Below are 288,358 nucleotides of genomic sequence, written 5' to 3'. Positions count from 1 at the left end.
ACAAACAGCCAGATAAGACCATCAGCATCTGTTGAAAAGCATCAGTAGAATACACCTGTTTTTAGATACCAGTAGTGGAAGAAGTATTCAGATCCTTTACTTTATAACACACTGTAAAAAAAAAAACTCTTGTTACTCTAGTAAAAGTTCTGCATTTACTTAAGTATGCATCAGGAAAATGTACTTAAAGTATTAAAAGTAAAAGTACTCACAAAATCTAAAATCCTCACATTTTAGAAACTGGAAACAATCAAATCATTTCAGCTGTACTTTACACTTATACTGTACTTCATATTTTATAAACGAGTGTTTTTGTGTGAAAAAATCTTAATTGGTAAAGTAACACACTAAAGCTGTCAGATGTATGGAGTAGCCTAGCCTAAAAAGTACAATATTTCTCTCTGAATGTAGTGGATTAGATAGAAGTAGAAAGTGGCATGAAAAGAAAAGAGTAAAGTACAAGTAGCCTACCTAAAATGTGTACATACAGTACTTGAGTAAATTTACTTAGTTAAATTCCACCACTGGTAGGCTAGATACCACTTACCAAGATAAGTTATAAATGTCTCATTATATAATTCAAGAGTCCTTTAAATTAAGCTCAGCGTTAGTTCATGCAGGAAACAGAAGTCATACGCCCGCTGATTGAATTATCATTCCTATCAGACACACACCAATCACAGCCATTCTCACATCAAGGCGGTCCTTTTAAATGTGACTCCCTCCTCACTGACCCTGCTACACTGACGCTGCTTCACTCACTGCTGCTGCAGTGATGCTTTGCCTCCACCACCCCAGCCTCTACCTTCCAAGTTCAGAGTCCTAACATGACTCAAAGTTTAAAATAGTTTGCAATGTCTTGGCTCACTCTTTTGTACCCAAGGGGGTTTTTGCATAGCGCTACCTGTCTTAGCATGCTGCTTGGCTGGTCCAGGCAGCATTATCAAGAGCGGAGCCATCACCAAGCATAACTGTATTTCCATTTGTTGCAATCAATGGTTAAATCTATGACAGAGTGTTCCTGACTGAAACTGTATATAGTGCCTCAATTTTACCAACGTTATCTTAAGAAGCTACTTTAGCTCTGTTTATTGGGGATTTTCCTGAGATATACAAACTGTTCCCCATTTTTTAAGGAATTTGTCTTGTAAACCCAAAACATATTGCTTGGAAATACTTACAATTAAGCATATTTTTCGTGTCCAGTTAGGCCTGCTAACATTAGCCTGTATTTTCAGATACAGGCTACTGTAGAGCGCCATATGATGAGCTCATTGCTGCCACCTGTGTCCATTAAACAAGTTTTGTTCATAGGGTCAGTTATTTTTTTTATTTTTTTTTTTTACAAATTACAAATCTTGAAAAGATTTAACCTAGTGACAGCCATGAAGAGCTAGTTTTGTGATAGCCTCTTATCTCTGCGATTTTAACCACCACTGGACCTTGCTGTGAATAGTTTTGACTAAGAAATAGTTCCTCTACGAAAACTGTTGACAATATGTTTTGTGGGTTATTCAATGTAAATGGGACATTGTTTCTAAAAAAAAAAAAAACATGTTTTTTTGTTTAATATAATCTTCCAGTACTGTGACCATGACAAACAAAATTCTACTCATCTTCATCGTATTTCTAGGTGGAGGCATAGATCTCAGACAGATATCTCAGAATCTAGCGAATAAAACGAAAGCTATATTCTCACTTACCGCCAGGGGTAGCTGTTATGGTTTAGTTTTTTGGGGGACTTATTTCTAAGGTTTTTCTTTTTCTGTTTGTTTGATGTTTTGTTTGTTTGTTGTAATTTAAAAACTGTCTGAAATCTGAAAACTGCAAATTGGGACAAATGTGTTGTTTCCCATCAAATGGGGGCAGCAATTAACCCATTACAGTATTACTCAAGTAAGTACCTTAAAATGGTACTATACTAGAGTGCTTTATGTAATTAGTTACTTTCCACCTTCGCAAACCAGGTGAGATTTATGCTCATGGCTCATGTTTACCATTATGGAAGTATTTTCAAACAATGTTTCACTTTTATATGGAAGAAGGCTTCAATGTCGAGGTAGCAATGAGTTAAATATGTCAAATTTATATTGGGTTATCTTTCCCTAATTCAATAGTGAGTAATGCAGAACTGATTCTCTAAACTTTGCAATATTTAGGTCACATTCAGTTGATGAGCCTGTCTGAAATAAAGCTTAGGCTTCCTAAGTCAGGTGTTTAACACTTTAATCAGTGAAATAATAAAATTCCAATTCCCATTGATAGTTAAACCTGAATAAAACAGCAGCAGTCGCAGTCAGAGTCTCGCATTGCCAGACCTATCTCTACAGCGCTGCGGAGTAACAGTCAGAGTGATTAGCATGTCATAAGGTATAGACCATTTAAGAGAGATGATAAAAAAGAGGAGAGAATGGTCACAGCACAGATAAATGTAAACAATTTGTTGACAAATTCTAATAAATTTGTTTTCTACTTATACTAAACTGAGATTTGAAGATCTTTGGTTTGACTGCTCTATTATGAGGAAGGAGCTCTGTTCATACCAGTAGCTCAGTCAGTAGAGAGTTGGGTTGGAGCAACCGGAGGATTGCTAGTTCAAGTCCCCATACAGACCAAAGTATGGTGGTGGACTGGTAGCTGGAGAGGTGCCAGTTCACCTCCTAGGCACTGCCAAGGTGCTCTTGAGCAAGGCATCGAACCCCCAACTGCTCAGGGTGCCTTTCCATGGGCATGGGTACTGAGCATGTGTGTGTAATTCAGGCCTGTGTGTAATAACAACAGAGTGAAAACATTGTAATTTCCCCTTGTGGGATTAATAAAGTATTTATTATTATTATTATTATACTTCATGGGTACACTGGAATTAATACTTTTTAGTTCCACTTAATAATGCCACCTGTCATGTGGAATATATGGTATCTTTCTTATTAGTTCTAAGACTAAACATAATACCAAAGGATTGTGACATTATGTGTGTGATTGCTTTTGGCCCAGACCACATCACTAAACCGTTAAAGGCAATCGTTTTGATTTCAATGTTACAATGCAATGGTCTAAGACAACAAAATATGTCTATTGCAATGCAGTCAAACGTGGAAGGAGTAAAACCCATATTGTATTCAGTGACTGATTAAAAACCTATTGCTCCTGTCCACCCATCCACCCAGTATAATATTTAAGCTTTAATTGTCTCCAAGAGGCTGTTTGAATGGGATGCAAAATAAAATGCAACATATATGGACAGAAACACACATAGGGACACAAACTGCCTCTTTACATGATGGTTAAATACATTTGCTGGAAGGAAATGGGCTTCGCCCTTGGCTTGGCTACTCCTCGGCACAATAATGATGGTTGTATGTTGCTATAGACAAAAATAATATAATGTCCGCAACACTGCTTTAAACTCCCATATTTAATACAAAAATGCAACGTTTCGACCCAGCTGGGTCTTCTTCAGGCAATGTATGTTGCTATAGTGCATGGGTAACAGGTAGTTTTCACTTGTATACGCCATAGGCTGATGGATACCATGCAACCACTGCAGGTAAACTTTGTATATATTGGTACTGGCCTCTTGATATTATTAATAATATGTGTGAGTAACTAGCCTATATTGTTTGTTTTTTTAAAGATTATTTTTTGGGCATTTATTTCACAGGACAGCTGAAGACACGGAAGGGGATAGAGAGAGAGAGAGAGAGGGGGGAATGACACACAGCAAAGGGCCGCAGGGCGGAGTTGAACCCCAGGCCCGCTGCGTCCAGGAGTAAACATCTATATATGGGAACTTGCTCTACCAACTGACCTACCTGGGACCCACTAGCCTATGTTTTTCATAATGAACCAACCCTGAACTCAATCACGTATTTGTTTGTGGCATTGCTGGCTTTATTCATCTCACAATGGGGGAATTCACACTATTGCAGCAGCAAGAGACAAGGGAAAAAAAGTACAAGACACTCTAAAGATAAACAAACAATAAATAAATATAAGTAAAGAGAATAAATAGTCAAATGTATTTACAGTATTGCAGTATTGCACATATGGTTGTACAACAGTGCAACAATGTGTACTTCTTAAATGCTGTAAAGAGCTTTAGCTTGTGTCTAGACAGTTCTAAGATTAAATGTAAAGTCACTGTGAGTATACACTGGGTTTTTGAGTGCATTCTCGTCATGAACGTATGTATGTAAAAACGTTGATCTTAAATGACCCAAGTTCAAATTGATTATGTATCTCTAACTTCCTGATTGTATAGATAACTGGATAAAGATATATGGGCACTGGGTGATTATTGCTAATATGGGTCTTTGAGCAATGGCAAAAATTGTAATTATCATATCTATTAAATATATCTATTTGACTTTCACTTATCTTTCTATTCATATTTTGTCCCTGCTGCCACAGAATATGCAACAAATCTTCATTTAGGCCTATGTTGGTCTGCAACCTCACCTATAGGTCAAAGAACAGGTGGCAGGGGGTAGAAATATTGTTTTATTAAACTTTTGAAGTAAAATAAATTAGTTTGATATTATTTATATTAATAAATAAATGCACTTGCATTGTGCCATTTTCCTTACACACTAACTTAGTGTCAAAGATTTTTTTTAATGCAAATATAGGCTATATATTTCTTTGACAAGGAATATAAATGCATGCTCTCGTGGTATGTCTGTTTATGTGTTTGCCTGCTTGACTCTCAATCAAGTTTATTACCTGTATAACACTCTGCCTATTAACTTTCATTTTATTTATTTGAAAGATGGTGGATTGGGGATTACTGTAGACTTTAGTCACCAAACTATATTTCATTCATCCATTCGGTCATTCAGTCCCTATTCTATGTGCTGCACTGGCCTGAGAACATGCATGCAAGCAGACATGGCAGCCAAACACTAAAGCAGCTTACCTCACTGCTATGTTTATGCTTCTCTAATTGGAGCTGTGCTAATAGGTGAAAAGAGGTAAAACTGTATATCTTGAGGGTCACAGTAGCATTTGGTTGAGAGAGTCAGAAAGTTTGGGAACACCATGTTGGTCCTTTGCTTCTCTCAACCCTTCGCTGCATGTTGTGTGACGTCACGCGGGACCTCCCATACGCGGAAAAGCTCACTTTCTCCCTGCAGCTGCCCGGAGAGGGAGAGCGAGAGTCTGCGTGGCTTCAGTCTCCACTGTGTTCTCTTTGCGGTGCTTCATATTTTACTGAATGTAATGGTTGGTGTGTTTATGTAATGCAATGTTTCGTTTAGACAGAAGGACTACGTCTAAATGTTGTTACAGTGTTATTTTTTTTTTTTTATCCTTTTACCTCTCTGACGTTTTACTTCGGAGCTTAGTAGGAAATGATTCCAGGTAATGTCGTGTCACGGACTTTCCTGTAAACCTCTCCTTCCTCCTAGGAGTTATAGAAAAATGTTTTCTACTGCATGCGCTTAAATGGTTTTAATAATCATGTACAGCCTGTATCCTATTTCATCTGTTAGGCTACTGATATTTGCAGATAATAGCCTCTGCGTCTCTTTAAAAAGAAAAAAAGGTTTTGGTAATATTACCACAAAAAAGGTCTAATTAATAGAGTGAAAACGGACTGAGATAAAAATATGAATAACTTTATGTAATTAAGAGCGCCAAAACAACCTGAGCCTATGAAAAAAGTACTTTTAAAAAAAAAAATAGAAATATAGGCTTGGTGAGATTTGAGTGTGCAATTAGGAAAGTTTTTTAATTGTTTAATTTCTATTTTATGTGGTTATACAGAAACATAAATCAGCATTGAAATGTGTTCTTCCTCGCTTCATAGCAAGAAGTCGGCCCAGCAGATAGCTCACAGTAAACATGCAAGTCCAACATATTTCCTCACAAGATGTAAATAGTTGTATTTACATGCGGAGAGTGATTCATAAACATGTCAGTATTATGAAATATATGGGGATATTAAAACTTTCTATTTAAATATCATGAATTATGGTCGCAAAAATGTGTTCCCATTTAAGGGGAATGCCGAGTATTTTGGTGTCTGGTGCAGAAGCCTATTCGTCATACGGACAATAAAGAGGGTTTTCGCCTGACAGTGAAAATTTATGGTTGCCCTTCTTTGCCCTAATAACTCACATATTGTGTCACGGACTGACAGCCCTTGCAGAAAACAGCAAGCCTGTTATCAATCACACATCTTTGCATATTGTGAAACGTCCCCCCTTTTACTGCCAGACAAAAACACTAAAAACATTTGAAGCTGAGCTCATTTAGACTTTGTTTCCCCCTTCTTACAAACTCTTACATTCAAATGAAAAAAAACAAAAACAGAAAACGGTTGGCCTATTTTGGAGCTGCTGTTTATTTAAGTTACACATGATGACTTAGGCTATGTTTTCATAGAGAAGACAATTATTGCTTGTTTTTATTTATTCATACATAGTTTACAAAGCTGTAGTCAGCCACGCAGACCAGTGTAGGCCTATAAGCTGAAGTCAATCTTTAACTGGTAGCAGAAAAACGGCTTTATGCTCTTGTGCTTTTTAATTATTGCAGTAGATTACTGTTTACTTGTTAACCATGTGGAGACATTATTAGTTTTATGTTATTTTATTGACGGTAGCCTACCGTTCATCCTAAATTGCATTTGCGGCAGATTATGAACTCAACTAGCCTACGTTGTTGTTGTTTATTTATATAGGGTGTTGTTTTTTTGTTATCCACCAAAAAATATATATATATATTTTGCCCCTTGACTGTCCACTCCAGGTTTTCTTGCTCTCCAAGTTGACCTGTCAAGCAGATTACCACAGAAAGAGATTAATGGCAGAGGCGGGTTGCAATAATAATCGTTTTGTTTGATGTGACAACTTTGATAGGCGTTGATTTACTTACAAACTGATAGGCTTTTAATTGAGCGCCTCAATCCCGATTGAGATGAAAGGAAAACCGCATTGAAAAGCTGCCCGATTGCCCTGGAGCCTCAATACTGATTAGCCATCTCAGCGTTGAATAGTTCAAGGCATTTTAAACTTCTTTTCTCAACGGCCTGACAGACCATTTCTCTTCTTTTCTTTCTCCCTGTCCGCTTTTCTACCTCTTAAAGAAAATAAATCATTTCCATTGTATGTAAATAAAATCGAGCTGACATCAATATAAAATGTCTGGATTTCCTTTTTGTTCCCCGTCTTTGTTATTCTTGTTGCAGATGACAGTGTGCCCGAGGCAGATGACAGGTTTAAACAACACAATAGCAGATGCGTTTAGCCAAAATGGACAGGGTTCTGTTTTGAGAGAGCGTGATGTTTCACCGGGTTGTTGCATATTATAATTTCCTGAATGAATGTCTACATGCAGATTGTTTGAGCAAACTTATTTCGGAAGGATAGGCTACATAATAGTAGATAATGGGTATATAAATTATTAAATTGCCAATTTTAACTTGCTATTCTTATTTATTATTATCAATCATGTGGTATTTGCTATTTTATATTTTGAATGAAGGACACGCTTTTTTTTCTTCATGGCAGCAGTGTTTTTCCTAAAACTTCTTGTTAACACCATAATCGGCCGATTATAGCAAAAGCACTTTAGCACCTTAAAGCCCTAACAGCTACTTCAAATAGGCTAACATGTGAACTAGACTGTCTGCAAGTTATTAAAGTTTAACCATGTGTGCAAACTCCGAGGTGTTTGATGAAGAACTTCAAAAGTTACAGACTTTGTAGAATAACGGACAGAATGGAAATCTAGTCCTCAGCTTTTGAATTTTATGCCCCGTATTGTCTGGACTGGTTCGGCTATTGTCGATGCATTTTAAAATTAAATCTTAACTCGAGAATCGATTTATTTCCTCTGAAAACTTGGTGTCTCTTGCGGAATGTCTCTCTCCCCATTTGTTCTTTTCCCCGCAGTCACACTGGCATCTAATCAGCCACAATAGCTGACATAAATCAAGCGGTGGATTGACAGCGTCTGACAAATAACTGATTGATTGCGGTGGAGCAGAATTGACACTTGACGGAGGGGTGGAGATAGAAATAGAAGGGCGGTGTATATTATACTGAAAACATGTGACATTCACATCCCTCCATCACTACATCGGTCTATTCCTGTCAACGCTTGTCTGTTTAGGGAATTCAAGCTGAAATGGTTGGTTTTATGTTTGCTGGTGGAGGAAAAAGTCCCAGTGCTGGACGTGCGCACTGCGTGCGTCTCTCGGGCTACAGTGTTGTGGAATGACAAATAAAACTCTTTTTAAGATAACAACATCATTCTAAATGACATATTTACACATAAACTTAATGAATGAGTATTCTCTTAGCTGTTAATGGCAATGGAGCAGTGAAAAGATATATATATATATATATAGAGATAGATAGATAGATAGAGAGATAGATAGATAGATAGATATATAGATAGATAGATAGATAGATAGATAGATAGATAGATAGATAGATAGATAGATAGATAATTTATTGATCCCCAAGGGGAAATCCAAGAGGTCCGTAATATGTGTCAGTTTCCAGTACCTAATATCATGCCATCATAACTTACATTCGTTTATAATAGCCTTTCAGACTAAGATGAAAATGATTATGTTAATGATAAAATATGTTTTAACTTTACCCAAAAAATAAGGGGAATAAGGAATAAACTGAGTAGCCTACCGTTTTATTTAACGTCCACACTCATAACTCAACGACATCTTTCAGGCCTTTTAAACGAAATGATATGAAAGGTGTTCAAGTGAGTAAATTAGGATATGTTTTCTAATTTAAATAGGCTAGTGGAGGGATTGTTCATCTATTGTGTTATTCACGCACTAGTCTGTATCCTGGACTGGTGTGCATAGAACCCGTAGCTCCACCTCTGAAATAGTGTAAGCGTTCACAGTAACCAACATATTTAAGCCCATCTCCTCCCCCGAGCTGTCGAAATAGGCGCTTACAAAGAGGAGAACGTCACATCCCCTTGACCCTCCAATCACCTCAGGGTCCCATTTGATTGGAAGGCGGCAAAGGCTTTAATCTCGGACTAATTCAGCTGCTTTTGAAGTGAACATTTCTACCAGTTCGTACTTCGGAAGTACAGAGCGAGGACCTGCAGATAGACGCACTGAAGGCGCAGCGCTCATGGTGCAAGGCTCAGCCACGGATCTGCGATAACCTCGCACTGTCTCCTTCCAGCTGCCGCTCCTTGCTTCTTTACTACCAGGATTACTTATTATTGAACCGTTTTACGATCCCTTTATCCCCGAGAGAGAGGCTCGATGCTTTTTTGATTTTCTTAATGAATCTGACGAAAGCATCGCAGTTTCATTTCCTGACAATTGGGACATGATCACGTCGCCCTCGGCGTCTTTCCTGATAAATAGTGATATCTGTGTAGCCTGGGAAAGAAGCAGTTCTCGGAATAGCAGCTCAGTGAGCATCAACAAGCCCTTTCTCCACTCCGCGCCCCCGTCTCATCCACTACGGCAAGCGAACCGACTTCCTATCAAGGTTTTGAAAATGCTTACCGCACGCTCGGGACACATTTTGCACCCGGAGTATCTGCAGCCTTTGCCTTCTACCCCGATTAGTCCTATAGAGGTAAGATGAAGATTTTGATTACTTCATGTCAGTATAATTACGATGTTATATGGCTATTTCAGTTCTTAGTGCTTCGCGTGCCACTGTTTTAGGAGCATGATAGCTGTTATCCCGTAAATATAGCCTACCCTGTCCAACTGTGAATCCGGTGTTTAAAACAGTTAGCCTATGTGTAAAGCCTCACGGGTTGTTTTTAATAATCAACACGATTGTAGTTGTGTTCACGTAAGAGCCGTGCGTAATTATGCATTTCCGTTTGGAAATGCAAATGCCCATATTCAACGGCTTTCTCTCAGGTTGTACATTTTGTAATCACAAAAGAAAGCAGTCGATGTGCGTTTAAATAGCATTTATCAACATATGTGTCATCTCTTTTGCAGCTTGATGCCAAGAAAAGTCCGTTGGCTCTGCTGGCGCAGACCTGCTCTCAGATCGGCAAACCGGACCCACCACCCTCCTCCAAATTATCCTCCGTAACATCAAATGGATCTAGTGAGAAGGAATCTAAATCTGGTCCTTTGAAAATGAGTGACATCGGTGTGGATGACAAATCTAGCTTCAAACCTTATTCTAAGCCTTCAGATAAGAAGGACTCGTCTTCGGGCGTCTCAAGCGGAGAGAAGTCTGGTTTCCGAGTGCCGAGCGCCACCTGCCAGCCGTTTACGCCGCGGACAGGCAGCCCCAACTCCAGCACTTCTGCGTCCCCCATGCCATCAGAGGGGAAGTGTGGAGATAGGGATGAAAAGAAAGAGTCTGATTGTAATAAAAATGGCACTACGGATGGGTCTGGCACCACTAGTCACAGCAGGATAAGCGTGAGTTGTGGTGGAATTAACGTGGAGGTCAACCAACACCAGGAGACGACGCCTGGCACTAAAAGCACCTCCTCCTCGGACTCCTCATGTGTAACTTCTGTATCCTCCGCATCCGTTCTCGGGTCAGGGCTTGTGGCGCCGGTTTCTCCTTACAAACCGGGACAGACAGTTTTCCCTTTGCCTCCTGCTGGTATGAGCTACCCAGGTAGCTTGGCTGGGGCCTATGCTGGTTACCCTCAACACTTCCTGCCCCACGGAGGGAGCTTGGTAAACGCACAGCTGGCCAGTTCACTGGGCTGCAGTAAGGCTGGATCCAGCCCTTTGGCTGGGGCTTCTCCACCGTCCATCATGTCAGCCAGCCTTTGCAGAGACCCTTTCTGCCTCAGTTACCATTGTGCCAGTCACTTAGCGGGCGCAGCCAGTGCTTCCTGCACGCACGAATCTGCAGCTGCAGCGGCCGCTAACGCCCTCAAATCCAGCTACCCACTAATGTACCCGACACACCACATGCATGGCGTTCATTCCTCGGCGCCATCGTTTACCGGACACCCCCTGTACCCATATGGTTTCATGCTCCCCAACGACCCTCTCCCTCATGTTTGTAATTGGGTGTCAGCAAATGGACCGTGCGACAAGCGTTTCTCCTCATCAGAAGAGCTCCTGAATCACCTGAGGACTCACACTGCTTTTACTGGGGCGGAGAAGTTGATATCTGGTTATCCCGGGTCTTCATCATTGGCCAGCGCTGCAGCAGCGGCCATGGCCTGCCATATGCACATGCCACCGTCAGGTGCCCCCGGGAGCCCCGGAACTTTGGCTCTAAGGAGCCCGCATCACGCGCTAGGACTCAGCAGCCGCTACCATCCGTACTCCAAAAGTCCCCTGCCAAACCCAGGTGGCCCTGTCCCCGTCCCCGCTGCCACCGGCCCATACTACTCCCCTTATGCACTGTATGGCCAGAGACTCACCACAGCATCAGCGCTTGGATACCAGTGAGGAAAAAAAATGACTTTGAAAAGTTTATAGTACTAAGAATGCAAATATAAAGACTTTTATATTAACAGCGCTAAATATGGGCGGGATCCGTGGACTTCAACTGTATTTATTTATATGTCGGCTTAAAAGCAGGCGATAATAGCTGCAAATGGAAAATATTTGAGCAACTCAAAAAGTGCATTATGTTAAAACTGAACTCTATAGGTAAAATGAAAACACACACATGTTAGAGTACTAATTAAAGTAGGGGTCTTCATTTCGATGTTAATTTGAAATTGCTATGATTGTATTTGTTCTTATTTAATGTCTCATTGAGAAGAAAATAATTTACATGCATGTTTGTTACTTAAATTTCAGAAATTGTCCACATTTTAAATTGCCGTTATTTTTCAGGTGTACACATTGGAAAGAGAATTGGTATTTTTTTGTATGTATTCTGGAAAAAATAAGAAACAATTCTGTTCCATATCTCCGTGTGCCTCATTTTCTGAAGTATTAACATTATTCAGTGTAAAATAATAGTTGAATTTATATTCCACTGACAGTTTTAAAAATTGGTCTGTTAAATGAATGGGGCTAATAAAACCTCATTGATAATTTCCGCCACATGGGCCAATATATTTTCCAGGCTGTCATACTTTTTAAAACAATTCATTGCTGTCTTATCAGAAACATTTTGGCGAGTTGATGATAATGTGCGTCTTTCTTTCTTTCTTTCTTTCTTTCTTTCTTTCTTTCTTTCTTTCTTTGTTTATATTATATTACTTTATACGCCAAATAACTAACTAAGCTTTAAATGTTTACTTTTATCAGAGCACATGTGTTAAAAGTTTAAATTAAATGCAACTTAAATGAGAGTGGGAACTGTGTGTGTGTGTGTGTGTGTGTGTGTGTGTGTGTGTGTGTGTGTGTGTGTGTGTGTGTGTGTGTGTGTGTGTGTGTGTGTGTGTGTGTGTGTAAAGAGTTAAACGGGTTTTAAAAAGGAATCTGTATGAAATAATTCATTCTGCTGGTGCAGTTTGCTGGTGGGTCAATTTTGTCAATAAGTTGTTCGAGATTTTATTTGACAGGTGTAGGTTTACTTGTTTCACATGCAAAGTAAAATTTGTGAAATACGCCAGAAAAAGAAAGTTGGACAAGGACAGTTGATTTTTTTTATGTGGTTTAAAAAAAATCAAAGCACAGCTATGTGGTTTAAATAGCTAACATTTAAAATCAAAGAATCAATTTTACAACCTTAAGAGAAAGACAGACGTTGACTTGAATAATTTGCTGGCTTTCAGGTTTAATGCACTAGACATTTTACAAGCGTTTTCGACTAGTCTTTTTTATTTATAATGAAGCTGTGGACTGAGAGCAAGCCTCTGATGCTCCACTAGGGTGACATTTCAACATGGAGGCCATTCACTGGTTTATATAGAAACAAAATTGCATTGTATCATTACCAAGATGCTATGATTTAATTTGCATTTGATAATCTTCTCCACCTGTAAATCTAATGTACACAGCACTAAATGTGTTATTAAATAAGGATCTTGTGCAAAGTTGTGGGATTTTCATGCAGGTACAAACACTCACAAATCGTGGTTTGAATTTGAGAAGATCAGGGAACATTGAAGTCATATTTTTTTTAAATACAAACAACATCCCACATGAGCAATTAACATTTTCTATTATGTCGTTCTTTTTCTATTTTTCTTGCACAGATAACGGCAATGAACGTATTGTTACTCCTGGTTTTGTTTGTGATATTGATAAGCAAAATCAGCTGCATATTTGAACTTTAGAGTTTTATAGAAAACTTTACAAATCAAAATCGGCGCATGGGTAGATAATTGAGTTCACACGGCCAGTTTAATCATCCATAGTGTATGACTTTCAATCAACATATATAATCTATTTCACATGTATAGCTTATATCGCTATTATGGTCGACTAACAACATTACCTTGGCTTTCCGTTCTTTTGGGCATACTGTTGACCCAACTGTGTTACAGATATTATTTATTTAGAATTCCTCCTAAGCTGTCCCTTGTCTATCGCACAGCGGTTATTCAGACAAAACAGAATCCTCTCATCGTGTGTATGAGGCCCACACGTGCCCTAAACTGATGTAATGACGGTGAAAGGGAGCAATTTCCATTTCTACCCACATCATGGTGGCTGTGCTCGGAGGGTCCCGGTGGAAGGCAATTTATCATGTGCCCCTCCCCCTGGCCCTGTCACTGGAGGAACAGGCAGGCACATGTGTGCATGAATTACCAACCCTCCCACCTACCCAGCCCCCCCACTCTCTCTCACTGTGGAGATTTGACCCAGAGGAGAGAGAGAACATGGGGTTATTAGAATATGCAAGAGTATCAAAGTGCATATTCACTCTGTCCGTCAAGACCTAAAACTGCTGAGGTGTGCACGAGCTCTGCAGAACAAAAAGTATACATCAAACCACAGCATAATGGTACATTTAGAGATTTAATAATTCAAATACTATAATAAAAATTGAAATTAAGAAGATTCGGTGATTTTTACTTACAAACCTGTTTCATTTTTTTTTTCATGGATTTAACATGGAATTTATTAACCAAATTAATAGTCTGGTGAGGGTCTTAAGAGTTGTTTAAGTTAGGTGTAGTACCTAATCTGGTACAGTGAACATTGACAGTGTTATGTCAAGAGTTTTTACATGGCACCAGACCCTTTCCAAATAAAAAATATAATCTGAAATAGCAAAAATTGCACGGTGGAGCCATAAGTGGAAAAAACTTACTATGTAACTTTAGGGGTTTAGGTTAGGGAGTAGGCATTGACAATTTAAAGAGGTTGTAATTGATGGTCTTACTAAAGAAGACATAAAAAATTACATACATTAAGATTATATTAAAACATTTTCCATTCCTTAATGAAGACGATTGCTCATTCCACTGCCTCACAGTTATGCTCCTGCCTGGTTTGCATAATGGATGGTCTCAAAAAATACACATTCATGTTAGCGGCTAGCTTCAGTCAAACAGGACAAAACACAGTCACTGAACTACCTAAAAAATGGAAAAGGTATGAAAAACCACAAATCTTAAACAAATGCTTCTTCAGTTTTATGTTCAAGACTTAAAGCAGCCATTTTAGATTCTTGGGAGATACTTGGATCCTCAGAGAGAGACACTGCAGGAAACCTGGCAGGACATCTGGCGAGGGGGGGAAGCCCAGGACGTGACTCACACACACCTAACCCCATATTCAACCCTACTGAATTACCACCACTAAAGCTGTCATTAGTGGGTGTGTGGCACAATATAAAGACATGCCGTCGTCTGCAGTGGCAAGTCTATAGTTTGTGTAACAGCTGTGTCAATAAGGGGAAGCGGCTATAATGTTCAACCCCATGCCAGACATAAGTCACAGAGCGATTATTATCTTTTATGTATGTGTGGTTGTTTTATCAGGCTGCGATTACAATATAAAAGCTCTCAGTGATGGGAAAAAGAAACCTATCAATAATGGCTTTGCTTGCACTGTTTACTTTATGGGCACTTGATGTTTCTTACTTGCAATTATGTTTTACAAGTATAGATTGTTACTTTTCCAATACATTTTGATTATACGTCTACTTATACACCACATAGAATGTTCTTTGTCTGTTACCATCTCAGCCTATACTGTACATTACATGTATATATATCTTAACTACGTCTTTGCGCTCCAATTGTAGTAAAAAGGTGTCACCTTAGCTGGAACACCGGACTGTCATTATCTCAGCATGTGATTTTATGGTTATCCAGGCTGTTGAGGTGTCGACAGCTTTTGTGATTGTAGTAATGAAGCCATAAAGTGAGCTGCATGAAACAAAGCAAAGACTCAGTGGTAGTAACCAGATCTACTGCTTCAAGCAAATTCCGTACTAAATCTGCTTATTATGCAGGAGATTAGAAAAAATCAACATTGTTGTTGGTCACGTCATATTCCTCAATGCTAAAGCACCCCTTTCTGACAGATTGATCCTAGAATGCAGTCTCCAACTGAGAGCTGTAATAGAGGTAATTTGGTTCTCAAAATCTGTGCCAAGGCAGACAGGAATCCCTCCCAGCTCTTCTACATGTGGTTACCCTCCTCATTGATTTACAAATGTAAAGTGCTCATCCAGGTGATGCGAGAGAAGTGGCAGTGTTGATCTATCTGTGCCACTCAGATCTCGAACCAGTGAGCACTTTTGTGCGCTTAGACAGCCTAAATGAGGTCATTTCTGTCTGCTTTGGGATCTACAGTGCACTGGGGTGTTTTAGTGTTCAGATAATTTGCCCATTTTCTGATTCTGCCAAAGAATATTTTATGGAAATGCACCCTTATTCCAGGCACCTTAATGGAGTGTGTTGGAGTAGTATGCAAGCTGATGAGGTTGTTGTCTGTCACTGATAAATGTAAAAAGAAGAGGAAATGTCAGGGATGAGCTCAGCTGCAAAAGGGCTTTTTTGCCTTCATTTGAAATCAGCAATGCCTAAGCACTGTATCTTCAGGGCATTACAGCAACAATTACGAGGTTATTGTAATTGTTTGAAGCTGTGTGAATACAATATAAGACATTGTACAGCATCTGTCTTTGTGTGTAGCCACCCAGTGCATTATCAAAGGCCGAGTCATCCAACATTATTTGAGATAGTCATTGGCATTCCAAGTTCTTTTTGACAGGTTGAGGTTTCAGTCTACCACAAAATTGCTGTCTTCTGCTGTTGTCTCCCTTCTATGAGTAAATCCTGATGGTGTGTCACTGGCCTTATATGACAGTATGAGTACATTATGTCATTTCCATGGGTGTGGGCCACCAATTAACATGACTCACTTGCTTTCTAACTACATAAACTCAGATCTTCTGTTGTAGTGGATGAAGATTTAATGATTGGTCAATACTCTTCAATTTGAAATCTCTTTCAGGGAATATCCACAACGCACACTCCTGGAAAAAAAACACACACTAAGTGATTGATGACTTTATGTAAAAAGTGAAGTATTACTTTTTATGTAATTGGATGACTTTCTGCAAGTTAGACCAGCAGCCTACATTTGAGGTTACAGCCTACATTTGAGGTTACTGTATTAGGGGACATACACATATATTATACACAGCAACAAAAGGCCCCTAAAGCTGGTTCATCTTTGACTTGTAATTTTAGAGGGTATTCTTTTTGTTCGATATGGCTACCAGCCCCAAAGGTTGCAAAAATACATATGCCACATATAGCAGCACTAGATGGTTAGTCAAAAAAGTAACTATAAAGTAGTCCAATTTACATCCATGATTGGTGCTAGAAAAGTCAAAATCATTCTATCAGAAGTGCACAAACCTTAGTCGCCTCCTCTATTCTGTTTAAATGCTCAATTTTATAAATGAAAAACAAACATCCAAATGTCATTTGATTGTGTAAGATATTAATTTCATGCAGAAGAAAATAAATAAATAACAATGCTGATAACGGAGCAAAATCGGTTTGAAATAAATATTGCACCTGCACACATGGCAATAAAAATGATAAAAATGAAAAAAATGACATATAGAGTTACTGTATTTAACAAATTATAAATAATTTATTATAAATGAATAACAGAGATGGTCGTGAGTAAGATGTGAAACGAGTCTCTGTGCACTACTTCATGTGTTGAATGTTACAGGGCACAACTTATTAAAATTATTAAAGTTGACCTGGCATCACTGGGCAGGACTTGTCATTCACAAACCACACAAACAAATGAGAACTACAGGCCCTAAGCAGTCTTACTAAAATCTTAAAATATTTGCATACTACTACGATAGTTAGCTTGAGTACAAAACAAGCATGTTAGTGAGCGCTATGAAAGCTATATCAGTTATTACGTAGAGTTTTTATTCTAAACAAATGCATGTTATATGGCACATTATCATTTCTCCCCAAACACTAAATCACATAACTAAGTTAAGGATTTGATGAACAGTGCTGTATAAGCACACCATGTTTGTTTTGAGGAAGGGTGTAACTATTTGGCTTTATGACTTTTCTTTAGTGGAAAATCTTAGGGTCCCTGGATCCACCTACGCATTGAAACTAATGGCTTGATGCAGCAAGTTCAGGAACATTCTCAAAAGGGATTTTCAAAGAAAATCACAAACTGAAATGGGTGTAGATTGAGTCAAGTTGAGAGAAAGTGGATACAACCAAAAGCTACGTCACAAGACATTTTTGGCAGTGGTACCCATGGGGTTTGGCTAATGGCAGGATTGGTTATCAGTGGCATGGAGTAGCTAACTTCCCTTGCTCTTTTATGCTTTCAAAATGTTTCCATTTTAAATTGCAAATGAAAACCTTTTGTTTTGAACACACTACCCTGCATCTATCATTTGGCTGTGCTCATTATAGTTGTTGAGATTGTTGCCTTCCAGTTTGAGCCTAAATCCTCACAAAGTAGAATGTTTTGTTTATGAATTCAAATAAACTGAAATGTGGCTTCAGTACACAACCAATTATTACAACCAACTATTAAATTGCTAAACTATTCTTAAAATAAAAGTTTCTGCTGTGGTAGTTGTCAGCTAAGGTCCTTAGCGCTAATGTTAGCATATTTTCTGTGACACCTGATACTATTAGGAGATTTTGCTTATTCAAAATATGAATACCTGATTATAACAGTAAAAGCTGCTAACAGGTAGCTAACAGGGGTAGACACACACAGTTGCCTTTGTGTTTGTCTCCATTTCCCACCTCAGCAGCTGTTTTGGGAAAAACAGAACTTGTAAAGAACCATATGGGAGCATTAATAGTTCTCTGTATAAAGGTGGTACTCCATAGGACCATTATCCAGTTTAAGGAACCACTGAAGATGCAGACCCTTCTGTACACACTCCACTATGATATTCTCCAGAGTTTCCTGGTCAGAGCCAAGTGTGAAAACAGCAATATATAACACTTATGTGATTTATGAGAGCTATATTTATCACATTGATGTAAACTATTCAACTATTACCAGCCTCCACGTTACTCCAGCAATTCATTCATGTCAGTGGACCAAACAATTCCCTCCCCTGCACACCACCAACCCCAAACAAAACTACTTCTCTCTGCCTGTGCCCATATGACTTTCAATAGAGACTTCTCTAAGGAAATAAGAGGAGAGGGGGACATTTCTCAACTCATCCACATGCAGTAAGTGATATTGCTGTGATGTATCACACATTGATCTGAGGCATTTGGGGGAGCCGAGCGTATTAAGAAGGGAGCGCAGTAGACTAATGGGCCTGACTGGGAGACAAATTGGGCCAGACATACAGCAACACAGCCCCAGGAAATATGGCAGCTCGCATCACTTTTATTGCTTTAACGCATGTTAGTGTTAACTGAGAAATTGAACCTCAAATTACCTGCAATCCATTTGTTTTTCCCATTTTTTGTTGTTTTTCTGCCCTGCAGAAGGTGTAGTGAGAACATTATAGGCAGCCGAACGCTGAGCTAGCAAGTTTCTCTGTTTTCCTTTTGAAACAAGTTGCTTATTTTAAATTGTAGGCTATATTATTGTGTAAAAATTGTGAGTCTAAGTCAGTTCTCTTTAATAAAATTTTAACAACAACAAAACACAGTAATATATATAAAACCCCATGTAGTTAATAACAATATTACATAATATTACGTCTCTTTTCTTTCTTTCCGTGAAATGATTAGTAAGTAGATGTTTTAATAAACCATAAAATGTATAATAATTTTAAAGAAGAAAATTAACCCAATGAACCAAGAAATGTGATATAGGGACATTATACCAAGGGGAAAAGGAACAAATGTAACAGATTTAACAATATAACCACTGCATATTTTTTTAAGCCGATTAATTTACAAAAAAACCCCAAGAAAAATAGAACGATAATATAAAGTAGCTATAAATCATGTTTTAATTTAGTCTGGGTTCCAGTTAGTGATCTCATGTTTTATTGAGAAGCTAACTGATCTTGTCATTAAAATGTGTTACCCCACGCATTTTACTATAAGTCATGTAGTGGCCCCATGCTGAGGGGTCTCAGGGTGGTGATAAACAAAATATCTAGACCTGTGTTGTCTATCTTCATTTGCTATGGCTAGTCAAACCGAAATTCAGAGAGTTAAACAGATGGGGGATCTCAGCTGCAGACCACGTGATACAGTGTCTGCCTGTAAGATGTTCCTTCTGTTGTCTGGCACAGTGGACATAGTGACACTTTATGTAGGGAGTTTGGGAGCAAAGCTGTTGCATGGCATGTAAGGATGAATCCTCGTCATTATTTCTTATATTTGATTTAATTTGGTTGCTGCAGAGAAAGCACTCAAAATAACAAGCTAAAAGCTAAAACACATATACAGTAATACACAGTATTTAAACAGTATAGATTTATGTATGATGCTCAGCATCCCCTAGAGTTTGGATTTGGTGCAACTGTTTGACATGACAAGAAACTGGCTTTTCTCTCCACAATGTGACATGACCCTACAGAACTTTTAGAAAGCCAAAAGTGTTGACAGTCATATGCTTAGCTGCTCCCCCTATAGACAGGCAGTAAGCTGGAGGTCACACGGGAGCCTGCAGAGTGTTTCTGATGTGGCAGTCTGTAATAGTTAATTTTCTTTAGGGTAAAAGCTGGCAGATGCAAGCCATCAACCTTTAAGGCTTTCAATATTATGAGCGAAGGTGCACACATTACTTACACGTGCATACACTCCGCACACCCAAGGAGTCAATCAAACAAAAAACAAAAAAATAAACAGATCAAATCTACTGAAAATTTCAAGATAGAAAAACTGTCACTGGGATGATTCTCAACACAAAGAAAACAGGAAAAACAAGTGAAGGGGTCTTTTGAAACCTAAGGTAAATAAGAGGAATCAGGCGTTGAACATCCAGGTAATAACTGATGTTATGACTTGGCATTTGCTCTGACATGCATTTGAGACAGGAACATTAAAAGATATCCACCATTTGACAGGTATCACAGTTCCCCCAGGCAAGAAGGATTCTCATTTTGATGAGTGTGTCAGTCACAGTGAAGCCTGTCGACAAGCCAGATCTCAAGCACTGACGTTCAGGAATAACTCGTGCCTCAAAAATTACAAACGGAATATTTGAATAGCTGTGTGTAGAAAGACTATTAGACGATTATTGCTAAACTACAAAATGTTTAGTTTGGGGTGTTACGGTTTTAGCATTTCTTACAAATACAAATTTCAGCAAGACTTTCCTCGTATAACCATTAAAACCACAAAATGCTTCAAATCAGTATTCTGTTTAATACTGAACATATTTTAGTTTTCCACAAAGAAGTAGAGAGATTTTATGCTTGCCTCCTTGTCATTGATTTGAAACAACATAAACCACCACTTCCAGTGTGCATAAGCTCAATACTCAGCAGAGTGCAGTTGTACAAATTCCAAAAAATGGATCATTCATAATCAACTTCAATGAATTAGTTGTGACTGAAGTTGACAGGGCTGTAGAGAGATGGCGGACGACACAGGGTTTTAAATGCCATGCTCAGCGCCAAGTGTGAATAGTCGCTCTGTATGCATTTTTCACCCCAGCATGTGCCATGTTCAGTATATGACACTCACACTGATTTACTACCCTCTCCCAGCTAAATAATTTACAGGGATATGGCTCTCTGTGCTTTTAATGGTTGTTGTATAGACCTGCTTGCCTTTAAAATGTTCCACAGGCAAGCAGCCATATGTCTGGATGGATGGGAGACCTCTCAGTACTGATTAATAAGCTGCTCAGTACTTCAATGCAAACAGGGTGTCATGAAACACTGCATAACCAGGAGCAGCCGGGGTGCAGCTGAATGTGTTGTGTGCCTTGTGTGCGTTTGTGAATAGGCCTCAGTCCAGGGCTCCACAGGTAATACCTGTGATTTAATGTAGTGCTCATAAAAAATAGATCTGTTTTAAATTGTGATGTGTGATTTACCCTCAATGTTCACATGGGAGACCTATTATGAAATATGAATGGGTTTGGTTTTGGGCAAATGTTTGTGTTGGTCGGTCTAAATGCCAGTTCAAAGAAACACACCGTCAGTTCTTTCGGGGGAGGCCAATCTATTGCTTTGCAAACAAAGCCAAAGAATATTACTCATTACAATGCCATTCAAATTTCGTTTCATGGATGCCGCCAATCAAAAGGCATTGTTCTTTGAATTGTTATTCTCTGTTAATGTTTAATGTCTCTGGCAGTTCACTGAATTTTAAGCATATGCTTTTTGAGAAAGAGACCTGATGTGCAAACAATTAATCATCCACGTTTACTTTAGAGCACCTGTTGATTATGCTCTCTGATAACAATTGAGCCACCCATTTGTTTGATGAATGTACACTTGTTCAACTCACAATTGCTAATGGCATTCATTTAATTTACCTTTAGACCAGTAGTTGGTTTAAAGTGCTCATATTATCCTTTTGACTTTTCCCCTTTCCTTTATTGTGTTCTATATCTTTTTTGTGCACGTTATAGGTTTACAAAGTGAAAAAGTCCAAAGTCCACCCCAAAGGGACTTACCATCTCCAACAGAAAACACTGTTCACAAACTGCTCCAAACAGCTCTATTGTAGTCCAGCCTTTACTTCCGTGACGAACGTGCGTCACTTTGTAACACACGTTACAATGCTCACCTAGCTGCTAGCGTGGCACGCCCTCATGCTCTGCTTCTGACTGGCTAGTAGTCCTTACCTGGATACTGTGCATGTGCGACTCCCAACAAAGATGGAACAGAAGTGAGATGCCTCACTCTGTAGCTAAAACAGAGAGCTCAACACACAGGGTGAAAAGAGGAGCTGCAGCAATGTGCAGTACAACAAATATATGGTGTTTTTTTTTTTTAAATTAAACCATGTAAACCTATTCTGATAGAACCTCTAAATACAATTATGAACCTGAAAATGAGCATAATGTGAGCACTTTAAGAGAAAGATTTTAGGGGGTCTGTTGAAGTTAAACTACTGTATTTTAAATAACTAAAAATGTTCTCATGTAGAGGGTGATGATTGTAGCACACAGATTATATAATTCAGTATTAAATCAGCAGCAAAGATGTATCATTATGGGAGTCAAAGGGATTTAATCATACTGGCTGCAGAGTCTTTGGCCTAATGTGTGTATATCCGAGGTTCTGTGAAATTAAAATGAGAACCACTGCTTCAGACAGTCCAAAACTGCACGGAGGCAGCCAGCATTTTCCAGTTCAGAGCTCAACACAGCCCAGCATGGCTTCGACAGGTTGAGTGCTGCATGCTTTCACTCTGAAATGATAGAACAATATCCCCTTGTTCCTGGCGAAAAGAAAGAGAATCAATATGACAGCTGTGAACAAATATGAAGATGATGGGGAAGTCAACCATGTGAGATGCAAAGTGCTTTTTTCCCCCTTTCTTAAATCTTGTGAACTTCGAAGCTGTAATTGATAATTTGATCCATGAGCTGTTTGATACACTGTCTCATGATAAAGCGCTCCGCTATCTGTCAGGAGTTCGAGATCGAGACATTTGACTTCATTGTAGACATCTTTTCAGCCATGAAGACAACCAGAAAACTGATAAATTAATAACAATTAGTAAAACACTCAATCATTCATTTAATCATTTACGGTCACTAAAGGGGAAAAAAACTCTTTATTACTGTCCATAACATTAATGCCGACATTTAATTATGTAGGCCTATGTAAAGTTGTATTGTTATCTGTGCTAACAGAGTTAATTCCCCTTATGCATTGACAATTCCATATCCATTCCGGTTTTAAGCACTCACAGGGATATATCTTTTTAGTCCTATCTTCCTTACTTTCTAGTTCCTCTACAGACATCTCTTTGACTCCATTTGACTGAAATGCACATTAAAATCCAAGTGCAAGCTGCAGCCTTTCTACGCATTACAGAACAACACACACACACACACACACACACACACACACACACACACACACACACACACACACACACACACACACACACACACACACACACACACACACACACACACACACACACACACACACACACACACACAGTTATCCCTGTATTTTGGTGGGCTATTAAATAGTTCATCCGTTTCATCTGTTCAGCTAATTGTGCTTGTTGAAAACCAACTGAGCTCGGGCTCTGCCACAGATTTCCAAACACACTGTATAATGTGAGCTTTTAGCAGTTCTAGCTGAGTCTCTTCGGAGTGAAACCTGGCTCTTGGCCACAGAAGGTCTATCGTTTGAGTATCACATGGTTAGTGGTGTTTCCTACAGCTATATATATGTACTCTAACTGTATCCCCTTTCATTGAAACCCTAACCAGTGGGTGATTTGTCTCCATAAGAGAGTGCCATTTACAAGCAGCCATGCTGGGGTGGGACCCCAACCAGAGGACTTGTTAATAGCACACATCCACTTCTCACCCGATGCTGTCCAGAACAAACCAACTTATACTGAGAGAAATGTCGAAAGCAATTTTCTCTGAACGCTGGACCACAGTGTTAAACTTTAAATGAGTTTTAATGTAACTTGCATGTTTTGTTTTGTTTTTTCATCTGGCTGGCGCCATCATACAGTAAACGAGAAAGTACCTGAGAAGAGCTCTGTAATTTCTCATAATCATTTAGGTGAAAGACAAACACACCGTGTTAGTAACTTATTATAAATAAGTAGTATGGCAGACAGATGACAGATTATGTTTGAAAGTTTGTACATTTGGTGGTGATGAAAAATCAGCCAACCAAGATCTCTTTAGACTTTCCAACATTCCAATTGCTAATGAAATATAAAATAATATAAAATAAAATGGTGTATTGGTCCTTTGTGCTTCAGCCAACACCCCTGGGTCTTAAAGACATTGGCCCCAGACCAACCTTTTAGTCACTGTTTACTTGCAGTCAAATGCCCAAAGTATTTTCCTGTCAACTATAAGAACAGTGAAGTCACGGGTGACCTTTTGACTTTATCATTTTCAACTGCTGTTACTCTATGTCAGTTGCATATATTCCACACTTCCATATCTATTTTCATTGCCACATTCATGTTTAACAGCTCACTAAATTTATTTTTCACAGTACTGATATTTATATCTTAATGGTATTGCTTTCTTTTAATTAAAGGCTTTCTTTCTTGTTAAATTTGATATAGTATATTTTTATGTATTTTGTTTTATATCCCCTCGATGACTCTGCACTTGATTGGAGTTGCAAATGTAATTTCTTTTTTGGAGACATGACAGTAAAGCTGTCTTTAATCTCTGTCACTTGGTCAACAGCAAAATAAACCGCCCTACAGTCGTGTATACTTTCAGTGATTATATTTGGCTTTGTGATCAGGGTTGTAGCTTACAGCTGTAATGTATGTTTATCGGGGTATGCAAACTGTTTACATGACATCTAATGGTTTTCCATGTTGATTTTCTTTACTCCTACCGTTTGAGTTATTTGTCATTCTTTCACTCTGTCATATAGTGATCTGATTATTGAGGTTTTAGTCTTCATCCAACACTAATGTGAGTTTATGTTATTCAGTGTGAACATGTTTTCTTACTTTCACCCTCAGATGAGTTTCTGACCAATTAAGAGATGATACTGTCTTAAATATATGTGGAGCACATACTAAATTGGAAGCTTTTTAGATTCACAGGGGCCACTGAGGGCAATCTAAGATAGACACTATACATGCCACTCCTACTACTTGGATCAATTTTGAAAGTCTCTCTCTCTTGATGTAATTACCCTCCATTTCATAAAAAAAGATTTATTGAAAATCAGATCTCAGGTTATGGGCCCTGGTGACAGCAAAAGAAAAATGCAGAATTTACTGTCTGCTTTTACAGCCGGATTTCAGAAGTAATTGTTGCGGGACATGACGGTGAGTTAGCAGTTATAAAACTGTCCTCCATATAAATTACCTAATCAGGAGATCCCAGCGGTTATATAAATTGAGCCACTCATTCGTCTTCAATGGCCTGTGTGTGCATATAAAACCACAACGACCATCATATACTTCACAGGAAAGGGGGTAGCGGTTGCTGTTTACAGAGTTAGGGGGAAATGGATGACTTTTTGCATGCTCAATCAACTGTGAAATGTCCATTTAATCATCCCCAGAAACCCCCTGGTTTATTTGTGCTGCAGCACAGATTTACATTTCGAAACATCCCCCATATTAATCATTACTTCATCACGCCCTCCAACTGACAAGAAGCATAAACCACCTCAGTGTACTGCCCTGTCGACTAATGTGTGTATGTTTCTGTCTAGGAGCATGTGTGTATGTGTATTTGTGTGTATGTGGGTGGGTTGGTGTGAGGGAAAAACCTGCCCTTTGATTCACTCACCACCACTCACTGTGTCCAGCAGAAATATTGAGTTTTAGTGGCATGACTGCATTTTGTTTGTCCGCTGAGATTTTTGAAATACAACTTTTCAGGCCGGAGAAGCCAAATGGGAGTCACTCACATGTACTTTTTCTTCTCATGAGGAAATCAGAGTGATTTATGTTATTTTTCAGGAAACAGCATCAAAGAAAAACCCATGAAGTGAAAATGTCACATACTATCGTGTTTTTGTAAAGGGTGAACTGGCTTTAAAAATAGCAAACATTCAGCTTGACTTTTGGATAAAACACTGTGAGCTTTAACAAAATGGCTGCAGAAAATGTTGATGTCAGATTTTAACTTCTTGCAAAAAAAACTGCATCCTGGCCTGTCGTCAGCATAAAGGCCTTTTTACAGTAGCCGTAGCTGAGCTGGTGCGCGCCAATGTGACGTCAAAATGACGTAGATCTCGCTGGCGCGCCAGGATTTTGGATGTGCACTCAAAATCCTGGCCACTCTATTTTTTTCAGCAGCGCAGAAACAGGAAGCATGAACGAGCTCGAGGGTAACCGGATGCCAGGACTCTCAGAGTGACTGCAAGTCTCTCTTGTAAACTTACTGGGTTAAGATGAGTTCTTTTATGGTGAATGAAAGGCTTGATCCGACGAAGTATGTCATCGAATCAAATCGAAGCATTGACGTCAATGCAGCTGCCAGTTCTGCCGTTGTTTACCTTTTTCTTCCTCTTCTAGTCCGTAGAAATAGCAAAATCGGTAGCCTTTCCTCATTAGCGCCACCTCTGTTCAGGAGAAGACTGCAACTAGTGTCACGACCACCACGCGCGAGTATAAACAGTTAAGGCGCTCCCATGACGTCACACTGGCGCTCGACAGGTCAGCTGCGGCGAGTATACCCCACGTTTAATGCAGCTTGAGTGATTTACACATACTGTACTGCAGCAGGCAGGAGTACCTTGGCAGAGCCTGCCTACCTGCCGCCGTAATGAAATTCAGGACGTTTCACCATCAACAATGAATCCTTCATAAAAGAGTGAAGTATGAGTTTATCACCCAGGATGAGAAGCATGTTACATTTGCCACTTTAAACAAGATGAATGGGTCACTCAGCCATTTACATTCTCATACATTTTTATGACTCTGCCATGAAGTGAATTTGATCTATTGGTAACAAGATAAATGATGGGCATAAAGCTTTGGCAGCTCTGACTTTAAACAATCTTTCATTTGATGCCAGTCTTTTACTTTTACATGACGCACCGTCTGTCTTCACAACCTTGTGCTCAAATAGTTGAAGAGTAAGGAGGGAATGGCAACCTTCCTTATTTCCTGATAAAAAGTATGCACATCCAACATCAAGAATTTCACTTAACACTACATATTTTTGTGTGTAACATGTATGTGTTATTCGTGATGGGAAACAGGTTGACCTCCAAGATGCACAAAGGGATGTTTTGTTTAACCTGGTCGATGGAGACGTTCAGCCAACCATGGGAGTTTACCATGCAGTAGCATGAAAAGCAGCTGAAAGCTTCACTTTGCAGTTGCCAGCGCCTTTCAAAGATTTTTTTCTTCTTCTGGAATGATGCTCGTATGTGTACATTTGAGCATGGAATTTCAGTAGCGCGGAAACAGAGTTAGGTCGCAAGAAATATCCCCTGTCAAAGAGTGATGGAGGACGGTGAATGGAGCTGTCCGAGGGATCAGAGTGATGGAAGAAGACATCCTCTCTCTCTCTCTCTCTCTCTCTCTCTCTCTCTCTCTCTGTCCATGTCCATGTCCATGTCCATGTCCATGTCCATGTCCTTCGTCACCTTCTCCCTGTTATTCTCATTGTCCGGCTATTTTACACATGGCGTCGGCTGGTTAGATGTCAGCATTGGAAATTTCAATAGACTAATCTGTCTCTGACTGTCACGTAGATGAACCTTTTAGCTGTATGGACAGCAGATTAAAAATGTTGCTGCAGAGCGCCATGGATGGATCCTTGTGGAGACCTCAGCACCTCTGTGGTGTAATTTGAAAACAGCCCAGGCCCATTTAGTCACTGGTGAGCGAGGGCGTTGCAGCGCAGACAGAATGATGTATCACCTGGTCCAGCTAAATGACAATTTTATTTCTCACCTCCACTTTCACTGCAAAGTATTACCAGTGCACTTTTCTCCATGGCAACTTTTGATTGAACCTGACCTCCGTCAAGCTAACTAGCACGTGACTTTGCCACAAAAACACTGACATCATCCTCTAGCGCTGATTTGTTGACTGACAACACATGCCAAGAAGCACAGACAAAAGCAGCACATTTTAGCATGCACAAATGCAACAGGAAGTACAACAGACAGCCTTTGTTTGGGTATCTACGCCTGTAATTTACACCCTAATGTCCGACGCCATCGCCACTAGAGGCATCGCCGCTCCGAGGGAGACGAGGAAAGAAGGAGAGAGAGGGAAAGAGCTCCATCATGGAAAAGGGAGCTCCTGTCTGCTGCAGTGGTCCGGGACAAAGCTGAGAGCTCCCAGACGCCCTGTATGATTAATGACTTATGGCCACGCTGTGTGGAAGCCTGGTAATTAGCTACAGGCTGATTAAAGACAAGTAAACTTCTGCTGATAACCCGATTCTGTTTCTCCCCAGCGCTGACACTGGCATGTGGAAGCTCTTACTGCCAGGGTTGCAAGAAACAGACCAACGTTGAGTATGATGAATGTAGTCTCCAACAGGCGTATACAGGCTCTAATTTAAAACTATTTAGCGTTTGACATATTGGCATTGTGCTCTCTCTCTGTCTCCCTCCGTTCATGTTTGTGGTTTGCGACGGCGTCCAAGTTTCAGGGGGCTGTTGTTTTGAGTCTGCGCCTGGCATATTCATGAATAAAGTTTTGTGCTCCCCCCCCCTCCCTTTGCTCCCTCTGGTCTTTTCCCTGTTCATAGATTTCCCTCCAAACATTTGCATTTTCTATAATAGCGAACAAGGAGAGTGGCAGCCTGCCACAAGAGTTCGTCAACTACCAGATTTTTACAGCTCTGGCTGTCCAGAAACAGACAGGAGAGCTAAAGCTGGGCCAGAAAGTGGACAGCATTACACTGGATTTACCTTATGAGACGAAATGTAAGCAGGAGCAAGAGTTAGCTTAGGCATGAAAAGGAAGAAAAAGGCCTCCAAGTACTCCACCAGCTGGCAAAAACGACCCACACAACCGTCCAAAGTCTTGTCTCTGTATTTTATTGAGGTGGGACTATTCCCCTAAAGTAAACAGATGGAGCAAAAGAATAATGGATAGCAACATTAAATAAAGCTGATGTCAGTTGTTTTGCAGTTGAGCTTAGAGAGTACCGCAGATACTGAAATTAGTGTCAGTGTTACTTAATAAATACTGTGCACTGTCATCAGCCAACTCTGATGGGAATACAATGTCATAACAAGAAGTTATGCAACAGATTGATCAATTTCTCCTCTAAAAATGTAACATTAGAGACAGGAGACAGTTTTGCAGTGGATACTTTGCTACAACTACTGTAATTGTGCAACCCAATTTGTCTGTGGCAAGTGAAAAATGGGCACTACTCAAAATGAAATACAGGACTCTTTGTAAGTGTGTGTGTGTGTGTGTGTGTGTGTGTGTGTGTGTGTGTGTGTGTAAGGGTCTCTGGTAGGGAAAGGACAGTGCCACAGGGCAACCGTATGTGTGCTGAGATGAAAAGCCCGGCCACCCACTCCTCTCCTTTTATCACCCCTCTCATAATTAGGTTGGTTAACATACTGCCGTGTATGCAGTCATATTGACTGGACCTTAATCATATTAGTATTGAGTTCCTGTCCGTGCTTGCCCCAGGTGACGCTTGTAAGTCCAGAGTTATAGCCCTAACCTATGGGAGGAAATTAGCTGTGGACACAAGTTTGTTCTTGTTCTCCACCCTCTGTGTGAAAATATTTAGCGGGTGGGGCGGGCGACAACACTGTGAGAAATGGAAGGGGAAGCACAATGTTCTACATAGAGCACCAGACTAAGGCATGAAAAATGCAGGAAGAGCAGAAAGAGGTGCAGCGCGTGTTAGTTTGGCTGGCAGTACATTAGGCCTGATAGACATTTCACTTACCAAAGTCAAATATAACAGTCTAGCATTCATTAATATGAGGAAGGGTCCGGGGAATCAAACCCACCATATGGTTAAGACGACAGTATAATCTACAGCTCATGATTAGGTCTAAGGAGTGGAATTTCACTTTAATCTTTTTCAGGGCTTGAAATTTCCATCTGCACTGTGCGGCACATCATTTTTCTTGAAGACAAATGTGCTGTTTTTCATGTTCCAAAATTAGATCAGAAGAAAACGATTAATCATGTCATGGCCTGGGAAAGGAAACAAAGATCTGATTTTTCTCTCTTCCCTCTTTCTCTCTCGCTGCAACCGTGCCCCTCCCCTTTCCTCACCTCCTCCTTTCCTTCCCCTCTAGCCTCATCTCATCCCCTCTGTAAGACCTCCCCACCTCCTTCCTGTGTCTCTTATCCTCTGCCTTTACTTTGCTCTATTTTCACCCATGTTTCTGGACAGCATTCCTGAGCCATATCTTCCTCCCTGTCTTCGTGTGAGACAGAGTTATTTTTCTCTTCATCGCTCGGCCCTGAAAGAAGAAAGAAGAAAAAAAATATACGTAGGCTCGATGAATAATACGAAATGGCGATGTGTCTTCAATTAGCATAGCCTTCCCTCTTCTCCTCTGCCCTCCCTATGGTGGCAAACAACAGATGGCGGCATGTTTGTATGTGACACCACAACCAAATCTAAACTGGGAAGAGTGCAAGTCACCGGGACTGCAAATTAGTGAGGCCACACAACTGTCAGGTGCTGGCCTCCACTGACAGTTGTAGCCCATTACGGGAACATTGATGTTTTCACAGTGTGACAAAAAGGATTCCTTTTTTCCCCCTCCTTACAGAGGACCTGTCTGTCAGCCAGCTCTCAAGTCATAACAAATCACTGGCACTCAGCTGAGGCTGAGCATTGGGAGCGTCAGGGGAAGATAAATGACCTGCAGGCCTTTGAAGTGCTTTGGCAGTTCAGATGGCTCTGCGGCGCTGACAGAGAAATATACACAACAGCGTAACCAATAATGAGAACATTAAACATTCCTGCCTCCTGACAGGCTGACAGGAAAGCCCAGCCTGGCATCAATCACTTTCCGAGGCATAACCTTGACAATTAGTCTCCTCTCTGCCTCCAGCTCTCACCCTGCGCTCTCTAGACTCCAATACCCAGACTGCACTAGCTGCCAGGCTCAAGGCAGATAGGATGGCGGGGTGAAGATGACAGCAGGAAGGCAGAAAGGAATGAGGGCCACAATCAGTGGACCAAGACAGATTCCCTATCTGTATATGTAGGTGACAGCGGATGTGGGCCCAAACATGTCAGGGCATCACATTGGATTTATAGCCAGCCATAGTCATCTTAGCCAGGATGGCAGTGACTACTCTGCTTTCTGCTCCCTTTTCATTCATCTCACATTCACTGTCTCCTGCCTGTCTTTCTTAGTCACAATAGTCCTAATTTTCACAAATAATACTACATTTTCAGACGGATGATACATGTATGATGAAAGTACAATTGTGTGGATATACTTTGTAAGTTTACGATTATACAGTATAGAGTCACTAAAACATATTTTACAAGCTTTTGGTGACTACCAATTTTATAGTTTCAGCCATGTTGGAGCTAACCATACAGTACGAATATCTGTATTGCTTTTAAACACTGGGGATAAGAAATCAAATAAACACAACTGTGGGAAATTGTATTTCTAATTTCTTCAAACCAAATTAAATTGTGTTGGGATTAAATGTATTCTGAAGTATTTCATCTTCATTAGTATTGAAGCAAGATTACCTGCAAATATTTGGTTTTGTTATCAAAATAAGTAAATTTAATGGAAACTGTAATACATTTCAGAGCTAAGCAGCACAATCCAAACATGTCTCAAAGCATGTCTCTCAATAATAGGTACTGAAATAGCAGGAACAGCTAACATCCCCCAGCCATACTGTTACTGAGCACAGTTTTTCACTTGTTTCCTCCATTAGCCATCCGCATGTAAATCAACACAGACAAGCTGACCCCCAAAATGTTTATGTTCTCCAGTTTCGATTACTTGCGCACTGCTATGGCCGAAAATGTTGTTGCCGCACCAGAAGAGATGATTTATGTGGAATGAAGACATTTCCCCTTTGACTTGCACATTTGCGAAAAGGTATGTCAAGGATGTGAGGTGCCTGGTACAGGCAACCTTTCAAGAGAGTATTTTTTTACCCGCTTATTGGAAGAGCAATAAATATCTGGGCGACAGGGCCTTCTCATGGTTACAAAGCCTACCTGCAACTGAGCTGGATAATTAGCAGGCCCTGAAGATGATGTATGACTTTCATTACCCTTTGGGACGGGGCAAACTAAATGAGGACACAGCTAATTGCCGTGCAAAGCAGTCTGGCATGATGGGGGAAAACTGCAGTTCCTGCCTTACTCTCTCAGTCCTTCTCTCTCTCTGTCTCTGTCCCTCTCTCTCTCTCTCTCTCTCTCTCTCTCTCTCTCTCTGTGCTTTGTTGAAAAAAGGAGGCCCTGTTGCGGTTGTGGGGCTGTGATCTTCCTCTCCTCCCTGCCTCGCTGCCCGCAGGAGTTCACTGACTGTCCATAAATCAGGAGCTGCTTACAGCTGAAACTACCCTGAGTCATCAACATGCAATAAGCTGAGTGACAGATTCCACCCTGACTACATTACACTCTCAGTACAGTCTTGTTCTCGACTCTGCTTTCTTTTCCCTCTCACCTTAACTCTGTCTCTCTATCTCCTGTGTCTGTCTGCCACATCTTGAACTTCTTAGAAATCCAAACCCACGGTAAGGATAAAAACAAAAGCATAATCATAAGATCTTCCTCTCTGCCAAACATTCAGGGAGATAGGGAGTGGGAGAGGCTATAAGCGGAGTGGGTACGAAAAGTGTTTCCAGAAGCAGCCCTCTCAGGAGTTCCAGTGGTGGAAGCTAATGTCTAAAATGGTGGGGTTAAGTATGTTGGCATCCATTACAGCGAGAAACCCCTGCTCTCCCACTGACATGCCAATTCAAGCAAGCCTCTCATTCATTATGGGTTAGCAGGAGGGTTGGTAGTGATGGTTGTTTCTGATGAAACTTTAACTCTTGACTTGATTCTTGGTATCCTCTTTGTAGGCTTTCTCATTAGCTCAAGTTGCAAGTTTTTAAAATGTGAATAACAGCTTTCAAGTTATTGTGACCTATGACGTTATAGACCAATGGGAAGATGTATTGTTGCCTGTTTATAGATATTGAGCAACAATCCACCACTTGTCGTGATAATGGAAAGTGTTTCAATAATACAGATCCTAGAGGTCCGTGACCACAGGAGGCAGTAAACGCGATTTGAGCCGCTGCTCTGTCAGACATGCAACAGAAGAAGAGAAACTCCAGCATCTGATCACACAGTGCACCCAAACCAACTGTGGGTTGAGAGGATTGATCATGTCACGTTGCTTAAAAAAAACAAAAGACTAAAGAACGTTGTCAACAATCAACACGGTAGTACTGAACTCAATAATTGAGTCTTCTTCTGCATGACATCAAATGTGTCCATGAACCAGCTTTTGCCAACTGTGCATATTTTCCTATGAAGCCCATCTGCGTTTGTACGCAATTTGAATACTGCATGGGAAAAAAATTATATAGAGATATATGATGAGGCAATGCACACAAATACATTGGCTGTTACTGAAAAAAAAGGTTTGAGCTTGAAATAATGAAAACCAAAAGGATTATAACTAACTTAATGGTATACTGTACATCTTTACATTTACATGTTCTCTTTTCATTACATCTGTATATTACAGTATGACAGTTTCACATTTGAACCTATCTTGGCATTAGTAATGGATCGTTGTAAATGCAACATTATTCCAATTGTTCTATGGTAAGTGTCAGTGTAGTAGTACGTGGTCTATTTGACCAGATTTATACTTTTCGATTTGACATCTTCCCAGTGCTTTACCCTCAATTAAACTAATTTTCATAATTTTACATTCCTAATGGGGGTCAATCCACACATAACAGTCACTGCCCTTTTCTTCAGCAATGCCAAAGACCTATAAAATACAGAGAAGCAGCTCTATCACCAAATGAATTTGTCAGGCATGAACTTAATTTACTTCACTTGAAGCAGCAATCTGGAGCCTATTAATTCCCTCTCAGCGCAGTGAACGAGGTCTTTTTGAAACTATTTCACCTCTTACTAATGAAGCAATTGTTTCCTCTACCATGTGTCAGCTCGTGGAGCGTCACTAACGTCAGACAGACACAGAAAGGCTTTTGAGCTGTCAGGAGGGGTTTTGTTTGTTTCCGTCAGCTGTGCCGATCTGAGACTTGAAAGGTACAGCTCGGTTTAGATCCAGATGAATCAGGCACAGTCCAGTGATGAGAGGGTGTGTCTGCTTACTCCTCCAGAGATAATAGCACGAGTCAAACCTCCGGGCTTTACCCGCTCTTACCCCTACCTAAATTAATTTTGTTTTGATTACATTCCAAGTTAAGTGAAACAATAATTGTTCCTGAGAGCATAACTATTTTAGGCTGCGTGACATTTAGGGCTTCACCAAACAAAATAATACTTGATTTTGTTGTGTTGCGAGAGAACAAAGCTTTTCTTCAACTATGCAAAGAAGTTTATGATTTCTTTCTCTCTTTGATTTTTGCTTCAAGTTGTTCTATTGATTCCATCTTTGTCTCCTCATCTACACCCACATACATCAAATCCCATTACGCACTGCTTTGTCAGAACTCATTGGATCTTGTTTGTATTTTATTTATACTGACACTGGGTGAACTCCACTGTTGGTTGAATTCCTCATTGTCCTGGGTGGAACTGTTCGCTGAGCACAACAAGAAGGGAGCAGGCCTCGGTGATGCCTCTTGTTTATCTCAAGGTGAGAATTGTTTTTGTTCTCACAATTCTCACAACATATCTCCCTTTTTGGCCTGCAGCTCTGAGGGGCACATATGAAGAGGAGGCGAATGATTCTGACTGAGACATCTCTATCAGTCTTTCTTTTCTTTTTCTTTTTTTTTTGATGTGCGTGCATTTTTTCTCTGTCTAGAAATGAAGTATTTTAGAGTCTCATACCTCCAATAGTACATCTGGTCCTAACAAAGGTGCATAGTATGTTTTTGGCTCAAACCTTGCTCCAAATTATGGGTATACTCTTTAGAGTATATATAACCTGGTTGCAATGTGCCGGGGGGATGGGTGGGATTTTCCCCTTTCTGGTCTACATATCCCTGCCTCTGCTAAATTATTTTTATCCCCAGTGGGGACTGTATAACCACCCCCCTTAAAGTGATCAATGCTACTTCACCAATAGACCATATCATATACCTAAAATAGAAGTATTTTAAACTAAGTAAAACGCTGTAACGTGAACAGTATATAGTGCCATACAATTGTGCCATAGAACGTTAAAATCCGAGTGGCAGTTGCTGGTTGTATTTAGCCACTACAGAGCTCTGGGACGCCGGCTACCAGCGGAAATTGTTTAGCTGCCAGTAGGTGACTGCAGGCCGGGTACAGGCACTGCCAGATGACGGTCCTTTCAGAGGCTGTGGTAGTAGGGTTTAGCCAGAAAAAGTGATTGTCATGCGGCGATGACAGTTAAGTTTAGGATAAAGATTGTGGTTTGGATTAAAACACTTCCCAGGAACGAACGAGCGTTTCCTGGCTGAAAGTATTTTTGTTTTCAGCCCGGTCTCATGGCAGTTTGTGATATGGTCATGTTATTGAATCTATTGAGTCGTGGACAGGACACAATACTGTTGTTGTTTTTGTGTGGTTATTACGAATTTTAAAGCAATGTATTTCAATTGGAAGCATATTTCGAAACACAGGACTTTCACCCCGGAGACCGGGGATCGCGTCCTGCGTGTGGTGGTCCGTCCTGTTGTTAGCCCCTCATTTCCCCATTGTTGCGTCCCCCAGAGCAGGTTCAAAAATCGTGACCTGTACACTTTCAAAATTCGTGACGTGTACATGAAATAAACATCAAAATCGTGACCTGTAAACGTATCAATAAATCAAAATAAAGTGACTATTTCACGACCTGGCGTGAGACCGGGTTGTTTACGTTGACACCACGTTGTGCTATTTCATGTCGAGATTATTTTCCATTGAATATTGAAGTTCATAAATAAGTGTTTTGGCAAGTGGCACTATCCATGGTATTGAAAGGGGGATTTAATTCTTGCATGTTTTGTTATGCATGATCAAAAAACAGCTTCAGTTTCAGGTACCTGGTACACTTGAATGTTATTAGTGACACCTGTGCTTTTCCTGCTATGACAAATCAAAATCTCTGCTGTGAAAAAGAATTATTGCCAGGCATACACATGCCAATATATAGTAAAGAAGTAGCAGTTGAGACCTACAGATGGGCGGAGATTGTACGGTTTGTATACACGTATCACGTTAGCTAAAAAATAAAATAATTAAGAAAAAGTAAACAATATTGTTTTTCACTATGTTGCAGTGGATATTAAAGCCCATGCACACATGCGCAGGTGTTTTCCCTTATCCTGGCTAATTAAACCTCTGCTCAGGTTGAAGTTGGGTGGGGCCACCAAACTTCATGAACCGATAAGGAGGCAACCTCTCCCAAGCTAGTCTTGCTTTGCCAGACTTTCCTCCACGGTGCTGCGGAGGAGGGTCTGGCTAGTCCACACTGCATTCTGGGATAGGAGAAAAACATGTTCTGGTTTACTGGCATTTCTGTAAACCCAATCACAATTGTCTTGGGTGGTGCTAAGCACCGGACAGAGCCACGGTGACGCTACAAAAAAGCCTCGGGAAGGAACTTGTTTTGATGGAATATGTGTACGTTCAAAAGTTGTTTTAGTCTTGCAACAGAAAACTCAGACTGGACAGATAGTCTAGCTAGCTGTCTGGATTTACCCTGCAGAGATCTGAGGAGCAGTTAACCACAGTCCTCATAAATCCACAGGAGTTTAAAATTCCAACACAAAGAAAGTGGAAGGTAACAAACATCCGGCAAGACTAATACAAGTACAAGTGCATTTACGTTTCTTACATTAAGCTTTTTTAGGCACATGGCCATTGGAAAAATTGTAAAATGTACAATCCCCAAAGGACAGAACAACACAAAACCAGCAGTCATTTAGAAAAAAAACACTAGTTTTAAACTGCTGCTGCTTTTACTTCTCTTGCCAATAACTGGTGCAGGTTGGATCCAAACTACAAGTCTACTGATTCTACTGCAATTTGATATTGGCTGAGCCTGATATTGTCTGCTTTGTATAAATAACAATGTTTGTTCTTGTTAATCTTCATGAGGAACAAAGCAGAATTGAAGTGACAGTGAAAATGATGAAAATCCTGCTCAGACAGCCATGTTGGGGAAACAGGTTGACGTGTAAGTAGGGCTAAATTCACAACACAACATACGATTGCAACAAATTGAGCTGACCCTTTTATATTGTGAGACTTTTAATCTTGAGATATTTCTTCCAAATTTGAACCATATGTTGGGTTAATATCTGTGCAAACCTTTATGTTCCCAGACGTCTAGAGCCGGTAAATTTAATGATGCTTTGCTGTAGGAAGAAAACAGCTTCCTAACAAATCCTCTTGGGATAGGCTCATAATACCTAACTGCTGTTCCTGATCAATTGTTAATATTATGTTCCTACCTGACCACACTGAACTTTAAACAGTATCTGAACTTGGAGAGATTTTGAAGTGTTCCCATCAACATTTTCATTACAAAGTGTTTCTTGACTGATATTGTAGTCTAGAACATTTCATTTTATTTTTGTTGGCAATAAGGAAATAACATGAACAAATGAAATACAGCAAGGCACCATTTGAATCCAGCCAAGGCTGTTATGTAATGAGGTACAAATGAAACTGTATCCGCACATCGCCCAACTTTGTTTATATTTTTCATAAACTCCGGGCCTGCTGCTGAAGTAAAACTGGTGGAGTTTTGAATGAAATCTGACAAGCAACAATAAATCACACTAAATCATGAATCGATAACAAATGCATTCCAAATGATGAATAATGGCCAGGCAGTCATAAACTAACACAAGCACAACTCAGCAGGTCATTCATTTCATGGCAGCACAAAATAAACAGACACATTTCTTTCACAGCACTAATAAATTTCCCTGAAAAACTCAAAGAACAGTCCATCTGCTTCGAATAATTTTTAATTTCCTTTTCTGTCCTGTCCCCATTAGGTATTCCACAGAGATATTCTCAAAATTCTTTCATTTACCTCCTCCCATATGCATCCAATTACCTTTTTCCCTGCACCGGGCCTGTGCCTGGTCTCTTATGAGTATGGTGCAAAATACCCCCACCTGTACCTTACGCAAACGTTATACTTGTTTTATTATCTGTGAGAGGCTGTGAGTCATTCAGCTTGTGCTCTGGTGGATTTGGCCTGGGCTTTTGGTTTGATGTCTTCTGGCTATGACCAGGAACACCTGCACCTCCTCTGCTCTCTCTCTCTCTCTCTCTCTCTCTCTCTCTCTCTCTCTCTCTCTCTCTCTCTCTCTCTCTCTCTCTCTCTCTCTCCCAGGCCGATCTATTAGCTGGCTAAATGGCCCAGCAGATGTTCACAGGCCAACAAGGGAATCTGTTCCTGTCCTCGTGACTGCTTCAGCAGTGATGCCGAGAGGATTTACACATGAAGCTGAGGACGACGACACATTTGAGTTCATTTATCACTAAATCATATTTAGGTAAACAATTCCACTGGGTGTCATCAGTGCTAACTGCATTTAAAACGACCCCTCATTTCCCATGAACCGGATAATGCTTGGCTCCTTTAAAGCAGCTTGGAGGAAACAGGAACTCCTGTGGGATTGTTGTTGACAGGGTAATGATTTTAAGAGTGCACATAACCTGCAACAAGATCATAATAGGGATATCAAAGACCATGTATTTTTAAAATGTTATTGCACAAGTTCAATAAAATTGTGTTTTATGCCTAATTTAAGACTCAGTTCTAGTTTTGCTGATAATGCATCCTATGGCAATTTAGTTAATTGCCTCTCTTATCCCTTTAAAATAAACATTAACAATTACTTAATTAATGTAATTATAAATGAATGTAAATATTTATTTTATATAAATAATTAGTTATTAATTATTGTTATAAAGGTTTTTTTTTCTTTCTCAATGTGTCCAATTTGATTGTTTCTATAGAACGGTGTGCTTTACATACTGTAGGTACTGTCACCTGATACCTCACCTACATAAGAGAATGGAAGTATTTGCATGAAAATAATCAGTCACAAAAAATTCAAACTAAATTGTGAAAAACAACTGTTACAAATTATATGTTGCTCACAATGATTTGAGGAAATGGAAACCAAATCAATGCCATTTATGGGCTACATTTATTAATGGCACCGGCATTAAAGGTACAATATGTAACATTTCTGCATTAAAATGTCTAAAAATGACTATACCTATGTTATATATATTGTTGAGTTGTGTACTTATACTATTCTAAATGTTTCCAACAATGTTCAAACCCAGAGAAATCAGTTATTTTATTTTAATGACATGGGACGTTTCATTTAGTCACCTGTCGGTGGCGTCATAAAACCTTTGACCCCTCTAGTTACTCTAACTTACGTCAAAACACATGCACCCAGATGATACGTTCGAGAGTAATCGTAAATCATACAATGTCACAGAAAGAATAATACTCAGTAACTGTAATACAGCTTGCTTTCTGCCACACAGCAGCCAGCTAACGTTAGCATTAACGTTAGCTGTATAGATAGAAGACAAATCCAATGCTAATTTAGCCAGGTATCCCACCCTGTTTTTTCTGTCTCACTCCCCGCTGCTAAAGTACTTCAGATGGGATGAAAGCGGACAACAGCCCCAGGGACACGACACATCCATGGTTAGCCAGCAGCCAGCCACTATTATTAACTTACAGCAATCCGAACCCAGCCAGCACAAACCCCAGCGCTGGGTGATAACAATGCCAATGGCAGTAACAGAAAGTATTACGTTCCGTCGGGGAAACAGACTATATCACCCCAGGTGTCCAAGTCTGTCTGGCCGTGTCGTTGTGCTGAAATTCTCCCCCCTTTAGCGTTTAGCGGTCTTCTTTACAGTTACGTTTGACCCACAAATGGTGACTGTTCTGTGGACAAAAGGTGCAGGTGGGGAGAGTCCGAAAGCAACACCCTGCAGCCATCCTATTGATGTAGGCGTATCCTCGACCGGTATCTCCAGGGCCGCGGCTCGGCACCAGAGTTACTCGGCGGCCAGCTAATGTTAGCTTGCTTGCTCGCTAACTGGTCATCTAGCTAGCTAATGTTAGCTACCAATACAAATCGAATAAAAAAAACAACTAATTATGATCATCATAAAGTAATTATGTGGGGGAAACTGCAGCTGTTATTCAGAATGACATGAATTCACGTTACTAAATGTAACATGGATAAAACTGTAATGGATAAACCTATCCGTGAACAGATATATTTTAATTGGCAATTGTGTTAAACTACAACTCCCCTTTACACAGCGCCATCAAAAGTCTGTGTTTACATCCATTGTTATGATTGAGAGACCACTAGTGGCAGAAAATTACACATTGTACGTTTAACCAAATTATCTTAATGGTTAACTGCATGGTAAGCATCTTCTTTTCCCTAACACATCTGATAATAGTTTAGCTTCATAAAAACATACAGTAAAGTATGCTTTTAACTTTCAGTTTTTGGCCACTGTAATCTCTGAGGCTCCAACTGTGTGAACTGCAGCTGAGGCCATGCTAGTTGCATGGCAATCGTGTGTTCACACAACGCCAGTCCTTTCCTTCATACTTTGCCCTCATCCTCAACTGACCCCACAGGTCATCCCAGCTCAAAATAGGCCCCGGGTATTTCTTTTTATAACCTGTGTTGTGACAGACTGGACAACAGGACGTGGCAGCTAATAAATGCCTTACACAATGTGTCTTTATTAAACAGTTGGACAAGTGGATGCCAATTACAGAACAGAGGACAGTGTGGAGGACACAGGCCCCTTTAGAGAAAATAATTACTCTCCTACTTAAATTGATTGGCAAGAGGTTTGATTGATAAGTTGATCTGGCAATTGCTGAGCCTGTATATATGGAATATTTCCTGGGATAGAACATATGGTTTGATTTACTGAGCAGTTCAAGAGGACAAGCTTGACAAGTAGAGGTAGGGATTGAATGACATTTTTGGTAAGAGAGCAATATTTTACGTTTTCCCATGCCAACTATTAATACCCAGCTGGCCTCAGCATAGCACCACTTATGTAGGTCTTAAAGGCCAAGTAGGATGTGTTGTAACTGGTGTTTTTATAAATCTTGCCCACAGGAATGCAGCTCTAAATGGAAGACTGGAAGCAGAGCTGTGAGTGTTGTGAATATGTGCGCTATGTGCATGTGTGTATGCTGTCAATATAATCTACACCACCTAGCTTTATGACTGTGATTTCTTGTGGCACCCTCTACTCTTATTACACAGGATCACAAATTTCACTCTAACTTTCGCATGTAAACTGGGCTCAAGAGATAATATTAAGACCAGGGTGACTTATCACTGTTCCAAGTTGCAGAGATTTCAAGCTGAAAAGAGTGTGAAAGAACAACAAGCTCCGTGGAAAGAAATATATGTCTTACTGTGTGTCCAAACCCTTGATTTTAGAATCTTCTCAACCAAAATTACACTAAAAGTAAGTGTTACATCATCCCTGACTGTTTAATTAATATATCTCTTAAATATTTACAAGAGCAGGTATCATATGCATGTAAGTTGAGAGAAAGAGGAGGGCTGTGATAGCTGTCAGTGTAAAGCTAAAAGATTGCAGTAAAGAAGTCTTTGCTCTTTAGAGAATTTACTGGCACAGCAAGGGATGAGAAGACACCAAAGGGTAGATGCCTGCTCCTTGGACCTGACAGTTTGATGGCCGTGGGAAACTCAAGAAAGGCCGAGCTGGTTTGTTTTCAAGACATTTATAAACTGTACCAACATTCTTCCAGCACACTGGAGCTGCTAATTCATTGCTGACTTTAATCACTCATCTTGTGATTACTCACAACCCAACCCAACCCAACACAACACAACACAACACAAATGCGACAAAATGCTCACTTTGGTTAGATATGAAGCTAGAGCCAGGAAGCAATTAGCATAGCTTAGCATAAAGACTAGAAGTAGGGGGAAACAGCTAGCTTGCTTGGGTCTGTCCGAAGTTAGTCTATATCCTTCGTGATCCACTTCCGGGATTGCATGTCTTATTCGTTTCCTTCCGCTTTCTTTGTGTTGGAATTTTAAATTCGGTGGATTTATGAGGACTATTGTTGACTGCTCCTCAGATCTCTGCATGGTAAATTGAAACAGCTAGGTAGACTATCTGTCCAATCTGAGTTTTCTCTCGCACAACAATTTTGCAGTGGCTCTGTGCGGAGTTTAGCACCGCCCATGACGACTCTGATTGGTTTAAAGAAATGCCATTAAACCAGAGCACGTTTTCCTCCCATCCCTGAATGTGGACTAGCCAGAACCTCCTTCAGTACGCTTTGGAGGAGGGTCTGGCTAAGCGAGACTAGTCCGAAGTTAAAAACATCCACCTACCAGCACCTGTAAAGCTCACTACTTAACATGTTTGATCTAGTTTCAGCTGTACAAACTTTTTTATGTAAAAATGACAAGTAGTGAAGTCACCGCTGGTAGCCTGGCAACCCCAAAATGAAAAGGAAGACACCCGAGTCTCCTGAGTGAAAGTCCGGTGTTTTAGTCAACAACAGCAACAAAACATTATCAGTTTGACTCTGATGTGTATTAAACCCCTTGCTTGGGACATACTATAACTAAAAACTAAAACTAGCCCTTTTGAGCATGTTTAACCAATGTAAAACCCAAACTGTTCTCAAGTTCACAGAGCATCCTCATCGTGGGCCATATTGCTAGTACGGGGTCCCAGCATTCCTGTTTGGTTCACCAGAGACTTGTCAGCTCCTGGTGGCACAGATGCTTGCCTGTCAGAGCCACTTCAGGACGATGGATGGAAGAACAGGCTGCATAGTGCTCTAACCTCTCATCAGTTTTAACTTACAGTGGAAAAAACACCTCTGACCCTCTGTCCATCAATGAGCTTGTTAGATGTCAGGGAGGGAACAATTTTAGATGAGTTGATGGTTAAAAGTCAAACTGCACAACAGTTGCACAGCAAAGCAACTAGCCAGAACGTTATTGTTGGGTAGCAATCAATGAACACTGTACGGTGTGTTCTTTGCTTTTTTTTTATACCTTTGCAATTCAGAAACTTGCATACAAAAACCCCTGTTTTGTGTTTTCTACAACTTCTCTACTTGTATGCATGCTAAATCAAAAGCAAGCCACAACTTCACACAGGCATGCACCAATGAAAACAGCAGGTAAGTCAGTCGACAAGTTGACCAGGAAGTGGATTGCTGCAATGCAGTTCAACAGCTACAGAAGTTTCTTGTGTTTCTTTTTTTCCATACACAATCAAAGACAAGTGTTTGAGATGATTCCTGTTGAATTACATTTTTTGGAAAGCTAGGAGGCTCAAACTCCCTGATCAACATTCATCTATGAGTCAGTGTTTTCGAAATCTCTACAATGGAGTAAAATGGTATCATGACCAGTACTCAGTACAGACAAAAATACGAGAGTAATAGCCACATTGACAAATACCAGAATTGTACTCTGTAAAGAACATATTGTGTCTTCCTTTTCAATTTAATGTGTCTGCTTATTGGGATAGGGTAAAGATATCCAATTCCACGGGCTAGTGAATTATTCCCACTAACATTTCACTGTTACAAAATATAAACATTGTGTCTTCCTTTTCAATTTTATGTGTCTGTTTATTGGGATTTAATTACTGCTCTTGGGCAAGTTCAACACACTGGACTGTAATCTAAAGTATCAGTCAAAATAGCACTCAGTAAGCACCAGTTGACGTGGGACTTGAGAGACACCAGGGGCATGGTCGTCCCTGAGAGCTCCAGTTTCAGTGCTGCATGATTGAGGCTGCCAACCTGACAGGCCCACCTGCCCAGTGGCTACAGCCAGCTGGCCCGCACAATGATTAACGGCTAGCGTAAACTTACTCAGCAGGGTCTCAGACACATTTGTGCATTCACTCACACGTAGGAGTGTTACATGACGCTAAAAGCTATTACAGAGCAGGGGCCCGGACCAAAGCAGGAATGACATCCATAAATGTTTAGTGGGACTGTCCTGCACAGTTATCACTTTTCAAAAGGAGAGACTCACTCTTGTCAATAGAAGCATGATTCTAGAGGTCAATAGAGCAGATTTATGCACTGTGGCATATGGGAGATTACCCCCAAACCTGGATCCCATATCTGCCTTGAGCTTTCATCCTCTGCTTCCTCCATAAAAAGAAAATGACATCATAAAGGGTAAACTGGGCTTGATATCAGACTCCTCGGCTCTAATCCCTAGGAGCTTTTTGATACCTTTGATTTTCATTTTTCAAGGGCGGCGTACTATTAATCTTTCGGTGGGGTGTAAAATCTGGCTCTGGGAAAGCTCTTCAAAAACCTCCAGCTAGGTCTTTTGACTGGAACATTATCAATGTTACAAAATGCATACTACTCCTCTTACCTCAGTCTCCTTGAAAAGGCTTGTTTGGTGTGAACTAGTCAGTGAGTAAACAAATAAATTCAGGCACGAAGGAAGCATTATGCATACAATCAGTCAGAATACTAAGTAATAATCTACAACATTTTCTTAAAAGCCAACATTGTTACTACTATTCTAGGATGTGCCTTGCTGTTGCTGCAAACAAATAAAATAGTGCAATACATACACCATTTTAAACATATGTGACCTCAAATTTAACATTTGAGGTGAAATAGCAATGGGATTTTTGCATAGAGCCACTCAAAAAACATGTCCCTTTACAAACTTGATCACATTTTTGTTGTCTCATCTGAGACATTGACTAATGTAATGCCATTTTTAACATAATGACATTTGTTTTACAAATGTAAAATACAAATAATTGTGGGAAGTAGACAGTAATTCTATGGATTAAAACTCTAATGACTAAAAGACATAAGGATATAATTGACCATTTTTCAAACAGGACATAAGTTAAACCCTTTGCTTTTAATTTTGTCTTGGAATTCAATCACTGCTTTACATTGTTTTGCACCTTCAATATAGGGAGGTGAAATTGTGCAATATAATAAATAGTTTTGAAGAGCTATTACAGTCCTGGCGATACATACTATATGAAGCATACTGCATATGCAGCAGTGACTGCTATCACATTATCCCCCAACTAATAATGTACTAAAACCGTGATGGGTAATGTACAGAGCAATGCGTCCAAATAGCAATAAAATGAATCACACCAATAATCCCAAGTATACATTATTACTGTCTTTTAATTTCAGAGCACAAACCTGCATTTGGAAGACAGAAGCAGCAGGAGCACTTTTTTAGGCCAGCCATTTGTTAGTTATGTAGATATCGATAAGGAAAGTCAGCGCGCAGAGGATAGTTAGTATTCTGGATAGGACTCTTGGACAAATAGGCTGTTTTTTATCCCTCCCGTAAAACACCGCAGGCCACACCATTGCTCCAACTCCAATTAATTTCTACACCCCATTCATATTACTCTTCTATGTAAGTGCAACGTTTTCTAATTGCATTCATCACCAAAACCCTCACTTAAGTTCCCCCAGTATATTTATTATCACGCTAACTGGGTCTAAATTATTAAACCTTAATGATGTGGGCTCTGAAAATATGTTGTCCTTTATTTTCCCCACAGAGAATCAATGCTATACATTAGCAGTATAAATTAAGTAATACTTTACCTAGGCATGTTACTGCCTTCAATATTCCTTCTCAGTGAAATGTATTCTCACAGTCCGGTGGCTTGCGGGGCCTCTGGGGAGGGGATGATATAGTTCATTCTAATGAAAGAGCTAGGTGCTGCTAATGGTTTAAATTATGCATTTGTGCAGGAACAGCAGAGAAAATACATATGAGAGATCTAGCGAAAACAAGATAATTCACACTCCCGTGGGGATATGATATCATCGGACCCATAGTATATGCTGAGGCTCCTGGGAGTCCTCGTATGAAAGGAACGGCTGCGTATTCTGGTGTGATATATGTGGGTCAGTAATAGAAATGGGCAATATACGGTAAAGTCTATCACACTTAAAGGTTAATTACAATAGCTACAGTAGTCCTACCTCTTTATGACGAAATTGGTTGTTATTAATCAACTTTAGAGTGCCTTGTAACATTATAAGGTGTGGAAAGACATAATCATCTGAAACAATGAAATCTCTGTCTTTTTAGGATACTTAAATAAGCCCTTTATTTGAAAATTATTGCAAAGAAAGTGCCAATTAAAAAACGAAACCAAAATTTCAAATAAGCTGCTATAAAAGACAGTTTTGTCTGCTTTTGAATAATCAATGCCATTAAAAGTGGTTGTAGATTGAGCCATTAACATGATTTGAAGTAACTGATGTCTTTAATTTAAAACCTTTATTATTATCTTTCAACAAATCTAAATGGATTTCCGTGCTATCTCTTTTTCAAGGTGGGAAGTTGCCTCTAGATAAACAGAGATTAGGGAGCATTGTCTCATTGCAAGAGCATCATCCATAACATCTTCCCTCAAGAGTGACTTCAATTACATTACCAAGTTAAATGCTAGTGTTAGGGGGCATTAAGAGGTAAAAACATGGAGGTCTGTTGCAAAGGTAAAGCCTGTGACTGATGACACGCAGGTTAAAGAAATACAGAAGAAAGAGTACATCTGAGCATGGTAGCCTTGATATTTGCCAGACAGAAATTTGGACTAAACTTCTCCTGCCTTCTGTCTCCTGCTACCAGGATAAATCCCCACTGATTACTAATTGTGCGATTCTTCTTTTCTACTTCAACTTCAACCCGACAGGTTATTTCAGCTTGTTATCGGGAAAACATTTATCCACTTGAAAATTATTACTGTGCTAGGGCCTCTGGTGAAACACAAACAGTAGTGAATCTTGTAGAGTTATGGTAAGGCCTCTCCTCATTAGATGGCCAATCGACTGGCGGAGCGGAGGGCCCAATCCCAGCCCTTTATTGAGTGTTAAGGAGACACAGACTGACATTTACATCTCTTGCTTCTTCATGACTGGCTAGAGAGAAAATGGCTGCCATAGATCCTGGCTCTGAGGAGCGGCAGCTAAGGTCAGACAGTGAGACACATCTTCGTCTCTGAGCAATGCTTTATGGACAAGATAGCACATTTGCTTCACGAAAGAAAATAGGATGAAAGCAGAAAATAGAATACAGTGGGTGCTTGGTAAGTAATATGTCATTTTGATGAGTGCGCAACTTGGTTGCATAGAACAAACGGTGTTCTCCCAAGGCAACAGAACTCCTCCAAAAACAACCTAAAAGATGTAAACAAGACAAGTCACCCAATCTCATCTTGTCTGTATTGACTTATTGAGCAGAAACGGAGGATAACACTATAGTGGATAAAGCACCCACATACCCCAAAGAAACCACAACGGCCCTTCGCTTCTGAGGGGCTCTTTTCATTCAGTGGCAATTACAATCCACACCTGGCAACATAGAGGACTCAATGCCTAACAATGTCACAGAGGAACTCTCTCCCAAACTACCCTCCCAAATTGGCTCTGTAGCTTCCACCCAATTAGGGCTGATATATGGTAACTGCATCAGCCATTACAGAGCCATGGAGATTGTGCAGGGAGAACTCTTGAAGGTTAGGAGGGGGTATGCTTCAGGAGTGATATGTTGTGCGGACTTATGCTTACACAGCAGAAAAAAGCACCATGATGAGGGGACAGCAGAAAGAAGAAAGAAGCAAAGGAGGGATGATAAATAAATACTCCTGGATAGATATCCTGTGGACATATATTAGAGTAGTGGGGAACACAAGAAAGGTTAGTATTTCGGCCAAAAACTAGACTTATTTATATCAACCATTCTTTCTTATCTTACTGTAATAGGGAGTCTTTTATTAAATGCTAATACGGTCTGTTCAGTGCCAATGTAATGAGCCATGGATTTAGCATAATCTTGCTGAATTGGCATTATAACATGCATTTTACCAATTTATTTTGAAAGATATTTTAATTTGCAAGCCAGTTCTAGCCACTACATGTAAAAACAATATATAAAACTATCCCATATTCTTTACTATCCCATACTATCCCATATTTGTTGTTTAAGACTAAAATAAAAACACAAATTGCAAAAGCCAAGGCAATGAATATGCTTTTATTATGCAAAGAGGAGAATGATGTTTTATAGTAACTCATCAATATCTCAGGACATTTTAGCAGACCTGCATAAAAAAATAAAAAAAATAAACACCTTCCCCCTCTTTCTTCCTGGATGGCTGGCTGTGGCCTACATGTGCTCCTGACACCAGGGTAACTAATGTTCCCTGTGCCAGCAAAGGATTCTGATTTGATATAAGCATTCAAACCTGTCTGCCTTGAGATATGGCGTCTGTCACCCTCCGCTATGATTGATTCCCTCTTGCCCTTAAATGCAGTGCTTGCATGCAAGCCAAGGACACTCGCCTGCCTGGTCAAGTAATGACAATCGTCTTTAAGAAATAATGGCCCAAAAGCTGCTTTTGAAAAGCTACCAGGCCGCATTCAATAATGAATTCCTGGTCGATGACACATGATAGATTCCTATTCTTCAGATGGGACACTGTGGCTGCAGTTTAATTGACATTGTATTCAGGAGGTTGGAATGTAAAGGCAGGGATGAGATGGCGGGAGGGAGGAAGCAATAGGGGGACTAAATTCTGTGTGATCAGCAAGGTTTCAAACAATCATTGGCGAAGTGAAGTCTCTGCCATATCTATAAGTCATCATGTTTTATAGGCCATTAGGATCTCCAGAGAAGGGCCGTGTGGAGACCGTGGCTTTTTGTCGAAATTAAAATGTCAGAGAGGAAGAAATAGAACAAAACAGAGAATCTGCTATTAATTACCTGGCCATAAAAATTCAATAATCGGGAAGCAATGCTGTTTTCCGCACAGCAGTACTCCTGATCACAGCAAACTGGAATAGAATGCATTCATCTCCCCAAATTACATTTCTAATCTAAAAGGGGATATACTAGAGAGGGAACCTTAAACGTGAGTGGAGTACTATACACAGCCTGTAGCTTACTGTCCTGGGGGTAAGCTACGTGCAAAAAAATTTAATACAGACACCATAAAACTTGTTAACACAATTTTGGTAAATATGTGGCCAGTTTGAGGGTTTGAGAGATGCACAGTGCTGATACAGTAAGACATATTTTTCCGCATTATTGAATAATAGACAGTATAAGAGATATTAACCTGAGGTTATTGCTGCTAATGATTTTGAGAATGATACATGTCATCAGCCTATGCCAATGGAAAATCAATAGTATAAGTGCTCTTAATGTGTGAGAAGATACAGTGTAATGTACGTTTCATTGACTTATTTGTTAACTGAAGTGGATAGAAAACTAATGCTAACATGGTGCTTACATTTCCTAGTGGGATACAAAATATGTCCAGTCTGTCTTACTTAGGTCATTAAAAATATATTCACTTTCAATGGCAAACTCAGAGTAACTTAAAGTAATGGTTCGGAGTAATTCACCCTAGGGTCCTTTGCACCATTACCTCGAGCCAAACACCCCCCCAGAAGCTTTTTTCACCTGGGTCGAATTGGGAGAGTTAGCTAGAGTAGCGTTATCAGCTGAATAGCTGGGGGCTAACGGACCCACGTTTGTATCTCGTAAATTACCCCACTAATAATGCCCGAAATGATACCAAACGTCTACAAGTAGTACAAATAGGTTATGCACTCATAAAACAATGGATTGGAAAGTTAGTAAGTACACCAGAAGTTTATGTAAATAACACTTGCCTGCTGGCTTCTACTCTCTGCTGTTGTTGCTGCTGTAAGACGAGTGCTTAGGGACGTCTACAAATTACAACACCGAAAAGAGATGCAACAAAAATATTTTTAAATTTAACTTTTTTTTTTTAAGTAAGTGCTGTAGTATAACTAGCAGGAGACAAGTAATAATTGATGTAAGTTTGGAGACATTACCTTATTTAATCATTGAATTAATAAATATATTTGTTGCAACTCTTTTCGGTGTAGTAATTTGTAGACGGCCCTAAGCACTGTCTAACTGCAGGTAGCAGCAGCAGCAACAGAGAGCTGAAGAGAGCAGGCAAGTGTTCATAAACTTCTGGTGTACTTACTTTCCAATCCATCGTTTTATGAGTACATAACCTATTTGTACTACTTGTAGATGTTTGGTATCATTTCTGGCATTATTAGTGGGGTAACTTACAAGATACAAACGTGGGTCCGTTAGCCCCTGCGCTAAGCTATTCAGCTGATAACGCTACTCTAGCTAACTCTCCCAATGTTCGACCCAGGTGAAAGAAGCTTCTGGGGGGTTGTTTGGCTCGAGGTCATGGTTCAAAGGACCCTAGGGTGAATTACTCCGAACCATCACTTTAAGGACAGGTTCCTTTCTCTAAGTGTAGCTCCTTGTCATGTGAGCATATTGAAAGTAAGCACTCCTGCTTGCTAGACCATCACAATACACCAACTGAACAATGACCACTTTTTGTAAGAATGTAATGAGGCAGGAGAAAATTTATAAATAAACAACATTAGTAGCAAAGCTTGTCATGTTTAATAATGATAAACACAGCAAAATATGTATTACTACATTCTCGCTCTATACAAATGCTCCAACCAAAGCTCTCTTTTATTCTTTACACAACTATTTCTGTAACGTTTGTGTACAACCGAGTGTAGCACCATAAAGGCCTTCCAAAAAACTGTCCAACAGTTTATGTCATTATCCCTATATTTAAATGATCATCTGAAAAAACCTTTGCAAATATTAAACTTCATGGTTTGAAAAAGTATTGTGTAGTAGTCAGTGATGCCAGTAACACGTTACTTAGTAACGCGTTGCTCTAATCTGACCACTTTTTTCAGTAACGAGTAATCTAACGCGTTACTATTTCCAAACCAGTAATCAGATTAAAGTTACTTATCCAAGTCACTGTGCATTACTATTTTTGTCATTTTCCTTAGTAAAAATATAAATATTTGCTTTCTTCTTGGGTCTCAGGGAATGAAGTCACATATGTGACAAGTCATGTTTTCAGAATGAGGACAGGTCACGTGTACCACGCAGCAACACAAATGTAAACAACAATGGAGGGAGGAGAGAGATGCGTGCTTTCTAGCTGGAAATACAGTCACTATTTTGAGTTTGTGTCAGCTAAAGACGGCAATATTAAGGTTCGTTGTACACTCTGTGCTGGTGGTGACAAAGTGACGACAAAGAAGAGTTGAAGAAGTTGGTCGGGCAGTATGTTGTAGCTTTTTTTTTTTTTCAAAGTAACTGTGGCAACACTGGTAGTAGTAGTGTTTGTCTTTGTGTTCCATTCAAGGTGTAGTGTCAACACAGCGATCTATGGCCGTCTATGTAAGTTACAGTACCACACTTGACCACTGGGAAAAACTGGCAGCAAATCGCACTATATCCAGCTCTCCCAATTGTAACACACCTATTGTGGGCAGACAGATTGCACTTGGGCAGATTACGCAACTGAAGTTCAGCACTGACAGACTTACCTTTATTTAAGGTTAACATGGCAGCAAGTCAAAGTTCCATGAAACCGCAGATTCGAAGATATTTGTTAGAAAGGACAGAAGAGTGAAATATAGATGTACAGTAGCTCAGGCCCATACAGATGTTGATGACTAATTCCAAGTTCTGTGCAGGGATATTGAGTAGGGATGTCCGCTGCTCCAATCATTGGAGTTTTAAGCCCTTCAAGACTTTCTATTATTGATCAATATTGGCTTTATGAAGCCCAATTCATTTATTTATTGTAAACCTTGTGCTCTGGGCTGGGTGTCTGGCATGGGGTAACACTTAGAGACAATGTAATTTAACGAAAAATCTTATATATTGAAGTATTTTGAATAATGTTTTTTTATAATCTTAAAACACTGTTTTGCATCTAACACCATATTGGTTTGCGAGCTTGCTAGCCAATACATCACTGCATATTCAACACAACACATTCTTTTTCAAATTGTGCAGCTGTGTTCAACTATACACTACTGTAGAAGCTTCCGTTTTCTGTTTTAGTAACTCCTCTCAAAAGTTAGTGCTGAATCAAGGTGAGAGAAGGGTAAGGACACATGGGCAGAGTCCTCAACACTCCTTGTAGACGTGAGACTCCACACAGAGGGTGGTCTGAAGGGGAGGAGGAGTGGTTTTAATTTAAGGAATGCAGTGGTGCTATATTTCACCCACTGCTGTTTTCTCACATTATCTTGGTAAACATCCCAGGTACTAATATGATATATTTTCAAGCAGGCGGTGTTTCATCCTGCTCCCTGTGTGATTGATGAATGACGGAGAGATGAAACAGGGACGGAGATTTATGGTGCTCGGGCGCATAGAATATGTATGATTATCAGCTGTGTGGTGAAAGCAGCCGGTTTGAGTGATAGGCGATGGAGAGAAATCTACTAAATGACTCTATTCCCCCTGAGAAGTCACAGGAGGAGGGTTTTTATCTCTGTCTATCCCATTTTGGCCCTCTCTCAGACATTTGTAGGTATGTTCTTGAAGATGATTTGGAATGCTGTGACTAAAAATCTCTACAAAGCATCACAGAGCAGAAATCAAGGTAGGCATATTATGCAACATTCTTCTATCATTACATACTTGACATGCATGTTTAATGTTGTGGAGATTACCAAAGAGATACATCTTTGGTTTTGATCTTTTTAGTTTTTTTTTTAGCTTTGATGGGCTATTAAGATTTAAACAAATGTAACTAAGTCATCCAAAGCTGACTTGGGAGAAAACAAAACAACTATCTTCATCAGCAGACAGTTCTGCATCACACTCACTTTGTCTTTATCTACACTCATCAGCCTCTGAAAAGGTGTGACAGTAATTGTCAGAGTTAAATGCTGTGGTTTATCTTCTGTTATACAGTAATTCTGTCTAAGCTCTGATTTAGCTATAATACTCATTGGCACCTCTGAGTGCCTCAAACAGTCAGCCCCTAATTGATCGATACAACGTTATCATAAATCCCAAATCCTATGCACTTTATTGATCTTTCCGGAGCGCTTTCTGCTTCTCTGCATATGTGATTGCCTCAGCCCACGTGCCAAGCATAAGGCATATTTTATCCACCGGAAGCATTATCATATGCAGACTGTGATGTTTTCTGCATCTGAGAATTACAGCTTGCCAGCATGACTTGAATGACACCCTAGAGAGGGCTTCATTTCCTATTCACCTCAATTTATATTTACACTAGGGTCATAAATAATGCTAATGCACCAAGGCGGTTTGGTCAGAGTAATTGTTTATTTGCTTCCATGTGAACTTGCTTGACAGTATTGCTGATGAACACTTCAATGTCCATCTCGGAATTTTACCAGAGAACATGTGTGAGAACTTCTCTATTATGCAGTTCTTATTCATAGTTTGCTGCTTATTCACTTCTGTCAAGCTGTTTTTTTAAATACATTTTTAAATGTGTATCAAGTTGTGTCCATGTTACAAATTTGAATTCATGAAACAATCTATACAAAAATGTCAGCAATATTGAAACTTAAAGCTAGCTATTTGGATGCCAGCTGGCTAACTAAAGTTTGAAACAAAATTATATTTGAAATTTGAAAACATGGTATCTTCCATTTAACGTCCCCGCGACCAAAGAGCTTGGCCCTGTGTGCTTGAAATGTGCTATAAGGATGTTACTGTTTGCCTCACAGGTGTGTTGCATCAGTGGCTAATTACGCCTCCTCATGTGTGATGTCAGTAGCCATGTTTTCATTCAATTGTCAAGCGAACTTTAAGCAAACTTTTGAAATGTCGCAAAAAAGGAATGTGATTTCCATCACCTGGTTTGGAGCGAATAAACTTGGCTACAGCATAGTTTAGTCATGGGTTGGTGCTATAGGCTAAGCATGGCTGTAACCCGCCAGTAAACAGAACAGAAGAAGTAGAGGTTGCTCACCGTAAACAAAGCGAGTCACCTTGGCCATCTAACCTATGTACGACAGAAAAATGGGAGAGGTCTTCAGGAATTTGGTTCAATTGGGCAAGTTTTAATTGTTCTTTCATGTCAGCTAGTATTTCCCATGTTTCATGATTTCCAGAGACGAAAACACCTTTTCTCATGCAATACTTCGAAATGCCCATAAAAATATGTGAATCTCTCACTCAAATCTCTACACACCCCAATCTAACAAAACAAAGACCTATGACACGATTTACTAAGAAGAAGATATGTTTATTTATATTAGGACAATGCACATTAATCAACATTTCTGTAAATGCGCCAGTGTTAGCCAGTGGGCTAATTTTCAACTGTAGTCCTAGTTGCATGCAGGCCAGCTGACAGTCTTGCCTGGGCCCGGGACGAGATAAGCTTAGATGGGCCCCCCGCGCCCAGATCTCTCCTTTTCCCTTGCTTTTCCTCTCCTCTGCTCTTCCTCTCCTGTTCCTCTCCTCTTCCTCTCCTGCTCCTCTCCTCTGATCTTCCTCTAATCTGATCTTCCTCTCCTCTCCTCACATCTCTCACTGAAATTAAGTGTGTGATCAGTCTCTGATCCATCCTGCTCAGACTCTCCGACAGGGCAGCGGGCCCCTCCCGCATCTCTCTCTCTCTCTCTCTCTCTCTCTCTCTCTCTCTCTCTCTCTCTCTCTCTCTCTCTCTCTCTCTCTCTCTCTCTCTCTCACCGGTAGCCTGACTCTGTCCCTCCGTTGCGGGGCAGCGGGCCCCTCCCGCATCACTCTCTCTGTCCCCTGACAGCAGCTGGATCTCTCTCCTCTCTGTCTCATCCTCTCTGACGGAGCTACCAAACTCAACTCTTTCTGTCAGAGAGAACGTGTTGTCTCAGGCTTTTATACAAGCTAATGGACGTTAACATGAGAGCTGGCCTGTTAGCTTACGTTACATGGCTCGTAAACGTTGGCTGCGCTGTTTCTTACCTTGCTCTACGTTGACAGTTCCAGCTTCACCGTCACCACCTTTTTTTTTTATATTTGTTTAGAAAATCTCTAAGGCCTCTATTTTCTTCTTCTCTTTTCCTTCCTTTTCTGAGCACCGGACTTGTGCTGACCGGAAATTTTGAGCGTACTGAACTTCAACAACATCAAATTTTGATCAGTGGCCAAACCATTTTTGTGTTGGGGGTGGGGGGGTTCTTGACCACTATTTCAAGGACAATTAGGAAGAAAACAAATAAAAAGCTTTTATGTTCTCAAATATTACATATTTTTTTCCACAAATAGGCCTATTAAATTTTTTTTTTTTCAATTATTCCATAATTTAATGAGGGCCCAGTTCTGGGCCCCCAGTTCTGGGCCCCCAGTTCTGGGCCCCCCCCTACTCTGGGCCCGGGACAACAGACCCGTTTGTCCCCCCCTATCGGCGGGCGTGGTTGCATGCATGTCTTTGTGGTGGGAAGAAACCGGAGCACCCGGAGAAAACCCACGCAAGCACGGGGAGAACATGCAAACTCCACACAGAAAGGCCTGGGACGACCTGGGATCGAACCCAGAACCTTCTTGCTGTGAGGCAGAAGTGCTAACCACTGAGCCACCGTGCTGCCTAAAGTTACTACTACAAGTTAAATGTCACATTAATAACATATTTAATTGCAGTATGTGTAATTAGATATTTTGGTTAAAAGCTAGTTAGCTAGCTAGCTTTAAACAATGCAGTCAGCCAGTTACAACCTATTTTTAATCAAATTCAATAATTTAATCAGCAGCATATCTTGAACACTGGTTCACATATGTTCTTTTTTTTGTGTCATGCACAATTTTACTCTTTAGAAAGACCAGGCATGGAAGCATGCTGGTAGCCTTGTGAATCAACCCTTTTTCACAGCACACATTTGGATTTCAGCAGGAAAAGCACATGTTACTAATAACATTAATGACAGCTTGGTTCCATCACATTTCCCAGTGAGCCAGCTTGGACAATACCAGGACCCTGGAATTACTTTACCTAAATGGAATGCAGCTACCATTAATGTTTTTAATTACACCGGTCTTTTTCTTGTTATAACAAGTCAAAAAGTCTGCCATGCCTTGCGTCATTCACATTTACCTAACCAACTACTGAAGGTGGCAGAAAGTAAACATCCACGAAAATAAATAGCCTACAAGACAATGGTATCACAGAAATATGGTTTTGTCTGAAAAAATGAATTTGCTTCTCTTACAAATCTAATTATCTTCGACATAGCATGCACTCCCTTCATATTTCTCCAAGCAGGTTTGTTGCTATGGAGGACAGGACGCCAGAAGGTTAAAGACCCGTTCCTGAGAAATGACTCACCCTGTGCTCATGTGACAGTGGCACGTGTCCAAGTCCATAAGGTGGAACAATGAGAGGATTTGTCGTCTCGTAATTGTAATTTAATAAAGATCTCACATGGTATCAGCAGGACCTAACAGGCAGGGCCTGACAGGCAGGGCCTGACAGGCAGGGCCTTCCGGCGCTTGTTAATGCAATTGTACTGGTCAGACGATGCTGTCACAAATCATGCTGAAAGTTGTGTGACAGGTAGCAGAGCTCATGATACTTCCTGAGAAGCTCAGACATGTTTTGGATTGAGGCCAGCGAACAGCTGCACATGTTGTGTTGTCTGGTTGAAAAGAAACTCAAGAGCTGCAGAGTATTTGCTTCAGTCTTCCGATCTATACATCAGAACTCATGTTAACAATAAACATTTAATATTGTTTTTTTTAAATGTTATTGAAACTGAACAAGAAGGACAGTGAAGTTAATAGATAATTATCAAACTTCATTTTCATTCCTAAGAAATATGAGGTGTTGACAGTTTAAGGGGAAACCATTTCCAAAATGGAGGCTTTTGAGGATTAAACAATGCCCTTCCTCGACACTGACGCCACCACCTTCCCTCTGCTGCTCTTGTTTTACCTCTCTCTTTCACTGCTGATGTATGGGTGATGTGTGACAGAGGGAGCTCCAGTAAAACCCTGCATACATGCCAAAATACATTTTACAAGCACTGCTCTAATCAGCCTGCAGCCAGAGGCTCATAAATTGCCTCAGTGTGTCTGGAGCTGGTGAACAAACGCAGCTTATGGTCACTGCTGAGGGTTGGATATACAGCAGGCCACGCTCTCTGGACCGAACCAACTGAGTGCTGCTGGTGATGTTTGTGAGTCACTTCAATAGAGGGAGGAACAACCTAGTGCCTCTATATTTTTAAAAAAATTGACAGGGTACAATAATTTATGCGCCTGTTTAATCAGCTGAGTGCATGTAGGCAAATGTTTGCATATTACTGCATGTTTCATGTCAGACGTTAGTGCGTGAGCACATGTCCCCATGCTTGGATGCTCTCACTTATTTGGAAAGTATCAAATATGTTAAAAGCTGTCATTACATCCATATTTAGGGACCACTAGAGGATTCATCAAGAGTTCCTACACTTGCGCTCGTCTGAACTATCAGAATGATTTGATCGCTCCAGCAGGTAGAATGTGTCACCATTCCAGTTGGGAGGTTGTTTTGTTCTTTTTAATCTCAGCTGTAACCTTCACTGTCCTCCACTGACAGGAAATGCAGTTTATCAACTGGGGATGACACCGACGGAGGTGATATATGCAGGACTGTACTTCCCCAGATAACTCTAATAGCGTGAAGCCCCGTTCCTGCTCTGTTCCTCATTTTCAACCAACAGGGAAATTCCTGAAGTAGGAGAGGCTGATCAAATAAAATGATACTTTGAAGTATGCGCTTGAGTCCCGTGAAGACTTCGGCAAGTCCTCAAATGACATCTCAGAATTAAATAAAGGCACCTTGTCATCTCAGTAGAAAAAGGGGGGGGGGGGGATGCAGCCTGTATCTCTGGTGTCTTCTTTTGAAGAACACATTTTAGATGTTTTTTAATGCCATAGTTTTATAAACGAAGGTACAGTACACACACACACACACAAGGTATGGACTGACATTATCTGAGAGTGTTGCTTAATAAAAGAACAGTCATGATGTGTGTTATAGCCAAGGCCAACATGTGTCTGTTGGCCTCAGGCCACGAGTGCTTGTGTAGAAAGAATGAGCACATGGCAGAATGTGTGTCCTAAACTATACAGAGGCAGGTGCAGCTCCTACTGTATGTACACTATGTTCTGGCCTGGGTATAGGGTGCATGTCATTGTTCAACAAATATAAATATCATAACAAATATCAAAAATCAGAAGCTTCCTTATTTATATCCCTATATTATTGTAATTGTAATGCATGTCTGAGTGAGGTCAATGGAAAGCCAGAGGCCTTTTATTCTTAATTCTTTCATTTTAATCCAACTAGGGTCCATTGGGTGGCAGCACTGAGCATGACCTAAAATTGGATTTGTTTATATAAAAATATTGATGAAAAGAGGAGTATTGTTTTCACATATCAAGTGAAAGGGAGAACATTTTGATTTTAAGTAGCTATCCCTGACAAGGTAGGAGAAAACATGACTTGCAGCAGTTTTCTGTCATATATGATACAAAATAAAATGCCATCCTGCAGATGAACATTGAAGCAAGACAGATTTTGTGTGAAACAATGTGCAGAAAACACAGTCTTGTAATGACATATGATATATAATGGTCTTCACCTTCAACATTTCCTCACTTTTACATAGCTGTCGAATAAAACCCCTGCAGAGGAAAGCTCATAACCGCTCTGAGAGTATAGCCTGCGCCTATGAAATCCAAGATTTGTTGCTTTTTATTCTGAGAGAGGATAAGGTTGGGTTTATACATACACACACACACACACACACACACACACACACACACACACACACACACACACACACACACACACACACACACACACACACACACACACACACACACACACACACACACACATATATAGACACCACCTTCTGCTCTGGCAGTCAATAAGCAGACTGTGGCTTTGGCAGTGCTCTATCTTATTTACAGGACGTTTGTTGCACTTGACATTTATCGTGGCTCCGGGGGCCATGAACTTCATGCAAACGCCATCGAAGCATTCAATGCCAAGGGCCCGAGGCCTCCTGTCTCGGCGTCATCACAAGTCTTTTCACGCTAAGATAAATCACTTCCACTGGACCCGAAGCACAGGGAAAGGAGAGGGATGGAGGTGGGGGATGAGAGGATGGAGAGAGTTGGATGAGGGGAGCAGGGAGAAGGGCAGGCAGAGGGAGAGAGAAGAATCAGGGAGAGGGGTGTTAACATCCAAGGAATGCCCGGAGGTTAACGCCAGCCTCATTTCTCCCTCGTTAATTGTTGGGTGCGTTCACACAAATATCACTAACCATTATGAAGGCAGCATATGGTTTGGGTAAATGCTCTTTAGATCTTAGAGGGATATAAATACTGTCACCACATGACTGTCCTTGGTCTGCTCATTGCCGCAGGACATGAAAGCACACGGTCTTAACCAGCTGAAGAATGCAATATCTTGACCTGGAGGCTTGGGTGGACGCGTGTGTACTTTTCTAAGAGACACATGCGTGTAGCTTTTACAGTTGAACTGTAATCAAACATTGAAATTAAAGCATCTTGTTTATAGTTCTAAAGGTTGTCATGCTAACATGGTACCATCTCATGGCGTGGTCACTACTAACTATTCATGGGTTAAGAGGTTTACAGATTGTTAAGAACTACATGAAAAATTTCCTTATATGTGATTATCAGTTGTTAAAAGTAAAGTCCATTTACTCAAGTACTGTGCTTAAGTGCAATTCAGATTTTCCCATTTTATGCAACGCAATACTTATATATACATTTTGCTTCACAAACTTTATTTGACGGCTATTGTTACTGGTTAATTTTCAGATTAAGATTTTGTTAAACAGTGTGTAGTTAAGACCCTGTCTCATGTTTCAGATGTCTATGAGTTTTTAGTAGCTTCACCAAAGAGAGATTTCCCCTCTACATTTCTAATATGGTTTCATTTAAAATCATTTAAGTCCAGAAGGCAAAATAACACAAAAAGCAAAGATTAGAGAAAAGTCTAAAAAATGAAAAGAAATGTATGTAGCAGAACTTTTTTTTTTTTTTTTAACCTCTTTCCTACCTTGTTAATTATCTCACTTCCACTCAAATTTGACCTAAACCCTAGGTTAGGAACTACCAAAAAAACGTGAACATATATGTGCTTCCAACGAACATTTCGACATTTTGTTTATATGCTGAAAAGGTGGTTAAAATGAAGTGTAGGAGTGTAAGGAAATAAAATGGCTCTATCTTGACCTTGAAAATAGTAATTTGACTAAAAACTTACTAACTTCTTTTGGAGGTTTCATAGTCTGTTTTTAGAGATTTTGCTGATAAAGACAATGAAAAGCTCTGGAAAAAGCTAGAGACTGGGCTGGATGATAGTCAACATAAGCATGAATGTACTGTATATCTTTGGTTCATGAGAAACAATAACAGAACGGACAAATTAATAATATGAGGCAGATGTTGCCACATATTATAGATACACAATGTATGTGAAAATATAATTCTGCAGTCCCCTTTGATTTTTGACAGATTTCAAAAGAAACTACACTATATAAACTACAGAAACTAGCTGACTAAATAGTTGACATTCAGGAGGCAGTATATGGTCGTATTATGGGCAGAACAGTACAAGACGTAAAAGTGGTACACATTAAAGATGGCTTCAGTATAGAATGATGAATGCGCCTATTGAGCCTACCAAATCCTCCCAGCAGCTCTTGGGGCAATATATCCTCATGCTGTCAGCCCCAAATTATAAATCAAACTTCTTGCAGGGCTGTATGATTCATTATAACTTATCGACAATAATTTACAGAAGTGGTTTTCAGATGCTTTTAACTTTGCAGTGACAGTAATTTACAAACCCAGAGAAAAAAACAAAACAACACTGCTGTATTTTTTTCTACCTGACTGGCAGTGCAGAAGCTAAGCGGTATGGAGGGGTAAACAATTAGATCGTTGATGAAGGCTCATTGATTCAAATGCTTGATGTTCTTGAAAAGGCAAAAAGATGACACTGAAAAATGTGCTTTAGGCTGCCTTCTGAGCGTCTTGCTACAGAGGTGTTCTGACTCAGATCCAATGCAAAAATGTGATTATCATTTCAGCAAAAACACACCCAAGGCAAACAACTAACAGACAGCACAAAGTATGCTATAAAACAGACTACTTATTCATACCACCAAAGATCTATGTGAGTAATTAAAACACGTGCATACACTGCACACAATGCTTTTCTATTGTAGAAACAATTTAATGATAGTATTAATGATGATTTAATGAGTTTTATAATTTACTGATTGCAGTGTGTTGTGTCAGTAATGTTTGTGTTAAAGTATGTTACCTAAGGCTTGCTCTCTGGGAGGCTTTGCAACATTTGACATGATATTTGGATTTAACTTCATAACCTGCATCTGTGTAAGTGTTCATTATGCCCTGCTCTTCTAAAAGGTACTGCTGATCTATACAGAGGCTATTTCTGTTGCTGTGTGACACTGATGATGCTGACAGCAATCACCTTCCCACATCACAGCCACCGCAAAGGTCAGACCAAATGAGAGGGATGTGTAAGTAAAGCCTGTCCTCCTGCCTTACCCTGATCTGGCCCCAGGCACTCGGGCTGATGAGGCCTAAACATCAGCACAGGGTCTTTATAACTAGAGAAGCACTTAACTTCTTTACTCCCCGTCTCTGAGGACACTGCTACAGCAAGGTGGACGAGGAAGAGTGAAAGGGAGGGCACAAGTTTTGTCCCCAAAGTATGCAAAACAACTTCTTTTTTTCTTCCTCCCTCATCTCTTGGTGGATGTAATTCCTGCACACCCTGTGTGTATTAATTAATTACAAAGCTGGCTGGGTATCAAAGGTAAATGATTTAATTATATTCCCTGCGTCTTTGTTAAGACGCCAACTGTCAGGCAGTGGTAAGTGGGGCTGTGGCCCTCTGTGATGCCTGAGGGGTGTGTGTGTGTGTGTGTGTGAATGTGTGTGTATATTTATATTTCTGTGTGTGTCCTTTTACATAAAAGAAAGAAAATGAAGAAAGTAGAGGGAGAGTATCTATGTGTACTTTATTAAACATACTTGTGGCTAGGGCTGCACAATTAATCGCAATTTAAGCAAAATTGCAATATGGACTAGTGCAATATCCAAATTGCAGGGGGGCGCAATATTTGTTAAAGGCAAAATGTGTGTTAAACCATTCTGAACTAAGTATTGTGGTGGTGCAGAGACGAAAACATCTTTGTTTGGTACAGATCCTCGCAAAAATCACACTATAATCATTTAATTTGTATTTTATTTTAATATTTTTCAATGAAAATAAGAATAATGATACAAAAAGGATAATTCCCTCTAATATGGTGAATCACAATCGCAATGTCAGTCAAATTAATTGCAATTAGATATTTCCCTCATATCGTGCAGCGCTACTTGTGGCCATGTATTTGCTAATTTGAGCCTGTCCTCACCAGAAAAACTAGAGTGTGACTTCTTCACCTAAAACGATCTGTTTGTGTTTTCTTGACAAGTGACCTCTTGCAGTCATACAGACTGTTTTCTGTCAGAATAAAAAAAGCAGAAGCAGTAGGACATTATTATAACTTTGGGCGAAGTTTGGGTGTACTCAGGCTTACACCACATCTCGTCTCTTGTCTCTCGTCTCTCGCCCAACAGTCAACGTTGGTGTCTTTTCGCCACGACCACAATCTTTCCATAACCTTAACCAATGCATCACATTCAAACAGCAGAGCAAGCTGTAAACACAACATATATTATCATTTTACAAAGTCCTTGGTAGCTTATTTTGGAGCAACATTAGATTCATTTGGAGTCATGTTTCTCCAATTCAAATATTTATTCTCCTGTTTTGGTCTCCACCAACACCTGAGGGAAATATCTTGCTCTTTAGCTGCTAAATAAGCCACTTTGTTCACCAGCTAACTTAATGTTATTTTTGGGAAAAGGTTTAATTTAAACTGTAACTTTACATTTGTTTTCTGAGCATCACTGTATCATACTATTTTTTCATAACTAAACTCATGTTGTATTGTTCCTTCCATACAAATTTGACTGCACATTTACAGTAAATTACTAGCTACTAGTACCATTACTTTCACAGCAAGTTACTGACACAGCACATTTTTACAGTAAATTATAGTAAAATGACAGCTGTATATTGTGACTACAAATACTGTATTAAACTGTGATTTTATGGTACAAAGTCCATCAAGGTCCCTCAAATACAGGTCCAAAATTTGACTTTAATTTTTAATAGGCTGCAACTAGTTTACCACATTTTTTAGAAATGACCACAGGGACTAACATTTGCAAATGTATGCTCTTTAAAGTGGCAAACAATATTATCTCTTCAGTTTTCATTATTGGGAGAAAAAGTCATATTTTGGACACATACTTGATCATAGTATTTTGTTACCTTGTACAGCAAGTAATTTCAGGCTTGGTTTAACATCACATTTTACAAACTTGAGTACATATTTAAAGTAAAATAGTTTATAAGGCAGATCAAGGGTCCCAAAATGTTCAAGTATATGCACATACAGTACATTACATGCTCACATAGTGAACAAACAAAACCTCTGAATAGACTCACACCTGTTCTGAATGGAGACACATCACAGTGTTTTGTTTATTCATAACTACAGGAGAAATAATTCAGCAGCCACATTCTCTTCCTCTAGATCAATCTAGAAGATATACATTAATGACCTACTGTTTCAGATGCCTCGTTCATGGAAGATAAGAGCTTTTCTACTGAGAGAGCAAAAACACTCGCGTTCACAACCATAGAATCGACCTCAGGAGGAGAAGGCCATGTTTTTGATGACAAAGTATCTGAAAAACACACACAGGCAGAAGGACAAGATTATGTTCTGCCTTCAGGCCAATAGTTTGTAAAGAGGATAAACCTTTCATAATGTGGGGATAAACTGTGACACACATCAATGGTTCTTGATTTCTATCACACAGATGCTTTTGTGATGTCAAAGATCACTGTATCGAGAAAATGACTAACAACCGGAGACATGTTCTTGATAAAAGAACTGTGTAACAAAAAATACTTCTATTCACACGGCAGAATAATTGCTGAAGAAGCAGTGCCCTGCATTCAAGATAAATAGAGCCGTTACTGAGGTTTTGTCACAGCACAAAGAAGCTGTTTATAGCACAGAGGCCTCGGATAAACCATTTTCTGGCCAAACAAGGTAAATGAAGCATAATTGGAAGCCCATTACCAAATTGAAAAACGGGTGCCTTTTGTTTTAACGGTGTTAGAATCGAACTAAGGGCGCTTCTCCCACTCTGTAAACCTGCATCAAACTGCAGGGCTCAATAATTATAATGTTCAGGATCCTTCTGAGGGGCGAAAAAAATCAATAGACTAAGGACAAAGAACCTATAGCCATCACTTAATTCTCTTATCACTGTGATTTAGGGGAAGAGGAGGATGTTAAATAACTGTAAATCTTCAGCTATGACTTTGAGGGTGCTTTATGGCAGTTCTTACAGCGTCTCCCAGACAGAATGTCCATACCTTCCACAGACCACCAATTTATAGCTTTATTACCCTTTGTCTTAAAGAGCAGGGAGACATAGCAGGGAGGAAGGAGATAACAGCCCAGCACAGGGGCGGTTGGAGAAAAAAAAAAAAGTTGGATGCCATCATCGACAGAGACATATCTCTGTGACAGGTTTACGGCTCAGGAGCAGGGCTTCTATTTGGGGGTGGAAGCTGAGAAAGCATGGAGGGTGTCCACCCCTTAACTCCCACCTGCGCATCCCACACATATCCCCAAACTGCAGAACATGAAAACCTTGCCCCCTGTGGAGGAAGCAAAATTAAATTTCTGACTAGTCCCCTTGATGGTCAGATTTCTCTCTGCTGTTGCCTAGTTGCCTCCACTCCACCGCTGCCACCACGCCTTCCTAGAGGTCACAGGGAGGACTGACACGGGGCGAGGCGAGGGAGGGCTGACAGAAGGAGGGAGGCAGAGCGCTTTTTCACCAAAGAGTCATGAGTTCCTCTGGACCAGGCAGATGCTTCCAAGTATTTTCTTGCTGCGCTGACAAGTGGCTTATTGTTTCCCTTGATAAGGGTACAGTGTTCCCGGTAATGGGAATTAAAGGGAGGCGTAAGTCACCGAGACACAGCGTGAGACTGAGTCAATAGATAATGGAAGATCTCTCATGGATTCAAAAGACACGGGTATTATCAGTGCTGTTTAAAAGAGCAAGGCCTCTTATTTGTCTTCAAGCTACACTCATGGGTAGTGTGAAGGCTGGAAATAAAAGTCACACTTTGCTTGAACCCTGTGAAAGCGGTTTCAGAATCTTTCCAGACAAATGCCCCCGACACCATGTTCTAAACTACGGCCACATCCACACGTACCAAAACAATCTTTTTTTTTTCGTCTTCCCTGGCATCGTTCCAAGAAAATTAGCGTCCAAACGGATCCATTTGTAAATGACTCAACCTGCTACTTCAGATGCCAGGCCTATAGGTGGCGCTGTTTCTGCTACAGAAATTCACCTAAAACAGAGAAGAAGAGGCAGAGCATGCTTGCGATTTTTTTTGGCTGCTTAAAGGCTGCTGTCAACACAACTCCAGTCTATCCACGACGTTCCACTTCTGGGATTTCTCCGTATTGCTGAAAATTCCGCCGGATGTCTCTCTTTTTGGCCGGATGTCCGTTACCTTACGCTTTCTTTGTGTTGGAATTTTAAACTCCGGTGGATTTATGAGGACTATCGGTTAACTGCTCCTCAGATCTCTGCAGGGTAAATCCAGACAGCTAGCTAGACTATCTGTCCAATCTGAGTTTTCTGTTGAACGACTAAAACAACCTTTGAACATACTGTTCCACCAAAACAAGTTCCTTAACAAGGCTATTTTGCAGCGGCACCGTGGCTTCACTCGGCGCTTAGCACTGCCCAAGACGATTGTGATTGGTTTAAAGAAATGCCAATAAACCAGAGCATGTTTTTCTCCCATCCCAGAATGCTATGTGGACTAGCCAGACCCTCTGTAAACAGTGGTTTGTTTACAAATCCAGCAGATACAGTGCAAAAATTTAATTCTTTTGAAATTGTGTTTCTGGTCACAAGAGGAATGTAAGTCCAATATTCACGATCCTTTTAGCTCTGCTTTGCTCTCCACTAACTCCTGAAAGAAATATCTGGTTCCTAAGCATCTAAATGCTCCACTAAGTTCACTAGCTAGTCGCTAACTTTGTCTGTCTGCAGGGAGAGTGGACCAAAACAGTAACAAAACAAAATGTGGAATCGTCTATATGGGCCACACCTCTCACACTTACATTTATCCATTGATAATATAAGATATATTGATTATAGCAACATTAAACTTTTGTTAAAAGAGTTTAAACAATATGCATGATTATCATAAAGTAAATGTGGCCAACCAAACATGGTAAAACTAACAAAAACATATAGAAGTCATTGCTGAAACTCTAAACACAGTTTGACCCGGGTACCAGTCTCCCCAAACAATGCCGACATCAAAGGGAGAGTTTGTATTCTCCTGCTTGATAAGTTATTGTCAACAGCTGCTCAGATAAGAAATTACTATTTTCCGGAACCTCACACTGAACAGCAGACAGGAAGTCAACAAAACAATGGTCTTCTCAAGTGAGAAACACAAATGTTTGATGGCTCAGACTTCAAAACCAACAGCAAAAGCTATGACTTCCCTTTGCGAAGAAAAAAAAAAAAAGAAAACTACTGAAACTTCTCTGACTGCAGCATGTGTGGTGTAACACCAGTGGGAACAAGTACAATTACATACCCTCAGAGAGTGTTTTGAGATTGTGCATTGAGAAGCTTGAATCCTGCACCATCCAGCATGGTCAGTGAGCAGAGCAGCAGAGAGGGTGTCCTCTTTCTGACAGCTCCCCCTAGGGCCCTGGAATACATTAACCACTGTGGTCCACAGGGGTTCAGGGAATAATTACTCACTCCTGCTGTGTGACACCCTCGATAAATTAAACTCCCCCCTTAAGTTTTAAAGGCAAATGCATATTGCGGCCATCACTTAGAGGCTGGCCTGTCTGTGCATGTGCATAATTTGTTGTAACAATGTGTTACCACAACTTGGTAACGCGACCCAGCAGCTGACTACAGATGAGTGAACAATGTGCCAATGAAGTCGGAGGACAAGGAGAAAGTCTGGAGAAAAATTGCATTAAAGGCTCTATGTATGTGTCCTCATAATTAATACATTTGAGTCCATCAAACTGTAATCTATTTATGAAGTATGCCACGAGTCAGTTTTGCACTTTGTTAGCTAATTTGGGGGAAATAATCCAGACACATCATTGAGATTTAAATGATTTTTCTTTGCGAAAAGCACAGAAAAAGTTAGTGGCCTTACACAAAATGATTATTAAACCCCTGTAGCTAATGGCTTTAAAGAAAATGTAACTATGATTTAATAATTGACAAATTAAGCCCAGGGAGCTTAATTTCTTTGGCAATGGCCATGATCCATAAAATCAGTTTTTCTAACAGCTGCATGTCTAAAAGAGGTAATTACATTCTCTGTAAACACATATAAAACCTAAGCAAATACACCCAGCAGACAGCTGCGGATTAGGGGTGAGATGGAGATGTCATCCCGTGCTCACAATGGCACATCTGGAAGATAACTCGGGAAAATACAGCTGGTGATAGGTTCTTTCAATAAAAAGTCTCTAAATAAATTTCCACTGTGCAGAAGTTACTACGACAGTGACAACCCAAAGACAAACTCACAGAGCTGTGCAGAGGAACACTCAACAAAAGAAACGACGACCTCGAAAACTAATTACGTGTCAAACTGAGTTTGTATTGAGATTACTTGCTTTAGTATAATATCATTTTATTTATGGAACACTCTAGAAACAGGGAAATCACTTTGTCAGTCACTTTTTCAGCTATAGTGTCGATTGTTTATGTTTTTGACATGTAACAATAAAGAAACATTTTTGAACATCCATGCCAGGTTTCCAGAGTAGAAAGACATTTACCTCATTTACCTCAAGTCCTCCGCTCCTCCTCCCCCTCTGTCCAATGAGGAACCTGACAATTCCAGTCTTATTAGACTTCTTGGAGCCAATGTTCTGTCATTACACAAAGAGACCACCGACTTCAAGTTGTGTGAAACTTTATATTTCCCTTCTGTCTGTGCTCTTTTCAACATGCACTAATGATCTCGATGAGCAACACATACGCTAGTGAGACATAGGGCGTGTGAGAAAGGGAGACAGAGCAGATATAGAAACCAAATGTAATGTGTAAGATGTGTAACGTGATTAGTTGAGTCGCCAACCGTGGCCTTCAGTCAAAGGCAGCAACAATAAAGATCATACGACACATTAAGAGACACTCTGTCATGACGTGAAAGAACATCTGAGTTCTCAGCTGCCGCCATTCATTTTCATAATGACAGTGAATGTGGTTGAAAGCAATGGGATCTCTGAATGGCATTAAGCTTTAAACTTTGATGAGGTGACTTGCAGAAGATGAAGAGAAATCATTTAGAGAAGGATAAGTGTGTCAGGAGATAATGGCTCTACAGGTTGAATATGGCAAGAAACACTGTCTCTGACTGAAGCTGATGAAACACAGCAACAACCTGAGTAATCCAGGTGCGTGCATGTTTAGCTGTGTGTTTGCATGAACGCGGCATGCGCATTTGTGTAAATTTGAATGTGCGTTCGTACGCATGCACACGCAAAAGCAGTGCTTGTTTTATGTATGTGAGTGGTGTGCGCATGCATGTTTATATCTGCCTGCCAAAGATCTCACTTTCTTTGTGTTTCATGTCGAGCATCTCTGTCTTGTTGACAGCATTTCACATTGAGGTGGCATGTCTTGGAAAACAAAACTAACAGGGCTAAATATCTCCAGTAAATACTTTGTCATAGCATATTTAGCCAAATTAATGTCAAAAATGAATTACTGTGTGTTAACTTGCATGGGAAATTGTCAGCCTTTGAGCTCAAATGAAATCTTACACACATGAACCATCACCTTGTGCTTATGCCCAAAAACCAGTATGAGGGACTGCGTACATCACCTGGAGATTCAAATTGTAGCTGTGAAAGTACTAAATCCTTCAAAATGTATTTTAAAACTTTACAAATGTTCTCTGTGCCCTGACCAAAACAAAACATGATGACAGGTGCCAGTTTAAGACATCCCTCTCTTTATCTCTGAGTCTCCTCAATTTCCCCCGACAGAGAGAGAAAAGACAGAGAGAGAGGGGGGAGAGGGAGGGAGCGCAAGGGACCTGAAGTGTGTTTAGGAGGAAGATGGCTGTCAGTAGCTGTCAATCGTCGGCTTTTTGATGCCATCGTCTCGGCACAGGCCTGTCTGTCTCACAGTGTAACAGCTATCAAAGACTCCCTCACAGCAGAGACAGGCGCCAGGGTGAAAGCACAAGGAAATCCACACATTCTCTCATTTACACCTGGCATATAAACTTTGTGAAATCTGGGTCTGTGAATCATGATGGAGCCTATCGTTCTCACCTGGCCTTGAATCAATAAACCTCTTAAAGAGATATCTCTGTCCCGTTAGTGCATGGCATATGATTATTGGTAAATGTTTGGAAAAATATTTTGACTGAGATTCTCTATTGTTACATTTAGTTTGGTCCATTTTAGTGCTTTTGGTCACATGGTGCCACATTCTAATCATGCATACCTTATTAAATGTTTATAAGTTGTAACTAATGGGGTTGTTGATGGTTAAAAACCATTTTATGAATGCTACAAAACAACTTATTTATTTATTTATTTACCTAATAATCAGCCATCATGTCTGCAGTTATAACTAGAGGTAAATCATTAGTACAGGGTCTTCCACTACAACAATTTGCTCATAATAGTTTAATCAAATTGTGAAATTAAAAAAAATGTGAATATAATGTATATTAGTGGTACAGCATTTTTCTTTTTTATCCAAAAAGGTGGTGGGCTTAAGGAAAAAAATAAAGTTCTTATTAATATCTAATTAGTAGTCTATAAAGCATTAATAAATGCCTTTTTACATTAATGTTATCAGTACCATGTGAACAGGGGTTATTGTGAAATTAGTGGAGACAACACATAATATAGCCATGGATTAAAACATGACTGTTCCCAGTATTACATTACATTACATTACGTCATTTACCTGATGCTTATTTCCAAAGCGACTTCCAATTAAGTGCTTTCAACCCTAAAGGTGCAAACTCCAGACAACAAGTAGAAAGTACAAGTACATTAGCTTTAAATAAGCAAAAGTACAAAGAGCCACTAAGTGCAGTTTCAAGAAATATATATACATTTTTTAATTTTTTTATGATTATCCGAGATGTAGTCGTAAGAGATGTGTTTTTAGCCTTCGGTGGAAGATGCGTAGGCTTTCGGCCATCCTGATATCAATAGGGAGCTCATTCCACCATTTTGGTTGAGTGATTAGTTGTCCCTTGCTGTGAGGGGGCAGCAAGCAGGTTGGCTGATGCAGAGCGGAGTGGGCGGGTTGGGTTATATGGTTTGACCGTGCCCTGGATGTATGCTGGGGCTGATCCGTTCGTGACCCTGTATGCAAGTACTAGTGTCTTGAAGCGGATGAGGGCAGCAATTGGTAACCAGTGAAGAGAGCAGAGGAGCGGTGTAGTGTGAGAGAGTACAAACAATTGCTCTACTGATCTGCTCTGTTTGCTCAATTTTGGCAGCTCCAAGTGACAAATCATTCTACAGTACACGTTTGACCAGTTAGCCATGCATCCAGCACTTCAGCAGGGAAAACATTTCAATAGAAAGCAGCACAGTCATGCATTTCCAATGGTCAATATCATGATCAATTGGGCAGTGATCTATTAAAAGAAAGTCCCACACTGGTTGCCTTTATTTTCTTTTTATTGCCTGCTACAGAACATTTGGAAGAGAGCTTGTGACTGTATGCTGCTTTGGTTATAACATCAATCTGTCCTGCTGTCCTTGGTGGACTGTCTGCTTTTCATCTTGTTCGAGACAGATCACTTAGATGGCCTACAGTTCCCACAAACACCTCTTCATTGGTCCAAGACAACATCAACATGACTATGTCCAGAGATCACAACTGGACACAGAAGGCCAGAGGAGGAGTTGTTGGCCTCTCCTGTGGGCTCCCTTGTGGGTTGCTTCACTCTGTCCATTTGGCAGGTACACATACAGACGGATCAACAAAATAGGGCAGGCTCCCCACTCAATCACACAGCTCAATCGCCGTCCTGTGCCTGTAGTGTGTAGCTGCCTTCGGGAAGTCCTGTCAGCACTTACCATTTGGCCTTGAACCTGTGCTAAACTATTGAGTTCATCATGCATAAAACATTAAAGATGTACATCCGAAAGTCTGTGGCTGCCTGTTTATTGGCACTCATAGCTCCATAAACCCTTTTCATCCCGCAGGATGTGGATGAAACACACATGCTCTGCAGTCCTGTTGATGCCGTTTAACACAGAATACAAACCATAAAACACAATAATAAACATAAGCGGAGCAAATAAATCTGATTCATAATAACCCCGAGGTGGGATTTATGTAAGCAAAGATAGAGTCTCTGTGCAAATTGATGGTACAAGCTCTATCAAAGCACCAGTGAGACACTAATATAGTCTTATAAACACACCAACACTCTAAAGTAGCTTCATCTCTCCTCTTTGGCTGGCCTAAGTGCTTAAGTAATCTATTGCTTTCATAAGTGTGCAACTTTGTAGCACTTTCTTTGGTGGAAATATGTCTCCATCCTCTGGGTAGTGTGATTAAGAATAAAATACAAAGAGCATTACTATGGAATAAATTCAAACAGCGACATAAAGCAGGAAAGTATTAGCCGTTCTCTGAGAGGCCCCTGTGACAACGACAGGGAGCTCTAGAAGTATCCATCACCAGCACACCCGGCACCCAAGCTAATTTATCACCTCTGGATTACAGTAATATCTGTCTGATGGATGTTTTCTGAGTAGAGCGGGCCACACGTACCCCAGACAGAAGCCTCAGTCGCTGGGTGTAGCTCTGAGGAGATGGGGGCCTCTCCTCCTGGAGGTCTGTTATATTTCTATCCCCCTCCTCTCCTGAGCCCAAGTCCTGAATACTACACCTCCTCTCAGTCCATTCATCCTGCCTTCTTTCCCCATTTTTCAGCTATTTGTGTGTATACATGCATGCATGCATGCCTGCTCACACGTGTTAGTCACAGGTCTCCACTGAGAGGCCGACTGCCATCCTGGGGCAATGCCTGGGTTCCTCCAGTCAACTTTACTGCCTTCATTTGGCCTGATGAATGGGTAGCTGCCTTATCAGTCCCTCTGCCTGCAATCTCAAGTGGTTCCCTGGAGCCTCACACAGCCTGCAGCTTTGGTCGCTCTCTCCAGCGCACGCTCTTTCTGCTTCTTTCACATACACACAGAGGCTCACAATTACATACAGATACTACGATTCTAGATGCACAGTTCAGAAAACAACATGCACATGAACAACAACAATGCACCATTTGTAGCAGCCAAAAACTCTGCAGAGCCCAAAACACACACACACACACACACACACACACACACACACACACACACACACACACACACACACACACACACACACACACACACACACACACACACACACACACACACACCACTCACATGTACACAAAGCAGCACACAAGCATACACACACTTCAGCTAGCAAATCCATCATCTTTATTTCTTCCCCAATGTGCTCATATTTTTCTTGTGGCTGCACCATGCTCACAAAAATATTTTTTTTTTCTTTTTTTTTCTTTCTTGAGGAAACACAAAAGAAATCACACCTCTCTTTCTCCCTGGATCATGCCAAAATAATCAATGCTTTCCAGAGAGGGACTTGTGGGGCGACATGCGTGGAGGGAAGGCAGAAGGATGCAGACATAGCTCCAGGGCTCTGGTTGTAGATAATAAGTGAGGAGCAGTCCTTGGGTATGTTTTACAGCTATCAAGACTCATCATATTTGACATGCATTCTGGTGTTTACACAGTTTCCTCCGTAAAATCCTCTCCAGCTATAGAAGGGAACAGGGTGCAGGGAGCACACACAACGCAGCACGTACACACACAGAAGTGCTTAGAAAAGAGGAGCCAGTTGTTGCCTTTGCTTTCTCTCTCTCTCTCTCTCTCTCTCTCTCTCTCTCTCTCTCTCTCTCTCTCTCTTTCTCCCTCTTTTCTCCATGTCCCATCTCTTATCCACGGCACAATTGGCGGCGTTAGCACCTGTCAGCTGACTGACTTCTTGTTCCCGGTGGCTTATGAAAAAATCATGGCTGCTGGGCTTCAGAGGCTGCTTTCCCATCAATATGAATTCACCATGGTCTTCATGCAACATTAGGCCAGGCCCTGTTTTCATACAGCAAGCCACACGCTCCTTCGTCTGAAATACACAAGAGGAAATGAAATGAGTAAATAGTCCTTTTAGAATGTTGCATTCAATCATGGGTGGAACCAAGTCGCCTATGAAAGAGACCAGTATACTTGGCTCTTAAAAGCACATTTGCTTTCCATCCCCAGATATTATGGCACTGTGCTCTGTGTATCTTATTAGTGTGTCCTGTTTTACTGGAAATGAACAGTACAATTCTCAGTGAAGCACTGCCATGGTTGTCTCCCATTGTGATACTCATTTCCACATGTAGATGGGTAACTCTATTTATTTGCTTTCGGTTTTAGCGCTAAAGCAGTATGTCATGTGGCATGTATGAGGATTATGCAGAACTGAATGAACCAAAGCACCCTCTGCAAAAATGACATTGGATGGATATTTGCAGCTCTCAGTTATATGCTGAAATATTATGTTCATTTTTACTCATATAAAGAAAATACAGTAAGTCAGGTGCCTAAGCATACAAAACTGTTTGTCTGTATAGTAATTTCTCAAAATCAGGGGTTCCCCAATTCCATAAGATTATACAACACAAGATGACTTTAAGGAGTTGCATAAAAATATGTTTCATTTTTTTCCGACTTTCTTTCTTATGTTTGATTATATCTTTTGAGATATCGTACAGTTACATCTGCATCTTTAAAGCTATAGTGCGTAGTTTCTGTGCCCCCATGAGAAATTCTAAGTAATGACAACAAAACTGTGGGAACGTCCACATGATACAAGCCTTCCATGATCGTGCAACCCCCTCACCCCTCCTCCACACAGTTGCTTGTAGCCAAGGAAGACACGGAGGATTAAAAAAACATGATGGACTCTTCAGAAAAGGATATTATCTTTACTTGAGTTTCTGCGTGCGAAAGTCACTGGACGACACTAGTTTCTGAACATAGCCATACTGAAAAATACAGTGTTGAATGGGTCTAAATTAGCTTTGTATCAACTCATTTGGCAATGGCTTGAATGTAACGGACCGTCGTTAATAAAAAAAAGTTACACACTAAAGCTTTAAACTTCTTAAAAATATTTGGAGAAGGTAAAATCACTCTTCAATTGAACTACTCAGAAGGCGTAGCCATGCACCATGTGATTCATAAGACTGGGTATTGTTTGTAATTTATTTTGTTATAAAAGTTCCAATACAATACCTGAGTTTTGGTACTGATACCAAAATGACACCATACTTTGAGTAATACAAACCTATTTTTCATTTAACAAAAGGAGCCAAACTTCTCTAATGTCTAAATACAGCTAAACAAGAACTTCACCTAAATAAATTAATCTAAAACTGGCAACATTTTGACATGATCAAAGAATAAGTCAACATGATCATGAATCAGACCAGACATTTGAAGCTTTCGGTACTTAACATTTTTCAATACTCATTGCCACATCGGTACCAAAAGAGCACTGAGGTTCGCTACAAAGGCTTAGTCATGAGGGGTTGCAAGTAGACAGTATCGGTTTGCATTAAGGGGTTTGAGCAAAAGCGTAAACAACTGCTCTAAATAACCTGCCACAGCCAAACAGTAAAACGATCAAAATTACTCTGAACTGCTCAACCAGCTTATAAAAAATACTGACTCATTTGGCCTTCATTTTACATCTGCTCTGCTTGGACCTGCTGCAAACCCTCTGCTTTCCTTCATCCTTCTGTCTCTCACAGCCTTTAAAACATAGTGAAAGTCAATTAACTACACCACTTCTTCCTGACATCATCGTGCTAATACAAGCTGCTCTTGACCTTATGTTTGTGTGTCTTTAGCGGATGGGAGCACCATGCTTCTCCCTGATTGGATTAACTTCAGATGTGGTCTGTGTCTGGGTCTATTACGGAGGCTGTGTTGTGATTCCGAACCCCAAGCCCATACCCCCCCACACACACACACACACACAGCCCCACCCCTCTCCTCCTTTACACCTCCCTGAAGGCCTTCTCTCCCAACACGCCATCTCCCAACACCCCACATGTAGAATTGTCACACACACACACACACACACACACACACACACACACACACACACACACACACACACACACACACACACACACACACACATATGCATCTGGTCATGTCTTCAAACAGTCATATTTCATGTGTCTCCTGCACAGTGATGGAATGCCTGAAGAAACTGTCCACCCAACCACATCCTCCATCTTTCTCTGTTCCCTTTTTCCGAGTCCAGAGGGGTCATCTCAGAAAGAGGGCTTATAATCAACTCAATTAAGCGAGTCTGATTGCCATGGCAAATTGGTCTGGGTTATAACATCATTAGCGCCTCAAGTGCTGTCACAATTAGGACTATCAGGAAGGGAGGATAAAGTGACTCGGACAGGAACTGAGGCAAATATCATGTTTTGTCTTGTGGAGATGAGCAAATAAAAATGTGACTTTCACAAAACATGAGAGGAAGTACATTTTTATTTAGTATTGCTACGAAGACAGATAATTTTTCCACTGAAACTGACTGACAACCACTGTGAGGTGTTGTGGGAGCAGCTTTACTGTGTACACAATGATATTGCTGGGAGACCTGCTGGCTTTAAAACCAGTGGTTCACCCTGTAATTGTTTCTGAGGATGTGACATTTGTCTCTTTTTGTGGCTTGCTCAAGGTGTCAACACCTTTCATATAGCCAAGATTTTTTCACTGTGGCTCACGTGCCCCGAAGCAGCCTGTTTGATCTTTTTGAGGACTGTCAACTTATTGTGTGACTCCATGGAAATTGAATTATGTATTTATTTACACACCAGGTTAATAGAATAGATGCCTAGGTGATTTGAAAGTCAAACAACCACACCTGCCATTCATTTCTGTTTTTCCTTTTTCTGAAGCAGATCCTCTTTTTTGTTCTGTATGGCTTGAATACACAAAGAGAAGATGATAATGAATTGAATGGCTTATCCTCAACATTCACGCTCCAAAATACACTGCCGTTTAATACAGCAGTGATAAATCCAGATTTCCATGATTGAAAAGCAGTTTTAGGGAATATTTTGCTATATCCTCATCTACATTCTGCAACTCTCCAAGTGGCCTACATAAACTGATGCTCTTTGTATGCATGCGTGTGTGTCGAGAAACACTTGTTCGGGTCTTGCAGAGCAGCACAGTGGCCCGGTTTGAGTAAAATCAGTGTCAATGCATCTTTAATAGTTTGTGCTGGTGCGTGTGAACGTGTGCGATCCTCTTCCGGAAGCTTTAAACAGACTTGTCATGTTGGGATACGCTGCTGTCAAACGTTGGACAAATCTGAGGATGTCAATTGAATGCTGAGAAATGTCTGTCAGTCGTCTTGACGTTGGTCTCTCCATTGTGATTAGCATCACTTAATATTCATGCGTGCTTATCTGCCTGCTGAGACGGTGCCAAACTGACTGCTGTTATTAGAGTGCATCACAAGCAGTCTCCCCGTGATAAACACACAGAGGATGTAACAACCATGTGGCATTACAAGCATGTCAATATGTGCCGCTCTGTGTACTCTGTGATGGTGTCACAGGTCAATTCAACAAGAGGAAAGTGATATTACTTCCCATACAGGCGAGTGAAGGTCTGGCTCTCTTTGTGCCATGAGCCTGTGTGTGCATAGAAAAGAATGTGGATTTGCTAAACAACACTGCCACTTGCTGTTCACATTTAGGTACTAAACAACAAAATAAAGGAAAGTGCAGTTTCAATGCACAAGTGCTGAAAGGCCTAAAAGTTTCATGTATTTTTTTGTGCACTTATTTTAGGAGTTTTGTGTTTCTAGATAATGCTTGAAAATCAAATACAGACCAGCACGTAAGTTTTAAGAGGGCCTAGTTGGATTTCGTCTCTGCATGGTTTGCAAAATTTAAAAGCCCTTTTTAGATGTAACTACAGTGTCTTCCTTCCCACGCACTAAATGCATCAAAACAGGAACCTCTTGAATTATTTTGTTTCATATTAGCAGTTGTATGTGTCAGTTTTGTTTTCTTGTTTCTCTACCACATAGTTTTTTCTACCTCTGAGAGAGTGTGTGTGAATGTGTATCATTGTGGCACTCTGACAGTCACGGCCGGGAGGAGGAACAGTGGTGTGCTTGCTGCAGATGGCAGCACACATTTTTTCATTCCTTAAACAGACACAAAAAGCAGCTGAGGGACCAGGGCCTGTCTGTAGAATGTGCTGGGGAAGAGTAGGTACTTGGCACAAGTAGCAGAAACAATTAGCGTCACATAAGCAGAGGCCTCAAGCAGCTGGAGAGAGAGAGAGGGATGGTGGAAAAAACACGGCATCTCATTTTCACCGAGAGGACCTTAGCAGAACTGTGTGCACACTCTGAGAGATCCCCTTACTTTCCTCGTCACAACTCAAACACTTTTTTTTTTTAGACAGTTCATGTCAGGGCTCATTTAATTGATGCGTTCTTGTCGGCGGCGTGTTTTTGTTTGTATCTGTGCATTCTTAATTAGGGAATAGACAGAGGAAGCTCTGTGTCCTTGGAGAGACCTCACATCCCACTCACATCCCCAAAATCCCTTTTTGAACATTCCTGGCTACCATCTTCCCCGTTCCTGTTTTGAAGTTGCAAGACGAGATGATCCAAAGTGTGGCTCATGAAAACACTCCCCCAGCTCTGAAAAAATATTGTGCTCATTAAACTTAATTAAAACCAAATAAAATGTTAAATGTTTAAAATCAATCACTTTTGAAAGAAGGAAGTACTATAGCACCTCAAAACATGGTTTCAATTCTTAAAGAATAGGTTTGGATTTTTTAAAGTCCTTCTAAATGCATTACTCATACTGTATAAGCACATACATGAGTTGCTAGGCTCTGCTTTAATGTCAGTATCACCACTCCACTTATTTCTGTGGCTCCTCTTTGTCACAGTTGCTGGTAAAGTGACAGGATAAAGCGCCCATGTTGACCTCTCCCTCTGTAGCTGTGTCCAGTATATCAAACATAAGCAGTGTCAATGAGAGCATAGCTGTTACCATAAATGGTACAATTAATATGTCTAACAGTGATTACAAACAGAGAAGATTCATCAAAGAAGCTACACTCACTGATTTCGGTTACACAGCAACATCTATCTACAGGCTGCTAACATTAGCCACATCATGCTACCTGCCTAGTCAAGACTTCCTTTTGCATTAGAACACTCACACTCACACTGCACATACTAGTTCAGTGTGCCAATGTGCTAATCGGCACAATGACTATTATCCCCAATACTTATTATTCCGCCACATTTTTGTCCCGCTACTAGTCACGGAGTGTTACCAACACATGCACACAAAATACATCAAAACGTGTGTAATGATCGGGAATGGTGTGCTATGACTTTTCTAAGAGATTTGCCGCGTGGTTTTCACGAAATTGGCAAATAAACGCAACAAAATTTCCCATAGACTTTAATGGTAAATCTTTGGGAATTTGCATAACATAGCTCAAAACAACCCCTCTTTGGGGCCATACTGTATCACCATACTTTAATGTAGAAAAATAATTAAAGGTTTAAACCAAACAAATTGCTCTTTCCCCTACAGTTTTCACTCTTCATACATGAGAGAGGAGAAAAAAAAAAAAAAAAAAAAAAAGAGAGAAAAAAAAAAAAAAAAAGAGAGAAAAAAAAAGAGAGAAGAGAGAGAGAGAGAGAGAGAGAGAGAAGAGAAAAAAAAAAAAAAAAAAAAAAAAAAAAAAAAAAAAAAAAAAAAAAAAAGAATAAAAAAAAAAAAAAAAAAAAAAAAAATACAAAGCAGATATTTTCTCTCCGTGTTGGCAGCATTGACTATAAATATTAATGGACAAATCCGGTTCGGCCAAGTGCTGCAAATGCGGAAGTGCCTTAAACCTGCATTCTATCTGAATTCCAGCAGGGGGCGACACGTGCAGTTGCAAAAGGAGGTCGGTTTCTGTAGAAGTCTATGAGAAAGGGATCCACTTCTCACTTGATTTATTACCTCAGTAAACATTTTCATAATGAGTTTATGTCTCAATCGCTAGTTTTAAGTCTTCTGCAGTACAGAATGATGTTCATTTTTTGAATTATGGTCTCGTTGATTTTAAAATCGGCGATAAAGCAGGGGGTGTTTAAGGGCGTGGCTATGATGTGATTGCTAGTGAAAGTGTGTAACGTAAGGTAGCTCCTCCCTCACTCTTCCCTCCCGTCTAAAATCGTCACATCCGCAACCAGGATGGCTGCGCCTGTAACGGCAAACTCAACGACTCATAGCAGATCTCCACAAACCAATGGGTGACGTCACACATGGTTGGCACCTGTCTTTATCAGACAAACACAGGTTTTTCAAAGTAAAACGTGTTTTTCAAAGTAAAACAACCTAATAAATTCCGATCTAAGCTCCGCCACCTTCTACCTGAGCAGAGTTTAATCAGCCACAATAACTGAGATCACCTGTGTGGGTGTTCACAGGCTTTAAAATACAGTAGATCATTTATATACGTAGATATATATATATATATATATATATATATATATATATATATATATATATATATATATATATACATATCTACGTATATAAACAATATATATAAAATATATGTAAAAACAGACTTTAAAACAGACAGGAAACAGACTTTGAAACAGTCAGAAAACAGACTTTAAAACAGACAGAAAACAGACTTTAAAACAGTAAAAACGTCCCAGTTCGAGAGGAAATGCCCTAAACATAATCTTTATAAATCTTTACAATCATTCTGTCTTGTAGCAACATCCACATCTTCTTCATAACTTGATATTTTCAGCGTGTAACTCATTAGCTAGTAACGAGTTTGAGAACAGAAACACACAGAGAGGAAGTTTATCTTGGGGGCTATTGCACAAAAGTAGAATGAAGAAATCTAGGCTAACTGAAAAAGCGCAGCTTGACTTAGTTTGATCTGCTCATCTTGGCTTACTCAGTTGCACGTTTGCAATGCCAGGATAAGACGGTGAAGCTATGTCAAGCCAGGTGTAGATAGTTGGGATAAGTGCACGTGAATCACAGCTTTCTTAAAGGTCCCATGGCATGAAAAGTTCACTTTGTGAGGTTTTTTAACATTAATATGAGTGCCCCCAGCCTGCCTATGGTCCCCCAGTGGCTAGAAATGGCGATAGGTGTAAACCGAGCCCTGGGTATCCTGCTCTGCCTTTGAGAAAATGAAAGCTCAGATGAGCTGATCTGGAATCTTGCTCCTTATGGAGGTCATAAGGAGCAAGGTTACCTCCCCTTTCTCTGCTTTGCCCGCCCAGAGAATTTGGCCCACCCATTAGAGAGAGACATCATTTTAAACAAGAAAAGTGGCAGTTGGTCAAGGCCACACCCCCTCCACCTTGCCCCCCCTCCCCCGTCCTCAATAGCTACAGACACAGACCACTCATTGTGGGACTGGCTCTAGTGGCTATAATTCTGCACCAAGGCTGAATTTCGGGAAAGAGACTTCAGATACAGTATTAGGAGACCACTAAGGCCTATATAAAAGCATCCAAAGAGCACCATATCATGGGACCTTTAAATAGACCACGGTATCGATCATAGATTTACTGATGCTGAAATGGAGAAGACGTGTGCGGCATATTTTTCACCCGGAGAGCAGCAGCTTCTAATGGAAAGTTACGAGGCGGTGACGCATATAATATGCAAAAAGGGAAATACGGCTGTTGTTAACAAACTGAGAGAAAAAACCTGGCAGACAATAGCGGACCAGCTTTAAAAATATCTAGCCACTCCACATTTTTACAAAGTTGTACACTCTGTTTTAATTGCCTTTAATATGCTTGTTTTATGTGTTGGTTTTATTGCTGTTTTTATGTGCTAAATGTGATGGTTTTACTGTAAAGTGTCTTTGAGTACCATGTAAAGCGCTATATAAATAAAATGTATTATTATTTAGCCTACTTGGCCTTAAAAGTGAGGAGAAGGAATTAATGTTCCTCGGGAAATTTACCCTAAAGACTAGGCCTAATTTCAAACCCTTATTCACAATGCAATAATATATTTTACCATATGCACAAATCTCTATAAGCTAATAAGTCTAATTCTAAATATCTTTCTACAATTAATGTTCATACTGAACAAACGTGACTGGACAAAAATAAACCTGGCAACAAGTCAAAATAAAATATAAAAACCTTTGCAGACTGGTAAGTGCCTTAATTCTGTGTGCAACTCCAGACTTCACCCCAGCTGAGGAAATGGCCCTTGTCTTAAACCAAGGAAGGCCTCTGATGGAAGGGATTCAGAGTAATCTATTGATTCGTGTACACGGACACGTTTATGTAATGTTTTATTTTTGGCATTTCATACTACTCGGTACCAAAGTCGTGCTGTGATCACAAAAGATGCTTCCCATTGGAATACATTAGTTTAAAAAACATGCTGACCACCACAAAAAAAAACAAGATAAACGTGTCCGTGTACACAAATCAATAGATTAAATAACGTGACCATTTCACGAACTGCCGTGAAACTGGGTTGTATGTGGACTGTCTGACCTTGTTTTGCCTTGCAGTGTCCAGCGACACAGTCACTCTCCTGCCACCAGACGATGATACAGTGAGTATTATTTATTAAAAGCATATGGCTTGGCAAATCCTGTCAATACAAATACTATTCCATATGGCAGGGGGAAGGGACTTCTGCAGCCAATGATGAAGAGACAGTGTCACTGGACTCCAGAAGGCCTGAGGTATCATGTCAATCTTATGGAAATGCGTATTTAGCCCATAATGGATGATAAATCAGTGATATTGCACTCATAGAAAATATATTTGTAACAGGATCCAGACGCAGTACAACCTGACAGCCAGCCTGGCAACGTAGTGAGTATTGGCTAAAGGAAATCTAAATTATGCACAATTCCTGCTGTGCTAATCAATGGGTGGTTTACAGAATTCACAAACTGTCAGATATCTGTACACACAACAGCTGAACAAATTGAGCTGGTAGATGTACAGATTGCTGTCAGCAAAAGAAGTCTCCAGGATCTGGACCTTGGTATGGAAATTAAGAAAAAAACAGTGAGGAAATTGGATCTGGAGATACAGAAACTAGAAAAAGAAGTAAGTGACTTCAATACACGCTGTAAGCATATCTGTAAAACAATGTATTAATCATGTTTTTTTCTCTCTCCCAAGCTCCAAGCTGACAAGTGACAGCACCAAAATAAAAAGATTAAGAAGCATTGTAGCATTCCCTGTGTGATGAATGTACACTACTCTATATAGGCCAAGTTATTGGTCCAGTGATATGAGACTAAAATTGAGGTTATGAAACCAAAGTAAGCTACTAATACCTAATAAAAAACATTAGGCCTACATATTAAGGAGTAACACAAACTATCCTTTATTAGAGAAGGAGAAGCAACAAGAAAATGAAATCAGTCATCTGAAATAATTAATGAAATGGTCTCTGACCTGTCTGCCATTAATGTCATCTGGGAATATAGCTGCATTATCCCACTCAATCTCCTGTGCCAGTGCAACCATTTCTAACCATTTAAACAACTGCAATAGTAGTATTTAAATCAAACTTGTGACGGCAATAGTGACAAGTAATACATGTTAATAAAAATAAAGCAGAACGCATTCAGAAGACAACGGAATAACTGTTAAACATGTTTATTTCGGATCAGAGCGACAACTGATTTAACACATAAGACTCAGGGATTAATTTTAGTCTGGCTGTTAGCCTGCTCTGGTGCAGGCTAACTGCAAAGAATACATCTTCATGGTTACTTGGCTGGGTTTAATTCAACCTGCTTTTATGCAAGCAAGTCAAGGCTAAATTCATCCAGGATAACTTGAATATCCCAGCTTAACCCCTTATCCTGGTTATGTGCGATAGCCCACTGGAAATGTTCTTCTGTTGATCCAGACTAGTCTCTTTCGGTCTCTCTAGACTAAGTTTAGCCCCGACAACACGTAGTAAAACTAAAACCGTGGTGTTTATTAGGGCTGTTGTGTCTTGGTGTTATAGAGGAAGATAACAGCTCTAGTGTGTATAACATCCTGTTGTGTCTTTTTATCACCACGTTTACAGACACGTCTCTGCTGATTGGCTAACATCTCTGACACACCGACCAAACAGAGAAAACATACCTCGAAGCTGGCTGCACAATGCTGAAATCGTGACAACGCGCCGCTGCTGATGACAGATGAGCTGTGATGTCATCAACTGAGTGTTGACAGCTTCCTGTTTTCTTTTTCCAGGAGGAAGGAAGCAACAGGAGGATCATGTGTCCTCTGGACCCAGTGAGTCAGCAAATCCATTTTTCACACTTTTGTTGTTATGGTGTTTATCATCTCTGATGCACTCAGTTTATTAAACTGTGTCTCTGTGAGAACATAACATACCTGGTTTATGACATATGTCATAATAAAGATGATAAAGATGTCACAGAGAGCACATACAGATATATATAATGATAGACATAACACATTAAATAAAGATGTTACAGAGATACATTCATAGTTTTAGTTGCTTTCATATTCTTAGAATATAAAATAGTTATATTTTGTTTGGTTTCATTTTCAAACACAATGAATAAAGGTTTCTGTAGAGCATGATTATTAAAAACCTGTTGGTTGGTTGATGTTAGAAGGGATACAGCTGATGTTAGAAGGGATACAGTTACAGCTATGGTTGATGTTAGAAAGGATACAGCTACAGCTATGGTTGATGCTAGAAGGGATACAGTTGATGTTAGAAGGGATACATATAGTCCCTAAGTCCTGGTGCCAGTTGTTGCAGACGATGTTTGATTAGCGCGGAAATGGATGCTGAGGAGGTGAAACGGAGGCTGGCCTCTGGAGGACTTATTTTATTTCTTTGTTCCAACTGCGCAAAGTGGCAATTTGCAATAGCCACTTTGGTGATAGTACAAATACAGTAATGTTAAATAATACATTCTCAGAATAATAAAGTTTAACATTTATCTCATGAAATTTATAATACTTAAAGACATGGTTAAAGTGATGGTTCGGAGTAATTCACCCTAGGGTCCTTTGCACCATGACCTCGAGCCAAACACCCCCCCAGAAGCTTTTTTCACCTGGGTCTAACATTGGGCGAGTTAGCGTAGAGTAGCGTTAGCCGCTGAATAGCTTAGCGTAGGGCTAATCGCACGCGTTGTTATCTCTTAAATGACCCCACTAATAATGCCCGAAATGATACCAAAGTCTACACTAGTATAGGTTATGCACTCATAAAACGATGGTTGGAAAGTTTGTAAAGTACACCAGAAGTTTATGTAAATAACACTTGCCTGCTGGCTTCTGCTTCTGCTGTTGTTGTTGCTGCTGAGACGAGAGTGCTTAGGGACATCTACAAATTACAACACCGAAAAGAGATGCAACAAAAATATTTTTTAATTTAACTTATTTTTAAAGTAAGTGCTGTAATATAACTAGCAGGAGACAAGTAATAATTGAGGTAAGTTTGGAGACATTACCTTATTTAATCATTAAATTAATACATATTTTTGTTGTATCTCTTTTCGGTGTAGTAATTTATAGACGGCCCTAAGCACTCGTCTAACTGCAGGTAGCAGCACCAGCAGCAGCAGCAACAGCAACAGAGAGCAGAAGAGAGCAGCAAGTGTTCATAAACTTCTGGTGTACTTACAAATTTTCCAATCCATCATTTTATAAGAGCATAACCTATATATACTAGTGTAGACCTTTGGTATCATTTCGGGCATTATTAGTGGGGTCATTTAAGAGATACAAACGTGGGTCCATTAGCCCCGCGCTAAGCTATTCAGCTGATAACACTACTCTACGCTAACTCGCCCAATGTTCGACCCAGGTGAAAAAAGCTTCTGGGGGGGTGTTTGGCTCGAGGTCATGGTGCAAAGGACCCTAGGGTAAATTACTCCGAACCATCACTTTAAGTTTTTACCAACTCTCTCTCTTTTTTTTTTATTATTAACAAAATAACTTATTATACGAAATACACAAAATACAGCTAACACCATGAACTTGCATACAAATTGCAACAAATGTATTTAAATAGGAAATATATAAGAACTATGAGCCTAAATTTAATGTCAGTGAGTGACCAGCAATTATAGTATGTATATATATATATATATATATATATATATATATATATATATATATATATATATATATATATATATATATATATACAGTATATATATATATACAGTATATATATATATATACCTTTTATATATATATATATATATCTCGAGTATTATGATACTTTATACCTTATGTCGATTAAGTTGATAGTGTTCATGATGCATTATAGACACAGGCTTCATAGAAAGTGTTAGTTTTTTTTTTAAACTTTATTTTAGTTTCTTTTTTTCTGAATTTAGGTATGGTAAATTGTATATGTTTTGGACTCTTGTAGAGCCTTTGTTTGTTTAGAGAGGCCTTAACTAAAGGACAACACATATGATCAAGTTAATAAAATCAATCAAGGTAAAGAACAGATAAAGCAGAGGAGAGCAGAAGCAGTACTATGGAGGACAAAGCTTGGCTGCAGTTCCAGTGATGCAGATGCAGATGCAGACAGGGACAGCAGTATGAGCGAGGAAGATGTCCCCCAAAAGACAATATTGAGGTAAATGCTAGGTTAATATAAGTATAGGTGTAGAATTGCAGTACACATCATTGTTGGTTTTCATTTGGCCAACTGTTCACCTATTTGACAACCCAAGTGATGACAACATCAGCTAATGAAAAGTTATGTCGGATTCTTTTTCTTTCAGAAAACATACGGCAGCTCTTCAGGACTCCAGCTGAGACAGCAGCTTGTTTCTTTCTCCAGAAAGCAGGCCATACATTACAAGGCTTGAGGTAACATTTTAAAATAAGACTAACTCACAACTACGTGCTTGGCATTTAACTTTTAACATTTAACAATTACCATAGGTAAAATGAGGTTACTATTTTGATGAGTGCATGGATAAATGTATACAAAACTAAGTAGCTTTTTTGAGTTTTTGACTGAATTAAAATACAATTGATTCTCGCTGCTTTTAAATAGTGATCATTACTGATGTCTTTCCTTTTGTGTACTTTCAGAGATAGAAGATGACTGCCAGGGGGAGCCAGGCATTGTGACAATGATTTATTATAAATAATAAATGTCTATTTTTATATTATTATAAATACATAATTTAACTGTAATTCCTTGTGGTTGAGTTTGTTTTCTCTGAGGTCTCTAACATTTTTCCCACATCATCCCTGGTTTTTAGTAGCCTTTTGCCTGACCTAGACCAATTTTAGGTGGTACAGTTTTCTCCAGCAGTGCAAAAACATATTCTCAATTTTCAAAGTATGGAAGTGGTACTAAGCTGTACTCTGGTCTTGCCCTGTATGCATTTGTGGTGTCTTGTAAGCCCATCCATCCATTCCCTATTGCTATTGTTAATCAGTTGTATTATCTCTCTCTCACTGACAGTGTGGCCTATGTACGTCAAAACAGCTACTGCAATTAATACTTAGCTAGTGTTATTCGGATGTGCACCAAGTATTAGGCACACTGTCAAAACTTATTGTGGAATTGCTAGTTTAAGTTGCAACCATGCATTTTTTTTTATCATTATTATTTTTACATCTAAGCAAGATAAAAGTCTTCAAGGGCTTCTGTACACTCACAAACAATAGCTGTAATGTCTGGGAGCACAGTGATGAGTTCTTCAAATGATGGCATTCTTCTTTATTGAAAAAATTCAAATCATTATTCAAATTAATTCTCTCTAATCATAGAACATCCCAGAGGACTGCGCCTGAAAATAAATAAACAAATGAATGAACCATCCTACCACTAGGAGGCAGTGTTGTACAGCATTAAACTATGGGTGCCATAACTTCAGCAATGGACTGTAAATAATAAATCAGGCACGTCTGGACCCCAAACACATCTGAATTTTTGTATCATTTTTGGTTATAGTCTGAAGCTTATATGAACACAGAAAGAGAGTCTTGCTTCCATCAGCTGAAAACAATTTAAAACAACATTTAGATAGTACCTTTCATGGTTTTTATCTATTTAGTCACACAGGAATTTATACAGTGAGGAAAGTGTTGTCTTGTGAAATACACAAAAGTTCACATTTCACAAATGAATTGCAGTGATATACAGTGCTGAGGAGAACAACAAACAGAAACAGTCCAAAGTGTACTGAATTGCAAAATAACTGACTATCTGCAGTATCTTTGAGAGTCATAGCTTCAGCAAATAAAAAGAACAAACTCATCTAAACTATTGGGTCAGTGTTGGTGCCTTTTTACAAAGGAGACCTTTGTCCTGGGACTCTACTGTGGACTGTCTACTGCGACTTTTAATGATTTAATCTCATATATTTTTAAAGTAATACATTATTAACACTAACTTGTTGATATGGTTGTCTATCTTACAAAATGCCCCTGCTTTTGCAATACAACTAAAAAATCAACAAGTTGAGCCTCCCTCTCAAAGGTTAAACAAACAGACGGTACTGTACAAATAGGACTGACACAGACACATTCAGTGGATTTACATTAAAGTTGTTCAACCTTTCTTTAACAAAGCCCAGAGGCCAGAACATAATGACTACAGGTATCAAAATATCCTTTTGCATTGGACTTGCTGTTGTACTCACAGGTATGAGATGGTGGTGCTGTGTATAATCTGTCATGTGATGTTTTTCTGGGATTGGTGGTAACGGGAGCTGCTGTTCTGTTTCTCACCGGTCAGGTGTGGGAAAGTCTGCCTTTATTGGGAAGAGCCACAGCGAAGGGAAGGACAATCCTGTGCTGCAGTATGTTGTTAACAACTCACTGAGAGAGCACCCAGTCCTCACCAAACTCAGACTGGTAAGATAACCAACAAGCCCCCGTACACTAGTGTCTCATGCTGAGATATGGATTTCATAACATTAGAAAATTTTCTTATTGTAATTCCCTTGTTACTTGTTTTAGCAAGACACCCCTGCATTGGTTACAGGCGTTTCAGTACGATGCTGCTCGGCCTCTAAACATGTCAACCAAAAGATCACGTTACATCCAAGTTGTTGTCTTTAAATTTTTTTCCTCTGAAATTCAGTTCAGGATTATTTTGATCACCTTTAACTTAGCATGGGCAGCATGCTAAAGCCACCAGCAGGTTATTTACGTCAGACGACGGCCAATTGGTCATCCGGAGCTCCAGGCTAAAAACTAAAGATGATATGTGGCTTTGAAATTTTTTTGCTTCCTAACTTTGGATCAAACTTTGGAACTGGATACTTAGCTGCTTAGAACTGCACATGTTCAGTTTGTGTTGTGTATTATATTTAAATTATATTATCTTCACCTATAAGTACAATACACATAATAATAAAGAATACATAATCACTGTATTTAATTATAGGCTCTGAGCAATACCATTTTAGACCACTAGGGGGAGGCACAGTGTCAGAAGAACACTACACCGCTAAAAAGGAGTACTAAGAAATGTTTATCCATTTATTCAGACAATATAATGATATACATGTTTTGATATTTTCATTACAGAGAACCCTTGAAGACCCCTGGAACATAATGATGGTTGCCAGTGAACAAGCCCAGTTTATGGCAAATCTAATTAGACTGATAAATGCAACAAAAGCTATTGAAATTGGTGAGATTATGAGAGATCAAATAGAAGACTTGGGCTAAAAAAATGTGCCATAATAATTAGATTTTTTTGGGGGGCATTTTCAGCCTTTATTTTTACAGGAAAGCTTAAGACATGAAAGGGCAGAGAGGAATGACATGCAGCAAAGGGCTGCAGGTCGGAGTCCAACCCAGGCCCACTGTGTCAAGGAGTAAACCTCTATATATGGGTGCCCGCTCTACAAACTGAGCTATACGGGCGCCCAATAATTGGATTTTTAAAAGCAACTGCATACCTAATTGTGCAATCAAACCACTGCTGAAAGGTAAAAGAAATTCAGCACTAAAATATTTTACTCTGAAAGCCATATTTCTGATTATAATTGACAAAACATTTTATTTTGAATTTTGGTATGAGACTTTAACTGCTCCAATTTGAATTTTAATTGTATTATTATATATGAAAATGGCCAGTTGAGTTAAATATGGTGTTTCCAAAAGGTTATTTAAAAGCTTTGAACTGCACAACCTGATATTGCTGGGAATTTTAAATAGAGGAATACAAACCACATTCATTTTGATAGATGCTTTTTCACTGCTATGAATTTAGTGGTGTTCAAATTTCAACAGTAAGTATTGATTCAATTTTATATTATAAGGTATTCGGTTGCTTATCCATACACAGCTTTTCTTTGCTCTTATAGAAGCCACTTATCTTTTAATTATCTTTAAAGGAGTGATTCAGTTATACCATTATATTTATTCTGCAGGAATGTACACAGGGTACAACACCCTCAGCATGGCTTTGGCCATGCCAGAGAATGGAAGTGTGGTAGCTTGTGAAATAGAAGACACCTACGTGGACATTGCCAAACCGTTTTTTAAAGAGGTGAGATCATTTCTTTCTGAACAGCATGGCTTAAGTTGTCTACACAATATAAAAAATAAATTTAAAAAAATACTGTATTGAATTAGGATTTGTTCATTAAACATTTCATCCTAACACAGTACAGGTTGCCTTACACAACCTGGCACTTGTGTAACATTTTAATTTGGCATTTTGCAAGTTTAGTAAGACTGATTGGTGCTTCTGTCAGAGCAAAATTGTGCAGCAGACAGCACACTGTACATCCTGCACCATCAACCTTCTGTCAGTATGTCTTCACTAAATGCTGCCGGCTGGAAAGTAAAAAAGGTGTCTGCTCAGGAAACTGTGGCACGTAAAGATGCAGAGCCAAGCAGTGAAATCAATTCCTGTTTTAGCCTTCCCTAACATTCTCTTTAAAAAACAATTAAAGATCCTTGCACAACTCTCATACAGTTTAACCTTTTCTCTAGGCTGGAGTTGAAAATAAGATAGATGTACGCCATCAAATAGCCATGAAAACACTAAGTAAGTGCTTTTATAAATCTCAGTAATGCTTTCTGATAAAGATGGACTCTCTTATTTTTGCATTTTAAATTTTCCTCTCTGTTTCATCAGGTGACCTGATTGCAGCAGGGGAAGCTGGAACATATGACTTTGTGTTCATCGACGCTGATAAATTCAACTATGACAGATACTACGAGAAGTCCCTTGAGCTCATACGAACAGGGGGAATCATCGCAATTGACAATGTAAGTACACTTTTACACAAGCAGGATCTGTCATGCCGTGGTATTAAGAGGTGTACAGCATGTTTGGACTGCGAACAGAATGAAACAGCACTGTTGTTACGGTTTTTGAAGGTGCTGTGGAGCGGAAAGGTACTGAATCCTGCTCCCAATGACCTCACATCCCAGGCTCTGGATAGCCTCAATAAGAAGCTACACAAGGACCAGAGGATTGATCTGAGCATGCTCATTATGGGCGACGGGCTGTCCATTGTCATTAAACGCTAAATGGTGCATTAGTTTTGATATTAAATATAAATGTGTAGCAGTACTACATTGCCTTCTGTACTTTTTGTCAGCCAAAACAATCATACATTGAATGTCTTTTCTACAGCAGATAAAAAATTGCAACTTCCTCCCAGAAATCATAAAAGAGCAATTAATAAAACAAATATACAGTTTCATCAAAATGTAATCATTCCAAAATCAACAAATAAATACCACAGTGCTACCGCTCAGGAACAGATAAACATAAAAACAAATAACATAGTGGTTTTCTTTGTAACAGAACATGAAACATCTCATTTTGTTTTAAGGCTGATATGATCGGCTCTATTTGTAGCTACTGTAATGGTTGTATGTTTCGGTTTCCTGTTTTATTTTGATAGTCTGGTTTTTCTCCCTTGTCATGTCTTGTTTTACTTCCTGTATTGTGTTTTCCCGCCTTTTGTGATTGTCTGCTCCGCCCCGATGTCTTTCACCTGTTCCCCAGCCCTCCTGTCACCTGTCCCTTGTTAACCCTCATTTACTTTTGTATTTAGTCTCTGTGTGTTTCTTGTCTTGTGTAAGATTGTTGTGCTGTTTATGTTTTTGTGGGTGTGTATGGTTGTTGTGCTGTTTAGGGTTTTGTGGGTGAGTTGCTTTTTTTTTTTTCTGTCGCTGTATTCCCTGTGGTTTTTGATGGCTTTGGTTTTCTCTTAAATTTTTGGTACTCATTTTTTGCCTGCTTGATTGCCTTAGGACTTCCTTTGTTGTTTGCATCATTTGCTATTAAATCCTCAAAACTATTCACTGCCTACCGTCTCTGCATTTGGGTCCACTACACTGCAAACCCTGCGAACAGATCTAACAGATCCTGACAAATCGTGACAGCTACTGGGGCCACAGCAAAGTAACCTTTAAAGAAGCTACAGTCAAGCTCTTTATGAGATGAACACAGCATCCTTTATTTGTGTGTTCTTTCACTGCTTTACTAAGTGTCTTAATTTTTTTTCCATATGCATGACACTATTTCTATTAGATTGAAGAGCTGGGTTTGAAATGGTAAAACATTAACTACAGCTCAAGTGTAAAACATTATTGCTCTAGTACTAGCTGAAGGCATGAAGGACTCTCATTTCTTTAGAGATGTCTGCAGAGCACAACCAAGAGGGACATTGTTCAAGTCTACACTGGCCTGAGGTGTTGCTGATGAAATAGCAACAAGAACAAAGTAAAAACAAAATGTTATGATTTCAATGAACATGTAATGAGATTGACATTACACAGAACAGTTAGACTAAACACAAATAATAGGTTATACTAAGTTTATGTCTACTCTTTTGGCCTTAATAGCATTATTTCATGAGTTTGAGAGGAAAATTACAGTCTATGTCTTGGTATTAAAACATAAAACAGTGGTGGGAGGAGTACTTGGATCATTTAAGTAAAAGTAGGAATACTACAGTGTAGAAATATTTTTTATAAGTAAAAGTCACAAACAGGTTGAGCATCGGAGAATATATTGCTGTGGTAGAGGTATACTCACTATGTGGAAATACTACAGTGTAGGATTATTCCTTTACGTGTAAACGTCATGCATACTAAATGCTACCCAAACAGAAGTATCATCAGCCAGATGTAGGTCTTCTTAAAGTAGATGTATGTGGAGCAAAAATAGATGTATAGGCTGTAGATAATTTTTTTTTCTTTAGAAGTCTACAGTAACATCAAATTTAAACACTGAAGAAGAAGTACCTCAACATTGTACCCCTACTTGAGTACCGATAATGACGCTGAAGAGAGAGAGAAAAATGAACAATCCAGTTACTTGATTTCAAGCTTTTCCTCTGTCTCTAGATGCCAATCTGATGTTAACACACTACTATCAAAGGTGTGAGTTGAAATCTGTTAGTTAGTGCCTGTAAAGGACGGGCAAGTGGCGTGTAAATGACGTCATTTGCTAAAAGCAGTAAAGCAGGTTGATCGTGAAACTGTGGACTGGTATTAATTAAGGAGTTTAACACTAACAAACGCTCTGACACACAGTTATAATAATAATAATAATAATAATAATAATAATAATAATGCACAGAGGTTCATTGTTTTGGGACTGACAGACATCTACAGCCAGTTGTTCACCACGTCACTGCTGTCTGCGACAAAACGTAGAGTAAGCTCTTATTACACCTTCAGCTGATGCTACACCTTTTCAGCACCGCGGACAGCTCCGTTGTGCATGCAGAGCTGATGGAGACGGTTATAAAAAGCCCGCATGGAGCGTCTCTGCACCGGAGATTCACCACGACAGCCTGAGTCACAGCATGGATAACCGATTCCTCTTTCCGCACAGAAACACTCAAGATGAGTATTTACAGTACAAGCCAAAACGTTCGGCATTAGATGCCAGCGTCGTGTCCACGGGCATGAATTTGCAGTTTAATGAGAAAGAATTGATGCATGGCTTGAACGATCGTCTTGCAGGATTCATTGAGAAGGTGCATCATCTGGAGTACCAGAATCAACTGCTGGAGAGAGAAATCGGGGAGATCAGAGGTAAAGCGAAACCCGCATCTGGTCTGGAGAAAGAGTATGGACCAGAGCTCAGGAAACTGAGACAGCTGGTTCAGGACATTACTCATCAGAAGCATCAGATTGAAATCGAACATCAGAATTTAGAGGAAGAAGTGTCCAACCTGAGAAGGCAACATGAACAGGAGGCGCGTAGCAGATCGGATGCAGAGAGCAACATTGTGCTCCTCAACAAGGACATCAATGACGCTTATCAGGCTAAACTACAGCTGGACAAGAAAGCACAGGCTCTCGTGGATGAAATCCACTTCCTGAAGAGAAACCATGAAGCCGAGGTGTCAGAGATGTCTGACCAAATCCAGGGCGCGCAGGTGACTGTCAAGGCGCATGAATTTGGCAACCCTAGCGTCACTGCGGCACTGCGGGACATCAGGGCACAACTGGAAGGCCACACCGTGTCCGACGTCCAGCAAATGGGAGAAACTTTCCGATCTCAGTTTGCAAGATTAACGGAGGCAGCTGAGAGCAAGAGAGCTGCGTTAAAAGCGACCCAGCAAGAGATCCAGGAGCACAGGAGGCGCCTGCAGGCCAAGAACATCGAACTGGACTGCGCTAAAGGCACCAGGGAAGCGCTGGAGAAGCAACTTCATGACATTGAGGATCGCCACAAGGAAGAAATGATTCATTACCAGGTGAGACTGGGCGCTTTTGCAAGACCACGGTTTAATAAAGTGTTCAGATGGTGTCCAGTAACAGATGTTCTCTCCTCTCTTTCTCCAGAACACAATCAAAGAACTTGAAAATGAGCTCATAAATTGCAAATTCGATATGTCTGGTTACCTGCGGGAATACCAGGACCTGTTAAATGTGAAGATGGCTTTGGATGTGGAGATAATGTCTTACAGGTAAGGTGTGCTGAATCTTTTAAGGTAAAACTAGTTAAAGAATGACAGCACTTACTGTTATTATCAAGGCAAGTGTTTTTGGAGTAAAAAGATGATTAAAAATCTGTTATTTTCTTCGTTTTTCTTATTAATATTCATCATCTATTAAGACTGCTGCATTTAGGCTACAATACAAATAAACAAAGTACAGTGTCTAATGCAAACAATCACAATATTACACTATGGGTATCACTGAAATGCTCAACAAAAATAATATTTAATTGCCTTGCATTATTTTTGAGGGAAATCAAATATGACAAAGCAAAAAACTAATCTACAACTCTTACACAAAGTCTCTAAATTGTATTCATGTTATAATGCTTATTCATGTTGTAAGGCCAACACCATTTAGTAGGTTTTTGCACCCGTCTTAAATATTTCTCATTAATGAGGATTAAAATGAATTCCGTATTGAAATATGTGTGTCCTGTTTTGCAGGAAACTTCTCTGCGGTGAGGAGGCTCGGTTATCTGCAATGTCAGACAGCCACGTCTCCCTGCCCTACATCTACCACCAGTCCCCCGTTTACACCCTGCCCTGCCTCAGCCGCCCGGGAGGCTCGCACAGACGAGCTGAGCCCCAGTACAAGTTCGTAGAGGAGATCATAACGGAGACCACCAGGGAAATTGAGATGTCAGAGTTTGAAGAGACAGGATCGGAGGAGACAGAGGTGGAAAAAGATGAGCAGGAGTGTGCCAAAAGAGATAGACTGGGCAGTGAGGAAGAGAATGATAATAAAGACAGTCGAGAGGACGAAGGTGAGCAGATGTCTGATAGTGAGCAGAATCAAGTAGCGCCAGTAAGAAATTTAGTGAACCGAGATGATGATGGCAGTCCTGGTGAGGTGGATGATAGTGAAAAAGGACAAAAAGGCAAAGAAGAGTCAGAGGAGGCTGAAGCAGCTGGCAATGAAAGGGACAGTGACATAGATAGAAATACTCAAAGCAAAGTTTTATTGAGTGAGAGCCTTGATGAGGAAGGAAATGGACATCAAAAAGTAGGTGAAAACACAATAGAAGAGAAAGAAGCTCCAGTGACAATGGTAGCAGTTGAGAAAGATCTCTCTTCAAAACCGGATGAGGTAAAGCCAGAGGTCCCTGTGGAGGATGAACTTTTGAAAAAATCTGATGAGGGTAAAAACGGAGATGCTGAGAAAGATAGTTTTATCTCAGCTCAAGTAAAGAAGCCTGTTGACGAGACCACGGCCCAAGTGTCAAAAGAATCAGACAAAACTCAAGAGCTAAGCAGTGTTCAAGTGCAAGACAAAGTTCCTGCTTTAGAAATAACACATTTTACAGGAGAGACCAAAAGCACTCTGTCCGTAGAGACAGAGGAGCTTTCAGAAAAGGCTCAAGTATCACTCAAGAGTGAGGAAAAGGAGAACAGCCATAAAGAGCCAAAGGAAATCAGTAAATCTGAAGCTGCAAAAGATGAGGATGAAGTAGCAAAAGGCATTCAAGATGCTAGACATGATAGAAATACAGGTAAAGACAAAGAGACTTCTCTTACATCTGATGTGAAAAGTCTTCCTGAGGAGAAAGATCAAAAGCCAAACAGTGGGGAAAATCCCCAAACTGTCTTACCAAGGGAAAAGACAACTGTCAATGCAGAAATCAAAGAGCTGCATCAGGGGCCACCAGAAGGAAGCCAGGATCAGAAATCAAAGCTGTCTGACGTTTCAGAGAAAATAAAGGATCCTCAAGACAAAACTGAGAAGGTGGAGAGTAGTAAGTCAGGGAAATAAGAGGGAAATGCAGTAAAAGCCAAGCAGAGGGAATATCTGCTGAGGTATAGGAAGCGAGGAGAAGACATTTCCACCTTAAATTTAATGACAGTAGTTGAGAGGCATTTACATATCAGGGATGGTGAAGCTGAAAGTAGTAAATGGCTTAAGTAATGCAGATGCAAATTCAAAGCATAAGCTGAGCCAAGCAAAGAGAAGCAAGCTGTAATTTCTCTTCAGAATGACCATTTGAAAAGGAGAGCATGATTCTTTTAATGTTCGCAAACAGCTTTGCCTTTGATCGTTTGACTCACCACTTAACTCATGTAATCATGGATGTAAAAGATGCAGTTATTTAAAATTGTTAATTTGCAATCTTTTTTGCTTTGGTATGTGCTGACAAATAAATGCAATATCCAAAAGAAATCCTCTGAATATTTCTTGTTGGCCACCACACCAAATACTATTGTGGATAAATCTCTTATGTTTCTGCAAAGGACAACTCAACATGTCTACTTACAGTGACATGCTGTTTCTGATTGAAACAGCATAGAGAATTTCCCCTCTTGTGCAAGAAACCACTCCACTTACTGCAGTTTTGCCACTGAAACCTCCATCCATCAGATGTTGAGACCAACTGCTAAAGGTTGCTGTAGATCAATATCAGACCATTGGGATTAATAGCAACAATAATTTTACAGTGCCATTCCTCACATAAAAATTGAGAGTAAAATCAAAATTTCTGCTCCCATATACACAACGTCCAGGCTTCACTATGGGTGGCTACGGCTTGGCCGCTACAACAAGACTCAAGGGCACCATACATAGACGGACAACTGATTTCATCTACCGTATTTCCTGTAACCTCGTAATGTTTGTGGGTCTTATAGCTGCAGACATGATCTTTGTGCCATTAGAGGGCAGGACAAGTCACTCAGCTGAGCATATAAAAAACCGTGAGCTCATCTCAAGTATGACTTTTGTCATTCAAATGTATAAATCTAGAAAAAAGGGGGTGATGTGGGAGGCATACCACAGGCTAAAAGTAGATCATTGTTCTACTTAAAACTTAATTTTCCTTAATTTGTTCCCTCTGTATCATGCATCATCTCTTCTGAAGGTCTCCTCACTACCAATGAAGGACTAATTGCTCATGGCGCCTTATTTCTTGTTAATTGTCCATATCTCTTAAACTCGTGTTTAAACTTGTTTTGCTGCATTGTAAGAAAAGGTCTCAGAAAACAGCTTAAATTGAGGTGTCGAGTCAAACGTCCATTATAACAAACTGGATAGTTGGAATATACAGTACGATTAGCCATTTTAAAAAGCTTGCAGGATTTTTTTCACACATTTTCCTTTTGGTGTGTGCATAGATGTCAAAACAAAAACTTAAAAAATTTAAGAGCTAGAGAAAAGGTTTCTGCTTAAGGTATTTAAGCCTGTTTCACAGTTCCGCGGAGGCTCCACGCAGAGCTTTCGCCGTAGCCTACGCAAGTGGCCTGATGTTTATACTTGTGCGCTGGTGTGCGTCGAGCCGGCATGTACGTACGTACGTGTGTGTGTGTGTGTGTGTGTGTGTGAGAGAGAGAGAGATAGAGCGAGGGAGAAGTGAGAAAGTGACGGCGATTAGCTTTGGAGCGAGTACCGACTCTAGAGCCATAGTGAGAGAAACAAAGTGTCTCCCCTGTTCTTTCTGACCACGGTGGGAAATCTGTAGCAGGAAAAGTTAACCCTCTCAATGATTTAATGTTTATGGAGAAGGAGAACCAGGAAATGAGTCGGGGGAAATGCAACCCTATCAAGCCACGGCAGAGACCTGTCGCTGCGACGTGTAGTTACGTTTTTCGAGAGGTGCACATCAAGCTACGGCGTAGGGTCCGGCGTAGACTCTGAAGGGTCTGTGTCTACACCGGACCCTGCGCCATCAATTCTACGCACAACTATAAAACTGCCTTTACTGTATACAGGTCAGATTTTTTGGTAAACATAATTCTTGACTAATGCCTAGTTGAGTTGTGAGTAGCACTACAATATCACATGAAAAATGCATTTTTGGAGTTCAAAGACTTTATTGAAAATGCATACATACACATAAGGACCTCCAAGACTTCCGGCGGGCTTTGTCACTGCCCAGTACAGGGAAGCACTTTCCAAGAGTGCACAAGTGCAACTTTGAGTTACACCTCTTCCGGACAATGATAGTTTGGCATTACTGTGAACATTAATTATGTGCCGCCCCCCCCACCCCCACAGTAGTCGGTTAGTACAGAATGAACAAAAATGTATTCTGCTTGGTCAGCCAGGTGTACAGGTTTCTTTCAAATTTACAGACCCAACTTTAAATCAACCCATAAACTGCCCAGTTTAAGGGAAGGCCATGTGCATCTTTAACAGAACATCCCAAACCCTGATGGCCAACGCAAAACAAAAACATTACAGAGCTGTAGTTTGTCCTTGTGTGCATGAACAGGAAGGTTGCAGCATTTAAATAATAGCAGAAAAAGACTAGTGTACTTAACAAGGTTTGTAAATTAAAACTGTGTAGATGACAAAGGAATATCAGATGGTCATGATTGTATCATCAGAGAGAAGGTATGACAACACTCACCACACAAAACAGTAAACTGATGTTGACTGTCTGGGGATTATCACAAAGCCACGCACAGTTGGTGACAGGCAAAGGGACTGTATTGGATTTCATTGTTATGGCAGTGCTGGACAGAAACACTTACATGATTTATAAATAATAAGCCACCAACTGTCTCTTGAATAGATGCAACTACAAAGTAAAAAGCAACAAAAGGTAAAATATACATATGACTAAAGCACCAACTTGAAGCGGTACTCAACAAGTAAGAGTTTGTCGTCGTAGCCTTTGAACCAATCTTTCCGAGATATCCCCTTGCTGGTTTGAGTTGGACATACATTTAAGGCCAGATTCTTCTGATATTCCCTAGTCCCTTGCAGTATGTTGAAACCTTAGGCTTCCAGTTCCAAACCCAGACCTAGCTTGTGGCCTCCAGCGTTGATGTTCTTGCCATCAATCAGGCCAGACAGGGTGAGTTTCACACCTGCACAGGCAAAAAGGAACCAACATTAGCCATTACAAGTGCAAAATGACTTTTCTCAACGTGGATGGGACTTCTGAGTTGACAGGAAAAGGCTGGTAAGTGTTGCTATAACTTACTCTATTCTAGGTCAAGTCTTTCATAGTGCATTTGCTGAAAACTGAGGTGTTGTGTGCAAGAACTCCAGTGTGGAGCTTAAAAGTGTATACTAAAAATAAGAGGGATTCAACTATAGAACCTTTAACAAACATCCTTCAGCTGACCATGAACCTGTAGGAAACCACCTTACCTGGTCTAAGAGTCTGGGTGTACCCAACACCAACAAGGCTATTGTTGTTCACTTTAGCCTATGGAGGAAAAAGAAACAAAAAGTCAGTTGGGGACACTTTAGTCAATTTTTTTTTTGCCTCATGCACCCCATTCTGAAAGCCTCTGCTGCACTACTTACACTGACGGAGGCATCCTTGTCCAGCTGGTATTTGGCTGCAATACCAAAGCGTGTGCTGTTGCTGCCAGCGGTCCAGGCCAGGTTGACTGCAGTCTCCAGCGTGTCGCTCACCTTCTGGTAGATGGAGCCTCCAAACTCCGCACCATCATTGCTTTAAAGATCATAAGCATAGGAGAGATCATGCTACAGGAAATAGAATTTGGAATGTCTAACTAAAGAGGTCTTGGAATACGGTTTTCCCTGGGAACCACCATTTATGTGATTGACATAAATTAATTAGCCAAGCAGACCTAAGTCACACGTAGCACCCTGATAAATGCTTATCAAAATAAACCCCCTGGATGTTTTAAGAGAACCAAGGAGTTATGTCGTGCTATGAGCTACCTCGCGTGCATGCTAGAAATAGAACAGACGCCTATTTTTCACGCGACACGCAAATGTGTTGGAAGAGTTTCCAGGCAAAATATAATAGGAAAAGATGTTTATATGTCATTTAGACAGGAATACATATTAATAAATGACATGATGTTTTAAAGTCTCTAGGTTTTGATGCAGATACATAAAATGTAATTTAAAAAAATAAATCTAATATTGCACCCGTCAATACAGAACGAAGGATTCTATAGCCTATTTTGCCATCAATATTGCCGACGTTGTCTTTGCGATAATCAAATCAGTATATATTTAGGTTTAACATGGCATTTCATTTAGCAGCAGCACCGCATCAGATACGTTTCTGGTGTGTGAAAACAGAAAAATGCACGCAGCCGCCACGCAGCTGACACGCAACAGAAACGCCACGCTCGCACCATGCAGGCCTGCATGTAACCGGCCTAAGATAATCTAAATGATGAATTACAGCCATTATAACTATATGTATAACCAATGTTACGGTAACTCAGAAAAACAGTGTTTCCTCTAGAATTTTTTTGAGCGGGGGGGGGGGTGGGACGTGAATTTGACGTCAGTGTACGGGCTTATCTGCTAATGTTGGCTGCCGACAGTTAGGGCCGTTACAGAGTCAACGCATCGGTACGCATACGCAAGGCAACGCATCGCTACGCTTCGGCCGCCATTATGCGTCGATGCGTAGCCAAATGTGTCGTCCCAGTTTTTGATACGCGACGCGCCGATGCGCACAATACTATGCGTTGTCGGTGGGGGCGACACTGCACGTATTGTACATAAAAAATATTGAATCAACATAGCTGTGAAATTTCATCAAACATAGGACTACTAAGTCACATTTTTCGGTATGCATCAACGTTGTGTGTGTGTGTGTGTGTGTGTGTGTGTGTGTGTGTGTGTGTGTGTGTGTGTGTGTGTGTGTGTGTGTGTGTGTGTGTGTGTGTGTGTATAGTCTATGCTGTGTGCCCTCCTCAAGAGGCGAGAGAGAGACCCAAATGTATCTATATATTTTTAAAACCTGCTAAACCATGTTTAAGTGACCTTTTATCAATGTATTGGTCAGTGCTACCCAATCGTAGCATACTGTACTGGTGGGGAAATACGCCAGCATCTGATAAAAAGAAGTCAGCCAGCCAGCTGCTCCCTGACAAGAGCCACTCTCCGGGAGGGTCTGGCTCTGCCGACCGAACACCGTGGAGCACTCTGCTACCCCCTGTTGCGTGGGCGGTGTATTGCATTTCACGCATCGCCCGTGACGCTTGGGTCTACTTGCGTCCGCTGTTTAGACTATGAAAAGGAGCGCGTCGCTTGCGTTGCTTGTTTGCGTTGCTTGTTCGCGTTGCCTCTGTAACGGCCCTTACCTTGAAACCATCCAGCAAATAGACTGTACCGTAGGGTGATTTAACGTCACCGCTCATGTTACACACAGTTTAACCGATCTGACTGTCCAGACTGAGGTCGCATTTAAAAAAATAAAATCTGACCTGTAACGAATTTGGACAATATATGAAGTGGCTTAAATCAGAACTGGAAAAGATTGGATGCCATGTGACTTCGGCTGTTCACACGGTCATGAAAAAAAATGAGCCACACACAAAAAAAAAATAATAATAAAATAATCACTTTGGCCTGCAGTCTGAACGCAGCCTTAAGACAACATTTGTGCATTTTTCTCATTTGTTTCGCACTGACTCTTTTCTTCCGACTGTTAAAGCTCTGCATGTTGTATGGTTGTTGGGTTTGTGTGTCACCATAGCAACCCACGGATAACTGGATTTGATTGTATTAGATCTTTTGATAGTTTCATTTTCAGGGGCCTTCTTGTTTAGCATATCATTTAAAAAAAAAAAAAAAAAAAAAACTATAACCATGTTGGCAGTCAAATTCAGCCGAAGAATTTCAAAAACAATTCCTGAAGCACAATACATCACACCATTTATAGATTAGGGGGGAAAACAAATTCTAGATCAAGTTAAACAGAAGGTTTCATCCTGTTACAGAATGTGCAAAATAAAAATTCAAACCTCATGTGAAAGATATTCAACTTACACATTAGTGTGCAACTGGAAGTCTCCCGTCTTGTAGCCAATGGCAAAGTTGTTCTGGGTCATCTTGGATTTGGCAGTGTCGAAGCTCATCTGGTAACCTGCGAGCCAACCCTCATAACCGACAACAGCAGCTCCGTGGATGGTGGGGCCAGCAAAGTCAAAGTCAACATCGCAGCCCATGTTAACGAACTCGCGCTTGTAGGCGGTCTTAACTTTGCCACTCTTCTTGCTGTTGATGATAAACACAGCTTTGGTTAACCTGAAATCCAGTCAGTTTAGGCATAAAAAAAAAAGCTTTTCTTAGAGGGTCAGTTTACATTTCCTGCAATATGTTTTTACCTTTAAAAAGAGGGGGGAAAAAAGAGAAAAAAGGACATTTAAATTTACAAATCAATAGCAATAATCTTCTTGCATAATGAGTTACCATAACAACACATGCCAAGTGCTCCAAACTATGATACAAAGTACATCAACTTGCAATCCAGTCAGTGTGAGACAACATATACATTTTGGTTTTTGTATATGGTCTAAAGCTGGGCAGAAAGTGTGCATTTTTATCCATCTTGTACATTGTGTTAACTAGTCTTTTTGGACAGTACAACTGCTCAAACCGCAAGACAGCCGACCAAAATTTCTGACATGACAGAAATCCATCCCATCATTCAAGAGCCAGATCGTTCAGGCAAATGAATTGCCCATCACTTTGTAGGAAATTTACCATGGCCGATTTTGATATCTCTTGCTCATGTTCCCCGTTATGATAGGTTTGAAGATGGAACATACAAAATGTTATGTAAATGCTGCTTCATTTTATTATTTTTTTTTTTTATGTGGTGAAACCTTTATTTAAAAAAGAAAAAAAAAGGGGGGGGAATGAACAAATCTTGTGGCACCCGTCCTCAAAGCACCCCAGGGTGTTGTGAAACCCACTTTTGGAAACAACTGCCATAGATTCGTGATCCTTAGTGATCATTCTAAACATATGCCCTCAGCTCAAGTAGCAATACGAGATTGGGAAATATTTTTCTTACAAAAAAAGGGCACATAGCTGAAACACCTTAAAAAAAATTATCAGACACTTCAACTATTTCACCAGCTTTGCTTTAGAATTTTTGAGTCATTGCTGACCAGTCCGGTTTGCCAGACACTGCCAAAGTGCAGATGTTTACTTCCTAGGCTGAGCATTACACTGTAGCCTTAAATATACTTGTCTCAATGTAGCCACATAACTCAACTTTATCAACCTTCCCACACTAAATATGAAAAAGGACAGGCGTCCTCTGGGCCATGTACCATATTCCTCATGTGATTTCCACCCCCAACACACACACACACACGTTCCATATTGGGACTGGGGTCACATGGCCAGCAACTACACTTGTCAGAAGCATGTACGGCACAGATCAGGTTGCCAAAATGACTCATGTAGAGAAGCAAAGGCAGAGTTCAAGTAAAATTCACATGAAACTCATAACTTTTTCATCAATTAATTAGTTCAGTTTAACCATTATCTTACCCAGTGTTTGGTGAGAAGGTTGTGTCAAATGTCAATTTCAGTCCTTTGGCAATCTGTGAGAAAATGGAAAACGCATACCATTTGACATTAAAATAAATGAATGTTGCCCTGTCATGACATTTACTTTTGACACGATAACCAGGTGTAGAAAATTAATAATTTCCTAACCTGATCTTCAACAGTGATTTCTGTTCCCAAGGTGTTGTCAGTATTCCACTTCTCAGTGAAGGTCAGGCCGTATTCTGACCTCTTGTATTTAGTTTCCAGACTGCCTGCAACTTTGCTGGTATCAGTGTTTGAGGAACCAGCCGTTTTGAATTCCTGCAAGGGACAATTTTTAGAAAAAGACAATCACAAGAAATTCTTAAAGACAAGTTACACTGAATTAAATAATTAATATAAACTCTGGCGGTCAGGCATTCTTTTTCTAATCTTAAAAGCCAAAAAAAATCTTATCACTAGTTAAAAACAAAAAAGATAAATGGTGTGTAATCTAGAGAGCTAAAACAACTGGTCATTTTGATAAAAAACGATTCAGCAATTTGGATGTTCAATCATTACATGAAGAACTTGTAATCTAGACAGATGAATGTTATAATTAAGACTGGCACATTTACTGTGGTTGGACTTCATTGTTCTGGGTGGCGGCAATAAAGCCTTTCTAAAACCAAGCAAGTGTCATAAGCATAAATTGCTGTAAACCTAACTTTCATGTTGCAAAATCTGCATTATCCTATGCATCTTTGATGTGCTGTCACATTAGATACTATGAAGTATGTTCTAGTTTTTTATTATTCTGATAAATAGATGACCTTACCACTCCACTGGCTGACTTCGTCTTGACATCGAGCTTCACCAAGCCAAATCCTGAAGAAAACAATATATTTTTATTTTTTTTAATAATTTCAAGCTTGTCTACAATATCAACTAGACTCTGCATTTTAATAGAACAGTCCCACTTGGTCAAACTGTAAGAAACCATACCATAGCCTTTGTTAAAGATGTCCTTGGCAGATTTGCCCAGGTCAGCATAGCAGGGAGGCACAGCCATTGTATCTGTAGATAGAAGGAAAAAACAATGCTCAAACTATTCTTCTGACCTAAAGTACATTTCCACCAGCTTGTGTCCAGTTAAAAAGAAACCCAAAATGTAATGATGGAAACTAATTTTTTTTTTATTATTATTTTACAGAATTCCACAATGAAATAACCAATTAACCTCCACTGTGCATTAAGACATTATGTGACATATGCATAATGCTGATTTTACAGCTGCAAATGCAAGGTCCATAAGGGAAACTGTTAAGTAGCAAGTGTCTTTGTATGACAGGGACAATATTTGGACTTCAAGGCAGGACTTGCTGTCTCTCAATTGTACCGCTCATGGACACACACATGTACCGTAAGGTTACAGTATACAAAAGCCATGGACCTATGAATGCACTGTGAGAATAATTTGTGCACAAATATTTTGAACAATGTTTTTTAGGCTTAAGATTTATGTAAAAATACTGGCTGGTATAGAAGATGCATTATTATTGAAGCCAAAGAAAATAAGCCTGGTTCACATGAGGATGCCAATGGACCTTTTTCACAGTAGACATTTTTGACTTGTCATAGTAGGAAAAGCACAGCTGAAATTGATAATCTTAACGATGGCTCAATTCCATCAAGTGTCCCAGGAAGCCATTTCAGTGAGTCAGCATGCACAATACCAGGGCCTCTCCTAAGTGGAATGCAGCCATCATTAATGGTTTGGAATACACCTGTGCTTTTCCTACTATGACATATCAACATGACAGCCGTGAAAAAGATCTATTCAGCTGTTCTTCCGGTGGTTGCTACACCTGTTGAGGGGAAAGCTAGTGACAAGATGCATCTAGGCCTTCCTTGCCGCACATACTAACCTGCAACATTTGGGTCAGCTCATAATGTAACACTTTACTGTACATTCAAAACCTCTAAAATGGGATACGTTTCATGTTACCAAGTTGAGGGTGCAAGTGCTGATATGTATATATGTATATACACTTCCACGATCTTGGTTTTACTTTAAATTAAACACCTTTGGCACAGTGGCAGCATACCAGTGCTGCAGGTAGTCATAGCCATACATGACAGCCGATGGGCAAGGTTACTGAGCAAGAGGAGCCATTTTGCCGCACTGGAGTGCCTAGTTCAGGCCTGGCTCTTATAAGGTACTCCTTCACGTAAATTGGCAGACATAGCAAGCGTGGCAAGGCACATACCGGTGCCAATTAGCGAGGAGAGTGAATAAACCAGTTCACACGCATTATCAGCTAACGTTACCTCACTACTGCTAACTAGGCCGTAGGAAAGTTAACTAAGTGATCACAAACGTTTAAGTAATAAGTTGTGAATATTTTCTTTGAGTAAGTCTGCAGAACAGCCGCCGTTATATCAGCAGCATGTAACGTTTAATTCAAAGCACACCTCTCCTGCTTTAACTTGACATGTGTCCAACGCATGCCAAGTGCAGCTAGCTTAGCTAGCTAACTTTGTTAGCTTGCAAAGTACCGGTGTGTGTTAAAACACCCCTTAACACTACTTCTCGCTTGTTATGGAGATGAATAATAGTGTCAGGCGGAATAAATAGCTCTCTTACCAGTAGCGGATGGTGCTAACGGTAAACTAAAGTGACTTTATTAGAGATGTTCCTAACACCGCACGGCCAAGGCAGGCGTCACCGGTAGAAGGGCGAGCTGAAGGAGACTGCACTGCAATAAAATCTAGACCTATCAAATCCAGCCTCAGGACCCGGAACGGTCACATATGTGCCTGAGTAAAAAAGGTTTCCCGTCAGCGATATTCAAATGCCTAACCCCAACCAATCGAGCTGCTTCGTAGGGCGGGTCTTGGCGTGGCCAAAGTGGCCATAGTGGGATTCGTAATTTTGCTTCCCGTCACGGCATGGTTGCGTCCATAGTTTTATCTTTTTTTTAATTTATTTTTTATTGTGTAGGCCTATTTGATATAGCCTAAGCCATGTTTTTTGGTGTTGACCCCTGGCTCTAAATGGTATCTATCATATATATATCATATATATATATATATATATATATATATATATATATGATATAATGACAATAAAATATAATGACAATAAAAATATATATTTTAAAAAAATATATATTTTTATTGTCATTATTTATATTCTATATTCATGTTTTTGTCTATGCACCAAAGGAAATTCCTTGTGCCCGGCAATGAACCGGATTGAGGATAAAAACTGTGACAATAGCTGAGCCACCTCAGTGTTCGAATTATCTTTTTGTCTTTAAGGGGGTCTATCTCATAAAAAAGTTGGCACACCCCGCACCTAACAATGCTATACAATTAAATAACCTAGGCGCGAGTGGCGCTTTTGCGCAGTATGCGCACAGCAGAGATGTTCACAAGTCATTTTTTGGAAGTCCAAGTCGAGTCTCAAGTCTTTGAGGGGCAAGTTCAAATCAAGTCTCAAGTCTCTGGCCATCTGATCTGTCCCATAAATCGTATGAATTAAAAGCATGTCCAGACAGTACAGCATTAACATCAGTTGTAGGATAACTTTATGGGGTCTATTTAACACATCCCTCTAGCCCTCGGACCTGGTGAAATAATAACCTAAGTCTGTCACATATGGATACAACTATAAAGATACAATGTGCCTGTTCCCAGCATTAGCGCAACACTTTGCGATGGTTAGCTTGTTTCCTGTGATGATATATGCTAAATGTAACGTCTCTTTCATTCAAAAAAATGTCTAATGTCGAAGTGGAAGTCAAGAGAATAGTGGCAGCGCCACACCAGTTAGGCTACAGATCAACATGCATCTCAGTGTCAGTCCAAATTACGCACGATAAGTAGTTTGAAGTCACTGATGTAATGCCATTTATTTATTTTGTAAGTGTTAGTAGGCTCAGTGAAACGGAGTCCAGCGCGAGGGAGACCCGACTCAGAGGAGGAGAGGTTAGAGGTTAGCGTCTCCACGGAAAGGGACAGTGCCCACGGATTCGCTGCGCCACGCATGGATGAAATAGTAAATAGGACTAGGTACAGTAACATAAATATGTGCCGAATTAAGACCCAGTGTTTGGTGGACCGGGGTACACCCTTTTTGTCAATGGGTACACCTTGTACACTTAATAGCCTCAAATCATCCACGGGATCAATTACGCATCACATGAGTTTTCCCACCCGACACAGCGTTTGTTCCTGGGGAGATGGATCCGTGCGTCCCGCCTCCTGTGCGCCATGGATGTCTGAGGCTCAGCTACTGCTACAGGCAGATTATATCTTTATAGTTATAACTATAAAGATATAACTGCCTCTTCCCAGCATTAGCACAGCACTTTGCGACGATGGTTGTTACCTATGACGATATATGCTAAATGTAACGTCTCTTTTACATTAGCGTGTGACTGACCTATTTAGGTGCGTTTTGAGATGCCTGATGAAGTCCGACGTTGTTGATCCGGCATCATTTATCTTGGTGCCACATACCTTGCATGTAGCTGTTGGTGTTGGCTTACTTCCACTGTTTACGAAGTTATTGAAAACAAAACTAATGACAAAAGGCACAACTCTGGGAGGACTTATTTTTTGTTTTTTGGTTGTAAAACCGAAACTTGTCAGGGCCGAAAATGAATTCGGCGCAGGTGACCTTTTTCTCGGTGGCATAACTGACAGTGATATTTATATGTATTGGTATTTACCTCAAAAGCACATTAAGCTAAAAGCAAGGTCACTTCTTCGGACTTCCGAGAGCTGTGAAATCGATCGTATGCGGTTTGCTCACGTAGCCTGGTGGTGTGGTGGTGAAGTGCAGTCATGCTGCGTTCATGAGCGTAGGGTAGGCTCAGGTCTACGTACGTAGTAGCCTGTATTTTAATTTAACGTCTTTAATGGTAAGAGATCGCACAGGGATGGATAATGAGCGTTGATTAAGATTAAATTACAATGCCACATATGGCAGACACTTTCAGATATGAGAGACCCCCTCAGATTTTTGACTTTGGTGCTTTCATGGGAGCCAGTCCTCACTCTATGGGAGCTCGGCTCCCTCTGGTTCCCACGTAATTCGAACACTGAGCCACCTATTCAATAATTTGTTTTTTGTGGTAATAGTTTAATGCACAAAATAATAAGTGCATTTATTTAACATACCTAACAGTAGATTTCTCTTTAAATAGCTTTAATGTGTTATGCTACTACTACTGAGTACTACTAGTGTAAGCTTGCTGAAGAAAAACATAGCTTCAAAGTAGCTTCCCCAGTAGACCCAAAATTTCAAAAATAAAAGAGCATCCAAGGATACTGACATGTGGCAGTAACCAATTTCAAAATTGATGTAGTGTAAACAAAATGTAGTCCTCTCACCAGTAGTTATGAAAATAAGGTTTTATCAACATCACCACCCTTTTCATAACTATACAATGCACTGATAATAAATGAAGAGTTCATTTGCAAAAACAGATACAAGCCATTCCCAAAACCAATAAACTAACACTGTGAGTGCAAAATAAAAAATAAAAAGATATCAAAATAGATAAAACTAACTTTTTGCAAATAACCCCTTCAGATATTTGCAACTTCACGAACCAAGTGGAATAAAATGATTTTGTACTTCTCGATGCAAATTTATCTTTATTCAGTTACATGACTTTTAATGACTTTCAATGACTTATTCACCAAACAACTTATTCACCAAACATGCAATATCATTTTTTTTTTTTAATGAAAAGAGCCTATATGGTATTTACAGAAAAAGCAAACCTAAAACACGTGGCTAATAGGCTATACAGTATGATTTTATAAACATCCTGAAAATAGGTAGGAAAATGAGAGGAAAATCAGGATCTTATTGTGAATTTATGCCTAATAAGTGAGAGCAGTAAACCCAAGTATACATGTAGTAGGCTATTGGATATACGCCTAAAGACTTGTCAAAGCCCTGTTGTAAAAATTGTTAAAATTAAAATGAGGAAGGAAGAGCAAATCATTTATGCAAGCAAGCAAAAAGGATGCCAGTTTGGAAGAAAAAATAAGTGACAATTAAAGGGCACTATTTTGACTTGGTGAGACACCAACAAAATGGTCTGCAGAAAATACTGAACTTCTGGGTTAAGGTATCTTAATATTTCCCCTTTGTCTGTTGCTTTAACCACATAACTTCATATTCCTTCCATATCACTCTCCTTATGTAATTGAGCTGCATTATATAGCGCTTTTCTAATCTTAACGACTACTCAAAGCGGTTTACACACAACCGGTACCATTCACATACACATTCATACACTGGTGGCTGAGGCTTTCATACAAGGTGCCACCTGCTCATCAGATAAACATTCATGCACATTCAAACACCAATTGGCAGTATCGGCAGTAATTTGGGGTCTTGCCAATGACACTTCAATCTGTAAACCTTATTAGACCCTATGTAAACCCTTTTAAATAAAAAAAAGATAAGTAAAATTTAAATAAATAAGTTACTTTAAAACCAAAGAACAGATGACACATTGCAGCAGTGTCATCTAAAAGAGTCCAGTGATAGACGGATGGATAAGATGTAGGGGTAACATTTACAGATTTTGCTGATGCTGAGCCACTCTGCTATGTGTTAAATCCTCATCTTTTGCTTCAACCTGTTGCACAACAAAAGAAAATGACAATTAGGAAGAATGATCAAAGATTTACCACACTAAGAGTCCACCACCACATTGGATTTCCTAAAATTTACCATTTTTGGAATTTGTTGTCGTACAATAACCACAGAGCTGTACATCACATCCACATCACTCTTAGCATCTAACCTCTGGATAAGAAAGAAGAGACAAATATTATCAATTTGTTTTGCTTCATTCAATTCCAAATGTGTATGATGAAATAATAAATGCTGTTGGAGTGTACTTATGTGTCTTTTTGTGTACTTCTATTGTGTAATACAAGTTGTAGTTTTACTGGTTTAGGGCTACCTCGTCTGAAGTTTTTCCCATATGCCTAACATTGCTGTTTGTTACTTCCTCTTCAGCCTGATCAGGAAGCAAACCAAATGTTAGTCAAATAAAAGCATACACCATTTTATTAGACTAGATTAGGTTACATCAACATGACACCCTTTGTTAAAATAGTAAGTATGAACCATTTCATAATAATTGTAATAATAATAAATAATAGATTTTATATAGCGCTTTTAAAAGGAAATCAAAGGCAGTAAAAGCCATACAAATATGCAACAACACAACTACAACAATGACAATTAATTACAAGATTACAAAGTGGATTTGGATAGGTGGATTTTGAGTGCAGTTTTGAATGCTTGAGGGAGAGAGTTCCAGAGGGAGGGGGCAGCGATGGAGGCCTGTCCCCCAAGGTCCAGTGCCTGGAGATATAGTAAACCTTTTTCAGGTGCACATGAGAGGAATTACCATACAAGTTTACTAGTACAATAGTCCAAAGAAAATATGAATAATAATGGGGAGGGTCTTGGTTAAAAAAAAGAAAAGAAATAGATGATTCAGCTGCAATCATTTTCATACATTTTCTTACCTGGCTTGAAGTTTTTTTCTTTTTCTTCACAGTACTGTACGTCACTTCCTCTTTAGCCTGTGTTGAAGGAGCACAGAACAGAACATATTCCTGTATTTGTGATCACAGAGTTGCTCAATTCAGTTACTATCCATCAGTGCTTACTCATATCTTACCGTTGTTGTAGCGGATATATCTGCTCTGGTCTGTTCTAAAAGTGAAGCAATGACAACGTGACTATCAATGCTCATGACAATAATGTACAATAATCTACATTTATAGTAAGCATATTTAAGAATTACAAATACATTTGGTATGAACTGGATTCATCAGCATTTACTTACTGTGTCTTTTAACCATAAACCAGATGAGCAAGGTCACCATTACAATGAAGATCAGCAAACTCAAAGGGATGATGAAGTGCTTTAGATCAACGAAAGCACTGCAGGATACATTTTAAGCACACAATGCAAATAAAATAAACATACTTGTTTATTAAACAGTTCACCAATGTAGTTGCATGCAAAAGTGAAAGCTTCTGACCTGACAGGCTCAGGAGTGAGTGATAAGGTTGTTAAATGGCTTGTTGTTGCAAGGGTGGCTTTAATGCAAAACAAGACAATGATATGTAGAGTAAAATGACAATATTTATTCCTAATATCTCTTCTGTGTTAAATCAAATAATTTACATACAGCTGTACTTTTAAAATTGTAGTACTTACTAGTGGTAGGTCTCTCTGTAACATTTACATGCACTGGCATCTGTAAGTCTCCTTTGGCACACCAATACCAGCCGCTGCTCTCTGTCCTCAGTCCACTCATAGTCACATTAAAAACACTGGGGGCCCCTTCACTGATGGTCACATTTGTTCCCTCTATTGATCCAGACGACTTCGTCACACAGGAGCTGCCCAGCCTGCACCACTTCGTTTCTCCAGTGTTAGTATAGGAACAATTGATGCTTATATTATCTCCATTAAATCCTGTTAACTTCTGATACTTCACATAGAGACTGGGTATACCTTAATGGAGAACAGCATTCAAAGAAAATGTGTGAGTAGCCTAATTGGTACATGCTGGTGATGTTTTATATATGACTTGCATATCATTACATCTGGTACATAATGATGAAGTGAGAACGATAAAGTAATTGTAGTATCAAAATAATTAGTCTCTGTCATAAAACTGATGAGCACCGCTCAGTGTTAAAATTTCATAAAGGACTTACAATGTGTATAAAGATAATAAATAATAATAAATAAAGATGCTTTAAGGTCTCTTACCTCTGGTGACAGACAGGTAAATATACTTATTGACATCGTCCCCTTTATTAATCTCCACAGCACACCAATAATAACCAGCGTTCTCATGTGTCAGATCTTTTATAGTTACTGTGAAGATTCTTCGGCTTTTGTCATCAGAGATTAAAAACTGTCCTGAACTACTTGGTTGACTTGTTTTAACTAAATATGAGCAGAATGACCAATAATATCCTTTACATAAGTATTTCACATGGTTTATGTACTTTGAGTCATAAAGACATGGGATGGAAATTGAGCTTCCAGCATTCACTGACACTTTACTGACTGTAGTTATGCTGTGAATTCCTGCAACAAAAACAATTAAAAAGGTTATATTCATATACAATAATCTTCCTTCATATGACCTGCCTATTGTTTATATTACTGTCGCTATTGTTTTACATATTAGGCCATCACAGTCTTCAAAATGTATAAAATACAAAACTGAAGGATATTGTCTAACTGTCAGTTATCATTATCATCATCTTTTGACATAACTATTAGAAGCAAACAATACATACACAGTTATAAAATGATTCCTGTTCCTGACCTGTGAGTCCAGTGAGGAGGAGAAGAAAGTTGAGATGAACAGCCATGTTGGTGATCGAGCAGACAAAACCACATGAACCAGTGCAATGCAAGACTGATCTTCTTCTTCCTAATTTTGCTAATTATGCACTGTAAGGAAGTTGCCTTACATTGGTTAGTTAGATTATGTATGTACTGTAAGTATCTATGGAGCAAGAGCGTACTTCCCCAATATAGTTTACTGGAGACTCGGTGTAAGTCGCCCATTTCCAAAGAAAAGATCAGCACTCCAGGTGTATGGACTGAATTGTGTTTATTTATTTAAAACATGGCAGTCATAACATTGTCAATACGATCATAATTTATTTTACTTAACTAAGTTAAATAACGAAAATATCATGTACACAGACTTACTACTTATTTGTTTCTCGTGATGGTTTCAGATCACTTTTGTTGCAAATGAAATTAGACAGGCATAGACTGGAAATGTTTTGCAACTATGCAGTGAAGGGTTAGAAAAAAAGCTCTAACAGCTACAAATGAAAAAAGAGAAGGAAGAAATGACTGCACAACCAAATGATAACAGCAGACAACACCTTGCAACACTGTAGTCCAAAGAAAACCAGTCAAACATTTACATTTTTTGGTGGTGCTGAGCCAATGTGCTGTATGTAACATCCTTATCCTCTGCTTCAACCTGTTAGCGACCAGAAGCAAATATTTCAATTAGGATGGAAGAGCAAGGTTCAAATAGTTGGAATCTGAGAAAGAATACATTAGAAAATTTTAAACAAAATGATTTGAAATGACTGAAATACAAGTAGCGAGAAACAATATGTCTTTTAATATTTACTCTTTTTACAGTTTATTGCTTTATTGTAATCACAGGGCTGTTTTTTGTGTTCATTAGCTCCACATCACTTTCAGATCTCTGGGTAAGGGAGAGATATTAAACAGAGAACATGTTCCATTTTTGATTTTTTTCAAAGTGTTTTATTCAGCTGCACTAACGAAATAAGACGTTTGTTTTAAGTGTCTGTCTTTTAGTGTATTGTTTACATAAATTATGTTTTTTTTTGTGTTAGGGTTACCTGGGGTGATGTTTTTCTCATGTTCCCAACATTACAGTATGTTTCCTCCTCTTCAGCCTGTGTTAAAGGGGCAAAGAAAATGTAATTTACAGAAAGACAGAGTTTAATTAGATTAAAATTTCCACCTATGTTAAATAGTTACATTTTCATATAAAATACTTTCCTTTAAAGGCAAACATTACATTGACTTCTGATAATAATTACTGTATTCTCTTGATAAAAATCCACAAGAACAATATAGCAAATTAAGATGTATTTAATCTAATAGAAATATTCAAAATCCATCTGTAATAGTCCTGCAGCTTATACACTTCTGCAAAGGGACTATGTATTAACTGATTTATTTATTTATTTCTTTTACACCTGATTTCTAGGTGCAGTTATGGGTTACCTGGCTTGAAGTTTTTGTCTTGTGTTTAACAATACTGTATGTTACTTCCTCTTCAGCCTGTGTTGAAGGATAAAAAGCATATTAAAAAATATTAATAAAAGAGATATAAAAAAAAATGAATTACCATGTATGCAATAATAGTCAACATATTCAAACACATACAAACACTTCCTAATAAAACACAGTAAAGTACAACACTACCACAACCATTCACAAGTCATTTCTTCACCAATTTTCAGTACTAGTTTGTTTAGGCTAAAATGAATTGGATACATTTTAACCCAGAAGCAGTGTGCTGACGTTTGACCAAAATGCTCATTCTCTGTCTTGACTAAAACCTGACTAAAAAGGTCAAGTATTTTTGTTGATCAAAACTAGAATAAAAATAAGGATAGAGTTGACTAAATAACTAAAACAGCTGACAAAAGGAATTTGGTCAGAAACCAAACCAAAGTATTAGACAAATTGAAATGGTGACCTGATGCTGCTAGATAAAAAGTTGAGGGATCAAAAATGTTATTACAATTAATCCATAAAAGTCAATACCACATTTCATGGCTATCTACCCAACATTTGTTCAATTCAATTCAATTCAAATAACTTTATTTGTCCCCGAGGGACAATTAAGAGGCACAAAGAGCAGCACAAAGGACAGTTCACGGACAAGATACAAATACGAACAGATAAGATAAGAATAAATAAATAAATAATACATGATAATGCATTTCGTAATGCCTTCTAAAGTGCAATTAAGAAACCACAATTAAAGGGTGCTGTGAAGCTTGAGGCATTTCACTTCCTGAACCAAAATGTCAACCTCATGGTGGAACTAGATGATCACCAAAGTCATTAGGATGCATAGTCTAGGAACCATGAATGTCTGTACACAATTCAATGGCTCCCAATCTAGCAGATGTTGAGTTATTTTAATTGATAATTTGACGGCACTAAAAAGTCAGGGGATCACCAAAGTCATCCAAAGTCTTTTTCTAGGCACTATCTTTACCAATTTTTAAGGCAATACATTCAATAGCTTTCAAGATATTTTACTAAAAACCCAAAAAGATGCTGGAACAATTTTACACTGTACAATTAACTTTTACAAACTTTTGGTTTCAATAAAGTAAATGACCAAGATTGCACCTTTTCCTCCATGTTCTGTCGCTCTGTATAACCGTCTTTCTAAAGAAATATATTGGGAAATGTATCCATATTTTACCGTTGTCGTGGCTGATGATTCTGCTTTGGTCTGTTCTAAAAGTTAAATAATGAAAACATCAATGCAATGACAATGAACAATAATCTAAACTTAAAGTGAAAATATTTAAGAATTACAAACATATTTGGCATCAATTAAATTGACCAAACTTCAGACTTTGACTTACTGTGTCTTCTCAACATAAACCAGATCAACAAGGCCACCATTATAGAGATCAGCAAACTCAGACTGATGATGAGGCTCTTTAGGTGAGTATAAGCACTGCAGCATACATTTTGAGCACACAATACAAATAAGTTAAGATAAATAGCCTGTTCTTGTACAGACAATGCTAAAATATGATGTAAAATCTATTAATCTTTTAGCAAAATTTTCATTATAACTAATCCATCTTATTTTCATCAGTCTAAGTTATAAAATATGTCTTTAAAATGATGTACTGTATAAAGGACTGACTTACAATGACTAAATTAAATAATTAAATAAATGCATGCAAAGGCAAAGACTGACCTCTGCCGTCCGTCTCCAAGGATGTGATTAGGATTGGTTAAACGTCTTGTTGTTCCAATTGTGGCTATAATTCGAAACAGGACAGTGAATAATAAAGTACTGTAATATGGCAGTAATACCACCAAAACGTTTCCAAATGGTTGTACTTGACATACATTTATAACTTACAATCACTTACTAGTACTTATAGTGGTAGGTCTCTCTGAAACAGTTACATGCACTGGCATCTGTAAGTCTCCTTTGGCACACCAATACCAGCCGCTGCTCTCTGTCCTCAGTCCACTCATAGTCACAGTAAAAACACTGGGGGCCCCTTCACTGATGGTCACATTTGTTCCATCTATTGATCCAGACCACCCCGTCACACAGGATCTGCCCAGCCTGCACCACTTCGTTTCTCCAGTGTTAATATAGGAACAATTGATGCTTATATTATCTCCATTCAAACTTGTAACCTCCTGATGATCCACATAGAGATGTGGTGTATCTTAATGAAAAAACAAATGTAATAGGACATTGTAGGTAGCTTAATAACTTGTAGATATGGTGATGCTTCAAATATGTTTTGCATTCGTACAGTGGTTACATCGGGTAGATAAATAATCCCTTTTGATTTAACATGTAGGCTACTCTTACTTTTGACTGAAGAAGTACATAAGAAAATAATCACTCTTTGTCGCAAAAATTAAAAACCTGCTTGGTGTTTTTCCAAACAAATTCTTAAATTGGATTTGAAATGTGCATAAATATGCTTTAAGGGCTCTTACCTTTGGTGACAGACAGGTGAAAATACTCTTTGACATCTGCCCCTCCATTAATCTCCACAGCACACCAATAATGAGTATCCTCATCTGCCAGTTCTTTTATAGTCACTGTGAAGATTCTTCGGGTGTTGTCGTCAGAGATTGAAAATCTTCCTGAATTTTGTTGGTTTGTTTTGACTATATAGGAGCAGGAGCTCCAATAATATCCTTTACACAAGTATTTCACATGGTTTATGTACTTTGAGTCATAAAGACATGGGATAGAAATTGAGCTTCCAGCCTTCGCTGACACTTTACTGACTGTAGTTATGCTGTGAATTCCTGCAACAAGAACAATTAAAAAGGTTATATTCATATACAATAATCTTCCTTCATATGACCTGCCTATTGTTATATTGTGTGTGTGTGTGTGTATATATATATATATACACACACACTCTACTGGTCAAAAGTTTTAGAACACCCCAATGTGAAATACATGAACCAGTATTTCACATGGTTCATGTATTGTAAGCCATAGAGACATGGGATAGAGATTGAACTTCCAGCCTTCACTGACTGTAGTTATGCTGTAAATTCCTGCAACAAGAGCAAATACAACATTTGTCTGCATATATAGCTACCAGTATTCCTCTTACACGTCTCGACATTAGATATAATTTGAAGACAATTTAAAAATCACAGAATTTACATTACCAGCTCAAGCATAAGACTAAACATCTGTACATGTACAATGACCCCTGTGACTGACCTGTGAATCCGGTGAGGATGAGAAGAACTCTGAGATGAACAGCCATGTTGGTAAGTGAGCAAAATCAGACAAAACCACCTGGCAAACTAATTTTGTATTTCCTGGTATTACTAAACATGCAATTGCAACTGTTGAAATCTCTCTTCCTCTTTCTTTTATTGCAGTTAGGTTAATTTGGTGTGATGATGAAGTACTTAATTATGCAGCTACATTTTGCTTTCATTATGTGAGTATATTAAACCTGAGTTACAAAGTGCTTTACATTGACGGAAAAAATAAAATGATTGAGATAAAAAATAATAGCTATCATGTATAATTTTAAATTTAAAATTTAAAAATTTTTTATTTGCACAATAATAAAGGGTAACACTTTACACAGAATCAAAATTCATATTCATTTCATAAAGTAATTGAGTCAGCTGTTTTTTAATTGTGCCCAATATATATATGCTATTGGATCGAACATTACATGAACTGGAGATTATTGATAAAAAATCAGATAATCCTATGTAATTGCATAATGTAGAGGACCTTGTGAAAGCCAGTGAGTGGAGGAGGATTAGGGATGAAAATTCATAAAGGTCCTTTCTGGATCATGATTGTCTTCAAAGGCAAGATGTCAACTCGGTGGATGGAGAAACTGTAAAAATACATGGGTTGTACTCACAAAGCCACTTCCTAAATTGTAAATTTTAGTGACCTTGAACTGTTGCTCTTGCTTAATGTGTCAAACTGACAGAGACACATTTTCCACATTACACCTTTAACTTTGGAGTCTTAGCATGTGTGTGTGTGTGTGTGTGTGTGTGTGTGTGTGTGTGTGTGTGGGGGAGACAATTTGATCACATTTTTCAACATTATTTGATACAGTGCATGTGTGCAGGTTTGCACAAAATTACACTGGTGACTGAAAGTCCCTAAATTGCACAAGTTTCCAATATAGACTGTTGGGTTGATTGGGTTTATCCAAAATGTTGTACGATACTACTAATGAAGTGTACTGTAATGGAAAATGTATAATCATGCTTATTTGTAACAAGAGAACATATGAACACTATTGAAAACGTAATCTAGTGCAAAAGGGGAAACTGTTTCTTTGTGATAATGCACCACCATTATGTGCTAAAATAGACATTGCATATACTGTGGCTTGACCTAAGGGTCATAGAGACAGCAAATGTTCAGACATAGAAGCGGGAGAGTGACGAGACATGGATTGAACCTTGACAAGTGCATTCAGATGTTTGCTGCTCTTAAGGCTTCATAAATTATACCCTTTTAGCTGTTCCTGTTTTCTAGGTGTCATACACCGTTGACCATTGGGTTTCCTATTCAAGAGTTCTTTGCTTTCTGTGTATAAAAGAGACTGACTTTCTGCATGTACTTTGAGAGCTCTTTCTCTGCACTCTGCAGAAGTGCGGTGAAACCAGCTGTCCACTCTCGAGCAATAATACTTATGACTCTTCCACATTGCACTCTGATGTTTTGTGAAAGTTATGTTTCTGCTTGAAAGTAATAAAACAAACAAAGAAAGTTTGATTTTCCTCATCTTTGTTATTGAAGACATCTTTACTCTGCTGCATGAAACTTCCACCACAGTACATCGAAATTATTTCATCAGTGATGCAGCACTTGCTGGATTAAAGTCCTCCCATCTTTTCTGCTCATTAGCACTTATTATGTTTTAGTGTGCTGTAGATCACACTTCCATCTACTGGTTCAGTCTAATGAGAGAAAACAAGCACAGAAAAGAGAACGCTGAATAGTTATAGACTAATCATAGCAACAATAATGCATTGGAGTTGACGTATTGAGATGCCTATATGAATTTGGAAGTAATGACATACCATTTGTCGCTCACTATCCTTTATTACAATGGTACTGTATGTCACACTCTCTTTGGGTATATCATTCTGCTGGATGAGATTCACAGTCAGCATGATACAATGTCAGAGGAAAGACAAACACATACAAATGTAGGCAAATGTGTTCTAAGGCAGTGCTCTTTGTTATATCGTGTTAAACAAAACAAGATGTTCCCCTCTTGTTTACCTTCTGCTGGGCCCCTACATGTTGATTGTGAACAATGGTAGCGTAGTGCACATCAGGATCACTTCCAATTTGTGAGCACTGAAGGATGAATTAGAAATTTGACATTAATCTCATCGTATATTACGTTATGTTACAATTGTTTGCTTTCTCCTGTCTAAAACACGCACAATTGTTTGGTTAATTTGAATATAACTCGACAAGTCGCTTTGCATGTCAGAGGTCTGCCATTCTGGAGTGTATATGTTCGTGTTATGTTGAATACTGATTAACCTTAGGTATCTCCAACAGGACTGCCATTAACCCCTTCCAAACCCAGTTCTAAATGTAAGTACAACTTCCTTAGATGTATATGATCTAGAGTTTTACATTTGTGAGGAGAATTCTATACAGGATATCTCATTTCCTCTTTTGGTTTAAAAGATCACACTTGTTTTCCCCGCACAGCCTATACGTTTACCCTACTTTAGTCTGTGACAGTGCTGTTAAGAGCAGGACATAATATGCAAGACGAGAAGAAACATTATCACTGCAATTTATTTATTTTAAATTTGATGCCATTGAATTAGATGTTTTTTTTAATCGGATTTACCGACCTGATGAGGATTTGAGGCTAAATTGTCACTGCAAATGTTTTTTTGCTAGGGTCATATATTGTACTGTGATTGCTGTTACCAAAAATAGTAACTCCATAGTATTTCCATAGCATCACAGCATCACATTATAAATTTTTTCCTCATTGTTGACCCTCTGTCACAGAATGTGATGGGTCACAGCTATTAGAGTACAGTTAGTTTACCCACAGCATTGAGCAGCGAGTACTTTATTGGGGACTTATTTGCACTAGATTCTAATTATGCTGATCTAGATCTGGTCATTTATAGACATCAATTCACACTCAGTGTAGTTCACTCAGACGCATGGTATATTATACACTTGACTGGTCATGTTCCTTAAATGCTGTTTACTTCATGTGTTGTTGTATGATCAGTCCAAATTTGGACACACTATAAAACATAAAAAGCAAAGAGAAAATACCTGTATGCCAGTAATGAAGATGACCATATATTTATTACCATACTAATAATGGGAAACACAAGGCTATATCTTACCACAGTGATGTCAGACCCCTCCGGCTTGGTCTTATCTAAAACACATGGATTTGTAAAGATGTTTTAAAATAGATATGTTATTCCTGAATTGGTTTTTAGCAGAGTTTACAACAGACTTACTACATTTTATCATCATCCTCCATCCAAAAAAGGCAGCGGGAACAACCAACAGCAGTAAGACGAGGGTGGTGCTGAGAATCGTCACAATAGCGGAACTAGAAGATAGATGTAGATCAGAGGTACATTTAATAAAACAAAATTAAAAAAGGGGTGAACATTTTTTCAAAACGTATAATGTCTGAAATTATAGGTTTAATTTATGAAACAAAACCTCTTTTGTTCATCTCCGCCTGCCCTGTTTACGGTGGAGTTTGTGGCCTGAGCTGTATGTGGCTCTGCACTTGTAAGCAGGGAGGAATGCTGGGTAGTGGTTGGAAGTGTCCCTGTAAAGTCTGAGTAAATACATGTGAAAAATCATGTAAATCTACATTGTAGATGATATCAATATGTTGTTACATTGTATATTATTAAATTATACTGCAGTTCCCCGATTTTCAAGGTAAAGGGCATTAATATATTCTATTCTGCGAGATTAACAGGCATTGTTTCGAGGTTTGATTTGTGTTACCTTTGTTGTGTCCACTTAATGAATTCATTTTTAAGATAGATCACTAATTTATGAAAATAGAGAATGCCTAGTATCTTACTTGCTGTACTGGGGCTCAATGTAGTTGTAGTAGTTGTTGTTAATTCATGAACAGTTACATGCACTGGCATCTGAAAGTCTCCATTTTTGCACCAATACCAGCCACTGCTCTCTGTCTTTAGTTCCATCATAGTCACAGTGAAACCATTTGGGACACTTTCATTGATGGTCACTGTTGTTCCATCTATTGATCCAGTCTGATCTGACACACAGGTGCTGCCCAGCCTGCACCACTGTGTTACTTTTGAATATTTACAGTAGCACCTGACAGTCACACTTCTTCCTTCAAATGCTGTAATTTCCTGATGGTCCACGTACAGACTTGGCATACCTTGAATAAAGCACAATACAAAATAAAGCATAGTCTGACTGTATTATCTGAGAAATGTAAGTGAAAATCCAACATCTTTGTGTGTTTAAAACATTTAATGGATTTTACCTGCGGTGACTGACAGCTCAAAACGTTGTTTAACATCCAATGTTCTTTTCTCCACAGCACACCAGTATCTACCGCCATCATCCGTCAGATCATTAATAGTCACAGTGAACGTTCTTTGGTTTGTGTCATCAGAGATTGAAAACTTTTCAGAATGATGTGGCTGGTTTGTTTTAACTGCATATGAGCAGGATTGCCAAGTATTACCTTTACACAAGTATTTCACATGGTTAATGTAGCCCAACTCATAGAGACATGGGATGGAGATGGAGCCTCCAGCCTCGACTGATGCTTTACTCACTGTAACAATTTTACTGTGAATTCCTGACAAAACAACAGCAGACACTTATTTTACAGTGGTGCACTCAAATGCATTGTGTATATCACACAATCAGTTACAGGTCACTCAGTGACATAGCTACACAACACATCTAGGCTATTACATTTAGTCTCATGACCTAACTGTTTTTTTTATCAAAGAACAACTTTAATGATATGTATTAGCCTAGTGGCTTGTTGTCACTTAAGATTCAAATTGTATTACTCCACAGCAACATAACAGTACCAACAATATTCTTTTAATTATAAACCTGAGTATTTATACATAGTGTTCTTATTAAGGCTTGACCTACCTATGAGTCCGGCGAGTATTAGGTGAGACACATATAAGGAAGTCATGCCTGCCACAATGTCATGAGTGAATGGGCACTTTCAATATTATGGTGGGTAATTCTAACTCGGTCACTTCCTCATTTTTGACACTGTTCATGTGGTTCTACTGTAAATAGGCTACGTTCACACCGCAAGTCTTAATGCCTAATTCAGATTTTTTACTCAGATCTGATTTTTTGTTTGGCTGTTCACATTACCTTTTAAAATGTGGCATCAGATTCCAGTGTAAACTGTTTGTGGTTTTGAACTGACCCACATGTGCAAAAGAACAATAACAATTAAAGCTGCAAGCAGCGATGATGGGCCCTCGCTTCTTGCATTGGGGGGTACTGGCAAACGCAACATCACATGTAGACCACACATTCTAAGTTTCATGTAAATCTGAATAACTTTTGCCAAGATACAACCGTTCCTGTTTCAACAGCCACCTACAGGAAGTTGTTCCTCCATAACTTGCGCATTGTTTTAGCATGGATGCTCAAGCCCCTATGCGGAACATCTGTGTCAGGTTTGGTGGCAATCAGAATAAATCTTGGTAAGATATGCAACTTCCTGTTTCGACTACCCCTACAGGAAGTTGGTCTTCTGTAACTTGTGCATTGTGTTAGCTATCCAAATTCTTTTGATAACTTTTTGTCCCGAGGGTCCACCGAGATAACGTGTATATTTTTGTGCAGATGGGACTCACGCTCTAGGAGGAGTTAAAAAAAGTAGGTTTCGCTCAAAGCAAATTAGCTAATTAATTAAAAAAATTTAAACAGCGCCATCTAAAGGCCAATTGACGACATATTTGGCAAACAGCCTCATTGGCACATGAGGAACAACTTTCTTAAGTTTTGTGTCCATTGGAATAACCGTATGCAAGATACAACTGTTCCTGTTTCCACAACCACCTACAGGAAGTTGGTCCTCCATAACTTGCGCATTGTTTTAGCTAAAATTCTTTTGATAACTTTTTGTCATGAGGGTCCTCCTAGTCTACATGCAAGTTTTCATGCCGATCGGACTCACGTCCCAGGAGTAGTTAGACAAAGTAGGCTTCCCAAATGTCAATATTTTGCTGATTAATTAAAAAAAATGTAAACAGCGCCATCTAATGGCCGATTGCCGCCAACTTTGGCACAGATGCTGAACCAGCCATGAGGAACAACTTTGTCAAGTGTCGGGACAATCGGAATAATTGTTGCCAAGATAACGCAACTTCCTGTTTAGAAAGGAAGTTGCTATAACTTGCGCATTTTTTCAACTATCAAAATTCTCTGGATAACTTTTCATCATGAGGGTCAACAGATAGTACCTGCAAAGATTCAAGAAGATTGAAATCACGGCCTAGGACGAGTTCGAAAGAATGTAAAACACCTGAAAAATTCATAATTAAAAATGGCCGCCTTCCGGTGGGGCGGAGCTAATGAAGGTAAATGGGAAATATGTCTGCAATGATTAGAGCAATATGGGTATTAAATCTGGTGAAGATCGGAGCAACTTTGTCCAAGTTAAGACCTTCCACGCCTTAGGGGGCGCTATGGAGCCCGCTTACAGGTATGGCCCAAATCGCTGTACAGGATCACAAAGCTCCCAGGTGTTTATGTTGGCGCCAATTTTTGTGAGTTTTCATATATATTGAGGCCGTCAAAAATGTGCCCAAGGGCTAAAACCAATTAGGGGGCGCTATAAAGCAACCATACCACTCCCAGGCCTAAATGTGTATTCAGATGAAAGAGTTTTAATATTCTGCACATGGCTGCAAAATTTTGAGAGTTTTCGTGCATCCTAAAGTCCTCAAACAAGTGTTCGTATAATGAAGATTTTTGCACGAAAACCAAGATTTTGGAAATTTTTGAATTTTGTAATTTTTTCTAAAAATAGCTCCATGGAGTTCAAGATGAGACCTATGTTCCCTCAAAAGTTGGTATATTAACTTCTTACTTTTTTCGGAATTAAGGTGCACGTTAAGGGGCGCTATGGAGCCCCCTGGCAACACCCGAGGCCAAGCACTACAGAACTTTGCAATTTTCACCAGTTGTGACAGGTGTGCAAATTTTTTGGAGTTTTCGTGCATGCTAACGCCCTCAAAAATGCGACAAAGGACTCGAAAAATAATAATCTGACGAAAAACAATAGGTTCCTTCGCACTTTCGTGCTCGGGCCCTAATGACTTCAGACGCAGCACGCTGTTGCACTAAAGTTAGGGAGGTTATGGAGGAAGTAAGCATTTTCGCTTTCCAAGCCTGAGGCTGGAAGAATCGGCGGTAGCAAAGATACGCCGTTCGCACAGCAGGGCTGTGGAACCCTATTGCTTTCCTAAGGTTTCTTATTATTCTTCCGCCGATAAACCACATTCTACAGCCTAAACCGTACATGGTGGGGGGGTGCCGTTTTCAGGACTGGTCCAGATCACCGCAAGGACCTCGGACAAAAACATTCAGCCACTAGGTGGCGCTATAGCAGAAAAAACGCGTTTGGCCTTATAACTCCCACACCGTACACCCAACATTCCAAAGCCATACATCTATGCGTTCACTGAATCCAGCTGAATCACGTGGTATAGGCCACGCCCATTTCCGCCTAGACTTTTAGGAGTGAGAAATCGCGATTTATCGTAAACCTGCTTTTTCGTACTCCTCCTAGACCGTGCGACCGATCTGCATGAAACTTGGTACGTAGCCTCTCCAGACCGACCTGACAAAAAGTTATCAAAAGAATTTTTGTCGGATGAAAATTTCGTGAATTACGCACAACCAAATTTGTGTAGCTAGCTACGAAGACACAAACATTGCCATATCTCGGCCACAATAAATGGTATCATCGCGAATCTTTAGAATCTTGTTTGCCATGACCCTCTAAGGCTCCGCAACCAGTTTCACAAAAATTTGCCACTAGGGGGCGCTACAAGTACAAAAAGTTTATGGGACCCAGGTTTGGATTCACCACTTACACTAATGTGAGCAACTTAAAATTTACAGCGTAGATGGACAATGGGTCATGGACCTTACCTACCAAAAATTACACACATGCACCACTAGGTGGCGCTATAATGACGTAAAACGTCCCACAGTCTACATCGCAGATTAGAAACCCTTATATCCACGTGTTCCTTGAATCCATCTGAGTCTGATGACATAGGCCTCGCCCATCTGTGTTAAGAAGTTTTTTCGCAATATCACGCAATGCGCAAAACCAACGTTTCGAACTCGTCCTAGGCCGTGTGAGATATTGGTACGAAACTTGGCAGGCAGCATCTCCATACGGACCTGACCTAAAGTTATCAAAAGAATTTTGCTACGTTACACCATTCGCAATTTACAAGCAAACTAATTTTCGTAGCTAGCCACAAAACACGAACGTTAGCATATCTCGGCCAAATTAATAGGTATCGGAGCAAAACTCGGTATTGTTGTTCGACATCCCACTCCAAGCCTCCCTACCAAATTTGGTGAAAATCGGCCGTTAGGGGGCGCAATAATGAACGTAGAGGCCTTTTGGCAAATAAGTCAATGCATTTAAATGGGAATCATTTGCAATTAAATATCTCTGCTGCAGTAAATGCTATCATCACAAAACTTGAGATTATTCTTCGACATGCCACTCTGCGGCTCTCCACCAGATTTGGTGATGATCGCCCTTTAGGGGGCGCTTTAATTGAGGTAGGAGTGTTTTGGCCTTTTACGCTATGAAGAGGAAATTTGCAATTGCATTTCACTACAGACTTTGGAGCTCGCACTTGGTCAAATTTCCTGACTTTTGCTTCGCCGCCATCGTGCTTTGGGTTCTCCTTTCGCGGGCTCCGCTTCAGTGTGTGCTTAGCTGCGCCAGGGGGGACTGGCGCCGGGGAGGCTTGGACCCCATTCATAACTGCTTGCATTTCTAGTTTCAAAATGTAATGTAACGAGCAGGTGCTGAGGAGGAGAAGAATGAAGAGAAAGAGAGCCAAATTGGCTATTTTGGCCTTTCGCAGGGTTATAGCTTTTCAAAAACGGATACGGTATGATCCTTCTAGTTTTGATTGAATTACAGTATCTCCCCATAATTAGGTCTAACACCTCACTCTCTCTCCATTGACTTGCTCCATCACTGTTCTCCATTTTGTAGGCCTAGTCAAGTTTTTAATTTTACTGTCTGTGTCTAGGGAACTCCCGCCGGTGTATATTTGTGACAAATGCCAATGTACAGTAGATTGACGTAAAAGTCGCATCAAATCTGCCTTAATTGTTCACACTGCAACCGCATTGAAAAAAATCAGACCTGGGTCTGATTCAGAACCACATATGGAAGTGGTCTAAATCTGATTTGAAAAAATCAGATCTGGGCAAGATTTGAGTGTTCACACTACTTGTGAAGAAGTCTGACCTGGTCACTTGAATCAGATCTGGGCCACTTTTGCCTGCAGTCTGAACGTAGCTACCGACGTAACGTTATTCAGACTGAACGTCGACCTCACCACTATAATGGCCGACCGCTGTTGTCATTCTCGTCGACTTTTGATGACGAATGATGTACCTTCGGATGACTTGCGCAAAATACGAAGCGACAGAAAAACATTTTCGGCGGTTTTGTTTAACTTTTGCAAGCGGATGAAAGCTGTGACTTAACAGTACCACCAGTCATTTGGTGTATATTTTATTCTCACTGACAGATTCCCCTCTTTGGTGATGGAGTACGGAAAGGAGAGAGTGGTGGCGTTAGTGGACATGGACTGCTTTTACGTCCAGGTGGAACAGAGGCTCAATCCAGCTCTGATGAACACTCCCTGTGTGGTGGCCCAGTACAAGACGTGGAAAGGAGGCAGGTGAGTTTCTGACACAGAGACATTGTTTTTATGATCAATGCAACTGAACCTGCTAGCGAGGAGACTGTCTCTCAAAGCAGGATCATATATATATGCCTGTTGTTATCCAGTTAGCTTAACGTTAGTGTGTTCTGCTTCTTGAGAGAGCAGTGCAGTTAATTCAAAGGAAAGCAAAACTCTTTCACTTTCAAAACTCTGTTCAATTAGGCTTTACTGTTTATATCATAGCGACTCCCTATTGCCAAAGCACCCTGCCTGTTTTGAAAGGTAATATGGCCCATATTACCCATATTATATGGGCATAATAACTAATAGAGTACATGAGTATTATCAGACAAGTTCATGGTAAAGATATCAGAAAATAAAACTCAAAAAAGCTGCAGAATGAGAAAAATGAGAGGACAGGAAATAACTCACCAGAATGACTAGATGTAAGTTAAGTGTGAAAGTTAATTCTTGAACTTAGAAATGGTACTTTGACAGAACATTTGGAAAAAAACTGAAGGTCCACTTACTAGCTTTTTCACACGTTTCAGTTATCTCAAAGTTGTCTTTACTAAACTGAAAGGGGATTGTAACCCCTTTCTTGCTCTGTTCAAATATGGTCTCTTGCTTTGGATGTGAATGGCCTCCTTGAACTTTCTCAGGCTGTCCACTGACATCACTCCTTCCCAGTCAATGCTGTGATTGGATAGCATGAGAATGTGTGTTCAGTTGCATGGACCAGAAATTGCTGTCTCTGTGTTGGCAACTCGTCCGCCCCACTCTCCCACAGATAACCACCTTGGACTTACTATTAACATGTTCTGACGGTTTGTAAACATGACTTAAAAATACGGTTCTCAATTGAATGTCATCCTCTGTTAGTATCATAGCTGTGAGCTACGAGGCCAGGGCCCATGGCGTCACCAGGAACATGTGGGTGGACGATGCAAAGAAACTGTGCCCAGATCTCCAGGTGGCACGAGTGCGTGAGTCTCATGGCAAGGCGGACCTGACACAGTAAGTGCGTGTGATGTACGATAATGTGTTACCTCTACACCTATTCACAGTTCCTTGGATTGTGCCATAAAACTATTGTTTTATTAATATGATGAGTATGGTAAAAAAATATTGGAATACCTCCAATCCTGTGACCAATTGTAAAATAAATAACCTACTCACCCCTGTGTAGTTACAGGGAAGCGAGTGTGGAGGTGATTGAGGTGATGTCTCGCTTCGCTGTGATTGAAAGAGCCAGCATTGATGAGGCCTACATGGATCTGACTGCTGCGGTCCAGCAGCGGCTAGAAAACATGACTGATCAACAAATAGAGCCTCACATGCTGAGGGCGACCTACATCCAGGGGTACCCACAAAGTTCACCTGGACAGGAAACATCTGCAGAGGACGCTGCCTTGGATAAAGGTAGGTTATAACCAAACGTTGACTAATCAACTAATTGCTTCAGCACTGGGCACAAGAAGCTGGTGTTGACACTAATGGCGCTTTTCCATTACACGGTACCTGCTCGACTCGACTCTACTCGCCTTTTTTGGTTTTCCATTACTAAAAAAAGTAACTGGTACCTGCTAAAATGTACTTTTAAAAAAATTTTTTTAGTACCACCTCAGTCGAGGTTCCAAGTGAGCTGAGGGCGATACCAAAAGGTGAAGTGAAAGCGACAGAGGGGGGTGTCCTGAACAAACCCACCATTTTTAAATAGTTTAGCCAGCTGTGTTTTTTTTTTTTTTGCTGCCTCCAGCTTAATTTGAAACAAAATGTGTCTTCTGGCTGTGGCAACAACAACGCACCTTCGACGTTCCGTGTGTGTGTCACGTTAGGTCAGGTAGGATGTATCCTCTTAACCATCATGTTTGTCCCCAGAGGAGCAGAGGTCCAGAGGTCTCCAGCAGTGGCTGGCATCCTTACCAGCCCCTCTATTAGGAGAACCGAGCCCTGCAGAACTGCAGCTAACTGTGGGAGCACTCATTGTCGAGGAAATGAGGGCAGCCGTGGAGAAAGACACAGGTTTCAGCTGTTCAGCAGGTATATCGCACAATAAGGTAGGAAAAACCTCTTTTGTTTTCCGATATAATGTAAATACTTTAAAGATCAATTCTCTTTGCTATGGTCATCATTTACTGCCTACTCCTTTTCAGGTATTGTCCAAGCTAGCTTGTGGTCTGAACAAACCTAACCGACAAACTGTTCTGCCTTTGGACTCTGTGACAGAACTTTTCAACTCTCTACCCATCAGCAAGATGTGAGTTCAAAGCACTACTCTGCCATGAATCATTTAGTCATCACAAATAGAATTCATGCTAACATAGAAGTGTAAAAACAAAAGTTGTATACACTGTACATTGCTTATTTCACTTGCACAGTCGTAACCTGGGGGGTAAGCTGGGTGCCTCCATTTCAGAAACTCTGGTAGTAGAGAACATGGGAGATCTGACTCGCTTCTCTCAGGCTCAACTGGGACAGCACTTTGGAGAAAAGACAGGGTAAGACAAGCCAGTTATTCCTTTCAAAGGGTCATAAGGTGACGGGTGAACAAAGGTCTTGCTTAGTCTTTGCATTTATTATGTCGGACCATCACAATTTTAAGTGGAATTGACATTTTGATTAACATAGCCATAACATGGCCTTCCTAATATATTGTAATTACTCTTTTACTTCACAGCATGTTTGATTCCCCATGCTTATAGAGCAAAATGGCTCTGGGCAAAGCTTTTCTCCTACGAAGACAAACCTGTTTGATAGAAATAAACTGGATTTGAACTCTAAGCATTTTATTTATACTTGCTTACAAACCCCTCTGCACCTCTCTGCTTTGCAGCCAGTGGCTGTATGACTTATGTCGGGGGATTGAGTTTGAAGCAGTGAAACCCAGACAGCTACCTAAGTCCATCGGCTGCAGTAAAAACTTCCCTGGGAAGACATCGCTGGCTACAAAAGAGCAGGTAAGTGCCATCAGTCTCTGTTTCCCCCTGTGTTACAACAGGATGTAAATATAGATGTAAATTATTACTCAATCTGTCTTTAACTTTGGTCTTGCATTGACTGGAAGTGATACAACTTATTTAAGAGGATGTAGTTAATGCATCTAGATGTGTAAGGAAGATGGCATTATGACACATTCTTGAAATACTGTTAACATATGTGCAATCTTAGACATTATTTCCTTTTTATGATTTGGAAAATTGTTTTCATGTTAATGTATTAATAACATCTGTGTAGGTGCAGTATTGGCTTCATCAACTGGCCCTTGAGCTGGAGGAGAGGCTTACCAAAGACAGAGAAGTGGTGAGATAGCCGTGGTTGTGAAATATATTCCTTTCCCCTATTACAGCAGTACTACCCATTTCCTCAATTGGGGTTCCTGCTTATTTTATTATATATATATATATACACAGTACAGGCCAAAAGTTTGGACACACCTTGTCATTCAATGCATTTCCTTTATTTTCATGACTATTTACATTGTAGATTCTCACTGAAGGCATCAAAACTATGAATGAACACATATGGAATTATGTACTTAACAAAAAAGTGTGAAATAACTGAAAACATGTCTTATATTTTAGATTCTTCAAAGTAGCCACCCTTTGCTTTTTTTGATAACTCTGCAAACCCTTGGTGTTCTCTCGATGAGCTTCATGAGGTAGTCACCTGAAATGGTTTTCACTTCACAGGTGTGCTTTGTCAGGGTTAATTAGTGGATTTTTTCCCCTTCTTAATAAAAAAAGCAAAGGGTGGCTACTTTGAAGAATCTAAAATATAAGACATGTTTTCAGTTATTTCACACTTTTTTGTTAAGTACATAATTCCATATGTGTTCATTCATAGTTTTGATGCCTTCAGTGAGAATCTACAATGTAAATAGTCATGAAAATAAAAAAAACCTGCATTGAATGAGAAAGTGTGTCCAAACTTTTGGCCTGTACTGTATATAGAACTGGGTTTCTCATCAGTGCCTGTAATTTCTCCCTATCTTACAGAATGGCCGAGTGGCTAAGTCGTTGACGGTTGGTGTACGTCAGCTTGGAGATAAGAGGCCGAGCAGCTTCTCTCGCTGTTGTGCTTTAGTGCGCTACGAAGCGACCAAACTATCTAGTGACAGCTTTGCCATTATCAAGAGTTTAAACACAGCAGGGAACCACCAGGCAGCATGGTAATTAGAATATGAGAACACTGTGAAATATTTAAAGTCACTAGTTGAAGGAATGCTGTGTGACTGGTTCTTCTCTGTCTTGCTTCGTGTCCCCAGGACTCCACCCCTCACTCTGCTACACCTCTCAGCTAGCAAGTTCAGCGATTCTCCATCAGCAGGAGGAATTGCTGGCTTTCTTTCCAGTGATGTCACTGCAACCCAGAGTCTTTTCTCCACCACTCAGTCCTCCATCCAGCCACCTTCTGAACTGAAAAATGACTCCACATGCAAACAGCATGGCACCATCCAGTCCTTCTTTCAAAAGGCAGCTGAGAAACAAAGACTGAAGGTAACAAAAGATGTACATGAGGAGGACGGCGACGATCTAGGCTCCACAGGGATTCTCCCATCTTCCTCCTCTCACAAAACCTCTGCTACTGATAGTCAGTTGGTGGCAAATATAAATTGCCCTGTTTCTTTCTTTTCACCCTTTTCTCACTCTAAAAATGCTTCAGCCAGCCACCATTCTGGCATTTCCTCTTTCTTCCACAGGAAGAATCTTGAAAGAAGCACACAGGCCTTAAACAAGCCTGAAATGGGACATAAGCCTGGACTCGACAATGACGAGGACTCAGAAGACACTGTTGCTGCTGTGTCAGGGCTACAGGCAAAACAAAGCTCATCTCAGCAGTCGCCTTGTAAAGAGTTCAGGGATGAACTGGACATTGTTCCAGAGGTAAACTGTCATCCTTCCAGTGTAGCCAGAGAAGACCTGTTAAACTGTGAACGCTGTGGCAAGGAGGTGTTGGTCTGGGAAATGCCTGAACACAATGACTATCACTTTGCCCTGGACCTCCAGAATTCGCACTCTTCATCAACCGGTTCAGCACCCATCTCCTCCTCTTCTTCCATTGTTTCTTCTTCTTCCAATGTCTCTCTAACTCCTCTCAGACCCCAGTCTTCACGTGGCAAGGCTAAAACCAAAGGCCAGTCAGGGCCACAACCGAAAAGGCATCGCTCCCAAGGTGGGAGTACGGGCACTTTGGATTCTTTTTTCAAGAGGAGCTAAGATGTGCTGTAGAGCTGCCTTTTTAAATAAAATAGAGTTCTGAGAAAGCGTATATATCACAAATGTGCAAAGAAAGTCAATGTATTTGCTTAAAGAATGGAAAGCCATTTTGTAACAGGTTACACTATGACTTGTTTTCAACGATCAATGTTATTGTGATTTATTTTATAAGAATGTCTACAAACTACAGAAAGGGTCTACTTATGCACTTCGTTACACATATGCCTGTTATTTATAAAGGGAAAAGGCAATACTTTTAAGGAAACAATTTTGTAACCAGCATATATACTTTTAACATTTTGTAGTCATGTACATGATGATGTTGTATTCTGATGTGCCAGCAGATTCCTGTAATCGGTTCAATCTTCCTTAAGTGTGAATATAAAGTTTTCTTAAAAGATACAGAAAGTGAGTATATATTTTAAATACTTATTAAATGCATGATTGCGAGTATGATGAGAGCAATTGCACCCTTAGAGCGGAGTCGTCCTGTTTTGTTTACACTTTTTCACCATGTTGAGCCTACTGTTCTAGGTATGAGCTTTAAAAGACAGCTGAATAGCGTTGTCTTGCATCAGCTGGGGAACAGATTAGTAGGAACAGTACCAGGAAAATGAAATAATGACTTCTTTTAAAACTCAATTTCATGTAGTGTGAGTCATGGCTTTGTGACGTGAGCCAGTAGAAAAAACATTGATCAATTTTGTTTTAGTTAAAAGACAACACCATTAATCACCTGCTAAAGAGACAATAAAACTTTTATTCATGTACATCATGATACACAAATTTGATCTGTACATAAATATTGCATTTCACCCCAATAATGATCCAAATATACTTTTAATTAAAAGGAAAAGATCTTAAACGTGATTTCAAAAAAGTGAGGATGTGTATGTGTCATTAAGAAGACTGCGAAAACAGTGAAAAACATGTTTGAATAAATTGTAAAATCTGGAACTACTAGAAATATATAAAATACCTGCATTAAAACAAACCAACACCTGATACTCTTTATGAAGGCTATAAAATATTTTGGTTGAAATGCGTGCAACAAAACAGAACACATTTCAGTTGTCCTCTCTCAGTTGACAACAAATCTGTGTATAAGTCACGTCAACATGCTATAAGAAATTATAAGGCCAACAGCAGCCTTGAACACAGTAGCAATTAACATTCATTTTCAAAAGTTGTCTTCTAAATATCAAAAGCTGTTTTAAGGAGTAGCACCAACTTAATTTGACTTTTTTTGTTAAACTTTGGGGTGTAATGGTAGACTACTCAAACAGTAGTTCCTTTAGGCACTGTGTTAAAAAAAAACTCAAAGTTAGTGACATCAGTAACTTCAGTGAAGAGACGGCATCAAGTACCTAAAACAATTGCTTTAAAATAAAGCTGCATCAGTGGGTAGCTTTACAAACTAGATAATCCATAACCAAACATCTCTGGGAGGAACCCTCCCCCCCACCCCCCACCCCCCACCCTAAGTCAACAACAAAAAGCTCCACTGGAGTAGTTGTGTGAGAGTGGAATGCTGTCTAATAGGATATATCTAAACAGACCTGAGTAACTAAAGCACTTGAAAGACAGGCAGCAAGATAATTACCGTCTCGTGAGGCATTATTTGTGAGTAAAAAAACATAATTCTCACAGACATATGTGACAAAACAAAACCCCCTACAAGGTGATGCCAATGTGAGTTATCTTGGCATGCTGACATGCTGGTCAAGTTCTAACTTTGCTTACCTCGCAAAGCTCTCCTTTAACTTCATTAAGTGCTATTGTCAGCAACATTATAGCTTGAAATGAAGGTGGTTTAGCTTATACACAACTGACAAGCTGTGTCGGAGAACCACAAAAGCATCTTAATGCTTTTACTATTGTCTTACATAATGAATTAGCGGTTACTAAGAAAAGGGTATGATTTAGGAGTATTTGAATAGAGTGAGGCTTGTCCTTGTCAGGCACTATGCTGGTCACACAGACAAGCGGCTGTTGGGTGATGACAACAATGACATTGGTGATACAGGTTACACCTTAATGTCCAAGCAATTGTTTGTAAACGATTATCTGCCAAAGGTATATCCACACTGGCATTTATGTTTCAGTGTGTACGTTTTTTAGGAGTGCATCTAGGTGTAAACTGTGGAAGCAGCACTTCAATGTAGGTGTGTGTAAGCCATTTCCTAGTTGCCCTTTGCAATATTATGTTGTTCTTGACAGTCAATATCACTTTGGTAGATGTTGCTTAGTAAGTGTGGGGTTTCATCTTAAAGGTCCGATGGCATGAAAATGTCACTTTATGCGGTTTTTTAACATTAATATGCGTTCCCTCAGCCTGCCTATGGTCCCCAATTGGCTTGAAATGGTGATAGGTGTAAACCGAGCCCTGTGTATCCTGCTCTGCCTTTGAGAAAATGAAAGCTCAGATGGGCCGATCTGGAATCTTGCTTGTTATGAGGTCATAACAAGCAAGGTTACCTCCCCTTTCTCTGCTTTGCCCGCCCAGAGAATTTGGCCAACCCATGAGAGAGAGGCATCATGGCTTTCAAATGAGCAAAGTGGCAGTTGGTCAAGGCCACACCCCCACCCTCCACCTTGCCCCTCCCTCTCTCCTCCTCAATAGCTACAGACACAGAAATGGCACATCCTAAGGAAAGCTCATTGTGGGACTGGCTCTAGTGGCTGTAATTCTGCACCAAGGCTGAATTTTGGGAAAGAGACTTCAGATATAGTATTAGGGGACCACTAAGGTCTATAGAAAAGCATCCAAAGAGCACCATGTCATGGGACCTTTAACAGTGCCGTGAAAAGCAACACTCTTTTAACCTCGACACCAGAAAGCAGACTAATATAAATCAGGAGTTATTTAAAAAGATGAGGGAGAAAAATTAAGAGGATGGTGAAACAAAGGCTTTGGAAAAGGGTGATAAAACAAGAGAGATAATGAACAGGTTAGAGTGGCCTTTGGAGAAAGCTGGAGGATGTTTATATAAAGCACCTCGTTTTTGGGTGGGACGGTTCTTTCTGTTGTTTTTTCTGAGAAACTTAGGCTTCGTCATCCTCACTTTGGGATGGCCGGTACTGGGCAATGGGCTGCAATTTGGTGACGTGACCGATCCCTTTAGTCACGCCCTCTCTGAAGAGAACTTTAGCTCCCACCTTTAGGTATTCTGGGTGCTTGATGAACTTGAAGAGAACCACTGCTTTCTCCCCTGTCCTCAGCTCCTCCTGTGGTATGGGGATGTATCATAAGAATAGAAAGAAAAGACAGACAGCATTAAGAATAAACCAAATGTCAGACATAATCTGCTTGATTTAACACATTGGGATATATAACAGCCCAGGTTTTAGAAGTAGAGGACAACTTTCAGACAGGAACAGTTGCAGCTTGGTGGATGAACTAACCTTGCCATATACAGCTTCCACAGTGGCGGTCTGTCTCACATTGCCAATGTGCACAGTAACCTGGAAGCCCTTGTGAAAAGTCTTGGCATGGAAGAGCAGCACAATCTCAGCCTCAAACATCCAGCAGATGGTAGGATCCATCTCCGGACTCACCATCACCATGCCCTGTAAGTGGAAAACACATGGACATTGTACACACATAGCTTAGAATTCAGTGTCTAACAGGATAACATGTAATATTTTAATTTTTTTCCCCATATGAATCAGTGATGAAGTACCAAATGAGACATTTATTTACATGAAAATACAAGGAAAACACACTCTTCGAAATCCTCCTACTCCTCTAAATACTGATACGGGCAAACAATGTAGGGAGAAAGAAAGAATTTGGCACAAACATAAGTGTCTGACCTTGCGTAGTAGTGAGCGGTCGAAGTTGCCCAGGGCGAGTGTGGCAGCCTGACCGGCCTTGAGTACCCTGCATGCTGAGCGGTTTCTTTGGATGCTCCCGATGGTCAACTTGTGGAATTGGCCTGAGTCTGTGGGCCCTACTACAAGATGATCTCCCTCACGGCAAATACCACTGCACATTCAAAGAAAACAGTGGGTCAGCGAGAGTCCACGCTAAACAAAATAAAATGCAAGTTGAATAGATGAACATGAAGTAAGCCTTCCAACACACTGACCTGTACAGAGTACCTCCCACCACAGTCCCCACCTCTGGCACTGTGTAGATCTCATCCACCTGTAATGATGCACACAGATGTCAATCACATCAAAATCATGTGTATGTAATATGTATGTATTTACACTGCAACTAAAAGAGTGTTTGTGTGCCAGCTTATCACTTGCATTTATTCATAAACTTAACCTCAGACATACCTGAAACTCAGTTAGCTGTTGCATAAGCTCCTCCTGCTCCTTACTGTTGCTGAGAGGAGGGATGGTGTTGAAGAAGACCTTGAGCAAGTCTAGACTCTCTCCAGACACACTGGACACGGTGAAGATGGGTGTGATGCTGCCAGGGAGAACACAAGCATGTGATCAGGACACACAAACATCACTGGCTAGTCCCCACGTTATATTCTTATAAGGTTTTAAGTTATAGAGGGAGCCCACACATCACTACAAAACATGAAACGGTTCATGTACACATTCAATTAAGTAGTATATGTAGTTTCATACTTGGGTGATTGGGCGAACTGCTGTGCTGCTGTGACAGCATCGTCTGTATTGCTTACAACCATGGGCACCTTGTTACAGCCCGGCTGCTTCAGGACACGCTCCAGCTGCCGCACAGTGCGCTCCACTGTGGCCCGCGTACAGAGGTCCACCTTACTGATGACGATGAATATGGGCACCTTCAGGGCCATGGCAAGTCCAAGATGCTCCCGTGTCGTTCCAGCTGGAATAGACGAAGGAGAGGAAGTAGATCTAGTCAGAGGGTATCCCGATGTTGAATCTACTCATTGAGGTGCACCTCGCTCTGCGCCACTTCACATCATCAAACGTGCTTACACGCAAGTGCACAAACGCAAAGTTAATTTTAGGTATTGCGCATTATGTTCTTTCAGGGATCAATTAGCATTAAATAATCAGGATGGGATCCACTGTCCTATGCAAATGGGTTAGGGTTAGGGGAAATTATGTGGACCCCAGGAAGAGTAGCTGCTATATTGTTAACAGCTAATGGGGAGCCAAGATAAAGATACTAAGGGTACTAAGAATCAAAATGCCCTCATCAGCTGAGCAGCGGGTTGTTTTGCCAGTGGTGTTCTTTTCCCCCAGTGCAAGGTAAAGGTGCATAGGAAAAATCTAAGTCCATCATACCTCATGCAGGTGCCAAGCTATTTGGTATAGCATCACAGAACGATACAAGATGATTACCCACCCTTTGGCTTTTTGGCTTGTCACAGATACAACCTAAGACAAGCCCTATGCATTACACAGATCCATTACCCCGTTTCATAAATAACGCTGTTGCTCTTGGGTTGCAGACACTGTGTCCCCTTTCTTTGCTTAGCTAAGGTAGTCCTCATTCTTGACCCAATTTCCCCAAGTATGCCCTATTTTAAAACAGACACCCACACAACGCCAACAACGCCTACTGTGTGTTATTCTACAATTGCAGGTAGGAACATTTTGTTTCAATGTTTATTGTTTACCACTAAAAACCGCAAAAAAAAAAAAGATTAAGAAAATGTACCATTTGTTAGTTAACTTTGTTTCGAATGAAACAGAGGTCTCAGAATTAAACTCAAACACAAAATAATCCAAACATTGCTAGCCATAAAGCAACAGTAGTTGAATATAGTTCACCTAATAACTCCAACAGGCTGTGAGCTGTTGGCTCCGGTTTTATCTACATTTCTCCTTGACATATGCAAAAACAAAACATAACAAATTTCCCAATAACCCTATGTTATTTATGGCTATTGCTTACAAAAAAACACAAATATTCTTTACAGACGGTCATAAGCTTTTAACGGTGTTCTTATCAGGGCCCACTTGCTGTGCCAATAATAACCCTTCTCCACCCAATCATGTGGCAGAGTTATCAGTGGTATGTAAGTGTCAAGATGGCCGAGCGGTCTAAGGCGATGCGTTCAGGTCGCAGTCTCCCCTGGAGGCGTGGGTTTGAATCCCACTTCTGACAGCTGTTTTGTTTTTTTTACAAAATCTTATAAACTTACACACAATCAAATGGTGTTCTACTATTACAGCAAGAAAAGTAAACAAACAGTAGAGTAAACAAACAATATGTCTTCACAAGCAAAGCCAAAAACTGCCTAGCCTGTCCCACCAGTTTCAGCTTCTCCGGTTTTTAAAGTATGTCCTTCCCTGTCCTCGGTATCGTACAAGCTTCCTGCTGTCTCACTTGCTATTATCATAACAGGTCTGGGTTGGTGAAAGAATATGATGCCCGAATACAGAATGTCAATAAAATAAGTTGTTCAAATGCAATGCCAAAGTGATAATAGAGACCCACTAAAGGTGGCGCATTGCAAAATAAATCCACATTAATTTTATAAGGGACATGATCGAATCGCTTTGCAAGGCATTGTGGGATTTCATTTGATGCTAGTCTAACCAGCTACGTGAAAAAAGGGAGGGGTCGAAAGTTGAAATTTTTAACTTAATGCTATGAGGCTGGAGCACACAGCTACCCCCAGTGGGTCAAAGGACTCTGACATGAATGGATGGTATTTGAGATATTTGAGTAGTGGCAGGGATGAGAAGGAGGGGTAATGCGGCTGTGGTAGGAATGGTGGTCTGTTACATAAGCTCAGATATCACATGTTTGCAAAGTCACAGCTGGCCAAGTCTACTACAGGTGTACACAAACATAGGCTCTCTGTCAGACTGACCCTGCAAGTGTCAATTACCAGCCTGTGTTCCTATGTCGGATCCACTTTCAGCTTGTCTTATCTGAATAGTAAAGTGACAAGATAAAGTGCATACAGACACACTACAGTACATTTTAACTGACGTATGATGACGCTCAAAAAAATTTAAACAATCATTAGTAAACTGATCAATTAACACTCACCAATTCCGGTATTTGCGCTGACGACCAGCATAGCGAAATCCGGACAGTAGCTGGTGAGGCCAAAGATGGTGGTCTTCAGGTACTTGTGGTGACCCGCCAGATCAATGAATGTGATCATTTTAGAGGCACTCTCACAAATTTCCTCTGCTGTCCGAGACTCGCTGTAATTCACAACCTAAGAAAAAAAGCAATCATATCTGTGTAAAGGTATTAGTTACCATAAGTTACATACCGACACATTCCTAAGTTATTTATATGAAAGTATAGGTCAGGCTACATATAAGTCACTAACATTACTTGTAGAAGCATAGACGCATGACATTAATATTACATTGTATGAAACTTTTGTTCCTCTTTATATCACTGTTACCAAAACCCTATGGTCTTGTCTGATCTATTTGAACATCTCGATAAGGGTAACCATAACGTAATGTATTTAACTCGTGCTGCTATTTATAGCAAAGGATGTATGCAGTACATAACTAGGGAACAAATGTATTCTCTGGCGTTGGATCTTTTCCCACCTCTCCTTTGCTATTGAAGCCAAGGATCTCAAAGCTGATGCTTGAAGTGCGTCCAGTCTGGATCTCATGTAGATGTCTGAAGAGGTTAAGCCTCGCTCTTCCCCGTCCATTGTCCAGCTCACCCTGTGTCAAAACACCCAACATAGTGGACTTGCCCGAGTCCACGTTACCCAGTACAGCTACTCGCAGGTCCAAGAACTGCAGGAAAAACACAAAGAAAAAGCGGCGATAAAAAAACAAAACAGATCAACAACTAAAAAACAACATGCCTTCACAGTAGCCCTACTAACCTGCTGGTCATCTGGCACCTTGCGAATGAGAACTTCAGCAATCTTACGAGGCACATCAGAGTCGTAGTCCACCTCTCTCTCTCTGAGAACAGCAATGTCGGCTCCAACTCTGTTAGAAAAAGAAACATTGCTGTTTTGCTTGCCTATGGACAATGGCTTTCTTTTTAATGGCACATTTTAATTTACAATTTCTTTGGTTGGGGGTTACTGTATAACTTGATGTCAAACAGTGACAATTTGATATCTTGACTTACTTCTCTGCCAGCATGTGCAGCGTCTTTAGTGACGTCCTCATATCTTCCTCTGATAGTCCCACCAGCATGCCATTATCTTCAACACCTATTTGATAAACAGCTTCACCTCTGCCCTCCTGCAGTCGCCATTTCATTTGTGTAGCCAGGTGCTCAAAGCGGTATTGCGTGGGGTTCACCAGCTTTAGCTAGACAAGGGAAAGACTATGGAAATCAGTGCCGAATTTAAACCTGGATTGTGGAAAGTTGAATGGGTTTAGTCTGCGGTTAATTAGGTCTAGTGCAGATAACTAGCATGACAAATGATTATGGGAGGACTGGGGCTATACAAATCTGAAATAAAGTGTTGTTGATGAAGCAGGGGAGGCAACTGTCCAGACTCCAGATACTAAAAATGCTCTCGCTAATCCACTGTGGTATTTGTTTTCCATGGTAGATCATGTAAGACTGAATTCATCCTGACATCTTACCTACATATTACCGACAGCTTATTCTAATGATGATTCTTGCCTTATAGTGTAATATGACGCAAGTAGCTCACTTTAAAGGACGCCAGAATATCTTTTGAACACAGTATTGTTCTTGCATGACAGCTTATTTGCTTACCTTGTACTCTATATTTCCCTCTTCAGCCTAAGAGATGTGTAGAAAAACAAAGAGAGACAGACAGAAAAGGAACAACAGCTGTCAGACTGTATAGAAGTGAGACAACAGGCTATTGATTTGTTAAAAGACACAAAGAAAAGCAATCTGACTGAATGAGTGCAGTTTTGTGAATAGGTTGTCACAGAGAGCTATACAAACTGACTAGCTGCTTAGCTAGCCTTAATACACAGCTACAAGTAGGATAAGCATCCCAAATATATACTAACACTGCAGGACAGTGGAGTTGGTTAACGTTACATGCTGGAGATCAGCTGAAACAACAACTGAGCCTCGTAATATGTTGAGACTTGTCCGGTAAACATTAGGAGTTTATGAACATAGTGCTATGAGGATACTTCTGCTTATCTCTTTATTATTAATTACTACTCATTATTATCCTAAATCTAACATGTTTTTTTTGGGCTAATGTTATATGTCAGGTTGAACTTCAGGTAGCTTGAGGTCAACGCAATTCTTTCACGTTAATGGTCACGTAAAAGTGAGTTCAACGGTATGTGAATAAGGTTATAAACAAGTGATCACGGTAATATTTCGTTACTGTGTAGTAACACAGTCCTGGGCTGATTGAATGTCAGGGACGGTAATAGTAACATTAGCTAGATAAAGGTTGCCCGAGTACCCACCCGCCCCCTCGTAAGATATTTACAAACACAGCTGTTCCTCCTCTGCTAGCAAGGAAAATAACTTAGCTACTAGACCAATTACGTTATATCAAGTGGCTTTTAATAAACACACATTTGGCAGACTACAGTGAATGACATATTGTAAGATGCTAATGTTAGCCGAATAAACCTCTCATTCGTTCAATCTCATTCATGTTCCTTTAGGTTACTAACTAGCTAGCTACGTGTCACTGGAAGCACATATCGACAGGGGAACGGTCTTCCACATAACACCGGTTCAAAGGCAAGTCAGGGCATAACGTCAGTTAACCCGACGACAGGGATTGCAATTCACTAATAAATTATTAGTGTTTGACATGCACATAAACTCCCATTTCAGTTCACATTGTTTTTTAGCAGACTATCTTATGGGTCGTAAATCATATTAGCTTGACTACGCTAGCGGTAACGTTAGTTGTGCGCGTAATTTCAGCCTTACCTCTGGAGGTAGATACGGGGTGTTATTGCTTGGTTTGAAGTTTCGAGCGAATCGAGTCTTGGGTTTCTTGTTGTTCTTTACACAAGCCTTTTTGGGGACTACCCCGTAGCCATTTCCCGGATTGACATTGGACGCAACACCTTGAGATCCAGAGCAGTGTCCATTTCCTGAGCCAAATAACTCCGACACCCGCGCATCCATCAGCTACTTTGGTGAAATAACTTGTTAGCTTACCACTACCTGGATAAAATGATGCTTTATTATTAAAATAAACCTCAGCCCAGGCAAGCAGGTGATGTATTTTGAGTGGAATTAGCCTGCTAGTGGTAGCTTAAAGCCCCCAAAATAAAAACAAAGCACCGACCACCCCAAACTCTTCAAACCGAACAATAACAGCACCGTCCGACGTCGATTTGAGTTCAGTGCCTACGTCACAGTACTAAATGTCAAGGGGTGTGCCTGATTTGTACAACTGGAGAGCGCGAGTGAGCGGTTCTATTTGTTTTCTGATTTACACCAGATTACATGTAGGTTTAAACCCCGCCCGCATAACTTTCTAGGTTCTAACAGTGTATACTCCAGATTAACACCGTTTTACAGAGTTTTACATCAGACGAAAAAAAGATAACTGTTTACAAAGACTTTGACAGGTTGCTTAAAAAGATGATGCCAAGATCGAGACGTGTGTAATAAACTTAACATAGCATAGAGGCTTTACTGATTCAGTTAAATTCATATTCGGTGATTTTGTGGAAACATAAGATTATATTCAGGCTTAAAACTCAACTCAGAAAACGACAAAATAATACAAAACGTATAAAAAACTATTATCATAATGGTTTTGCTTCATTATTTCCTCAACAAAAGGTATATTTACAGTGTGATCAGTTTGATGTGGTGGAAGTTCTTTCACTTTCTGTTACGCACCCTTTAAAGGCTGCAGGCCTTCCTCAACATAAAGCATAGGTTGGCGTATCCACCATAGCCTACTGCTTAACAATTATCTTGTCTATCATACAGCATTATAGCATAATAGAGTATTGACCCCATGAAACTGGTTTTGCGAGACTGTTATTGTTTCACCTGGCAAAAACAACCATATAGAAACAAACCGAGAAATAGACTCTTGTGTGGTGCAGCTAGGGACAAGAGTGCCGGGTGTTTGGTTGAAAATCTGACTACATTGGTTCAACATTAAGAATGACTAACACATCTGTTGGCCAAAATCTTCAACACATCATTTGAAAGTGGGTCTTCATTACTCCATTAGTTTGTTCAATCACTTCCTGACTGTGTAGACTTTTGTAAATGTTATTTATAGCCTACTGGGTTTGGTTTAATTTGTTTAACACATTTGTTTTGCAAATGACTAGTCTGGATATTAGTTGCACTTGCACTTTTACTCAAGATTATCTTTAGATTTTACTTCTAGTAACATAAAATACCGTAAGAGTTATTATACTGCTTATCGCATAGGACATTTTAGTCTGTCCAAAAATATGGCACTTCTACAAAGACCTGTTGAAAGAACAACATGCTTTATTTCCATACACATATATATATATATATATATATATTTTTTTTACAGAACTCAGGACAAACTGTTCACATTAACTGTAACTGCTTGTTCCTGCTAAGAGACTGAAATTTGAGAAAAATCAGCCAACTCCCCTGTCAGAAATGAATACTTCCATAGTGTGGCATTTCTGAAGGTCTACACTGATTGGTCAGGCAACCTCTGATGTAGGAGCTCAGCCCATTCAGTCCTGGCTGAGAGAACTGTTATGGGATTTTTACAGCCTTAAGTTCCTGCAAATGTCCACATTCCTATCCACACTCACACACAACACTCTCTTGGTTCTGCTCTTTCGGTCAGCATGAGCTGTCCACTGGTAATTCTGCTCTTTGTGGGACTTCTGCACCAGACTGCGAGGGCCGTCTATATGGATAAACTAGCAGACAACAAGATTTGTGGAGATGCAGAATGCTCACGTAAGTCTGAGCATTAAAGACAAGCATGACGCAGTGTGTATCCTGAAAACTGTTCAGTATTAAAAATGATGTAATCAAATGCATCTACTTGATAACTTTAAAAACAATTGTTTTTTTCCATCGATATTTCCCTTTCCTTTTTGTTTTCTGTGCTTTATTAGATGTTCTCTCCATGGCCACAGCCTTGGATGACTTCATAGCTCCTGACTGCAGATTCATCAACATCAAGAAGGGTCAGATGGTCTATGTGTATTCTAAACTTGTACCAGAGGAGGGCGCCGGAGTATTCTGGTCTGGAAGTGTATGTGAATATTTTTGTTACATGTTATTTATTAACAGTGCTGCTTATAATCAGTTACAAATGCAAGACAGGAAGTGCAGCAGCTCTGACAAACAAATAAGACCTTCCTGGCCTTTTTGACAAGAGCAAAAACAATTTGTTTAAATATTCAATTTCATTGTAGCTAAAATGAACAAGCATTTAAATGACTTTAAGTTTAGTAAGGGAGGTTAAATGTGGGGCATGTTAAATTGTAAGAAAGGCCATGTCATTTTCACTGGCAGGTTTACAGTGAGCGGTATGTGGACCAGATGGGCATCATTGGATACTTCCCTGCAACTATGGTGAATGAGACGCAGAAGTTTGCAGAAGACACAGTTAAGACTCCCACAGCTGTGAGCATATATGTCTCTTTTATAGGACAATATCTGAGATGAATACTTGTTTTCATTCTCTATTCATTTTCTGGAGTAATATGTGGTTGTCAACATTAATCTCATACTATTCATTTTGTTCTGCCTTTTTTTCAGAATATGGACTTCTACTGTGATTAAGACATGACAGACTGAAGCCTCTTTCTTCTGAAGTCTTGCTTTTATAAAGGAGAGTAGTTCCTCTATTGGGCCAGTGTGTCAGACCATGTCCTATTACATCTTGTGGTGTTGACTCCAACTGGAACACAAACCTGGACACTCTCAGCCCTCCATAAGCCCACAGTCTGACACCTATCTGTTTTGCTTTGTCTCAACAAGACACTTTGTTCAATAAACCCTTTTTCATAAAACCCTTTTTTGTCAATACAAAATGTTGATTATTTGAAAATATAAGATTTTTCTTTTTCTCCAGATTTGACTTTTTAGGGTGGGTAACTGCAATGTTATTGTACATTTCTGCTGACACATCTAGTAACTTACTTTGAATTGCTGTGAAGATATATTCTCTAGTTATTATGAAATTCAATTTATGATGCCTTATGTAGCCTTTTTATTGCAGTGTCAAGCTTTCTCAGAAAACTACCTGCATTGTACGCAGCACATTATGATTCATTCTACACCAGCAGGGAAAGAAGTTTGCTGCTTTCCTTCTCTTTTTAAAAAGAAATGTATAGAGAAATAATTGCACAAAGGCATATTTTCTCATGAAATCTATTCGTTGTCTACTATACCCAATTAGTCGTATTAGCTATTTTCTTAAGCAAACCTCAATCCCCTCTCTTACACACTCATCCAAAAACAACAACTAATTGTTCCATTCAAAACTAACTTTGATGAATCTAATAAGGAGCATTAGTACAGGTGAGATGCTGAATGTTGGTGTAGGGTGTAGAATCAATGAGATGAATCTAAGCCAAATGATGAATGAGAGATTTATGAGACAAATGAGGTAACTTAGTTTAATGACTACAGCAGCACTGGTGAAACAAGGAAATAACAAAGCCAAGAGGCAAAGGACATGGAGTTATTCTTTTCATATGAGCATTTTATCTGGGATGAAGGTTAAAAGTGATTAGGCTGCAAATGAAAATGCCTTTTTTAAGGTACTGGTTATTTTATGTGTGCAACAGTCCTTTTTTAAAACCAGATTCAGTTATTGGTTTGCTCTCTCTCTCTTTCTTTTCCTGTTTATAGGAATGACAATCCCTTCTATCACATGTATCAAACTAAAATGACAGCAATCTATAAAACAAATGGCTTGAATTTATCTCATTACCAGAGAGATAGGGAGGTTTTAATGCATGGGCGACACAAAATAACATACATGTACGTGCACTTTACACAGATACACTTTAAGACAAGATACAACATAAGCCAAGAGAGGCTCAGCTAAGATACAATATTTAAATTGAAGTATTAAAACCACCAGCATCACCATCATTACTGTGCAAATACTGTTATAAAGGGGGATCATATTAGGTTGCATGACAATTATCAGTTATCTTTCATCAACACCCTACAGTATATGCTGTATGTTCATCCTCATTGGTGGTTCCGTGTTTATGTATTCTGTGTTTAACCACACAGCAGCAATTTAGCAGTTTTTTAAGACCGACGCACCTGCAGTTTTGCTAAAATCTCTGTTAGATGTCTCCCCTGTTGCTATGAACTATATCAAAGTGCCCCATGCCAGACCTTAAACGCTCACAAAGGCTGCTAACTGCCACTTAGAATAATCTGACCTTAATTGCTTTGCTTTTAATCGTGATGAAGTTACTCCATGGTAAAGTCCTTTTCCGTTACATTACATTAATTACACAAGTGTTATTGCATTATTTTACATAACGTCCCTCAAAATCTTGTCTAAATCTAAGTCTGTCAGCCAGTCTTACTATCTGTCACACACATAGCTTCCAGAGAACTTTTTGTTAGCCTGACATATTGTCACAGATAAGACTCTTTCCAAAGGATGATTTAAATCTCTCTTTGATTGGTTTTGTATCACCAGTATCACTTCTTTATGCGTCACAGCACCCACCCAGATACAATGATGAATGTAACATCTCAATCAAACGTTCTCTATTTACAAAATTAGATCCAAAGATGTTTTATTTTGATAAAGAAAGAGAGCTGCCAGTTTGATTCTCTGCCACCTCGGGAAATCTCTTACAAACATTGTTTTTGCTGGCCATTACAAACAGGTAATTTCCATTAGTTTATTTCTGTCTTACCTGAGGCATTCCTAGATAGGCTTACGATTTTAGGAAAGGGCTGTCACACATTATCATCAATCTCCTGTCCCCTTCTCAGCCCAGATCAATATAAACTCTTTCAAATGGGAACATCTACCACAAAATGTCACTCAGCAAAAACATACCTGGGACATATCTGAGGGAGTAACTTGCTGTGATTTGTGTATTTTTCAGGATTATCCTACACATACACATATGCAACTGCAAAAAATGCTGAGCTGTGGGGCATTGGTTAGTAATAACCATTTAATTCAGCATCCAGTTCCTCTGTACATATTGTGTAATGACACCAATTTCATTCCAATATCACCTCGAGACAGATGCAATTTCTCTGAACTGAAATGACTTCCAGAAATGCGTCAGGAAATATTTCAGTCTTCTCTTCTCCCTGCTCTAACAGACCCTGTCTAAAGTCAATCCTCCATCAGACAGCTGTAGTTTTAGGGTGTTACCATGGTGACAGGCAGGGATACCGTGACAGAAGAGATTGACGTGTGTGCATGTGTGTTGTGTGTGTGTGTGTGTGTTTGTGTTTGTGTGTGTGAGCTTAAAGGCGCAGCTGGCAAACGCAGGCCACAGTAGATGTGTTTTTTTTTCTTTCCATCTTGTGTCACACTCACACCTCTACACCCAGCAACACAGCACCCTGTAAAGCTGAGATATCAACAGCTTTAGGTCTAGTTAGCGTCTGAGCGTGACATTTTAGACTGGAGAAACATGAGTCATTTTTAACATCCCAAAATCTCACGTCTGGCATGTTTGCGTGATGCAATGAATAGTGTGAAACAAAACGTAGTCTAACAGTCTAATGAGCCTACTTCTTGATTCCATTAACTGTGGTGGATTATTTTACAAAGATGAAGCAAATATAAAAAGGGGAGAGAAACATCAGCAGCAAAAGATAACATTTGTGTGAGAGAAGTTCCTGGATAAACATAACAGTCCAGAGCAGTGTACTGGAAGAATAAGCGAGTCTTGCCTAACTCTGAAAAAAATACATAACCTTAGATTGAACAGAATTCATGTGGGAATGAAAAAAGATTGAGATTGAGGTTAGAAGAACATTTCAAGCGCAAACATAATGGTCCCCAGATGTGGTATGACTTTGGGTGAATGCTTTTCATAAAACAGCTAATTTTCTTTCCAAACAACAAGGGACTTTGTCCCCATGAGAGAAGGTATTTACACAGGACAATGACAGACAGAAAACTTAATTTATTATCCTCTGGAGTGATGGCCAACTTTATGTCATGCATGACTAGAGGAAAAAGCATGCACATGTGTCTGTTGTGACTGACGTAATCAGTAGTGCCTTCGAGGTGCTTGAACGATAGGGTTTGTCGGTGCAGATTTTCTTCAAGGGTGTCAGAAAATGCCAGCTCACTGCTTGTTTAAACTAAATCCATCAATCAGTCAGCATTAATCAATCACTGTGAAAGCCTGAGGATCAACGGCGTCCTTCTCACTTGATTAATATCCTTTACATTTGAAAATGTATTTGTCAGTGCAGGTTTGTGTCAAGAATGTGTGAGCACCAACTGTCCGTGTCACGCGTAGTGCTAAGATATTTGTCAAGGAAGAAAGTGCAGGTCCAAGGATATTCTTTTTGTTTCACTATTTATCTATCTTACGCTCTTGTTCTCTTTCTCTCTCTGTCTGTGTTACATCTCTGACTCATATAATTGCACAAGCTAGTGTAATTCCACCCATTTTCTCTGACACACAACCTCCACAACCACACAAAGAAACCACAATTTCATTTATTGTGTGTTCAACCCTTCAAAAAACTCAGGACCCCATTGTATCCATTACTTCTGAACCTGTATCTCAGAATAAAAGGATCAACACACTCTTCAGAGTGTCTCCTAAAGAGTGTGTGTGTGGGGGTGGAAGAGGAAAACCATCTGAAAGAGTTAGGTACGTCTTTCCAGAATGTGAAGGGGGTGAGGTATTGAGGATTTTCATGTTGTTCCATTTTTCCTCCCCATCGCTACGGTTGCCTACATTTCCATCACACCTGAATAAACCCCTTTCTGCAAGACAACCCTCTCCTCACCTTCCCCATTCAAGGAAATCCACTTCCTTCCATTCTTTTTTCCCCTCTGTTTTGCCCGTCACCGTGGTTACCAGAAGATTTAGGGAAAAGCTACTGTGTGTGTGTGTGTGTGTGTGTGTGTGTGTGTGTGTCTGGTGTGGGTGGGTGAGAAAGGGTGTGGGTGTTTGGGGGCGTGTGGGGGTGTGTGTGTAAGAGGACCTTCAATCATGATCAAAGAGATGCTTTGTGTAAAGTAGTGAAGCATCTCTAATTGGCTAATAAAGTTATTGTAGGTTAAAACGTCATAAAGCTGAAAGAAAATGACGCTGTGACGAAATTAGGCGCAACCATTAGCCTGTAATTTTCAACAAATGCAAATCAAGAGACCTCATTCTGAGACTACTTGTACTGAGGCTAGCTGTAATAATAAAATGACAGTGTATGTCATCTCTGCGTGGAAAGAAATCATCCAATCATTAGTGTGTTGAGGTTTATTTTGTCAGTCAGACTCCTTCCAACTACTAATTAGCTTCTTTGCAATGCGTTTGCATGAAACAAACATTTCACTGGCCACCGTGTTGTTAGCCAAATGGTATCCTTGCTAAAAGGTACGATCATGTATGATCAAATGTCTAGATTTGAATTTAAGCACATGTGGATAATGCATGAGTAATTCCCCATAAGATAATTAAATCTACAGGAATTTGTTACATGCCATTTTATCAGACTTAGATTTCTAAGACAATGAAGTGAAGCATAATGTACACATGTCAGTATAGGCTGAAAATGTTGCCATTTCGAGCACACATAAAATTGTCAGGCCTGAGTTAATTGGACTTATATTTATCAGGTGGCCAGAGACATTACTCCAAATAAATGCTAACATGCAACATGGTAGTGCAGTGTTTAGCCTCACAGCAAGAAGGTTCTGGGTTCAAATCTGCCATCTGTTTGCATGTTCTCCCCATGCTTGTGTGACTTTCCTCATGCAGTCCCAAGACATGCAGGTTAGGTTAATTGGCGATTCTCTAAATTGCTTGCAGGTGTAAATGTCAGTGTGAATGGTTGTATGTCTCCATGCGTCAGCCCTATGATGGATGAATGTTTGTCTGTTGGATGCGTAAATAGACAACTGTTTGCTAACATGCTCACCTCAACAACCATGGCCTATAAGAGGTGCTAATGTGCTAATGTTTAAAGCTTGTTCTGTTACCCTCAAGCAGCCAAAAAGGAACTACTGCTGCTTTAGCAAACTTGTAATCATACTGAAAATAATGCACTTAGAACACTTTTTATCAGTACACTGGATACTACCAGTTTTACTACCAGCTAACAAACTGATATATCACCCTATCTAAATCATTTAACCGATAAAATCCTACTCTAACAGAATGAGAGGTATTAGAGTCTCTTGATTTATGCAGTATGAATGCATTATCCTGTCTGGGTCTCACAAAGCTTTGAAAATATGAACATATCCACTAACCTTGTTGAGAAATCAATGAGGCCGCCTGAGGGCTGCCAACAAAAGACATCCTCTGATCATTCCTTCAGTTGAATGATTGTGACTTGAACATCACAGATACCTCACATTCTTGTCTATTCACTTCCCTGTAGCACAAATACTGCATGTGTTTAGGTAACACATGGCTGGGGGGGTATTGGAGAATGCTGTGTTTGATGCTTACATGTCATGACTACACTTTCTCTACACCTCGCAAAGAAAAACACTTTCTTAAATCCCCAGTAGGGGCATGCTTTTCAGTGTGTTTGCATTATATCAGCTTGACAGTAATGAAAATTATTTACTGTGTCTTTTTCACAAACACCCGGAAATCTCTTTAGCTTCTCTTAGCAGACAGAATGCTTTAGTCCTCTCGCAATATGACAACATGTTATTAGGGCTCTTAGTCAAACTGAATAATTGTTTTCTTGTATGTAACCAAAATCTGTCCATTTGTCCTGAGGAGTCTCCCTGCATCAGGCTGACAGATTATTTGGGTAGAAGAGAAATAACCGGCTATCATTCCCTTTTATTTCTAGCTTTCGGAGTCGCAAAAAACTTGCATCAGAAATCTTTCAAGTCCTGTCTTCAAATGTTTTTTTTTTCAGAGCGGTTTTGCAAAAGCCTCTGAGCTATGAATAGACTGGGTGTTTGTCATGACAACCAATTACCCATTACAAAAGCAGTGAGACTAAGTAAGGCAATTAAGTGGTGAAACAACATAGTGTGTTGCAGGATTTCTCAGTGTGTTTCTGCTTCATATACGTATGTGGGTGAACACAGTAAATTGTTCCTGTGTGGAGTTTAAAACGGATTTGCTCTGTTGTGCTTCAAATCTATGCTTTTCCTGATGTTTCAAAGCTGTCTATTTTCTTACATAATTGTAATACCTTTCTGTAGTATTTAAGAGGTAGCATACAGCAATATTGTTTAATTAAGTAACTAGGCATTATAATTTTAATCAAGCAATACAATTTAATAGTAAATGGGCATTTATTGTTATGCACAACAAGTGGGAAGAATGGCCTTAAATGGCTCATTACTTTTAGATAATGGTTGTTAACACACCATTGTATGATAATAACTCACAATTTAATACATATTTTATTACTAGTGTTTGAGAATGTTATATTAAACATAAAGACTTGCACACCTGTTGTTCCAAGCTGTATAGCTCTCCTGTCAGTAGGAGTAGTGACTTTTGATCACTGAATTATTATTTGTTGTAGGTTTTTTAAGCATAGCAGTATTTTGAATGTTGAATGTTGGTGTGTTGTATCAGCAGGCTATGGTTCGTCTATTAGGTTACGTCCTGTTTCTTTCAAGTTCCATATCTTACTCTTGCAGCCACCGAAAGCTTGTTGCCAGAGTGACATGACTGACAGTAATAAAAAAACAAAAACAAAAACTGCTGTAATAATACTTATATATATAATAAACATTCTCATCTGCTGTATTACTCTGTTTGCTAAATGTCAAAATCAGCAAACAGTGTGGTATAAACAGAGCACATGCATGCACATTGCACATTAGAAGTATTACTGCCTGTAGTTGGGGGGGTTATGTGCGTCACCATGTGTACATATGTACATGTGAGAATGACAAATGCGTGTCAGAATACAGTATGTCAGAATAAAACAACATCCTGCTTTGTACAAATCCCCTGCCTCTGAGCCATTACAGGTAGGCAGGCTGTCCTGGAGTGCATGTTGTTGCTTTACAGAGCCTGTGGGTAGTTTATAGACGAATCAGGTTTGTTAAGCCTAATGGTCCTTGTATTGATTGGTTGGGGTATCCTCACAAATCGCAGGGGTAGAATGAACAATGAGATGCTCATTGAGGATCTCTAAATGCATTTTAGCTAGTAGTTTTATTGACCCTCCTAGAGCAGCCAGCGCAGGGTTTATTTACACACTTTGCTCGAAGCCTATTTTTACAATGGCACAATGGATCTGTGAAGAAGGTGTTGAAGGAAGTATTGCACATCATTCACTGCACAGTTGACTGGTTATAATGAAGTGAACCGCTTTTAATCATATCTAAAATAAAGTGGCTATGGTTATTAAAGTTGGGAAGTGAAAAAAATGAAAGTATATGCAAATGAATCACCTTTACACAATTAAATAAATGAGGCTACACTGAATAATTGAATCAGGCTAGGACAGAACTGCTAATTAGCAGCTCTGACTTCACAGTCAGTAGGCAGAATGGCAGGCTTATCGCTTAGCTGCTGTCAACTTGGTGCAGCTACTGAGCCATAAGGAGACTGTGGCCATCACTAATTCCAGGCTGGATCATACGATGCAGGTTCTCACATCTGTGTTAAGAGTCAGATGAAAGGTGTCAAACTCATGTTTCCGTGAGAGTCACCGCCACAGATTTAGTGTGCACCGTTCACACACAAAGGACATAATCGGAAAGAGCCTTCTCAGCTGATACGCATGAAAAAACATGCTCAATCACACGCATCATGCATACATACAATAGATTGTTTTTTTACACAGTGTTTCTCTGCATCCATTGTAACCTTTGTTCTGAGTAACTGATGCTTAAATGTCAAGTGGTTGTGTTAATGATTTTTTGTCTAGATTCCTGGAAATTAGTTAACAGTTTTTCTCGCTTTCCCCCAGAAAATCTCCTCTTTCTTTCATTCATTCGTTCCTGGAAATTAGTTTGTGTTACCAAAGGATAATCTCGGAACTTTGAGCATTGCCAAATAATAGCTAAAGAACATTGTATGTTGCTAATTGTTTGTGGCATAGACATGTGGACCCTGTGTGGCCTATGAAAAATATCCATTGTTTGCTTTCTTAATGGACTATGCTCTTTGGCTGCTAGTATATAGGGCAGTACTGGAAAGAGCCTTGGGAACATCTGAGATACCATTACCATTAGCCCTAATGTCCTTTTAAAATGGAAAGAGCATCAGAGCCCACACAGAGACTGCTGTAGATGCTGTGGATTCTGTTTGCGTAATACAGCCTCATTGTCATATCCTGCCAACTTGGCAAGGTCACTTGGTCTGTCCCCTTCCTGCAGTCACAGACACATTAGCCTCTTAGCAAAACAGGCACTGTTCTGAAGCTGATGAGCTGACGTTGATCATTTTATTCTTCATTCCCAACATTATTAGTTTATTTAGCTATTTCAAGCTGTGCAGTCATGATACAATATCCAATGTTTTTTGCTTTGAGGAGCACACACACCCTCACACACAGTCTCTAATTGCTCTAACTTAACAAAAAAAATGGAAAGGATTACCTATTTTGCTAACATTTAAAAATTTTCTTTTGCACATGTATTTTTGGAATGAGGACATGGAGCTCAACAGGGTTTGTGACAGTAACATTAGTTACATGGTGATTATTTCCTGTTGTGCCACAAAGGTCAGGTTGTCTCATCAGACTAAAAAAAGGCATGCAATGTTAACCACTGCATCGTCAAACGTCACAGCCCAACTGAAGCTGATAATTGCTCAGACATCAAATCGGAGGTGGCTGACTTCGCTGACGACTTAATGAGCGTATGAAAGGAAATGGGAAAGTTGGCAGTGCTGTGAATAGCTGAGGACTAGGTCCAGCTCAGGAGGTTTGATTAGAAAAATGTACTTTGAGGTAATGTTTTCCATAGTGTCTGATCCAAATCATCAGCAGCAAATGTGTTTGAGGTATTTGATTCTGGCATGTTGGGGGGCACTCTGCATGATACACTAGTAATGGCATGCTGCAGTCATGACATCAACAACATTTCTGAATACATGCTGGGCATGAGTGCTTGCCTCAAAGATGAGAACTACTCATTCACAAACTTGCTGTAAACTCTACAGCATCCGCTGATATCATTTAGCTGATTATCTTTGTGCTTTTGACAAATCATCCCATTATTTGACACAGAGCAGTAGCTTGTAAATGGGCTCTGCTCAACCCAAACAATGTTGTACCTTTTTACCAAAAACTCAAGACAAAAACACATTGTCCAAACTGCCAATTTGACTACAGTGACAACAATCAAATTATTGCAGATGGTGCACTGGCGTGTTTCATTAGGAGAAAAGCAGGAACCTAAAGAAAGAAGTTACTGTGCAGTGTAGATAGAAAAAGGCATAGAATTATAGGATCAGGTTCAGATGTCCCAGTAATTGAAGTGTCACAGATTCACCAACATTTTCTGAAATGGGCAAAAAAATATTTATATAATTTGGACACAAATCGGTAAAGTAGGTCTTTGTCGATCTATGTTATAATACAGATACTGATATCTTCTGGAAGAGGGTTAAATATGTTCTTTCTTTCAAAGTCAGAGTGAGTTTGCTAATTAATAAAATCAGACAGAATGTTTTTTTTCATCCTCTCTCTCCATGAACGTGATTCATCTCTGACGTTAATTTGCATGTCCTTTTATTCCCTCCTATGTAGTGCATTCATTAGGCAGCACAGAATACTCACCTCGAAATAAGTAATACACAGAGGGAAATAATTATTGTGATTATGCATAATCTTTGCTCGCACAGTTGTTTTTCTTTTCCAATTAAACTGAATTTATATTCGGAATATGCTTTGAATAACAAAGCAGGTGGTACCATTCTCACTGCACCTCCACTTATGTTTGAGATGAAAGCTGTGTGAGAACTGCACTGCTACATGCAGGCTGTGATGGTGAATTGTTTTTCCACAAACCATTAATAATATAGCACATTTTTCCCCATCCTGACGCTAAGCCTTGGCACGAACCCTGCGAATTTATGTTTTTGTACAGGGATTTATAGAAGGAGCAGGGTGGCAAGAAGAAATGACAATTGCATAGTTTATCTTTCCAGTTGGTGAATAAAACTCCTGTAGCTGATGAAATAACATTATGATGAGTTGTACATTTGTTCACTGCTTTTCAGAGTATAGATTTTAATAAAGTAGATTATTTGTCTAAAAAAAGTTTTTGGTAGCCAAGACAACAACTCAAGACTGAATTTACAAAGTGGCGCTAAGTTTCTAATCTATCATACAGTGAGCGGTTGCTGCCTCCTGGCAACATATTATGAATCAGCGACAGCAGGGTACAACGCCGCTACCAGCTAATTCCGATCCTACCAGCCTGTACACCGAGGCTATGCACCTACTTTTAATCTGCTAAAATACAGCTCAAGATATGGGTAATAGAGAGGCTTGTAGCTTCCAATAAAGGAAATGATTAGCAATATGACATGCTTAATATAGTAACTTTTGCTAACTAGTATCATAGACATTGTTTATTTCCCAGACTGAATAATCAAACTTTGAAGCTGATGTTGCTCCAATATAGTTTCTCTTGATTACTCTCTGTTCTCTGCTAGTGAAGAGGTGTATAATTAACAGTAAAATCAGCTCCTGTATTGTTTCCATCGCTGTAGTTTCTGTGGTTGCCATTGTCACAAAGTGAGCCAAGGCGGTAAAAGTTGAACCATCATAAACTGCATGTAGCGGGAGTTATGCGCGTGCACGAGATCAGCAGCCACAACCACTCACTGTCTGAAAGCACCTTATCAATGTATCACAATAGCCCCATTCACACATGCACTGCAACCCTGAATTAACTAGATTCTTTTTTTTTTACCTGGGCGAGCTGTATGTGAGAATGCAAATGTCAGTTGGACCAACATTAAACAAACTTTACCATGCCAGCTCCCTAGTACAAAGTCTGTGTAATGTCCGATTGAGTCCATGTGTAACTAGAGCAGGTCATTGTCCGGGAAATTCATAGCGAGCAACTGGGCATGTTGATGATTTTACTATGATGTGGCTGGTGCAAAACCGAAAGAATACAAACATCCAAAAGCGAACGGTCATTTACACAAAGACGCCACTGGAAATTTCTAGTTTGGAGAGACAACAAGTTTCTGGAACTTCTTTCAGTAAGGGACAACGCAAAAATCGTCAGACAAATTCAAAGAATGGCAAGAGGGTCTTGGTTGTTTATGATCAAATACTGAACCAGCGACGTGGCACGGTGAATTCCCCGTCATGTCCTGCCTCCTGCAGGCTCTATCTAGGCGTCACCCTCGTCTACAGCAAACGGAGCATCTCCTGTAAGTGGGATCGCATCTGACACGGACACCCTGCAGAGAGAAAAATCTAAACATCACAGCAGTGTAGCAGCACTGGACCTCACAAATTAAAGCTATGGGTTGCGGTAACCTGAATGACCTGTTTCCCAAAGGACAGTATTTCCTGAGACTCCCTCACTCCTGCTGGGGTGATGTAAACAGCTCCTACATGGCAACATGACAATTTTAGGAAATGGAGGGGAGAGGAGATGTTAAATGATAGACTGATTTGCAGAAGGAGAAAGAAAGAGATGGAGGGCAGAGTGACATAAGAGTTGGGGACAAGTGGAGAGTGATGAGATCAATTTAATCTTCTTCTGCGCAGAGTTGTGTGGTCCATGACAAATCAAGCCGGTGTTTTCACCTGAGTTGGCCTTACTGTCTGCCATGCCTCACAGCACACCAGGCCCAATGTTACCTTGTGTTTTCCCTCTGCTCCCCGCTATCTGCTTCTCCAGTTGGCCTGATGGAAGTAATAGATCTGTACAACACAGTGTTACAGCCCAATCTGCTTGTAGAGTAGCTTCCATTAAATCCTACTTCCACAGTGACTTCATAGAGAGATTACTCCTGAATCAGGAGATGTTACATCTAATGTTAATTTCGTCAGACGAGACGAGACTAAATATGTTCGTCAACGACCTTTTTTTCCATGACTAAGACGAGACGATGACGAGACTGCGCCGATGTCCAAAAACGCTGACTAAGACTAAATTAACATGCATTATTGTTGACGAAAAAAGACGAGACTAAAATGTTTTGCATAAAATAAAAACTAAGATAAAATCTCACTTCATTTTCGTCTACAATCGTCTCTACTTTTTCATCATGAGATAGAATATTCAGCTGTTACCGAGACCCGGTGCTACGGCACCGACAGGTGCCCTAACGACAGTTATCTACAGTGCCTTGCGAAAGTATTCGGCCCCCTTGAACTTTTCGACCTTTTGCCACATTTCAGGCCTCAAACATAAAGATATAAAACTGTATTTTTTTGTGAAGAATCAACAACAAGTGGGACACAATCATGAAGTGGAACGAAATTTATTGGATATTTCAAACCTTTTAAACAAATAAAAAACTGAAATATTGGGCGTGCAAAATTATTCAGCCCCCTTAAGTTAATACTTTGTAGCGCCACCTTTTGCTGCGATTACAGCTGTAAGTCGCGCAGGGTATGTCTCTATCAGTTTTGCACATCGAGAGACTGACATTTTTGCCCATTCCTCCTTGCAAAACAGCTCGAGCTCAGTGAGGGTTGGTTGGAGAAAGGTTTGTGAAACGTTTTGAACAGCAGTTTTCAGTTCTTTCCACACATTCTCGATTGGATTCAGGTCTGGACTTTGACTTGGCCATTCTAACACCTGGATATGTTTATTTGTGAACCATTCCATTGTAGATTTTGCTTTATGTTTTGGATCATTGTCTTGTTGGAAGACAAATCTCGCCACAGTCTCAGGTCTTTTGCAGACTCCATCAGGTTTTCTTCCAGAATGGTCCTGTATTTGGCTCCATCCATCTTCCCATCAATTTTAACCCATCTTCCCTGTCCCTGCTGAAGAAAAGCAGGCCCAAACCATGATGCTGCCACCACCATGTTTGACAGTGGGGATGGTGTGTTCAGGGTGATGAGCTGTGTTGCTTTTACGCCAAACATAACGTTTTGCATTGTTGCCAAAAGTTCGATTTTGGTTTCATCTGACCACAGCACCTTCTTCCATGTTTGGTGTGTCTCCCAGGTGGCTTTTGGCAAACTTTAAACGACACTTTTATGGATATCTTTAAGAAATGGCTTTCTTCTTGCCACTCTTCCATAAAGGCCAGATTTGTGTAGTATACGACTGATTGTTGTCCTATGGACAGAGTCTCCCACCTCAGCTGTAGATCTCTGCAGTTCATCCAGAGTGATCGTGGGGCCTGGCGCTGCATCTCTGATCAGTCTTCACATTGTATGAGCTGAAAGTTTAGAGGGACGGCCGGGCTCGTAGATTTGTAGTGGTCTGATACTCCTTCCATTTCAATATTATCGCTTGCACAGTGCTCCTTGGGATGCTTAAAGCTTGGGAAATTTTTTTGTATCCAAATCCGGCTTTAAACTTCTCCACAACAGTATCTCGGACCTGCCTGGTGTGTTCCTTGTTCTTCATGATGCTCTCTGCGCTTTACACGGACCTCTGAGACTATCACAGAGCAGGTGCATTTATACGGAGACTTGATTACACACAGCTGGATTCTATTTATCATCATTAGTCATTTAGGTCAACATTGGATCATTCAGAGATCCTCACTGAACTTCTGGAGAGAGTTTGCTGCACTGAAAGTAAAGGGGCTGAATAATTTTGCACGCCCACTTTTTCAGTTTTTTATTTGTTAAAAAAGTTTGAAATAGCCAATGAATTTCGTTCCACTTCATAATTGGGACCCACTTGTTGTGGATTCTTCACAAAAAATTACAGTTTTATATCTTTATGTTTGAGGCCTGAAATGTGGCAAAAGGTCGAAACGTTCAAGGGGGCCGAATACTTTCGCAAGGCACTGTACCGGACCGAATAGCAACGCAGATTTTGGTGCCACTTAAATGCCTGCGCTTCTCTCTGATGCTCCTAAACAGACGTTAGAGTCAACCGAAACATCACTGCAGGGGGCGCTAGTTAACACTACACTTGGCAGCAGGTAACGTTAGCATACCGTTAGCTAGCAATTGGAGTAAACACGGTTACAATCATTGACATATATAAAAGGGTTACAATGCTGACAGCTAAACGGTGTAAAGGTTTGTCTCTATTTCACTGTGTAGGATTCCAACACGAGACATACGACAATCTGTAGCTGCCGTTGTCTGAAAAACAACACATATGTTGCGTTCACTTAAAATACGCCTCGCCAGTTTCGTGCTGTATTTATTTTATTGTAAAATATCCTTTTCCCATGCAGTGGTTGTTTTTGTCGTTTACTGGTGAAATAAGGAAGAGGCTCAATATTTATATACTTTATATCATTTATTTATTTTTATAACTATTTGACTGAAATGGTTATCAGAAATAATTTATTTAAAAAAAGACTAAAATGTTTTGACTAAAACTTGACTAAAATGGCGAGACTTTTAGTCGACTAAAACTTGACTAAGATACCTTGAGTTCTCCTTTGACTAAAACTAGACTAAAATGACGAGACTTTTAGTCGACTAAAACTTGACTAACAAAATGTTTTGGCACAAGACTAAGACTAAGACTAAATTAAAAAATAGGTGACAAAATTAACACTAGTTCCATCTCCTGTGCAAACTTATAGTTCATATGTGTCAATTTAATTAATTTTGGTGTTGATTATTAACTGAAATATATGACTGAACCAAGAATCATGTGTCTGCCTGGTCTCATGGAATGATTGAATGACACCAGGGTAATGATATCATCATCATATGTCAACACCCTGCCATTATAAAGGCCAGTGAAGTCTGTGGGTTTTAATATCTGTCTACCTGTGAAGGCCGGCATGTTATCTCACAGAACCAGAGGTAGGCAGTGTCTTCCTATGATATAGAGAGAGTAGAGCAGAGAGACAGAGACAGAGATAGAGCGAGAGAGCGAATGAAACCATTAGAAGGGCAGCTCCCGGCACTATCCGCACTGCAATCAATGAGAATATAGTACCCACAATCCCTCACTCACTCAGAGACATCCCGTCCCACAACACTGGCTGGCACTGACGGAGCAGTAGAGTATAGAGCTGCCTCTGAAATGACAGCTTAACTACAGGGAGGGATAAGAAAGGCCTTTTGCTTTTGTCTTTTCATGGCTCCACGCTGGCGATAGATGTGGCCAGAGGCATTATCTTTTTTGGGTCGTTCATCCATTTGTCCCATTCTCATGAATGTGATATCTCAGGAACGCCTTAAGATAATTCCTTCAAATTTGGCACAAACTTCAACTTGGACTCAAGGATGAACTGATTAGATTTTGAAGGTCACAGGTCGAGGTCACTGTGACCTCACAACACATGTTTTTGGCATTACGCTTATGACAAAGTTTCACACAAATGTCTAATAGGATAAAATGATGAAGTATTGACAGTTTATATCCAAAAGGTCAAATGTCAACTTCACAGTGACATCATAATGTTCTGCAAAAATGCTTTTCTGGCCATAAATCTGAACCAGAAGAGGAGATTGTGACTATATTTCACATTTGGTCGGATACTGAATTTGTGAAACTAATCGAAATGAAGATGTGTATGATGCATCCACATTTTAGAATGTGTTGTTTCTTTGCAGCAACATCTATATTTAAAGCATTGTCTACTTTTTTGGCCAAGGATGTGAACACATACAAGGAATTTGACTTTGCTTTTGTTTCTCTTAATGACCTTTCACACTAATAGGCATAGAGCAGAACAAGAACAGCTTAACAGTCATTCAAATCATTTAAAAAAAATATATATATATATATATATATATATCCCTATATCACAAATCAAAAATGTGCCTCAAGTGTCTTCACAATCTATGCAGCAAACGACATGCTCTATTCTTAGACCCTCAACTCGGATAAGGAATAACTCCCAGACTCTTGTCCTTCGTCCTTCTCTCTGCAATGAGCTGCCAATCTGCAACAGCTTGTCGTAGAGAGGGTGAGAAGGGTTGGGACGAGGCATACAACCGCAAGGCAGTAATTCTGGTGTATTTCTCTGCCTTTAATTTCAGTAACACTAAGAGAGAGAGGGAAACTGTAAAATGTTTGTACCATTTGGAGGCCTTTACTTGAGGATCGCCAAGTGTAAGTTAACACTCTCTTGTTCTATCAGTGGATGTTTGCATTTTGGAGTGTTGGTTAAATCAGCATCTAAATGAGAGCAGAGTAAAGGGATATCTCTTTCATCATAAAATATGTATAAACTCTGCATATAAAATGCATAAAAACAGCTTTGTTGCTAAAGTACTGAGTGTTTCTGGATTTGATTAAGCATGAAAACACTACAGCGCAGGAGTGAAACATCAAAACTCTTGTCTCTGAGAGCTAGAGGACAATTCCAGTCTGGTTGAAAGCTTGGTGGCAGAGGTTGCAGAGGCTCTGTCATGGTGTTGTGATCCTTGTGTTTTGGTGCGTGTGCATGCTTATCAGTTTGTCTGATAAGCATGCACACACAAAGCTTGTAGCTGCCATTCTAATCTCTCCTGTTTTCACTGAAACTCACAGCAGAAACACTGAAAGGCAGCCTGCATAGACTCCAGCCTCGGGCGAGTATGAAAAATGAAAGATCAATGTTTTTCTGCTCCTCCTCCAACACTGCCACAGATACACATCCTTTTTAAGAACACCATACAAATACCTTGTATGGTGTTCGGGTCTGTGGGACCCATTTTCAACGTTTGCTAAAAGAAAAATGATGCTATTTATTATTTATTCTAACTCCAACTCATTGGCCTTGGCTTATTTTCTGTGAAGAAAATAAAAAATAATTTATTTTCAATGACTGCACATGGTACACCCCCCTACACATAACTATTATGAGGTGTTCGGGTCTACTAGACTTGAGTGTATTTAAATGAAGGTGATATGAAACTATGTTGTCTTTCAACACCTGCTATTCCAACACAAAGTTACAAAATTGTTACATTTCAAGAACTTTCACCTGTTCTGATTAAGTTCTAAGAAATAAGCACCCATAATGATCAAAAATCTTTTCTATTTTTACCTTTTCTATAATTGAATTTCCTTATTTTCTCACAAAAAACGAAAATGATGATATTATCATAAATGTGATCTCACAGGGGTAAATGGCAAATATGAACCATAAATTATGTATATATGATTGGTAATTGAGCTAAAGTAAACATCTAATAAGTATTTTTACATAAATTGTTATGGCTTTATTGATTTAAAAGCCTAATAATGTGGTGGGTCCACCAGACCCGGGAACATTGGCTGTGTAACAAAAATATGAACATCACACAAGGGTTAAACAACATTGTAAATATCCAATTTCTAAAAGTCTCTAGAGCTTTAAATAAACAATCAACGAATATATATATTCTTTAATATTACGTTTACTTGGAACCAAATCCTCCCACAATAGTAAGTGCTACCATTTGAACTCCCTACTCATACACATGCGTGACTGTACTGACCTGGACACATTCAAATCACTTCTCAAAACCCATCTCTTTAGAATAGCTCTCACCCTACAATAATATCATATTTCATCTACTGTTAGTTGCTGGTCTCGCTTGTTTTTGTGTTGGTATTATAACTTCACTTGTTTTTATTGCACTTTAAGTTCTATGAAAAGCTCCATATATATAAAATGTATTACTATTATTATTATATTATTTATATTAATATGGGTTGCTCAGTTTCCAATGAAGAATTAAAATTACATAACAAAAGATTACAAAGAGGTCAATCTTTAATGTTCCATGAAGCCTTTTTTTTCTTTTTTTAAGTGAAAGTATAGAACAAAAGATTCCAAAGCTAAAGATAAAGAGGACTGAAACATTTACAATGCAGTAAAAGTCTTCTCCGTGCTACCAGGGAAACACTGGGCACCTATATTTGTGTTTTTATTCATGTGAGGTGAGGGTTCAAAGGGCAAAAGATGGTTAAACCTGTTGTCTCAACCACTATTGTTCAGTAATCGTTCAATTATTTACTATTTTAACTTAAAAATCCTAATTTCACATTCCTTTTTCAGTGAAGAAGCACTTTTAACTATCACTGCCGGCGCTGCCTGCCAATGTTCGTAATGCAGTTAGTAAGCCCAAGTGACATTTGATTATTAAATTAAAGCTCATGGATTACAAGCTACTGCTACATAAATGACAAAAATCCTTCAGAAACTTCATTAATGTATTACGTATTTCCCAGACTGCCTTGTACCTACTTGAAACACCTAAAAATCAGTCTTTATTCAGCCATTCACTGAAGGCCACACGATTGAAAGCTTCAGAAACGGCACAGGGGCCTTGAGTAGTAAATGATTTGGTGAAACTGCTGTCTCCAATGTCAAGATGACCCTTCAAGCTCAAGTCTTTATTCATGTTTCAATAATTAAATGAATCACGTTTTTTTTTCTGATCCCTGACGTTTTTTTTTTTTTACCATGAAGATCGGTAGTGTCCATTTCACAATACACTTTAGGCTGCTCTCTGCATAATAATGGTTGTTACCTCTGAAACCATGTTATATATGTTTATAAGCAATTCTCATAAAAGTAGTAAAGTGATAAAGTGTCACTATAATGTAAAGTATGTGTTTGAGCTGTTTAAGGGGGGCTCACAGTCTCCTGGACCCCAAACAGAACATTTGGGTTAAAATGGATCCCAGCTTTGTCTTTTACTCACCATAATGTATTTTCATTCATTATATTATAAGTAATATAATAAGAGTATATTATAGTTAGTTAGTTAGTTAATTCATCAACAGACCATCCTTATTTGTACATCCAATATTAATATAATGAATATTATATACAGTATACTATGACTAATATATACCTTGATTATAGTGCACAACTGAGTGACAAGATTTCCACTTTGTCAAATTGAGTCAATTTCCTTCTGTGCAATTACAGCCTTACCTGCGCAAATCAGAAATGACATGGTATCACCGTACTTCACACAGTGGGAGATGTAGCAGCTTTAAAGACATACAAATGCCCACTCCTCTCACAACATAAATTGTTAGTGATTTGTCAGAAATCCCCCCAAGTGGCTATAAGGAGAAGATGCTGTTGCTTTTCTTTTTTATAGGTTTTCTGGTGACACAATACATTTGAATCAGCAGTCAAAACAGGAGTGTGGATCAGTCACGAGAGCCTAGCAGTGAAGAATGGTGTACTGATGGAGAAGGGAAGGACGCTGGCTTGCCGAGCTAAATAAATAATCTCTGGGCTGCAGAATTGCAGGAGTGTGGGAGGAGGTCTGCAGGGAGCATGGAAACAGTGATTAGTAAAAGCAGATCCACTTATAGAAAATCCACCTTCATTATTTTTCCAGACTTCTGTGGTAACTGATCCATGTGTTATTGTGCTCCCTTGTTACCACACCTTTCTAATAACATTATGTAACAGTGAACATTGCACGTGACAGTTCACCATTATGATGATGGATTAGCATATTTAAAGAGGTGCATACTGACTTAACAGAGATGAGCACTTTAAATACAAAACACGCCATGAAATATATATGCTTTATAAGGCTTTTCTTATTCTCTCCATGTACATTTCTATCTCACATCGTGAAATAATCTACAAGTATGACTGCAGAGCATGAAAACTAATACTTTCTCATCACTGAATTCACAATTTAAACTGGTTTTATGAATCAGTCTCTTGAAATTTATGCAATTTTAAATACTTGAAACATAAGGACAAGTGAGATGAGTCTACTTTTTTGGGGGGGTCCATTTTGTTGAGATAGCTGGATACTTTAAGCATGCAGCCATGCACACATAGTGTATTTAATGTATTGTGGTTGTTTTTATCTACCTGCCCAGGGACAACAGAAGTAAATTAGCTACTGGCTAACTCTGGTGAACTTACTTTTAATTGTGCGCTCCTCCTGCAAAAATAAATGATTAAATAAATAAATGCAACTACTTTGGATTTTAGGGACAACAGCATTGTTATTCAAAGTCAGAAAAAAAAATCCTGCTGCACTCAGCCCACATACTCATGTATAACAACACAGAGATCTGTTAATTGGAGAACCTGCTGATTCTTAAATGGGCCACTGAATGAAAGGAGCTCAAGGAGCATTTTTATTCAAGCCAAGGCAATGACCTGGTGCATTAGGTGACCACTGAAAAGTCTCTATGGCTGAACTAAAAAGGCCACAGTTTACCAGCTGTGAAGGAGTGAGCATAGTATATGCCCCTTTTCACTGAACCACGTCTGTATAAGGGACATTAGTAGCATCACACTCAAAGGAATTCATTTCTACTTCTTGCTCTCTACTTTCTCACATATGCACATCACTGTTACATCAGTCTACAGCAGCCCTGTAAGCCATTCATGTATTGTATAGCAGTAGGGAAGCAAGGAAGCGGTAGTCCTTTAATAAGCAGCCTATGTAAGAGGAAGTCTTTCTGCAGGGTTCTTTCTAACAACCTGCTGTTCACATCCAAATGACCAATTATAGTCCATTGGAACTGTTCTTACATTCTATGACACAAGGAGGGTCAGGCTGGTCATAATGCATGTCTTTTTTTAAAGAGAACTGAAGGCTGAAAAGTATATTGTAGAAGTGAACCTGTAGGAATTCTACTGTATACAAGAGGCATTCATTCAAAAAGGTCACAAAGAGCTATACATGGCTCAGTAGTCCATATTGGGATATTATGTGAACCTTTTTTTCATTCCAAGAGGCCAGCATCAATCAATAAAATTCCCATCAACTCTGAGGGTGATGGGAGGAATTCTCCAAGGTGCTGAAAAGTGTCCCCGAGCGCATCCGGGAGAGGAAATAACGGGACACACCCGCCGGAGCCCATTGGTACAACGTCACGCGCAGAAACTACCCGAGCGAGTAAGGTAAATGAATTACAGATGAGAGGAGGAGGAAAAGGAGAGATAGAAAGCTGATGATGCAGGTTTGGTCTACAACACACAACCTCCCCACTCGAACCACACAGCAGCAGCGGCTACACCTCGGTCAAATAAATCCAACTTCCAGTAGTCTCATCAACTGACGACGAGGAGATGCGTCCGCAAAAGCTTTAATTCGACCCCTTTACATCCTCCTCCTCTTCCTCCTCCTCCTCCCATCTTTAGTGAGGAGCATCCCACACAGTGATTTCACTCCGACGGGCAGGCAGTCAGACGGATTGACACAAGCCAGACACGATGCGTGGATCTCCCCGACATGGGACAGCTGTGGGATTTATAGTGCTGCTGAACGCGCTGCTGCTTGCGACGCAGGCTGCTGAAGGAGTCTTAACGGACCATCTTCTGGTTCAGTTGCACGAGGACGCAAAGGATGAGGCGCACCAACTTGCAACACAACATGGGTTCCAGAGTGCCCGAAAGGTAGGGATGCTCGGATAAAATTGTCACGCATTGCAGGCACTAAAGGTTTATTTTTTTTCTCTCTCTCTTCAGGAAGAAACTTTAATAGACTAAATGTTTTTGTTTTATACAGATTAAAACAATCAGATTAACTGCTACAATAAAATAACCTGTCTGGCAACGTTTCTATCCATTCTCACCATCAGAAATAGTCAAACACTATATGTAGCAACACAAGCAGTCCAGCGGAGAACCTACCGAGAGGCTTCTCAGGGTTTTATTTTGGTTTGACTTCATTACACTTTTGCTTAATTTGATGACATCATTCCTACTCAAATGCAGGCACTGGTTTGTAGGTGGCCCAGTGGCCTATGGCCCTGAAGACTCAAAGCTGCCCAGTCCTAATTCATTTATATTTCCAAACACATCCAATGTCAGTGTCCTATAAAGAAAGATACCCCTTTTTTGTGTTACATTACATCTCTCAACATGAAGTTGAGGTTTGATATAATCCTTAAAAATGTGATAGGCTACATTCCAATCTTTGTACGTTAATGCATTCAATTCAGGATGAGAATCTTGTTAATTTACATTGAATTACTTTGAGTACTTGGTATGTTAAAGAGAGTTACCATTTTAACATGAAATTGTGCGTCATTTATAAAAAGAAAATCTCACATACACAGGTCATGTGTATTTATATTGCATATTGTGACATACATGGCCTTCCGTCCAGACATAGCATTTAACATACCTGAGAAATATGTCTTCTTAAATAGCTTGACAAATGCAGCTCGCATAACCAATGGAAATAATTCCCTGACAGTGTGTGGGGCTTGTCAGATGTCAAAATAAATGTGTGGGTGAAATTGGCCGGAGCCTTAGCCAGTGAGGCGTAGCAGTGAACAGAGTGATGTCTGCGCTGCTCTGAATGGGGATTTTCTTTTCTTTTCTTTTCTGTTTTCTTTTTTTTTTTAAAACAACCTTGTTTCAATCTGATACCTGTGTGGTGGTTGTGAAGCATCACCAGTCCTGTTTGCTAGTTCCTTTCCTTGTACTAGATCACCCCCCCCACACACACACACCATCTACTACCTCCCTGCCTCCCAGATTATGTAATCTGCAGCTATATTTGTCCTAATGGGACATGCATCATTAAACAATGTCTATGTCATTTGAATTATCTTCTATTGTTGCTTAATTAACTAGACAGGGACAAAGAACGAGACACATATGTGAGCACAAAGAGAGGAAAAGAGAGGAAGAGATCTGCCGTCAGCCAATATATATATATATATATATATATATATATATATATATATATATATATATAAAACTTAATTACTAAAAGAGCATTCAATGGATGTGCAACGTTTGTAATTGCAGTTTGCTTCACATGCATGAGCTTGACGATCTATTTTGTAGGCAACAATAGTAGAATTAAAGAGTGGTGGAAGATAAGAATAATCCTTGTCCTTCCATGAGAATTTCATTTTCACGTTAGATCTGACAGGCGCATCTGAAAGCATTTATTTTGAGGATTGACCCGTACTCTGGCTGTTACAAAAGCATAAGGAGGTCTTTAATCTGTGCACAGTGCCGGAGGGAAAGCTCTGGATGATGCATCTCATTTCCCTGCCCTTGTGATTTATTATGGTTCATTCCTGCACTGTTCTCCAGTGTCTTAAAATAGACACTAGATGAAAGCCAGGGAGTCAGCGCTCTTGTTCCCACCTGGAAGATGACCTGCTTTCCTTCTTCTCCATTTATAATCTATTGTATATTTTGTATTTGCAATTCACACACTTTGTGATTGCTGCTTCTGTGTTGCCTCTCATCTCTGCTTCTGCTCCTTATCCATCTACCGCTCTTGTTTTTTTTTTTTACCCAGCTTCCCTTTGGAGAGGGGCTCTTTCACTTCTACCCTCAGGACACTACAAAGAGACGGAGCAAACGCAGCGCCCGTAGCAGACAGCGTCTCCAAAAAGACCGCAGGGTAAGCATACACACACTCACACGTAGATGCACACTGAGGAAAGCACACTGTGTACTTACTGTACGTATGTGCCTAGAAGATCATAGCTCCCCATTCACTTTGCATGACAATGGTTATTTTGATGCTGTAGTGTCCATGTACGAAATTCGTGTTTTAACAATACAGTCAGAAAGTTTCATGTTCCGAGCTTGCAAAAGTCAAAATATTTATTTCCGCTTCTGATATGCAGAAAACACCAAAGGTACACAGAGCAAACAGAGCTCCCCGGGGACAGACCATGACATCAAAAGCCACTAGATAAATACAGCACTGACTGTAATGAGAAGCCAACATCATGAGGATAGACATATTATTCAATATAGCCAGTGAGATGAAATAAGAACATAGTATGACGGTGATATAATTAAAATTCAAAAGCAGGGAGATTCTGTAATGAAGAGATTATTTACTTATCATGCTGATGTTGATGCACATTAATGAAATTTCGAGTATAGAGTGTGAACTGTGTGAGTATTTTCTGTTTTGAAAATGTTGTGGTGTACAGATGATGATGATGTCAGGAGCACTTGTCCCCAGTCAGTGTCGTCCTGTCCTCAGAATGATCATAAAGGACTCCTTTCATTCACCAACCGAACAATTCAAAATAAATATTTTGAATTTGTGAATTTTAATAAATTGTGATTGATGTGTGGAAATCAAGGACAGAAGAACACAATTTGTCATTGTAGATAAATAGATACATACGGTCTGGTACCTATAACTACACTGTGGACATACTGTAATACTATCATTGCTGCAAGATCTTTAGTGCTTTCTGACTTTCTTTCTGTCTGGTCTCAAGAAAACAAAGTGACTGTGTTTTTGCCATCAGGGTAACTCAAAACCCTGTGGAATGGCCCTAATTCAAAATCCAACTCTAAATCACTTACAACAACTACCTTTGACGTGCCTTTTGGTGATAGTTTTGGATTTTCTTTGAATGTGTTTTCTTGTTATGCTCCATTTTTGTATTTTACGATTTGTGTTAATATGCCGTCCTGTGAAGCCTTTGAAAACTTAAATCAATTATCAAAATACTGTAGTTGTATTTTAACTTTCTGCCGATGGACTCATTAATAAATTGACAAATCTACATAATATAAAACACAGATACATGCCGTGTCTCTCTTAAAACATTTCGGCTGCGTGCTGAGCTCGGTGTGTTTGCTCTGTCCACCGTTGGAGGCGTGAAAGTGGAGGTCCTGCTGCAGACAATCAACTAACCTCTCTAATTGCGGTTGTGAGAGGTGCTAATGAAAATAAATGTGAGCCACTCCAACAAGCTAATACAGATAATAAAAGTGAGACAGCATGGACATGGGCAGGTCGACGTTCCAGATGCTGGGTTTTAATCAGATGCTTGACATGCTCAGATGCATATAACAATGCAGTTATTGATTTCTGTACATCTCTGGAATGAATGAGGTCAGCTTGTTTGATTTAATGTTGCCTGTTTATCATTCTGAAGTGTCTTCCTCCCATGTTTCAAGGCAAACGTATCCCAGTTTACACCTGCAGTTTTGTCGAAAAGAAAAGACCTAATTTGTTGCATTTGAACATTTATGCACATTTATGCATTACACACTCATTTACTATACTTGAAACATGTCTAATTGAGCAGCAGTCCTGAATGTATTGTAGAGTGTACTGGATCGATTTCATAGTGTCTCAAAAGCCCTGTTCTTTGTTGGACTCTGATAATGAAGCATGTTGACCCACTTCTGACTGACCCACTAGCTTTTCCTTGTATTCCTCTGCATGTGTCTCTATGCTTCCTTGTCCTCTCTTGTCCTTTTACATCTCATGTCCCACATGGATTTTAAATGATCGTCCCCTCATCCGTACCTTCACCCTATACATCCATCCATCCACGGTTCCTTATTCTCATATTTCTTTTTACATGAGACAAATACATTCAGAATCTATTTAAGGCATACTGGGTAGTACGTTTTAATAAAATAAAGGTGGGCATATAATACATCTTTATGAATGAGCAGAATCCAGCGACTCTAAAAGACACATTCCTGGGAAAGCCTGGAGGAAAATGAAGACAATGAGAAAGGGGAGCGGTGAAGCGTGATACTGGGGCATGGGCTTTATTTGATGTTGTGAGTGGGCAGTACGACATGCTGTCTCAAGGGAAATACCAGCTCTCCTGCCAAGTGATGGAATAAATTGATGATGGATGGAGAAAGAATGTGAATGGTATTATGTGACGACAAATGTAACATGAGGCCACTTCGAAAAGCAAAACATTGGTGAAATTATTTTCACCATTTAATCTTCCATGACAGAAAATAAATATGCAATTATAGTGATTTTATCTTTTCCCAGAAATTACTTGTCATTTAAAGGACTTACTGACGTGTTTACAGATTTACAGTGTGTGTGCCTCCTGACTGCTTAGAGTATGCCATAAAAGAAGGATCTGGATAAATAGGCATAGGCCATTTTAAAAGGCCATCTTAAGTGCTGCTCTGCTCTCTTATCTGTGTCGGTAAATACACCAGACAATGCCTGTTTCTCTCAGTCACACTAAAGTGTATTTGCTAAGGGTACGCACAAGAGAAACATTTAGCCACAGTTTTCAAAATGTAGCATTGATACTGTGGAAAATACGTTTAGTTTTTTTTTTATTGTTAGCATCACTATGTCAGGTATGAAAATAGGATTAAAGGAATTTTTGTTACTGACATGTTTAAGATATATATTTATTTGTAATGTGTTATTTTCTGAAAAGAAAGTCCAGTTTTTAGTCTTTCCAGTGGACATGCACACATAAAGAGACAAAAAGGACCTAAACCTTGAAATGAAATCATTGTCCATGAGACCTTGGTGACAAACAGATGTTAGTAATGCATTTCAAATTGAGAGCTTCACTTCATGCGTGGTTTAGGTATTGCCAGACTCTAATAGATGAAATGACTCGTGCTTCCTTAACTTCTCCTTAACCTCTTCAGTTTTTCCAAATGTGTGAAGGTGCCTATTTGATGAAACCTCACAGGAAATGGGATGCAATTTCAAATTAGAACGTCTGAATTGATTGGCTATACCGTTGATTGCCGTCCTCACAACTACTGAAGGAGATGAAGGCAGTGAAATACTGGGAGTGTATTGTTGGCTTGATTTCTAGCAGAAATGAAAACACAACATCATCGTCAAAGACACCCAATCATTTTGATGCCAGCTGCCAGCCAATCAAGCACCTACATTTCAAGACATTTATCCCCATCATGTATGTCCTCTGTTATTTTCTACTGCTTGATAAATGGCATTGTAGTTGCTTTCAGTGAGCATTCGTTTTTCAAAACACAGCTGTTCATCTGCCTGGGTCTTTGATGATTTAGAGACACACAAGCGTATTTGTGTAATTACGGTGGCTTTTTGTTGAAAATGTACTTGGGGGGGAGGGGAGGGGGGGACTGCATCTCTTGTGTGGCAGATGAGTTTGGGAGCCTTGGCTACAGCTGCAGCCCCTCTGATTAGGAGGAAAAGAATAACCCCTTTGATTTACATGATGTTCTGCCTTCATGGTACAGTAGATCACAGCTGGTTCTGCTGATTTCCTTCGAGGAGCACACGCCGACATCTCACCCATCACAACAAATCCTATTTCTAGTTTTACGTGTGTGTTCCAGGACAGGCACTGTTTTGCACCTGGATTTCATTTTGCTCTCTTTATGATCCTTTTAGAAGATGGTTTTGTGAGATATTTTTATCCTGACCCTGACTTGGCATTTACTTTGCTTTCTTCCCCAGGTAAAGAATGTCTTTGAGCAAGAGGGTTTTAGTCGTCAGAAGCGAGGCTACAGAGATATCAACGATATTGAAGTCAACATGAGTGACCCTCTATTCACCAAACAGTGGTATCTGGTGAGTAATAAGTCAAGCAACTGTCTGCATGCCGCCTGACCTTCAGCACCAACCCACATTCTTGAACTTTAATTACTCAGAGGCCAGGCATATTCCCCACTACTTTCTGAATCAACGTTGTTATTCATTCATTAATTAGCCTTGCCAATACTGTCCATGCCGTCTGATTGCTGCATTCATGCAACCTAGTTTCCTCCCCTCTTGTTTGGCAAGCGTGACTTTTAAGCTTGCCGTCACTCACCTGGCATGTCGTATCGCTGACATTTACTTCCCCTTCTTCTCACCTTCACTCTCCCGCCCTCAAGCAGTCCTTATCCATATCCTACCCTTCCCACACACACACACACACACACACACATCCTCCACATTGACAATTTTTCTAATGGCGGCACACCAGGGTGCCATGAGTCATGGATGTTCTCCATATTGTCTGAGTGATTAGATAAACACAGGCCAGGCAGACGGGACCCCTGGGCTGGATCTTAATGTGGCTGAAGCTTGGCAACTGGGCTACACAGGCAAAGGAGTTACCATTGCAATCATGGACGATGGTGAGTGTAAAGTGCTGTTGTTTCTTATCCTTGAGCACTGTCTGATAACAATCAATTATATTATATTCATCGCTCTGATTTAATTAATTACTTTGTTCACATCTGTTTAATTTACAGTACAATGAATAGTAAGAAAACGTTGCTCTGTGTGTGTTTTACACACCATTAGAGTCATATTAATGTTTGTTGTATTGTATTTGCATCATGTTCTATATGTTGTTTTTGGGTTAAGTGCCCACGACAAATTTCCCACCTTGTGGGACAATAAAGTTAATCTTGATCTTGAGCTTTCCAGAATATGTATGGTGACCACTGATCATTTGTTTTGAAGAATATGTAATTGTTAGGATTGACTTGTCATTCTCTGTTAAGGGTGATTCACTACTGTACATCAAATTGGTATGCAATATAAGACATAGGACCAAGTTTTCTGAAAGCTTCATGCCACTGTGCAATGAAAACCTTGTATCTACAGAATGCCAAAACCTTCCAACATTTCCGTATTTAAGCCTATAATGGAGTGGAATTTTCTCAATGCCTAACGAAGCATTTGATCCTTTCTCACCTTATTGCCTACTTCCTGTATGCTCTCTTGAGGTCACACTATCCTCTGTAAAGCACTCCCTCTTATGCTTAATCCTATCACTAATTAATGTCGAAAATCACATTTACAGGCATCGACTATCTGCATCCAGACCTGGCATCAAATTATGTGAGTACCCCAATGTTATTGAAATTCATACTTTTCTTCATTTTTTTTGAAGTGTTGTTAATAAGTGAAGCAGGGTTCAGGTGGTGGATTTCATGGGCTTTGTGTGGTGTGCCATTGGCAGTGACAGGTGATTTCCACGTTGCCTTCATGGCTGCCGAGTCTCCTTGTATTCCTGGAGGACGCAGAGACAGGCAGACGGCCAGCCAAGCTGTTTAATGTTAATGCACACTGCACTGTGGCAGGCACAATGGCAGGCCGATCTGTCACAAGCAGAGATAATGCCAGGGTAGTTGGCACTGCATAATGTGATGCTCTATCTCCAGAATACTGATAAAACCTTAAAGGACAATATGAATTGCTAAATGGAACAAGGAAATGCAGAAGGCTTAGTTTGATTTGACTATAACATTTGCAGATCCGTCAGTGTGAGTGCATTGTGCTGTCGTCTTGAATCCAGGATGTTCAAATGCAAACCTTCCACAGAAACTACGATGTTGTGAAGGAGTGAGTGCTGTCATGGTGCTTCATTGGGCTCAAAACACCCCCTTTCTTTATTAAGAAATGCCAAGAGTTTGCATACTTATCTCACCTATCACCTAACATATTGAAGAGGTATTAAAGATGACACCAGTGTACAGTGTGCCCTCTGTTTGGCTTTTCCACCACATCTCATGTGCACACTGTGTGATCCTTTTAAATGTGGCTTGCATAAGTGTTACCCGGTGTGCATGTGTCTGTACACTTAACCACTATGTTTGCCTGCCTGTTTCTTGCCTGTGAACACTGATGAGCCTTTTACCCAAAAATAACAATCAGCCTTAGCTGGGGTGATGCAGGAGCACGCTCTACTGGATTGATGGATCACGCTGTGCATAGATCTATAGTGTGTGTATGTGTGAGCGTGTGCAAGAGAGAGACAGACAATGTGTATGTAATACTGTTTTGTTAACCCACCCACAAATACCTCGTACTATCAGCTGACTATAAACAAAAACACAATAAAATGTCATTTTGGGTTATAACGTCTTTCGGACTGATTGATTGTGTGGTTGTGGATATCTGTGTGTGTATATGCATATCTGCTTTGGACAGGCAAATGCTAGTTCAGACGAGGGCGTTTTTATTTTGCCAGATTTCCCATTTGGTGTGATGATCATACTCTAATAGCTCATTAGATTTATTTTGATATGGATAGTTAATTCTGTGATTGTGTGTGTCCTGAGATGAGACATTTTTTACGTGGTAGTTCAATTCTATAGCACATTTACCTGCAAATGCCAATAGTTATGGTACTTTAAATGACTTTTGCATAAATACATACAGATTCTAGTATTATGCTGCTAAGTGATATAATAAATAAAAAAAGTGATGTTTATTTCCAACCTTTAACAGTATTTAATATTAGATAGGAGTAGCGGTGAACATCACTGATGTAAATAAAAAGGAGAGAAACAGTCTATTTATAATACAAATATGATGTCGAGTTTGACCTAATTCCTGCAACGAAGCTTATGCAGTCACTCTTTTTACCTTTAAGATTGCCAGCACCTGATCAATGCTGGTATTGTGTTTGGCTACGGCAGTATTTGGAGGAATTCTAGGTAACGGCAGCATCGATCAGTAGATGACAGGGTTTTTTGTGTCTCAAAGAGAATTGTGCTGAAAGAGCTGAGGTGTGCTGTTGGGTTTTGTGTCCCTTCTGTGGAATATGTTGTTGCAAGTGTTTCTACACCCTGCTGGGAAGTTACCATGACAACATGTTATGATGTCACATTACCATGAAGTTGATCTAAAATGTTGCCTTTGTTTGAATGTGTATGAGAGATGGAGAGAGGGAGTAAAAGAGAGAAAAAGCGAGAGTGTCTCTAAAATTACCTTGAGAAGATGAGTGACGCTGTGAAACGGCAATAAGTGATGTTCACGACCATTTTTTTCAAGAATAGACGGACAGTATCTGTCTTCCCTTTAAGCCTGGACCTTGTGAAATAGTTTATTTCGTCTTTGACTTTAAAGCATCTTGCTAAAGGACTTTCAAGAACGGTCCCATTATACAGCAATCCTGCACCCGCTCTCCTAGATCATAGATTAGGTTATCAGCACCAAATGGACTATTGAAATCAACCATGGTAACATGATAAATGGCCCTAAAAGAGATACATAAGGATGTTTTGTTTGTGCCTAGTCCTCTTCATTATATGCATTACATGTAGTAATAAATCACGAATAAAACACATCCAAAACAAAATGACTTTGGATTAAAAAACATTTGCCTTTTTACTGGTGGAAGAAGCACTCAGATCCTTTACTCAAGTAAAAGTATCAGTACAACAATGTAAACATACTCAATTTCACGTAAAAATCCTAAATTCAAAATCCTACTTAAAGGAATATGCCGACTTATTGGGACTTTAGCTTAGTCACTGTAACCCCCAGAGTTAGATAAGTCCATACATACCCTTCTCATCTCCGTGCGTGTTGTAACGCTGTCCGACGGCCCTACCGGTAGCTTAGCCTAGCACAGATCCTGGAGGTAATAGGTTCCAACTAGCCTACTGCTCTGAATAAGTGACAAAATAACACCAACATGTTCCCATTTACATGTTGTGATTTGTATAGTCACAGGGTGTACAAATAACAAGGTCACATGAGACACAGCCATCTTCTAACCGTATATAAACTGGGAACTATATTCTCAGAAAGGCAAAGCAATGCTACTTCTGCTACTTGGGCGGAGTGATATGCTTGCAGCACCTGAGAAACCCAGAGCAGAGAGCAGCAATGCTTCGCCAGTAAAATGCTACTTGCTTCAATGCAATCTGTATTATGTCATATGACATGATACAGATTGTATTGAAGCAAGTAGCATTTTACTGTTGTAGCTGGAGCTAGTTTGAACTACTTTATATAGATAGACTCATAGACATCAAGTTACTTCTTTTACATAAGGGTCACAAGCCAAAAGGGTTTGGAACCACCAGTATAATCTATATATTCTTTAACACATCACATGTTTTATGTAAAACCTAAATCTGAAAATGAACCAGTAACTCCAAAATTCAGTAAATGTAGTGGAGTAAAATGAACAATATTGTGGACAAAATAAGTGGCAGAAACTGGAAATATTTAAGTAAAGTACAATCATTCAAAATTACATTCAAAATGCTAATACGGCACTTAGTTAATTCCCATAGATTCCATTCCAAAACTTTATCTATGTTTAGAAATACAGGGCATACTGGCCTCCACAACTGCAGCTTAGAGTCATTGCCTTCTGCTATCATTTGCTCCGAGGACGGTGAACAGACGTGGGTTGCCGGGGAAAGGTGAGGTGGCTGAGACTTGGTACAATCCATTATTCTGACCCTGGTTGCTCACAGGACACCAGAGGAAGACCAGAGTCTGATTGATAGCAGAAGATATGAGCTTGAGAAGCACAGAAAGTGATTCATGGACATGCCCCTGTGTTATTTATTACCAGGGCTCAGCACTTTTTCGCTCCATTTAATGAAAAAAAAATAACACTCCTGACGTGAGTGAGCACAAAGCCTGTTTGGGAGCAACATGTTCTTCCTTCACAAGTGTTCTCACTGTGAATAATAACATTGTCAAGCCAATTCTTAAACCTTTCACATTTCTAACCAGCTTCACCGCTGGTGTTGTGCCACCTGTTAAAAATATATTAGTTTTTTATTGTACCTTTGACATCTACATATCTAACATAAAGAAAAAAGACAAAAGAAAAGAAGAAGTAATCACAAATGAGATACATTAAGATGACATTTACCCTTGTATTTATCATCACATCTCCTTAAACAATCACAAAGGTATGAACCTCTCTGGACCGTAAGTGTTGCTACTTTCCTCTAGTCACCTGCTCCACATCGTGATAATTACGGCGTTTCTCCATTGGGTCAGTAAGCTTTTGCCGTTTTGCTTCCTCTTTGTCGCTGACTGAGTCATCTCCTCTAAATGTCAGCCAGCAGAGCTGTCAGGCCAGAGTGTGGAAACTGCCCCAAAGATTGATCTGATCTGTTCAGTTCTATTGCTCATGAACACGACTGTGACTTCCCCATACTCATGACCACACAAAGCACCTGTTACTGGGTTACAGAGCAAAACAGATACCACTCCAAGTGACATGACATGCAATAGCTTGAATGAGCTTTGGAAGAGTGTTAAAATAAAGAGCAATAAGTGTGAGACTTTCCCTCAGATCTTGAATCCAACAATGTGTGTGTTTGTGTTTGATCTTCAGACATGGATAATCTGGTAATTATGTTGACTACATAAATGTCTCTCCGGCAGATGTGTCTCCTGCGTCTTGTTTCTCCTGCTTTTCCGATTCTGTTCGCTCTGATCCTATTACTTTTGGCCATGTGGAATTAAATGCTGGCAGTGATTGGGCCATTATTTTCTCAGCTTGAAATCCCCGCTGTGACCACACATTATTCTGGTATCGCCAGTCAACTTCTCTAACAGTTTGAACAAAACACTTAACATTGCAACCTTCATTTATTACAGGTCTGTTGTATAAAAGAAATAGTTTGACGTTTTGCAAAATATGCTTAGTCACTTTCTATCTCAGAGTTATAGGAGGAGATTGATACCACTCTTATGTCTGTATGGTAAATTATGAAGCAACCACTAGCATCCAGTTAACTTAGCTTAGCATAAAAACTGGAAACAGGGGGACCACCACCTCTAAAACTCACTAATTCCCATGTTATATCTTATTTGTTTTTCTTGGAAGCAACATTTTTTCACTTCAGTTTTTGTACAGATCTGAGGTCTAAGGGCATTTTCACATAACTGATCCCCATGTGTGTGTCAAAACATCAAACTGTTCAGAACAAACTCAGCTTTCCGTATAGTGAGACCCAAATCTGTCCCAAAGCCATGTGTAAAGAGATAATTTGGCGCTAAAGCTGAAATGTTGATTTTGGCTTTTTGAAATTCCTCAAATCTCTTTTGAAAACAAACCTTAATTTATGATGTGTTGTACAAATTGTTTCTGTGCTTGAAATGAGTTTACCAAAGTCTTTAGGATATATAAGATTCAAATAGTAAATACATGTCTGAAGTGAAATTTTGTAATATATCGCTTTTTGAGCGGGAGTTTTGTCAAACACCGTTTGGATGTGCCGGTGTGGGTTTTAAACAAACATGTTGGTAGGAGCCTTTGGCAGAGACCGGCTAGCTGCTCCCTCTGTTTCCCGCCTTCATGCTAAGTTAAGCTAGGCTAAGCTAAGAAATGGGAAACAGGGCTCGCTATAGCTTCATATTTACTGTACATAAATGAGAGTATTATTGATCTTCCCATCTAATTCTTGGCAAAAAAGTGAATAGTCTAATAAGTGAATTTCACAAAATGTCAAACTATTCCATTAAATTGTGTTAGTTCTTAGCCTGACTTTACCAAACCAAATTGCAAATGCAAATTAGTCTGTTCATTCTCGATTTCCAAGAAGAGTTATCAATGGGTTATTAGCATGCCGCTCGGTGTAGATGGCCAATCACAACACAGTAGTACGAGCCAATCACATTAGGACCAGTGTTGGTCATCTTACTTTAAAAAAGTAATTAGTTACAGTTACAAATTACTTCTCCCAAAAAGTAATTGAGTTAGTAACTCAGTTACCACATTGTAAAAGTAATTAGTTACTCAGCAAAGTAACTGTGACATTATTTTTTATGTTCTATAACGCTATTACGTTCTATAACATCTTTAACGTCAAAGATGTTTATATTAACTGATTTAAGAATAAAAACACTATACAGTATTTTAGAACATTTGGTATGTATTTGAACTCAATAGATTGCAACCTGCCATATGATATGCATAGAAATAAAAACATGTAAAAAATAAATATTGAAAATAAAATTCAAGTGCAAAATTGAGACACACAAATGTAAACTTGGGGAAAAAAAACGGAAAATCTGGCCATTAAGTAGTGCAAATCTCTGTAACTGTATATTAGGCATATTGCACAATAAACAGAGCACTATCCAACTCTTAAATATTCAGTACAGTAACAAAATTAAATATTGAAAATGAATAATGTTCACACACTAGCTACATTTGGGCTTGGGGTTGGGTTAGCAGCAGCAACAAGTGTCGTGTTGATGTGAAGTGCTTCATAAGATTTGAGTTGCTTGAGGCAGACGTGGATAAAGTCTTTTTTTCCTGGGCATAGCGTGCATGTTACATAAACATTCTTGCCTTTAATTTCAATGAGCGAGAAGTAGTGCCGGTACTTCCAGTTTGAGAACGCTACCTTTGAATTTCCTTGGCTCGTCGCCGTTGTTGCTGTCTTGTGTTTAGTGGTTGTCAGAGCGTGCAGTGAGACAGCGTGAGCAGGGCATCCGCCCACCCAGCCAATCATCATCGCATTTGCAACGGTGTCATCATCCCCACCCCTGTTCTCTCCAGGCAGCTGGTGTGTAGCCAAAGCCTGACACCTCACACTTCATTGAACCAAATTGTAGTAACACACCACTTTACATTCTCAGCAACGATAACGGCGTTGCAACGATGGGAAAAGTAATTAATTAGATTACTCCGTTACTGAAAAAATAACGCCGTTAGTAACGCCGTTATACTTAAACGCCGTTACTCCCAACACTGATTAGGACAGGACTTGGCGCAAAGTGGGTGGGAAAAACACCTGAAGATGGAAAAATATAAACAGACTACAGCCTACAGAGATGCTGGTATATGAGTTTATGAGTTGGTATATTAAACTTTTGTCAAATCCTGTTGGAAGTAAGGTAAACACATATTTCTTCTCAAGAAAAGCTTTAAGTGCAGTTGATTCTTCTTTTAGTAAAAGTATACCATCCAGTTTGTTCAATGATTACTGTTTTTATCACATAAGGCAATAGGCATAATGTAAGGCAACCTTGGGTGTCCTGAATGGCTCCCTAAAATAAAACTATTTATAGTATAAGTATAGTATAATAATAATAATAATAATAATAATAATAATAATAATAATAATAATAATAATGATACTCATGGCTTCAACAGAAAGTTCCAAATCAGCTGCAGACATGTTGTTTTCTTGTTGTTGTTTTTCTGGTTGTTTTTGAAAATGCCTTAACGGTGGTTCTCAAACACGCCCCATATTAAAGAAATGGTTGTGACTGACCGCTGGAAATCTGTCCACAGAGGAGGGGGACCAGACGCATCTTCCAGAGCAAATTAAACCTGAGCTAGCAGATTTGTCTGTTTCCCAGGCAAATTTGTTATATGTACGTGCACCTAATAAAGTATAGATATCAGTATTTCACACTAGGAAGCCATGTTTTGGGAAAACCATCCAGATGACAAAGCAGGCAGTGATAAGGTCAGCACTTCACCATGAAATGCTCCTCTCTGCTTTCTCTCGATGTTGTTTTTGTAAATGCATCCATTTGGTCCTTTCAGAATGCCGATGCCAGCTATGACTTCAGCAGCAATGACCCGTTCCCATTTCCACGCTACACAGACGACTGGTTCAACAGGTAAAGCTCATCCAGGCGACCACTGTTTATATACACATACTGTGTCATACTGTTTTTGTGCATGTGTGTACTCTCCCTGTAATCAGGCAGCCCTCCTCTATTGATTTTATCTTCACATAGTTCCATTAGGACATAATGGTGCAGTATAAACAGAGCTGTTGTTCAACACAACACAAAAGAAAACATAATACCTTTTTTTACCCATTCACTTGGTATAAGGTAGATAAAGGAGGACGAGCACAAGTCTAGTCTCCTCTCAGGGCTGTAGTGTTCACAGACCTTCTGTCTGATAGCCTTATCTGCCTCCCATCTCCCAATCACACCAGGTGATCCACTGCCACTGCAACACATGTCCAAGAGAAGAACAAAGAGGAATATATTCTTTCTCCGCCTCTACTCCTCCACCGTGCCTCCATCTGCTCAGATGTATCAGTTTCGGTTTGCCAGTGTAGCAGTTGCTGACTGTCGGGCACAACTCGCTGGCTAATCAGCTGGTTGTTATAAATAGCTGCCTGTCTGTAGCAAAGCATGCTGGGTGAGAGGGGTTGACTCTCTGCAGTGTCCCTTTGGGAAGCGGAGGGAGGGAGGGAGGGATGGATATATATACACACACATCACATGGTGCACACAAAACGTTGATATGTGCAAACCTAATCAGTCGGACTCAGATAAATGATGGCTAAATGGATGGATAAATCTCATTGCCTCTCCATGAGCTAATGATCTACAGGTCAGAGTGTTTATGCTAATTTAAAATAATAATTTATGGCTAAGGAAATGAAAATGCTAAACCTCTTTTATTAACAATTTCCTCCTTCTAGTCTGGCCCAAAGTCAACAAAAGCAGAAATGTTATCTAATCTGGGAAATCTTATCTCAAACTTAACCCATAACATATCCTTAATAAATTCATCAAATTCATGCAAATCCTCTTAAGTACATTCTCTGCTTTTTGCTATCACCAGTCACGGCACTCGATGTGCTGGAGAGGTGTCTGCGGCAGCCAACAACAACATCTGCGGTGTGGGAGTCGCCTACAACTCCAAGGTGGCAGGTGTGTGTCATATTTAAGATGCATTTTTGACAGCAAGACAATGAGCAGTCAGCAATGTTTGCAAATAAAATTTCTGATAATGGTATGATAGAAGGATCAAAAGATATTATGAGGGTGATTCACTCTGTATGCATCATGTATAAAATATATTTTTTTGTGGAAAAACGTTGCATTGTTTTTTTGTTGGAGCATGTATGAAGGGTATACCTCTACTTATTGAATTACTGCAAATGACCCACAGAGGTCAGCTAGAGTCCACATAGCAACAGAACACCATTATCCAGCTCATGTTTCAGTTTTATATAGATTTTTCTTGAAATTTACTTACTTGAGTAAGACAGAAGAAATATGAAAATTAGTATTGACTGCTTAATTTGTGTGCTGCTATGAAGCTGACATCACTTTCTAGCTATTGTTATGGTTTCAATGCTTTACTTGTATTGCTGTCTTGACATTCTAGATATTGTAAACTTAACCAGCTGAAAATGAATTCATAAATCACCCATTTATAGCTACCTAACTCCACTGTGTTCTGGCAGCAGTATGGTAAACCGTAAAATAAGATGTCAGAATTTTAATGTTAGAGTCATATGGAGATGCTGCTCTTTCAGGTATAAGGATGCTGGACCAGCCCTTTATGACTGACATCATTGAGGCATCATCCATCAGCCACATGCCCCAGGTTATTGACATCTACAGCGCCAGCTGGGGACCAACTGATGACGGAAAGACGGTGGATGGACCACGTGAGCTCACACTGCAGGCTATGGCTGACGGTGTCAACAAGGTAGGGCAACGTTACACCTGCTGTGCAGAGGGTTTCAGATTAATAAGCCAAAAAGTGCAGTGCAATGCAAGTGTAATGATCTTTGCTACATGTATCAAGCCACCCTTTACAAAGTCTGTTTAATTTGCTTCCGTAGATTCTTAGCCTTGTTTATTCTTTTCGTTTGACTGATATCTGTAAACCAAATTGGCCCGTGGGGACAGTAGAGCAGTACTCGACTGTACACTACAAATATAAAGATGAAAAGGTTGGGGCGGCCTCTAGCTCACCCAGTAAGAGCATTCGCCCCATGTTGGCTGAGTCCTGCAGTGGCGCGGGTTCAAATCCAACCTGCTGCCCTTTGCTTCGTGTCATCCCCCATCTCTCTCCCCCTTTTCTGTCTATCCACTGTCACTGTACAATAAAGGGAAAAGCCCCAAAAAATAATCTAAAAAAAAAAGATGAAAAGGTTTTCACACCGAGGTTGCTCTGTGCTCTGTGTTGATACTGATCTTACAAACAGCCATTTTAAAGGCAAAGGATGCAATTGGGCAGTCATCATAGCATCCCTAATGTGTGATACTACTTAAAGCTCCACAAGAATACTTTGCTTATTAATAACCCATTGCCACCAAAAACATTACATTACATTACATGTTATTTAGTTGACGCTTTTATCCAAAGCTACTTACAATTAAGTGCGTTCAACCTTGAAGGTGCAAACTCCAGACAACAAGTAGTAAGTGCAAGTACATTAGCTTTAAAGCTGCTGTAGGTAAGATTGTGAAGATCCAGGACATTGCCAACAAATTTGAACATCGACAACTTCTCAGTCCCTCCCCCCTTTCTGCTGCAGCCCAAACCGTCTCCTAAGCCCCTCCCACACAAGGGAGTTTGACAGAACTGCCGGCCGGCATGTCAGACAGACAACATTTTCAATAACTAAACACTAACACAATGTTTACTCACCAACCGTAAAACGATGCTAACTAGCAGGCTACCGTTAGCCATTTCAGCATCATATCAGACCGACCACTGTGCAAACGTTACTATTATCCTCACCAACATAGCTTTGTGGACTTTTGACTACTAATAACCAAGTGAAAGATAAATCATTTATGGTAATTATGTTACCTGTCGAGAAGAAATGTGGCCACATCTGCATCGTTCTTCAGATCTTAAAAATCCCGGAGCTCACGCCACTTCTGAAAAGCCACTCCAATATTCACCGGAGTTTAGGGAAACCTTTCTGCAGCTCGTGCGCAGGGAGGGGGGAGGGGAGAACGCTCTTATATGCGTGTGCGTGCATGAGCAGTGATTGACAGGCAGATAGACCACCCCTGTGGCCCTGATTGGAGAAAATCAACTGGGAGCGGTGGAATTTTGCCAATCGCACACAGGCTGTACAGGCTGTAGGTGGTGCCAGAGGAGCTGGATTTTTTTTATATTACATAATTCATGTAGTTCTACTGGAACATAGGGTCAGTTTCAGCAAATATGACAGAAAGTTAGTTTTATAAGACTTACCTACTGCATCTTTAAAATAGGTAGTTTCAGGGCTTATTGAGCTGATTAGGCATTCTGGTCTTGCTCAAGGACACTTCAGCAAGGTTAAATCTCTCCAAGGCCTGCCAATGGGGGCTTAAATGTAGGCCTTCTGGTTAACGAGCAGTCTTCTTTCACACACACACACACACACACACACACACACACACACACACACACACACACACACACACACCACACACACCACACACACACACACAGACACACACACACACACACACAGAGGTGCCATGCTAACAATGCCATTGCCAATTACTTGCTTGATTAATCATCATGCACTGTGTGCAGGTGTGGGTTGCTTTGAAATGACCCGTCTCAGGCAGGGTAGCTGAGTAGTGCAAAGCTGACTGTAATCTCTGATCATGTCAACACAACTAGTCAAGCAGAAACTCTGCAATCTCAATCTGTCTCTTAGATTCTTAACGATCAACTATATAAGCTACTGTGTAGGCTGAACACGATGTTCTGTGAGTTCTAATGTACAGAAGGTATTATATATGCTCCATTGCAAAAAGGAGATACAGAAAGGACACAACATGCTTCAATCTTTTCATGCCTTGACTACTGTAACTAAAAATACATATAATAACTCTGATATGTTAAGAATGCTGCAGCAAGCAAGGCTTTTAGTCAAACTAAGAGATAGGACCATATATGCTTGTGTGTCTCTATTTGTTGCCTGTTCTTGTAAATTCAATTTCAAGATTTCATTGACTATGTTTGGAGTATGCATAACTACAACCATGTCAATTATATTTCCCAATTCAGAATTTTTCCAATGGGGTGTTCCTTTATCCTGGTTAAAAATTAAAGATGGTCAGGTTTTTGCCATCAGCTACGGAATGATCTGGGAAACTCTGGAAATAGGTTTATTTCAATACTCAGGAGACTGTGGACCTGTTTAGAACTGAGTGTTCTGTCTAATGCTTGAATTCTACGTTTTGTGTGAATACTTGATTGATTGTATTGTATGGAGCAGTTTTTCGTTCTTCTTCCTTTCTGGTCCACCAATTTTTCCCAGATCTTTCACTCTTCCACACGAATGAAACTACCCTCCAAAAAAAACAATAAACCCTACAAACCACCCAACATACACATATAAACACAGTAGCTTCAACTCACTATATTGATCTTATGTACATCCACCACCTGATGACCTGAGAGGTCTGATTGGATTGTAGTCAGTGAGCATGTCAGAGATGTACTGGGAAACCCAATTATTAAGCGCTTTAAATATTATAAGTAATTGAAGCACAGGAATAATATGTTCAGCTTTGCATGTATGGGTAAGGATTTGATTGATTGATTGTTTTCGAAATTACGTCTTTGAGACCTCAATCTATTTGCTACAAATTCCCCTCTGATCATTTTGACATGTTTTCAGTTGCTTTATCTGTAGCTATATCATTCTTATTTGTTCATATGGATTATGTGCATAATTAGTAAACTGGCACACACTGACACATACTGCATAGTTACAGTCAGGTGAAATACCTAAATTTCCAATTCTCATTTCACACCTGTAAGTCCCACTTTAAGTAAGCATACCTATAAGCATAACTATGATGACAATATTGTTTAAGGGGCGCGGAGGAAAAGGCAGCATCTACGTGTGGGCATCAGGAGATGGTGGTAGCTATGACGACTGCAACTGCGACGGTTATGCCTCGAGCATGTGGACAATCTCCATCAACTCAGCCATCAATGATGGACGCACCGCCCTGTACGATGAGAGCTGCTCTTCCACCCTGGCATCCACGTTCAGCAATGGACGCAAGAGGAACCCAGAGGCTGGCGTTGTGAGTGTGTTTAAGGACATATATGTTTCATATGAGTGAAAAAAGAAATCATCTTCAATGTTTGTTGTAAAGTTTATCAAATGTTTTTTTAACATTCCATGGTGCGTGCACTTTTAGCATTCAAAGACGACTCAATACTTGTTCCTTCCATTTATGTCTTTCAAAGATATCTCCTTATTCATAGACTGAACTGTGAATAGCTTTTTTTCAGGCAATGTATCCTAGGCCTGTCAGAAGATTGGATGAGACCAGGGGTAAAGCCTAAGAAGCTGTTGTGCTATAATTGCTTGCTGGTTGTGAAAAATGGAGGTTGAGGTGGAGGAATAGCTCTTTTGTGATTACCTTCCTGGACATCCAGATGCATCATTTTCCTGTAGATGCTCAGAGCAGTAAAAATGTGGATGTTGTATTAAAAGAAATTTTTTTATGGACTCCTCTTCTATTAGTTCTTATTGAGGGCAACCATCAGCAAAAAGTTCATTTCCACCAAGGTGCCTTAGTGCAAACAAGTGAGACACCAAAGGCAATCCAGTGACTGACCTTAGCATCCACACAAATGGGCTATAACTGTAACTGGATCATTGCTGTTTGAACATTTACGTAGATAATTCTGTCACATGTGGGTGATTGTTGAAATAATGAATGGATGAGTCACTAGAATCAGAGAGACACAGAGAGCATGCTATCTTTGAAAAGAGAGAAAGCTGAAGCATGGCAGGTGCTGCTTACTTCCTTTAATTGATGAGAATTTCCCAACCTTGACGGCTAGTGTTAGGAAAAGGTGTGCTCTTATATCTTAGCATGCAGCGAGAATATAGAGCGACACTCTATACCATGCATGTGTCTATAAAAATAATTTCCCAGTGTACAAAGGCTGCTGCCTTGTGTTTGTGTTTGTAATTATGCAAATCACCTTTGGCTGTTGACAGAGCCACGGATTTCCCCTAGGGTTTCCCCTCTAATTTCAGTCAATCTCGTATCATTTCTAATTAAGCACCAAATGAAATAATTTAATGCTTATTCAGTAAATATAAACACAACTTGTCTACTGATGTGTGTATGTAACAGCTCAGCCAATGTACACTCTGAACTATTATTTTCTATCTTTGTTCTGTAACATACAGTATATATAAAGCAAAGGATTTTATTGATTGTGCAAATGTCCTTAGACTCTACAAACATTTATATTTTTTTCTTTTTTGTTGAATAAAGGGTAGTATAAATCTTTGGGGCGGGAAGGGAAGAGTATTTAGTGACAGAACGATCCTGTGATTTGCTTATTTCAGGCCACGACAGACCTGTATGGGAACTGCACGCTGCGTCACTCCGGAACATCAGCAGCAGCTCCAGAGGCAGCTGGTGTCTTTGCTCTGGCGATTGAGGCAAAGTATGTACTCTACTTCACCTTTCACACACCTGCAATATATGTCAAGTTTATTTAAAGGTCCAATATGTAATATTTGTACTGTAATAAATCCAAAAATGACACCAATGCCTCATCAGATATTAAGGAAACATGTTAAGCTGAAATACTATCTTTTCTGACAACAATGCTAATGTCAGTATTTTTTTCTTTTTGAAATTTACATTCCGTGACGGAATTTCTGTTTATGTTTTGATCTGTGTGTTGTTATCAACGGCCCAGTTTGACAGCCAGGCCGGGTTGCTGGCTGTAAAAACGTAAACCCAGCGTGCTACAGCACACCACCCCTTATATATATGATATAACCATGAAAGAAGCAATAAAAACAAAAAAAAAAAAAAAAAAAAAAAAGACCCCCCCCCCAAAAAAAGGGGGGGGGGGGGGAGGGGACCCCGGGGTTTTTTTGAAAGATGGAAAAGTTAGATCTCAAAAGGACGCAGAATTGGCTTATTTCCTCCTGAACAGGTAAGCATAGCTTCAGGCTAATTTATCACAGCCACAAACAGGACGGGCATTTTAACATTTGTGTACTCACATTGAATTATATAGCTAGAGTACCCAAGTTGGTTACTCGCAAAAACAATTGAGACATAGCCAGTAAAGTGATCCCGACTGGTCCTGGCTAACGCCGCCATGCTAACCCTGCTAACGTTACCGGGAGGACCAGGCAAGCGGGCCATGGCTGTTTACAACGTGTAGTTCCAACCCGGTCTCACGGCAGTTCGTGTAAATATCAACGTTATTCGTAATCTATTGATACGTGTTCACGGAGACGTTTTTTTTCTCGTTTTTTACGTGTAAATGTCACGTTATTTTCTCGGGGAAAGGACGGCGAATGTCACGTTATTTTCTCGGGGAAAGGACGCCGGGAGGCGGCCGAAAAGGAAGCTCCATAAGCCGGGAGGCTCCCGCGAGGCGGCCCGCTGGGGACGCGCTGGATGAGGTGGCCGATTCGTGTTGTCCGCCACGTAAAAACCGACAAAAACGTCTCCGTGAACACGTATCAATAGATTAAAATAACGTCACATTTACACGAACTGCCATGAGACCGGGCTGTTCAGTCGGCATGGTGGTGGTATTTTTAGCGGTTCCTATTGTAATTCTAAGCCGAGGAAGTGTGCCTGACTGGCGTGTGGAAAGGACGGTGAGGCTGTTGTGTTTTTAGCGGTTCATACTGTAATTTTAAGCCGAAAAAGTGTGTCTGTCAGTTGCTTACAGAGCTCCGCGTGAGCACGGGCTTTTATGACTGTCAATATAGCCAGCATCTAACGTTAGCTACTCCGCTGTGCTGTGGAGTAATGTCTGGCTATGTGAGACTAGCATCTAACGTTAGCTACTATGCTGTGCTGTGAAGTAATGTCTGGCTATGTGAGACTAGCATCTAACGGTAGCTACTCTGCTGTCGTATATATCTATGCTCTGCTGTGCTGTGGAGTAATGTCTGGCTATGTGAGAAAAGCATCTAGCAACATTGTTGTGAATGCTGCGGTCTCAGCCTGGCAAATCCCTTGAACTTCGAGTCTGGGCAGGAGGGGGTGGGGGAAACGACTCTCCAGTATTTTGAATTGGTAGTGCAGTAACTATTTTAACCGCTAGCTGCCAGTATTACATACAATATTACATATTGCACCTTTAACAACCACAGTTGACCAAAGTACTGTACAAATTGAAATGCACAGCACAACAATTAAAATCAAAGCAAAAGGAGTCATAAAATAACACAAATACAAATAAAATAACAATAAAAGCAAGAAAATACAGTACAATATGTTGTTAAAATGCAAAAACCTCTAAGAGCAACCAAAGGCCATTGAGAACAAATATGTCTTGAGATGTGTTTTAAAACTATCAATGGAGGGGGAACATCTGAGACAAAGTGGGAGATTATTCCAAAGCTTTGGAGCTGCCACAGAAAAGGCACGATCTCCCTTACCCACTAACCTCGATCGAGGAACAGTAAAAAACAATTGATTCGAGGATCTAAGAGGCCTGGAATTGGAGTAGGGGCTGAGGAGTTCTGGAATATACTGGGGAGCCTGACCATGAATGGCTTTAAAAACAAATAAAAGAATCTTAAAATCAGTCCTGTATTTAATAGGTAGCCAATTCAGGGATGCTAGAATCGGTGTGATGCTTTCTCTTTTCCTTGTGCCAGTCAAAAGCAAGACAAAGAGGAATGGCCAACACCCAGGTACAGTGAGTTGCAATAATCAAGCCTGGAGGAGATTAATGCAATGGTGACAGTCTTCATATCATCAGAAGACAGGATGGTCTTCAGTTTAGCGATATTCCTGAGTTGAAAAACGCAACTTTTCACCACTGAATTGATCTGTTTCTCAAAGCGAAGTGATGAATCAAAGATGACACCAAAATTTCTGGCATGGACGTGCAGGTTAAGAGACAGCGGACCCAGGTGGCTAGCTATGCTTGCTGTGGTGTTTGGGGGACCAAGAAGAATCACCTCTGTTTTGGAGTCATTCAGTTGTAGGTAGTTTTTGGCCATCCAGCATTTCACATCCTGGAGGCAGTTAAGAATGGATGTAACGGGGCGACCTCTAGCTTACCCAGTAAGAACGTAATTTGCAGCAGCCCAGGTTCGAGTCCGACCTGCGGCCCTTTGGTGCGTGTCATACCTCATCTCTCTCCCACCTTTTCTGTCTATCCACTGTCACTATCTAATAAAGGGAAAAAATGCCCCCGCCAAAAATAATGGATGTAGTTGGAATCCCCCGGATTTAATGGCAAATACATTTGTGTATCATCATAGCAGTGAATGGAAACATTGTGTTGGTGGAATATATAGCCCAGAGGGAGCATACACAGAGCAGATAAAATGGGACCTAAAATGGATCCTTGGGGTACTCCTCAAGAAATAGGGGCTGTGGAGGAGTAAAGGCTGCCAATATTAACAGAGAAAGTCATCTAAATAGGAGGCAAACCACTTGAGGGCAGTGCCCTGAATGCCAAATATGATTAATGATTTAGATGGACTGTCTGTACACATTGTTAAGTCTGCTGGTCAGAAGGTATAATTTCACAATAACGAGCTTTCAGCCCTTTCGATTTGGATATGTCATTTGAAAGAACACTGTTTTTATGCTATTTAGTTATGAGCTGATCAATTTTTCCAAGTACAACCTTGAGCTTTTATGTTGCATTGATGTCTTTGACTTCTTCTGTCAATCTCCATTCTCAGATCCTTTATTCTAATTTTCCCTCTGTGTGTCTGAACTCCTTAAATGCACAAATCATGTCTCCACTTTTCATAGAGCAGCCTATTTAAGACAACCGTGAGCTGAATGAAAAGCAAAACAGTACTTAGTGTGCCACAAAGTTCAGACTCTGTGGGCCTGTGCCAAGGACACAAATGATTTGGATCAGTGCTCTTTATATCTCAGTACAAGTTTTGAAAAACACAGTTTATATACCGTAAAGAGTGGCTCACCTCTATGTTTTAGTTATTATTTCCTATATGTATGTAGCAGAGAGCCTGGGATGATAAAAAACACTGCAGAACATGGTTATCTCAACCTGAATATTGTATGTAGGCTAATGGTGATAATAAAGCTTCTATTATTGATGTTTACAGGAAAGTGTTAATTATGTCATATTAACACTGTGGTACGAGTTGGAGTTTATTTTATAATCCTTTCAGAGCAGGTTGTTCCTTGTGGATCAGAAAATAATTAAAAACATATGCCACTTAAGTAAACCCACCCACACATAATTAAACGAATATGACAAATCTAAAACCTGGAGAATTACTGCTTCTTAAATCCCAGAGGAGAGCCTTTTCCTTCTATCAGACGCTTCATTTCTCACACTAAAGGCTGACAAGATTCTGATGCCATTAACTGACACCAGTTAGTGGAGTTGAGTAAAGAACACTGTTTGCTCTGTACACACAATAATGATGTTGCTGTTGTTCGGAGCGGATGCTCACCCTGTCCGGCAGCAAATAACCCACGAGGCTGTTGGCACAACTGCACAGCTTTTTTACTGCCCAAACACACTTGAACCAACGGCAGGAGTCAGCCAGAACAAAGCTGTGACACACAGCCGAGATAATAAAGGGAGAGACAGACAAAGGCAACCATCTGCCTCACAGAACACACACTATGATGTTTAGATAATTGAAAGCAAGTCATTAATGCAAAACCATGAATCAGAAATGTTTTAATATTTGATACTCAACATTAATTTATTTAGCTAGAATGCCTACTTTTAACTTACAATATTGTGTCTCCTCCATCACTCTGTTATTCCTTTATTCCCCTTCCCTCTGTCCTATGCACAATGGTGACTGTTTGTCCACCCCAGCCCTAACCTGACATGGAGAGACATGCAGCACCTGTCAGTCTTGACCTCCAAGAGGAACCAGCTCCATGATGAGGTCCACCAGTGGAGAAGGAATGGCGTGGGTCTCGAGTTCAACCACCTATTTGGTTACGGTGTTCTGGATGCTGGGGGAATGGTGAAAATGGCCAAGGAATGGAAAACTGTGCCTGAGCGTTTTCACTGTGTAGCTGGATCCATTCAGGAGGCCCAGTGAGTCACATTACTAATTTTAGTCTCTTTTATGCTATACATGCTGCATGCTTTTATGCCATACATGCCTCATGCTACATGTGCACACTACTGTACATGTTCAAACTGTGCTCAGCAAGATCCAAGGAAAACACTGCTGAGCACAAGAGACACACTCATCTAATTACTGAGTAATCCCAATAAGGCTTAATTCAATAAAACATCTGCAATGGGAGTGTCCACTTCATAACCCTGTAATATTTAGATTAGCTGCTCAGTCTGTCTGATGGTCCTGTAGATTTATAAGGACATATACTTATGTCCTGACAGTTAATTAATCTGAATTAGATTTCTGTATAGTAGATTATGGTAAGCATCCCTAACAAAATTGTTGAAAAGATGTTGAAAAGACATCTAGTGTTGTGTTGTTTCAGTTTGATTATAATGAATATAAAAACCCCCGTCTACTCAAAAATTTTTAGGATTTCACTTGGATGTTTCACCTTCACTGCAGAATGATGTATGTGCAAAGGTCTTACCTTAAAGAAAGACAATGTAACTTTTCTATTACACATGCATGAAAACTTTACTTGAGAGCAATACAGCACACTTGGTCTTGTGTGACCTGTAGCTTATGGTGGGTACTCTTAGCTAATGTTACCAAACTTTAGGTAGCTATTGCTGTTTGATGGACATTACTGAGTTAATGCGCTTACTGTGAAACTCCTCTTCAATACTGTTACAGTAGTTTAACATATTAGCCAAATGTTAAACTGTAGGTTAGCATTCAGCTTTATACTATAGTTGTCACTGTATATTGGATGTTTGGATGTTTGGATTCCTTACAATTTACAATTACTAGATTTTAAACATTTGATATTGATCACATGCTTTAATGTTTGCTCCTGCTGTCAGGCCTCGAGGTAGAGTGGTGTTTTGATAATGTTCCATCTGGCCTCTGCTTTGGAGAAGATCCTCAGGCTCTGCCCCCATCTTTCTTTCTTTCTTTCTTTCTTTCTTTCTTTCTTTCTGTCACATTAAGTATTATCTCCCCTTGTATCACCCATCTTCCTTCCCGCATTCCACTTTCTCCTCTGTGCCCTGTCATCGTTTTATTTCCACTGTCACCTCCTATTCCTCTCTTTCCCTTGTCCCACTCTGGTTGCTGCACAAGGGTTCTGCTATCCATCCATTTATCACATCCTGGGCTTTGAGCTCCTGCGTGTGATGCCTGGTGGTTTCCTGTGGCTAGCCCTCTTATTCACTCTAATTAGAGCACCACAAATGTCCCAGCATGGCATGCCCTGGAAACACTGTCAATTAGACTGACTGACAGCCAGGAATGGATTCCAGGTGGAGATTTCACATGCATTGTGAAAATGTCAATGTGTGGGTGAAGATAAAAAAGCAGACCCAATATGGTATGTCTGTGTATTTTTTGCCTCCATCAACACCTCCAATTCCTTATTTTAGTCTCTAATCAGTGCCCTACTGACGATGCAGTCACGACAACATTATGTGAAAATGTGCCTGGGTGTGTGTGTGCCTCCCTTGAGTGCAGTGCCAGATAGAAAGGGAGCATCCCATAAGATTCATATGGGTTTTATTGCATCCCTGAAGCAGAAAGTGGCATCAGCTCTTTGCTCAGACATGGACACACCTTAAATATCTGAAATAATAACTGTTTGTAAAGGCAGTATAGGGTAGAGAGAAACACTGTCTCCCTTTTTCAACAGTTTCCACAGCAGCACACAACGGGGCTTTTGCTGCCTCTATTGTGGTAGAGATATAATTACAACATGGCCACCTCTGATGATAGTGTATCACCAGAGAAAAGCAATAAACACAAACATAGCCATGCTTGCAAACTGCTCAGCATTCAGCTGATAGTTGCTTTGGCTGGCTACGGCTTACTTAGCTGGAGGAGAACTTCTCATTATCAGTGGAGCTGTACACAGTGCCACACTGTGGGGTGAGGTTGTTTTAAATCTACACTGGTCCTGCCCATTAGTGGCATCCCTCTCCCTGCTTTAAGGCCGACAGCTGTAATTACTCTCGCACATTATCTAATGGGACTGTGCACCTGCTGCGCACAAAATCGTTTTGGTGTCAAAAGTGAGATCTGAACATGTTTACGCCCAGATTTGGTTATACGCACAGCCATACAATCTAATAAACTAATAATAGTAATTTAAAAAACAAACTAATGAATTTTTTTAATGATATTGAAGATGGAGAAACAATGAAAGTTGTGGTAAATTGTAAGTTTGTAAAATACCTCTTTTTATACTTTCTTTTTACAAAAAAAAACCACACATAGTCATATGGTTGGAACATCTGTTTGATATTTGGTTATTTCAAATTTTCTCATCATGCATTGTAGGGTGTAACTTATTGTGAAACACCCCACTGTGAATTGTTCTGTTTTTCTGGGAATAGTAATTTGCTTCATCAGCCCTTAGCAGATCACTGCTGCACTCACCTCTCTGTGCTCAGCATGGTGTTCTGTTAATCATTTTTCAAAGTAAAACTCCACACATCTCTCTCACTCAGTTTCTGTGTCTTGTCTCCATTGCCTTCTCTCCACCCCCATTTCCCACCGCCTGCGATGCGGCCCCGGCCTCTAATAATGTTATTAAGTCTTCTCGTAGCCTTGGGCCACCACCCCTGTCCTGCTGTGTTCTCACTCTTTCTTTCCATCACCCAACAAGATGGGAACAGCAGTGTCCTCCCTACCACAAAGCAACAACAATACCAAAACCTGCCTGCTTTTACACTCTGCTCTGAACACATACATGGTGACAAAAAGAAAAAGGATCTCTGCATGCACAGAAAAGGACCTACAATTCAGAGGTGGTCCAGTGCATGACATACTACAAATATAGGGCCTATACACTATTCTTTTAATTGTATAAATCTGCCTAATAGGCAGTGAGATAATAGTGGACATTGTTCAAACTTTTACTTATGGTAAAAGACGGTTAAATTCTATTTGACAATATATGAAACAGAGGTGTCAAACATTTTCAGTTTCCAGCTACTCACGTGTGTCACAATTTTCATATTTGTTTTGAACTGCTATTTTATAGTTTGACTATTTGATCCTTTATTGAAAATATTAATTACATCTTTGGATAAATTAATCATACAAATATTCATCAGTTGATTGGCTAATGATGCACAAAACATATAGTGATTTAATTAAATAAGAAAATATAAATATATAGATTTAAATATATAATATACATTTTGAATGAAACTAGAGTTTAAGACTTTTGGACAGCAAGCATTAAAAATCACTTTAACTGGAAGCAGCTAAAACATTATGTGACAAACATGTGGCACCAAGTATAACAGGTGGTTGTGTACTGCAGACCAAATAGTAGAGTATTTTATTCCCCCCACTAAGATAAATTATGTAAGCAGACATGACAGTCATCTCTGCGAGCAGGTTTAAAAAGAGGCTTGATTCTCCGTCATCGTCGGATGATTCTATAGGAAAATTAAATCAAGTAATTTATTTACTGTGTCATTCCAAGGCAAGCAGGATGGGGGTGTAAGTAGATAAAGTTAACTCTTTCGCCTGCTCTCTCATTCTGAGCTACAGGGCTGCAGAGCTATCTAATCATGGTGATATTCTGCTCATGTTCTTATTTCATTTTATCCTTTTTACTTGACCTTTGCTCATTTTTAACACTGATATTTGACTTTTCTCTATCTCTTTGTCACGCAGTATTAACTTCCTCAACCTATTTTTCCTTCCCCAGTAAAATCCAGTCTGGCAACAAACTGGTGCTGGCCATCACCGACGCCTGTCAGGGAAGGACAACTTTGTCCGCTACCTGGAGCATGTTCAGGCGGTGGTCACTGTCACTGCCAGCCGCGCGCGCCTTCAACATCAACATGACCTGCGCGCCATGGGCACAAAGTCAATCCTGCTGAGCAGAAGGCCCCGTGATGATGACTCCAAGGTGGGCTTTGACAAATGGCCCTTCATGACCACCCACACCTGGGGCGAGGACCCCCGCGGGACCTGGGTCCTAGAGGTTGGCTTTCAGGGAGAGGAGCCACAGCGTGGAGCCCTGAAGGAGTGGACCCTCATGCTGCATGGAACACAAAGTGCCCCTTATATAGACCAGATAGTACGTGATTATCAGTCCAAACTTGCTATGTCCAAAAAGGAGGAGCTGGAGGAGGAGCTCGATGAGGCTGTAGAGAGAAGTCTGAAGAGTTTGCTGAGTAAAAACCACTAAATTCCCATCTGCATGTTGCCAAATCTTTCACTTTCTCTTATCTTTCTCCCTCTCTGCAATCCCGGCTCTATCCTTCTCTAAATCTGCTCAGTTCTTCCCTCTCTCTTGTCATCTTCCCTTCTGTCTACCTCTCTTCCCCCTTTCTCACTCTGCTTTTTGTTATTAAGTGTTTCCAATTAGCACCCAACCTTAAATGAATGTTTCTTGTAATCCAATCATGATAAAAAAACAGTGTAAACATTATTAATATGTTCGACATAGAGAAAGCAAACTATATGACTTTTACACTTTACAGAATTGTACATAAATCAAATAGAATCCACTCTTTCATGCTCTTGCTTTAACTGGCCTGCTCCTCTCTTCTGCCAACTGTTGTACAGTTTGTGACTGTAAATGATTTTCTGTGTCATTCTACTTAAAGTTTAATATCTTGCAAACAGTGACACTTCTTTCTGTTCATATTTTTATGTGACATGCACTGTTTATATAAACAAGGAAAGAAATGTGTGATTCATTTTGCAGCCTGTGGTCCTCAGTTCCTATTTCATAATCTTTGACGTATGCTATAATAAATCTATTCAGCTGTTTATTAAAGCACTTGAGTGATTTGCAACACACTACCGGACCGGACATACTGAATAAAAGTAGCATTCTCTGTCATTTCAATGGCCAAACTTTGATAGGGTAAAACAAAGAAGTTGATAGACAGAGAATGAGGAGTAAACGTTTTCCGTCTGAAAAATATAGTCTAAAAAGTGAAGCACAATTGGGCGCTACATTACCATACCGTACCTAGTTTAAATCTTTTCCCATGTTTATTTCATTCTGTCCTGTGCTTTCTAATAAAGGGAAAATGCCTCCTGAAAAGTGAAACCTGAGCTACATATGCCAAGGTACTCTTCCCTTTATAGACACAAAAGTGTTACATGGAGCATCAATAAATCACTGTCATAACATTTTTCACTAATGTATGGATTATAAATCTGTAAAACATGTAGAGGAGACTAAGTCTCACTGCATTTAAATAATGTCTGCTGCCATCTGGCTGGATTTGTAATAGCAAAGAAGGAAAAGGATTACTTTATGACAAAAAGTATTCTCTGTGAAACACAAAGCAACTTGTTTTAAGAGACATTTCACAAATGTTGCAATATCATAGGCATGTGATTCTACTAATAATCCCAACCCCGATCTTATTTGTTAACAGCGGCTATGATCAATAATGCTCAAAGATGGATCACATAATTACATGTAATGTGAACCGTGTTGCTTGGAGTGATGAACCCACAAAGAATTATCACCCAATTCTACAGTTCCCCTCACCTCTTTGGGGTGTTTTAGTAGCTTCCAGCTCATTGCTTTGGTTTTACAGCCCGCAACTTTACTGGTTTGATTCACTCACATCGGCATAATTTCCAGAGGCAGCAGGCAACTCTTTTCAGCAAAAAGCTCCAAAAATCCAATATACAAAATTAGCAAATAGCTGCTAAAGAAAAAAACATTTTTTATATTCAACCTACATTCCTCATCCAAATGAATACTTATGTTGCTTTGATGTGGGTGGATGTGTAAATAAGCAACCATAGAAGTTCCATTTCTATAGCGGGCCCCTTTGGAGCCTGTGCCTCAAACTGATTATCTGCATAGCCTTACTAGAATTAACCAGAAATGAGGACAAAGCTCAGACAATTAAACAAAATGTGGACAATAAATAAAACAGCTATGGACACTGTGGTGAGAGCAAGCAATTATAAGCCACATGTATTAAATAGAATGATCCTTCTTTTTAGAATGAAGAAGAATAAAAACATCACTAAGGCAAACAACACATAACAATATAAACCCCACAGCATATGCAGGCCACAATCACACATATCTAAGCAAAGGAGAACACAGTTTATACACAATGCGTACTTACACACACACACACACACACACACACACACACACACACACACACACACACACCACTATGTTTGCAAGACAATGCAGTGGTTGCTGACACCTAATCTGTACAGGGAGTTATGTTAATGACTCGTTGTTGTACTGACCTGTCTAAACATCATTCTCACTCAAAGTCCATTTGCTCTAGATTCAACTAAGTTCATTCTTACTTAGAGGTGAAGATGCTCTGCAGTCACATCAGGGATCAGTGTCACAGAGAGTAGAAAGGCCTCACACACCCCGCTGGATGTTAAAAGTTCCTCAGTGAAAGCAGAATCCACCATGGAGGATCCACCATGAGCATTTAGCATGTTTTTAGTTAGACCCAGAATGCACCTGTTGGTGCGCAATATCACAGGTGTGTTTTGATTTGGGTAACTTATAGTAGCATGCTCACCATAGACTTTAAAATAGTGGAGAGTGGCCACGCCACAGGTAAATGGACCCACAATGCACAACTCAGGGAGCGCAGTTGCAAAATGTTTATTGCAAAAGTCAGACAACACTCACAGGCAAAGGTATCCAAAAGTGGCAGGCAAAGGGTAAAATCCAAACAGGCAAAGTCGAAATCCAAGGAATACACAAAACGATAGGGACACTAGGGAATAGCGTCGAAGGCTGTACTCAGGGGAAGCAGACAATCTCGCGCACTGGGGTAAGGGGAAGACTGAACTTAAATACACTAAACAGAAAGGATAATGAGACACAGGTGCAGAACATTAGGGCGGGGGTTGAACAATCACTGACAACAGGAAGTAAACAGAAAACACAAGAAACAACAGGGAACCTTCACAATAAAACAGAAATGTGAACAGCGACCTGAAACAAAAACAAAACACAAGCGTGACACAGGAGCGGAACGTGACAGTACCCCCCTCAAAGGCCGACACGGACCGGCCCAGGAACCTCCGGTGCAACCGGTAAAAGTCCGAATGAGATCAGGGTCCAGTATGTTACTGGCTGACACCCAAGACCTCTCCTCCGGGGCCATTACCCCTCCCAGTCCACGAGAAACTGGCGACCCCTGCCACGCCTCCTGACAGCCAGAAGCCTCTTCACGGTGTAAGCAGGGCCGCCATCAATCATGCGTAGAGGAGGAGGGTCGCAGGCACCAGCGGGCTCTCAGGACTGGCTTCACCGACTGGCGTGGAACGTGGGGTGCACACGCATGGACCTGGGGGAGCTTCAATTTCACAGCAACAGGATTTACAACCTTTTTGACAGGGAACGGTCCTACAAAGCGAGGGGCCAACTTACGGCTCTCCACCCGAAGAGGAAGGTCCCGGGTACTCAGCCAAACGTTCTGGCCTTCTGCGTAGACAGGAGCTCGGGATCGACGACGATCAGCAGCTCTCTTGTACATGGAGGACTTGTGGAGCAGAACCCGTCGCGCCCAGGTCCACGTCCTCCGACAACGGCCAACCAAGGCCTGGGCAGATGGAACTCCAACCTCCCGCTCCAGATCAGCAAAGAGCGGAGGCTGGTAACCGTAAACACACTGGAACGGAGAAAGGCCGGTCGAGGAGCAGGGCAGTGTGTTGTGGGCGTACTCCACCCAAATCAGCTGTTTGCTCCAGCTAGCAGGATTCCTGGCGGTCAAACATCTTAACCCCACCTCCAACTCCTGATTTAAGGCTCCGACTGGCCATTAGATTGGGGTGATATCCCGAGGACAAACTAACGGTAGCCCCCAGGAGATTGCAGAGAAGCCCTCCAGAAGATGAACATGAAGGGTCCCCGATCTGACACACGTCCTTGGGAAGTCCATGAAGCCTGAACACATTGGAAAGCATAACCTCCGCCAATTCCGTGGCGGAGGGTAACTTGGGCAATGGAACAAAATGAACCATTTTGGAAAATCTGTCAACAATGGTGAGGATAGTAGTATTTCCCTCAGAAAGGGGCAAACCTGTGACGAAATCCAGAGATATGTCCGACCAAGGTCGAGGGCACTGGAAGAGGGTGAAGTAATCCAGCAGCGGGTTGATCACGAAGACTTTGTGCGGGCACACACAGGGCAGGCCGCCACATACTCCTTGACAGATGCCACGACCCGGGCCCACCAGAACCGTTGTCGCACCACAAACACGGTCCTTCTCACTCCTGGGTGACACGACAGCAAACTGGTGTGGGCCCAATGGACGACCTGAGACCTGAGCTCGGGAGGGACAAATAATCGGTCCGGGCCGCCCGACAGAACAGAACGGTAAGTCAACGGTAGCCGCGTTTCACTCGGCTCCTCCACCTCCCATGACACAGCACCAATGACACAGGAACCAGGAAGAATGGTCTCGCCCGATTTAGGGAGAGTCAGTATCAAACAGTCGGGACAAAGCATCGGGTTTGGCATTCTTGGAACCGGGACGATAAGACAGGGAGAAGTTGAAACGATTGAAAAACAGAGCCCACCTGGCTTGACGGGAGTTCAGGCGTCTCGCAGATCGCAGATACTCCAGGTTCTTGTGGTCTGTCCACACCAAGAATGGATGCTCCGCCCCCTCCAGCCAGTGTCTCCACTCCTCCAACGCCACTTTCACCGCCAGCAACTCCCGATTGCCAACATCATAGTTCCTTTCAGCCGGTGACAATCTCCGGGAGAGAAAAGCACAGGGGTGAAGCTTACCATCCGAGGCAAGGCGTTGAGACAGGATAGCACCCAGCCCAACATTGGAGGCGTCCACCTCCACCACAAACTGTCGGCCGGGATCAGGCATGGTAAGAACAGGAGCCGACACAAAACGTTCCTTCAGGACCCGAAGGCAGAGTCTGCGTGGGGGTCCACTCGTACCTGGACTTGGAAGAGGTCAGTTTATGCAATGGTGCAGCTACCGAACTGAAATTTCTGATAAACTTCCGATAGAAATTAGCAAACCCCAGAAACCGTTGAACCTCCTTGCGGTTAGTGGGGACAGGCCACTCTTTGACAGCTTTGACCTTCTCTGGATCCATGCTCATCACCCCCTCGGCCACCACATAACCCAGAAAAGAAACCTTGGGAACATGAAACTCACATTTCTCCGCCTTGACAAACAGGTCATTGATCAGCAGTTTCTGTAGAACGGCACGGACATGGTTAATATGTTCTGCAAGGTTACGTGAAAAAATCAGAATGTCATCAAGATACACAAACACAAAGACATTTAGCATATCTCGAAGAACATCATTGACAAAAGCTTGGAAAACAGCAGGGGCATTGGTCAAACCAAAAGGCATAACCAAATACTCATAATGTCCAGTAGGAGTGTTAAAGGCAGTCTTCCATTCATCCCCCTCCCTAATCCTCACCAGATGATATGCGTTTCTTAAGTCAAGCTTGGTAAACACAGTAGCGCCTTGCAACAGTTCAAAGAGGGAGAGTAACGGGGGGGGTACCTGTTTTTCACGGTGATGTCATTGAGTCCACGGTAGTCTATACAGGGTGCGCAATGACCCGTCCTTCTTCCCCACGAAGAAGATCCAGCTCCGCCGGTGAAAGACGAGGGTCGGATGATACCAGCCTCCAAAGCCGAATCAATATAATCCTTCATCGCCCGAATCTCAGGCGAGGACAGAGAGTACAGACGTCCCTTGGGAGGTGCGGTCCCAGGCAACAGGTCGATAGGACAGTCATAAGGCCGATGAGGGGCAAGGCAGTGGCTCTGGATTTGTTGAACACCTCCCCTAAATCCATGTAACAGGACGGGTACAGATGACAGGTCAGGAACCCTCTCCGTCACCGTAACCTCCGGGTTTACGGCAGGAAGAACGGAAGGTTCAGGGCCAATCGGGGTAGAAACGGAGCCATAGACACCCCACCCAGGGAGGGTGAGGGAACGACCCCCCGAGCCCCCAGCCGGTCTGGAGTGGAAGCACTTACTGGAACAAGCCACCCCCATCCCGTGACAACCCCCATGGTCCAGTCAATAAGAGGGTTGTGTTCACGAAGCCAGGGAAATCCAAGAATAACTGGAGGGGGAGAGGAGTTAACCAGGAAAAATGTCATAGTCTCTGTATGATGGTGGAAAAACTCAGAGTGACAGGAGTGGTTTGGTGAGTTACCTTCCAGAGCAACCGACCATCCAACGCAGTAGCACTCAGCGGAACAGGAATCGGAATAGACCTCAGTCTCAATTCTCTAGCCAGAGAAATAGCCATGAGACTGACGTCAGCCCCAGAATCCACCATAATCTCCAGAGGCCGGAGATCTCCGTGGAAGCAACTGTCACAGTAAATAAGGGGCGAGAGGGGCTGTTACTAACAGAAGTATGGCTCACCAGCACCCTCTTTCTTTCACTCGCTAGCCTCTCCTTTTACTGGACACCGGCCAATGAAATGGCCACGCTGTCCACAGTAGATGCGAGCGCCGTCCTGGATCCTCCTCCATCTCTCCTCGGGGAGAGGCATGCTCTGCCCAGCTGCATAGGCTCCTCCCCCTTGCAGCCTGCGCAGCGTGAACCCACAGGTTGAGGAGGCGATGAGGGCATGCCGCCCACTTCGGAAAGAACCCCTGTCGTAATTCCGTGATGAAGTCTTGACGGCACCTCTCTCCTTCTCTCGTTCAAACAACCGTTTGTCGATTTTTTTATGCCAGCGATGAGAGCGTCGAGGTCCTCAGGCAGATCTAATGCGGCCAGGTGATCTTTCAGCGCTGGACAAACCACACAGAAAAGCATCCATAAGAGCAGTCTGATTCCAACCGCTCTGCCGCCACCGTCGCGGAATTCAATGGCGTAATCAGCCACTCCGCCCGACCCTGACGAAGATGTACCAGCATCCGGGCCGCCTCTCTACCGGAGTGACGTGCTGGAATATCTGGGTAAAAGTCTTAGAAAAGAGAGCAAATGGAGTAGCACAGAGGCGGATTCCTGGCCCACTCAGCCGTAGCCGCCCTCAGCCCGTCCAGTCAGATGAGAAATCAGGTAGGCTATTTTAGTTCTGTCCGTAGGATAATGGACTGACTGGAGCTCAAAGTGTAAACCACACTGCGTCAGGAATGCTCGACAGTCACCAGACTCACCGGAGAACCCGGGGACCGAGACAGGTGAGGCATGGCAGGAGAACCAGCAGATGACTGGACGGGCGGAGCAGCAGGATCCACACCTCCGGAGTCCAGTGGCAGAAACCGTGTCCAAGGAGCCTTGAGCGACGGTGCGGTGGACACAGACTGGATAGCCTGGAACTGTGTTGACAGAAGGGAAACCTGATCGCCAACGGCCCGCTGGAAGCCCTGCTGGTGCTCCGCCATCCCACGCAACTCCCGCTGGATAGCAGACAGCACTTCCTCAAACTGATGAATCCGCTGTCCTTGGGCTCGTAGCGCGTTCTGTACCTCGTCGGAGTTGGCGGGGTCCATGTTGTGGCGAGATTGTACTGACAACCACAGGTAAATGGACCCACAATGCACAACTCAGGTGCACGAGTTGCAAAATGTTTATTGCACAAAGTCAGACAACACTCACAGGCAAAGGTATCCAAAAGTGGCAGGCAAAAGGGTAAATCCAAACAGGCAAAAGTCGAAATCCAAGGAATACACAAAACGATAGGGACACTAGGGAATACGTCGAAGGCTGTACTCAGGGGAAGCAGACAATCTCGCACTGGGGTAAGGGGAAGACTGAACTTAAATACACTAAACAGAAAGGATAATGAGACACAGGTGCAGAACATTGGGCGGGGGTTGAACAATCACTGACAACAGGAAGTAAACAGAAAACACAAGAAACAACAGGGAACCTTCACAATAAAACAGAAATGTGAACACGACCTGAAACAAAAACAAAACACAAGCGTGACACAGGAGCGGAACGTGACAGACGTAGCATATTAAAAATATTTCGATCCTTTGCTTTTATCTTACATTGTATGTTGATACCTAAACAATTTTCTAATGTCAGGGATTCTTTAATATCTATAATTTCTTTCATGGCCTTTTCTACCGCTTCCCAAAAGCTCTTTATTACTGGACATGTAAAAAATATATCGCATTATTTGCTTTATTTTTCCCACGTTCTCTCCAGCAACCAGCTCCTGCTGCTGGAGACATTTTTCCCATGATATGGGGTGTAATAAAAAATCTCTGACTTATTTTCCAAGCAAATTCTCTCCAATGTTTTGACTGAGTTATTTTAAAATGATCTTTTAAGGAGTCTCTCCAAGCCTCACCTGAAATATTTATGGATAATTCTTTTTCCCATTTTTCTTTTGCCTTACTCTCCACGTTTGTTAGTTTTTGCAATATTTTATAAACATCAGAAAGTTTTCCTGTGCCTTTATTTCTATTTTCTGCCAAATATTGTAGTAATTCATTTCCCATTTTCTCTTCTGAATTTTGTTTAATGTAACTCCTTACCTGTAAATATTTAAAAAAGTGTTTTTGCTCCAAGTCATATCTAGAGACCAGGGCTTCATATGTGTCCATTGTATTTTTAGTAAAACATTGTGAATATGAGATGAATCCCTTACTAGCCCACCCTTGTAAAATCATATCTGTTCTATTAGGTATAAAATCTGGGTCATGAATCATTTCTCGAAGTTGAACATTCTCACTTTGTATTTTTAATCGTTTGCATCAATTCATTATGGTATTCTCAATACAAAATACTTGTGGTTGTTGTTTTTGTGTCTTTTTTCTTAAAAAGGGCAATGTTCCAATTAACCCTGCTGTTAACTCTCTCTCTATGTTTATCCATTTTACCTCAGTATCACATTTCATCCACTTCATTATTGTTAAAATTTTTGTTGCATAGTAATAATTTTGTATATTTGGAGCACCTAAACCTCCTCCCTCTTTCTGTTGAGTTAATAATTTAAATTTAACTCTGTGTTTTCTATTATTCCAAATAAAATTTGAAATCATTTTATTCCATGTATTAAAATATGTTTCTGGTAGTCTAAGTGGTAATGCTTGAAATAGGAAAAGAATTTGTGGGAGTACCATAATTTTGACTGTCTCCACTCTACTATATATCCCGTCTGGTATTAATTTCCACCTATTTAAATCCTGTCTTATCTTTCTTTCTAGAGTATAATAATTGTTTTTATATAATTCTTCCAAATTTGTGCCTATGTAAATACCTAAATATTTTACAAGCTCTGTGTCCCATTTAAATTTATAACAATTTTTGAAAGATTGTTTCATCTGTATTCCAATAGTTATAGATTCACATTTATTTTCATTTATTCTATATCCTGAAACTGTACTATATTGATCAATCACATGCATTAAGTGTTGCATTGAAAGATCAGGTGATGTTAAGTAAATCATTATATCATCTGCATATAACCCTAATGTATGTATTTCTTTCCCTATCTTTATCCCTTTAATATCTGTGTTTTGTCTTATGGCTATTGCCAGCACCTCAATATACATTGCGAAGAGGAGTGGTGAGAGAGGATCTCCTTGTCTTGTTCCTCTTTGAATAGCAAATCTCCTTGACAGGGTACCATTTGTTTTAACTATTGAAATCGGTTTACTATAAAGTGCTTGCAGCCATTGACAATATATTTCATTCATACGAAAACTCTTTATTGCCTCAAACATAAAAGGCCAGCTAACTAAGTCAAAGGCTTTTCCAGCATCCAATGTCATCAAAAGAAGATCTTTATTCTTTTTTTGTGCATAATCAATTATATCCAATGTTCTTCTGATATTATCTGCCAATACCCTTCCTGGAATAAAACCGCATTGATCAGGAGTAATTATATCTATCATTACCTTTTTTAACCTATTAGCTAATATTGCTGATATTATTTTATGATCTGTATTAAGTAATGATATAGGTCTATATGATGCACATTTTGTGGCATCTTTCCCTTCTTTATGTATAAGTATTACTATAGATGATGCCCATGTTTGCGCCCATTTTCTTGTATCCAGTGCGTACCTATATGCTCTAACCAATAAAGGACTTACTTGATCATTAAAAACTTTATAAAATTCATTTGTAAAACCGTCATCACCTGGAGATTTTCCATTTTTCAATCCCTGTATTTGCTTGTATACCTCTTGTATTGTTATTGGTTTTGTTAACATTGCATTATTTTCTTGTGTTACTTTTGGTAGCTCAAGATTTCTTAAATAAGCCTGAATATCTTCTCTATCTACGCTTACCTCTGTCCTATACAATTTTTCATAATAACTAGCAAATTCTTCCGCAATCTGATCCTTATCAATTATTATTTCAGCTTGTTCCGTCTTTAATTTTGTTATATGTACTTTCTTCATTTGATTCTTGAGTTTGTAAGCCAGTATTTTTAAGGACTTTGACCCGCTATCATAACTTTCTTGCTTTGTAAACCTCATTAGCTTTTCAATCTCAAATATACGTATTTTTTCTAATTCTTTTCGTTTTTCCTTTAGTTCTAGCTTGTCTTTGTTACTATTTGTCTTACGATGTCTATTCTCTATTGCTTTTATGTCCTCCATTAACTGTTTCTGTTGTGCTCGTCTTGCCTTTATCCTGGCTGAAGAATACGAAATGATATGTCCTCTCATTACAGCTTTGGCTCCTTCCCATAATGTAATTGGGTCTATTGCTTCTGTATCATTTATTTCCAAATAAACTTTTAATTCTGTTTAAATTTTTTCTATAAACTTCGTTTCTAGCAGAAGTGAGTTGTTTAATCTCCATAGGGACTTGCCCTTACCAGACTGTAATGTTATTATCAGGGAGATGGCTGCATGATCTGATATATTTATTGAACTAATATCACATGTTTTAACTAATGTTACATTATTTTTATACATAAAAAAATAATCAAGCCTGTTATAAACTGAATGTCTCCCAGAGTAGCAAGTATATTCTTTTTTATCTGGATGTTACTCTCTCCATATATCTATGAGCCCCATTTCTAAACATGCTTTCCTCAATACACTGGCATTTTTCTCTGCTCTGTGTAACTTACTGCTTGATGAATCTAATTTTGAATTCATCACCAAGTTTAAATCCCCTGCCATTATCACAACTCCCTTTGTCTTTGTAACTAATAAATCTATCAATTGTATCATAAGTTCAGGACCAATATAAGGTGGATAATAAATATTTAGAAGAGAAAAATCCATTCCTTCTATTTTACCAACCACTAAGACATATCTCCCTTCTTTATCTGTGAAACAATCTTCTATCTCAAAACCTACATGAGATTTAATTATTATGGCTACTCCTCTTTGCTTTGAGTTATAGGAGCTATAATAAACCTGGCTTTTTGTTATTTTCTTTAATTTCTCATGTTCCTGTTTTTCCAAGTGAGTTTCTTGCAAATAGATTATATCTGCTTTATCTTTCTCCATCTCTAACATCATTTCTTTTCTTTTTATGACATTATTTATCCCATTAACATTCAAAGATATTATCTTTAAAGTGCACATGAAACATCTGATAGGTCTATGGACTGACTACCAAAGATTTTCTCTGTTGCATATTGTTTACTACAAATCCTTAAAATAAATTATTCTTTGTTTTAATCTAAGTATATAAAACTGGTTTACTTCTACATCATAGTATAGGCAGATATAGGGGTGTGCAAGTGTATGTGTGTGTGTATATGTGCCTACATTTACGCACCTATATGTATTTTGAGGTTTGAGAACATGTGTATGTGTTTGTGTGATAAAACCATCATTCAAATTACACATAAGAAAGAAAAAAGAAGAACAGAAAAAGACCAAAAAAAAAAAGAAAAACCTACGCACAAAAATTAGGTTCCATCTGTACCACCCCACGACAGGGTGATATCTCAAGGTGACTATTGTTATGAACATCTTTAAGATCAGGGTGTCAGCCAACAATGTAAGCATGTACATACCCTATTTTATCAGCTTGTAATAGATAGCCCCCCCCCCCCTTCATTTCTAACTTTATGCCTACTTAGTCTTTTCATTTCATTGCTCATAATTCTTATTTTTCCATATTTTAACTGCTAGTTTCTACCCCTTGTCCCTCACCCCCATTCCCTTCCTCTCAAATAAAATAAACTACTATCAATAATCAATTATGCTTTAGAAAATCTAGCTTATACAGATGGTGAGGTATTTTTACTTATTTTCCCCCCTCTATCTCTCCCTTTCCCCTCCCTCTCCCCCTCCCCCCCCACCCTTCCCTCCCTCTCCTGTAAAACCATTTCAAATACTCTAAACTTAAACAGTTATAAAACATAAAATCATACCATAACCACAACTTAATAATCTTCAATTGTATTTCCACGTAATAACCATTAGTACCGTCATACCTCAAGTTTACACATCATACCTTTTTCTCTCTGCGGTCTTGTGCAGTGGAGTTTCGGACCATTAATCATGTCCCTGTTGTCCCAACAAGTGTTCATCTTTGCTGTTGTCCATTAGGTTAAACTACCTCTTAATTGGCCTTTTCAAAGTCTCATTATGTAGTTACATAAGGGAGGGGTGGACAAAAAAAAAAAAAAAAGGAAATAGAAAGCAAAAAAAAAAAAAAATATGTGCATAACTGCCAGCTCTTTGAGCAAGTTTATAGATGATGATCCACTGGTGTGGTGGAGGAGCCATGCATCAGAGCTGCTTCATCTTGCCAGGATTGCAAGAAAGTTTTTGTGTATCCCAGCAACCAGTGTTCCATCTGAGAGACTATTCAGTGCCAGCGGGTGCATTTGTTTCCCTCTTAGATCTCTACTTAAACCAAACAAAGTAAATATGTTGACATTTTTACATTTTAATCTCAAGTGAATAGAGATACATACATCCATGATGCTAGCTCAGCAGCATCTTATTTGTTGATGATGGAGAAAATAGGTATACAATCAGTTCTGTTCCATTGATTTGTTTACATATTTTGTTTTATTTTTATTTTAATGTCATCAACACTTGAACATTTGGATTTGATTACATATGATTGCAGTTCTTTTTGTAATTTGTTTATAGTGGCTATTTATTTTAAATGCATAATGCACTTGTGTCTTATTTATTTAAGGTTTACTTTGAAGTGTTCATGTGTACAGTTTTACATTTTAATTTTGATGATGAAGAAAGTAAGCATATAATTAATGGTGTTTCTTTGATTTGTTTACATATTGTTCTTTATGTCTTAGGTTGAATGTTTGGATTTAAACCTGCACTACTGGAAATGTTCCTGACAAATAAGCTGTTTACATGCTGAATCCTTTGATGTTAAAAGTTGCACTTTTGATAAGGTTTTGCCTATATTTTTGTAATATAATAAACTATTTCAGCTTGTGTAGGACTGTCAGTGCTTTCTGAACATATTGAACACACTTTTAAAAATACTGCAATAATACCGAAAACCGTGATAATTTTGGTCACTATAACCGCAAGGTTAAATTTTCATACCGTTACATCCCTATTTAGGCAGCTTAATAGTATTGATGTCAGCCATGGCATACACTATACTTTCGACAAAACATTTATTTCTCATAGTATGTATAGCGGCGAAGGCCCTATTAAAACTGAAGGAATTATTAGGGCCCGAGCGCCGACAGCGGCGAAGGCCCTATTGAAACTGAAGGAATTATTGTTTCTTTCTTTCTATTCTTTTCCCGTCAAATGAATTGCCTTTTTGAGGGGCTTAACATATTCAAAAACTCACCAAATTTGGCGGTCGCATCAAGTCTGGTGAAAATGTACGTATTTTAAGGGTTTCGGGAATAGGCGCACAAAAATGGCTCGCTAGCGCCCCCTAGAAAGTTAAGAAAATTGAGCCCCTGCAGTGCGTTTAACGTAGACTCACGAAACAGGAAGTCTGCCATTTTGAATTAAATGTTCAAAATTTGTGCGATTTTGGCCATTTCCACGTCGTACTTTAACGAACTCCTCCTAGAGATTTCATCCGATCAACTTCAAACTCGGTCTGTGCCATCTTAAGACGTTAAAGATGAAAAGTTGTTAAAAGAAAAACTTTTCGTTATAGGGCGTGGCCGTGGCGGGGCGGCCATTTTGTGCGTTTTGCCGCCGAAACAGGAAGTGGGTGTAACTCGAGAGTACATTGTCCGATTACCTCGAAACTTTTCAGGATTCATAAGAGTCCAACCCTGAGGACAAATAAAGGCCGATATTTACTTAAAGTCATAGCGCCCCCTAGTGGCAACAGGAAGTAGGCCTAAAAGTCAAGGTGCTATTGTTGAGGGTAGATGCAACAGAATGGTCGTGAGCAGATGTAGACACTCAGACGGAATCAAAAGTGGTGTCAAAAAGGATGGGATTTTATTATACTTGTCCCAAATTAAGGCCCATAGGCAAAATAATCAATTAACAAAACCAAAATTAAAAAAAAAAAAAAAAAAAAAAAAAAAAGAAAAAATATACTTCCACAAAAAATTAAATAAATTGACGTGAGAGTCAAAACTTATTAAACAATACAAAGTTACAGCTGTATACAAGTTTGACGTTTTTGTACTAGTCACCAGAGCCTTCACAGACTGACGTCCTTCCTTCTCTAGCTCTCTCGAGCAACTGACACTGACAGTCTATATAGGCCTGTAGCGCATCCCTGGAATTGGAAGATACCAACCCCAAATAAAATACAGGGTGGCTAAGGCGAACAGACAATAAAAGCTACAATCAGCCAAAATTAACAGATCTAGTAGACTAGAAATTTACCGAAGATTTATAACTGACTCACCAAAACATTCCACTAAGCCACCAAAGACTGACAGACAAAATAAATAATTACTCAAAATTACAATCATTTCCTGTTACCCCGGATGTAGTAACGTCATTTAAACTCGCCGATCGCGGCAAACTTTCCTTTAACAACAACAGAGCAGACGCCGGTAAGCCACCAAGGCTATCCTTATCCTGTTACCTTTTAAACTAAATAAACAGCAAATTAACATAGACGTAAGTGTTGTGTGATTATTATAAATGATGTTTGTGACAAACAATATGATTTTAAACAGAATATGATGTATTGATAAATATAGCTATAGCCTAGAAATCACCGCAGTATTAGCTGTAAATATGTGCACAAGAATGCTACGGGATTACTGTATGGAATCAAATGAATGTGGTTTAACAGATAATTTGAAACGGAGCATATAATACGTAACAGAGCATATTGACATGCTAACAAAACATACACAGGCAACATTTAAACTCAGCCTTTGTGAGCTAAACTCGGTAGCGCATCGCTACCGTGACGGCAGCTATGCGCCCCGTCACACACCCCCCCCCTTAAGAGAGAGCGTCCAGGTCCATCTCAGGACGTGACAGAAAGTCAGCAATGACATTGTCCTTCCCAGCCCTATACCTCACCGTAAGCATGCGGCTGCAAGGACAGGTGCCAGCGGGTGATCCTGGAATTAAAGTCACGCATGCGATGTAGCCACTGCAAGGGCCTATGGTCTGTCTCCAAGACAAACTCTTTGCCGACAAGGTAATATTTCAAAGTATCAAGAGCCCACTTGATGGCAAGACACTCCTTTTCAATGGTGGAGTATCGTGTCTCGCGAGGGAACAGTTTGCGACTCACAAACTGTATGGGTCTTTTGTCTGCCCCCTCACCCTGCAACAACACCGCCCCCAGGCCAATGCCTGAAGCGTCGGTTTGCACAGTGAAGGGCAAGGAGAAGTCGGGACTCCGCAATACCGGTTCCCGGCACATGCTCTCCTTGAGATCGTGGAAAGCTGCCTCACACTCAGCAGTCCAGACCACCTTGTTAGGACTGGTCTTGCGAGTGAGGTCAGACAGGGGAACAGCCGCGGCTCGAAAAGTTGGGGATAAAACGCCTGTACCAGCCGACCAACCCCAGGAAAGACCGCACCCCCTTCTTGGTTGAAGGTGGCTTGGCACTACGGATGGCGTCCACCTTTCCAACCTGCGGACGTATGGTGCCACCACCCAGGACATATCCCAGGTAGCTCACCTCCGACCGGGCAAGCTGGCATTTACTGGCGTTCACCACCAACCCGGCCTGACGAATCCTCTGGAAGACATCACTCAGGTGTCGAAGATGTTCGTCCCACGACAAACTGTGGATAATGACATCATCAATATAAGCTGCGGCGTAGTCCTCGGCTCCCCTCAGCACCTCGTCCATGAGACGCTGGAAAGTCGCGGCTGCGCCATGCAGGCCAAAGGGCATAACCCTGAACTGGAACAGACCAGATGGAGCTTTGAAGGCCGTCAGCTCCTGTGCCTGGGGTGAAAGCGGCACCTGCCAGTACCCTTTACACAAATCCAAGGTACTGAGGAACTCAGCCTTCCCCAGACGCTCCACCAGTTCATCCACACGGGGCATGGGATATGGGTCAAAAGCTGAGATGGCATTCAGCTTCGACAAGTCAACACAGAAACGGAGCCCCCCGTCCTTCTTCGGCACCAGGACCACGGGACTACACCACTCACTGCGTGATCTCTCGATCACCCCCATCTCCAGCATCGCCAATACCTCCTGCTTCAGCGCGGGGATCAGTCGCGCTGGAACCCTGGTGGCGGTCTGCCGGACGGGGCCTGGAGAAGTCAGTTTGATGTCGTGGGTGATGACGTCCGTTCGCCCTGGCCGATCCTGAAATAGGCCCCTTGGGACGATAGTCAACAGGTCCTCCTGCTGTTCAGCAGTCAAGTGGGTGACGGAGGGGTAGGTCGACTTGCCCGCCACGTAGGAAAGTACTGCTCCAACGGTTCCTCTTCCTCCTCCACAGTCCGTGCCCACAGCTGATCTTGAATAGAAGATTGTCGATCAATCCATCGCTTTAAGAGGTTCACGTGGTAGATCTGCTTGGAGCGCCGTCTGTCTGGCATCGCGATTTCATAGGTGACCTCGCCGACCCTGCGAAGTACCGTGAAAGGGCCTTGCCACTTCGCCAGCAGACTGCTTTCCGACGATGGCAACAACAGTAGAACCTTCTGTCCGGACACAAAGGAGCGACTGCGTGCTGTCCGGTCATACCACGTCTTCTGCCTCGTCTGAGCCCGGGCCAGGTGTTGGTGGGCCATGGAGCTCAGCTGGTCCAGTTTCTCCCTCATCTTCAGGACATAGCTCGCGATGTTAGTTGGTTGGCGAGGAGCGTCCCCCTCCCAACTCTCCCGGAGGATGTCACAGCGGCCTCTCACCTCCCGTCCGAACAAGAGTTCGAAGGGAGAGAATCCGGTAGATGCCTGCGGTACTTCTCTGTACGCGAACAACAGGTAAGGAAGCCACTGGTCCCAGTCAGCTCCTGACTCTGACACGAACTTCCGCAGCATCGACTTCAGGGTCTGATTGAATCTCTCAACCATGCCGTCGGTCTGCGGGTGGTACGGTGTGGTTTTAATGCCCCGAATCCCTAACAGGGAGTACACCTGCCTCAATGTCTTACTGGTGAAGTTAGTACCCTGATCGGTTAAGATTTCCTTGGGGACACCCATACGGGAGAAAAGTTGAAGCAAACTATTGGCCACCTGCCTTGCCTTAGTGTTTCTGAGGGGGAATGCCTCTGGGTAACGTGTTGCGTATCGCAAATCACCAAGATTGCGGTAACCTGCCCTACTCCTCTCCAAGGGACCAACTACATCCATGGCAATGCGACTGAAAGGTGTGTCAATAATGGGAAGACTGATGAGGGAGAGCTTTTAAGCCTCTCTTGGGCGAGCAGACAACTGGCACTCTGGACCGACCTACAGTATTCTGCTATGTCATTACTGAAACCTGGCCAATAGAATCTTTGCAGGATTCTCTTCTCTGTCTTTTCCCTGCCCAGATGTCCTGACCATGGAACACTGTGTCCCAAGTGCAACACTTTGGTCCTAAGAGCCTCCGGAACAACCAACTGCTCTGTGTCTGTACTCACTCGATACAGTTTCTCATTATTGACAACAAAACATGTGTCACCTTCCCTCATGGCTTCCCTAGCCTCATCTGGGTTTTTTGCAGACGAAAAGCACGAGCTAAGAGTGGGGTCCGCCCGCTGAAGCATCTGGAAGTCCTCACAAAAGGCTTCAGTACCCTCTAACGGTGGGGAGGACAGACCTTCCTGCATCACTGTACCTGACACTTTCGCTCTGCGCCTCTCTGCCTTGGACTTTCTAGGCTTGCCACCAGGACAACTCTCAAATGGTAACTCTGACCAAACATCAGTGTCTGGTCCATCTCTTGCCTGGGCTCTAGTTGTAACATAAGCATCAACTGTGTCAACACTTTGTAATAGCTCTGTAAGAATTGGTACATCCTGGCCTAGAATCACAGGATACGGGCACTTATCCAAAATCCCCACAGTTAACAAGTACGTCTGGCCATTAATCTCAATGAGAACCTCACCTGTTTGGTGCTCAGACTCATCCCCATGGATGCAGCGGACCCTCACTGTGCCCACAGGCTGGAAATCAGACTTCAAACAGGACTTACGAATAAACGATACACTACTTCCTGTATCAACTAAAGCCTGAACTGTCTTTCCACCTATCTTCACAGGGACTGTTACATCGGAAGAAGTACCAGATAAGTGCTTGCTATGGCCAGGTATGTAACATATTCTGGAATCAGACATTCTTTGCACTGTGCAATTGGGCCTAATGTGACCCGGCTGGCCACAACCATGGCATACAAGTACCCTAGGTGCTCTAGCCGGAATGGTGCTAACACCGGGGCTATTGGAGGGTTTAAACACACGACCACTACCACCCACAGACTTACCAGAGAATGTCTTGTCTGGCTCCCGCTGGGCTGCTTGGTAGGGTCTTCTCCAGTCCTGCTGTTGTGGGCCTCTTCTGGATTGCCTGGCGGCCATGAAGGTCTCCACCAGGTCTGCAGCTGGCGGCGAGGCGAAGTGCGCTCTCTCACCCATACCTGAAGCTCAGGGTGCAGCATGTCCAGGAACTGCTCCAACCGCGATTCGGTCCACCACTTCCTCATTTTAATGCTATTCAAAATATAAACAATAACTCTGTCTACTCAGATGTATGTAACAGCCCAGCCAATGTACACCTTGGAACTTCATTATTTCATCTTTTGTTCTGTAAACATGTATATAAAAAGCAAAGCGATTTCCTTATTGATTGCAACGTCCCAGACCTACAAACATTTATATTTTTCTTTGTTGAATAAAGGGTGGCAAATCTTTGGGCGGAAGGGAAGAGCGTATTCGCTTCTATTCTTTGCGGCCAATGACAGACCTGGAACTGCACGCTGCGTCATCCAAACATCAGCAGGCAGCCCGGTAGAGGTACGTCTCGCCTTCGCGATTGAGGCAAGTATAACTCTACTCAATCTTCACACACCTGCAATATATGCCGTTTATTTAAAAGGTCCAATATGTAATATTTGTACTGTAATAACCAAAATGACACCAATGCTCCTCATCAGATGCCATTAAGGAAAACATGTTGCTGAAATACGCATCTTTCTGACAACACCGCTAATGTCGTTTTTCTTTTGAAATTTACATTCCGTGGACGGAATTTCTGGGTTTTATGTTTTGATCTGTGTGTTGTTATCAACGCCCCAGTTTGACAGCTTGGGGCCGGGTTGCTGGCTGTAAAAACGTAAACCCAGCGTGCTACAGCTATAACGGTAGTACAGCCATGAAAGCAGCAAACAAACGAACAGGATAAATGGAGATAGATTCTACCCGACCTAAAAAAAGTTGTGCGGACCAGAGACGTAATAACCCCTGGTAAATATATGTCATGTATTTGAAAGATGGAGACAGCTTAGATCTCAAAAGGACGCAGAATTGGCTTATTTCCTCCTGAACAGGTAAGCATAAGCTTCAGGCTAATTTATCACAGCCACTAGGGACGGGCATTTTAACATTTGTGTACTCACATTGAATTATATAGCTAGGAGCAACCCAAAGTTGGTTACCGCGAAAACAATTGAGACATAGCCAGTAAAGTGATCCCACTGGTCCTGGCTAACGTCGCCATGCTAACCCTGCTAACGTTACCGGGAGGACCAGGCAAGCGGGCCATGGCTGTTTACAACGTGGTAGTTCCAACCCGGTCTCAATGGCAGTTCGTGTAAATATCAACGCATTCGTAATCTATTGATACATGTGGTTCACGGAGACGTTTTTTCTGTTTTTACGTAGTAAATGTCACGTTATTTTCTCGGGGAAAGGACGGCATGTCACGCTATTTTCGGGAAAGCACGCCGGAAAGGCCGGCAAAGGAAGCTCCATAAGCCGGAGGTTCTCGTGCAGGCGGTCCGCTGGGGACGCTCGGTATGAGGTGGTCGATCTGTGTTGTCCGGCCACGTGAAAACCGGCAAAACGTCTCCGGGAACACGTATCAATAGATTAAAATAACGTCACATTTACACTTAACTCGCCATGAGACCGGGCTGTTCAGTCGGCATGGTGGCTGGTATTTTTAGCGTTCCTATTGTAATTCTAAGCCGGGGAAGTGTGCCTGACTGGCGTGTGGAAAGGACGGTGAGGCTGTTGTGTTTTTTAGCGGTTCATACTGTAATTTTAAGCCTAAAAGTGTGTCTGTCAAGTTGCTTACAGAGTCCGGCGTGAGCACGGCTTTATGACTGTCAATATAGCCAGCATCTAACGCTAGCTACCCGCTGTGCTGTGGAGTAATGTCTGGCTATGTGAGACTAGCATCTAACGCTAGCTACTGTGCTGTGCTGTGAAGTAATGTCTGGCTGTGTGAGACTAGCATCTAACGGTAGCTACCTGCTGTCGTATATATCTATGCTCTGCTGTGCTGTGGAGTAATGTCTGGCTATGTGAGAAAAGCATCTAGCAACATTGTTGTGAATAGCTGCGTCTCAGCCTCGTAAATCCCTTTGAACTTCGAGTCTGGGCAGGAGGGGTGGGGAAACGACTCTCCAGTATTTTGAATTGGTAGTGCAGTAACTATTTTAACCGCTTAGCTGCCAGTATTACATACAATATTACATATTGCACCTTTAACAACCACAGTTGACCAAAGTACTGTACAAATTGAAATGCACAGCACAACAATTAAAAATCAAAGCAAAAGGAGTCATAAAATAACACAAATACAAATAAAATAACAATAAAAGCAAGAAAATACAGTACAATATGTTGTTAAAATGCAAAAACCTCTAAGAGCAACCAAAGGCCATTGAGAACAAATATGTCTTGAGATGTGTTTTAAAACTATCAATGGAGGGGGGAACATCTGAGACAAAGTGGGAGATTATTCCAAAGCTTTGAGCTGCCACAGAAAAAGGCACGCATCTCCCTTACCCACTAACCCTCGATCGGAGGAACAGTAAAAACAATTGATTCGAGGGATCTAAGAGGCCTGGAATTGGAGTAGGGCTGAGGAGTTCTTGGAATATACTGGGGAGCCTGACCATGAATGGCTTTAAAAACAAATAAAAGAATCTTTAAAATCAGTCCTGTATTTAATAGGTAGCCAATTCAGGGATGCTAGAATCGGTGTGATGCTTCTTTCCTTGTGCCAGTCAAAAGCAAGACAAAGAGGAATGGCCAACACCCAGGTACAGTGAGTTGCAATAATCAGCCTGGAGGAGATTAATGCAATGGTGACAGTCTTCATATCATCAGAAGACAGGATGGTCTCTCAGTTTAGCGATATTCCTGAGTTGAAAACGCAACTTTTCACCACTGAATTGATCTGTTTCTCAAAGCGAAGTGATGAATCAAAGATGACACCAAAATTTCTGGCATGGACCGCAGGTTAAGAGACAGCGGACCCAGGTGGCTAGCTATGCTTGCTGTGGTGTTTGGGGACCAAGAAGAATCACCCTGTTTTGGAGTCATTCAGTTGTAGTAGTTTTGGCCATCCAGCATTTCACATCCTGGAGGCAGTTAAGAATGGATGTAACGGGGGACTTCTTAGCTTACCCAGTAAGAACGTAATTTGCAGCAGCCCAGGTTCGGAGTCCCGGACCCCTAGGCCCTTTGGTGCGGTCATACCTCATCTCTCTCCCACCTTTTCTGTCTATCCACTGTCACTATCTAATAAAGGGAAAAATGCCCTCGGCCAAAAATAATGGATGTAGTTGGAACTCTCCCGGATTTAATGGCAAATACATTTGTGTATCATCATAGCAGTGAATGGAAACATTGTGTTGGTGGAATATATAGCCCAGAGGGAGCATACACAGAGCAGATAAAATGGGACCTAAAATGGATCCTTGGGGTACCCTCAAGAAATAGGGGCTGTGGAGGAGTAAAGGCTGCCAATATTAACAGAGAAAGTCATCTAAATAGGAGGCAAACCACTTGAGGGCAGTGCCCTGAATGCCAACTATGATTAATGATTTAGATGGACTGTCTGTACACATTGTTAAGTCTGCTGGTCAGAAGGTATAATTTCACAATAACGAAGCTCAGCCCTTCTGATTTGATATGTCATTTGAAAGAACACTGTTTTTATAGCTATTTAGTTATGAGCTGATCAATTTTTCCAAGTACAACCTTGAGCTTTTATGTTGCATTGATGTCTCTTTGACTTCTTCTGTCAATCTCCATTCTCAGATCCTTTATTCTAATTCTTCCCTCTGTGTGTCTGAACTCCTTAAATGCACAAATCATGTCTCCACTTTTCATAGAGCAGCCTATTTTAAGACAACCGTGGAGCTGAATGAAAAGCAAAACAGTACTTAGTGTGCCACAAAGTTCAGACTCTGTGGGCCCGTGCCAAGGACACAAATGATTTGGATCAGTGCTCTTTATATCTCAGTACAAGTTTTGAAAACACAGTTTATATACCGTAAAGAGTGGCTCACCCCTATGTTTTAGTTATTATTTCCTATATGTATGTAGCAGAGAGCCTGGGATGATAAAAAACACTGCAGAACATGGTTATCTCAACCTGAATATTGTATGTAGGCTAATGGTGATAATAAAGCTTCTATTATTGATACGTATACAGGAAAGTGTTAATTATGTCATATTAACACTGTGGTACTGAAGTTGGAGTTTATTTTATAATCCTTTCAGAGCAGGTTGTTCCTTGTGGATCAGGAAAATAATTAAAAACATATGCCACTTAAGTAAACCCACCCACACATAATTAAACGAATATGACAAATCTAAAACCTGAGAATTACTGCTTCTTAAATCCCAGAGGAGAGCCTTTTCCTTCTATCAGACGCTTCATTTCACACACTAAAGGCTGACAAGATTCTGATGCCATTAACTGACACCAGTTAGTGGAGTTGAGTAAAGAACACTGTTTGCTCTGTACACACAATAATGATGTTGCTGTTGTTCGGAGCGGATGCTCACCCTGTCCGCAGCAATAACCCACGTAGGCTTGGGCACAACTGCACAGCTTTTTACTGCCCAAACACACCTTGAACCAACGGCAGGAGTCAGTTAGAGAACAAAGCTGTGACACACAGCCGAGATAATAAAGGGAGAGACAGACAAAGGCAAACCATCTGCCTCACAGAACACACACATATGATGTTTAGATAATTGAAAGCAAGTCATTAATGCAAAACCATGAATCAGAAATGTTTTAATATTTGATACTCAACATTAATTTATTTAGCTAGAATGCCTACTTTTAACTTACAATATTGTGTCTCCTCCATCACTCTGTTATCCCTTTATTCCCTCCTTCTGTCCTATGCACAATGGTGACTGTTTGTCCACCCCAGCCCTAACCTGACATGGAGAGACATGCAGCACCTGTCAGTCTTGACCTCCAAGAGGAACCAGCTCCATGATGAGGTCCACCAGTGGAGAAGGAATGGCGTGGGTCTCGAGTTCAACCACCTATTTGGTTACGGTTGTTCTGGATGCTGGGGGAATGGTGAAAATGGCCAAGGAATGGAAAACTGTGCCTGAGCTGCTTTCACTGTGTAGCTGGATCCATTCAGGAGGCCCAGTGAGTCACATTACTAATTTTAGTCTCTTTTATGCTATACATGCTGCATGCTTTTATGCCATACATGCCTCATGCTACATGTGCACACTACTGTACATATCCAAACTGTGCTCAGCAAGATCCAAGGAAAACACTGCTGAGCACAAGAGACACACTCATCTAATTACTGAGTAATCCCAATAAGGCTTAATTCAATAAAACATCTGCAATGGGAGTGTCCACTTCATAACCCTGTAATATTTAGATTAGCTGCTCAGTCTGTCTGATGGTCCTAGTAGATTTATAAAAACATATATACTTATGTCCTGACAGTTAATTAATCTGAATTAGATTTCTGTATAGTAGATTATGGTAAGCATCCCTAACAAAATTGTTGAAAAGATGTTGAAAAGACATCTAGTGTTGTGTTGTTTCAGTTTGATTATAATGAATATAAAACCCCGCTCACTCAAAAAATTTTTAGGATTTCACTTTGGATGTTTCACCTTCACTGCAGAATGATGTATGTGCAAAGGTCTTACCTTAAAGAAAGACAATGTAACTTTTCTATTACACATGCATGAAAACTTTACTTGAGAGCAATACAGCACACTTGGTCTTGTGTGACCTGTAGCTTATGGTGGGTACTCTTAGCTAATGTTACCAAACTTTAGGTAGCTATTGCTGTTTGATGGACATTACTGAGTTAATGCGCTTACTGTGAAACTCCTCTTCAATACTGTTACAGTAGTTTAACATATTAGCCAAATGTTAAACTGTAGGTTAGCATTCAGCTTTATACTATAGTTGTCACTGTATATTGGATGTTTGGATGTTTGGATTCCTTTACAATTTACAATTACTAGATTTTAAACATTTGATATTGATCACATGCTTTAATGTTTGCTCCTGCTGTCAGGCCTCGAGGTAGAGTGGTGTTTTGATAATGTTCCATCTGGCCTCTGCTTTGGAGAAGATCCCTGTGGCTCTGCCCCCATCTTTCTTTCTTTCTTTCTTTCTTTCTTCTTTCTTTCTGTCACATTAAGTATTATCTCCCCTTGTATCACCCATCTTCCTTCCCGCAGATTCCACTTTCTCCTCTGTGCCCTGTCATCGCTTTTATTTCCACTGTCACCTCCTATTCCTCTCTTTCCTTTGTCCCACTCTGGTTGCTGCACAAGGGTTCTGCTATCCATCCATTTATCACATCCTGGGCTTTGAGCTCCTGCGTGTGATGCCTGGTGGTTTCCTGTGGCTAGCCCCTCTTATTCACTTCTAATTAGAGCACCACAAATGTCCCAGCATGGTCATGCCCCTGGAAACACTGTCAATTAGACTGACTGACAGCCAGGAATGGATTCCAGGTGGAGATTTCACATGCATTGTGAAAATGTCAATGTGTGGGTGAAGATAAAAAGCAGACCCAATATGGTATGTCTGTGTATTTTTTGCCTCCATCAACACCTCCAATTCTTTATTTTAGTCTCTAATCAGTGCCCTACTGACGATGCAGTCACGACAACATTATGTGAAAATGTGCGCCGGGTGTGTGTGTGCCTCCCCTTGAGTGCAGTGCCAGATAGAAAGGGAGCATCCCATAAGATTCATATGGGTTTTATTGCATCCCTGAAGCAGAAAGTGGCATCAGCTCTTTGCTCAGACATGGACACACCTTAAATATCTGGAAATAATAACTGTTTGTAAAGGCAGTATAGGGTAGAGAGAAACACTGTCTCCCTTTTTCAACAACAGTTTCCACAGCAGCACACAACGGGGCTTTGCTGCCTCTATTGTGGTAGATATATAATTACAACATGGCCACCTCTGATGATAGTGTATCACCAGAGAAAACGTAAACACAAACATAGCCATGCTTTTGCAAACTGCTCAGCATTCAGCTGATAGTTGCTTTGGCTGGCTACGGCTTACTTAGCTGGAGGAGAACTTCTCATTATCAGTGGAGCTGTACACAGTGCCACACTGTGGGGTGAGGTTGTTTTAAATCTACACTGGTCCTGCCCATTAGTGGCATCCCTCTCCCTGCTTTAGGCGACCGACAGCTGTAATTACCTCGCCATTATCTAATGGGACTGTGCACCCGCGGCGCACAAAATCGTTTTGGTGTCAAAAGTGAGATCTGAACATGTTTACGTCAGATTTGGCTATACGCACAGCCATACAATCTAATAAACTAATAATAGTAATTTAAAAAACAAACTAATGAATTTTTTTAATGATATTGAAGATGGAGAAACAATGAAAGTTGTGGTAAATTGTAAGTTTGTAAAATACCTCTTTTATACTTTCTTTTTACAAAAAACACACATAGTCATATGGTTGGAACATCTGTTTGATATTTGGTTATTTCAAATTTTCTCATCATGCATTGTAGGGTGTAACTTATTGTGAAACACCCCACTGTGAATTGTTCTGTTTTTCTTGGGAATAGTAATTTGCTTCATCAGCCCTTAGCAGATCACTGCTGCACTCACCTCTCTGTGCTCAGCATGGTGTTCTGTTAATCATTTTTCAAAGTAAAACCCACACATCTCTCTCACTCAGTTTCTGTGTCTTGTCTCCATTGCCTTCTCTCCACCCCCATTTCCCACCGCCTCGTGATGCGGCCCCGGCTCTAATAATGTTATTAAGTCTTCCGTGAGCCTTGGGCCACCACCCCTGTCCTGCTGTGTTCTCACTCTTTCTTTCCATCACCCAACAAGATGGGAACAGCAGTGTTCCTCCTACCACAAAGCAACAACAATACCAAAACCTGCCTGCTTTTACACTCTGCTCTGAACACATACATGGTGACAAAAGAAAGGATCTCTGCATGCACAGAAAAGGACCTACAATTCAGAGGTGGTCCAGTGCATGACATACTACAAATATAGGGCCTATACACTATTCTTTTAATTGTATAAATCTGCCTAATAGGCAGTGAGATAATAGTGGACATTGTTCAAACTTTTACTTATGGTAAAAGACGGTTAAATTCTATTTGACAATATATGAAACAGAGGTGTCAAACATTTTCAGTTTCCAGCTACTCACGTGTGTCACAATTTTCATATTTGTTTTGAACTGCTATTTTATAGTTTGACTATTTGATCCTTTATTGAAAATATTAATTACATCTTTGGATAAATTAATCATACAAATATTCATCAGTTGATTGGCTAATGATGCACAAAACATATAGTGATTTAATTAAATAAGAAAATATAAATATATAGATTTAAATATATAATATACATTTTGAATGAAACTAGAGTTTAAGACTTTTGGACAGCAAGCATTAAAAATCACTTTAACTGGAAGCAGCTAAAACATTATGTGACAAACATGTGGCACCAAGTATAACAGGTGGTTGTGTACTGCAGACCAAATAGTAGAGTATTTTATTCCCCCACTAAGATAAATTATGTAAGCAGACATGACAGTCATCTCTGCGAAGCAGGTTTAAAAGAGGCTTGATTCTCCGTCATCGTCGGATGATTCTATAGGAAAATTAAATCAAGTAATTTATTTACTGTGTCATTCCAAGGCAAGCAGGATGGGGGTGTAAGTAGATAAAGTTAACTCTTTCGCCTGCTCTCTCATTCTGAGCTACAGGGCTGCAGAGCTATCTAATCATGGTGATATTCTGCTCATGTTCTTATTTCATTTTATCCTTTTTACTTGACCTTTGCTCATTTTTAACACTGATATTTGACTTTTCTCTATCTCTTTGTCACGCAGTATTAACTTCCTCAACCTATTTTTCCTTCCCCAGTAAAATCCAGTCTGGCAACAAACTGGTGCTGGCCATCACCGCTGACGCCTGTCAGGGGAAGGACAACTTTGTCCGCTACCTGGAGCATGTTCAGGCGGTGGTCACTGTCAATGCCAGCCGCCGCGGCGACCTCAACATCAACATGACCTCGCCCATGGGCACAAAGTCAATCCTGCTGAGCAGAAGGCCCCGTGATGATGACTCCAAGGTGGGCTTTGACAAATGGCCCTTCATGACCACCCACACCTGGGGCGAGGACCCCCGCGGGACCTGGGTCCTAGAGGTTGGCTTTCAGGGAGAGGAGCCACAGCGTGGAGCCCTGAAGGAGTGGACCCTCATGCTGCATGGAACACAAAGTGCCCCTTATATAGACCAGATAGTACGTGATTATCAGTCCAAACTTGCTATGTCCAAAAAGGAGGAGCTGGAGGAGGAGCTCGATGAGGCTGTAGAGAGAAGTCTGAAGAGTTTGCTGAGTAAAAACCACTAAATTCCCATCTGCATGTTGCCAAATCTTTCACTTTCTCTTATCTTTCTCCCTCTCTGCAATCCCGCTCTATCCTTCTCTAAATCTGCTCAGTTCTTCTCACTCTCTTGTCATCTTCCCTTCTGTCTACCTCTCTTCCCCTCTTCACTCTGCTTTTTGTTATTAAGTGTTTCAATTAGCACCCAACCTTAAATGAATGTTTCTTGTAATCCAATCATGATAAAAAAACAGTGTAAACATTATTAATATGTTCGACATAGAGAAAGCAAACTATATGACTTTTTACACTCTACAGAATTGTACATAAATCAAATAGAATCCACTCTTTCATGCTCTTGCTTTAACTGGCCTGCTCCTCTCTTCTGCCAACTGTTGTACAGTTTGTGACTGTAAATGATTTTCTGTGTCATTCTACTTAAAGTTTAATATCTTGCAAACAGTGACACTTCTTTCTGTTCATATTTTTATGTGACATGCACTGTTTATATAAACAAGGAAAGAAATGTGTGATTCATTTTGCAGCCTGTGGTCCTCAGTTCCTATTTCATAATCTTTGACGTATGCTATAATAAATCTATTCAGCTGTTTATTAAAGCACTTGAGTGATTTGCAACACACTACCGGACCGGACATACTGAATAAAAGTAGCATTCTCTGTCATTTCAATGGCCAAACTTTGATAGGGTAAAACAAAGAAGTTGATAGACAGAGAATGAGGAGTAAACGTTTTCCGTCTGAAAAATATAGTCTAAAAAGTGAAGCACAATTGGGCGCTACATTACCATACCGTACCTAGTTTAAATCTTTTCCCATGTTTATTTCATTCTGTCCTGTGCTTTCTAATAAAGGGAAAATGCCTCCTGAAAAGTGAAACCTGAGCTACATATGCCAAGGTACTCTTCCCTTTATAGACACAAAAGTGTTACATGGAGCATCAATAAATCACTGTCATAACATTTTTCACTAATGTATGGATTATAAATCTGTAAAACATGTAGAGGAGACTAAGTCTCACTGCATTTAAATAATGTCTGCTGCCATCTGGCTGGATTTGTAATAGCAAAGAAGGAAAAGGATTACTTTATGACAAAAAGTATTCTCTGTGAAACACAAAGCAACTTGTTTTAAGAGACATTTCACAAATGTTGCAATATCATAGGCATGTGATTCTACTAATAATCCCAACCCCGATCTTATTTGTTAACAGCGGCTATGATCAATAATGCTCAAAGATGGATCACATAATTACATGTAATGTGAACCGTGTTGCTTGGAGTGATGAACCCACAAAGAATTATCACCCAATTCTACAGTTCCCCTCACCTCTTTGGGGTGTTTTAGTAGCTTCCAGCTCATTGCTTTGGTTTTACAGCCCGCAACTTTACTGGTTTGATTCACTCACATCGGCATAATTTCCAGAGGCAGCAGGCAACTCTTTTCAGCAAAAGCTCCAAAAATCCAATATACAAAATTAGCAAATAGCTGCTAAAGAAAAAAACATTTTTTATATTCAACCTACATTCCTCATCCAAATGAATACTTATGTTGCTTTGATGTGGGTGGATGTGTAAATAAGCAACCATAGAAGTTCCATTTCTATAGACGGCCCTTTGGAGCCTGTGCCTCAAACTGATTATCTGCATAGCCTTACTAGAATTAACCAGAAATGAGGACAAAGCTCAGACAATTAAACAAAAATGATGGACAATAAATAAAAACAGCTATGGACACTGTGGTGAGAGCAAGCAATTATAAGCCACATGTATTAAATAGAATGATCCTTCTTTTAGAATGAAGAAGAATAAAACATCACTAAGGCAAACAACACATAACAATATAAACCCCACAGCATATGCAGGCCACAATCACACATATCTAAGCAAAGGAGAAACTGCAGTTTATACACAATGCGTAGCACACACACACACACACACACACACACACACACACACACACACACACACACACACACACCACTATGTTGCAAGACAATGCAGTGGTTGCTGACACCCTAATCTGTACAGGGAGTTATGTTAATGACTGCGTTGTTGTACTGACCTGTCTAAACATCATTCTCACTCAAAGTCCATTTGCTCTAGATTCAACTAAGTTCATTCTTACTTAGAGGTGAAAGATGCTCTGCAGTCACATCAGGGATCAGTGTCACAGAGAGTAGAAAGGCCTCACACACCCCGCTGGATGTAAAAAGTTCCTCAGTGAAAGCAGAATCCACCATGGAGGATCCACCATGAGCATTTAGCATGTTTTTTAGTTAGACCCAGAATGCACCTGTTGGTGACGCAATATCACAGGTGTGTTTGATTTGGGTAACTTATAGTAGCATGCTCACCATAGACTTTAAAATAGTGGAGTAGCTGACACAACCACAGGTAAATGGACCCACAATGCACAACTCAGGTACGCAGTTGCAAAATGTTTATTGCAAAAGTCAGACAACACTCACAGGCAAAGGTATCCAAAAGTGGCAGGCAAAAGGGTAAATCCAAACAGGCAAAAGTCGAAATCCAAGGAATACACAAAACGATAGGGACACTAGGGAATAACGCTCGAAGGCTGTACTCAGGGGAAGCAGACAATCTCGCACTGGGGTAAGGGGAAGACTGAACTTAAATACACTAAACAGAAAGGATAATGAGACACAGGTGCAGAACATTAGGGCGGGGTTGAACAATCACTGACAACAGGAAGTAAACAGAAAACACAAGAAACAACAGGGAACCTTCACAATAAAACAGAAATGTGAACACGACCTGAAACAAAAACAAAACACAAGCGTGACACAGGAGCGGAACGTGACAGTACCCCCCTCTCAAAGGCCGACACCGGACGGCCCAGGAACCTCCGGGTGCAACCGGTAAAAGTCACGAATGAGATCAGGGTCCAGTATGTTACTGGCTGACACCCAAGACCTCTCCTCAGGGCCGTACCCCTCCCAGTCCACGAGAAACTGACGACCCCTGCCACGCCTCCTGACAGCCAGAAGCCTCTTCACGGTGTAAGCAGGGCCGCCATCAATCATGCGCGGAGGAGGGGGGAGCGGGGTCGAGGGCAACCAGCGGCGCTCTCAGGACTGGCTTCACCGAACTGACGTGAACGTGGGTGCACACGCATGGACCTGGGGAGCTTCAATTTCACAGCAACAGGATTTACAACCTTTTGACAGGGAACGGTCCTACAAAGCGAGGGCCAACTTACGGCTCTCCCACCCGAAGAGGAAGGTCCCGGTACTCAGCCAAACGTTCTGGCCTTCTGCGTAGACAGGAGCTCGGATCGACGACGGATCAGCAGCTCTCTTGTACATGGAGGACTTGTGGAGCAGAACCCGTCGCGCGCCCAGGTCCACGTCCTCCGACAACGGCCAACCAAGGCCTGGGCAGATGGAACTCCAACCTCCCGCTCCAGATCAGCAAAGAGCGGAGGCTGGTAACCGTAAACACACTGGAACGGAGAAAGGCCGGTCGAGGAGCAGGGCAGTGTGTTGTGGGCGTACTCCACCCAAATCAGCTGTTTGCTCCAGCTAGCAGGATTCCTGGCGGTCAAACATCTTAACCCCACCTCCAACTCCTGATTTAGGCGCTCCGACTGGCCATTAGATTGGGGGTGATATCCCGAGGACAAACTAACGGTAGCCCCCAGGAGATTGCAGAACGCCCCCCAGAAGGGTAGAGATGAACTGGGGTCCCCGATCTGACACCACGTCCTTGGGAAGTCCATGAAGCCTGAACACATTGGAAAGCATAACCTCCGCCAATTCCGTGAGCGGAGGGTAACTTGGGCAATGGAACAAAATGAACCATTTTGGAAAAATCTGTCAACAATGGTGAGGATAGTAGTATTTCCCTCAGAAAGGGGCAAACCTGTGACGAAATCCAGAGATATGTCCGACCAAGGTCGAGAGGGCACTGGAAGAGGGTGAAGTAATCCAGCAGCGGGTTGATGCGAAGACTTGTGTCGGGCACACCACAGGGCAGGCCGCCACATACTCCTTGACAGATGCCACGACCCCGGGCCACCAGAACCGTTGTCGCACCACAAACACGGTCCTTCACTCCTGGGTGACACGACAGCAAACTGGTGTGGGCCCAATGGACGCACCTGAGACCTGAGCTCGGAGGGACAAATAATCGGTCCGGGCGGACAGCCGCCGGACAGGTAAGTCAACGGTAGCACGCTTCACTCGCTCCTCCACCTCCCATGACACAGCACCAATGACACAGGAACCAGGAAGAATGGTCTCGTCCGGATTTAGGAGAGAGTCAGTATCAAACAGTCGGTGAGACAAAGCATCGGGTTTGGCATTCTTGGAACCGGGACGATAAGACAGGGAGAAGTTGAAACGATTGAAAAACAGAGCCCACCTGGCTTGACGGGAGTTCAGGCGCTCGCAGGATCGCAGATACTCCAGGTTCTTGTGGTCTGTCCACACCAAGAATGGATGCTCCGCCCCTCCAGCCAGTGTCTCCACTCCTCCAACGCCACTTTCACCGCCAGCAACTCCCGATTGCCAACATCATAGTTCCTTTCAGCCGTGACAATCTCCGGAGAGAAAAGCACAGGGGTGAAGCTTACCATCCGAGGCAAGGCGGCTGAGACAGGATAGCACCCAGCCCAACATTGGGCGCTCCACCTCCACCACAAACTGTCGGCCGGGATCAGGCATGGTAAGAACAGGAGCCGACACAAAACGTTCCTTCCAGGACCCGAAAGGCAGAGTCCGCTTGAGGGGTCCACTCGTACCTGGACTTGGAAGAGGTCAGTTTATGCAATGGTGCAGCTACCGAACTGAAATTTCTGATAAACTTCCGATAGAAATTAGCAAACCCCAGAAACCGTTGAACCTCCTTGCAGTTAGTGGGGACAGGCCACTCTTTGACAGCTTTGACCTTCTCTGGATCCATGCTCATCACCCCTCGGCCACCACATAACCCAGAAAAGAAACCTTGGGAACATGAAACTCACATTTCTCCGCCTTTGGACAAACAGGTCATTGATCAGCAGTTTCTGTAGAACGGCACGGACATGGTTAATATGTTCTGCAAGGTTACGTGAAAAATCAGAATGTCATCAAGATACACAAACACAAAGACATTTAGCATATCTCGAAGAACATCATTGACAAAAGCTTGAAAAACAGCAGGGCATTGGTCAAACCAAAAGGCATAACCAAATACTCATAATGTCCAGTAGGAGTGTTAAAGGCAGGTCTTCTTCGTCCCTCCCTAATCCTCACCAGATGATATGCTTTAAGTCAAGCTTGGTAAACACAGTAGCGTCTTGCAACAGTTCAAAAGCGGAGGAGAGTAACGGGAGGGGGTACCTGTTTTTCACGGTGATGTCATTGAGTCCACGGTAGTCTATACAGGGTCGCAATGACCCGTCCTTCTTCCCCACGAAGAAGAATCCAGCTCCGGCCGGTGAAGACGAGGGTCGGATGATACCAGCCTCCAAAGCCGAATCAATATAAGCCTTCATCGCCCGAATCTCAGGCGAGGACAGAAAGTACAGACGTCCCTTGGGAGGTGCGGTCCCAGGCAACAGGTCGATAGGACAGTCATAAGGCCGATGAGGGGGCAAGGCAGTGGCTCTGGATTTGTTGAACACCTCCCCTAAATCCATGTAACAGGACGGTACAGATGACAGGTCAGGAACCCTCTCCGCACCGTAACCCCTCGGGTTTACGGCAGGAAGAACGGAAGGTTCAGGGCCAATCGGGTAGAAACCGGAGCTATAGACACCCCACCCAGGGAGGGTGAGGGAACGACCCCTCCGAGCCCCCAGCCGGTCTGGAGTGGAAGCACTTACTGGAACAAGCCACCCCCATCCCGTGACAACCCCCATGGTCCAGTCAATAAGAGGGTTGTGTTCACGGAGCCAGGGAAATCCAAGAATAACTGGAGGGAGAGAGGAGTTAACCAGGAAAAATGTCATAGTCTCTGTATGATGGTCAGGAAAACTCAGAGTGACAGGAGAGGTTCGCGAGTTACCTGCCATAGAAACCGACCATCCAACGCAGTAGCACTCAGCGGAACAGGAATCGGAATAGACCTCAGTCTCAATTCTCTAGCCAGAGAAATAGCCATGAGACTGACGTCAGCCCCAGAATCCACCATAATCTCCAGAGGCCTGGAGATCTCCGTGGAGGCAACTGTCACAGTAAATAAGGGCGAGAGGGGCTGTTAGTAACAGAAGTATGGCTCACCAGGACCCTCTCTTTCACTGGCGCAGCCTCTCCTTTACTGGACACCGGCCAATGAAATGGCCACGCTGTCCACAGTAGATGCAGACGCGCGTCCTGGATCCTCCTCCATCTCTCCTCGGAGAGAGCGGGCTCTGCCCAGCTGCATAGGCTCCTCCCCCTTGCAGCCTGCGCACGGTGAACCCACAGGTTGAGGAGGCGGGAGGGCATGCCACGCCCACTCGGAAAGAACCCCCTGTCGTAATTCCGTGATGAAGTCTTGACGGCACCCTCTCCTTCTCTCGTTCAAACAACCGTTTGTCGATTTTTATGGCCAGCGCGATGAGAGCGTCGAGGTCCTCAGGCAGATCTAATGCGCCAGGTGATCTTTCAGCGCTGGACAAACCACACAGAAAAGCATCCATAAGAGCAGTCTGATTCCAACCGCGCTCTGCCGCCACCGTACCGGAATTCAATGGCGTAACTCAGCCACCGATCTCTGACCGACGAAATGTACCAGCAATCCGGGCGGCTCTCTACCCGGAGTGACGGCTGGAATATCTGGGTAAAAGTCTTAGAAAAGAGAGCAAATGAGTAGCACAGAGGCGTAATTCCTGGCCCACTCAGCCGTAGCCCACGCCAGCCCCGGCCCAGTCAGATGAGAAATCAGGTAGGCTATTTTAGTTCTGTCCGTAGGATAATGGACTGACTGGAGCTCAAAGTGTAAACCACACTGCGTCAGGAATGCTCGACAGTCACCAGACTCACCGGAGAAACGCTCGGGACGAGACAGGTGAGGCATGGCAGGAGAACCAGCAGATGACTGGACGGGCGGAGCAGCAGGATCCACACCTCCCGAGAGTCCAGTGGCAGAAACCGTGTCCAAGGAGCCTTGAGCGACGGTCGGCGTGGACACAGACTGGATAGCCTGGAACTGTGTTGACAGAAGGGAAACCTGATCGCCAACGGCCCGCTGGAAGCTGCCGCTGCGCCATCCCACGCAACTCCCGCTGGATAGCAGACAGCACTTCCTCAAACTGATGAATCCGCTGTCCTTGGGCTCGTAGCGCGTTCTGTACCTCGTCGGAGTTGGCGGGGTCCATGTTGTGGCGAGATTGTACTGACACAACCACAGGTAAATGGACCCACAATGCACAACTCAGGTACGCAGTTGCAAAATGTTTATTGCAAAAGTCAGACAACACTCACAGGCAAAGGTATCCAAAAGTGGCAGGCAAAAGGGTAAATCCAAACAGGCAAAAGTCGAAATCCAAGGAATACACAAAACGATAGGGACACTAGGGAATAACGCTCGAAGGCTGTACTCAGGGGAAGCAGACAATCTCGCACTGGGGTAAGGGGAAGACTGAACTTAAATACACTAAACAGAAAGGATAATGAGACACAGGTGCAGAACATTAGGGCGGGGTTGAACAATCACTGACAACAGGAAGTAAACAGAAAACACAAGAAACAACAGGGAACCTTCACAATAAAACAGAAATGTGAACACGACCTGAAACAAAAACAAAACACAAGCGTGACACAGGAGCGGAACGTGACAGTAGCATCCATGACATCACCCATTGGTTTGTGTACTGCCGTTTTGAAGCCTCGAGTTTTACACAGGGCCATGGAAAAGCATTGCCAAGCCTCAGTCATGATTGACAGGTTGGCAGGTAGCCACACCCTAAAGCATCCCCTGCTTTATCATCAATTTAAAAATAAATGGGAACATTGTTTACTAAATGAACATCATGCTGTATTGAAGAAGACTTGAAAGTAGCTTTTGAGGCCATAAACTCATTATGAAAATTTCCATTGGGGTAATAAAGCAAGTGAGAAGTAGGGTCATTTTCCCACAGACTTCTTTTTGCAACCAGCAGAGTCGGCCCGTGCTGGAAATGAGATAGAATGCAGGTTTAAGGCACTTCCGCATTGGCTTCACTTTTCAGACCTGGATGCTTCGTCCATGGTGGGTGGTGCATTAAAACAGTGATTTATTAAGGTATATCCAACCTTTTTAACTATGCTGAGGTACAATAATGTTAACAATAACCATAACCCATTATGACATAGCATAATACTTAATTACACATTAATACACATTCTTGTTCTGTTCGCTAAGTGCAAGCCCGGATGCGACCTGTTCCACAATGTTTTTTCCAGCCAGTGAAAAAACACATTCAACATGCATCTTTTCCAGAGTGTCAGCTGAGTGCAGAATGTCACTTCTGCAATCCTGCGACCTCAGACACACCAGTAGCTTCTGCTGATTTGGGTCTTTTTTTATCGTGACTTTTTCATGTAACTTTGGTGTTAAACGTAAATTAAACGTTAAAATACTGTGTGAGTACACAGAACTACTTAATTACAGTAAAGAGAGTAACCACCCCTTTTCTTTTCATTCGCCATTTCAATTCTCTGTGGACATTCAAACATATTTTGTTTTAAGCAGCTTAGCTTATTCAGGTGAAATATTTCTCATTTTTCTCACAAATCATCTCTGACGCTTTTTGCTCATTCCATCTTCAATATCTGAGTTCATCTTTGTGTTTTTTTTTTTCCTATTACTATTCTATCCTTTCTGGAGACGGATTGGGTCATACTAAATGTTGAGGACATTGTGAACTACTCAAAGTCACATAAAAAATTAATGACTTTCCTGTGGATGCTGCAGCACTTAAAATAGGACTTAACCCTTAAGGGAGGGCATGTAGGATGCTGTGACCACCATCTGTAAAGTGTTATGTACACCAAAGTATAGGGGCATTTTTAAAAGCCAAGGATTAATTATTATACTATAACATAACATAGTTAAAATAACTTAGTATTTGTGTGCAGTGTTTGGTGCAAATAGTCTAAGAACAGGAGAATACTAATACTAAAAATACTTTTAAGTATCTAAAAGCAGAACAAGGAATCAACTGATGTTTGAATCGTTTTTATTATTCAATATATCAAAGCAAATTAATACACAGCAAAATTGTGCTGAGGGCAGGCAGTGGTATCCAATTGAACAAATGAGCTCAAAGGGGAAAGTTGGATTCCTAAGACAGAGTTCAGAAGGGTGGCGCAACTTTTCTCAGTTTTTTATTTCTTTTCTTATAAAATTTTTATTGGTGGCGTGGAGCTTCATTTTTTATTGTCCCAAGTTTTCAGACAGTAAAGGACTCATAGCATGAGCATGGGTGTTAAGTCGAACAACAACAGCAGTACTTATGGAACCAGCAAAACATATTCTGGACGCAAGACCAGAGACTGCAAGCAAATGGAAGAGCATTTAATATCAGAGCAGGAATGTGTAGTTGGTCTTTTAAGCATGGTTGGTTTTCCTCAGAGACAAAAATATTGGTGTTATTACAGCAGTTTGAGGAACAGTGGTGTTTATCAGTATTGTCTTCTTGTCAGAGGACCTGAACCATGTAGGACCCTGGTGGAGTTGACTGACTCTTCATGTCAGGAAACGTGGTTTCAATGTTTCTTCTTGCTGGACTTCTCGATCATGGTTTCCACCACCATGGAAGTCTCCTCATAACCTTTAACCCTGCGGCCATCTGAGAACTTCTCCACAGACTCCACCACCTCCAACTTCTCGTAACTCATTGCGTCTGGGGTATAGCTGCCAGAGCTGGTGCTCGTGCTGGTGTTGGCGCTGGAACTGGAGCTGGAGCTGGTGCTGGCACCACGAGGCGCAGGCTTTGGAGTGGGCCCACTCTGCCTGTGGTCATCCCGGCTTTTCTTGTGTTGATCATCAGCTGGGGTAGGGTCTTTGGGGTCAAAGGAGGGAGGGACTGGACTCGGATTTTTAGAGTGAGGGTGAGGCTCTCTGCCCTTATGCTTACCTTTCCCTCCATTGTCCTTACCTTTTCCACCCTTATCATCCTTTTCTCCTCCTCCATTAGAGGGCAGAGTGGGATCGAGAGGCCTGGGGTCTACTATGGGCGGAGGAGTTGGGGGCGAGGGTATGGCGGGTGTGTAAGGCTCATAAGGAGGCATCATATCATCTCTGATAGTGACGAAGATGTGGCCGGCTGATGGTGTGGAGGTGTAGAAGCATGGATCCGGGTAGCTGCCATCGCCGGTGACAAGGACATAACGACCCTTGGTGTAGAAGTCAGCGATTGGCTCAGGCTTCTTGTACTTCCTCATTCTGTCTCTGACGATGTTACAAAGAGTGTCAAAGGCCTTGCTGATCTGAGCTCCATCTGGGACATCCTGTGGAGACACTCCAGTGAGAACAGGCCCCTGCTCTTTTCTCTTCGCCTTCTTTTCCTGCACTTCCACAGATGGGATCCCCTTCGTTTCATCATCTGGACCCTCTCCAGCTGCTCCCCCATTTCTTTCCTCCTGGCCACTGTCCATCACATCTTTCGGTGTCAGTTCTTTCTTCTTCAGGACCTTCTTGGCCAAGATTTTCTGGCGGGGCTTGATGCTAGTGATATCTTGGATAGCCTGGGTGATATCTGGACACAAATGAGGTCATAAGTCAATTAGCTGGAATTGGTGTACTAAGAAAAGACCAAAATTGTGTATGCACCAACACACCCATATGTTCTGGGATGCTAAAGATAATAAAGACATCGCTTTGTACAACTGAATCTCTAAGATAATGTATATTTGTCTCTTCCAATGGCAGCTGATTGTGTGTGCATTGTGATTCTCAATGTAAACCAGCTGGGATGTGCTCATGTCGCCCTTACCTCTCCCCCTGCTTGATGCAGTGGGTGTGTGAGTGTAGCGGTAATTAGTAGTGAACAGGGTAATGGGAGTGCCAATTATCGCTGAATTCAACCTGCAGGGGAGAAGAAAGCAGTGAAATGTCAGCCATGCAACAGCCATGCACTCAACAGCTTTACTATGTAGGGGAACCTAGTAAGGAAAACTGTAATTTAAATAAAAAAAGAGGAAACGATAGGTAACTTTAAATAACACCAATATAGCTAATCTGACACAAAAAAAACAATCTGCTTGTTGTTGTGTTAGTGCAGTAGAGGAAAACATTATGTTGTCACTCAGTGCCATCTGCTGGCTGATTCTGTACTTTACACTAGTTACAACATCAAGTGAATAAACAAACCGAGGAGTTTACATTCTACAATTACACTCATGTTACCCATGTTTGTTTGTTTTTCAACTCATGATATTCTTTAGAGTCTATAGCTTTAAACAATACTGTTTTTTCATAAATAAAGTGCTTGTGAAGAGGTACAAAATGATCCTCTTGTACCTCTTGGATGTGTGGGAAGGTCATAGAACAGCATTTAGACCTTCATGTAGGGAGATTTACATACATTTCATTCACATTTACATGACTGTACTTGAAATAAATGTTTTTGGTGGCTAGTCAAACATTTGCACTTGGGTTGCGTTGTCAAACATTATAAAGTTTTGTCTATAGCCCTGTGTTCATACCATGTACCTGGTCATTATTTGGCCATGTAAAAGCATTATGTATTGCCTTCACATTTACATTTAGACATTGGATTGACTTGGGGTCAAAATGACTAGAAATATTTTCAGCGTTCAGTGAAGAGCTCCATTCCTCCAACTGCTATTTATTTTTCTAACCTGACTGAAGTGACCCTTTCAGGTCTTCAGTCAGGCCTTGCATGCCTTTGTAAGTGCGTTTCTGTGTGTTTCAGCAAGTTGGAGGCAGTCTACCTGTTATCTTCGTTCTCGATTATCCTCTTGTACCTCTCCAGCTCATTCTCAAGTGATGTCTGGTACATGGCCAGGTGGCGACATTCACTGGTGAACTTCTCAAGGGACCTCTCAGCTTCCTCAATCTCCTTCCGCAGTGATTCGATTTGCTCGTTGTACATCTGGATCTCATTGTCATAACTCTCCTGTGTGTTTTTAATGCTTTGCTCCAACACTGCAGTCTGAAAGAAGAGACAGAGGCAAGGATTAATTAAAGGTTCCATGACATGGTGTTCTTTGGATGATTTTATATAGACCTTAGTGGTCCCCTAATACTGTATCTGAAGTCTCTTTCCTGAAATTCAGCCTTGGCGCAGAATTACAGCCACTAGAGCCAGTCCCACAATGAGCTTTCCTTAGTATGTGCCATTTCTGTAGCTATTGATGAGGAGAGAGGGGGGGGCAAGGTGGAGGGTGGGGGTGTGGCCTTGACCAACTGCCACTTTGCTCATTTGAAAGCCATGATGTCTCTCTCATGGGTGGGCCAAATTCTTTGGGCGGGCAAAGCAGAGAAAGGGGAGGTAACCTTGCTCCTTATGACCTCATTAAGGAGCAGATTCCAGATTGGCCCATCTAAGCTTTCATTTTCTGAAAGGCAGAGCAGGATACCCAGGGCTCGGTTTATACCTATCACCATATCTAGCCACTGGGGGACCATAGGCAGGCTGGGGGAATGCATATTAATGTTAAAAAACCTCATAAAGTGAACTTTTCATGCCATGGGACCTTTAAGAAATTACGATTTAAAAACATTACAAAGCCCCTTGAAATGTAACGTCATTAATAGTAACACTAGTTTAGTATGTGTTGCTGATGAAAAGTGAGAAGTCAAGAAAAATTATGAACAAATAAAAGCAGAATTTAATTTGTGTCCAACACAGGGATTAATTCTGCAGTATTTCATACAACATTGTGCAAAGGAAACCAGTTTTCAGACAAATAAAACAAAAATGTATTGATGTAAAACAATGTGACCACCCTATAGAGGCTTACAATGTGATCATTGAAGGCTTCTATAGGGTCCAAAGAGATATATGATGCCTAATATAAGCAGAGTGAAGAGCATAATTTGTGCAGATAACAGAGGTACAGTATGTCGTTAGTCAAAACCTGTAGGAACAAAGCAGCCAAGCAAAGAAACACTCAAGTTGAAGATCAATGCAGCCACTAAATTTGAATGTGTGATATTTCATTTTATTGCACTAAAGCAGTCCTGTGTTTTTAATTTCCTATAAGAAACACTGTCTTCACTTAACCTATAACTACACTGCTAGGTACAGTGATAAGATGGCTATGGCTGACATCTAGTGGTACTTCTGCAGCATTTATTAGCACGTGTTTTCATGTTTCAATCAATAAATCCCTAATAGTTATCTTCTTAACAGTTTTTCGATAATAAGGTACACCACAGCCTATGGGTTAGCCTCCAAAGTTTAGAGATGCAATGATTAGTTGATTAATCTATTAGTTGATTGACAGAAAATTAATTGGCAATTTTAATTGCTTAATTGTTTAAGTAATTTTTAAAGCAAAAATGTCATAGATCCACTGGTTCCAACTGCTCAAATTTAAATATATATTCAGTTTTTTTCTGGTTAATTGGTGGTAAAGGTCAAAATATAAAGTGGAAAACATGTAATGTATTCAAGTGAAACCTCCTGTTGTCATGGTGAGTGTGTGACCCACCTCAGCCTGTAGACGTTGTTTCTGGCCCTGCAGCTGACAGAGGGCGCTCTTATATTCCTCCAGCTGACTTTGCAGCCCTGGCACTTTCCTTTGTGCCAGCAGCTTCTCCTGTTCCTTTAAACATTGAGGAAAAATCAATGAGAACATGCAGACAAGCACAGTGTGTCTCCAAAGTCTAAGCCTGCCATCTTAGGAAATAAATGATTAAACTAACCTTATGCCATTTATTTGATTAACAATTATAACAATTATAAATAATTAGTTTGTAACATTCTATCAAAATGGGCAGCCTGTTGATATCATACTAACCCGCTCATGAGAATGTGTTGAAATGGGCCAATATGCCAAAATCTCTGTATAAATAAGTGACAAAATAAAGAAAAAGACCACATAAAGTGGCTTAGTTGGGTGTTGCCAGAACAGCTTCTTTGAAACTTTAAAGTTAACAGCAATTTATCCAAAATAATACCATCATCAGGTGTTATAATTATGATATTGCAGGGCATTGCCTAACAACATCTCCCCTATGTGTTTAAAGCGCCCATATTATGCTCATTTTCAGGTTCATAATTGTATTTTAAGGTTGTACCAGAATAGGTTTACATGGTTTAATTTTCAAAAAACACCATATTTTTGTTGTACTGCACAGCTCTCTCTCACTGCTGCAGCTCCTCTTTTCACCTTGTCTCTGTTTTAGCTACAGAGTGAGACCTCTTTTCTTCTTCTTCTGTACTATCTTTGATTGCACTCGCACATGTGCAGTAGCTCAGATGTAGATCATGTCAGCTAGCTCCATAGACAGTAAAAGAAAGCCTGTTTCTCCGACTTCAGTCAGTTACAAGGCAGGGTTAGCTGGGAGACTTCTAAACGAGGGCGCACATGTAAGTAGTTCTTTTGTAGATTATGGTGAACTTGTGTGTGTGTTGTAGCAGTGCTTTGTTATTGAGAACGAGTTAGCATAACGCTAGCACGCTAACACTAGCGTGCTAACGCTAGCATGCTAACGCTAGCATGCTAACGGCTGCGGTTAGCCAGCTCGTTTCGGCTTGTGACGTAGAAAGCCGTGCCGATTTTGACCAGCTCATCCGGAGACTGAAGGCAGGACACATTCAGAAACCGTATCTCACTCAAAACAGCATGGATGGATTTTTTTCAAAGTTTGTATGCGTGTGGAAGCACCAGAGACACAAAATAACACCCCAAATCCCAGAAAAAGTGATTTTTTTCATAATATGGGCACTTTAAATGTGTTGTTATCTGGTGACTAACAAGGCAGCACTATAGGATTAAGATGATTTCCATACTCATTAAGTTTCTGTTATGTTTTCATCTCCGCCCACTGAGATTTAACTCAACCAATTAATTTCTGCAGCTCTACCTCTGAGAAATATTTGTGTAAATAAATAAAACTTCACAAATGCCAGTCACTGTGGCATAGTTCCCTTAAAAAATTAGCATGCACAGTCGTTCTTCCTGGCTTCCTTATGTGTCCTGACACAATCAAAGCGCTGGCCTGTCCATTTGTCTTGTTTGGTTTGACTGTCTGTGCTTTTTGCACATGCACACACTCACGTATACACAGTAAAAAACAGGCACAGGCGACCAACTGGACTGAGAAGGCAGTAACCTCATCAACTCCAGACACGTAGCCAGAGCTGACATACATGCAAACACCATCTTCTCCCCCCCCTCCCCCAGGGACTGCAGCACACACAGTGACAAAATTAATGACCTCACCTCAGAGATGCCCGCTGACACATTGGGAGCAAGGGGAAGTGTCTGGTTGATTTGCTTTAAAATGTTTACATAGGTCTGGATCTCTGCAAGGTTCTAGAGAAAGGTAATATGAAAGGAAAACATAAAATATATAACTCAGCAAAAGGAAGAACATCCTAAGCTGTACCATTTTGCAAAAAAACCTTATCTGCTCTGCTCACAAACCTCTTGCTTAGGGAGTTTTGTGACCTTTAGTCAAAATAGACATTACCCTCCCCTTGCCAGTAATATTTTTTCTATGACCCCCCAAAACAATTTCAAAAAAAGGCATGACCCTCCCCCAACAATTTATCAATACCTTCTGCACTGATTTGCAATTGGCAAAAATATACAGATTACCATTGCTTTTTTAAAACCATGACATACATGAGTAAACCTCTGCATTCTCATCTGACGCATCACACTCCTCTGTTATGGTGTGGGGCCATTTTAGTAGATTTACTCACTAACGTTGTTGTTGAAACACAATAAGCATGGAAACTAAATGCACACTTCCTGCATTACTTCAAATACTAAGTTACTCCTCTAACTAGTATTCACATGAAATAAAGCAAAGCACTCTGGGTAATATTCAACACACAAACTGGTTGCTTTGGACTCGTCACTAGGCTTCCTCCACTTCGCCGTTTAAACAAAGTGGAATAAACGTAAGTCCAAATCTACACAAAACCCGCAATCAATTAGTAAGCTGACATCAAATGTGGCATTTAGGAAACCTTTTTTGTAACCTTAGGACGGTAAGATGTCCAGACTAGCAACATTCATTCAGCAGTATATGAAATCAGATGTATTACCTACCACCATTTAGTTGTTTTGTGTTATTTAGCTAAGATATTTATAAAATATCTGGTCATGCCAGACATAATTATTCCACTCATTTTTTAAACAATGAAATTATTCGTTTCAGCCACCAGGGGGGCAGTGCTCCCCGTACCCCACAGCCAAACTCATGGGTCAGACCCATCTGGTAGCGAAGGACGGCCGAGACTAAGAGCTACATGGAAAAATATGCACCAAACAAGCTACTTTGAAATTTTGCTGTTTCTATGAATACAAAAGTTGGGTAACCACCCCCCCCGCCCTTCATGACTAAAAAAATGTTGGATGACCCTCCCCTCAACAAATAATAAAAAGACATGACCCTCCCCTATTTCCTCCGGTGGTCCATTCCATAAATACCGAACGGTCCCTTATTTACTTTGCACTCAGGTGGGAGAATTAGTATCCAACGAAAGGCTTTCATTTAGCTGAAATATATTTATAAATGGTGCTTGCATTTTGTTTTACAGCAAAGGGAGTTTCTTTTTAAAAAGTGTGAACTTCGACTCAGTAATAAAGAAGATATATATTTCCTCTTTTCAGGTGGTGACTTCATATCTCAGGACCACAAGCCCAATATTCATGAGAGACGGATCCCTATTCTTTCCCACATAATATACCAACAGTAGTGCCCTTTGATATGCTATCTCAATATTGCAGAGTCACGGATTAATTCATCACCAAAAGTAGTATTGGGTGAAAATAAAAGAAGGGAGAAATTGCTCAGGCAAGAATGTCTATGGAAAGTGCGTCTGATGCATTATGTAACAGTTTTCTTTTGTCTCAGTATTTGTGGCTGCTGTGTTGCACCTTCAAGCCATTTCTACTGCACAGTGGGTAATATTTCAGTTTTTGTCTATCCTCTGTGCTTTACTGCCATTATGTCAATGCCTGTCAAGAGCGGAGTTACATTTTCCTCTGTAATCGTTTCCTCGCTCACATCACAGAAGGTAAATTGTTGCTAGAGCCCCAAGTACATCATAACACATCCTTTGGCGCCCATGCAAGGTTTTGTGCTTGTCATTTGAGGAGTAGTGGCCTGAGGTCAGGAGTGTTCAAAAGCAACAAAAAGAAAAATGCACACTGACTCACATACTGTGGATTAGGTTTATCGGCTGACTGTGAGTTATCCATACAAAATGTACCACCCTGAGATCAAAGATACTGTCAAAAAGAACAATACGGCACAATTAAAAAATGTGGTCATCCTTTGAGCAATGTGTCAGAGATATAAACTGCTATGAAGGAATTATTAAAGCATTGAGCATCAATGCAATTGTTCACTGTCACTTTAGTACGTATCTTTGCTCTAGCTTGAAAACATATTGATTTATATACACTTATAAAGCCCACAACACTCTCCCCTTGGCCACTGACAATTGATTTCCAGTAGTATGCTAGCTTTATAAAAGGTACATATTGCATATTGTATATAAGCATAGCAGACTTTTCACAGAATAGACTAATAACACATAGCATTTACAGAAAAAAATAATTTCCAATACTGTCTCTTTGTGCAACTCTATCTCCCAGAAATGTTATGTATATACTAATGATTTGCAAAAATATGCTTTAAGAGAACTGTAGTGTCACCTGAATTGCGTTTCTTATCAACATAATAAGAAAACGTTTTTGATAAAGGTATCTAGCAAGTGGCAAAATGTTCTTTGTGAACATTTCTGCAAAACATTGACTCGCAACCAATTTAATTTGTTTTTGCCACAATATTTAGCCTGGTATTGCTACTGATTCGCAAATGAGTAACCTCTCAGGTTATTTTATCATTTAATTTTCGATACTAACCGTGCAGACCTAAATGCTTCTGGATGCAATTGAATAGACTTGGTTGGGGTGGTGCTTGGTCCATTTTTAATCAGGAAAAATGGCAGTTTGGTCACCACTGTTCTTAAATTACAGCTAAACAGTACACTAAAATGTGTTTCTGTAAACATTTGAGCAATACTGTAGCAGAATCTGGATTCATATTTGATAAAACTCTGCCTAGTTTGGCAGTTTGATCTAAGTTTTTTTGAGCCTGGTGCGTTGCACTAGAAGGACTGACCTACAAGACGGTGAAATTAATCTGTCAATCATTGTCTCAAACCCGCCACATATTAGATAAATACTAGTGATTGGTCCGCCCAGGGCCTGGTCGGCTGAAAATCTCTCTAAACGGGAGGGGAGCCAGACGTATCTGTCAGAGTAAATGAAATATGAGCTGGCAGATTCATCTGGTTTCCAGGCTACACAATATCCACTCTTGCATTACAGTATCTGCTCATAGTTAAACCTACGTTTTTTGGGCACTCAAAGCATTTGATTAAGGTTAGGGAAAGACTGTGGTCTGGTTGGTCTATTTCAAAAGTCAAAAGTGACTTGAATCATGAGATAAGACATGTTTGCATTACTAAAACTTAACTTAAACCTAAACCAAAGTGCTTTTTGTAACCTAGTGGGACTCAGTAGGTGAAGGCCAGTGACCAGTGTCCAGTGTTATGCAACTGAACAAAACCCCTTTTTTTTTTCAAAATGTGTTTACCAAAACAATTAGTGATATATAAGCATACTTTCTAGGACGCAGGGTTTCTCTGTGGGCTTTTATTTTATATTATAATATTTATTAAAATACATATACTGTACTGTGCAATAGAAATGCATAAATACTTGTGAAAAAAACACAAACAATAAACAGAAAATACAAGCTACGTGCCATAAATCCTAAGGAAAGGCACACAACCATCCAGGGCCGGTTCTAGCCCTTTGGTTGCCTTAGGCGAGATTGAGTTTTGTGCCCCCCCCCCCGCCCCCAGTCTCACATTGCCAGATCTCCACAGCGCTGTGTCAGCAATAGAGTAGCAATGTATGTTCATTTTAGTTTCTAGCTTCCATGTAAGTTAGATGGCACCAACATTTGGTCTAATCATAACTGGTCTGGCAACCCAAAGGCCAGTGTTTTGTTTCCAGATTTGTGAGCATGGTGACTTATGATGGGGGGGTCTGGGGGTCCACCCCTTGAACATTTTGAGCATTAAATACTTCATTTCCTGCATTCTGGTGAATTTATATGCATGTGCATTTTTTTTTTTACCTTTTTCTGAATCAATTTATGCTGGGAATATCTTTATCTAAAGGGAAACAGAGATTACAATCCAAATATAAAAACATAATAGAATATTTTGCAGTAAGGCTCTCAGGCATTCTGTGTTTTATTCTCAATGTTTCTAATTATATCTGAGTCAGCACACATGTAACCTAGGCATCATTTACTATTCCCACTTTTGCTTCTTTTGTTGAGGAAGTAACCACCTTAAATGTGCATATTAAAATTATTCACCTGAATGATACATGAATTCATTTTAATGAGCTAATAAACCCCTCGACTGTAATATTTCAGATGTGTTTGAGCAAGATTTCTGCTCATGTTCAAAACTTTATGCACATTCAAAATACAGCAAATCTCATCTGTGTTCTCTGAGGTTTGGAGGAGTTGTGATATTGTGAGAAAAATAAAGTGATAATACAATAGACTATTACAAGAATAAAGTCACTATATTTCAGAAAATAATCCACCTGCACCATAGTCTGCTGTGCATTACGTGATTGCTCTGTTGATACGGTAGATCTCAGACCTCCTGACAGACACAGAGCCCCGCTTGAGACGCTGGTCTCTGAATGAGATAGTTTAGGGAAGTGGCTGTAGGCTACGCTGCTACATCGGAGGTGGAAACAATACTACGCAGAAATAGGGACACATCTGCAGCAGCATGCCCACAGCAGAGCGCGTCCATTATAAACCTGAAGCTGCACAGACCAGGGAAGGTGCGCTTGCAGCAGCTCCGTGTCTGTGCAGCTGCTCGTCTCTATTTTTACAGCGAGAGTGGACACTAAGCGACGCACAGGTCTGCTTCAGAGGTCCGTGTGTTTGAGTTTGACCCGTAGAATGGAAAAGTCGCGTAATGAAAGGTTGACAAGTAAACGTGTGGCTGAGGGGGCGCCCTAGGATGATCATGTATAATGATGATCAATAAACACGTTTTATTTCGCTTGTCGTTCTGATTCTATTATTAATGGGAAGTAGACCTAAGGGCGACACGGCGCCCCCAACACTTTTGACGCCCTAGGCAATCGCCTAGGTCGCCTATAGCAATCGCCGGCCCTGCAACCATCCATAACCACATGTCTAATAACTCTTAAGGAACTAATTCTCCTTGGATGTATTGAACAGAGACTACTGTCTGTTTGAAGGAGGTTTTATTAAAAGACATTTTTTTTAAATGTAGGGAGACATTTGCAGGTGGTTAGTTTTGTTGATGCTACTGTATCAAACAATTCTTTTGAACTAGCAGTGAGATCTCATCGAGATCTTACGGTAATGGCTTCCTATCAAAAAATATGTATTGTATTTTAGAAGTTGTTTGAGACTATAGAGTTGAACAGTAATTCAGTTTCCATTTTTGGTTTCGCTAATCTTGATCATTTACCATTAGTGCCACTGACCTTCTTGTGTCTATCTCTGGTCGAGTTGATGTCATCCTGCAGGAACTGTGATTGGATCTGGTACTCCAGGTTTCTCAACAGAGAACTGTCAGCCTCCTGCAGGAAAAGAGAAGAACAAGCAACAATAGGGGACCCAAGGGGGAAAACTGGGGAAGGTTCAGTGTGAAGTGTATTGAGTTCATCAAGAGTCAAAGAACACTGAAGCGATGTACTGCAGTCATACAAAACTCTTCACCACTCTACTGTATGTTTAATCCTAATTAATTCTGTTAGGTTTTTTACATTCAGCGATCATAAACCCCTTTTCACAATTAAATTGCAAATTAAATCTCTGTATTTCTTCAATTAATGTCTAAAATATAACAAAACCAAAATAGTAAAATCTCATTTGATTAAGTCATTACTTTTTTTTAAGTACCATGATTTGTACATCATTTTATGCAGTCTCTTGTTGCACATGCACACATTATTCCATGTTCAAATTTAAATTGAATCCATACAGTACCTTGTTTAATTGTTCCAGTGTGCCCCGTAGCTGTTCTTGATAATCACATTCATTTCTATATCTGGAACATAAAACATCTTGATTATGTGTTAATATAAAGCAGGAGGAGATACGTTATTTTATCATAATAAGCTGCAGTATTCTGTAGGAATACTTACCTTACATAACCTGTGTGTGCCAAGTAAGTCTTGTTGCATGTTTGTGATGTGTGCAAGACAGATGAACAAACTCATCTCTTTCTCCATTATATTTAGTGGAGCCATGGATAGTGGTGAGTAAGAATTTTTTTTTTTATCAGTGATTTTGGTGAACTAAACCTTTAATTTACCACGATTTAAATTATGTTTATTCACTGTCTTGTTTTATGATGACCACTATTCAGAATAAAATGAGTTTTCAGCAATATTCAGTATGATCACCTGATTTTAAGACAGTGAACTGATACATTTGACTTTGCATCCATTCTGACAATGATTATCTATTAATGTCCAGTTTCCCTGCTGATTTACCTAGTTGTATCAATTATCTGCTTTTTGTTTTTTGGGGAACCAGCACCTTCAATTTTTACGTTTACGATTAAGATTCTTTATCACATCCACTTAATTATGAAAACATTTCTATACATTTCCAATCACTCCATCTCTAAAGAAGATAAGACCAATTCACCACTCTCTTACTTGCTGGTGAATTCATCCATCATGCGGCAAGCATCCTTCAGCTCTCGCTGCAGCTTGGCATGGTCAGAAGACAGCTCCCGGATGCGCTGCCTGTTGACTTCAGTCTGCTCTGTGAAGGCCTCCTCTAGGCCACTGGCCTCTTCCATCCGCTGCAGTGTCTCCAGTTGCTTGCGGAACACGGCGTTGCGCTGCTCCAGGACTCGTGCCCTGTTGATGTACCGGGCAAAGCGGCTGTTGAGCTCCTGAAGGCTCTCCCAGCCCTGGATGGCTGAGATGCCTGCAGAGGATTCAGAGTCCACAGGTTCCTCATCGAAGACATCTGAACGCTCATACTTTTCCTTGCGCACCTCGTGCACGTAGCTGGTCTTGTACATGGTGGTACAGTACGCTTCCCTCCCGTGGGTTGGTGGTATCCCCGGAGTGCTTGTCACCTTCAGCACCTTTATTGTGTGAAAACTCGGGTGCTCACCCTTGGCTGTCTCATGCTATACTAAACGCTGCACAGCACTGGTTGGTGGCGAAATAGCCCCCAAAACCTCCCCCCAGCTGTGGCCGCGCATGCTACGAGCCTGGGGCCTTCCAGAGTTTTTTGTTTCCTTTGTGGCAGAGATTAGAAAAGCCATGCTGTTGATGACAAAGCAGAAGCAAAAAAACAAACAATTGGCTGGCCCGCGAAAGCACTGGGTTGTCACACACCATTATTTTGGTTCTTAGTCAGCTGCTTTCTAGATCCCTGTTTGATATGGCAGATTGGATGGTAGCCCACCACAGGACAGAGGCGAAATATCGTGCAGTGCAATTTGTGTGGACTGTTAATAACTATTCCTGCCAGAAGTGTTGACACAACAAACAGTTATTTTTTTGTTTACAAGTGGGTACTTGTTTACATTGTGTTTGGGGTTCATGATCTCTCATTGTTGCTCATTGTATTAGTTCTGTCTATAGCCAATAAACCCAGAAAAAACAACAACACTAAAACAAGTAGAAATATAAAATTGAACTGAGCAACTAAGGGTGCAGTCCTGATCTAAATATGTAATGAAAGTTTCAATCTGTACTACCGTTCTGTTTTAGTGGAAACAATCACATAGAAGAGCTCAAACTCAAATGCAAAGTATGTGTTGTAATATTTGGTTTTTGCTGGGAAGATGGCTCTGAAGCCAAAATATCTCAGCACTTTATTTTTTTAATAACAAGAAAGATTGTTGTTTTTCCTCATGGTGCTTTTAGCCAACATATCTATATTGTTAAATTTCCCATTTGTATTTCCATTCTGTCTTAGCCTATACTTACAATAACATTTAGCCAAGATGAGAGTAAGGGAGAGTGATAGAAAAATGAGGAAGAGAAAGAAGAGCTTCTGCTTTAGCGCGATCTCTGCAGGCTGTGCTACAAGGTCAGTCAAAATGTCCCTCTCGACAGATCTGGTAAGCTGTCTGTAAAACGGCTGAATGAAACACATGTCAAATGGCGTTACATCAGCATTTGAGTGTATTTTGGCACCAGCAAAGCCCACGGCTCAAGAGCAGACTGTGATAGCTAAGCTGCAGTATGAAAAATAAGCTACTAAACAAAAATGTTATGGACATTATGGATTTAAACTATGCTAATGTCTAATTGAATACAAAATATGTATGCTTTGCTTTTTAGTTATTTGATCAAATACATATAACCAGAGATAATGTAACCTTTACCTGCTGTACTTTTACCTAGTAAACACAAAAAACTTGGTATATGAGCTAATTTGTCAAGTGCACAAAGAAATGTAGAAGAATATGTAGAATCTAATTCTGTGGGAAACGCTGATTATGGTAATGTTATAACGTTACAACAACGTTCAACGCACTCATAAAGGTAGCTACAGTAGCTACTCGACTCAAATGCTAAGTTAGCAAGTGAAGGTTGCGTTAGCTAACGTTGCTTGCGGCTATTTCATTCGAATGAAATTACATAACATGAATAAACGTTAATAAAAGTGACTTAATGTGAATAAAACTTCAATGCATTAACTCATCCGTGAACATTATTTCTGCCTGAGTCACGTCAGGCTGATTTCAATGGAAATGGTGGTTGTTTAACAATGAAGACAACAAGTCCCATGAGGCTACTTCACAATGTCATCAAAGTTCATCTTTTGTTATTGTTTTGATTGAGGACCTATAGAGGCATAAATTGCATACTGTATATATATATATATATATATATATATATATATATATATATATATATATATATATAATAGCCTGCTTTTATTATCGGAATTATTTAAAATATTACAGTCAACATGTGTTTAAACACAGAACTAAATTACAACCAGCAGGTTGTAAACACACTATTTTCAGACTACATATTCACACAACGCACAACAATTCAGAAAAGATAGTTGAAAGGTACACACAGACCACCCTGGCATGTGGCTCAGGTAGCTGGTAGGTTGGTTATTCATTCATGGATGATTGACTCTTGCTGTCCATTTGGTTGCCCTTTAGGTCACAAACCTGACCCACACAAAAACAATGTTTTCATACTACGTCCTATACATACATACCCATCTAAAAAAGGAAACGGTAAAACACAATCTGCTTGTTTACATACAGTGTTTTGTTTACATACAATGGGAGTTGTGGAAATTTCCTGATTTCATATTCATAAAATTCTGAAATAGCAAATGTTAGCATTTGGAGTGTGCTACTGTTTTATGCCACAACACCCATATGCATACAGATACTGACTTTCTAATGCAGGAGAGAAATGGAGAACAGAGCAAAAGTTGTCAGGAGGCGGTGCAGCAATGCACTCTGGTCTGTCATAACATCCCTGTGCAAGCCCATCATTCCTCTCAGTTGTCATCAGCATAAAGGCTCTCAGATGGTCCTGAGACACGGTGCTTAGCAAACTGAGACCTGATGTCTTTTGCCACTCTGTCCAGAATAAAATTTTGGACTTTTACCTCATACTCACAGAAATGGTCTGATGGACTCTCATCCAATGCCAATTCACCTGCTATAGCTTTCTTCTTTTTCACACTGTTTTCTGGCAGGCCACCCTGGACCTTGGCCTCACAGTAGTGTGGCTCTGAAGCTTCTCATGTGCCCACAATACCAAGTGGTCTGCTGCCTTCTGAACATATTTGAAGTCCCTGGCATACTTCTTTAGGCTTTCTTGAGTCCCCTTAACCAGCTGTTGAACTGAACGTCTTTGGCCCACCATCACGTTTCCCCTATTGAAGATAGTCGCCCATGGCGTTGACCTTTACTTCTCTTTACTTTCTCTCAGGTGCTCATCCGCTTCTGTGATTGTATGAACACTGCAATGTCATTCAACACAGAACGAAGTGTTGCAGGTTGCGTGACAAACTGTGTAGAGTCTGCCAACACCAGATTAAGGATGTGTCCATAACATCAGTTCAATCAGACAACTCACGTTTTAATTGTTTATTATAACAGCAGAACATAAGCCCTTTCTTATAGGTACATGCTTAATATGTGTTTAACATATATTTTAAAATATGTTATCTTTATTAATGTTTATATATTTATAATAAAAAAAAGTATTTCCGGTTCAGTGGAGATCAGGCTCATATGTTAGCAGTAGCGATAGGCTAGCAGCTTTTTGATATGCTTTCAGAATCAACAGGAAGAAAGAAAACAACAAAGATGTGTTTTATACAAGTAAGCAAGTAAGCCTCAATTACCAGCTGCAACTGCAAGACCCTCCGTTGTGGAGACAAAAGGAGGATCCGCACCCAAAGATTTGGTGGTATGGTGAGTGATTTAAGCCTCAATGTTACATTAGCAGGAGGGCAACAGCGGGTTGCAACTTTGAAAGATGCTAAGTATGATTCCTCTACAACGACACAAAATACAGTCTGTGTAATCTTTCCATTTAAACCGGTTCTGCTGTTATGGTATGTCACTCACATTTTATTGTGAAATTGGTTTGAAATCCTTTTCTGTCTTGTACCGTGTCGTGAACTGTGGCAGGAGGAAATGTTAAGTGGCATTTAAGGTCTTCTCTAACCTGCAGCCAGTTAAAGAGTTGATTTGGAAGTGATTCACAAACAATGTGTATTTTTTCTGTGATTTGGATAGTAAGAAGGGCTCCCACAAGCATATTTATACACTCCTGTGTCCTACAGAAGCAAGTAAACCCAGCTGGAAATTCAGTAACTTCCTTCAACACAAATGCATTCACCTTAAGATAGAGAATGCAATGCAGGGGGGGGGGGGAGTAAACACCAGTTAGAATGGTTAGTAATGACCGTATGGCCGAGAGAATGGTTGAATACTGGGAGTTTGGCCGACAGCTCCTCCAACAGAACTGACATTTAGCCAAAACAGACTGCCTGTGTTCAGATTTAAACCCCATATAGGGTATATGTTTGTATGCATTCTGTTTCAGTGCTGCTTATTCCCCTAAACATTTTCACCAATAAACTACATCATATATGTCCAACCTCAAGCAGAGACCATAGATTATAGGTCTTGTGCATATTCTCCATGGCTGAGGAGAGAACCTCAAGATCAAACTGCCATCTTTTTTTCCATCTATATTCATTGGTTACGAGTGGCAGTAAATCCGAGGCCCGGTTGAGATTAGAGGCTGTCCAGAGTTGGAAATGAAAGCCTAGTGTTTATCCTGCTGGTCAGGCCTCCTGGGCTTCAGTGACAGACACTAGCAAGGCTGAGCAAGTAGCCTATAATATTTAGAGGGTAATAAAAAATAATAGGAGCATGCAAAGGCAGTTCTCTCATCTATTATGAGCTGAGGGTGGATATGTTAAAGTTCTGTGCCAATTGTAGATGACAGAAGGAGTTGTCTGCTGGTTCACTAGTGTCTCTTGTTATCCGTTATTATGTTTAAACTGCGCTGACTATATCTGCCAGCACGCTGCACTCAATGTGAGAGGACACAAAAAGCCATCCGCCATTACTGACAGATGATTGTTAGAGGAAATACAAAACCCAGCAGTGATAGCTTTCCAACACAATAAGGAATTGATCCTAAAAAGTCATCAGTGCTGCTGCCTGTGCCTTTTCATCTGCTGTTCAGGATGGTTAACCACAGAGATATGGTGGTGGCAGCTTTACAGCTCTGTTTATACATAGACCCCCAACCAGCAAGAAGACAAAAAAAGATTACATTAAATTCACAGTCTTGCCAATCATTCTCATTGATTCAAGGAATAGCATTTTTAAGGAATACTGCAATGCATTATCAACACACTCAACCTGATGAATGGCTGATTACAATTTTTTATTGAATTTCTAAAATAGAGCACTTTTTTTCACAGCAGAAAATGGTTTCTTATGAGCAAAGATATTCCTGAACATCTCATACATTGATGACCTGCACCAAACAGTACTTTTTTTTTATCTGAGTCCAGCAGAGAGGAGAGCACTTGCGACACAAAGAAACCCTTAGATGACATCCTGTTCACAAGTGATTGTGATTCACTGCCTGGCTCGAAAAATTATTATGAGCTTTAAAATTCTGTATGTACATTTTAATATCTGCATTAGGCAACTTGAGAACTAAAGACATTTAAATTGAAGGAAAATCTAACCACAGGTACTCATACACTGTGTCATCAATCATTTTAGATATTCAGCCTCTTAATGGAACATTAAGAAAAAGAAGAAAGAAGGTATACTTTTTAAATCCCGCAATTCACAGTAAAGACACATTGAGCATGGCACAACGCAACGTTCGCCCCCATTCATTTTCAATGGAACACAAGAAAATCGCTTCGTTGTGGGATTCCAGAAGATGCAGTAACTTTTCAACTGCGAAATTTGCCTGACAGCTAAACTGACAAACTTAAAGCAATGCAGTGGTGGGCCAGTCATTTTAGTCACTGTCTGCAGTGGATACATGTCTGTGAAGGGGATTATACTTTCTGTAATCCCTCTATCCTATGTCCCTGGCTGCCAAGATCACAGATACAAACAAAAACGAAATTTGCTACTTAGCACAACATCATTGAAATTGTTGGAGAAAGCATTGACATGCCCCCAGTGACAAAACCACTAGGTCTTTACCGTCACAATGGAATGCCCCTGAGTGCACATCTTAGAGGTCAGCACATCTAGGGTCAAAATTCAATTTGGTTGAACTTTGAAAACCAGTAACCATCCAGGAGAGCACATCTACTTTCTCCATTAAAAATAATGACCATGCCCCCCAAAATGTTGCCCATCAAACGTGAAACGCGAGTAGCTTTGTGGGTGGATCTCGGGCGCTATTGCTATTATACCGGCAGGATAAATGAGTCTCGCACCCGACGCAAATCTAAAATGGGTTGGTCTGAAGTAGCTAGGTGTGGTTTGGGCGTAACGTGCAATAAACCAATCAGAGCGTCATCTCACATTCCCTTTAAGAGCAGGCGCGCTTGTTCCATAGCGGATTGCTATTATGATGGCGGATTTGCCTGGCGCACGCCAGCGGGAGTTGTCCGGGATGTAATAAATGCCCGTCTTGGCCGGGTGGCGATGTTGCTGCGGCCTCTCAGGCGCATCTCCTCAAGTCTGGAGAGGAATGCTGCAGCCATGGAGTGTGGGCCTCCAAACGCACCACCTGCCCCTTCCTCCTCCCCCCACTCCATCTCCATCCACCCGCTCCACCAGGAGCACAACACGCATTGCCACTCCCGGACCCTCAAGTGTCCAATCCCGCTGTAGTTCAACATCACGTCTCCTTAAGTCCTCTAATATTTCCTCATTTATGTCATCCACACATCCATGATTCATGGAAATGTTGTGTAAAACACAACAAGCCACAAAGAATGCTTCGACTTTTTGAGGACTGTACTGTAAAGTGCCTCCTGACCTATCCAAACACCTACATTTTCAGTAATATTTTATGGTTTGCAAAAATGGGAACTGCTGCATCCGTGTAGATGAGAGAAGCAAAGTGTATGCGTGTTGTGCACATGCTACATAATGGCCAAACATGTGCCCCTAAAATAGCATCTGAATAACGCGCCACTGACTTTAGACTAGCGCCACTGACTTTAGACTAGGTTTTTCCTGGTCTGTGGCGGAATTGTTTTCTGAAACTGCAAAATAGCACCAGGGAATGTTTGCGCCTGAATACGCCTTCTCTTTTTGCTGAACCGCCTCCGGGAGCGCAAATTCATTCCCTTATTTACCGACGTGCATCTGTGGAGGGAAAAGTCCGCTGTGCGTCGGGTGCAAAATAGGAATGACACATGCGTCGGTGTACAAAGGCAATTGCGCTGGGTGCAAGATAGGGCCCAAAAAGTGAAAATATGTTGCGTGATGTTTCTCCTGCCCCGAAGTGGCCAAAACAATCACTTATTGCAGGTTTAATGTAACTAGTGCAGTGCCCGTTTGGAACGGGCGATTGCTTGGCCTGTGGTATTGCTGCTTGTAGAATTCATCAAAACCAAATTGTTCCCCAAAATGACTTACGGAAGGACCAAACCACTTAATATGCAACTCCACTGTATAGCCTACTACTGACTTACAGTGTAGGCTACTTCCACATCAGAGGAAGACGTTGTACTACTGTGTTTACCTGACAGAGAACGCTGCAGATTCAGAATGTAATCAAAAAATATCAGACAGTAATCAGACATTAGCGTATTAGCGACGGTGTTGTCGTGTGTCGTTAACGAATTTAACATTTCAGCAGAGGTGTTCATTTTCATACAGGTTTAGTGGCTTGACGGTTAAAGCGTAACTCTCGCCAAAATGCATCCTAGGGTATTTTTGTGAATGTACGTGAGTCAAACTTTAGTTTAAAAACATATTTAGGACCGAATCGCCACTTTTAAGATTGACCGTATTCTCGTTTTTGGGTCAAATGGCCTTTTGAATGGGAGTGCTGGGGGCACTTTTATGCTAGTCTCAAAATAGCTATTTTCGAAATACTAAGAAGGCTCGACACAACATGAAACTATGCTCGAAGTATCACCAGGGGCTCTACACATGAACAAAAGCATTGACAACATTCTTTGTGTACACAGATTTACTAAAAAGAACGTTTTTGAGCAACTCACCGCAGCTGTTGTTGTTGTTTCCGGCCGCAGCCATTTTATCAGTAAAAAACAATTGACTTCCGAATGCAACGTAACAGGGAGGAGAGTAAAGACGGAAAGCTCCTAAAGCTTCGTTCCATATAAATGCACGGAATATGGTTCTTTTGTTAAAAATATTGACCTTGTGATTTAAGGCCTATGAATTTGTTGTTAATTAGTGATATATGGAGCTTCGTTTTGACTGCTGAAGTGGTAGACCGGAAACAACAACAGCTGCGGTTGGTTCCTCAAAACCTTTCTTTTTAGTAAATCTGTGTACACAAAGGATTTGTTGTCAATGCTTTCGTTCATGTGTAGAGCCCCTGGTGATACTCAAAAATAGTTTCATGTTGTATCGAGGCTTCGTATATTTGAAAATAGCTATTTTGAGAAAGTATGAAAGTGCTAGTACTATATTCAAAAGTGGCGAATTTGATCAAATACTGCTAATTTAAATTAAAAATTTTTTCTCCTTGTTTTTAAAAAAAACTTTTTGTTTTTTTTGGGGGTTGTTTTAACAGGAGAAGTAAAAGGATTTGATTCACGGAGTTATTTTTGGCGACTTAATTAACCCGACCCAGGGTGAGTCTGATGAAAACTGTATCAACTGTAAAATGATGTATCTGCCTGGTTCCTCTGAATTTTCTCTGAGGATTTCGCGCCATGTAAGTTTGAATAATTCCTAAGATTAGGCGCTACATTATGTTCTGTCCAAACTCACAGCAATTATACTAATACAATAGCAGGAAAAGAGTCCCTCCGCTGTTCTAAAGCGTTCTGCATGGTGTTTGTATTGGTTACCCATCGCCAAAGATATATATACAGATACGTCCGCTTTCTAAGATAAATAATGCCTATAAGGTGTGGATCCACTCTTTCTGCACTTATTTGTGGTTGTGCCTTGCATGTGTGGGATTCTGATACATCCTTAAATTCGAGAATTGTTGTTTGTTTATTCAAAGTCAAAGACAGTCTAAAGTAGTACAACGTTTTTTTGTGGTGTGGGTGTATGTGGGGTGCCACATTTTATCTGCTCTGCTGCTCTCTGTCTCTGGACATCAGTGAGTCCAAGCGGCTAGAGCGGCAAAAGTTTTTTTTTTAATATCTTTTTTGCTTTAATCCATACGTCAATTGCATTTGGCACTGCACTTACTCGTGCCCGTAGCAAGACACCTGTCAAGTTTGAAATCCATCGGACTAACGGTTCAAGAGATATGTGCTTAACGCACACACACACACAGAAGAAGACGTTCCTGCAATTTATAGATAGATGTAATGTTTTTTTAAAGTAACTGTTTAAAACTGTTTTGTTTTCTAAGCTCAGTTTTAACATATATACAGTACAATTAAAAGAGAGAATTAATCACCTATAAGAGGCGAAGATATGAGTTTGTTTGTTTGTGAATGTCCTATTATGTTTGAAATCCTCTTTCCTCATCCGTCACTCTTGTGAGAAATGGCAAATGTTAACGTAGCTTTTAATGTAAAGAACATAGACACTGTGGACGTCCATTTAACTTGTGAACTTCTGCCCCTGTGAACACCCGTGCGCAATCTCCTGAAACACTCCTCGGATTTCTCACTTGAGGCAGAAGCGAAACATATGCACCCACCCCCCCATCCTAATTTCTTCCAAGCTCCTTTCTTCCGAGCTGAGCGGACTGGCAGCAGAGAGAATCGCTGTGCGTGGAGGCTGATAGAGGGACCTTGTCTCTGCACTGGTGGGATTGTGCAATAATATAATAATAACACAGCACTTCGGCTCGTTTCTTGCCTGACACAGCGCGGGCAATTAGATACTTTTTAATTATTCAGCTGAGATAAGTCGTGGGACAACGTTTGCTGGTAAGTGTCTTTTAAAACGATTCGTTTTAATCCACTGGGTTTTATCCCTGGTAAGTTATTAGAGATTCATATTTATTTTAACAAAGAAAGAGAAAGCGTCTCTCTCGTCTACATTTTAGTGTTTTTTTTACCCTATTTAAATTCAAAGACTGTGATCCCCCTCCAGGATGTGATGATCTCGAACAGCTTAATACTCTATATTGAGACCCCCTGCAGCTTAATAGAGCCATCTTTTGTTTTATAAACTTCTTCAGAGCCCTTTACCAAATTTTTTTTACATTTTCCTTCTAGTTCTGTAGTTTTTTAATTTATTTTGCATGCATTGCTTTAAAAATAGACCATTACTGATATCCTTAAGCAATAACTTATTTCATGTATTTTAATGAAGCAGAAGATCCCATTAAATCACCAAGCTATTTGAAAACATCATCATAATCATTGTCTCTCTTAAATTAAACTATTGTGCTACTGTATCAATATGAATCTGGTAAAATGTTTTTTTTTCTTCTTCTAATTGGTTTTATATTACACTTTTGCTTTACCTCATATGCTTGCAGGGGGATTTAAGTGACCACTTTTGCAGAAAATCAAATGCCACGCCATCCCATTAAGCTTAGTCGGCTTAGTTGGCTTGCTGTAAAGTCACACCGTCCTAATAAATTACATTAAGGCCTTTGCAAGATATAATTACCTCACCAACTAACAGTTTTCATTAGATTAATTGTAATTTGTTTTGATCATATTGATGCCATGAATTCTGACCCTGCATGAGTAATGCTGAGATGGGAACTTTCTTTTTCAGGTGAAGATGTGCTGTTTCCAAAGAAGATTAATCCTGTTCAAATTCACACAAACAACGCAATAATTAAACTGCTTTCAAGGCACTATGTACCAAAAAGCATAATATTTTTTCACCTAATTTGTTGGATCAAATTGTTCTCAAATAAAAAGTATTGTCTTTGCAAAGACATGGGGGACTCCAACATTAGCCATATGGTAACAGCTTATACAGAGATACAGGAGAGTCTTCCAGCAGGCAAGTTGGATCATTACATGGACAGCTATGATTTGGACTATGGCATCCCTCCTGATGAGATCCCAGACACAACGCAGGGCCAGGCTTTCTTTGTGGCCACCATTGTTATTGGTGTGGTGCTTGTCTGCATCATGCTTGTCTGTGGGTTTGGAAACTTGATATTCATTGCCACGCTGACACGCTACAAAAAGCTCCGCAACCTCACCAACCTGCTAATTGCCAATCTGGCCATCTCAGATTTCATTGTGGCAGTGGTGTGCTGCCCGTTCCTGGTAGACTACTATGTGGTGAAACAGCTTTCCTGGGATCATGGATTAGTGTTGTGTGCCTCTGTCAACTATCTCCGTACAGTGTCCCTCTACGTGTCCACAAATGCATTGCTTGCTATTGCGGTTGACAGGTGAGTGTGTTATTTCTTTCATATTTCAGTGTGGGTGTATGTGTTCAATTTAATAAGCCACTGCTTCTTTCAAAAACATTTCAGCATTGTCTACAGAGATGTGAATCAACAAAGCTTTCATGTTTTTTATCTGGCAATATAATCTCCTCTGCTGAAAGACGACATTGAATTACATTCCAGTCATTAATTGCCTGTGAGAGATATAGGGACACTTATGTTGTTGTTTTTTTCCTGATTTTTCTTGGCTGATTTTTAGATTTATCCAAGCAACAAATATAATCATTCTTGCTCTTTTGAACAAAAATGGCTGTATTGTAAAATAAATTTTAAACATGTTAACTTTATTGGAAACTGGCACTGTACTGCAACAATTGAGATTTGCCTTGATACAATTTATAAAAAAAATAAGATTTGTGTTTCTGCAATCTATCACTAGTGCTTCAAAGGCTGTGTACAACATACATTGATTAATGCTTGATTAATCTGTAAGTCTAAAAACAGTTCCCTTGCTACTCTGTTCAGCATGCAACAGGTAGATATCATCTTATGATAAATCTGTATAGCCTATCTGCTACATTATCTATTTAGTCCCCTTCTAGCACAGGCTGAAATATACTTAAAACATGCGTCAACAACCGACAGGTTGAGCAGGAAATCATACTGTTACATACCAATAAATCCTGTATTCAGCAGTACTCAATAAGACATAAAAGACCTCATGACTTAAGGACAAAATAGGAGGTTTTCAGATTCCCAAACAACATATACATTATAACCTCCAATAGGCTTTTTATAACAGAAGACATGTGGACATGTAAGCGTAGAAAAAGCACAGCCAGGTGTATAGGAATAGAACAGAGCCATCATTAATGTTATTAGTAACACCTGTGCGTTTCCTACTGTACACTGACAGTCTGCTGTGAAAAAAAGTCCAAGGCTATATTCACATAAACTGAAAAGGCCCCTGGGAGTAACAAAACTCGATAACCAATGCTTAAGACCGTGATTGCTTTGGGTGAAGGACAGATCATTAGAACTATATTGGTGACTATGTTAACCACATAATGACAAAATATAGCATTTCCTCTCTCTAATTGATTGAACTGAGTGGTTCATTGCCTGCACCTGTGTCTTGGATACTTAAATCCCTACATTCAAGGTTATGTAAGAATTGATTAACGTTTTAGTGACTCAAATGGTTACTATTGATTTTTGCCTTCCTTGTGGCATACTTGAGTTACTTTTGCACAATGCAATAAAGCTATGGCTGTTTATCTACTGTTCTTCTCTGTTTTGTTGGTAAAAAGTTCAGTTTTCTAAACTTCACAAATGGAAACACTGACTTAACTAACGTGAAGGCTGGATAATGAGTGTTTAGTGTGCCAAAGTAAAGGTATTAGTCAATAATCCACCTGTGACCTTATTTGTGTTAACAACAGTTTACTGAGCCGGCCTGTTATGCAGAATCCACAGGACTTCTGCTCAGCTAATGGGTCATCATTTACTTCTTTGTGGGTGGTATAATACAATAATTTGATTAAATTGCTAATTTAGACAGATTAATTAAATTGAACAACTAACTGACACATTTTAACAGCATTTAATCGTCCACTGTCAATACATTACTAGTATATATTAATGAGAATCTAATTAAGAGTATGCTGTGTAATGTTGTTGCTGATCAACTTAAGTGACGTGTCTGTGAACAAGTGGTGGAGTAACACGATCAGTAAACAGAGAAACATTGGACAGTGAGAACTGAAAATAGTTTTTACATTTAAGTGCAGGTAAACAAATCAGATACAGTGTGTAAATATAACAGTTTTACACATAATTATATACACATTTCCCAAAATGTTGCCTCATGTGTTAAAAGACTTTGTAAATTTTGTTTTTGACTGTATGAAATTCCTAAGATATGAAGTGTATATCCACATTGAAAATGTTGACCCATTCATATTAAAATTGGGTATTTTTTTCTTTACTATATAAACATGCAGGGATTGAAAATACAGGAAAATATACAGTATATAAACATATACATATTTATATAGTCAACATTTCTAACAGATATGAATAACTCCAATTTTTAGTCAGTTCATGCATTTGCCAAGACTTCAATAGCAAAATATACTTTTTAACTCCATAAAAGACCTACTGACCTATTACCAATATGAAAAATTCAGTTTGCTGAATAATGGAGCACTGTGTGTTAAACTTTAATCTTCCATGAGTGACTGAGAGCCTTTTGAATCTCTGGATTTCTCACAGCATTTAAACTACTAAAAAAGGGCAGTTTGATTGCATTGTATTACGTGCTTATTTTCCGCCTCTTCACTGCAACAATATGTCTGTGTTCTTCCAGGTACATGGCTATAGTCCATCCTCTGAGGCCACGTATGAAGTTCCAAACCGCCTACTGCCTTATTACAGGAGTCTGGATTGTTCCCATTCTGATATCAATTCCCTCTGCCTACTTTGCCTCTGAGACCATGTACCCTCATGGCAGCACCACCCCAACCACTCACAAAGTCTTCTGTGCCCAGATATGGCCTGTGGACCAGCAGGCCTATTACCGGTCCTACTTCCTGTTTGTTTTTGCTGTGGAGTTTGTTGGGCCCGTTATTGTCATGGCAATGTGTTACACCCAAATTTCCCGCGAGCTCTGGTTCAAGAATGTCCCAGGCTTTCAGACGGAGCAGATTAGGAAGAGGTTGCGTTGTCGGCGCAAGACAGTGATGGTCCTGATCGCGATTTTGACAGTGTACATAATGTGCTGGGCGCCGTACTATGGCTTCACCATCCTACGAGATTTCCACCCAACGCTCATCTCCCGCCAGAAGAACTCCTTGGTGGCCTTCTACATCATTGAGTGCATTGCCATGAGCAACAGCATGATTAATACCTTATGTTTTGTCAGCGTTAAGAACAACACAGTTAAGTACTTAAGGAAGATGGTACTGCTGCGCTGGAGGTCAACATATGCACCCAGCAAGACTGTGGATGAGATGGATATTAGGGACTCCTCCATGCCTGGAACAGAGGAGATTGAATGCATTCACTTGAGGTGAAGAGAAGAAGTCTTTAATATAACAGTCATTTAGATTTAGGCTGTTGATATACAGAAACTACGTTGTTGAGATGAACATTTCTGTCATGTTTAAATCACATTTTGAAAAGATATTGAGCATAATGAAGCACAAGGAAAGCTCAAACCCTAACAGTACATTGATAAATGGGGCAATATATCTCTAACATTGTTAGTCAGCAGCAGTACATATGGAATGTAATTGTTGTGCACACTGTGACGATTCACTGTGTTATTGTGAAGTGTTGTATCATGTGAAGATGATATATTACATCTAAGACTTGTAAATTCAGCTGCTTCTGCCCTCAATGATCTATTATGTTGACTACAGGTTCATCTTTGTATCGCCTCTACCTGTTTCGTTTTAAATCATTTTAGTAAGGTCAATTAACTCTAGATACTAAAGAAATACTTTCATTGACCATTGCTTTTCTATTTTAAATTTTGACTTTTCTGTTTTTCTTTTTTGTAAATATTCAGGATTAGTGGAGATGTCATTTTGTGGAATGTAAAGAATTGAGAAGTTTCATTTAAAGGAGTGATAAACCAACAAAGACATCTTGAATATTTGTCCTTGAAAAATAATCAATACATTGCATGCTTTCTTTGTAGATGAATGGACTTCATGTGTGCTTATTATAATAAAGAATGAAACACTGAAGAAAAGTTCCTTTTATTTATTGAGCTGTACTGTTATTTGCTTATTTCGTAAACTTCGTTATGTATAGACATGCACATAGAAATAATGAGAGGCTAAAGAACAGTCCATTCATTGGCTTTTCTCAATCATGTTGCACATACTGTTTTTGTACCATTTTTTGTTTTTAATAATTAATAGAATCAGGAGTGGTGGGATGTATCTGTTAGTCATGTTTGCAAACATTGGATACTGGAACACAAGTACAGACTCAGTAAGACTCATGTACACATGTGCTGTTCCTGCACCTTTGGGACATACCTGGGTCCTTAAATAAATAGTGTATATGAATGTTTATATCTTTCCTGTGGATACATTAGAAATGCACAGTGGATGATAAGAAGTTTTGAAAGGTTTCACCTTTTTAAACACCAAGAGAAAGCCTCAGGTTTTGGTGTAATTTTCACAGAATCAACATGCAAATGTTTCTTTATAGGTTTACTCTGTGCACTGAACCTTTACTCTTTTTAATTTGAAATCCTGAAACCCATTGTTGAACACGTTAACAACCTACCAGCTCATGAATGTTACATTTCAGTATGCATCTGCTGCTGAATTATACTAGCAAATTCATGCCAGCTTACTTTTGTTATAGGACACTGGGAATATCTTATGATTCACTGCCAAAATGCAATGAAAGTCCCAAATAGGTTGTATGTCAATGTCTTAAAGTATCACAAGGAATTATTTAGAATAACTTGTCACATCTGAAAACATGACCATGTTTTACCTTCTGAATATATTCTAGAGTCAATTGGATTCCTACATTTAAAGGAAGGGTTGGTGATGTTAAAAAGCTAGCAAGATTTGAAAGTCTAACCCCTCCCCCTGCCCTCAGGGCTCCAACCCAGACACAGACATGCAGGAGCAGCGCTGCTTTGCTGCTTCAGAGCAGATCAGAGAAAGGACCGCATTTTTACTTTATGTCTCATTCACCAGTAAGCAAACACCTAATATTATCATACCGAATGTTTAGAACAAATGTCACAAATTAGACATTTACAGTAGGTCCTTCAAATCCCCAGTTGTTGAACACAGGATCAAATATCGACAGCCAAGCAGCAGCTAGCACAGCTAATACAGTACACAGGCCCCAAGTATGATAAGGCTATGGTATATGAGGGTTCCCTTGGCCCAAAATTTGACAGTAAAAATTTAATGCAATATGTTGATTGGTAAAATAGGATGAAAGCCCTTCTCAGGGCTCTAAGATATACAGAAGAGAAAAAAATGATTTTCTATTTACTGTTATAGAGGGACAACAAAGAGACACTGCTGAGAAAATATTTGACTTTATTCGGTTTATATGGAGGCCAGACCACAGCTGTGGATGTCAGAGTGACATTTTTTAATCTTAAACAAGGTGTGGGACACACACTAGGAGAATAGCCTCTGGTAAAGAGAGGCCTTCCAGAAATGGGGGGTTAATAACGGTTCAGCTCAACTGCAACACACACTAAAGGGCCAGATGATACTCCACCTGCAGGCTGGGGGAAGGAGCTCCAGAGGCAGGTGAGTAGAAACCCTAACTTGACATTTTCCAGGTTCCAGGGATGGAGACTGAGAGAGGAAGTGGCAGAAATTTCGGGGGCCCTGCACAACCAGGTCAGACCAATGTTGACCTGCCTCGTAGGTCAACAAGAGAGAATTTAAACCAGATTGTTACAGATAGTGAGATGGTTGTCGGGACGACAATCCTTCAAGGTGGGAGGAGTGTCACAAAGTGTGGCCAGGCAGCTAGTGTTTTTGCATATGCTTATTGTAAATAATCTTGAGTGTGGAGGTTTTCTTTGGGTTGTTGTGTTTTCTTTGCTTGCCGGCCACAGACACTGAGGACACTTCCAACCACACCTTAAGCGCATCTCCTAATCAGGGGAGAGAGGTAAGATGGGAGCTACTAATATGTGTTCTGCTGTATGCTCTTCCACATCTGAATCTGAACACACAGTTCAGTCACACAGTGACACATAGTATGACCAAATTATAGATAGATTGTAGAAGAAATATGAAGAATGCATCCGCAAGGAGCAACTTCAGAAAGGACCTAAAGTCTCATGACCTTCTCTCCACCATGGAGACCTGGAAAGAGGACAGACTACACAGACTCACAAGAGACAAAGCTCAAGTCCCCACCATTCACACAAGTAGGAGAAAGAAACAAACAGAGAGAAGAGAAAAAAAAAAAAAAAAAAAAAAAAAAAAAAAAAAAAAAAAAAGAGAGAGAGAGAGAGAGAGAGAGAGAGAAGGACAACATGCAAACAAGGCAGAGAGAGAGAGAGAGAGACAATAGGAGAGGCTGAAGGACCAGATCCAAAATATCTGGAATGAAGCACCAACAGCCAGGGGGGAGAGAGAGAGGTCCCAGGATGGACAATGGTCCAGCACAGAGAAGCCTGAGTGAAAAGAAAGAACAAGGAGGAGAAACTGGGGGGAGAGAGAGAGATATGCACCCAGCTGTGCTTGTGGGACACAAACAAACAAGGTTAGGGAGATATATATAATCCGCATGTACATTATATACCACATGTCTGCAAAAATTGATTTGTGTTTTTGTACTCCCCTATACAAGCTGTGAACATTGGATGTGAACTACATGTAATAAGGTTTATTTGTTTTGAGATACTAAATAAGATATTGATCACAAAACACATTATTATTATTATTATTGCATTTTTTTATTCTTGAATGTAAAGTAGTTAAATGCGTCACAAATGTAGTGGAGTACTTTAAAGCGACAACATTTCCCTCTGTAAAGCACTGTACGTAAAAGTAACACACTTACTCTAAGCAGCTCTTAAAGCAAGAGGTGGAAAATGTACTTTAGTTACTTTCCACCTGCAGGTGTGGTTGTGAAATGAGGGTGCATCATTAGATTACTGTTATGTAAGGCATGGTGACCCACTGACTGCCTATACCAGCTTTATGTTAACTCACAGCAGTGGTTTAAAAAGGTAATTCACATTGTAATTCACATACACACTTTAACAAGCTCCTAATCATTCACCATCTGTAAAATAGGAACAGTAGCGATTAGATAATTGTTTCTGGAAGACATTTGCTTTAAATTGCTTAAGCTGACTTTTAAACTTATCAACCTCATTGTACAGTGTGCATCACTCTTGTCCTTCTCCTGATTTGGCCATTAGGTTCTTGAATGTAATGTCACCGGCTTATAAATATGGTTGCCACTTATGCTAATTTTCTTAAAGGCTGATGTTTGAAGCCAGGAAATGTTTATTTTGCCATTATCAGGGTCCTTGCTTATTGTCCACATTAGTCTCTGTGCTCTGCCCCCTGTGGGTAAAGTGTCAATTAGTGCAGGTGTGTTTTTCTCTTTCCCTGCTCCTTATTTTCCTGGAGAACCTACAATAAAAGGTTGCACAAATAAACAACATTTTGAAAGACGCAGCTCATATTTTCATTGTCTGGCTCCAATGGGCTCATTTCTGTTTACTCACCACCGTTACTCATGAAGAAGTCACATATTTTCCTATACAGACATTTGCAATGACATTGAACATGTTGAGCATGAACATACTCTTATTATTATTTTTTGTTGTGTTGTTTAAAAAGTGGTCATCATTAGACTTTTCTAGTATTTCTCTTACCTGAAAAGGGTAATTACACAAGAGGCTGCAGTAATAGCAAATCCTATTGATGTGTAAACTATGTAATATAGAATAGAATATACAGTCCCTTCAAATAAAAGACCACTTATGTCACAGCTCAATGCAAACAAAATATGGTTTCTGTAACAAAGTTTCTTCAACAATATTGAAATAGGTTTCTTAGCAAAACCCGAAAATAAAAAAGAAATAATGTCAGGATAGACTTTTTATCCACTGCATGATGCAAGCATGAACTCACAGGGTTCCCTCCATTCTACTGTATACTTTCTGTCAGTGTAAACAGCAGGAATCTGGTCTGAATTCCACGGACCATAAAATGGTTTTATTGTCTGACAGTGTCCAGCAAATTTCTTCCTGAGCCCAATGTAAAAGTGTCTCCATGTTAACCTCTTCCTTACAGAGCGATCAGGCTGTTTATTGTCATCCGAAGCAGATCCAGCAGGTTGACTCTATCCAGGAAGCCATATTTGACATTAACAAGAAATTGCATCTTTCTTTCTTTCTTTTTTTCTTTCTTCTCATCCTTGCTGAATGCGCATGGATCGTACTGTATAGGACTTCATGTTGAGATCCTTCTTTTCCCTAAATGGCAATTAAATTTCACCTGTCATAAAAAATGGCAAAATTGAATTTGCATTTAGCATTGATCTCAGCATTTATCTGTAGCTAGTTTCACATTGCCAGACTTATCTCCACAGCGCTGTGGAGAAAGGTCTGGCAATTCTACACAACCCTGGACTCCTCCTGGATAGGAGAAAAACGTGCTCTGGTTTATTGGTATTTCTTTAAACCAATCACAATCGTCTAAGTGCTGGGCACAGCAACGGTGCCTCTGAAAAATAGCCTCGGGAAGGAACGTGGTGGTGGAACGTGTACGTACACTAGGGAGGCGAGCTCTGGAATTAAAATGGCTGTTGAGTATGTGATGAGAATTTTACTCGAAAAAGATAAATATAATTTGATTGTCGGTTCTAGCTCGGAGGATGTTTCCCAATACAACCCGGAGTTTAGAATGCCAACACAAAGAAAGCGGAAGGTGAGGGACATTCTGCCAAAAATGAGGGACATCTGGCGGAACCTCCTGTGGCACCGGAACTATCCCGTAAATGAAACGTTGTCGATATAGACTAATCAGTACCCAAATCTTTATATCTATTTGGAAGAAATCTTACCTGTCAATGTGATTCAACCAAGATAGAGCCCAATGATAGCAATTACTGTGATATGGTAAACATTTCTACTGTAAACTATTCCAAAGAAAAAATCCAATTAAAATATATCTTTTGAGTATCAAATACATATGGCTTTAGACTTGAAAGGTGGCTCTAGAGACATGCTGCTTGTTCATTTGTGGACGACAACAGCTTGGATTTGCACCAATAGTGACCCAGATTCATGGCAACAGACCCTGTCAAAACATATCAAAACATTCGTATGGACGTCTCAAACCACACCTGCAGCATAGTCTTTTCAAAGCTCAGTGAAACACATCCAAATGACAAACTTTTATTTCTATATTCTACTTTTGTCTAAATTTAGGATTAAATGGAGAATTTGACTCCTTAAACCTTTACAAATGCATTCACATGTGTGCATCATTCCTGCACCATTGCCTTAAAAAGTCTAGACAGAAAATGCTTATGTCTAGGTAGATTTTGTGCAATACATTCTTGAAGAAACAGAGGCAAGTATCTCCTCTTTAGATCAACAGGTGTGTAGGTCTTGCCAGGAGCTAGCATGTCCAGCGGACTAATGAATTTTAGACATCTCTCCAGGGCCGTTTAGCAGTTTAATGTGATGTTTGTGCACTTCCCTATCCTTACATGGCCCACAGCTTTGCAGGAAAGAGACATCCTGTGACAGCAAATCATTGGCTGGTCATGAATAATGATTCACTAGAGAACAATTTGATCAATATTGTTCATTTAACAGCTTAAATGTCTGCTTGTCTGCTGTCCTTTGTTATACAGTGTTGCAGGCATCTCTTAACAGCAGTGTGTGAACTGAGAGGATGTTGAGTTTTTTTTAATGTTTTTATTAAAGAACAATCCTCATAAAATGAATTGGCTGTAACCTCAATTCAACTTCAATGGATTCCTTTTTTTAGTTTGAGTTTGTATTAGTTAGATGCGAGTATTTGTATATACACAAACTTGTATCTTTTTTTTAAATATTACATGTACATGCTTTAAAACTCAACTAATTAAGTAATGCCTGTTTTCTAATTGGCTGCTCAGCTTGGATACCTTGAAGTTAATAACCGTTTGATGTTTTGCCTTTGACACAACTGGTGTAAAGCAATTGCAGTTGCAATTCAAAAACATGTTTATAATGAAATATAGGGAACCTTATGGCATGGCTCTACTTAACAAGCAGAGCAGTACGCATGCTGCTTTGCTATAAATGCTTCAGTAATGTGGTTCTTTGGGTGCAATGCGACAAAGTAGCCTGTTATCTACATGGGGAATTTGAGCATGATAATATTACAGTATGTACATAATTAAGTATAATGCATTTAAATATTTAAGGTTAAGGAAATATAATATCTTAGCTGAGAGAGCATAGTCAATATTGCAAGAGGTTGCTTGTCAAAACCATTTATCTAAGTAGTGCAGTCTCCGTCTGCAGTAATCCACTTTTTTTGCTGTCATGTTTCATTGTATGACAAACCAGAAGGTGGACAAAAGGTCAGAAGATGTTTGAAATAATTCACACAATTTGTCATTTGCAAGGTCATGCTGGGAGGCATTTCAATCTGGAGTATTTACTTTCCATACAGGATGAAATCACCCCATTTCATGTCAGTTTGTCCTGAGTTTATTTCAACAAAACATGATACTGTGTAGCAGAAATGATAGTGTCTCTCATATACTATCTTTGATTCTGATTATAGTATTGACTAAGCATTTCATCCATACAGTAGTGACAAATCAAAATTAGACAATCAATATCAGACAACTGGATTAAGGCAACCATGTAGGATTTTGAATGGAAACAAAGACACAGTGCCTCAGTATAAATTCCATAGGAACATTGTGTCTGTAAACTGGTTTCTGTTCCTCAAAGAAAGTAAATGCATATCACTTGTTTTATATCTCAACAATGGGGCTGTTGTGCCAAAGTCTAGATTCAGTGACAGATTGATAACCTATTACTGTGAAATGTACCACTAACGCATGTGCATGTTTATGACAATGTTTCTAACTAGTAGTATATATATTTAAGTTATATGGATATTTAAACCACTCATGGCAGCACTCCAGTGTGCCTTCTCACCAAAGCACAGACTGTAACACAAAAAACAGTTTAGGACCTTTCTCCTTATTTTCTTGTCATCCCTGGGGTGAAGGAGAAGCCATTTCTTAAGCCGGCAAACCAGAACACTTAATTGTCTTTACTCCCCTCTCCATGGCACTGGAGAGGCTCATTGGATTTGTACAGGTCACAATAAACGACCAGTGCAATACAGCGTAAAGAAACAAGGTTTACGAGAGAGAAAGGCATGAGAGAGTACTAGTTAAATAATTTAAAATGTCATGAAATTACTATTTAATAGTTAATATGTCTTAAAGAAACCTATTGTTTTGTATAATAACGAATGTGTTCCATTTGTATTTATATAGCTGTCTAAATGAGATCACAGTGGTCAAAGGTAAGTTTGAAGTAGAATATAATTTTCATGCCATAATACCGAAGTAAAATGTTGTCTCCGTTGTACAGATAACTTTTTTTTGTCAAATGAATGCCATACATTTGGTCTGTTGTTTGGGCTTTGATTACTCTCTCCCCCACACTTCCCAAAGTAATCCATCTCCTGTATCATCACAGGGCCTTCATGTTTGACATGAGTCTTCTGGCCCATGCAGACAGTAACTGAAAAATGTGATTGACAAAGGTCTCAAGCCTGCTGGTACTTGAGCTGGTGAGTGTGTTATTGATGGAAGGTCTTGGCAGGGAGTTGATAGATGATGGGAACTTGTACACATGACCAGCTTTGTTTACTTGTTCTCCTCCTCTAACTCTCTGATGTTCCAGAGTGAGTAAAATCTGGACCTTGACAGCCTGCTGTCATCACTACGCCATCCCCATGATGAGAGGGTTGAGCCACTCTAACAACTAATGACACAGTTGCATGGATGGTTTCCTGTTTGATTTCATGCCGGGTGGGGATGAAGTCAAAAAGAATATATGATATAGGATGTGATGCTGCCTTAACCCAGTAGTTTACCTAAACCTATAGAGCTGGCAGATCATAAAACACTGATGATGATTTATTGTCTTGAAATGGTGAATAGTATTATTATTATTATTATTATATTAATTATTATATTAAAAGGCAAAGTCCATAAAGTAGATTCCAAATGATGATTATTTAGAAGAAGGCACAGAACATGCATCCAATTATCTGCTTATACTGCATAAGAAAGCGATAGAGTGAATTATGTAGAGAGTATCATACTTAGTATCAAGCATGCAGTGAGCTTTGACGGCGCTGTCATGCTACTTACATTCCTATTTAACGGATCCAGCCTTTAGGGAAATTCAGTCATCTGTCTTATGTGTAGAAGGGGGTCAGACTTTGAAATAATCAATTTTTATCTGATTATTCTACTGTACAGCTATCACTACAAAAAAGCATATATCATTTTAGAAAATTGTTGCTCCAATCATGCTGGCCTGGTATGCCTAATGCCTTAAACAGTCTTAAAATATGTTGATTTGGGATGGGTTATCAATGTCAATTATAGTTAGGAGCCAGTAGGCATGACCAACATTTCATGAATTCACATGTGTGTGCATAAGATGTATTACTCACACACTATTACACACTTCCTTTATGGATTGTATTTCATCAAAAACAAGGTTGTATATGTATATCACATACTCTTCACACATAATATTATAATGTAGTCATATTAGCCAAGGTAGGAAGACCTTATCTTGTAAAATTGGAAGAAAAACTAAATGAGAATTTATTATATATATTAGATTTATTTTTGTTTCTATACGGCCATTTTTGTCACTTAATACATCATGAAGTTCATGGAATATATTTTTCCATAAAGAAGAAAACATTTTCATCTTCAGTACTGTAATGTGTTAGCTGAGGAGTCAGTGTTGAAGTTGAGCAAATGATAGAACATACTCATTTGAAATGCTGTTAATGGGTGACAGGTCCAATCTTGCAGACATAGTCTGTCTCTGTTGAACAGTTGATTGACTTTTAGTCTGAAGAGTTTTGATGTACTCCACCTTGGCAAAGGCGGCAATCTGACAGCACGGCACAGATCCAATCGAAAAGTTTGACTGTTTTGAAAATTATGACAACTCTGCTTTGTGTCAGCAGGGTAAAACTCCATTCTGTCAGCTTCAACTGTGTTTCTTTATTTGATGTTTCCATAAAAGTGTTGCCTTTGACATATCTTTCTGCTTCTGTTTACAAACAACTACCTGAAAATGATACAGTGATATAATTGACAGGTATACAATAAGTGATACCTGCAAAGCTCAGGATATAAGTCAATGCTGCATCGAGACAAATGTTAGACTTGTGCAATTGACTGAAAGCAGAAACAGGAAGATGTGTTAAAGACAACAACTGTGTTGTGTGGTCAGCTACATTAAGGTCACAGTTGGAGGCAACACAAATGGAAGTAGGCAACTTGGCCAACTTGAAAAGCTATTTTTTACTACATTGCAACATCAAATTGGTTCCCTTTCCGATTTTAAGAAAAAGAAGCCTTTTCAAATGCATCCACAAAAGTGTTCACATGATTTGAGTAGGGCTGTCAAACGATAGATTTTTTTTAATCACGATTAATCGCTGAATTTCTATAGTTAATCGCGATTAATCGCATGTTTTATCACATGATTAAAATTCTATTATTTTGCAGTAAGTACATATTAACAATGGAAAGCAATTCTTACCAGTGTATCTTGATTGTGAATCAAATGAATGCAAAGAAAGTTACTTTATAAACTTGACTTTAAGATTTGTATTAGTTTATTATTTATTTACTGTAAACAAAAGAAGAAAAAAGAAAAAAAAGAAGGGTACTAAACAACAGTCAGGAACTTGTTTATTGTTAAGGCCATGGTCAAAATTAAAGATTTAATAATAATGTAATAACTATAACTTATTTCACCAGTAAATTACTGTTGAATGACAAAAACAACCACCAGCTGGGAAATGGTATTTTACAATTACTGTGAATGCACCACGAGGCTACCCGTTTTAAGTGAACGCACCATCTGTGTTGTTTAATTCCGACAACATCTGCTGCGCTGCAGAGCAGACTGTTACGTCCCGGTGTTGGAATCCTCTACAGTGAAATACAGTCACACTTTACACTGTTTTAAGGTAGGCTAACGTTACATGCTGTCAGGTGTACATTTTTGTTCTTATTCGGTCTTGTTAATAATCCTACTTACCAGAGTCAATATAGTGTGCAGTAACTTCTAAATAATTTTGATTACTCACTGACGTCCAGTGATCACCGGTTGATGAGACAGCGTTTGCACTTTGCACTTTGGTTTCAACAACAGGTCGGCGAGTAGAACTCTCCAAAACAGTGCTGAGCCCACTAGCATCAACCTGAGTCACGTTAACTGTACTATGCTTAGCTCGTAGGTGGTAGCTCAAGCTTGACGTGCTTCGGTGATATTTTAATTCGGCTTTACACAATGTGCATATGGTTTTTGACTTGTCTACGAGCCGTCCGGGAGTTTTGGAAAATAAAAAGCGCCATTCATAATTGTGTTGCTGCTGCATTTCTCCATCATGCCTGCAGCAGGAGGATGTGTTAAGAGGAAGTATGGCAGCTTGATGATAAGTAAAGGTGCGGCAAAGGGTCAAAATAGTAGCCTGTTGAGGCACCTGTTATGAAGTGAAGTGAAAATAAATTAATAAATTGCGGTTTTTGGTATGGGCGAACCGGGCAGCCGCCCGGGGCGGCATTTTTTCATGTCACATGGGGGGCGGTACAAGAACTTAATAATAAAAAAAAAATCATCTGCGCCGCAAGCGTTTTTCTGTTTTCTATAATTTCAGTTTGTGGGGAATTGGCAGATCAGCGCCCCCAGCAGCTGCAGGCGCCCTGCTTGCTGAGAGAGGTCAACACCCCCTTTCACAATGAAATGGACTAGTCTGTAACAGTGCGCTGCAGCGTGAAAGATAAACACAAAGTGACAGGAGAAGTAGGAAGTAGCCTACACAGAGACGGAGCAAGTTGAGTCTAAAACTTTCTTTTATGTCAATGGTCTAAACGCCAAAATGAAACAAAGTTACCCAAGCAGCTCAAATAAAAGAAAGCAGCGAAATATATGTTTTTGGCAGTAGCAGGACCTTCATCAGCTCCCGTGGCCGATGATAGTGATGTCGGTCTCGGCAGCAGTGGCATATGCACAGTGGGGAGGAGACTCAGGAGGAAAGGGACAGAGATGAGGGAGTGAGGTAGACCCTGCGGTAAGCACAATTCCCTTTAAAACACTTAAAGTGATGGTTCGGAGTAATTCATCCTAGGGTCCTTTGCACCATGACCTCGAGCCAAAAACCCCCCGAGAAGCTTTTTTCACCTGGGTCGAACATTGGGAGAGTTAGCTAGAGTAGCGTTATCAGCTGAATAGCTTAGCGCAGGGGCTAATGGACCCACGTTTGTATCTTGTAAGTTACCCCACTAATAATGCCCGAAATGATACCAAACGTCTACAAGTAGTACAAATAGGTTATGCTCTCATAAAACGATGGATTGGAAAGTTTGTAAGTACGCCAGAAGTTTATGAACACTTGCCTGCTCTCCTCAGCTCTCTGTTGCTGCTGCTGCTACATGCAGTTAGACGAGTGCTTAGGGCAGTCTACAAATTACTACACCGAAAAGAGTTACAACAAAAATATTTATTAATTCAATGATTAAATAAGGTAATGTCTCCAAACTTACCTCAATTATTACTTGTCTCCTGCTAGTTATACTACAGCACTTACTTTAAAAAAAAAAGTTTAATTAATAAATATTTTTGTTGTAATTTGTAGACGGCCCTAAGCACTCGTCTTACTGCAGCAGCAACAACAGCAGAGAGCAGAAGCCAGCAGGCAAGTGTTATTTACATAAACTTCTGGTGTACTTACAAACTTTCCAATCCATCGTTTTATGAGAGCATAACCTATTTGTACTACTTGTAGACGTTTGGTATCATTTCCGGCATTATTAGTGGGGTAATTTTAACAGATACAAACGTGGTCCGTTAGCCCCTGCGCTAAGCTATTCAGCTGATAACGCTACTCTACGCTAACTCTCCCAATGTTAGACCCAGGTGAAAAAAGCTTCTGGGTGGGTGTTTGGCTCGAGGTCATGGTGCAAAGGACCCTAGGGTGAATTACTCCGAACCATCACTTTAACCCCTTGATAAAACTGAGTGGTGGAAAAACTGTTGGTGATAACACTACAACAATAAAAAGTAGGCATGCTTTACTGTATGATTGCATTAGTAGCGTATATAAACGTTGCACATCATGCAAACTTTCTTAACGAGAATTGTAGCTTTTGTATCTGCCTTGACAGACAAATTCTCATGATAGACCTCTTCAAATTAAAGCACAGGGCCTCTTGAAATAATATATATATATATATATATATATATATATATATATATATATATATATATATATATATAGCTTGTTTTATGATTCTTTAGGAGTAGGGTTGGGCGATGTCCCCTAAATTGGCAGTTGACGATGTTTACAGTAAAACATCGTGATGGACGATGATATCGGGCCCGGGGGTAGCTGGTAGCTTTACATAAATGGTGAATGGTGCCCTGCTGGTAGGTTTTACAACTTGACCTACTTTCACTTAAGTACGGTGCAGTAAAGTCAATCAGATGTCCGTGATCTGCGTAAAGACAGTACAGTGGGACGTTTGCCTTCAACAGAGCGACAGTAATAACCTAACATACCATCATTACTGCGTTTAAACTACATTCACGGTTATGTTTGCACTGAATAACGCATTCAATAAACAGAAACATAACTCTTGCGGCGCACATGAACAGATCGGAACAGATGCGCAATATTAGCTCACACATAAAATAGCACCCTCGTGAGTTAGCCTACTGTTGCTAACGTACATTCATAAATCCTGCATAACATCGTCCCGTACCTACAGGACCTCAGACTTACTTATTGATGCACGCACAGAGTAGTGTCGACAAACTTAGTCCAACGAGGGGAGAAAGGAAAGTGTGATACCGTTCCACTTTTAACGCTTTTTTCTCTCTCACTCGACCGCTGTGTCCAACGTTACTAGAAGGTAGAGCGAGCTACAACTGACAGAGAGAGAGAGAGAGAATGTATCACTACAGCCAATCCAGTCTGCTCAAAGCGATGGTCTTTTTCACAAATAGGTTGCACGTAAAGGGGGAAAAAGTAGCTTCCACTTAAGGAGCCCTATGTCCTGTCTTTGTGTCTTTGCTAGTTTAAGACCGACGCACTTGTCAGTTTCCCGTCCAGCGCCCGCAACTAGGATTAGTGTGTTTGACGGGAGGGGGGGGGGGACATCACGATGGTTGTTCTCCATCGTGATGTCGGCCAGCCATCACGATGGACGATGATATCGTCCATCGGCACAACCCTAATTAGGAGTATACAGTTTTAGTGTATTAATAAATGGTTGTTGAAGTATTTAATGTGTCAACTCTCACTGATTCTTGCTTACTCATTACATGGCGTTAGTAGTTTTAGGAGTAGGAGTTGGTATACATATTCAGGGGAGCGCTTTATCAATACTAGTTAAACAGTTGTACAGTTTTATTCCCAACTTGTATATATTTTAAATTATTTGTTCTTATGTTCTATCCTATTATTATTTCATGTATATTGTATCCTATTATTTCATTTATATTCTGTGTGTGCTGTGTGTCTGATATTGTGCTGCTGCAACACTGGTATTTCCCATTTTTTTGGGATCAATAAAAATCTATCTATCTGTCAGTCAGTCAGTCAGTCAGTCAGTGATCTTATGTGGTGGGCCGGGCAGATTTCATACGATGACATCATTGATGATTTTGCATCAAGGAAGGCCAGAAAGGTCAGGTTTTAGTTGTAGTTTGTGTTTTCTGTTCTTAGTGCTATAGTGTAGTAATTACATTCTCTTAAGTGTGTTTTCACATCGTGTGATGAAGGATTTGTGCTATTTCGAATATTTATTCTGTGTGTCTTGTGTCTTTTGGCAATGTTGGAGGTAGAGATTGTGAACGCTCGGAGGGGGTCTCGCCCAGGGCGACATTCAATGTAGAACCGCCCCTGCATGTGATTAATGCGTTCTGCTCGGCCATTAATCGCAACGCTGACAGCCCTAGATTTGAGAAAAGAGTGCTTCCCCTGTCGATTTATTTCTCCAATTTTCTTTAGTTTCTGCTCTTTTTCCCTCTGTCTTTTTATACTCTGTCTCCTAGCAGAGATGGGAGCTATAAATTGCAATAAATAAATTTTTGACAAACATCAACCTGCGCACACTCACACTTTTTTCGGTTCATCTTTACTTTATTATGAGACTAATATATATATATATATATATATATATATATATATATATATATATATATATATATATATATATATATATATATATATATACATACTAAGTATCTTCATATAGTTTTTATCAACTTAGAATGCAGAAGTTCCTAATCAATGCCCATATCAGGGTGGACATTAAAATGAAGAGCACTGCATTCTTATTTAAATAAAAGAAATATTTCAGAAATCAATGGTCACCTTTTTATTCATTATAGTATGTTTTTGAGTTTGTGGTGCCTGTACGTTAGAGTAGAAACTCCCCGTCCCCTTCATCTGTGCTCTCAGGATGTTGATTGAATGGGAAATGTGGGATGTTTTTTTTCCTTCTGAGTTCCTTAAGTGTTTTACACAACGATTGAAAGAGCTTCTGTGTCTTGTTGCTCTGCTTTGATCTGCCGCCTCTCTATTGTATTAGTTGTTTGATGTCTTCCCAGTTTGGAAGGACTTCATCCCTGTTTGTGTCTATTTGACCAGTAGGGGAAGTTTGGAACAGGGGGTTACAGTATGTCACATTTTGTTTTAGTTTTTCTGATCCCTTAACAGCTCTTCACTGAATCTAACTCATCAGATTTGTGTGGAGAGCGCTGCAACAAAGCTACAGATATGATATGATATTTTATATACGCGTTATACCACTAAGTGGCCCATCCCACACAGAATTACATGACAACCAATCCAAAAGACATTTCATCCACAGCTTCCAGTCCAATGTCAACACACGACATACTATACTTTGCACAAAGTAAAGAATGAAGAAAAACATATTACAGCAGCCACAAGGTGGACATGTACACTACACTCTGAGGTGATGTGGATGATTGACCGCAGTAGACTGACATTTAACCTACTTTTCACCATGTTTTGCAAGTATAGTAAATTGACCATTAACCATTAAAAGCAACATCCCACTTTGCAATGACTCACAGAAAGGCTAGGTTTGTATATAGTGCCCTCCTGTGTTAGTAAAACACACACACACACACACATGCAGGCAGCCACAATGATGTGTGCTTTTTAAATGCCAATGACAATCATTTCTAAAACAATTGTTTGATCATTGTCACATTAATAGACTGACCTTCTTTTCGATATTTAATAATTTACAATAAATTGAAAACAGAAACGTATCCAAGTGCTTAGCCAAACAATAATAAATCAGTGTGAAAAAAAATGTAATAGCAATGAATGAAAAGGCAGCAGCTTATTATGCTTACTTTCCTAACAGTGCAAAACATTTATTCATTTATAAAGAAGCTACACAGACCAGACAAGCTTGAGCCATGGATAGCTGCTTCAGCAATTAAGTTATTAGTTACACCTGGGCTGTGCTGAAGAGTGGGCAGAGATAAATTAAAACTGCTGTCTGAGCAAGCGAGTGGAGATTTGTGCCCATGGGTATGACCACAGAAAAAGGACAATGTTGCCAAACTGATTCAATATGCTTTGTTGGAGGAAAACAGCTTTTTGGTAAAAGGTGACAAAATAAGGGATGATACATATCTAGGGGCTTATCCAAACATAATACATTTGACTAATTCCACAGGAAAACTGCACACAACTATAGCACAACTGCAGGTCAACGTTAAACATGGGGTTTGATCTGTAAACTGTGATCAGTTAGGAAATAATTGTAACATTTGGCATTGTTTTCTCTTCTAAATATGTTTGGCCTGGGGGAGACCGGAAGATAAGTGACCTGCAACAGAGACAGAGGTGAGTTTAAAAATAAAACATGACAAAATGAAAGACTGAATGTGAAAAGAAGAAAAACATGAATGGCACAGGAGCTGATGGATTTCTTGCCCTGTCTGACTGAAGGACGTTTTCCTTTAATTATCTTCAGTTCAATTGTACTCATTTGAAACAGCTACTTACTGTAACACAAGTTTTTTTTATTATATGTAGTCATACTGCAGCTTAAGCGTGTCATGTTTGCCACTGATAAATTCTCTCACAGATGGAACAGGCCTGTAAACCACAAAGTGACACTGAAGTGTGAAGGCGGAATATGATTAAGTCTTAGTTCACACGCAGGAACTAAGTGTGCTTGTATAATAGCTCAAACCATCTCAAACTTTTGACAAACAAGTGAACAAAAAGGGAATCTGAAAAACCACACTGGGCAGAATAGTAAGCCTAAACCAAAAACACATACTATTTCCTTGTTACCACTCTTTTTTGGCCTATTGCCTTTTACATTCAAACTGTGTTTAAATTTCTGATGTTTTTGAACTTGCAACAGCTGCATAATTCTGCACAATTTTAAGATGATCAAAGATAAGCCCTCTCGTAGCAGCTATAATGTCTTCTATGAAAAATATAGTACCATGAGCCTACTTATCTGGTTAGGTAGCAAATAGACCTCAGAATACAGCTTATACCATGCATTTACAGATGCAATGGTTATACAATGTTAGATACCATAACAAGTTGTTTTAGGGCCATCAAAAGATATAACAGTAACATATATACAGTAATAAAGGGTAATAGCTTGAGTACAACTGGGCAGTACTGGGGTAACAACATGGTAATTACACAGGCAACAGCTTGTGGCAATGACAATGACTACGTTTACATGCAGCCAATAACCCGTTCAAAACCGGAATATTAGCAATAACCCGGTCGCGCACGGCCATGTAAACACCGGCAAAACCCGAATATGCTCATATTCCGGTTTTAAAAACCCGAATATGCTACCTGGGTTACCCCTTTCTAACCCGAAATTTTGGTCATGTAAACGCGTATCGGCATATCCCCATCAAAAGGAACATTGATTTGTGTTCTGCGCATGTTCTATTCGCAAGGAATCTTGGTCTTTTGAGTAGAGGAACTTCTTGTATGCGCCAGAAAACATAGTAATAATAATAATAATGATATACTATAATAATATAGTTATATATATATATATATATATGTATATGTCAATGCAGAAAACCTGCGCGCAGTATACCGGAAGTAAACAAGAAGTAGAGGTAAACATGGCGAGACGCAGCACAGCACCACACTTTTGGAGCGAGGAGGAAACCAATTTCTTTATTAGTGTGGTGAAAACCATGAATATAATGTCTTTTGTTGACGGCAGAAAGTACCAAGATAGTGAGATTTATAAGAAGGTGAACGAAAAGTTATTGCGTCTTAAGGTTGTCCGCAGAAGGCTACGTCCAGACGCTAACCGTGCGTCGCTGTTTACGTCGGGATATTGCCATTTGATTACAAATGCCATGTATACAGGAGTAACTCTCTCTGCTCACGCATGTAAACGGGTTACTCCGAATGTTTCAGAAACCCGAATAGTGACCTTAACCCGACCATAACCCGAAAATTGACAGCTTGTAAACGTAGTCAATGAGATTAAATTTCTATAGGAGAATTGTAGATAAACGTATTGCAAGGTAATAATAGGGCAAAGCATTATTATTATTATTATTATTATTATTATTATTAGTAGTAGTAGTAGTAGTAGTAGTAGTAGTAGTAGTAGTAGTACTAATAGTAGTATTAAATATTTAGTGTTAATGTTATAAGTAGTATTATTAACTTTATTATCATTATTAACTACATTACCACATCTCTAATTTGATTTTACATACAGTGATGTTAACCTATTTGTATTGATAGACCTTTAGCTTGAAATAACCGATTGTTGTGAGCATATTAGGCTATTGTTAACCTGGTATTACCATATTATTACTAATATTTCAATAATCTGTTAAATTTCTGTTTTTTAAGATTTTCATCCCAAAATTACTTGATACACTATTGTCTTATTATAGATAATCAGTGGTTGAATGTAAATAAGTACTGCACTTTGAGGTACTTGTACTTAACTTGAGTCTTTTCTTTACATGCCCCTTTCTACTTCTACTCCACTACATCTCAGAGAGAAATATTGTACTTTTTACTCCACTACATTAATCTGACAGCTTTAGTTACTAGTTATTTTACAAATTAAGATTTTTGCACACAAAACACACGTAGTTTATAAAATACGGAGTTTTATCATTAATTAAACCAACAATATTCTACAAGTACAGCTGAAATGTATAGTCAATTAAACACATTGTTGATTGACAGAACTAATTTCATTGTTTCCAGTTTCTAAAATGTGAGGACTTTTCTGCATTAAGTACTTTTACTTTTATTACTTTAAGTACCTTTTTGCTTTTTGATACTTTACTTAAGTAACATTTTCAATGTAGGACTTTTCCAAACAGAGTATTTATACAGTGTGGTATTGGTACTTTTAGTAAAGGATCTGAATACTTCTTCCACCACTGTAGATAATAAACTCTAGCACTAACATATTCTCATTATTACCCAATATATTACACCTTTTCACCTTGTTATTACTGAGCTGGAATGTAAAGTACTAGCAATTTGACAATATATTGGCACACATCATAATATTGTGACATCATCTGCATACAAAATGTAATCAGGCATTGGCAATAAAGGAAAATAATACTGTAAGATTTAGACATTATAACCTTTATTTTTCTTCAATTAGTTACATACTGCACAAAAACATCGCAATATTAGTTTGATAGTGTATGAAGGAGTTAAACTTCCCAGTTACTCTAGAATGACACTACAATAATAATTCAGCTATACTTTGCTGACACACTCTTACGTGTAATTAAAGACATTGCAAACATGTGATTTTACAATCAACATGTGGCTGTTGCAATGCTCCTGTTATTTTCCACTTTTTGACACTGCCTGTATTGCTTTGATCCACTCCTTTCGTTCTTCTGCTGTGGCAGCTTGGAGGAAGTAGTGAGTTTCATCTGAGGTGATGATCTCAAAGAGGTTGCCGTCAATGTCATATTTTTTGGCTGAAACCCAGAGAAGATGAGAGAAAGGAGTTTAAAAGTGATGAGTTGATGAGAAACTACTGACAGTACACCAATTATATTTCCTGGAAACAGTGAGGAAGCAACAGGACATGTGTATCCTGTGACAGTGGCCCCACTCACCATCAGGCACATACTCCACAGCTGTAATCACAGACCCACGGAGATGGATTGAGCCCAGGGGGTCATCACCCTGGCACAAAAATATGTCAGTAAATTAAACTTGTATTCTTCATTCTTTCTTATTACTACATCTTGCACAAGTCAGTATATTTACCTTTGTAGGATCATAATAATGCATATAAGCAGGGTCATCTCTCAGCACGAACTTTCGCACTTTCCAGTTTTTTCTCTTATGTCCCTGTGATAAAATAACACAACAGGCTTTATCTGATTTGATGAACATTAATAAACAGCAAACGTGGCAAGCAAATGTGAAGTAGACTTCCCCTTTCTGTGAACGTGACTTATGATTTGCCCAATTGTGATTATAAAAAATGTTTTCACTTTCGACAACAGAGTATTTTTATCTTCCCAACATGCATGAGTGAAAGTGAGAGCTAATTTACAAAGTGTGATGTTTTGTAGCTGGACAACAGCTGGCTTCTTATCAAGATATCCTTCTTCTTATCAACACAGTGTAAATTATCATTGGAAATGCATGCAATGGAACAAAAACACCTTTTCCTGCTTTCTGATTTACCTGTTTCAGTAAACAGCCCTGTTTTATGATGTTTCCTCTGAATTCTTCCTTTAGAAGCACATCTTCATCACTGGAGTAGCCTTCACAGAAGAACCCACTGTCTGCCTGCAACAAAGCACAACCATACACAAACATCGTACACATAAATCATGTTTTATCATCCCCAACCTTATTAATGTTAAATGTTTAATAGTAACTTTTCAAACTTACAAAGTAATAAAGAGCAATTGTCTGATCTAAGAAGGCCGTTTGCTCTCCACTTTCTGCTCTCTCTTTGGACAGGTCACTTGCAGGCTGGAGAAAACCCTCATTCAGGAGCCCTGTTGCTAACATGAGCGCCTCAGGCCTATTTCTCGCTTTCTCCTTTGAAATCAGCCACTCTACCACTGTCACACCTGCACAAAAATAAGGAAATGGCAAAAAAATGGCGAGACCATTAGAAAGTTAAAAAAAAAATATATATATATATATATATATATATATATATATATATATATATATATATATATATATATATATATATACTTCTTCCACACCTGTAACATAAATAAAAACCAAGACAACAGTACCGGTGAAGCAGTGGTTGAAGACTCGATTCTCCTGCTCCAGTTTTAACTCTTTTACTCCATCATCTTGGTCTTTCATTAGTGTGTACAGTTCTCTGAGAAAACACAATGTAGACATTGTCAACATGTCTTGCCATTCTATCATGCTATCAGCCAGCACAAGCAGTTGACTAAACCCCTGCCACGAACAGTGATTGTCCAATAGCCATAGCTTAGCAACCATATTTGAGCACGGAAGTCCCGTCAAGTTTCACATTTTCTCAACATGCTGAACCAGTTTCCACAGGGCTCTACTAGTAAGAATGTCCATGAATGAAGTTTGTGTCTTCATCTAGTGTTTCCAAAAGCCTTAAACCTGCATTCCATTTAATTTCCAGCAGGAGGCAACTTCACTGGCTCCAAAAAGAAGTCAATTTCTATTGAAGTCTATGGGGAAGTGACCCTACTTCTGCCTTAAGTTATTAACCCGTCTTCAATACAGCATATTTATTCTGTCTTAATTTATTAAGCCGTCTTCAATACAGCATGTTTATTTTTGTAAACTTTGGTGCTATTTATTTTAAAATAGACGAAAAAGCAGGGAAGCTTTAGGGTGTAGCTACACACCGACTTGTCAATCATGACAGACGCTTAGCAATGCTAACCATGGCACTGTGTACATAGCTGTTAACTTGTTTTTTTGGTGTTGTCCATGTGTTCATCTTAAATTTTGACCACATCACTGTGTGTTTTTACTTCATCAAAGTTAATTGGAACACTTTGGTCACCTAGAAATGTCTTGTTCAGCGTTGTGCCAACCAAGCTAGCTAGCTAGTGCTAACATTAGCTGGTAACATAAGAGAAAGTCTGCCAATTTCCAACCAGCTCTGTGTACTGCTGTACATGCTGACGAACAGCAGCAGTACCTGGAGGTCCGCGTTTACCCGCCAGTAAAAGTCTGCTTGATGACTCGAATCAAAAGGGTTGAAATTAGGCAATTTTCCCTCTTTTGCATTAAGCTTTTTCAGCGCCATGAAAACATACATTACACAACACTTGCTTAGACGTGTCATCCTCCCCAGATCCGCCCTTTTGTACAAATATGGTCACTTATTTTGGCAGAAAAATAACAGGATGCCGACAGCCAAAATGCAAACTCCTGACTTCAAATCGGCAATCCACAAACCAATGGGTGACATCGCCGAGGCTACGTCCATTATTATTACAGTCTATGGTGTGCACTGGTCTTGGATGCTATTTTTTCATAGCATTATAGCTGTCCCCGCTTTAATTCCATTTACATTCATTATTTGTTGATCCCATAGTCCTCACTCTTAAAGCCTTTTCTCTTACAAATTTCTAAGTGAATATTATTTGAAACGCCAGCAACAGTGAAGCATAAATCTAACCTCTGTGTTTCTTGTCCCTGTATTGAAGAGAGTTTTCAACCAATTCACAGAGTTAATGTTAGCTTAATTAGCTACCTTACTACAGCTGGTAAAATCTGCCAGCAACAGTCCTAATTTCAACCAACCAAAATCGACACTGGACTGCTAGAAGCCTGCTTTTGTCTGCCTCCATCTTAAATCAAGGACCCATTGTTTCAAAAAGTAAGCCCATAAACATTTTTCAGTGATCTGCAACCACTTTCACTGTATACTACACTTGTGCAGAGTGAGACTGGAAAGCTTGACAGCTAACAATAGTATGAATGACATGTATACATTTATTGGTCTTTTAACTTGATTGTTTTCACCGCCAAGAAGATTTTATAGAACATACGTCAAGTTGACTGTGTCAGGTAGGCGAATGGAGCGTCTTGTGGACTTCCTGGCAAACTTTTTTCCCCCCTCGAGGCAGGTAATGGCTCTCTTGATGTCCTTGACCCAAAACTCTCTCTCCTCCATATGTGAGGCTTGGAAGAAGTGATCCTGCTTCTTGTCTGTGGTAATCTTGAAAACCATCTAAATGGAGCAATAGACTCATGCTGTTATATTTTCTCTTGCAATTTTGCTTCAGATATGAGGATAACCAACAACAAATATAGCTGCTAATTTGGGAATATATATATATATATATATATATATATATATATATATATATATATATATATATATATATTTATTTTTTTTTTAGCTGTCTCAAATTAATTAAATCATCTTCATTATCATCTCTAATCCTTCAATGCTAGTTCCGATTTTTCAACAGCTGTACTTGTCGTTTTCCTACCGTCCTCTTGCCAAAATCCTGATAAGGACTCATGAGCGTGGCTCCCTTTAGTGGGATCATTCCTTTCGGAGAGTGGTCTGTTTTCTTTTTATAGAATTCCAGCCCATCTTCTGACAGCACTACCCACACTGCCTTCCAGGAGTTTAGCAATGTACCCTGAGGATCAAAAAGACAGTTGACAATAGGCAGCTTTGAGCAAAAGTGTAAAAGTATTGTGTCGAGGATGTAGTTGTTAGAAAGCATGTTGTACATTAACTAAAAAGAGATGTTAAAATAGGTGTAAATCAAAATAAATTTTTTTTTATCATCAGTAAAGGTACTCAAGTCTGTTAGTGTCATATCCTTGGGAGAGTTAACTTTTTTTCAGATTATGTAACATAAAAAATTGTAAATTGTAAAAATAATAAATTATCTTTTAATTTGACAGGTATTTCCTTCTGTAAATATTAATGTTGCTTTGTGTTTCATTTCACACATGAGTTTGATAGCATAAAGTGCAAGATTTAGCTAAAAAAATGAAAGCAGACAGTTATGCTTATCTGACCAAGCACCAATGACATGAAAATGCAGAAATGAATCTATAGTTAGGTGTTCTGGTAAGTACGGGGAAATGAATTACTGGCTTCAGTAACCTTGAAAACTTTGGGTTTTCACAAACTCTCGTGCCATGTTGAGCTTGCAGTATCCTCTGCTCCCTTCACTCCCTGCAGGGAACCAAAGTAAGTTGTGTAACTAATGTGACTTTTTTCAGCAAGGCATGCTTTTGAGAAATGTTTAAAGTACAAAATCTTCCCAAAAATATATCTGCTGTGAAACATGCCTTCAAAAATCACAAGAAAGCTGTGTGCAGAACTGTGGCTGTGCTCCTCAAATTCAACCATGCAGGGGATAAATAAGACAAAAGAAACATGTAACAAAATACATCCTTTGCCTTCTGAATAGTTGTAGTCCTCAATCTTCTCATTCCTGTCCTACACTGTGTAGCAGAATACTACACCATCCATACTGTGCTTTATTTTATACCATATATATATATATATATATATATATATATATATATATATATATATATATATATATATATATATATATATAATACTGTATATATTTTTTTTTACGTCGAGGAGTAAACCTCTAAATATGGATGCCTTCTCTACCAGGCGCCCTACACTGTGTATAGTTTTAATACTAACATTCACTGACACTGTTCATGCAAAACACATATTTATAAAGCCATGTGTATGTTATTAAATTGCGCACACATGCATAAACCTAAATTTTACTTCCACTTTTATCGTGTCTTTGGCACACACAACCCCAAGCCAATTTGTTCCCTTGGCAAAAGTCCAACTTTAAAGACCTGTCACAAATATATAGTTTTATTTTGAAAAAAAATGATTAAGAAATTGTTTAAATTAGCTGGGCACTGTAGTTTGAGCAAACAACGCTTAAACAGGAGTAAAAAGTGAAAAAAATTTGTTAGGGAATATTTTCACCCGTGGATTATTATACATTTGGTGCTCTAGCAAGGATTTATGGCAGCAGGAGTAGTTAGTCATGAATGGACATACATTAGATGGCACATTAATCAACTGTGTGACATTACCACTGTCCATGAAGAAGGTTTTCTGACGTCTTAGCCATCTGACCATTATGCAAAGCTGTGGCTGTTTATAGCACCCATAATGTCATCACATTATTCATAAAATAAAAACACTTCAGTCACGATATCTCAATCATCATCAAACAAGAAAGATAAACAATAATGATTTTGTTACTGTCATGCACATCAAACAAGAGTTCACAAAGTGCTTCACAATATAGGACAAAATGAAAAGAAAAAAGAAAACACAGGATGATAAAGTTATGTCTAAAATATCTTTCATTGGAATCTTAGGTGTGTAGAAAGCAAAAGGTCACACTTGGCTCGATAAAGCGTGAGTGTGGTTTTCAGTACTGGATGTGTGAAACAAACACATTCTCACTGCACTTTCTTTTTTTCAATAAATACCAGTTTTTGTGTTGGAAATGGCTTATGTATTATTTTTTATGCAGACACATTGTTTATACAGTATGTCTGGCCACTGTTTTTAATGAAAGCAGTAGTAATTCGTTGTGTGGTGTATTTAGGGATTTTTAGTATCTTCATGGCATATGGCAAAAAGTGTTTATTTCAGGTCATGGCAATCTCTCCAAGTGTAATTTTTTTTTTCATGTCAGATTAATGCTAAAACACAACCTAGAAAACATATTTGATGTTACTCTGGGTTCTGGACAGAAGCAGGAACTAGACTTGTTGTTGCAACTGTAGAACAGAAGTGAGTGTGTAGTTGTGTATTGTGCGGCAACTTTTAAGTGACATGCAAACATTTTTCCATACAGTAGGCGTGGTTTGACTTAGAAACTTTTTCCTCTTTACCAGAGCTGTGTTCGTTTTTGTGACAGTTTGGGTAATGGATGTATCTGGGCTAACCTTAAACTTGTATTAACTGTGACAGTGTTCCTTGCCACTACAGTAGTCTCCTCCTGGTTCAAAATCTCAAAAGTGGTACTCGTCAAACCTCTCTTAAATCTTATATATATATATATATATTTATATATATATATATATATTTTATGATGTAGATGTCAATTTGCACACTTGTTTAACTATAATATTGACTACCAACAGGTATAGAGTGTGTTGCTACAAAGCTAAACCTCTACATACGCAGAATCAATCAACCCAATCATAACTTTGCCAAAGTTGTGAATTCTGTTATTTTATCTCCAGTGTAAGACTCCGTTTCCACGCTAGAAATGCAATGCGAGGAAGTAGATAGTATTTTTTGTAGTTATTCTTACCTTCTTTACCAAGTATCCCTCTCTGATCTGTTGTGGCTCCATGGCCCTGCTCTTTGCTGCTGTCAGCTACAACTTGTGTCAATGTTTTAGTGACAGTTAAACACATTTCTTACCCATCTCTCTCTCTCTCTCTCTCTCTCTCTCTCTCTCTCTCTCTCTCTCGCTCTCTCTCTCTGCCTCTTTGTCAAAACCACAAACACACACAGACACACACCAGCAGGAAGCAGGGTGTGCTATGATGATTGGTCAACCAGCTTCCTCTTCTATGTGGTATTATTAGTTACAGCTACTTCTCGGCTGATGTCTCACATCTATGAACTTTATAGTAAAAATATTTAAAGAGGCAAGCTTGTTCTTGGACGTCTCTGGAGTTACAGTAAAACTAATTAGTTTTCTCCCAAATGTATCCACCTTTAAATTAAACTTTTTATCCTGCTGTTTCCTTTGTTAAATCTAGGGCTTTTTCCTGCTATATATATATATATATATATATATATATATATAACTCTTTAATGTTTTCTGTGGTTGTCTTTCATATCTCACATTTGTGCTGTATTTTTTACATTTTGTCTTATGCTTTCTAATGGTATACTTTTTACCTTTCTGTAGAAGATGACTAACCCTGAGTGTTTTTTAAAGGCACCAGAAATAAACTGTACTTCTGTCATCATAAGTATACAAAAACCCATTTACCCATTGTATACATCCTGACTCTATATTTAGCTAGAGTATGAATAATTATGATCGTTTGATTCATCTATGGGTACATCACATCGGTTGACATGAGTCAGACTACAGGAAGGCCTATTTCTGGAAGCTTCCTCTTTTCCTGATTGCTAAATGTACCTTAAGGGTGTTGTACTTGTAGAGTATAGTGGACAGGCTGGATGAACTGTAGGCTACAGTCTTATTCATTCATTAACCCATTAACCCAAATCAATACAGTCTTATTAATGTATTAACTCATCTATGCCTGCAACAGAAAGTTTGAATTTCCTTTAGGTGGAAGTGTTCTCTGGGCTTGCCTTAGCACAAGTCTGATGGAATTTTCAGAATCTGTCAAACCGTTTGGCTGAAAAGTGAGTTGTTCTTATCATACTATATATATATACATACATAAATACTTACTGTATTTCATCATATTTAAGGAACAATCA

General features: G+C 40.1%; 13 protein-coding genes, 1 long non-coding RNA gene and 1 other non-coding gene across 20 annotated transcripts; 9 read left to right on the top strand and 6 right to left on the bottom strand.

The window, feature by feature from the left end:
• Nucleotides 1-9,001: 9,001 nt before the first annotated feature.
• On the top strand, nt 9,002-12,551 carry znf503 (zinc finger protein 503). The gene is made up of 2 exons (XM_039784774.1): nt 9,002-9,575; nt 9,956-12,551. Exons 1-2 carry the CDS (start codon nt 9,321-9,323, stop codon nt 11,384-11,386), a joined length of 1,686 nt encoding a protein of 561 aa, XP_039640708.1. The 5' UTR covers nt 9,002-9,320; the 3' UTR covers nt 11,387-12,551.
• Nucleotides 12,552-85,817: 73,266 nt separating this feature from the next.
• Nucleotides 85,818-87,065, top strand: LOC120548361. The gene is made up of 3 exons (XR_005637175.1): nt 85,818-85,942; nt 86,091-86,178; nt 86,407-87,065. It is a non-coding gene; the product is annotated as an uncharacterized LOC120548361 (long non-coding RNA).
• Nucleotides 87,066-87,819: 754 nt separating this feature from the next.
• LOC120547690 (catechol O-methyltransferase domain-containing protein 1-like) lies at nt 87,820-91,114 on the top strand. The gene is made up of 7 exons (XM_039783246.1): nt 87,820-87,970; nt 88,064-88,182; nt 88,861-88,966; nt 89,712-89,830; nt 90,280-90,334; nt 90,425-90,558; nt 90,670-91,114. Exons 1-7 carry the CDS (start codon nt 87,916-87,918, stop codon nt 90,820-90,822), a joined length of 741 nt encoding a protein of 246 aa, XP_039639180.1. The 5' UTR covers nt 87,820-87,915; the 3' UTR covers nt 90,823-91,114.
• Nucleotides 91,115-92,919: 1,805 nt separating this feature from the next.
• LOC120547681 (neurofilament light polypeptide) lies at nt 92,920-96,417 on the top strand. The gene is made up of 3 exons (XM_039783231.1): nt 92,920-94,016; nt 94,105-94,229; nt 94,707-96,417. Exons 1-3 carry the CDS (start codon nt 93,117-93,119, stop codon nt 96,010-96,012), a joined length of 2,331 nt encoding a protein of 776 aa, XP_039639165.1. The 5' UTR covers nt 92,920-93,116; the 3' UTR covers nt 96,013-96,417.
• A 1,623-nt stretch (nt 96,418-98,040) lies between these two features.
• vdac2 (voltage-dependent anion channel 2) lies at nt 98,041-106,254 on the bottom strand. The gene is made up of 9 exons (XM_039783245.1): nt 106,106-106,254; nt 104,464-104,535; nt 104,297-104,346; nt 103,648-103,800; nt 103,480-103,532; nt 101,965-102,192; nt 99,508-99,658; nt 99,349-99,406; nt 98,041-99,062 (listed from the first exon to the last, which is right to left on the bottom strand). The coding sequence occupies exons 2-9, from the start codon at nt 104,528-104,530 to the stop codon at nt 98,971-98,973; spliced, it is 852 nt and encodes a 283-aa protein (XP_039639179.1). The 5' UTR covers nt 104,531-104,535; nt 106,106-106,254; the 3' UTR covers nt 98,041-98,970.
• A 2,857-nt stretch (nt 106,255-109,111) lies between these two features.
• LOC120548468 lies at nt 109,112-117,657 on the bottom strand. Its single transcript, XM_039784732.1, has 20 exons — nt 117,565-117,657; nt 116,817-117,134; nt 116,228-116,536; nt 116,050-116,113; nt 115,706-115,800; nt 115,540-115,574; nt 114,321-114,377; nt 113,930-113,986; nt 113,477-113,535; nt 113,088-113,140; nt 112,861-112,977; nt 112,293-112,616; nt 111,732-112,031; nt 111,553-111,610; nt 111,354-111,451; nt 111,186-111,220; nt 111,031-111,087; nt 110,457-110,513; nt 110,222-110,296; nt 109,112-110,126 (listed from the first exon to the last, which is right to left on the bottom strand). The coding sequence occupies exons 1-20, from the start codon at nt 117,608-117,610 to the stop codon at nt 110,064-110,066; spliced, it is 2,277 nt and encodes a 758-aa protein (XP_039640666.1). The 5' UTR covers nt 117,611-117,657; the 3' UTR covers nt 109,112-110,063.
• An 888-nt stretch (nt 117,658-118,545) lies between these two features.
• On the bottom strand, nt 118,546-122,551 carry LOC120547687 (polymeric immunoglobulin receptor-like). Of its 3 annotated transcripts, none has more exons than XM_039783239.1 (9): nt 122,500-122,551; nt 121,871-122,191; nt 121,433-121,762; nt 121,057-121,177; nt 120,846-120,940; nt 120,726-120,760; nt 119,617-119,694; nt 119,412-119,480; nt 118,546-119,288 (listed from the first exon to the last, which is right to left on the bottom strand). In XM_039783239.1, exons 1-9 carry the CDS (start codon nt 122,543-122,545, stop codon nt 119,232-119,234), a joined length of 1,152 nt encoding a protein of 383 aa, XP_039639173.1. In that variant the 5' UTR covers nt 122,546-122,551; the 3' UTR covers nt 118,546-119,231. The 3 variants fall into 3 exon arrangements, with proteins under 3 accessions (XP_039639173.1, XP_039639174.1, XP_039639175.1); XM_039783240.1 differs by having other exon boundaries at nt 119,412-119,477; XM_039783241.1 differs by having other exon boundaries at nt 120,849-120,940.
• Nucleotides 122,552-127,014: 4,463 nt separating this feature from the next.
• On the top strand, nt 127,015-133,304 carry polh (polymerase (DNA directed), eta). The gene is made up of 10 exons (XM_039783232.1): nt 127,015-127,325; nt 128,193-128,327; nt 128,500-128,732; nt 129,192-129,370; nt 129,467-129,570; nt 129,692-129,811; nt 130,147-130,270; nt 130,548-130,613; nt 131,309-131,481; nt 131,578-133,304. The coding sequence occupies exons 1-10, from the start codon at nt 127,189-127,191 to the stop codon at nt 132,527-132,529; spliced, it is 2,223 nt and encodes a 740-aa protein (XP_039639166.1). The 5' UTR covers nt 127,015-127,188; the 3' UTR covers nt 132,530-133,304.
• Nucleotides 133,305-135,210: 1,906 nt separating this feature from the next.
• On the bottom strand, nt 135,211-142,732 carry gtpbp2a (GTP binding protein 2a). The gene is made up of 12 exons (XM_039783236.1): nt 142,317-142,732; nt 141,156-141,182; nt 140,553-140,737; nt 140,299-140,407; nt 140,009-140,206; nt 139,485-139,659; nt 137,120-137,339; nt 136,817-136,952; nt 136,621-136,679; nt 136,346-136,517; nt 135,935-136,099; nt 135,211-135,757 (listed from the first exon to the last, which is right to left on the bottom strand). Exons 1-12 carry the CDS (start codon nt 142,515-142,517, stop codon nt 135,575-135,577), a joined length of 1,830 nt encoding a protein of 609 aa, XP_039639170.1. The 5' UTR covers nt 142,518-142,732; the 3' UTR covers nt 135,211-135,574.
• Nucleotides 138,508-138,590, top strand: trnal-cag. Its single transcript has one exon. It is a non-coding gene; the product is annotated as a tRNA-Leu (tRNA).
• A 1,337-nt stretch (nt 142,733-144,069) lies between the features above and the next one.
• LOC120547691 (otoraplin-like) lies at nt 144,070-145,375 on the top strand. Its single transcript, XM_039783247.1, has 4 exons — nt 144,070-144,308; nt 144,470-144,609; nt 144,873-144,983; nt 145,119-145,375. Exons 1-4 carry the CDS (start codon nt 144,194-144,196, stop codon nt 145,140-145,142), a joined length of 390 nt encoding a protein of 129 aa, XP_039639181.1. The 5' UTR covers nt 144,070-144,193; the 3' UTR covers nt 145,143-145,375.
• Nucleotides 145,376-166,729: 21,354 nt separating this feature from the next.
• pcsk2 (proprotein convertase subtilisin/kexin type 2) lies at nt 166,730-225,453 on the top strand. The gene is made up of 12 exons (XM_039783235.1): nt 166,730-166,912; nt 168,783-168,887; nt 172,686-172,799; nt 173,242-173,350; nt 174,025-174,062; nt 181,489-181,565; nt 182,530-182,618; nt 183,230-183,405; nt 186,534-186,749; nt 188,036-188,136; nt 192,493-192,720; nt 224,373-225,453. Exons 1-12 carry the CDS (start codon nt 166,730-166,732, stop codon nt 224,860-224,862), a joined length of 1,926 nt encoding a protein of 641 aa, XP_039639169.1. The 3' UTR covers nt 224,863-225,453.
• Nucleotides 225,454-234,018: 8,565 nt separating this feature from the next.
• LOC120547683 (filensin) lies at nt 234,019-247,260 on the bottom strand. Of its 2 annotated transcripts, none has more exons than XM_039783233.1 (8): nt 246,719-247,260; nt 246,042-246,102; nt 245,537-245,632; nt 240,182-240,274; nt 238,445-238,558; nt 236,720-236,940; nt 235,759-235,850; nt 234,019-235,521 (listed from the first exon to the last, which is right to left on the bottom strand). In XM_039783233.1, the coding sequence occupies exons 1-8, from the start codon at nt 247,090-247,092 to the stop codon at nt 234,530-234,532; spliced, it is 2,043 nt and encodes a 680-aa protein (XP_039639167.1). In that variant the 5' UTR covers nt 247,093-247,260; the 3' UTR covers nt 234,019-234,529. The 2 variants fall into 2 exon arrangements, with proteins under 2 accessions (XP_039639167.1, XP_039639168.1); XM_039783234.1 differs by having other exon boundaries at nt 246,042-246,118; nt 246,719-246,812.
• A 9,140-nt stretch (nt 247,261-256,400) lies between these two features.
• Nucleotides 256,401-261,789, top strand: prokr1b (prokineticin receptor 1b). The gene is made up of 3 exons (XM_039783237.1): nt 256,401-256,604; nt 257,407-258,040; nt 260,406-261,789. Exons 2-3 carry the CDS (start codon nt 257,574-257,576, stop codon nt 261,109-261,111), a joined length of 1,173 nt encoding a protein of 390 aa, XP_039639171.1. The 5' UTR covers nt 256,401-256,604; nt 257,407-257,573; the 3' UTR covers nt 261,112-261,789.
• Nucleotides 261,790-280,498: 18,709 nt separating this feature from the next.
• Nucleotides 280,499-287,310, bottom strand: plek (pleckstrin). Of its 3 annotated transcripts, XM_039783244.1 has the most exons (10): nt 287,202-287,310; nt 284,990-285,061; nt 284,358-284,513; nt 283,911-284,092; nt 282,153-282,244; nt 281,794-281,978; nt 281,584-281,688; nt 281,158-281,241; nt 281,004-281,073; nt 280,499-280,862 (listed from the first exon to the last, which is right to left on the bottom strand). In XM_039783244.1, exons 3-10 carry the CDS (start codon nt 284,415-284,417, stop codon nt 280,723-280,725), a joined length of 918 nt encoding a protein of 305 aa, XP_039639178.1. In that variant the 5' UTR covers nt 284,418-284,513; nt 284,990-285,061; nt 287,202-287,310; the 3' UTR covers nt 280,499-280,722. The 3 variants fall into 3 exon arrangements, with proteins under 3 accessions (XP_039639178.1, XP_039639176.1, XP_039639177.1); XM_039783242.1 differs by lacking the exon at nt 284,990-285,061 and having other exon boundaries at nt 287,202-287,298; XM_039783243.1 differs by lacking the exon at nt 287,202-287,310 and having other exon boundaries at nt 284,990-285,351.
• Between the last annotated feature and the right edge of the window lie 1,048 nt (nt 287,311-288,358).

Source organism: Perca fluviatilis, chromosome 19 (genome assembly GCF_010015445.1).
Source record: "Perca fluviatilis chromosome 19, GENO_Pfluv_1.0, whole genome shotgun sequence".
NCBI lineage: Eukaryota > Metazoa > Chordata > Actinopteri > Perciformes > Percidae > Perca > Perca fluviatilis.
This window is presented reverse-complemented; position numbering and strand designations above follow the sequence as displayed.

Bases quoted from the DNA above. Each gene is read 5' to 3' on its own strand.
- prokr1b (XM_039783237.1), top strand. From the start codon at position 257,574: ATGGGGGACTCCAACATTAGCCATATGGTAACAGCTTATACAGAGATA. The intron at 258,041-260,405 runs GTGAGTGTGTTA...GTGTTCTTCCAG, and splicing joins CTTGCTATTGCGGTTGACAG to GTACATGGCTATAGTCCATC.
- LOC120547681 (XM_039783231.1), top strand. From the start codon at position 93,117: ATGGATAACCGATTCCTCTTTCCGCACAGAAACACTCAAGATGAGTAT. The intron at 94,017-94,104 runs GTGAGACTGGGC...CTCTTTCTCCAG, and splicing joins AAGAAATGATTCATTACCAG to AACACAATCAAAGAACTTGA. The intron at 94,230-94,706 runs GTAAGGTGTGCT...CCTGTTTTGCAG, and splicing joins GTGGAGATAATGTCTTACAG to GAAACTTCTCTGCGGTGAGG.
- znf503 (XM_039784774.1), top strand. From the start codon at position 9,321: ATGATCACGTCGCCCTCGGCGTCTTTCCTGATAAATAGTGATATCTGT. The intron at 9,576-9,955 runs GTAAGATGAAGA...TCTCTTTTGCAG, and splicing joins CCCCGATTAGTCCTATAGAG to CTTGATGCCAAGAAAAGTCC.
- plek (XM_039783242.1), bottom strand. From the start codon at position 287,243: ATGGAGCCACAACAGATCAGAGAGGGATACTTGGTAAAGAAG. The intron at 282,245-283,910 runs GTATGTTCTATA...GTGTTTTCTCAG, and splicing joins CCTGACACAGTCAACTTGAC to AGAACTGTACACACTAATGA. The intron at 281,074-281,157 runs GTAAATATACTG...TTTTTGTGCCAG, and splicing joins ATTATTATGATCCTACAAAG to GGTGATGACCCCCTGGGCTC.
- pcsk2 (XM_039783235.1), top strand. From the start codon at position 166,730: ATGCGTGGATCTCCCCGACATGGGACAGCTGTGGGATTTATAGTGCTG. The intron at 173,351-174,024 runs GTGAGTGTAAAG...TCACATTTACAG, and splicing joins CATTGCAATCATGGACGATG to GCATCGACTATCTGCATCCA. The intron at 186,750-188,035 runs GTGAGTGTGTTT...TGCTTATTTCAG, and splicing joins GGAACCCAGAGGCTGGCGTT to GCCACGACAGACCTGTATGG.
- LOC120547690 (XM_039783246.1), top strand. From the start codon at position 87,916: ATGACTACAGGTATCAAAATATCCTTTTGCATTGGACTTGCTGTTGTA. The intron at 88,967-89,711 runs GTGAGATTATGA...TTTATTCTGCAG, and splicing joins AACAAAAGCTATTGAAATTG to GAATGTACACAGGGTACAAC. The intron at 89,831-90,279 runs GTGAGATCATTT...CCTTTTCTCTAG, and splicing joins CCAAACCGTTTTTTAAAGAG to GCTGGAGTTGAAAATAAGAT.
- LOC120547683 (XM_039783233.1), bottom strand. From the start codon at position 247,092: ATGTACAAGACCAGCTACGTGCACGAGGTGCGCAAGGAAAAGTATGAG. The intron at 246,103-246,718 runs GTAAGAGAGTGG...TTTATGTTCCAG, and splicing joins ATGGATGAATTCACCAGCAA to ATATAGAAATGAATGTGATT. The intron at 238,559-240,181 runs GTGAGGTCATTA...CAATGTTTAAAG, and splicing joins TGTCAGCGGGCATCTCTGAG to GAACAGGAGAAGCTGCTGGC.
- LOC120547691 (XM_039783247.1), top strand. From the start codon at position 144,194: ATGAGCTGTCCACTGGTAATTCTGCTCTTTGTGGGACTTCTGCACCAG. The intron at 144,309-144,469 runs GTAAGTCTGAGC...GTGCTTTATTAG, and splicing joins TGGAGATGCAGAATGCTCAC to ATGTTCTCTCCATGGCCACA. The intron at 144,984-145,118 runs GTGAGCATATAT...CCTTTTTTTCAG, and splicing joins CAGTTAAGACTCCCACAGCT to AATATGGACTTCTACTGTGA.
- LOC120547687 (XM_039783239.1), bottom strand. From the start codon at position 122,545: ATGACTTCCTTATATGTGTCTCACCTAATACTCGCCGGACTCATAG. The intron at 120,941-121,056 runs GTTTTGTTTCAT...TCTATCTTCTAG, and splicing joins GGCGGAGATGAACAAAAGAG to TTCCGCTATTGTGACGATTC. The intron at 120,761-120,845 runs GTAAGTCTGTTG...CATGTGTTTTAG, and splicing joins GAGGATGATGATAAAATGTA to ATAAGACCAAGCCGGAGGGG.
- vdac2 (XM_039783245.1), bottom strand. From the start codon at position 104,530: ATGGCTGTGCCTCCCTGCTATGCTGACCTGGGCAAATCTGCCAAGGAC. The intron at 104,347-104,463 runs GTATGGTTTCTT...TGTTTTCTTCAG, and splicing joins CATCTTTAACAAAGGCTATG to GATTTGGCTTGGTGAAGCTC. The intron at 99,407-99,507 runs GTAAGTAGTGCA...TTTCCTCCATAG, and splicing joins ACAAGGATGCCTCCGTCAGT to GCTAAAGTGAACAACAATAG.
- LOC120548468 (XM_039784732.1), bottom strand. From the start codon at position 117,610: ATGGCTGTTCATCTCAGAGTTCTTCTCATCCTCACCGGATTCACAG. The intron at 112,978-113,087 runs GTCTCCAGTAAA...GTGCATAATTAG, and splicing joins AAATGGGCGACTTACACCGA to CAAAATTAGGAAGAAGAAGA. The intron at 110,297-110,456 runs GTAGCCCTAAAC...TTTCTTATCCAG, and splicing joins TGGGAAAAACTTCAGACGAG to AGGTTAGATGCTAAGAGTGA.
- gtpbp2a (XM_039783236.1), bottom strand. From the start codon at position 142,517: ATGGATGCGCGGGTGTCGGAGTTATTTGGCTCAGGAAATGGACACTGC. The intron at 140,408-140,552 runs GTAAGTCAAGAT...TTTTTCTAACAG, and splicing joins CTGCACATGCTGGCAGAGAA to AGTTGGAGCCGACATTGCTG. The intron at 136,100-136,345 runs GTCAGACACTTA...TTCCACTTACAG, and splicing joins ACCGCTCACTACTACGCAAG to GGCATGGTGATGGTGAGTCC.
- polh (XM_039783232.1), top strand. From the start codon at position 127,189: ATGGAGTACGGAAAGGAGAGAGTGGTGGCGTTAGTGGACATGGACTGC. The intron at 128,328-128,499 runs GTAAGTGCGTGT...ACCCCTGTGTAG, and splicing joins GGCAAGGCGGACCTGACACA to TTACAGGGAAGCGAGTGTGG. The intron at 129,571-129,691 runs GTGAGTTCAAAG...TCACTTGCACAG, and splicing joins TCTCTACCCATCAGCAAGAT to TCGTAACCTGGGGGGTAAGC.